Below are 288,358 nucleotides of genomic sequence, written 5' to 3'. Positions count from 1 at the left end.
TTAAATTACTAGTTATTGGAGAAGGCGGTGCTGAAGTTCAGCCTACATCAGCAACAACACTTTTACACACTTCTAACCTATACTTACTGTATGTTGCTGTGTTGGTGGACTGACCTACCTTTCCTTCAGTACAGGGGGATCAAAGTCCTCTGTGGGAGATGACTCATGTAACAGCTCACCTTGATGCTTTTCTTGGTGTGACCTGAAACGATTCATTGTTTTCCCAGTGGAGATGAAAGACTCTTGCAGGCAGAACTTCAACTCCAAACAAAAGCCCTCTCTCACAAAATCAGACTCTGTCCTGGGACTCCTGAGCTCAGGTAGTCATGAGTGCTTTCTCAAATAAATCATTACAACAAACCTGACGATTAAATGTAGATTTGAAGCTAAGATCATGTAAAGTGAAGCTGGTAACCAAGTGAGCTACCATTCTGAAATCAACCCAACCACACATTTCTTGGCATGGCACCTGGTGACAATCAACAGTACATCAGAAATGGGCATCACTGATAAGCATGGGCTGTGGGACAAAGATCTTCTTTGTTCACTTTCATGGCCACCCCCTGAGAGGATAGCTTCTCTGTTTGACAACGTGTCTGTGTCTATCCTCAATGTTTGCAACAAAGGCTTTCGTGTTTTCTGGGTCTTTTCTGACAATGCTCACTCTCCTACTGTATGAACTACACTAGTTTAGTTTTGGCAAGGGTACATCAGGGGTATTAACAGAGAGAAATACAGTTTGTTCGCTGAAGGATTTGCATATAAAGATGAATCCTTGACAGTCCTGCTATTTTTCCAGTTATGTGTTTTGGAGAGTGGCAAAAGGAATGGCAATGTTAAATATGGAGGTGATTCATTCGCTGAAGAAAAAAGAATTGGAAGCCTTATCTCATATGACTTCCATATTCATAATAATGATTCACTTACTTTCTCTCATGATTTGAGAAGACAAAAGCAAATGTAATTATAATTTAATCCATAATGGATTAAATTATAATTACATTTTCTTTCATATCCTCCTTGGTTCAAGACACTGGGATACATTAATGTCACTGATTAATGTCAATAGTACTATTATTAGTATATCAGAACTGCACAGGCATCTTAAGTGTTTAGGATAATTCAGGTGGGAAACACTCTGACCTTAAGTTGATCTGTTACTTCAGGAGCAGCTAAACACTACAGGATGCTATATGGATACACAGTCATGCATATGAAATGAATCCCAGCTCTCTTTGTGATGATAAAGTATGCAGTAAACTATGATAAAAAAATGTTTGCATGGCAATATAACTGATATTCTGAACCACATCACAGAATCACGTCACATGCTTGAATACATGATCTAACGGAGCTTAGCGATATAGCGTTATATTTCTCATACCATCATGCCATTCACATCTCTCACACATGCTCACTCGTAATTTCCTTTGCTGTCATTATTCAGGACTGTCAATTGAGCTATCAGCTGTTCACATCAGCTGTTCACACCTATCCAATAGAACAATGACACAATGTTTTCTCCTCTGCCTTTTGTGCTTTTATGCTGCCGTTATGCGTGCCCCACCACCTCCCCATCACCGCCCAGTCTTCACAGATTCATCCGTTCATCACTTCATCATCAACTTCATCAGCCTTATCAATCTCAGTGGAAATCATCAGCCACCACTACCACCAGTGTCTGGACTCCATGGAGGGATTTATCTTGCTGCTGCTTGGGACTTATGTCCTTCAAAATCTCCCTGTAGAGTCCAAGACGCCAAAGACGAGATTATCAATATTATCTGTACAATAAATAATCATCTTTGCTTCATTCTCTTGTCTCTCCTGGTTGAAATAATTAAGTGTTCTTTTCCCGTGAATATGAGATCTTTTGCGTAATCTTGTGATCTGGATTTTGGAATTCTGAGATCTTTTCTTGTAATATTGAGATAGTAAATTATAATTGTGAGATCTGTAGATTAATATCTATTAAAGAAAAGTTCATGCTTCCCCATTATCAACACAGAGTCACACCGCCTTGCTCACATCCACAACAGTGTTCCATCACCGCGTGGGAGTGGACATTTCAGACCTGAGGATCTATCAGCTCCCAGTCAGAGTGGATGTCCACTGGTTGCATCATGCTGCTCCCTATTCATTGTCAGCTCGGATTTATGATAGGCAAGCTGTTCAGGCTCATACTTTATCCTTGTCAGTCTTCCTGATGCGTGGTCATGTCATGCCGACCCTTGCAGAGGACACACGGGGGAATATTGATAAAACAATTATCCGCTCTTCTTCATTTGGCTTTCCATTTCAGTCATGGTGAACAGAGGAAAGGAAAGAGGGTTGCAAAATTGATGTTTTACCTCCATCTCCCACTGCCTGTTCTTTTCTAGCCTCATTACAGAAAAGGGACTCACTTTAACCCCTCATCCATCCATTGACATCATACATTTGTACAGTGAATGTGGGAGGACGGACGATAGATTCTCAATGCACTTGTCACTTATTGTGCCCTGAGCCAACTGAACCTTGATCAAACCTGAATGTAAAATGAACATCAGACTGCTAAAGGCAATGATGAGATGAACAGCAGGACGATTTGTGTGCTGTTCTCTCCAAGCTCACTGAAGCACAGTGGCATCTGTGCTAATCTGTAATCACTAACACATATAACCTCTCACCTCTGTCAAAACATCTTAAATGTCTTACAGAAGGCTTCATTAAGTAAGCATACATTCATATGGGGCTTTTGTTCTTTTCCTCCATCATTCTATTTCAAGATAGATCAGGATCATGCTAAACAGTATTTTGTTCAGGTAAGTTGTAGCATTTAATTGATACTTTGTGCTAATAAGACACTTATGCTGCTCTCATGAGCTAACATATTTACCCTGTCCACACAACTATTGGGTGTCGTCTGATGCTATTTGTATTCCTTATTTTCTGTTCTTACTTGTGGAATGGAGGCATGTAAGTCTGGGTCGCAGAATGTGAAACTCCTGGATTATGGTTATGTTTGATGGTAAAATGTTTGGCCATGCAAAGGGCATGGCTTTAGGGATGATATTGTCGGTCACTCTGTTGGTCACTGTAGGCCAGATTTACTAAGATAACGGTGTTGTGCAAATATACGTTGTGGTTTTCATTGAGTTTGCAGCTGCAATCAGAATGTATTCAGTTTGTGATTTACTAAGACAGCAGCTCATTATGCAGTCAGCTCCTGGACTGATCCAGGGACGGCCCTCCAGACACACTGCTAGTGAAGGAGAGCTCATAGGCACAGTTCAGCAGTAGGGTTCTATGACATCACGTCATCTTGATCATAACATTTTGGCCACAGTTCAACTCCACCATAGATAAATTATTGCTCAAAATACAACTCATAAAATTATATTATAATCATTGATATATATTTAAATACTAATACATTAGGAGGTAATAAACATGTTCATGGGAAACAAAACAGCGATGAAGTGATATAATAAGACAAATCCTTGTTTGCCCTCTATGTAGTGCTTGGCCATTGCATAATCCAGATTTCCTGTTCTGATGACTGTTCTGTGCTCAGAAATACAGACTTTAAAGGTTCTTTTGGTTTGTCCTATGTAGGCCTTTCCTCAAGGGCAGGTCAACATATGTGGAGTTGCAGTTCATGAACTGGCCAATAGAAAACTTTTTTACCAGTTAATGGATGATGTCTCTTGCAACTGTAAGTGTTATTACATTGCACACAATGTTCGCATCTAAAGTTGCCTTTCAGAGAAGTGTGTGGATGTGTTCATGAGGCGATACTTCCTTCATTTTAAATGATTTTCTTTTACCCACAAATGAGATTTTTTATTTGTTACAGAAACCTGGCAGATGCACTGTGATCTCATTTGTCTTTCTGAGTTGTGCCATCCAAATATTTTAACTCTACATGACAGCTGTTGTTTTTTATGAGTTGAACCAAAATTGATTGTAATTGTCATCAGTCTGTAAAGCACTTTGGCCTACGTTATTTGTTCTGAAATATGCTCCATCAATAAATTGACTTGACTAGATGGAATGAAGTGTAGGGAAGAGAATAAGGTGGAGGTTGGATTCAAGAGTCACCTCCACACAACAGTCCACACAACAGACCCAAAGTTCTGCTATGCAGTGCTCTTGATAACATGTGACAGCCTTTAAACTTCTATGCTTTGATGAACAGGATGCTGAAGATTACAGTTACATTTACTTACTGTCGACCCTTATGGAAAGTCTCTGTTCTGTTTGGTCTTGGTCTTGACTCAGATTCGACTGGACTGATCTTGGCTTTTGACTTGGACTCAGCCTCAGTGGTCCTGACATCACCTAAGCCAAGGTGAAACCCAAACCCACATGTAATCATACAGCCACTCAGTCTGATGTTGTTCTACAGAGCTCTATGAAAGCTGCCTCTGTGGCATACGGTTACACCAAGATCTCTGATGTAACTAACCAGCTAGGTGTGTTAGTCAGGAAGCTGACATGCTTCATGCATGGCTGGCTCTGTTAGTGCCCTGACAGTGATGTACTGCCACTGACTGTTGGTGTCAGGCAAAGTGCAGTAGAGCTCAGTAACTGCTGGGTGACAGAGACTCCTTTCTGCACTTCAACAGTGTTCATTTCAGGTTTTTGAGGCTGAGGAGAATAGCTCTTCATCTCTATTTGGTCTTTTGTTCTTGTGTGTTGATAACGTGGAGGCGTTGCTGTCTCATTTTGTCTCAGCTGACTGGTTGTCTACCCACGATCCATCTGTGGGCCTCTTCACTCTTCACAGGTTAGTGTACACAGCTGAGATGTCAACCTGCTCTTGCTAAAGTTTCTGTTTCAGTTTTTGCCTTCAACATAAGCCATAGGAGCATTTACAATCCAATCAGACAGCAGGAGATAGTTGTCCAGTAATTATGAATGTCCAGAAAACCCCAGAAGACCTTTTCTCCAGAACAAAAACAAGATGAAAACTGAAAAGTAACCTTTAAAAACAAAAACTGACCATCAAAACTAAACAATGATGTGAAGCACAGATAAACGAACAATTGATCTATTTACTATTTTAATGCAAAGTCTTTTTCAACAACCTGCATGCGTCTGCAGGATCATACATTGCCCCTGATTAGTACAACGGTACCCTCTGTAGCATAACATAACACTTTATTAATATAAAACATAACTTTGTCCGGGCTCCACTTCCTGGAAGTAACCTTTAATGCCCAGAGGAAATATTAAAGTTTGAATTTAATTCTCAGTTGGGTCAATTAATCAGTCTCAAAAACAGAAGTTCTTGTCCTGACAGTGACCTTGTTTACTGTGCTCAAAGAAAACAACCAATCACTTTTATGATAAATGAAGACATTTATTAATAGCTAAATGTCTTGAGGATACATGAAAATATATAAGATAATAAATAGAAAAAGAAAAATAAGGCCTATAAATGATAATAAAAATAAAAATAGAGAAGATGATTCTGCAATAGTGGCTCAAAGTGTGTGACTCGAGGCTAACGTATTGCAATGGGAAATGCTAAGGGAAAGCTAATTCAACTTCTCTCAAAAAAATATCTTTTTAATTTTAACATTATTTGACATAAACCCTCGATCACAAAGCCATGAAGTGCATTGTAAACACATAACACACCCAGTGAACTGCTCTGCAAAGTTGAGCATATTATGGTAAACTTCCAATCTAAACCTCCAGAAAAACAACAAGGATGTGAAAATGACATTAAACAAGCTAACGTTAGGGTGGTACTTCGAGTGGAGAGTAAGCAGCTGCAGGCTAATCACTGGAGTGCCAAAGGACACAGAATCAATACAGACAAACAGAGTAAAATGCGAAAAAGGGAGGACAGACAGGAGGGCATGGCTGTTGTGTGAACTATTTTGGAAAATTAAATAAAGTAAGCATGAGTTTCGTTTGATAATGTGTCAGCATATTCTGTCACTCTATTGCTTCTCTCTGCTGTGACAAGAAGATCTGAATGAATATTTGCATAGATGATTGCAAAACAGAAATTATTTGGAGTGCTGACTGATGAGTCCCACAGTTTAATATATGGGCAACTGCACATGCGCCTTGACTATCTAAAAATAATTGTAAATTGCTTGACTTACGAGGCTGTAAGTCATATGCGCTTTTCAAAACCAGTGTGGTCCAGCTGAGTATGCACATTTAGGACAAAGTCTACTACTGAAGGGTCATACAGGTGGTAAGACCCATCATTTAGGACAAAATGATCATTACACAACAGTCAAATATTTGTTATAGTTCCGCAGTAGTTTGAGCTCCTCCTCAGTCTAAGGTCATATAGTCATGTCCTCTACCCCCCAAAATTTCATATTTCCATTTCAGGAAGGTGGCAACCCTAACCTTATGTAAATGTACTTTATAAACATGAAGGTAACCATACACATGTGAAAAAGAAATAGTCAAACTGCCGGAGTTCCCTTGCTTGGCAACGTTGTGTAACTTTCATTAGCAGCCAGCAGCTAACTTGCTCAGACGATATAGCTGTAGTGGCCTGCTGAAGCAAAACCATGACATCAAACTCATGTGTCTATGCTGCTAGCAACTTGCAAGTCAAGAACTGAGACAAATAAAGTACACCAAGAATAACCGAGAGGACCTGGTGCTGATCTGGAACTGTGACAGGGCTGGGCTGCAGGGAGAGCTGCTGTTCTGGCGATCTGCTGCTGGAGCTAACTAATGGACAGCGGACCGTCAGCTGTTACCTACCGGGGCTAACAGGCTAGCTGACAGACCACTGGCACACCACCGCTGCAGTGCAGTACAGTAATACTGAGGGAACTTGGGGATGATCTCCAAACAATCCCTTCTCTGAGTAGAATCAACTGAGGCATGCATACCTTTTTTCTACACTGTTTCTACACTGTGTTCAGGCTCAGACATAATAAAACAGTTGTGAAAACCTGTGTAGGCCTACTTTTTTCCACACAGAGAATTGATCATGAATGAATAAGGGAATTGATAAAGAATCTGACCGATAAGCGGAATCGAAAATGGCATTGATATCAATTGGAAGTGAAATCCGATCACAAGTGGTCACTCGAGACGCATGTAGAGACACATTCTAATGCTAGGTGTGAACAGACATTGACTTGTGAGTGGATCACCCAAGACACATATTAATGCCAGGTGTAAACAGGCTATTTGGTATTTTCAGCATACAACTTCAAAGACATGTTTTGGGGACCTCAGAGACCTATATTAACTTGTTGAAGAGCAGTATAATATGTCAACTTTAAATTTGGGTTTAAATACATTAAAGGACAGGCTTTGGTTTGGTTTGTTTTTTTCAGGCACGTCAGTATTATTAAGTTCCAAGTCAGATGCATCTGAGCTTTCAGAAAATGGTTTGCCTTGATGACAGCTTTGTACACTATTGGCAATATCTTAACCAGCTTCATGAGGTTGTTACCTGGAATGGTTTTCAATTAAAAGGTGTGCCTTTTCAAAAGTTAAGTGGTAGAATTTCTTGCCCTCTTAATGCGTTACAGACCATCAGTTGTGTTGTGCTGAGGTAGTGTTGGTATACAGCAAATAGCCCTATTCCCCTACTGCAGTAATCCATATTATGGCAAGAACCACTCAACTAAAGTAAAGGAATGTAATACTAATGTAAAGACACACTGACAGCCCATCATTACTTTAAGACATGAAGGTCAGTCAATCCGGAAAATTTCAATCATTTTGAAAGTTTCTTCAAGTGCTGTCGCAAAAACCATCATAATGAAATTGACTCTCATGAGGCCCCAGGAAAGGAAAACCAAGAGCTGGTGCAGAGGATAAGTTCATCAGAGTTATCAGCCTCGGATATCGCCAATTAACAGCACCTCAGATTAGAGCCCACATCAATGCTTCCCAGAGTTCAAGTAGCAGACACAGAGAAAGTGAACAGATAGTATCTGCATGTGTGATTCCCACCATGAAGAATGGAGGAAGAGGTTTGATGGTGTTGGGGGGCTTTGCTTGTGGCACAGTTGGAGATTAATACACAATTCAAGGCACACTTAACCAGCATGGCTACCGCAATATTCTGCAGCGACACCCCATCTGGTTTGTGCTTAGTGGGACCATCATTTGTTTTCAAACGGGACAATGACCCAAAACACACCTCCAGGCTATGTAAGGGCCAGGAAGGAGAGTGATGGAGTGCTGTACTGTACTAGTTGGACGTTAACATGTATGCTATTTATATATTGAAAACTCATAATTATGGGAACTCTGATATAACATGAATGCAGTATTATACCAGTGCTCGGTCAACTTTTTTGGTGCATGCCTGCTACCATAACCTGACGCACCAGATGGTTTGTTACACAGAACCATCTGAGAAGTCGTTCTTGGAGACTGTTTGGAAAAGGGCAAGCACTTTCAAAAAATACTTGGCAGGTGATTGGATGAACCATCTGTCTGTCACCATATATTACCATCTTACCTTACATTCAAAACCAAATTAAAAAATCTATAAAATCTAACTTTCATCTATGGTCCTCTCATTAAAAGAAATAATCTTTCTTTTAATTTGACAAATTTACATTATTCATTTCTAGTTGACATTGTGGGTGTATGTGAAGTGCTGTTGTGTGTACCTTTGTATTTTGTATTTTGTGTAATGTGTTCTATGTGTTTTTTGCTTTGTACTGTTTGTTACTGTGCTGTTATATGTTTTAATTGTAAAGGATTGCAGATGAAAATTAGCTTGAAGCTAAATCTGGTACAGTGCATCATTTATGTTAAAAACTGTACACTGTCCCGATAAATAAATACAATACAATACAATACAATACCTTGTGAGGCAGCTGGATTTGCGAGATCACGTGAGAATCCTGATAGGACGCTGATTGGCCTGAACGACTGGTCAGGGGGAGGTTATTATCATCACTCCCCACTCCCTCCTGTGCTGAGTGTGATGTTTAGGGGCCAAAATCAACACAGTTTTAACCTCCCTGAAGTACTCACAGTTGTAAACCTGCACTTTTTTATACTACATAAAAGCACATACAGAGCAAAGGGGAAAGGATTTAAGTTCCTGCTTACTTCAACAGTTTACTGTTTACAACAGCCTTAGAGCTGTTCCATTTAACACCTCCATTTCATTGTTTAACTGATAAACATGAAAATTGCTAAATTGAGATATGAAAATGTTGAATGTGGTGTGAAGATCCAGCTTTTTTTGGTCCCCTCTCCAAGAGGACATCCCACACAACCTGCAGGGAGAAATTCACTGTATAAAAAGTGAGAACAGCTTCAACACAACAACACAACATGTTCCCTCCTTTTAAACAAAACACTCTGTATCTATTTTGGCTTAAATATTGTATAAATAGAGACTGTATAAGTAGGGTTCATCCTCTAGTGAGCATGAATGTGCAAAACAAATGTGAAGTGTACAATATATTTGGGAATCTGCACTTAAAAGTATGACATTTCTTGAGGAAATTTTGGCTAGTGTAAAGGTCAGGGGGTTGCCAAAACATTAAGATATCCACAGCTAATTTCATGAAAATCAAGCCATTAGTATCACCTTATTAAGCAATAGACAAGTTGAAAAGATGGCATTAAACATGCGTTAGGAATCATTCTTTAATAATTATTTATACAATAAGCTGTCCACTTCATTCAAACTATGCTGTGAGCAGGACTTCAACCAGAATATGTAGGTCAGTGAGTGTACAACAGCAATACAATATATTCTGAGTATAGTTCACATCAGGTTTAGAACTGGATGTTTCTCTGGCATGCATTTAAATTGGATTAGGGATTTAGCTTTGGGCTGGTGCATAAGTTCCTCCCTATAAATATCCTCACATGAAAATAAGCCTTCCAGCTATTTTGTGAAGCCCCACAGCAGCTTGACTCACAGCTAGAGGCCTTTAGATCTTCTGTGGACAGATTTTACGCAAGCCCTTTTAAGTTTGTACACTTGAATTTTGGCAGATGGCAATATGAAGTCGACAGAGCCTTTCATTCCAAGCGGATGGTGGTGGTAATGAATTAAATATTAAAAAAATGGAATCCAACAAGCCAGTGAGAATTATTTGTCTTCTTAAAATGGTAATGAACTCTTGATGAAATTTTCATGTAGTTGCTGGATATTTGATGCGGCTGTTTCTCTCCTTGGTTTAATACAGACAGGTGGTGAATCAAAGGCTGCATAGGGCTACAGATTACTGGGATGATTATAGAAATTATTCGTTCAAGAAACTATCTTTAGATTGTTTTTCAGTATAAGTTTCTAAAAGAATTCTTGTACCTTCCCAAAAGTGCTAGAAAATGTGTATTAGGTATAATTAGAAGTATGACAGTTCCAATATCCAACAAGTATCCAAAGTGTCCCAGCAGCAGGATTTTTTCTGGCATTAATTCATGAATTCACTTAAAAGCTATGAGGGGCTGCTGCACATTTTTGATCTTTAGATTTTGTTATGTTTCACATAACAGCTGATGCTGACATGAGTATTTGCCTAACTAGTGACACTGTCATGGTCACAGGTTATTTGTCATGTTGACTGGTTGCCGGTTGTCAAGAAAGTGTGTCTCAACTCATATGAGTTGGTCAGAGGGCATATGTCAGGAAACAAGAGAGTAGAGGAAGAAGAGTAGAGAGCTGCTGGGAGTGTGACTCTTTGTGTTGAAGCAGTGATGGACAGTGAATGAAAACCCTCACCCTTGAAGTATTTTGAAAAAGTATTTTGAAGAAGGCCTGGAACTATCCAGTCGCCTCTCTGTGAATTCCGCTAAATATATGCAAATTTTGTGCTCTTTACCTTTATTTTTACAAAATTAGTTGGACTTTTTGTGAATAATATTGGACAATGATAACATGACAACAAGTCACTCATCACGATAAGAAAAGACAATCTCTGCGTCAATCTCTGCATCCATCTCAACTTCAGAGGAAACACCAAGGTAAACGTGGAGGGATTAAACACTGGCTGTGATCACAGCCACATAGATCTTCTCTGCCAAGCATCCTGCTAGCTAATGTATAAGCACTGGATAACAAACCGGATGACCTCTGTGCCTGTATCAGTTTCCAGCAGGATATCAGGAACTGTAATGTCCTTTGTTTCACCAAAACTTGGCGAAATCCTGGAATACTGGACAGCGCCATTCAACCAAGTAACTCTTTTTCTGTATAGCGATCTGCCAGAACAGAGGACTCCGGCAAGAAAAAAGGATGAGGCATGTATTTTATGGTGAATAAGGATTGGTGTGACAGTGGGAATATTAAATTACTATGCTGTTCCTCCTCACCTGATCTGGAGTTATTGTCAATCAAATGTAGGCCACACTTTCTACCAAGGTAATTTACATTGGTCATTATCACAGTGGTCTACATCCCACTACAGGCAAGTACAAAGGCTGACCTGTGGGATCTTGAACTGAACTTGAACTGCTCACAGACCGGTAATCCTCATTGTTGCTGGAGACTTCAGTCAGGCTAACCTTAAGATGGTTATGCCTATCTAACGGCTGAAGCCTCACATTAACTAACAGAATATATTCTTACACAGACACATAATCACTGCAGGGGACAATGTATTAGCCACGTGTTATTATGGATCCCACTGCTTTTCTTGGCAAGACCCGCCCTACTCTGCCTCTCAATGCCCTACTCTGCCTCTCATTGGCTTACCCACCCTAACACTAACCAATCTCAGTCCTCATGCCTAAACTTAACCAACCTAAACAATGAAGGCAATAAGTATTAGCCAATCAGAGGCAGAGTAGGGCAGGTCTTACCAAGAAAAGCAGCCGGATCCATAATAACCTGTTAGCCACTGGTTGTGTGTACTTTTAAATAGCCTCACTGGAAATGAATTAAGTTCTTTGAATTGAGTTGAATTATGAGTGGAAATTCTGAAACCTGTGTTGTCTCTGGCACATGCTCCTTATCATTCACTCCCAAGAAAAACACACAACAGGTCGTAATCCACTAACCTTAACCCTGGGATTATTATTGAAGCCATGATGACGAAGGTCACCTAATTTTAAGGAAGTAGTAACTTTAACCCACCCCACATGTTTCTCTAACCTTAACAAAGTGATCATTTTAATCCAAACCATGATCATTCCCTAAATCTAACCAAGTGGTTTTTGTGCCTAAACCCAACCAGACCTTAACAACAGCATTGTCACATCATAAACATCATTATTATTTAACAGTGATGTGTAACGTTTTGAAAAGCACAGACAAATGATGTTGTCCTGCCTGTCGATAGGGACTCCATATTAAAATACACTCCTGTGTGTCGTTCTAGAGTCACATGGTCACACCGCATATTTGGTCATTTTATTTGGAGGACTTGTTGGTTTTAATGTACATCCCACACGTAGCTACTGGCTAAAGAGTTAATACTAACAAGACTAGGTCAAAACCTAATATATGGCTGGACTGTGTATGGAACACTTGAGGGCTTTTAATTTGAAACTACAGATACAGGAAGCGGTGACCAAGCCCCCAGGAAGCGCGCCGGGCTTTGACTGAAGCCAATTATTGGGCCTTTCTCAATACTAAGTACGCCAAGGTTGGACTTGTGTATTTGCTAGCTCAGACTTGGCAAGTTGGACTCGGGAATAGAAACCTCTGAGGATGGGAGGATGCAGTACGATCATTCTGCAATTAGAACAGCAGCATACTTGCTGACAGCAGCAGCTCAGCTTCAACACAACTACCTGACTGTACTGTGACAAAATAAACTCAACTCAAAGCTCCACTAACACTTTTCTCACAAAAATTAACCTCGTTAACAGAGAGATGCAGTGAATTATGTTATTTAGTCTGTAATGTAGCTGTTCAGACTGTTATGTAGCTTAATAAAAATAAAACGAAATTTAATAGAGACTGATGTGTTCATTTTAATACATTTATATTTATGTAAATGTGGTGATATCTGTACATATAGAGCCCCAGAGGCAGCACTGTTGTTTGGTCCAGTAGAAACATGAAGCTTCACTTTACATTCAGACAAACTAATGTGGCAGCTACAATTGTTAAATTTCATCTTTGTGACCAACATTTATCTTCCAAAAGAAATTATATCATATATCAAAATGCTATGGAGACTTTAGAGCCAGTAGTAAATTACCAAAGAACTGCACAGATCAGTTCATCAGATCATTTTCTCTCCAGGATGACAATGGACATTGACCGACTGATCATTTCAGGAGTCCGGCTGCTAGCAGCTGAGATGAGATTAACAACATTATTGCTTTATTTTACAGAGACCCAAACCACTTGGTCCCTTTCCCAGTGTCTGAGTGAAGCCTTGCACAGGACTATGGATTTTGTCCAAGTATGAATAGGAGAAATTATTATAGCAAGAATAGGAACGTGACAGTTGTTCTGAGACATGCTTTAAAAATTGTGAACCTATCCTTTAACACATTTAAACCTTAAATTTCAGTGTTCTCATTGTGCTATTGTAATTAGTACAGTTATTAGTATAAGTTATGAAAGGACAGAAAGACTTGCTCTTTGATTTGTAAGTGTCACGGTCACAAGTCCTGGTCATTTGTCCTATGGACTGGTTGCCAAGCATCAACAAGACAGTCTTATCTGATATGAGTTTGTCAGTGAGCAGACACCAGAGAGGAAAAGAAGAGAAGAGATATGAATGCAAGAAAGTTGTCACGCTTCAGATTCAAATGATCTCTTCACTATCGGAAGGAAGCCAGGAAGCATAGAACTTACTTGTTAAGCTACATGAACTGACACTAACACTGAGCAGGGGGCACAGCTGGTGACATGAGAAGAGGACCAGAGCACACTAGACTATGCAGCGAGTGCAAGAGACGCTGCAGGTGAAGAGCAGAGCGACTGAGCTCCTTGGGGTTCAGGTGAAGCCTGCATCCTTTTTTAGTTTTCTGCAACCAAGACACTCAGTGTATGTTGTGCCCTGACAGTTGCTGGTACAGCTGAAAGGCTTTGTGGAAGTCAAATCCCCTAAACCTAACAACAAATCATTTAACCCATACAGACCAGTATAGGCTAACATTAACCCAAGAACCTAACTCATAACTTGCTGATGCTCCTGTAGATAAGACTTCAGTTGAGACTAACAGTGCAGATATTGGCAGTAAGGTTTAAGGTGCTGATTTAGAAGCATCAGCAATCACCCTTAATGGGGCTGAGGAGATCCTTGTAAATAGGCCATGCCTGGTGGACAACCAGAGGAAATATTCCTCCTTAAAACTCTTTACTCTTTAAAAGTGGCTAGTGGACTATTCTTGTTCAGCACCAAGACATGTTCTCCAACTAAAACTTGACATGTGTCAAGTGGTTCAGCTGAAGTAACTCCTTGATTACTTGAATGACTGTTATTAGTCATATTTTTATTATCATTATTGTTGTTATTGTTATTATTGTTGTTGCTGTGCATCTCTATGCCCCCCTCCCACTCCCCTCTCTCCCCTCTCCTCCCTCTTTCTCTTTCAACCCAACTGGTCAAGGCAGATGGCTGCACAGGCAGAGCCTGGTTCTGCTTGAGATTTCTTCCCGTTAAAGGGGAGTTTTTCCTTACCACTGTCGCCAAGTGTTTGCTCATTGGGGAATGTTGGGTCTCTGTAAATTAAAGAGCACAGTCTAGACCTGTGCTCTTTAATAACAAAGTGCCCTGAGATAACTTCTGTTGTGATCTCTATATAATCAAAATTGACTTGGCTTTACTCCTCTTGGAGAACAGTCTGTAGGAATGTCGACAGATGTCAGCACCGCCCTTCACATCTGCAGACCTGAGTATGTGTTCAGGCCAAATGTTTTTGGTATAAAAGAATAAAAGCTAGAGGAGTAAATAACATGCTGTCATGTAACACTGCACTAAGCCACCATACTCAGAGGCTGCTGGTTAGAGTATATATCATGATATGGCTCAGTCTGTAACAAAGTGGCTAATGCTAGGTTGGCTTGTAGCTTCAGACAGTAAGTGCAGCTGAGATAAATAAAGTCACTATTTGAGAGTGTATGGTATATTGCAAAATATGAAGCATAGCATTAGGCTCAACAGTGTAGTTTAAGCATGGGGAGAGTTGTTGCAGATGAACACAACTCACATTCACATGCCATGTCTAAGCCATCCCATAAACCTTAGTAGAATGGAGAAATGAGAAGGTAACAGGACCTGGGAACTCATTTATAACCGTCATGTACGCTCAAAACATGGCTTGTAAGATATTTATGCCACTTTCCATGAAAAAGTTGTGTTTTATAAAAACAAACTTGATGGGAGAATGTGCACACCTGTACGGTAACTCTGATCCAGGCGAATACAAATACAGTATTTTGGCCACCCATACAGAGAGGTAGTGAACTGAAGCCCGATTTTATAATGGTCTTTCTCACATACATTTCATTTCACCTCATATCAAACATTGATTATATGTCCACTTTATCCTCAACATTCATCCTAGTGGTGTAACATGTGATCTGATGAAATACTCATCATCAGTTATACATCAAATATCTTTATAGAATCGGAGAACTGAGTACTGGTAGATTTTAAAATAAAATCTTCTAATACTGTATATATTTCACTGAGTAAGATTTAAATTCGTTTAATAGTTTTTGTTTTTAAAATCTCTTCCATGAACACATGACATGCTGCAGGTGCACAGAGGTGGAGATGCTGTTGAGGCTGCAACACTCATTCTGTCCTCTCCAGTCACCTCATCTGACATCTCACTCTGTGTAAATTAGAGAAACACCTGTATGCTGGATTTTGGAGTCATAGACAATGTTGTTTTTTAAATATTGCTTGTATGTGTATGTGTCCCCGTTTCTCCGCTGGTCCATTATGTGACGGTGTGTGATGATGTGCATCCACTACGATGTCTGATCACTTTGTTAAATTTCGGGAATTGTTTTACTTGTTGAACTGACTGCATTAACAGCTCTCTGCCTCGCACACTCTTCTAGGTTTAATCCTGTTGCCATTCTCCACAGGAACAATATGTACGTACATTAATATTCATGAGGGGTTTTGCATTAACCATTTAGGGCTTAATTGTGGGAGTGTAGGGGGTAGGATATGAGGTTCGTCCACATGAGTACATTTTCAGGTTGATTGTGATTCATAAAGGGAAACGTGTGCTCTCATAAATCTGATTGTTTTTTGGTGCACATACATTTACGGTATGGATCCTTCGCACTGCTCATGTCTGCTCAGCTGAATCCCAACCATAACAAAAAAAGGAGAAGCAGTTCATCCAAAATATCAAGGAGCTACAGAAATCACATCAGGGATTTTACCACTAGTGTTCACACTCTGCTCTATTTTCCAAACCGCTGACTCCTAATGTCGATTGTAACGTGTCAAAGAAGCAGCCGGTGGCTCTAACAGGATGCTTGTTGTTGAGGATTGACAGATCAGCAACATGATGAAAACAACATATCCAATCTATTTTTTTAGCGTTTGTTTGCATACACTTTCTATAATGAACATATGGACAGATTTATTCGTCTCATTAGCTCTCTGTTTGATTGCCCTGAGACTGAACGTCCCCACAGACTTCAGAACTGCTTACCTCCTCAGTCTTGAGTCAGATGGTAAATCAACTTAATGATTTCAATTGCCTTCACTTCCTTTTATTACAATCTAGGCTCACAATTGATTTAGTCAAATGCAAGTGCAGATAAATGCAGTTATGATTCTATATGTTTGGCAAAATGCAAATTTTAGCCCTGCCAGCGGTGGATTTAAAGATGTGGGTTAGCTTTACTCATACTTTGCTCCAGAGCATTACAAGCAATACTACCAACATGACTGTCCTGACATATGACATGAACATTCATCCTTACCAGAGGAAGATTCCTAATGGTTCTACTGACCATTTGACCACAGCAAAACTTCTAATAACACATAAGAAATAACAAAATCTAATAAGCAAATTGGCATGAATTTTATTGATGCTCCCCAGAGGATGAACACTCTGTTTTGAGCTTTGAGCTCTCTAGGACAATGTACTGTTCCGTCGGAAACATGTGACACAGACGACTGAAAAACACAGCTGAGAAGCTTTCAGCATAGACATGGTGTAAGGCTGAAGAAAACTTGTACAGGGCTACAACAAAGTAAGCATTAGTCTCAGTTGAATGCACATAACACATTCTGTGCAAATTGTAGCTCTTCAATTAGTAAGGAAGAATCTGAAACTCACAGAGTTGTTGTTCCTACAGTAACACCACTGTAGTAGTACACTGATGTGAACATTTCCAACAGCTACTGTGCTCAGGTAGAAGTCTGACAACACACAGAACGTTCAACCAGAAGACTGACACCATTTCAGTTTGTGAACTAAACCCCAGAAAGAGTTGCAGGGTGATCTGCTGATCTGTGGCTCAGGAGGTAGAGCGGGTCGTCCACTAATCAGAAGATCAGTAGTCAACTGTCCACATGACAAAGTGTCCTTGGGCAAGATACTGAACCCCAAATTGCTCACGATGGCTGTGCCAGTGGTGTGTGAGTGTGTCTGTGAATGTGCGTTAGATTAGATCCTGATAAGCAGGTTGGCACCTTGCATGGCAGCCTCTGCCATCAGTGTATGAATGTGTGTGTGAATGTTGACATGTATTGTAAAGCACTTTGAGTAGTTGGAAGACTAGAAAGGTGCTATATAAGTACAGTCCATTCACCATTCCATTTGATCTAGTGGTTACTGGTAAGTCTCTTGATGTCATCATATAGCATGTTTGCAGTGGAAGTACAATGCATAGCATAAGTCGAAGGGTCAACTGTCACTGATTCCCATTCAGCTCTGCAATAAGAAGCTCAGCAGCTTTGACTTGTGTTTCTGCTTGCAACTGGAGAATCTGACTATTTTGTATTTTTCTTTTTTCGCTGAAAAAAATACCCAACAAAAAATGTAGTTAATAGCATTTTGATCAAACCGCTGGTTTCTAATCACCAGCATGCACTTACTGTACATTTAATTGATAACACATACCCACTTTAATCATTTCAAAATAAAGTTTTATTTTGTGACCAACTTTTTATTTATTTTAACTTAACATAGTCTACAGAGACTACAGAAGCCCATATAAAGTAAACAAGTAAAAGAAATCCACCAATCAGCAACAATAGGTCCAGGAATAAACACAATCTCCACAACAGAGAAACAATAATAATAATACTAAAGAAGTAATTGACAGCATATTATATCGCCACCAGACAACTCATAACTCTAGGCAGCTCTATGTTCTGGCCTCCATCATTAAAGCCTCTGAGCATTATAGAGTCAGAATAAAAGGAAAAAATAGACAAATGACAAGAAGAAAAAAATCTACACCCCTCCCTGATGTATTTATTCAGATATGTAGCGGTTGCTAATTCAAGACACAAACACAAATGCTTACACTCAATTTGGTTTTGACATTGAATGGAGGGAGCTTCCATGAGCAGCCTCTGCTGTAAATAATGTATGATTCCATTAATGAACAGATGAGTGAAGAAGTGTCATAGTTCATTAACACAGTGTTCTGAAGTCCTTTACAGAAGCAGGCTTCCATCAGAGCAAGAGGACACGATATGAAGAAAAAAGACAGTAAATGAACTCCATGATGAGAGCTTTGTATTCAGTGCAGAGGAGGCAGGTTGTTTTACTTCAGACTGTGTAAATGCTGTGAATACACAAACACTCTGCTGCATTATGGCTTCTCTCTAGCTCATGCCAGCTCTCAGTAACACACACACACAATGCAAGCTGTGTGTGTTTGCAGCACTCCCTTAACACTTTTTCACATTTGTTTACATGGTTACCAGGCAAACACTTCACAACCAATTCCTGCTGCTTACACTGAGTCCTGCATCAGACGAAGACATGATGAGTGAACCTCTCCTGTCTTAAAGCTTCACTGTCTACACAGTAAACAAACTGCACCGCTCTGAGTTTGCATGCATATTTTTACTGCTTTCTGATGTCACAGTATTATCGACTGCAGAAACTTAACCTGGAGCTTCCTATAGCCTGAACGTTTAAGAACCTGATGAGGCATTGGTACTAAATTCTTTTTTGCATTTCTTTTTCTTTCTTCTTAATTCTTTTTTGTGGGTACTGACTTTCAGACCCCAGCAGGCTGTGTTTTGCTGTGTACCTCAACAGCCTGAGGTTGTGATAAATGGAGAGATGGGAGGAAAGACATAGTATCAGCGCGACAATAAATCACTCACCTGTTTTCTCTTTGATTTCACAGAGGACGCTGAAGAGTGCAGGCTTCATCCGGTGGCAGTTCAATCCATGTTTCCTACCAAACGACAAAGACAATGTAGACTGAAGAGCAATAACATAACATTTTAACAAGACATAATGGACTGATTCACATGCAAATACATATCATACAATATGAATTGTAATGTCAGGCTCATTGGTGGAACAAGTACCTACAGTATGGTCTGAGTCATTTCCATACTTCAGCTTTACATTGACTAGGATGGAGAACCCCTACATTGTATACCTTAAAAGTCCCTAAACTGTTCACGTTACATTGAGATTGAATTTATACATAATAAGTCAATATTTAATGGGTAAAACAGCTATATTCAATCAAGTGAAGTCCTAAATGTTACTTATATTCCTCAATCTACTTTACACCATCACACTCAGCACCCATTACCATGGACACCAACTTTTTATTGGTCTCAACCAACGGCAATGCATTGTTTTAATATCTGACTTCTGCCTGGTAACTAAGACTTTAACTAGACTACTATACTTTTACTAGACTTTAACTAACGAATAGATGCCAAGTTTTAAGTTGCCATATGAGAGCGTAATGCATGACACAAGACCAGCATGGCAGAAAGGCTAAACAGGAAGAGGAACAAGACACAGACTTGATTTCACTGTGGGGAGCACAAGATTTTTAACAATGAAATGTCCAACCCAGTGGACATTAATCTGATGGTTTATGATGTAAGCATTTATGTTTTGTTTTGCAACTTTTTTTTTGTTTTACAAATAAGAGCCATTTTAACTGACACCAAGTTACTTCCATATATATTTACACCATGTACATTTGAGATGCCTTCAAACGAGGTCACTCAACCTATGAAACATATGAGTGTTATGTTATGCGTACTGAGATGTTTTAGCTGATGGCGGACATGGCCAACATATCTGCTCTGTGAGCTCTGAGGTATCAGAACTCTAACTGGCTTTAAAACAGTTGTCCAATGAAATGCAATTACAGGAAAACTACTGAATGATATCAGAATGAGGTTGGTTAAAAAAACCAGAACAAGAGAGTCCAGGATCACGTTTGAGACATTTGGCACTGAGTTGACCATTCATGTTGTTGATATTAATAAATAATGACATGAGTTTACATAAAAAAAATATTTTGATTTATCCTCATTTCTACATGGGAGAGGAGTTAGACAAGCAGTGAAAAAAAAGTTATGAGTGGTAGAAATTCAGGCTTGAAGTGGTGAGTGGGACTTAAGGCTTATAGGTTTGTCCCCTGGTATTTGGAGACAAATATTCCAATCAAACGGTTTTATCAATGCATGGAATCATTAATAGCCTGCTGCATAAATTCAGCTGTACCTCATCATCACTCAGTGCTGATGCTGAGCATGCCTGCTAAATATGTTGAAAAGTTTGAACTCTGAACATTTCCTTTCTTTTCTTGAGAAACTAACAAAAATACTAAAAAAAAAAAATCTGTGAGATTTATGCACAAACATATCACGTCTTTGGTAGAGACTTACATAATGTGAAAGGTCAGAACGTGCACCCACCAGCAGGTTTTGTCCACTTCTAACTAGCCTACATTATGAGTGATGCCGTCTTTGGTTAAATTAATATTTCACATTAATGTATAATAATATAGCAGTATTGTCTGATCAGAAAACATAGCCTAACGTTTCAAAAGTTGCCTTAGTTAAACATTGCAAAACCTGAGTAAGGGTGTAGCTGCGTTTAATGGAACTATATTTGCATTTATTTAATAAACCAGGACGAACTTTGCCTGCGCTTCATCCAGACTCTGGTCAGTGATGGTCATGATCTGATGCAGAATACTCCCGATGTCTTGGTTCCTTCCGTCCCCGTCGGTACAGTCGTGGATGTGGGGCAGCTGCAATCCGACGGCTCCCTGCACCGAGTGTCCGGACAGAGTCACGCCGCTCAAAGTCTGTATCATCCGGCTCTGATCCTCCATGTCTGCCGCAGCACAATCGATGCGAGAAAAATAAGGACCGTATTTTCAAAAGCTGCAATTTATATCCAACAGAGAGGAACCAGGTGGAAGCAGAGCAGGAATGATAAGATGCTAGAACGAAATTGAGGTTAATTCCACATGTGCAAAAAATATTCTCCAGGGGGTGTGTTCCGTTGTTTGCACTTATCAACTTGCACACACAAAGAGGCTGGTGGCTGTTTTCCTGCTCTGTCCAGCATGCACAGCCCTGCTGGCTGCTGAGGTCGCTCACACTGCTCCTCGCTCTTCGCTGCGTCTCATCCACTACTGCTGTGCTGATATTCTTTCCCAATGAGCACGATGTATGCCCGCCCTGACCGGCGGCAAACTTCTCTCCTACTCAACCAGCGGCAGTGTGAGTGTTGATGTTGGCAGCAGCTTACTGCCGCTTATGAACTTGTATCAGAGTCAGCTGATGATGTTGTACACCAACTACTTTTCACAGATTGAATATAATAATATCACTATGATTAAGAACCATATGAAAATTATCTCATTTTAAATGTGAAATAAAAGAGACCAGTAATCCACTCCAAGAAATTGGGGTAGGCCTTTTATTATTTTGTTTCCTTAACTTTTTCTTGAAACAGAAGATTTTAAAAGTGTCAGTTGTAAATGAGCATATTCATCCATGGAAGAAAGTAAACTCAATATTCTTACTTTACAAACACAAAGTGGATTTTTATCTATCAGTTTTGTTCTAAATATGGATTTAAAACCTTTTCAAATAGAAGCTGATATGTCAGTAACAAGGTTGATGAAACACACATAGGCATGTTGATTATATGTGGGGAAAAAAAGATAGCCTGAGATAACAAGGCACATTTTTCTGAGAGATAAAGATCTACTTCATCCAAAAAAAAAGGCTTAAAGGCTTTTAAAACAGTAGGCTACTTTGAAAATTGGGAAATGTCACGTTTTCATATAGTGACTCATCAGCAGCTGGCATGTATGTGAGGCAGTGAACACAACACACAACAAGAAGAAATCTGTAAGCTATGATAATGAGCTCTACCTCTTTGAGGAATGGCTGTCATGATGAGGACACCAACAATAACAATGTGTCCCAGGCTGGCTGTGTGTCAGGCATACATCTTAATTTGTAAGAAAAGTCATTAACAGTGGTGGAAGAAGTACTCAGGTCCTTTACTTAAGCAAAAATGTCTACTAAGATGTAAAAATACCTCATTACAAGTAAAAATCCTGCATTTAAAATCCTAATTAAGTAGAGGTTTTACCAGCTAAATATACTTAAAGTACTAACTTAATAGTTTTTCAGAGAATCGGGTTGTGATATATTAAAAACAGTCAATGCATAAGCAGTATCTTATTGTTGTAGCTGCTTGGTGGAGCTAGTTTGAACTGCTTTGTGAGGGTCACAAGATAAATCTGAGGGGTTTTGAGATGATAGATTGGTTAGGAAAGAAGAAAAACCACTACATGAATTTGGATTAATTTTTCAGAACCTCTTTGTGTTTTTGTAAAATATTGGAGAGTTCTACCTCAAACAGTTATTTATTTGAACCCATGTGGGGAGATGTCTCTCTGATGGTGCTGCTAACAACTCATAGACATCTGAAATGAGACACAACTATAGAGTGATTTTTTGTAAGGGTGCACAAGCCAAAAAGCCTGAACCACTGGTTTAATCTTTACTAATGCAATGTAATTTATAAGCTTATTATTGTGTTATTTTATGTAAAATCTTCTTCTGAAAAGTAACTAACTAAAGTTGCTGAATAACTGTGGAGTAGAAGCACCACATAGCATAAAATGAAGTACAAGTACCTTAAAACTGTACTAAAGAACAGTACTTGAGTAAATGTACTTAGTTACATTGCACCACTAGTCAAACATTATCAATGCTAGGCAGAGGTGTCACTCAAAATGACAGAAAAGGAAAAAAAGAAAAGAAAAGAAAAGAAAATCCCCAAGTCTCCATGTGTTTGCCATGAAATGTGATGTGAGTATATATGGTCTCCAGAGAACAAATCTGATGCTTTTGTTGACCCCTGACCTTTCCTTTCCAGCTATCATCAGGGGGAAAAAATCTTCAGGAGGATGAACACTTTCCATTTCACATACTTTACAAGCTTTCCTCTGTGAACACAAGTCATCAGAAATGAATGGCTGGATTTTAATGTGTCTAAACATTTTGACGGCTTCTGTCCTGAATCCTTCCACTTGTACACAAAAAATGTCAAAATTCCCATGACTTTTTCTTTAGCACAAACTTGTTGGAGATCTTCAGGAAAATTACATTTTCAAACCCACTATAGCTCTAATAAGTAGATTGGCAGTATTTGTTTCAGTCAGTGCATTTGTGTTATGTATTATTATTATTATTATTCCCAAGACCCTTTTTTCCTATTGGTTTATACTTATTGAGACTCAGAGTGTTCAATATGAAATAAATAAGACATGATGAAGACATTATGAAATATATAATCAGAGCTGAATTAATTTAAAACACAGCTCACTATAATGAAACATTATTTCATCTCGCTTTGTTTCACCATAACAAAAAATATTGCAGCTCATTTATACATATATACATCTATTTTTTTGGCTGTTGCTTGTTAGAATGACAGTCAATCACATAACTGTTTCTGATCGGTTGATTGTCTTGATTAACAAACAAAGACTTTCATATGTAAAGTGGCATTATGAAAAAAAGTCTCATTGGCAAAAATGGCGATGTGAAATAAAAAAAGACAGTGAAGAAAAGGATATTTTAAATAAAACCCGTTATAATCAAGTTATAAACGAACTGTCATTGTTGAAAAGTAATCAGAAGAATTCATATTTCATGACATTGAGATGATTAAAAATGTATTTATTTAATACTGAACATTCTCGATCTTACTGACATATAACATGAACATGTTTCAGTACACTCAAAAGAAAGGAAGAAAGAGAAGGAACATGTTATGATATATAAAGTATATATACATAGATATATATATTTAGAGAGAAATATATAAAGTTTATAAACTAAATTATAATCTGAAATGAATGGGAGTTCCTGTGTTGTGGAGAATGAGTTAACATTTTGATGCGAAGTTTTTATCGTTTCACTTTATCTTGTGATTTCATGAGTCTTAATGACGTCACCCGGACTTCTCGCATTAATGCTCAAAGCGGAGGAGAAGCTGGGGGTCCATAGGGGCCAAGGCCCCCCTAGAGAGTTAATCTGACCCATTTCTGTGATTATAAGTAGAGACATATGTATATAGAGCAATTTTTAGCATGTATAGTATTGTATGTGTTGTTTGGCTGCAGTGTGGCTCTGCAAAACTACACAAACTAAATCGTTTTAGTTTGTTTGTCTTTTATTCTGAAAAAAAGGAACCGGAAGCGAAATCGGGCTGCTCCGGCTGGCAGAGTGCAGCAGTAGCCACTGCATTGACTTGCAGTTGCATTATGATTTTCCTACACTGTAATTTACATATATTTCAAATGAAATGAGTTATTGTCAGTGTTTGGAGTGTGCGTAGATGACATGGGGCATTGTGGACATTTCTTTCCCTCATCGGACGTGACTTCTAAAGGTGGGACACCGTCAGAAACTAACTACTGTCGGAGGCTGTGATAGCAGCTGAGCACAGTCAGCTAGCCTAAACATTCATGGTTAAATGTTTTCACAGTTTGAAATGAATATCTAGCCTATACATTGTTTCATCTTTTAACAAGTGAACACTAACCTAATAATGTGAAGGATTTAAGACAGGTAGCAAGGGTCAGAAAAGCAAGGAAACACATAATCTAAGCTAACGTCAACCTAGCTGTCGGAATCACCACTAGCTAACCGGGCAGTTGGGTGAAAGTGTTTGAGAGTATAATTGAATATAAGACACTTCCTTCTTCAGAGGAACCGACCATGAAACTGTTAATATCTATTTTTTTTTGTTTCACGTGACAAAACATAAACTTGTCATCACATTGTTTTGATAGCTTAGCATTAGCTGTAGTAAGCCTCAGTCGAAGAAGCTCTTTTAAGTGAACTTGCTTTTAAACATGAAATAAACCCCACACACAGCGGGAACTACTGCATATATTTGTTATAATGTGTGGTTGCTCATGTGGCGTTTGTTCGCTAACATAAATCATTTCCTACCACTGTAGTGTGTTAGAGCATCCTGTAACTCACACACACTATTTCAAGTAGGTGATAGTGTTTTGCCCTTGCTCGCAGTTCTCATCTCCGTGTTGAAATGATCAACAGCTTGTGTTCACAGTGTAAATACAGTCAAACAGTCAAAACTATTATTTGTAAGGAGGGTTGTGTTTATCAGTCAATACTAATGTTCAGTGATGGCTGACACCCAGTCTGAGAAGTCACTGAAAAAACGTCAGTATTATGACAACACACAATCACATTATTCATTTGACTGTTGAATGACTCCAAGCTATTCCTAACAACACATATGGCTGTGACCGCTGACATTATCTATATGTTGAAGTAACATCATGAATGGCAGGAGATATGGATTATAAAGTAATTTGGTGTTTCAGTAATCTACTGTCTCTCAGTCATAAACACACAGTGCTGTGATGCATAAAGGACTAGTATTGTATATTTAGACTCTAGGCTGCCTGTTTACAGGGATGTGTTACCCACATTGGACAAATTCTCTAATAAGATATTGAAAATCTATGGAGACCAGGTCTCCACCAGGCTGTGCTTTACTTCTGTCTCTTGCAGACTGGTGAAAGTAACAAATGAACTATTAGCTTTTGAGTTTCAGATAGATTTTTCATATGTTTTTGCCAAAGTCATCCATGGTGCATACCAGAATTTTGTAAACTTTTAGGGACTTAAGCTGCAACAATTAGCCGATTAATCGATTAGTTGCCAACTATTAAATGAATCGCCAAATATTTTGATAATCAATTCATTATTTTGAATCATTTTTAAAGAAAAAAAATTCTCTGATTCCAGCTTCTCAAATGTGAATATTTTCTGGTTTCTTTAGTCCCCTATGACAGTAAACTGAGTATCTTTGGGAGGTGGACTGTTAGTCAGGACAAAACAAGACATTTGAAGACCTTGGGCTCTGGGAAACAGTGATCAACATTTTTTTGACATTTTACGGAACAAACAACTAATCAGTTAATCCAGAAAATAATCGTTAGTTGCAGCCCTAAAGGACAGAGATGCAGTTTTCTCTGTGATACACAGATGCTTTCTCCTCGCCTCCTGACAACCCTCGCCAGCTTCTTACCATATTTACTGTTCAAGTTACTATACCATGAATTGTAGGACAGAATACTTTCAGTGAAGTATATAGATTACCATTGACTCCAAAGCTGTTAATTAGAAAACATAGTGTGTGATGTATTTATTTTTGCCAAAACAATAGTGAATAGCCCATTTTGAGAAAGACTGATTTTGTGTTGCACATCTTCTCAACCATATCTGGTAAATGTTTACACATTCATTTTCTAATAGTTTTGATTATAATCTTTAAGTTTCCAGCCTGCATCATGTAATGACTCTAATCTCTCCCCTAACAGTTACTGGCACCGTTCCTACCTTGGAGCAGAGAGAATAAATACAGATAAGGAGATGGAAACGACATCATCAGACACTGCATTAACAGTCTCAGAGAGAGACTGAAAGGGAGAGAAGGGATCCTCTGGCATATAGGCAAAAAGGTGAAGACAGAAAGAGAAAACATCCAAAGCTCTGAGCTGGACTTTCTAAAGGAAACGAAATGGCTTTCTTGGACAATCCAGCCATCATTCTGGCCCACATTAGACAGTCTCATGTGACCAGTGATGATACAGGAATGTGTGAGATGGTACTAATAGACCAGGATGTGGATCTGGAGAAGTGCCAGCTGGCTCTGGTGCCCGGCAGCAGCTGTGGGTCAACGGGGTCAGGCTCCCTGAGTGAGGGGGGCAGCAGTGTGACAGACAATCACGCCTGTGATCTCTCCCAGTCCATGGACATCACCTCCAGCTGGGACTTTGGTATCCGCCGGCGCTCCAACACAGGTAGGCTCATCTCCTGGTCAGACTAGTTAGCAGGGCAGGCTTTCTGTCAGGCACACCTTCCCCCCTGAGATTATGGTGGGGGGCAGCCAGAAAGCCTGTGCTGCACCTGTTTGGACGGGTTGTGTGTCTAATCTGGGCCAGGGGTTCAGTGAGGCTCAAGTCAAATTGTGTGCTTGAAGGTTGTTGCTTCACAGGTGGAGAGCATGGGATTAGATTCATTTTTTTGAGTTTTATTAATTGCTATGAGGTTAGTGGCACAGATCGGATTTTTATTATGCCATTAAGCAGACATGGGAAAGTGAATATATGTCAGTGGCTGTGGCAAAGGAGTGGGAGTCAAATGTCTTGGTGCTTGTTCTTTGCTCTGGACATTTTTGATTTTATTGGATTGTTTGACAGTAGAGGTATGTGGGGAATGACATGCAACAAATGTCCCCAGCTGGAATCAAACCAGGGATGCTGTGAAAGCACAATATGCACCTTAGAGCAGTAGGCCACAGGGACTAAGTGCTGACAGAGTGCACTTACACATAACATTGTACTCACCAAAGCAATAGCTGAGATCTCACGGCAACATGATTTGAATTAGGTTTGGTCACGAAACATGAGCAGTCAGACAGTTTGGAAGCAAACTTGTGTGAAAGAGAAAACAAAGAGTGAATGATAAAAAGATTATCCAAAGTATGTCATAAACATCCATAAGTTTACAGACCAACTTCCTGCTTCAACTTTGAACTTCCGTACTCACTCAGGTGCACCCGCTTTTAAGTTTGACCTCCAAATAAAGTGGTTTAGATGATCTGGATAAACTATTGGTTTGTTTCCAACCTGTCTGATCATCTGACTAGACCTTGTGATGTCACTGTGTTCCCACATCTCAGCAATTACTTTGGTGAGTACGAAAATTAAATCCAAGTTTTAATAAACTGGAGTTTTCCTTTTCCTTTTACTTTCCGCAAAGAAATGGTCAAATTGGAAGGTGGCTTGCAAATTCTATCTAGGGATTCCTACATTATTTTATTGTGGTGGCACTCTGCCTCGCCTGAAATAAAGAGTGCCTCCACCATGAAAATTATTATATTTTATGAAATATAATATTAGGCTTATTAAGCTGCAGGGAGAACAAGCAGTGGTGCTGATATAAGCAGTACTGCAGGTCAGACCCCAGACTGAAGTTAGTTTGATAATTATTAGCTATGTAGTAAGAGTGGCCAACCACTCCAACAAACCAAATCTGCAGCCCAAAATGCATTTTCCCCATAGACCACCATTTTAAAAGAGACATATGTAAATCTGCACCTGCAAACAAAGTGAATTATTATTGCCTGTGCTATGAATTTTAAACCCATGAGGATTTAATATCTGTACTTTCTCAGAGCCTAGTAAACACTGTTGGGAGGTGAATTTGCTACATTCATATCCTGAAGCACAGAGTGTGTCTGCTGTTTCTGTTTAATCTGCTGTGCCCTCCAAACTTTGATTCACTTTCTTACTTCTCTTCCATTCACTTTTTGGCTGTGTCAGTTTTGGTGCTGATCTTATTGGTTGTCCTCAGTGTGTCAGCAGCACTCTCACTTCTGTAGACAGACAATTCTACACTAGAGGAGAGAGATGCAGTGATTAGGTGTGTTTCCATCCATCTGTTTTTATTCGCATTTTTTTTAACATAAATAACGAAACGCTGAAAATTTGAAAAAAAAACCCTGAAACATCACAAAAAAGTTGTTATGCTTGGCTGAGGTGTAAAAGTTGGCGTATATAAGCAAAATGTGACAAAGTGCAATGGAAACAGACTTTGTCGTACATGAAGCATGTGTCTTTAACATCCACTGAAGAGACAAAAACAACAGATCTGTGTGGAGCGACAAGGAGAAGGTATCATTCCTCAAATTAATACATGAAACAAACAGAAATGCCATATTTCCATCATGTTTTCTACATTGTTATTCACCGTTTGAGGACATAATCTTGTTGTGTCCTCTTCTTCTACACTGGTTTAATGGCACCGACGTGACGATTAGCACCACCAGCTGTTGGTAGCAGCTATCTCGTCAACCCGACTCCAAAAATTTGCATAGCAGCAGTGGCTGGTGCTGAATTTCTATAAATTTTGTTGAAATTTGCGCTATATTTGGATGGAAACCGAGCTATTGTTTATTTTTCCCACCACAGAAAAAGTGGTTGCCAATAGAAGCAACCAAATTACAGCAAATATGCAGAGATGTAACATGTTTGTATGAAAGACAAAGTAAGTAAATGCGGTTACTTTGCTTATGATTTGATTAATGTGAAAATATCCAGCACCTGATAACCACCTTTATGAGACATTCTTTATACTAGACAGCAACTATTGGTCTGTTTTCATTTCAAGGACCATGTCAGAATACAAGGTTTGGTGTCATAATCAAGCTTGGATCAACAAATGAGTACACTGTTTGCAAGGCTGGGATGTGGGTGTAAAAACTGAGTATAGTGAGTCTGAATCAAATGAAAAGAGTGTTTTATTTGGAAGGTCAATGTGGTTTGGTTTGGTGTTAGAGGGAGTCCAAAGGTAGACAGCATGTCTCCTTTTGGCTTCCTTGATTCTTGTAATAAGTTTGGTGGAGTGCTGGTCATGGTTCTGGGTTCTGGGTAGAAAGCTGCAATCCTTTCAGATTGACTGAGATTTTGAGATTGAGAACTGACCTGTGGTGGCTGTCTCATCAGGACTCCAACAAGATAACCGTGAGAAACCCGGGGCTGCTGGTAAGATAAGAGGGATGAACAAGAATGTTTTAGACAAGTTTTATTTAATATAAATATCTGTGTACTTGACTGTCTTTATTAGGTGGGTCATGTCAGTCAATATCACATGGCAGACAGTCTCCCTGTGTTACCTTTTGCTTTGTGTACATCCTGTTTACCTGCATTAAATGTTCCTTTCTCTTCTTGTTGCTCTCACAAACCCAAAGAAAGATATGAACGTGTTTGAACCAAAGTGTACACTAAACTGGTATTTTAATGGTTTGGTTTACCTAATGCTGACTTTTTTCACCATCACCAGTCACCAGGTTTTCAGAGAATATTTTTTGCCTGTTTGAGTGTGACTGAAATGTAACAATTGTTCTCTTTTTTGCAGCCCAAAGACTTGAAAGGCTAAGGAAAGAGCGGCAGAACCAAATCAAATGTAAAAATATTCAGTGGAAAGAGAGGTCATCCTCCCAATCAGGTAGTGTTCCTAGCTCATTTTAAATACATACTGCATTGCATACTGCATACTTCTGAATAAGAAGGCTGATGAGACATTATTTCCTACGATATTATATTAAATAGTAATGATACTTTGAAACCACTAATAGTCCACTTGATCCATAGCTAAGGCTAGTGGTTACCTACCTGGGGTCAGGACCTTCTATGACAAGTCAAAGTATTTGCAATGGAAAAAGGCCTGTACTCACCCCTTCCATCTATGTGTATAGATTACAGCATCAAGAACAGTTGTAGTAATAAATGAAACTCATTGTTTGCTGCATTTTTGCTCTTATGCTTCCTGTTTAGTGGAGGATCTGGGTTCTTTGTTTGAAAAACGAGACTTTAAAGACAGGCCTCGGACAACAGGTACCAAATCTACCCTTTCACTGCGGCTGGAGCAGTGTCCCCAGCAGCTCAACAACCCCTTCAATGAATACTCCAAATTTGATGGCAAGGTGAGGTTTTCCACATCTCGCTCCTATTTATTTGAATCTTCTTTAAAGGAAACTTATATTTAAATGATCATTAAAATCATTTTGTAGACAAGGGAAAATAGGCAGATTGGTTTATTTTGCTGTATATCTGTTTGATTAAATGAACCCAATACTCCAAACCTTCATTCTAATGAACAATCACAGTTGAGATTTACAAATTTACAAAAACATCGATTGTGATTTTAAAATTTCATTGTGAAAGTAGCAGTTTTCTGTCAATTTAAAATGACAATTTTGTTCCTAAATAAATATCAATGGTAAATGTGATTTAATGAAGACTTAACTGCAACTGATAAGACAAAGAAGTCTACATTAATTCATCATATTACCATATATCCCCATAGTTACTGATCTGAACTGATTTAGTTGACTGGATTAATAGGAAATTATACTAATGATGATGATGATAACAATGGGAGTCTGGAGGTGGTTCACAGGTGGGAAGAGGGTGTTGCCCTCAGCTGTTCAACCTCCTCCTAAGAGCCTTTTTCTTTACTTTTGTCTCTTTGTTTTTGATTTTTATCCATTCATTGTTTTACTGATACAGATACATTTGCCTCATATACATACACAAACAAACAAATACAATGCCCTCTTGCACTCTACCCTCTGCCTGTCTGAAAATCTTTGTAATGTAATGCTTGTATGTTCCGTCATGTCTGTGTTCAATCAGCTGTTTTTGTGTTTTGTCTTGCTTGATCAATTAAAAAATGGAACCAAACAGAGCAGTGCAACATTTTGACATTTTTATCTCTTTACAGTCTGTAATCAGGGTTTTTCTCTGCATGATGTACTCACTGTCTCTTCTCCATCACTTCCTCACCTCTTAGGGTCACATCGGCACAACGGCTACAAAAAAGATAGACGTCTACCTCTCAATGCAAATAGCTCAGGAGAAAGTTCATCCAATGACTGTTGTAACCATCGCCAACGCCCGCGTCCATGACCTCATTGGGCTCATCTGTTGGCAGTACACAAGTGAGGGACGAGAACCCAAACTCAAGTGAGTACAAACACATTTCAGTGCCAGTTTCCTAGAAAGTCCTTTTCTGTGTGACACACTCTTCTTCTGTCTGGCTCTGTACTTGTCTGTCTGTCCCCCTCTTGTCTATATACAGTGAGAATGTGAATGCCTACTGCCTCCACATTGCGGAGGATGATGGCGAGGTGGACACTGACTTCCCTCCACTGGACTCCAATGAGCCAATCCACAAGTTTGGCTTTAGCACTCTGGCCTTGGTGGAGAAATACTCCTCACCTGGCCTCGCTTCCAGACAGTCACTGTTTGTCAGAATGTAAGTAAGAAATAATCCACAAATTTATGCAAATAATTAATATGTACATGAATATATAGATGTTATCCTGCTCCTGATTACAGGACTAATTTGCAGCATCATGCTGTTTGTACTGTATGTACCAGGACTGTAAAAATTAACAGATATCCAACTGAACAAAATACTATTTTACAGGCTCTGAAGGTTTCTGTGGTGTTTCCAAACAAATATTTGAAAACATGCATCATGCAGCATCTCTCACTATAAACAGACTCACTTGCAAGCTTAGCAACATTAAGACTACTGCAACACTCTCTGTTGGAGCCGGTGTCACAGCAGTACTCTGTCATTTAAAAAAGGTCGTGAACATGGAATTGCCTAGTCCTTGAATAAAAGACCCCCACTTTGTCAAATGTAAATTTCAGAATAAAACATTGTCTTATATTCGGGCCAATTTCACCAAATGAGAGATACTTACTACCAGTGTATAGCTGTGAAACTAGGGTGGGAGGTCCGTATGTCTATGAAGTCAGAATTTAAGAAGCCATTGGTATGAACAGTTAGGTGTCTTCAGTTGTACTGTTACAGGCCCAGTGCAGTGATGTTTATTACACTTTTCTGTCTGGATGATTGAGATAAATCTACAGAGTCATCTTTAACCTTTCCTGCTTCTTTCCCTTTTAGAAATGCTGCTCATGGTTTCTCTCTAATCCCTGTGGACAGTCTAAAGGTAACCATGAAGGAAATTCTCCAGAAAGCCCTCAAGAAGAGGAAAGGCTCACAGAAAGGCTCAGGTAATGACACCTTGTAGCATTAACACAGAGCATCTCTTTTTAGTGTCACTGTTGAAGCTATAGACAGACCAGATAGGAGTGCATTCTGTCTTTATGTATCTTCACTTCCCTCACCTCAGTTTGAGACATAAAATTGGAGTTGCATTTAAAACCATGTGTCCCCCTCTGTAAAGCCTTGTCTGAAGGTGAGTCCGTGTATGAGAGATGGTGATCAGGTTGTTGACCATTATCAGTGGCATACCTCCCAGATGGTAACTCAACCCTCCCACTATCTCCATACACACACATACTCTTATGTGTGTACACCCTCACACATACACAGTCAAGAGAGAGCTATTGTCTCATTTACATTTAGATGAGTATTGATCATTTACTGTATTTACTCACAAGACTCAGATTCTTCCTCTTCTCTCTCCCGTACACACATTCTCTTTTTAAAAGGACAATCCAAGGTCCTGCAATGTTGCTGTGTTGGAATAATTATGTATGTCTTCTCACTGGCATAGTGATCATGTGATTAGCTTACAGAATGTGATCAGCCGTCCTAAATGTCACTCCATACAGTAATACGTAGTTGCTGATACAATGCTACAATGTGTTGTTCAATTTACCTTCAATTAAGTACCTGATGTGTCCAAGGTTATTTTTATCTCCAAATCTTTGTATTATTTATGGATATGTACATTTTATATATTTATAGATAAGACTTAATTAATCACCAGGGGGGAATTCTAATGTTACAGCAGCACGACAGACAGTCTTAAGAAGAAGGAAACATAGAAAGAACTACAGTACCAGTCAAAAGTTTAGTCCTCTATGACAGTAAACTGAATATCTTTGAGTTGTGGACTGGTGGTCTGAACAAAGGCACTTGAGGGCATCACCTTGGGCTTTGGGAAACAGTTTTTCATCATTTTCTGACATTTTATGGACCAAACAACTAATTGATTAATTGAGAAAATAATCAACAGATTAATCAATAATGAAAATAATCATTAGTTGCAGCTTTAACTGGGTTGGTAAGGTATTGTAGTCTGAAGAGTTAAGCGCTTAAACTTAGTATCAGCCTGTGTGTACTTGTTTAACTGTCAAATGATTGTGCATGCTGTAGATAGCTCTGTAGCTTTCACATGGAGAGTATAGTAAGTTTATGGTGATAACCTCTTTTTCCTGAGTCATAGTCTACTTTCCTCTCTCTCCTCCTTTAAATGCCTTCCTAATCAGATGGTTAGTTAAGGATAACACTTGAAAGCACACAAAAATAGAATTCTAAAATTCTCAAGCCAACACCATAAAGAAATAGTGCTAAATTAGCGTCAGGTCCTGGCAGAAACGGGGATGAGCACGACTGACTAGAAGAGGCTGTGAAATATGATGTGCTGGAAAGCTGCAGTGGAATATAAAACAATGTGGCCTGTGCCAGTAGATATGAGAGTATTGAATGGTGCTTGTGCACATTATCAGGCAAACTGTGGTGACATTTGGGTAGGTGGTGACGGCGGGGCCTCAGATGATGGGCTGTGTTTGAACTACAAATGAGCTGCCAGAGCTCCGGGGAAGTGAGTGTGTGTGCTTGATGTTTGTACAGTATATTTTCTTTTTATTCCTCTACTGGGTAGATTATGTTGTGCAGACGTGGACTATGGGATGTTGAAAGGACTAAGAAATTTGTTAAGCCAAAAAGAAGGATTTGTATGTTGTATAAGTTATTTCCTTCAACAGAGCACATGTCCTCTGGTCATTAAGGTGGCCATGTTCAAAACAGTTTAAATGTCCATGCAATTGGAATTGTGTTCCTACAGGGCAATAATGACAATGATTACATTTGACAAAACTTAATACAGACTAAATGATTTTAATGGATTTGCACAGTTCAAGCAAGCTTCAGTAGTCTTCTAATTGATTTGATTTTATTACAGAAGGGAAATGAATGGAAAGCAAAGGCTGACTGGAACAGTGGGGAATAATACATCCATTTTTATAAACAGTACCATTTGCTAAATGGTTTGCTGTGATGCTGAGGAATAGTTTGACATTTTGGGAAGTACACTGAGGGTTAGAGGAGACGATTGACTCTTATCTCTGCTCAGTAAATATGAAGTTGGAGCCTGCAGCTTAGCATAAAGAATACATTTTTATTTCTATTTAATCTAAAGAATGGAAGCAGGAGGAAACAGCTAGCCTTGCTTTGTGGAGGGTTAACGAAATCCACCTACTCACACCTCTAATGCTCACTAATTAACACATCATATGTTGTTTGTTGCAAGATATTGTAACTATTGTATTGTTTGGGGGGACTATCTTGTCTGGAAGCAGTAACTTCCTGTAGTCTCTGCTGGTTGCATGGCAACTGTTCCCAACCAAGAAATAGTCCAGAACATAACCACTGTAAAAAAAAGACAATAGGCCTTTTCCCAAAATATCAAACTATTCCTTTGAGAGTATGTGATTAGTTGAAAATGTGTGAAAACATGCCAAACCACTGGTATGGTCTTGTAATCACGGTAGAAGATGTGCAGTGTTTCCTCGAGGTTAAGTGGTTTGGCCTGGCGGGTGGGGGGGGATGATTAGCAGCCACACATTTCTCTGTTCTCTATTTCTCTGTTAGCGTCTTCAGGTTATGCTAACCCATTGTTGCTAACTTTGGAGCTAACCCCCTTCATTTTTCCAGCAGTTGGGGAAACAACAGATGTCACTTTTCTTGGTCTTGACAAGTTGCTGGCATTTATTAACTGACACACTGTAGTCTGTACTGTACATTTACTGCCAGACTGACAACTTACTGCTAACCTTTTCCTCTGCCCCGCTCGCATTCACCGTCACTTTTCTGACGCTCGCTCTGTCGTTTAACCACTCACTTGCCTACACACTGCCCTATTCCTTAAAAGGAGCTACGCTGCCTAGAGTTTCCCAGACACAGATGTTGACTCACATTTCGAAACAGCGCTGCTCAGAGGCTCCAAAACGCTATTGATTTCTGAATGAGTGGATATTTGGCGTTATTTTTTGCATTTAAAAAAAATATTTTTTGCTCTGGCGGGGGTACTCGTTGGCCTGTACTGTTATAGGGGAAACACTGACGTGAATCTTTCCATTCATTGACTGAAGGTGCCATTACGTCAGATTGTTGAAGCTAATGATAGCTCAAGCAGCTAACATGCAAACACTGTCAGACATGAATTAGTCAATACTCTTAGCAGAAAACTAGCAATTTGTCATTATTACCATAACTGGCCATGGATTTAGCTGTTTTCAATAAGTTTAACATTGCTTTTGATGACTATACTTACTTAATGATATTCTGTATACCGCTGACATAATATCTTAATAAATGTGAGCCAAGTCTATTTAGCATTTGACTTTTCTCTGACTGTCTTGTTTGAACCTTGGACCTCAACACTAAGCAACTGCATCATTTTATCTGTGCCTGTTTATGTAAAAACAAGGTCAGTTTTTGATGATGCTTTGGATAAATGTATCTTATTTAATACTAGGTAGACCACAAATGAAGGCATGGATTTTAATTTCCAGAAAATGATAGCAATTTCATTTGCAGTATTGGTCAGAAAATGTACAATTAAAGGATAAATGTTTGACTGGTTGCTTTCATGTATGTGTTGCCCTTTGTGATGGGAAAAGGAAAGGATTGAAATGTTCCATTCCAGCCTAGCTCACCCTTTTTTGACCCTGTTGGGTCCACTTCCATGCAATTTTACAAAACTACAACATTGTCATTCATGGGAGAGCAAATACAGTAAGTAGTACTATCCCTTCATAGTGTCTCAGTCTCAGATATATTTATTCAATCAGAGAGACAAGTTCTTTAAGTCTCTTATGGATTTCCTAAGGCTGCATCATCTTCTCCTGAGCTAGTGGCTTCTGCAGCAGTGCCCATAGCAGTCAACAAGAGTAAAACCATCTCTCTGATAAAAAGCAGAATGATGGTTACTGCTTGGACCTACTCTTTAGGCAGTCCATTGTATTTATTTTATGTTTGTATTTCATTACTGAGGGCAGGTAATTGTATCTTGCTTTATCTGACCTGAAGAGGTCAAACAAAAGTGGGTCCACATTACAGGAAAGACTAGGAATCTAATAATGGACAGAGGGGGAGAGAAACAGACTGAATACAAGCTTTTGTTGGTCTGCCAAAAGAGGCTGGAGCTGAGGTGGAGTAGAACTACAGTGACCAAGGTAACATTGGTCTTTGATGAGTGTGACAGGAGCCAGAAAACTGGAATCACAGAAGAGGTCAAACCTTTTCACTTTGCACTCTTCTGATGAAATATCAATTTGTAAGACATATAAATGATATTTACAGTTATAGAGAATAAAATACATAATGAAAAAATGTAGGGGCTTAGTATGCTTCAAACAAAATGCTTGTTGGATGGTATTACAGTGTCTGAAACCTCCCTCCCTCGCACCTTCCAACATTGCAATTTGGTGGGTGCATCCAACATTTTTGGCAACTTTTTGACACAGACAATCCAACATGCCCCCTTTATGAAGTGGTTGGGACTTCTCTCAAGCTGTTTCAGGGTTCCTATGGATCCTTAAAAAGTCAATAAATGTCTTAAATTAGATTTTCTGAATTTAAGGTCATAAAATGTCTTAAAAAGTCTTATTTTTTAATTATGGTTGGTCTGAAATTGTAGGTGATGCCTGGTTGGATGAGAAATATAGCCTACACTGTGAGTGCAAGAACTTATTGTTTTACAGAGTGTTGTTGAAATTAACAATTCCAAGCAAATTATAATTAAAAATTTTCAAATTAAAATGTTTTTTTAACACAAAGAGTTTTATCTAATGTAAAGTGTAACAGTGGGACACAGTTCATCGCATTAGCCATTAATTTGATTACGTTATGTGATTTTACATCTATTGTTATATGGAGATACAAAAATATCCCTATTAATATTGTCAGATTGATTTCACACATAAAGCTTAGCCCAAATGTGCATTTGTTTTGCTGTGGAAAGGGTATTACATTTTTTTCTGTCAAGGTCTTGAAAAGGTCTTAAAATTTTAGCTTTAAATTTGATTTCAAAAAGTGTGCAGCAACCCTGTCTTTTTTCATTTTTTACACAACTACTTCCATCACTTTTTATGTGTACAACTGAGTGAAACACCATGGATACCATCTAGAAGACAGCCCAAAAGAGCAAGCTGCTTCCCCCTTTGTACAATTAATTAATTAATCAAGTATTGAGACTACAGAGTTACACAAAAGACACCAAGTTGTTGGAGAGCAGTCAGGGGGGCAGTGGGATGCAGCCAGGAGGACGCTATCACAGCAGGCTTTCAACTTGCCTACAAGTGTGGCTGTTTGCAACAGGTATAAACACACAGCATTCAGACATGGTCAGACAACACATCAGACAAACTGTTTGTATGAAGCATACTGAACTCCTGAAATCGCCAGTGTTAGTAGATCATAGAGGGTTATGGGTAATGGACATTTGCATTTGCAGTTTTTTGTGAGGAGGCAGTCTTAGGGGAATGCAACACTCTCTGGGACAGACTGGATCTTTTTCCTTACTCAAATTGACATGGTAACACAAAAACTAATAACTGGAAATTTGGGGACTGAAAAAAGGGATCACAGGTCAAAAACAGTTGAAGAAACTGTCTTTGACACAACAGTTATTAGAAACATCAATTTATCCAATATGTGTGCTTGTTGCATGTTGTTTACATGGAGATACCTTGTGTTTAATCTACTGTATCTGTTCAGTTTACAAGTGTAAGTTGTTTATAACAATTTGAGTGTTTGTGTATCTATCATTCCTATTGGTTATCATCACCATTCCTGTTAGCTATGGTAACATTGTACTCAGCAAAGTCAATGGAACACCTTGACACCACTAAAAAGAAGTTAAGAAACATGAGCAGTCAGTCTGGAAACAAACCAACAGTTTTTTCAAATGATCATATCCACTTTATTTGGAGTTAGTTTACTTTAACCCAAACCCTACCCCTAACCAGTTTAGGTTTGTGAGTACAATCTTATTATTATCCACAGGACTTATGGCCACAAACTGAACTGAAATAACAGAATTATCCCTTGAGATGGAGCATCAATAAGAATTACAGTTGTCCCCGACCAACCTCAAAACTTTGAACAACGAAAAATTTGGTGTGTTGCTGTGTTCTGACTCCATCATTCGCCAACAGGGCCCATGTATCGTCTGGAGAAGCAGACAGAGCCCAATGTTGCAGTGGATCTGGACTCTACACTGGAGAGCCAGAACACCCTGGAGTTTTGCCTGGTCAGGGAAAACAGTAAGTAATTCAAGTAGGTCAGTTGTGTTCCTGTACTGCCTTGTCTCCTCAGCTGGTTACTCTCTACCAGCTGCACTTCACCTCTAACCTGACAGGAGGTATAGATTTAATTGTTTGAGTTATCTCAGGATAGTTTGGGTCCTAAATGAGTCACTCTCAAGTTATACTGTAGATCAAAATCAAGACTAAGGTTTTTGTTTTTTTTCTTCTTTCTCCAGGCTCTAGGGGAGAGGAGAGCTCAGAGGAAGACCCCCCTATTGACATCACCACAGTCCAAGACATGCTGAGCAGTCACCACTATAAGTCCTTCAAGATCAGTATGATCCACAAGCTGCGCTTCACCACAGATGTTCAGCTAGGTACATACTGCTTACTACAGGCTAACCCCAACACGCAGAATCATCTTTCTCCTGGTTTAACTCTAAAGTTACACAAAAGAACCTTTGGTCTAGGAAATATTCAATATAATGGATTGCAGTTTACAATGACACTGTTGGTAGATGTACAACTCCAAACAGCGGGTCCTTGATTCTGGACAGAAAAAGACAAAAGAAGCTTCTAATTTTTCTCTGGCAACTGTCAAACACCAGCTGTAATGACAACTAGTGCTAGCAGATTTTATCAGCTGTAGTTGGCTAGCAAATTAACCTGATAAGTTGGTTGGAATCTCAGGTTGGCATTTTAATGGCTGACTCATTTAAAAATGAAAAACAGCTTAAGTGTTCTAAATATGCGATTGATGGCTACATACCTGATATCATGTTAAGTGTTGTTTAATGACAGGCAAAAAGTCAGCATCCTCACCAGCTGATGATCCATGTAGAACATAAAGGAGCAATGTTCTTGTATTGCAGGGTAGAGCTAGTTAGTGCTAGTATTATAGTACAGTACTATGTACATTATTATGTAAGCTTTTTCTAACAGAACTCAAAAGATAGTGTAGTTAGCTAATGATATGCTAATTCTTGACCTTAGAAGTCTTAGGTCACTACTGTAGCTTGTAATTTAGGTAGCCAGGCATGCTAACAGTAGCCACTTACATTAGAACAGACAAACATACTGTTCACAGTTACTATTAGGTTTCATCATTTCCCAGACCTCCATGAGGATGAACAGCCCAGTTTGATTCCCAGTGGAACACTGATGCCTGTCTTTTGATTGACAACTGGGTTTATCTCTTGTCTCTTTATTTCCAATTCCTCACATTCAACGATGTGATTGGCAGCTGACAAACCTGTCATACAGCAGTAGCTGTGTGTCTGTGTTTGGCTCTGTAATCCATAACTCTGCGACTTTAATAAAGATCATGGAAGTGTGCTCAATACAAAGCCTATAACCAGATTCACACAGAGAGATGCTCTATAATGTAAATACACAGCTGTCACCACTGGTGGCTTTGATGAGCTTGAGGTGTCCCCATTCTGTCGAGTTCCCCTGTTTCACAGGCCTTCACATGCTGTTTTAGTTTCCTGTTTTGTTGTTTTAAATGGTAATAAACTGGGACTGTCAAATGAAACTTGGCTTTTCAAAGAATTTACAAGTGCACATCAGATTCACAATGGATGTGGCATGAGCATGGTGTACATACAATATTTAACTATTAACTGCTTTATCAAGTTCCTATAAAACAACACAATGCGAAATAAAAACAGTGGAAAACAGTCAATAAGAGTCTACAGCCATGTTAGCAGCTCTGTGAGGATGTACTGAGGCACAGCAGTGCTTTGATTTAAATGCTAACATTAGCATGCTAACATGCTCACAATGACATTGCTAACATGCTGATGTTTAGGTATAATGTTTACCATGTTTAGTGTGTTAGAAGGCTAACATCTGCTAATTAGCACTAAACACAAAGTACATCTGAAACTGAAGGAATGTTATTAGGTTTTCAGGTCTGAAGTCACAAACCAAAGTATTGGAAAAATTGAAATTTTGACCTGATAATGGCGCTAGATGAAAAGTCAGTGAACCTCCAATGGTATTACAGTTTTAGTTTGTCCTGAGGGGAAAACAGATGTCTGCACTAAATTTCATGGAAATCCATCCACTAGTTGTTGAGATATTTCATTCAGAAATGTCAAACTCATGGTGGTGCTAGAGGAAAAGTCAGACCAAAATCAGTAGTATTCATCTGCTGTGGACCATGAATGTCTGTATAAAATTTAATGGTAATTCATACCATAGTAGTCTGGTCCAATATATTGCAAGTCAGCTGTCCAATAATGAGTGATTATCATATGTATGAATGTATTTCCATTCACAAACTGACATGTAGCTTCCTCTTCAGGCATTTCAGGAGAGAAAGTTGAGATTGATCCTGTCACCAATCAGAAGGCCAGTACAAAGTTCTGGATTCGGCAGAAACCCATCTCTATCGACTCAGACCACCTCTGTGCCTGTGACCTTGTAGAGGAGAGAAGCCCCAGTAAGTGGACATTGGAAACAGTCGCTCATTTATCATATCTGTACACAATTCACTAGAGAAACCACCTCCTAGAAGCAGCACCTTTTCTACCTCACTGTATGTTTGCACACATCCAGATACATGCTCAGCACAGCGTAGCAGTCACCGCTTTAATATAACTTTTTTACCGAGAACACTTGTTTGAAAGTGTTATCGGTAAAAAAGTGTGAAAGACAAAACATACATTTACAGATTTTTATTTTTTGTACTTCCTACTAAACTGAACACAATACGACATTTCATGATCCTTTCCTGTTTCAGATTTACAGAACCAAATACAGTAATGTCAGGCCCGGAAATCATTCTGTTTAGGTTTTAGGATTAGTAGCTGTTCTGTAGCTTTCCATTATATTGCATGATCTTCATGCTGCAGATGGAGTTTGCTTAGGTGTCATGGAACTGTAGATGTTGACATTTCCATTCTTTTTTTTGCCTTAACTATTTAACAATCAGCAGGCTGAAGAAGGGCTCGGCCTGAAATGTCTGTACATTAATAAAAAGTCACAGTGTGCCGTTCAAGCACCCATGCATGACATTTCATGGAAATAGAAGAAGTGACTCGGGCACTGTCTTTATGTTTACATTCTTTTCTGAGCACCACAAGGACTTCTCGTCCATACTTACTTACAAGTTCACCTTGTAAGAAGCAGTTGACCATAATAATCTCACATCTAGGTTCATATAGTAGCTGTTCTGGAGCTTTTTATAGCATCTCATATCTTATTCAACAAATGGAGTTTCTCCATGATCAACTCTCACTGAACACAAGCTTTGGCCCTGGTCCTGATCCTAGTCCTTCAATACTTAAGTGTTGAGGCTATTTGGCATATTAAATAACAGCTGTAGACAACGAAATTGTATTTTTCACAAGCTATTTGATCCCGCTCCTGTTCAAAACGATCAAACTATCAAGTTTAACTGGAAGAACTGTGGCTCCTGAAATTGATGTGACACAATCAGCTAGACAGAAGCTTGTATCACTGCTGCAGAGAGCACTTAAACCAGACAATAGACATGATTAATTTTTGCCCACCATCAAGTTGCTCACAGAATTAACGTTGGTTAGCGACAGCTGATATGATCAGCCTCTGTTGATGCTTGTCATTTTCACCAATGAAAGTGGCGGTTGGAGCCAGCTAAAAATGAGAAGCTGCTTTCTGAATGTTTTTTACACTGATACTCTTCACCAATGAGAAAGAAAGAGGTAAGATGACAGACTTGTTAGCATCTGAACTCAATGAATCTGTGTATTTCGCCAAATTTGTGTCAGAACTCACTCGCACCTATGCACCTAAATAATTTTACACATTCACGCACTCTAAGATCCCATTTATACCTTGCATTTACAGTACACCTTGTATCTAGATATCCTATCTGGACAAGGAAAATTGCCTGTTAATGTGTAAATGCACTAAGGTGTAAATGCACTAAAAATGTGATAGGAATGCAGTCAGATAGGCCAGACCCCATCTGAAGGTTTGCTAACATTGTGATCAGATCTCAGCAGGTGTAAATGCAGTGCATATGGTGTGGCCACATTCTGAAGAAGAAAATCCACCCAGCAAGTTGAAAGGTCACCTAACTCCACCTTTTCCTGCTATCTTAAGCAAGCGGGGCAAAAGATACAAGTAGCAGCATCACTTCCCTTGATCTAGGATGTGCCGTGTTTGTTGCGCCATGCATATTAAGATCCGATCACAATGTAGGTAGAATCAAGATAACACAAGCGCTTATGAATATCAGGTTTAAATACAAAGGCTTATGGAACCAGATTTATATACCAGGTGTAAATGGGGCCTAATTTTCACTCAGTAGTGAAATGCTGTACTGTAGAACCTAGCTGTCGTAAAGGAGAGCAGGCTGAGGTGGACAGCAGAGTAAAGAAAGGATCTACATTTGATCGGGTTTAGTCGATACAGATCCTTTAAAATATGCCTGGATCCTTAGATGGGCTCAGGTCATCTCTAGTCTTAAATATTTGCAGTGACATTTTCTGTTGCATGATCAGTGTGTAACAGGCTGAACAGGATCTGTTTTAGGTAACTGGATTACATTTTATCACATTAGAGCTGACAGATCCAGTGAAGGAATAAATACAGTCACATACTGTAAATATTTACTTTGCCTTTTTTGTCATGTAAAGATATTTTCATATTAAGTATCATGCCAGTCTCTGGCTTATTATAGCACCTTCATCTCCCACGATAATCCATAAAATTCAGCCTGCCAATCAATTTGACAATTTACAAAATCTTGTTAACAAATTTGTGTCCCATGAAGAATCTGAAGGTTTTTCCCTCTGGATTATTTACTTTTTTTATCCTGCACACATTCCACAGCCAGTCCTCTTCCTCAGCTCTGAGGAGATATGACACTTCCATGGTGTACCACTCAGATCACACAAAGACACGACTGAAGATGTGCAGACAGGGAGAGAAGGGATGATGGGTAAAGCGATCTGTGCATCATTTTTCATCGTCCATTTCTGTATCATTAGGCATGTTTCCTCTGTGTGTTACAGGTCACGCAATATTTAAGGTCACCTATCTCAGCAACCATGACTACAAGCCTCTCTACTTTGAGTCTGATGCTGCTACTGTCAATGAAATAGTACTAAAGGTGAGTTATGGCTGGATGTCTGTGCTGTGCTCTGTATCCGTTTTTGCAAGGACACAGGTTTAACAGTTAGAGTTAGTCTGGACATAAAAAACTCTTCTAGCCCATAATTCTGCTTTTTATGAGCTGTTTCAGGGTGCCATGATTGGCATTTGTTCCCATTCAAATATCATTCAGTGACATCTACTGGATATGACAAAGCAAGTGGCAGCAGAGACTGAAAGAGATGGAAGACCAGTCTGTACAATGGTGGAAGATATAAAGTACATATTGTACTAAAGTAAAATTTGATACCAGTATTTAGTAAAAGTAAAATAAAGTAAATTTATACCGGTACTTCACTGGTAACCCTGTGTTGGCAAATTTTTCATGGGTGCAACCCGCATACTCAGCTCTGCTGCTCATCCCACAAATGCATGTTCCTTACAAATGTGGCACCATTTAAAAGGGAAATAAACAGGCTTTCCAACTGTATAAGATTTATTGCAAAGAAGCATCATTACAACAAAGAAATAATCTACCAAACACAAATTTCCTTACTTTTTGTGCTAAGTTTAGTCTTGGTTCAGGAGTTGTAGTTGTTGGTACATTAATAGACACTTAAAAATGTCCTTTATACCTACTTACAATGTTACCATGATGGAGATCATTTTGATAATGTAATGTAATGATATTTCATTATATCTATGGTGAAGGCCTGTGAATGTCAAAGATAAAGTTGAATGTTTCAAATGAAAATTTTAGAACTTTTCATGAATGAAACACTATCCATCAACAGGTGAACTATATCCTGGAGTCGCGGGCTAGCACCTCAAGGGCCGATTACTTTGCCCAGAAGCAGCGGAAACTGAGCCGCCGGACCAGCTTCAGTTTCCAGAAGGATAAGAAGACTGGCCAGTAGAGAGACTGAAGCTGCTCAGCCACCTGTCTATCACAGACAGACACACAAACAAGGCCTGACAGTCTTATGCAGAGACAGTCTCGGGCTTGAAATGAAAAGGAGAGTGACAAAGGAAAGTCACTTTTCACAGGGACAGAGGAAGAGAGCGACGGACAGAAGACGGTCGGGGACATGTGTCTCAGGCATCAGCTGATCAAGGTGGTAGCCTCTGAGGCTACGCACTAGAAAGGAGTCCACAAGCAAAAACATTTCTCATTCTTTTTCTAAAAAAGAAAAAGACAAGAACAGAGGGTTTTGGATGTCATGTTGCCGTCATTTATTTGTTCATTCACTGCCTCTGAATTTAAGCTCCGTCCTCTAGGATGGATTTGTACAGCTTCAAGTTGGTTATATACACCCAACAAACATGAATCAAAGCTACAAACTAAATCTTTGCTTCTGTCTTTTATCTTTAACAGATCTAATACAACAGCGTCAAAAGAAACCATCACATTTTAATGTCATTTAATTGCAATTAATTTTAAGGCATTTTGCATTCAGGATTTGAAATTATGACAAAAATGAAATAGTCCTGCCTGGATTTTTAAACATAATTTCCCTCCTGCCCTGAATCCAGATAGCAAATTCTTGGAAATGATCTATTAATAGTGTTGATTCAGGGTGTTTTGGAAGGCTCTTATCATCATGAAATATTTTAAGGTTTTTGAACAAAAATATTCATCATATGAAAGCTTTGAAGACACAGCTACAGCTAGGAGAAATGGTCAAATTAGTCTTAGTGGATAAGTCATGAAGGGTCACCCAGCACACAGGGAGTGACACCAGGAGACATTTGAATGCTGCTGTTGTTCTTTATCCCTGTTCACAGATTGTACTTGCTCTGCAGTGACTGTAGCATACAGTGTCATCACTCACTGGGAGTTTGGGTTCACACTTCACACTTTTTGAAGCTAGAAACTCTGCAAACGGCAAGCACCATGGCTGAGTGTAATAGGTGGATACACCTGTCAATCAAGCCAACACACAAATACAAGCCTCTTTAAAGGGACAGTTTGCATTTTTTGTGGGAATGTATGAGATAGTTATCCATAGTCAGTGTATTACCTGCAGTAGATTTGTACCAGCATGCTCCCAGTTTGGAAAAGCAGACAGGAGTACCGGCACGGAAGCTAAGTAATGTACTGCTGTGGACGAGGCCAGCAGCAAAACGTATTTTAGCCACCTAAAAAAAATCAATATCAGTTTAAGTGTACATTGTATTTAGAATATTTTCACCCCTTAACCTTGCTGTCAAACAGCTCTTTCCTTTGGTACTACATCTTCTCAACCATAGACCTTCCATATTTCTATGCATGCTGCTCACTGTATTATACCGCAACAGCACTTTCTGACCCAAACAGAGCCTGGCATGTGTAGGAATACGGAAGTTCTACAGTTAAGAAAATGTAGTGCCAAAGGAAAGGGCTGCCTGACAGCAAGGTAAAGCAGTGATTCTAAATATAGTTGATATTGATTTGTTTTAGGTTTTTATCTACTGCAGGTAATACACTGACTATGGATAACTACCTCATACACTTCAAAAAATGCACTGTCCCTTTAAGCTTTAAAGGAACCCTGTGGAGTTTTTGACCACTAGTGGTGTTCCAAAGCAGTCAGAAGCACACATCTGGCACAATACACCTTCCTGCTGACACTTTCACTCTGTTCCATTGACAGACAGTTGGTGGCAGTGTTCCACCATGGAATGTAACAATGCTCCAGCAAAAGGCAGTGAAGAAGACTGCTAGGCAGTTTAACAATGCAGGTTTTAAAATATTTTAAAAATAGAATAAAAATGTTTGTTGCAGTGCATTCCCACATACAGATACAAAGTGGCAGACTCGCTTGGCTTTCATGAGCCTGAAGCTTGTAAGTGTATGTGCGTGGAGCGTATAATCTGTGTAATCAGCTCCTGTTTTATTTTGTTGCCGCCATACTGGCACATGACCAAGTAGTTCATTTCCTGAATGATGTTTTCTGTTAAGAAGTTTCCTCATTCAATTCCCAGTAGCTTGTTGAAGTTGTATCAGAGACAGCTCTGATCGATAATTGGGAGAAATGAATCGAACCTCCCTCAGCTTCCCCACATCACAGAGACTTTTTAGTCTTTGAGTAGTAAAGCCACCTTGTTTTTCAGGGTTCTTCACAATGAGTGGCGTCCTGTCACATCTCCAGTGTGTGGGTGCATATGTGTGGATAGGGTTTTAGACCTCAAGGACGCACTAAATGTGGACAGAAGTGTTTGGTTGTAATAAAACTCCACAGGGCGATTATTTTTAGTAAATTCAAGTCCATCTCAATACAACAGAACACACACATGCCACATGTACGTTGGAAGAGTTATTGGTCGCTGTACTCATTCCTGCTGTCCATGCTGGTTGTGATGCAACCTCATTATATGGGTATCCCAATATGTATGTATGGGATTGGGGGACAGAATCCACAGTTGTAGTTCCGTGAAAAAATGCATTGTTAAGTGCAGCTAAAGCTCTTCTGAGGGTTCAGCGTTCTGATTCATGCAGGTCCTTGCAGCTTTGTGGATGCGGTAAATAGAATTTGAGCCTTTAGTCAAATCTAAAGGGTCTCTTAGGCCTGGAAGTGCATGTAGGTTTACTGCCATCCTGGCAACAAATCTTCGTGTGACTAAGCTGAATTTAGTCGCTTAGATCACTTTGTTTGTTTGTTTTTTTGTTGGTTTTTTTGTGTTCTGCACCCATATATGATTGCTGTGGTCAGATCTGCCCGGAGTCTCATTCAACCAGACTTAACAGTGCAGGTCTGAAAATGCCCTAAGAATGCATTTTTGGACGTGAACTGCAGATTATTTCCTGTATTTTACAGTGTAATTGCAACAGGGAGAGATAATTTCACAGCCAGTTAAAATGTAACCTACCCTTAAACATCATATTGAAACAAGAGAAAAGACTGACTTATTACTCTTTAAGTTTCTCATTCACTTCAATGTAATCAGTCATCTTAAAGGTGTCTAGAGGCCAGTGGGTTAAGTGCAGGTCCAGGCACACTGATAGATGTCAGCATTCAGCCGTCTCTGCTCTCTGTGGACAAAAGAACAGTTTCTTTGTGAGAAACGGGATTACTGATTGATCACGTGTTTCACTGCTTTACACACTGTGCCAGTGTGTACATTTCTCTGCTGCTAAGGCCATGAACTCGCCTAATGTTACTTGAATTTGAACCTTAATTCCTGTGTATCTACACATAGCAGCCAGCAGGTAAAGAACAAAGCAAAAATAGGATCCACTGTACAAGTGACTGAGCAAGGGTTACACTGAACCTGTGCAACTGCTCTTTGGTGAATGTTTCACACAATACTGCCATAACTCTCTACACACCAGTAGCTTTACAAACTAACAGAGTGGCATATATCCATGGGAGTTCAATGCCTTCATAATAAAAATCAGATAGTTTCTCTCAATTTTGACTTTCATATCTCATAATTATGACGTAGCACATCTTGTAACAATGGAAGAAGAACCTCATGTTAGGAAATGTTTCAGAGATATTAGAGTAACACTTTATTTAATGATTGCCAATATTTCTAATATTTAAATTTCCTGGAAATTAACCTAACTAATTCCTTGGATATGGCTTCAGTATGAAATTTGGTTTTGGGTATAGGGAAAATGAAGTGTCAAATTGCTATATTGACAATTAATCACATTTAATTGATTGGGAATAATTAGTGGATTATTTAGATTAATAGCAATTATCTGCTAGTGTAACCTTCTTATTAGTCAGGTCAGCTGACTAAAATTTGAGCATGAAAGTTCATTTTGACCTTGCAAATAGTCTGACAAAAAAAAAAAACTTTCACTCAAGGTCCAGTTACTAGTTTTCAGGTCATGTTGTGGGAGTTGGTTGATTATGTGTATCAATCAAGCAAACATCATGAAGACCACAAGTTGCAATTGAAACTATTACTTCTTTCTTAAAAACTTAAAATAAATCACTTGGTACTTCATATATGTATGTATCGATATTTCTTGTAATTGGTACCAAATTGAATAGTTCTGTACAGGAACCGTCCTGTGTAATTATTAAGAAATAACAGGACCCATAAGAGTAAGTGTTATCATTTTCCTCACAATGTACAGACTAATTTTATCATAATTAAAAGGTCAATACATAATTATGTCATAATTATGATATCTGAAATTCATAATTATGTGGAAACATCTTTTTTTGTGTTGAATACAATGTGTTTCTGTATATTTCTGTGTAAAATGTATATCAGTTATTTTGGCCTGTATAAAGTATCATTGTCATGTAGATTTTTATTAGTTTTATCTTTTGTCGGGCAGCCAGTGGCGCCTGAGCCAAAATATTAGTTTTGGACGCTGGTTTGTGCATACTGCCTCATGGTAAGCATGGCTATGTTCAGAGCTGTGGCTGAAGGTCTCAGTATGCTTCAGACAAACTCGTTTGTACAACCTGTCTACCTGTCGTCTGAATAGAAAGGTGTTTCTATCTGTTCGGAATGTCCACACTCAAGGGCAGGATGAAACACCTGAAATGATAGCCTCCTGATCTCTCTCCAACAACTCTGTCTTTTCTGCGACTCTTTGTTGTCTTGACGCCATGAAACACACAAATGGGGAGAACCTCCCAATTCCACCTGTGTTTGATGAGTGCTTTGTTTGAAGCATACTGAGACCGTAAGGCTCCTTCTGCATACAGAAAGTTCATGTTCTGGGTTCATATCCAGCCTTGAGATCATGAAGACCTCCAGTTCAGTATGTATACTTCTCTGTCTCCCTCAGTTTTCCACTGTCAACTATTAAATAAAGAAGACATTTAATGAGGATGCACAGATACTGGAATTAGGACTTTTGTATGTTTGCTCTGTTGTAGTTTTTCTTCAGTTTGTGTCATGTGCATGATATCAATGATGAAGAGGCTTTGAAAGTTTGGCTTTTAAAAAAGTAGCTTTTATTTTATTTATTTTTCATTTCATTCACTTATTTAATTCTGTTTTTTGATTAGAAATTTGCAGTATATGAAAAAAAGGTCATCTGTTCAATTTTAAAACAAACATTACAATCTAGATTTGTGTTTCTACACCTTTGAAAATATTTTTTGACATTTATAACGATTCTGTGGTATTCATTTTGTCAATCGTGTTAATCTGGATCTCGGTGTCATTAGTGTACACCTTGGTCAGGAGTGTATTATTCTTTTGCTTTGCCACTGTATGATATATCAGATGCCCATCATGAATGTGACATATATTATTGATATTTTTCAAACTTTCTTGTTTCTAACACCAGATGCAGTGTCAATACAGTGGCAGTGGAGCCCTGTAAATGTTGCCATGGGAACAGGCATGCAGGTTTTTAAACAAGTAGTAATACTGCCATCTAGTGGTCAGATACCTGGTAATACATCTTCTATTGGCAAAAATATTATGTATCTCACACCATGCCTATGTTAACAGCTCCTGATCCATAATGTTCCTGTCATTATTCTGTCAGCTCCATCAAAGAATTTGTTTTTAGAGTCGGACTCTCCTTACTTCTCCCTGGGCCTTTTAAACACTTTGTTATATGTGAGTTTTTACATCCACCGGTGTTTCCAGATATTATAAGGCAGTTTTTACCTGTTGATGTAGGTGTCTCGGGCTGCTATATCCACTTACCCACTCACCAACTTACCTCATTTTTAACCACACTATCAGCACAGGTCTAGGGATGGCAGTGACAGTAAGTCCACCACTTTTCTCTAGACCAAATTGTCTCTGCTGCTAACAAATACTAGCATGCTTATATACAAAACTAAGATGATGAACATGGTAAACATCAGCACGTCTACCCTAACCCTAACATTAGTACACTTACATTAGCACTTAGCTCAAAGCATTGCTGTACCTAAGTAAAGCCTCACAGAGTGCTTCAGCACAGCTGTAGACTCTTTACTAACAGTGTGTACAAAATCAGCCTGAAAAATGTATGACTCAATCTAAACGGTGAATTTTATATTTATTTGTCGAAATGTATATGTAATGAAGATAAATTCCTAATGAGAACACAAGTGCAACCATTGAAACTTTGGTAATGCTTTAAATTACAGCCCACAACATACAGCATGGTTCTTCCCAAAGTACAGTGTAAGTACAGTACATACTGATACATACATGTAGGTAGAAGGGTGCAGATTCTAATGTTACGGGGTACAGTTTGACCATTACTGAGCAACAAAGCTGGAAGTTCATGAAAGTTACACTGTGACAAAAAATGCCTTATTGGCTGTTAGATGGACACTCTTGGTTTTCAGTTCAACTGTATTTACTATAGAAAAAAGCTTTTCTATATACTGTACCCCATAACAACGACTGTAACAACAGCCTCAATCCACATAAACCTGAACCACCACAGGCTTCTCAAGCCCCCGGTAAGTACAGTGTTTGCTCCATAAGGCCTACTTTACAACATACACAGTCACATATAGGCTAGCCTACAGTGTGTTCCTAACAGTAAAAACAAAGTAAAAACACAAATGTACCCAGTAGTTATTTAGTAAGTAAGAATCATTCTGTTTATTAGCCAAGTATGCAACATACGAAGAATGTGTCTTGGTGTTTGCTCCCACAAACACAACATGGAAGAGTAAAAATATAACAAGGGTAAAGTAATAATAGATAATAAAGAAAGTAATACTAAAATTAAATTTGAAATCTATACTAATACTTTTGAAATGGGATATAAAACTTGATATGAAATATTGACAGTACAGAGCAACAGCTTCCGGAAAGAAGATGTTTCTGTGTCTGCTGGTGGAGGATTTTATGGATCTCAGTCTCTTTCCTGAGGGAAGAAGTTCAAAGAGTCTGTTTCCAGGGTGGAGGGGTTGGAGATGATCTTGCTTGCACACCACCTGGCCCTTGAGGTGTACAGCTGATCAATGGGGGGATCAATTCTCGGCTGAGCAAATGATGCACTGCAGCCACTGAATATCCTGTTTGGTTGCTGCACTGTACCAAACAGTGATGGATGATGTGAGGATGGACTGGACAATGGCAGTGAAGAACAGGATCCATCCAAATTGCATCCATTGGGAACAATTTGGGGTTCAGTATCTTGCTCAAGGACACTTCGACATGTGGACTGGAGGAGCCGGGGATCAAACCACCACCCCGCACAACAAGCTCTATCTCCTGAACCACAGCTGCACTTATGCAGCTTATGTTGATGTCCCATTCAAGATCCTTAAAAATAGTTGTGCTAAGGAACTTAATTGACTCCACAGCAGCGACTGTGGTATTGTTGATGGTGGGTGGAGGGAGGGGTGGAGGGGCTCTCCTGAAGTCTATTGACAACTCTACTGTCTTGACGGTGTTTTGCTCAAGGCTGTTATGGCTGCACCAGGATGTTAACCATGCCACTTCCTGGTTGTAAGCAGACTCGTCCCCATCCTGGATCAGAACAGTGACAGTTGTGTCATCTGCAAGCTTGTGGAGGTGCACTCATTTGTATACAGACAATAGAGGAGATGGGTGAGTATGCAGCCCTGTGGTGGTCTGTTGCTGATGGTCAGAGGGATGGAGGTGTGCTTTCTCAGCCTCACACGCTGCCTCCTGTCTGTCAGGAATTTAGTGATCCAGAGACATTCAGGCACAGTCAGGAGCTCTGGCACAATAGCATTAAATGCAGAGCTGAAGTCTACGAACAGGATCCTGGCAGAGTATCCCTGGCTGTCCAAATGCTGGAGGATGAAGTGCAAACCTGTAGATTTTCAGTGCCCCCCCTTGTCCATCTTTTCACAGTTCTCACCACAGGCTTGGCACATTTAAGCTTCTGCCTGTAGGTCAGGATTAGGTGAATTAAACAGTGATCAGAGGGACCCAGTGCTGCACAGGAAGCAGAGCGATATGAATTCTTAATAGTTGAGTAGCAGTGGTCCAGTGTACTCTATCTGGTCTCTGGTGGGGCAGGTAACATGCAGTCTGACTTTAGGGAGCTCATGGCTGAGGTTTGCCTTGTTAAAGTTTCCTAAAACAACAACCATGGAGTCTGGAAAGTTTTTTTCTTTGCACTTATTTGTTCAGCAAAGTGTGTTTATGCTGTGCACACGTATGTGGGATAGCTATACACTCCCATGAGAATGGATGAACTTCCCTCGTGGAGTGAAACGGTTTACAGTGCATGAAGAAGTACCCCAAACCTACAAAAAAGGAACTGTGTAGTTTGCCTATTTTCTTTTTGTTATTGTCAGTACCCCTTCCTTGTTGGTATAGTAATTTTGAAATAAATCACAGCAGATTTATAAAGTTCTCATTGGCCAATCTTCCCCCAAACTTCCAGCTTTGTTGCTCAGTAATGGTCAAACTGTACATTGTAATAGTTACCCATTAGTTCAATAATACTTACAGTATAAATTATTTTTAAGTTCACGTCTTGTTCCCTTTTACCTACAGTATATGTATGTATCTGTACATTCTGTATTTGTACATTTTAGTACTAAAAATGACACTGTCAATTGGGAATAATTATGCTATATGTTGTGGTTCATAAGTGTTATTGAAACTTTAAGTATTGAAACCCATTCTGGGGAAATATCAACTTTGATAGCAAAGTAGTAAAATACAGTACATCAAATTAAAGTCCTTCTACTGCTTTAATTGAAAGCCTCTTTGTCCAAAGACATCTATTTCTACATCTATTTATCTACAGGTTAACATATGTGAATTGTTCTAGTCTTTTACCAGAGCCTAAGTTTGTCCCAGTTCATTGTCAAATTCAAGGCTGTCAAACAATTCCACTGTTGGTTTTAGGGTTATATAAGGACTGGAAGCACATGCTGCATAATGAAGCACAGTTGGAGGATTATGCAAATGAAGGGCTTATAATGAGCTGCTGTTCAGAGACCACCCAGGTGTCTTGGTCCACGTTGATGACTGGCTCATTAGCTGGTTCCACTTATCGAGAACTGTAAAACTTTTTACTGGACTCAGCCTGAAACAGGAGCAACCTATAGAAACTATGATCCTTCACAAACACCACTGGGTGTTTGGGCACCATTCATACTGGCTGAGGTTTGGGGTCACAATGGGATGGGTTCACAGTTTTTCAAGTCTGTCTTAAAATAACATTCAGGAGCCCAAATGATCACTGAAATACATTTTTCTTGCCATAATCATTCTTCCTGTTCATACTGACCATTAGAATATCCCTTCATATTGCACTTGCACAATGTAAGTGATGGGGGACAAAATCCACAGTCCTCCCTCTGTGCAAAAATGTATTTAAAAGTTTATCATCCAAATGAGTCAAATCAAGTAGATATCGTTCAACGTTACAGTCTTTTTAGTGCCAAAGTCTCTCTTTTTGTCACTATACTTCCACCACAGCTCAACAGGGAAACACTGTCCAAGGAAACACAAAGAGGGGATTTGATGCTAAAAAGACTGTAAATATGGCAGATATCCACTTGATATGACTAACTCAGACTGATGAAGGCTCATATTCCCCAGTTCCCCACTCAAAGTTCAAGACTAGCAAGCTTTTGCATGTTTCATGAAAAAGCAATTTGCAAGCTCAGTTTACTCGCAAATGGTGCCAAAGACATGTTTCACGAATGAATGTCACTTGCAAAATACAGATACATTCTGGAGTCCTAAAGTCCTCTCACATGCTAATACATGGGCAGCAAGTACAGTATGAGGTTTTGTTTGATCAGTTTAATCTGTCAAAATCAGTAGGAGAGGAAATTATCTCTAGAAAATCACAGCTTGCATGTTGCAAATTTAGTGAAATGGGCCCCCGGTAGGGGTCATGGACAGCTAATTCTGGGTTTTAAATGTCATCCCAAGACTTATGCTCCATTTCCCTGCTTCCCTGCTTACCCTCCATGCTTTCAACAATCTTGCATGTCTTTGATTGATTTTTTAATTTTTTAATTTTTTTTGTCTATAGTATGTACTTATTTCATTTGTATCCAAGGTTTCAAAAAGTGCTATTTAAATAACTTTAAAGTCCCCCTCTACTCAAAAAAGTGTTTTGTTTGTTGTTACTTCAGTTGGTTGTCATTCTCGTCACTGTGCAGAATGATGTATGTCTGTTCAATACACCTATGTGCAGCCTGAGAAGCATAATTCCAGCCTTGGCAGCTACACCAGCATGTTTAGGTTCGAGCTGACCATCAGACAACAAGACAACTATACATTGAAATAAGGAAAGAAGAGGCCACAGGACTGGAAACAGGGTTTAAGCATCCAAGTCAAGGTGGTTAGATTGCTTGATGGGTCTTGAGAACTACAAATGTGTTAAACTACATTTCCCACACATGTGTGTTATATGAAAGCACAGCTGTGCCCTAATAAAACTCTAGAAACTGAGAACTTAGCTTCTTTATTAAATGTATGGAGTGAATGTAGATGTGCAATCTTCTTCTCTTTTAAAATAACTGAATGATGTTTTGTAACCAATGAAAGTTGTGTCCCTTTAAGGCTTTAAGGCTACTGGCTTCTCACCTCATTTCCACTCCACAGAGTGTGAAGGAGACTCTTCAAGCAGCAGCCCCAGGTACAGTCTGTTGCAAAGTGGACTGTCAACCTGTGCACGGCTGATGGAGACACTAAGATTCCGCAGGCGACATGTTACTGTGCAGCCCCGTGAACGTGAGCCATATTGTGTGAGCATGTGTTGTTCTGCACAATAAAGCACAGTGGATTGGCCTCCATTTGTCCCCAGACATTCGCATCACTGACCCTGATCCACACTCCTCATGCTATCATTCCTGAGCTGTACATGTGCGGATGTGACAAGTTAAGCTGAAAGCATGATTAAACAAAGATCCCAGAATTTCAACACAAAGTGGTACCACAACTGAAGCATAAATATCTCATCAACAACTTCTCAGAACATGTTCACTATTTCTAGTTAAATTTTTAGTTTATGGAATTAAAAATCCACACTTTGACAGACATTTACTTATGCACTCAAAGCCAGATTACCAACCAGGCAAAGCAAGCTACTGCCCCAAGGACCAAGACCCTTAGGGGGCCAAGTGTCAAGTAAAGTGTCCAAGTTCATGGCTGGTAATTTGATAAATCGCGTGCTTATGTGCATGTATATACACAAGTAGCCGGGATGTTAGCCATCGCTTTTGCTGGAAATCCACTGCATGTGAGTCCAAGGCTCTCTGCTCACATACACAGGAGGAAATTAGAATGCGTGAATGTGAAGCATTATTTGGACACACTGGTGCGAGTGACTGAGCTCTGACACGAGGTTGGCAAAATACCAACCTCGTATTTCATCAAGTTAATATCATTGTTCCCCAACCCCTGCTGTGCTGAGCTTGATGTTTCCTTGTGGGGAGTGATGAGGTCAAAGCCTTGATACCAAACATAAATGCTGTATTTTACATTCACATAATAATCTATTCCATGTGAGTTGGTTGACTGAAATGCAGTGAGGCCTGTGAGCTAGGTCAAGCAGCCCTACTTGAGTCAGCCACTACACTTACATTACATACTCCCCTCACTGTCCAAAGCACTCTTTTAATCATGGCAATGTGCCTCTCTGTTCACTTTTTGCAGCATGCCTGTTGCCACAATGATCACCTGAAAGCTACACTGTCACTTGCTGCCACCACCACCACTGCTGTTAATCCAGCATTTTCAAAAGCCCCACGTCCCTCCTATCATTCACCTGAAGGTAGACTTTCCCTGCTGTGCTGAGCTCCGTGCTTCCATGTGGGGAGTGTTTGTACATGTCCTACATTCACATAAAATCCATTCCACGAGAGTTGGCTGACTGAACTAAGTACTGATTATTAATGAATGCACACACAATGCAAAAAGAGAAAAATGGGGGGAGGGTTTTTTTTGCCTTGGGGGCCAATAGCGGTTTAATCTGGCCTTGAATGTGCTCATAACTTGAAATGCTGATATATCCAACAGATATTTGAACCAAATGGTTAATTTAGCTTAGCATAAAGATTGGAATCAGGGGGAAACAGTTAGCCTGCCTCTGTTCAAACTTGCAAAATACACTTACCAACACCTCTAAAGCTCATTTATTTACATGCTGTTATCTCGTTGTTTTAACCTGTACACCGAAATCTAAAAACAATCATTTCTGTTTTCAGGAGTTTAGGGGTTATTTCTTCACAAATAACAATGCACTTCTGTACAGTGGTTCTGGCTATGGTGCTGGTTGTCAGATAGGGTCAGTGAGGACAGGTTTTGGTTTTGGTCTCTGTAGAGGCTTTATGGTACCAAACCTAGTAACCTCACTGTGATGACAAGACTTCAGGAAGTCACTGCACCCACCGTTGCTCTCATATAAATAGTTTAGCATATAACTCCCCCTAAAAACACACATTGCCAATTTTACATTTTTGTGTACAGATTAAACAAATAACATACAAAGTGTTGATTACGGAACTTTAGAGGTGTTGGTAGGCTTTTTTTTTTTTTTTTTTTTTTTACCTCCATCTTGATTCCAACTCCATACTTAAAACACAGATGTGAGATTTATATCCTTTTTCTCATCTCACTTGGCCAGAAAGTGAAGTGAAAGTGAACATTTCTATAAAAACATTTCCCAAAATATTGTTATAGAAATGTTATTCATTGGCTTCACATGACCACTAGAGATCGTTTAAAGTAAATATAGGTTGTATGTAGTGTTTGAATAAATGACTGTTGATATTATCTTTCTTGTGAGTGTAACATATGCCTCTTGCATGTTACATTAAATACATTAGTTGTGCTTTAAATGATCACTATGTCTAACAGCAAAATCTTTTAATATAGAATATAATTTTGTCAGTAATTTTACCTTTATTTAATAGTTGTAAGGTTTACATATTTGTGTTATTTTCATTATTTTATGCTGTTATCTTATATTTAATATTTAATACTTGGCTACATAGTATCCAAGGTAACGATGCAGCTATAAAGCTCATCACCGGGGGAACAAGTTAGACCAGGTGAGTGTGTGACTATTAAATGGAAACCTGTAAATAATAATGTATAGTTGACCTGAGATAGACTTTATTACTAATTATAGTTATATTGACATTCAGAGTGATTATCTATGTGAACTGATTCATCTGTATCAATAGTGTCTTTGTGTAATCTGTAATATAGTGAGTTAGTAGTAAGGTTAGACTGTTGGCCCTGTAATTTGTTATTTAACGGTTATTAAGCTTCATCACAGAAATAATTTATTAGTATTGTAAGTTTCCTTTGATTATGATTTTATTTATGTTAAATAGTTTTACTGAGACCGGGCTTGTATCCCCCAGATCCCAAAGTGCTTGTAAGCAATAAACAGACATCATTGAATCGATATCGGAGCTGTCTGGGCGTCGTTGGAGTCAACTGACGTTACTAACTGTCAGCTGTTAGTCCACCATCATCATCACAACACAATGCAGAGACTGTAGGCTGTCACTATTATCAGCCATATAAACTGTGAGGCTAATATAGTCCCCTGTTACATGAGCACACTCTCCAACCACTCAAATCACACATTTAATGTCATATTCTTTAGTTGAGTCCCCTCAGTCAGTAAATTTGGTCATTTCCAGTCTCAGTCCACTCTAAAGAGAGCAGCTTGATATCCAGCCAGAAGACTACTTTGCCCATTTCCCCTCAGATTCTTTCACTCACATGGCCTACATTCTGTGTGAACACACTCACACATACACATTCACTGGTGGGTTTCAGAGCTCTTGTATTGACTGGGCCTACAGTTGAGTTGGTCTCTTGAATGAACTGCAGTGCACTAATGTGCTGCACTTATCTGAGGCTCCACAGTCCTGTCAGACTGCCAGCAGTCACAAAAGATGCTGAGCCGAGCGGCTTGATGCCCAGCCAGAGGGATGAGGCCTGTTCTATTTTACCCTTACTGCTTTACATTCTTGCACTGCCCTGGCCTACATTCAATGTCAACACACACACACACACACACACATACACACAGCTGTAACAAAGACCATGCCTGAGGAAGTTCAATGATTTATTGATTGTGAAACTGAAGGTGGAGCAAGCAGGAATGTAGGACTGATGGAGGTCAGTGCCCGGAACAGTTACAGTGGGGGTCATCTCATCTTCAGAGTCTGAGGCTCCATTGAGTCCCACCCAGGTCCCTGAAGAAAGTGACATAGAAATAAGACACAACAGGCAGGAAAGGGGACAGAGGGGAGGGGGCTCAAAAATAAAGCTGGAGACTCAATGGACCTGCAACATGAAGGGAGTGGTGGAAAAAGTATTCAGATCCTTTACTTAAGTAAAAGTACCAGTACAGCAATGTAAAAATACCCTGTTACAAGTCCTGCATGAAAAATCCTACTACAGTAAAAGTACTATAAGTACTAAGTAAAAGTAAAAGTACTAAGTATTATGAGCTTGATGTACCTAAAGTATTGCAGTAAAAGTAGTGGTTTGATCCCTCTGACTGATATATTATTATATATGACATCATTAGATGGAGGTGGAGCTAGTTTTAAAAAAGTAACTACTTTATATACAGTTAGCTAGTTTAGTCCAGTGGTTCCCAACCTAGGGGTCGGGCCCCTCCAAAGGGTCACCAGATAAATCTGAGGGGTGGTGAGATGATTAATGGGAGAGGAAAGAAGAAAAAACAAAGTTCTGATACACAAATCTGTTTTCAGTTTTTGGACTTTTTCTCTAATCTTTGATTTTTGCTGAAATATTGGATCATGTGAACATTTATTGAAATGAAAGCATGTGAGAAGTTTAGAGGGAAAAATCACTATTTGGTGGAGCTGTTAACAACTCATAGACATGTGAAATGTGACCCCAACTACACACTGCTTTTTGTAGCCAAAAAGGTTGGAAACCACTGGTTTCATCTTTAACGATGTGTTGTATTTTAAAAGCTTGTTATATTATCCATTGTGTCAAATCTTCATCTAAAAAGTAACTAAAGCTGTCAAATAAATGTAGTGGAGTAGAAAGTACAATATTTCCCTCTGAAATGTAGTGAAGTGGAAGTATAAAGGAACATCATATGGAAATACTGCTACAAGTACCTCAAAATTGTACTTAAGTACAGTACTTGAGTAAATGTACTTAGTTTCCGATACTGGGTGAGGGTGACGGGAGTAGCCAAGCTATCACTACTACTAACATGTTAACTAGCCGCTGACTATTATCGGCTATACGATCTGTTACAATATTGTTGCGTAACTACATACAGACGTGTGTTTTGACCTACACTCCACACTGTACCTGAACGCCTCCTGTGTAGACACGAGGAAATTACGCTGAATCTCTGCAGCGTTTTGCTGTCATTTATAGTCCCACTAGCTTCTCCGTCCTGTCCTCTACTCTGTTTGTCGGTGTTTGTGTTTAGCTTAGTTTGTCTTCTCCTCTCCTCCTCCTCTCAATCAGCAGCAGAGCGAGAAAGAGGAGGACAGGATGAAGATACTAACTGATGTCTTTGTTCTTCATTCTTTCTAAACTTCACTCAGTATTTCGATGTCATGAATATTATTTATTTTACTGACAATTTTGATATCTTCCCAGTGAGATATTATTGAATTTATATAGTGACTCTGCTGGTGGAAACACTACTGTTGCTGCTGTAAGAATCGATATTCTGTCATATTTGAAATATAAATCTATTCTAATCCTGTTCTGAATTCAATTTTTTTCTTTAAATAATAATTCAAAACCCCCAAATTCTTTAGTAATGAAAAAGAACTGATAAGAGTGTAGATAAATACTCTTATTTCTTTCTTTTGGCGTTTCGTTCATTCCACCAATGCAGTCAACAAAGCAACATAAGCCATCACTATAGCTACCATTTCCACTGTTATCAGATCATTTTAACACCTGCAGACACAAACATGGTGAAAACTGCTGGTTACCTTTAGATGCTGAAAATAATCTGAATCAATATTTATTCCAACAAGGAAATAAAAAGTGCTGAGATGTATATTAATATACATCTCAGCACAATAAAATATTAATGCAGTCTGTTGTATCTCTGTGATATGTGCAAAACGGGACAAATAAGTTGTTTGTGGATAAGATAAAGATAAAATTGAAACCATAGTCCTCCCTGCAGCTGGTTAGTGGCTGCAGCCTGACTATGGGAAGATGAGAAAATCGCTGTTCAAATCCATTCACTATAAGCCTGTTTTACAAATGTTTTGTGATTATTATTATTTATGGCACACAGTGCATTTCTTAATAAATATTGTTATGATAATAGCCCAAAATTGTGTGAAAATGCATAGTTTTTAGTCAAATAACATCAAATTTTCTTTGGACCACCCCTCATCAGTTAAAATGTAGACTAATTGTCTCCCCTTAATATTAATGTTGACTATTATTTTGTGTTATATCATTAAAAAGCATGTCACTGGATGCCAAATAACAGATTTGTTTAACTGGACAGTTGGAATATCATTATCATTAGTTTCCCAGGGAGCAAAAAAGCCATGTGAATAGAAATTATATTTATGAGTGTTAAACAAATGCAGCAGTTAGAAATTTGACAGTCAAACTTTAATTAGGTCTGGTTATTGATCACAAACAAACCCCCTGACCAAAACCCCAGTGGGCCCTTGACTTGATTATTTTATTTAACCACAGCAGGTCTGATTGTTTAATCAACTGGACAGCATCATAAAACAACAACAATTATATCAGCAAAATGGCGCAGAACAAGAAAAAAAGCCCCTGGTATTCTATTGAACATCTTTGCTATGGATACATATCCTTCTGCTTTTTTCCAGTAGCCTCAGACTTTTTCCTCGATAGGCTGCTCTTGTTTTCCATTGGAACAATTAATAAGAATGCTTCTTGTTTGGCGCTGGCACCAAATTACCACTTTCTGATTGCCTGCTGTTTGTGATCAATAACCAGACCTAATTAAAGTTTGACTGTCAAATTTCTCACTGCTGCAATGTTTAACACTCATAATTATAATTTCTATTCACATGGCTTTTTTGCTCCCTGGGAAACTAATGATAATGTAATCTGCTATCTGCTGAAGCCTCATACTAGCTTCAGCTGAAGAATGCAACAGAGCACGAACTGTGGATTTTGTGCCCATCCCTCTCAGTTTAGTCATCAAAGGTCTCACTTCACAGTCAGTATGTAGAGGAGGAATGATTACAGCTACCAATGACTCTTTCTTTTTTTAAGATGATTTGGTATTTTTGCCTTTATTTGTGTCAGTGAAGATAGACAGGAAATATTGTTGGTACCTAGCTGGAATCAAACAAGGGACATTGCAGTTACATGGTATGTGCCTTAGACCATGAGGATGCTGTGCCTGTTGATGATGATTTAATATATTGTCCCTGATTAAAAGAAGACCTCCCCTTGTTTTTGTTGAAATTGTTGGGTGCTCAATCCCTCTCGTCTTTGAAGCCCTACAACACGGTCATGATGTGATCTAGAAACATCATTCAACTTTAACCAGGTCAGCACACACATTTAACTTGGCCTTACCTGGCTTTCCAACAGGTCTTAACACCTAAGTACAAAATAGGTTGTTCGTAATTGCCTAACAAAACTACTCTTATGAGTGTTTTCTGATCTTACACTTCTATGGTTAAGGTTTGATTAACTTTAGACAACTAAATCTACCTTCAGGTTGAGCTTGAAGGTTCATTCTTGACCTTGGAAGAGGTTACTGGGTCAACGTTAGGGAAAGAAAGTGATCATGTTTAAAATGTGAACTGTTGATAGGGGAAAGGATGCGGGTCAGGGAGGTACAGCAGGTAGCTAGCAGCTGGTTACAATCCAGGACAAGTTTCCCATCTCATATAAACAAACCTAGCTTTGCTTCTGACAGTTTATTCACATATTGACACATGGCTTTGTGGCAGATTGATGGTGTTCGTATCCACCCCCACACTGTCTTGTCCATCATGGACTTGGCCCTGGGCCTTTCTAATCCTCACACTTTGCCTCCCACATGCGTGAACCAACAATGTCATAGTTGGGGTTAAATCCCAATCTATAAACCAAACTCTGGTACTGGTCCTTGTGGTCACACTGGACGAACCAGGCTGTGAGTCTTCGTACTGCTGTATGATCTGCAAAACTGTCTGAAACATGACAAAAAAGTCAATGAAATACAATGACATAAAATCTGTAAAGCAGCTCATTTTGGTTTCCTCTCCATTTGATCTTCACTTTCTATTGCTGGAAGCATTTGCTTAGTTGTGCTCATCACATGTGGACCTCTAAGGAGAAGAGTGTCTTTTTGCTGCAAGAAACACAATGTTAATAAAAACTGAGAAGAGATAAGCCCTTTTGATTTTAATGACCCAGTGGTACTCCTACCATAGGGTCACCCTTGTTGCTCCACTGATAATAAAACCACCACTATGTCACCTGACACAGTTGTATTATGGAATATAGTAGGTCTCTTTAAGGATTAGGGTTACTTTCGGGTTCACATTTGTACAAACTGTCATTATACTGCCGTAACTTCTATAATTTTGTATCATTTCTATAGTACACTTTCAAAGTCAAAGGGTAGTTTTTGACTGAAGTGTATGTTTATACCACTAGTGTCTATATAAAACTGGGTTTTGGGCCCATTAACATCCCACATCAGTGTTAACAGTGCAGACCAAAGATGGAAGAATGCTACATTTTTCAGTGAAATAAACATATTGTCAAGCCAATTAATGACATAAACCAAATATCAATAAATAACTGTACTCATACCTACTGCATGTAGCTGAACCAGTGTACTGTATTCCACCTCTTCTTTGATTTGGTGGATGTGTAGACCATCTCTTCTTGTTTTTATTCTCTTTTTTCATCCATCATGCTAACCAGAAGAAGCAATCTGTCATCTTCCTCATCCTCAATGCAAATGATCGCATATTGTCTAGCAGTGACAGTGCAGCTTCAGCATAGTATGATGCTTGACATACAACAAAATGATGTATTACCAACACCCTCCTGATGGAACGTGGCTTATCTAATCAGGCTAATAAGATGCAAGCCATCTAAAAGGACAATTTTAGTTCAGTAATGAAATCTTACTTAAATAATTTATCATTTATCATGTCATTTTTAAAAATTGACCCAAATTTCACTAAAATGTATTGTTTTCTCAATCCAAGTATGTAATTTAATGCAATATTTCATATGCCAAGATAATTCAATTTATATAATTTACATAGAGCTTATCTAACAAAGTAGAGTCAAGAGAATGAATCTGACTATATCAGAATTTTAAAAAGGTTACTTTACACATCTTTGTCTAAAATCATAATGATAATCATTTAAATCGAGCTAACTCAGTTATCCACATACAAAAAAACAGAGCCCAGTTCTGACAAAATGTGAGGGACTTGGCTGCCTGTCATGCTTGGATAATTACACTTCAACTGAAAAAGAAGTCGCAGCACCCAGAGTTCCCATTCCATTTATTAGATATGGTTTATAAATAGACACACTCAGACACAGATGTTGAAAGTATAAAAAATACAAGATTACGGGATTTTCTAGACATTTTAGTGAGGTCTCTTCATCATTGCCTTTGACATGTTATTTTAACTCGAATGGCTGACAAAAAATGTTTTTATTTTTTTTCTTATACAGCATAGTAATTTTCACTTTCACAAGTCCATTCATCAAGCAAGTTACTATCATCAACGTCATGTTAAATGAGATCAGAGCATAGAAAACAGAATCACATGCAGCCAGCAACTTTTCACTGAATCTATACAGCACATCCTGTCAGCCAAACAAATGTCACTCAGTGAAACAGGTTTTCACATGTATGTGCTTCAAGTTTCATTGTACTTTGTCTTACAAACTCTATGGAAAGCTGATATCACAGGGGAAAATGTTGGGATGGAGCAGAATGATTAATGACTGTGGAGAAAACAGCTTATTCAACCTTTACTGAGGACTGATTGACAAATGCACCTTAATGTCTTCCAGATATGTTCAGTCATTTGTCAAACCATTTTTTATTTGTTTGGATATTAGCATTTCAAACATACAATATATTCCAGTCACACTGTTGATTTTTTAAAACTCAACCGTGGGTTCAAATCATCATCAGTGCACCAGCAGGAAATTTGGGATATAGGGTACTATAACAAAATCAAGCATTTTACTGTATCTTTAAAAAAAAATAATGAGGCAACATGGCTAAGTTGATAAATGTTTTTTAAAACTGCAATCAGTGAGCATTCTAATGGTTTGATTGGCTAAAATCAAAATGGACAATATAAATCACACATGTAATAAACCTAGTGCAGCACAAATACACAACTAATGTCTTCTTCAAGCATTAATGTACCATATAGCTACTGTGCCAACTCTGGCTCACCTTGTTCTAAGGACAATAACTCCTGCTGCTAATTCATATATTTTAATTTGTAAATATATCTAAAAATACAACTTATCAACTCATATGTGTTATATGAAATTGCATGATTTCTTGGTATAATACCAAGTTTTGTTTTTGTATTAGATAACTCTCATTATTCACAGTGTTTCAAACTGAACAGTACAGGCCAACACCTACTGTGTGGCTGGTAACTGGCACCATTTCAATATTCATTGTGGAGGCAGTTTTTAAGTTCAGTATTGCTTCATTAATTCTGTAAAGCAGAATTAAAGCATTACTGAGTTTAGCCATTCTCCATTCTACACCATTAGACTCAGTTAAGAGGAAAACATAAACTTTCAGTATAGTAGTCCTACCTAAACAACAGTAAGATTCTGTGCCCTTTTTTTTTTTTTTTTTTTTTACAGATGTTTCAAGTAGCACAACTGTCTCTTTTTCTGTTTTCATTTTTTCTTTATGATGAGGATCTATGTTGCCACCAACAGTTACATTTTATCTCAACTTTGACAAAATCTTTCTTTACAGACATGTATATAATATAATATAATATAATATAATATAATATAATATAATATAATATAATATAATATAATATAATATAATATAATATAATTAACAACTCCTTTTATAGGAACGTGGTACTTAACTCATGAAGCAACTTTGCATAGAAAGCATTTTCGTAGCTAAGAAAATAATGTTTCATATTTTCTGCATGATATACCATTTAAGTCACATATGAAAAATAGTCATGTTGTACTCACTTATTGAAATTGACTCTCATTTAAAGAAGCTAAGTTTCAAAGAACATACAGTAGTAGCTAATATTTGGAAAAAATCAAAATACCAGAATGTCAGTTTAGTGATCCCTACTAAAGGGAAAGTGTTGTAACAGTAAATGGCCAAAATACAGATAAATGACTTGTGGTGGATAAAAACTATGTACTTGTTAAAAAGATTAAAATAAATAATGTACTGTACTCATTCTGCACCTGACAGGAAATATTCTGATAAAGAATAATACTGACCAAGCAGACATGAATATATATCTATTTGATAACAAAATACTTATCTACAAATGTTTGTAATTGGATTGATATATAAATATGTGTAACAATATATATGTATTTCTATACATATATATTTACAACAAAAGGTGCACTTAAATAATGTCATCAAGGAGATGGGGGGTGCCTACCCAGTCCAAAGTCCTGGGCTCAGAGGCAGCCATAATCATGCACATAAACTGTTTACCGGTCCTCTTGTCAATAGGATAAATAGTAGTGGGTGTGAACCTTCTGTTACTTTCCACAAACTCACAGAGCTGCTGATACACCTGTGGGTATTCGTGGCGTAGGAAAACCCCTCGAATCCTTAACTCCCGTTGTATATTGATAAAACAGATTTCCCTGGCCTTCCTGCCTTCCTCTCCCTCTTTGTCAATATCTGCTGTTCCTGGTGGTGGAGTGAGGATCAGCGTTTCCATGTCACCCTCTTTCTTGTGAACCTTTCTGTCAGGGCTGAAGGAAGCCAGTGCGACCTTTGCATATTTTCTGACAGTTGGAGCTTGATTCCTTGGTGATGGCCCGTCAGGCATTTGCTCACCGACAGCAATGGATACATTCAAGATGAAACATTCATTTGGGTCATATTCTTTACCAGCCTCCTGCAGTTCCTTACAGTACTCCCCTAGGTTGTCCTTGAAGCTTTCAAGCTCTCGGAGGGACAGGTATGTAGGAGACATAAGTAGACTATCCAGGCCATACTGCAGAAAGTTACTGGATGATGCAGGGTTTGGGAAACCAAGGAAGAGAACTCCTCTACCTCTAGAAAGGTAGCCAACTTTGGCAATACGGGAGAAGGCTTTGTGGACTTCAACAGTCTCCCGGCAGTGTTTGATGATATGACGACATGTGCTACCAATTCTTCCATACACACAGCTTTCTTTATGAATGTCCCAGTCCTCCCTGCGACAGTTACGAGAGCAGTAGTAGGTGTAGCAGCTGTGGCAGGATTTAAAATATAGGCAAGCATTGAACAGGGTCTCTGTCCGCCGGCATTTGTTGTTAGAACACATCATTGTATCATCTTCATCTGGGCTCTGATCTGGGGAGCACTCATCTGCACTCTTCATTGCATCACTAGCCCCGTCCATATCTTGAAAAGCATCAGGATTCATTCTTATTGAGGTTGGCTGCTTGTCAAGAGGAGCAGGTTCCTCTGTACCTGCCTTTGAGCTCTTTCTGGATAGTGATACTGCTTCTTCCTCATCAATTAGCTTCTTTAGTTGATCCAGAATGTCCTCACTTGCCCTTCTACTGGGTGGCTTGTAATCAGTCACAAGATCTGCCAGAAGCTCATCAAGTTGTTCAAGGCTTTGCTGTAGTGAGGCATTGTCATGTGTCTTGTCTTTGGTTGAGCTTTCAAAGTCACGCTGACACAGTTCTGGACCCTCAGTGCTTCTGGAGTCAAGAATGTCCCAACTGGCAGACCGTCCTTCAGCCTTACTAAGGTTTCCAGTTCGAATGTCATTATCAGTGATTGTTATCTCAGGAGTGACAAACCAGAGTTTACTAGTGGTGCTCTTTGATGTTTCTGTTGGGCTTTTGTCAATCAGGGAGTTATCAGACATTGATAAGGCTGCATAGCGTCTTGGTGAACTGGAGAGATTGACTACCACTGGTTGTGGTTTGTCACCTGTGGCTGCTGAAGGCTTCCTGGAGTCAAGAAGATCATCATAGCTCTGACCTCTCTGAACAGGAAGAGGCTGTTCCCTCTCTACACGAGAGTTGAGAATATTGTCCCAGGACCTTGAGTAAGATTTGGAATCTGTGCCAATTCTTTGAGGTTCTACACATGGGTTGGCATACCAGGGCGTTAACACAGGCTCTTGCCGAACTCTGGTTGGAGTGACTTGGGATACATAAGAGGCAGGATTGGTGGAATATCCAGATGCATCTGAGCCATACCAGTCATCTGTTTGTGCCTGAATGACTCTAGCATGTCTTCGACCCTCCGTATAATATGCCCTTGCTGGGATATGGTGTTCTGGTGGCATTGCATACATGTCGCTGGAATAATAAAACCTTGGCGGAGCAGTTTGGATTTGGTAAGACCTTGGATCATCCCCATAAAATATTCTTGTTGGTGGTGTCTGTATGATGTATGGCCCTGGCTCATTTGCTGTGTAGGGTTTGGGATACCCTGTCTGCACAGAGTATGGATAGGGCTCCATCTCGGAATAATAGGGTCTTGTAGCTACAGCATGCACCATTCGAGTCCTTGGATCTTGCACATATTGCACTTTTGGAGTGTATGTTTGTCCTGGAGTGTAACGTTCATCATGAAAGTAAGAACTTGGTTGAGGAGGAGCAGTGGTGACATATCTCCCTGGGTCATCTGCATAAAAGAACTTGGTTGGCACATTAGGGCTGGAATGAGCTCTGCGTTCCCTACCATAGTAATCACCTGATGAAGGCATTCTTTGCAAAGGAATCTCCATGGGTTGTATGTAACTATTTGGCATGCTGCGGGAATATTGATAAGCTTGCCTACTTTCTGTACCTAATGAGTCAGTGGGAGTTGGTGTTCTAGAGTAGGAGAAATGACGTGGCACTGTCAGGCTTCTACTCCCCCCACTGTGGTGCCTCTGCCAGGGTATGTCCATTTGAGGTGTAGCCTGTTTCCTCCCAGAGTGATGTAATGCTGCGTCATCAGGTTTGATGTCCACTCGACACCTGACATGAGGGCTAGTTGCTGGTTTATCCAGCCCTACATCCTCAGAATTATCAGCAACATAGTTAGGTGAATATCTACTGCTGTCACTCATTTGAGGCTGCAACTTAATGGGATGTACTTCATGCATATGAGCCCTAGTTGCTGCATAGGATGACTCCCTACGCGGTGATACTTCTGGTCTCCAGCGAGAGTCTCTTGGAGCCCTTTGTGACTCCCTGCCCTTCCTCCCTGAAGATGTGGACCCTTCAAAAGACACAGGGGTGAGACTGGTCTGGACCCGAGGGGCACTTTTTGACCTGGTCCTTCGTTTTTGTTCAGGGACAGCTACCTCACTGGCCATATCTGCTGCCACTGGTTGAGGAGTTAACCTATGGCTGAAAATGTCTGGAGCAGAAAAGCGGTATCTCTGCTGATGGCCCAAAGCATTCCAGGCAACATCTGGGTTGGCTGTATGCCTATCAGCCTTCCTGTATGGGGACTCCATTGAGTATTTGTGTGATTTTGGGTACTCCAATGACTTATAGTCAAAGGTACGGCAGTGCCTCTTACTGACTTTACTCTTACTGTCCTCCAGTGTGCTGCAATTTATAGAATCACATTGTTTGGAGGGTTGCAAGGACTTAAAATGTGAAGAAATGGGGATCACTTTTATATCTCGATGCACAGTTGATACCAGTATGTCAGGCGGGTCTGTGCGTGTCATCTTAAAGGGACTCCTCTAGTTCTCTCCATCAAGTTGCTTTAATGTTGATGTGGCCTGGGGAGGTAAACAAAGAATTTCAGTCAGTGACATTAATCTGGGTAATACAAATTTGTTCCACCAGCAAAGCAGAAATATTAAACACATATGTTTATTCAACCAGGCAGGTTTGGTTGTGGGACAAAAAAGAGCTGCAGACTTGCTGAGCTGTCTTTCAGTGACTACTTGAGATGCCCATATTCAGTAATGACCATTAGTTCTTTACTGTGTTCAGGCTTATGCAAAATAAAATATTAAGCGATGTGATCTGTTTTATGTGAAAACCAACACATCCTCTCCACACATCTCCTTGCCTAATCAAGTTTGCCTTGTTTGACTGGCCTATTACATATGGCCAAAGACCCATAGCTAACACATGGTTCAATTTGACATTTGTGTCTGACATATAACTCAAGTTAGTATATAAAAGGTTAAAAGGGTGTCTCACATTTGCAAAATGTAAAACACAAAGTAAATGACTCCACTTACAATGGACCCACAATGATAGTTTGATTAAGAGCTTCACAGCTTCCACAAATCTAAAAACACTGGATACTCCTGGGGTTACTATTGTAAAACTTCAAGGGTTTTGAAACAAAGAAACAAACTATTCTGAGAGCCTTCTCCCAATTTGACATCATTTCTGTCTCTGTAACAAGATATTCATTTGAAGGCTAAAATAAGTTCCTCTAATGAGTTTTGACTTCATGCTGTCTTCAATGATGACATAACATCAAACGTAGGCCCAAATATTAATACATGAGGCTTGATCTTCATGAAGGTGTCCAGAACTGGTTATTCTAACAACAAGCAATACAGTGGTTGTATTTTCCAGTTTAAAACTTCAAAGTGTTGAAGTTTTTGCATTTCCCATTGTTTCTCAATACTGCAACTATAGACCTGTTTCGACCCAAAGTTCCAGGTACTTTGGACCCAGAGGAACTAATCTCAGGAACTAACCTTGGAACTCTAAGTAGCTGGAGTGCAGTCCTGTTTGTATTTCCTGTTTGTGTTTAGATCCACAAGGAATTAAAAAATTACAGCTGTGCTTGAAACACAGCATTCACACATGAGGAAAAAACAACACAGATTTGTCCTGTTGTTCTCTGTATTTACTGCTACATTAGTTGGATGTAAAGAATGAATGAAAAGGAGAACTGCAGAGGAGGAAAATGAAGCTAGGAGCATCTGTTCCCACAGTAAATCATCTGTTGAGTGTTTGATGGTTATTTATTTCTGCTTTAGAACATAACTGCTGTTTTTTTTCTCATTTACTGCTTTGACTGTCTACCACCGCTCCCTCTCCTCACTCGACCACCGCCGCAGTGGCGAGCCGAGCTCACTCACACTATCTCTCTCTCTCTTTTTCTCGTCTTTTTAAAAATAAGTCCAGAAGCCAACAGCAAAGTCTAACTTGACATTTATTGTTAATCAAACGAAGAGAAATGTCCCCTCCTCTTAAACTGGTCCTAAATCGATACTAGAGTACTTCCTTGTTTTATGAATTTTATGAACAAGTTGAGGAGGCTGCACTGTGTGTGTTTGACCAATCGGCAATGGTCATCCCTGCAAACCCTGCCCGCAAAGAGCCTGTACTTTTGATTCATTCATTGGTTAGGACAGAGGGTCATAGCCCCCATGGTCCACTTGAGTTTGTTTAAAAAGTGACGGGTCAATTAACCAATCACATTTGATTTATAGTGGTGGGACCAAAAATCTTCCCCTTAGGCCTTCCTGAAGGCCAGAGCTATCTTGCATTTAGCTTAGCTCACCACAAATGCTGTAGTTATGTTTGTCATGTCTTAATTCAAGACTCCCATGTCATGTTGTTTGGTTGGTAATGCTCCTGGTAAATCTTAAAAGTTATTATGAGTTCATAAAGACAATTTTTGTGTACATGTCTAGTGATTGTTTTAAGCTAAATAGTGTAAGGCTGTGACTCTGGTGGTTTTGCCATTTTTCTATGAGATTTCCCATTGTATTAGCATCATGCTATGTGAGGATTAGTGTCCTGTCAGCCAGTCCACCTGGAAACCTATTTGCAAATAGTAGTGTATTTGTGAAAGCTCTGAGCAGCAGACTAAATAAGTTTGGAGACAAATGTGTTTTTCTTTCCTTTGTACATGAATAATAACAGCAGGCATGATTTTGAGTGATTTTTGTGAATGCTCTGATTAATAAATCTATTCTTTGATTTTGAAACAGTAGCCTTATGTTGTCGTTATTTAGCCTAAGGCTATTGCATAGTTCAAGCAATGAATTTGATTTTATGAAAAAAATTGCTCACAATTTTAACAGCCCCTTCAGTCACTTCATCCTGGCGCCAGGCCTGAGAGAGACAAAGGCTATTTTGATTCATTTTGGCTGAGCTGAAGACCCAGCTCTAATGGTCACGGTTCACCACTGCTGTACAGAACAAGTAATCTTTAAATATAGGCAGAAGATGAAGCAAGTAGCATACACTCCTAGATGCACAGTCAGTCAGTCAGTCACGTCAAACCACAGTTATTCATTCCATTTTTGCACTGTTCCAAAACCACATAGCATCTTTCAACATTTACTGATCTAATTTACTGATCTGCCTTCAAGTCTTACAGGATAGGTTAATTTTTTTTCTAATCGATCTTTAAACAAAACTCATATGCCCATATGTACATTGAAACTGTTTGGTTTTTTTGGCTGTAATAGTGTCTCCTTTTTCCATATCGGCTGTGTCTAACTCAATTCCACTGTAAGAAATGGGGGACAAAAACTCAGAGTTAGACAAATCAGGTGTGTATGTTCTAACTGTTACAGTCTTTTTGATATGAAATTCCCTCTGTGCTTCCTCAGAGATAAGTAGAAATAAGACTGTTGAAGCCTCATGGTAGCTTTGCTTGAACTTCAGAATTTATTTCTGCACAGAATCAGGGCAGTATGCACAGGAAGAATGATTACAGTTACCAAAATCGATTTCAGTGGACAGTATATATGAGCACCTGACTGTTACGACTCAAGCGCATCTCAAGTCTTCGGCATCTTTCAGTCTTCTGCCTGTATGAGAATAACAAAATGAGGGGAAGCGGAGTGCTCCGCTGCGTTGTTATTAACATCATGTCTCCAGTAGTGGAGAGCAGCCTCTCTGCTGCACCATTAGCTCCAAGGAAAGACATCATTGCAGGGTTGTTGAGGTGAAACAGACTGAGCACCAAGTTATTTTCTTCACCTCAGAGTTTGTTTGCGTTGTTTGATGCTGCGGTGTGTGTTGGTCAGCTGGTCTTGTTTGTTACTGCTGGAGTTCACTGCTCCGCTCAGTTAACGTTAGTCTCTGAGCGACGGCGTAGAAAGTTCACAATATTCTTCACATTCATCTCGCAAAGGTAATTATTTAGTCATTAAATTAAAAAACACTTGCAACTGCTGCCTTTTTTGAAGATGAACTGCAAGATAACTCTAGCATGTGTGCACTGTAGACTGCGTTGGTGTGGCACTGCCCTCTCAGTTGAGTTCTGCCTTTTCATCAACATCAGCATCACGTTATTAACTAACATTTAGAAAATCGATTTTTGACATTTGTGAATCGATGCAGAATCGTCAGCTTCACCTTCACCTGTGAAGTAGTCACCTGCACCAAAGCAAATGTTTTTCTACACAATTTAGGCACATTAGAGGAAATTAAGTCTGGTCACATTTGCTCACACTGCTGATGATGTAATTATTAAGTATTCAATTTCTTCTTTGTAGTCATAAAATAAAGATGTCTCAAGCTTTCTATATAGTAAATGAGTGTATATTGGCTTCTGTTCAGTCAAGAATTAGCCATTGAAATCAGTGAAAGCACCTTTAATTTACTGCCAGTCACTTATGAGTCAACACCCGGTGAATAATAAATAATGCCATTTGGTGGCACTGACTGCACTCGCAATCTGCATGAATTTAACATATGATTTAAAAGGCAGCAGGTGAAAAGTGACAGGCATCCTTAAAAGATGCAGTTGACTGGACAGCAATATCTCTGAAGAAACTCAGGTGATAAAACAGGACAATATGTAGGGCTGACATCGTGTGGAGGTGTGATGCATGTGGGTAAGTAGAATGGATAGCCATTTACTGTAATTTCTGTGTGTGTGTGTGTGTGTGTGTGTGTGTGTGTGTGTGTGTGTGTGTATGTGTGTGGTAGGTATAGATATTTTGTGGAAGAAAATCATATTCTGTATTCATAGAAAGGTTTGTAACTTGAATGCAGTAGAAGCTATTCAACTTCTTTTGAAATGAAAAAGAGGAGAATAAGAAAAATGTAGAAATGAAAACACTGCTTACATAATAAGAATAAAAATACAAGCTGCTGCAACCTGTGTGAGACCACCGCAGGAGAAGGAGCTGACCCAGATAGAGCAACTGGTCAAGCAGATGCTCAGACTGGAGCAGATGGAGGATGATAATGGTGTTGATATTGCTGATGTCTTCCTAAAATCCTGCAGCAACTGCACAAGTGCACATTTGTAAATGTCCTTTTAAAAGAGTGCAACTGTCAGAATGCAATAGCAGCACAATGAAGGTCATGTTCTGATTTAATGACCACAAAACAAAAAGGTTTTCCCTTGCTATACACTACACTCCAAGCACCAGAAAATATATATTTGGATTATTCAAAACCAGCCTTCAACACCCAACTGTACTCACTAGCTCCAAATGTAAGTACATCCAGAGGAGTGCACAATCCTGCACACATATGCCATCCATCCGTTATCCCACGCTTATCTGAGACCAGGTCATAGTGGCATCAGACTGAGTAAGGAAACCCAGACAGCCCTCCAGCTCCTCCTGGGGGATCCCAAGGTGTTCCCAGGCCAGAAGAGATATGTAGTCCCTCCAGTGTATTCTGGGTCTGCCCACGGTCTCCTACCAGTGACGTGCCTGGAACACCTCCAGAGGGAGGCGTCCAGGGGGCATCCTAACCAGGTGCCCAAACCACCTCAGCTGGCTCCTTGAAATGTGGACATATATATATGTCCTCATGTTAATTACACCATCCTACTGATTACTTCACTGATTACATGCAAGCTGTGCCTCAGATTACAGGCAAACTGCTTCAAGCAGGGGCAATAGGATGACATCTTCAGGTGCAGCTATCACTTTGGATCCTATTTCACTATATTTACTTTCTGCCTTTTTATTTCTGTGTTAAAATTTTAAAATGCAAAAGTTATGTTCTTTATTGCCCTCAGAAATTCCCACATTGATTGAGGTTTGACAAAAAAGGCATTACATATTTTAGAAACTGTGTTCATTAGATACAGTAGTTTGTCCACTACAGAATAATAGAATAAATGTCTCACCAGGAAAACACAGCAATAGAAATGATTTGGATCTGTCACAACCAATAATGTCTCAGTAATAAATCAAACTGTGATCACTTGCACAGCATCTATCTACTAAAGGAAGGAATCTCTGTCTGTATGTCCTTTGCGTATCACTTGAACTGTTCATCCGATCAACTCCACACTTGGTGGGTGTATGGCTGGGGAACAAAGGGAGTGCAGTGTCAAATTTGGTGTGATTTGGACACATGATACATTTAATATTAATAAACTTTGAATACACCAGCAATCATTGAGCTGCTTCACTCTCTGCAGGGGCAGGGCGGAGCTTCAGGGCTCTGCCGACTGACTCCAGCATGTCAGAGAGAGAACAGAGACGAGGCGTGACACGAGTCAGAGAGAAGTGCTCTTAAAAGAGAAATAGACAGCGAAAACAGCGTTTAATCAAGAATGGACACTGGTCTAGACAGAAAGTGTAGCATTAGCGGCATGTTTAGCAGATCAGCAGTGAGTGACTACACAGGAGGCGTTCAGGTACATGGTTGCGCGTAGGTCACTCGCATTTTGGAAACGCTCAGAACCCGATACACAATGACTGTAGTTAAGCGTGCAAAACAGAGCTAATACTTTCACTGGCAATTCAAAACCAGTTTGTCTCATATGTTCCGAGACCGTGGTGATTGTGAAGCACCACTACAGACAAAGTACAAATCTTTGGAGCAAACATACCCACTCAAATCTGAACTGAAGTCACAGAAAATAGGAATAATGAGAGCCCAATATGATTGATCTGCTGTATTTTAGGATGTACATTATTTTATTTTTAAATGCAGCCCTTATTTTACTTGAAATGATATAAGAACATGCACTTCAATCAAAAATTAAGGTCATCTCTAGACATAGTGGAACCGGAGAGAATTAAAAAGAAATCACAAACTAAGGCCTCCCCCTGGAAAAATGAGCAAACAGGCCTCCTGAAGAGGGAATGCCGTTGAGCAGAGCGTGTATGGAGGAAAAACAAACAGTCCACCGCAAGATTCTCTTATCTATCATCATCTATTTATGTTTACAACAATGCTTTGCGTTGTGAAAGGCAGGCATATTTTTCTAAAATTATTAACGCTACTGGGAATAACCCCAGAATTTGATTTTGAAACCATCGATCGTCTCCTAAAACCCACCCACTTTAACAAGCATGTCCATCATCCCTCACAGTCAAAGTGTGAGGAGTTTGCCTCGTTCTTTGAAAATAAGATTGTCAGCATCAGGACTAGTATTATGAATACTACTAATAAAAAATATGCCGGTGCTGTTCGAGGAAATCTAAATTATTTTAGGAAAATTAGTGAAGGAGAATTCCAGAATATCATTTGTCAGTTGAAATCCTCCACCTGCTCACTTGATGCCATCCCTACTTCCTTTTTTAAAGAAGTCGTAGATAGTTTTATTCTTGATGTACTAGATATTGTAAACTGTTCCTTAGAGTCAGTCCACTTAAAACTGCTCTAGTTGGGCCTCTGCTCAAAAAACACATGCTGGATTCCTCTGTTCTGAGTAACTACAGGCCCATATCCAACCTGCCCTTTCTAGGTAAAATCCTGGAAAGGGCAGTGTTGATACAGCTAGAGGCTTTTTACATGATAATATTTATGAAAAATTTCAGTCTGGTTTCAGAGGTAGACATAGCACCAAGACTGCACTCACTTTTTCTGTCCTTGTTCTTCTTGCACCGCTGCATTCGATACTATTGATCATGAGATACTTCTGAACAGACTTGAAAGCTGGACTGGTCTCTCAGGAACCACACTGAGCTGGTTTAATACCTTCATCACAGACAGAAATTACTTTGTGAGTCTTGGTGACTATATTTCTGAGAAGTGGTGTTCCTCAGGGCTCGATCCTTGTTGTTTTCCCTTTACATGATCCCGCTTGGAGAAATTATCCGTAACCACGGGATTCATTTTCACTGTTATGCTGATGACACCCAGCTGTATTTATTTGTAGCACCTGACAATAAGGATGCCCTATGTCCTCTGCTAAACTGCTTCTCCAGTATTGGGCAGTGGATGAATGGCAGCTCTCTCTCAAATTAAATGAAGACAAAACTGAAGTCCTTATCAGGGGCACAGACGCTCAAAGAGATGAAATAATAAACAGACTCAGAAATCTGGCCCTACAGGTAAAACCAAAAGTAAAAAACCTTGGTGTCATTATTGATCAAAACCTCAACTTTGACAATCATATCAGCAACGTTACTAAAATAGCCCTCTATCACTTGAGAAACATCGCAAGAGTCAGACCCTACCTCTTCCTAGAGGATGCTAAAAAACTGACTCATGCCATTTTACTCTCACAGTCAGATTATTGCAACTCACTGTATACTGGTTTGCCAAAAAAAAACATTGATCAGCTGCAACTCATCCAAAACTCAGCAGCAAGAATTCTAACAAAAACCAGTAAAAGGGGTCACATTACTCCTGTGTTAGCATCTTTGCACTGGCTCCCAGTAACATTGAGGATAGATTTTAAAATTCTTCTACTTGTTTTTAAAGCTCTGAATGGGCAAGCACCTTCCCACCTGTCAGATTGCCTGTCGGAGTACATTCCAAATCGCTCCCTCAGATCGCATGGTGCTGGCCTGCTGAGGATGCCACCAAGGAACAGCAAGAGGTATGGCAATGCTGCCTTCAGTTGTTATGCACTGAGAATGTGGAACATGCTCCCTCCTCATATAAGACAGGCAGCCTCGGTTGACAGTTTTAAGAACCAGCTCAAAACCTACTAATGTGACCTTGCCTTTAATTGATTTTTCTTTTACCTCTATGATTTTACCCCTTCTCTAGGATTTTATTATATTTTACTCTTTTGCTATGTCTTAATTGATATTTATCCCGTTTTGATATGTGTATGTGTGTGTATGTATATATGTGTTTATGTATGTATATATATGTATATATATGTATATGTATGTATGTATGTATATATATTTTATATTTCTTTTGTAAAGCACTTTGAGCTGCATTTTATGTCATGAAAGGTGCTTTATAAATAAAACTTATAATTATTATTATTATTTACTATTAGAGTACTTAGCCTATTATTTATATCATGTGTATAGTAGAATGTTAGTTTCTTTCATGTTGTTGGTGTATATACTCATTCACACCTCACATCAACTGTATTAATTTTTCTATGCTTTGAAGTAGTGAACAGAGGCCAAGCAATCAGCCCGTTCCCAACAGGCACATTTTGAATAGGCACTGCACTAATCTCAGATAATGGACAGATTCATTCACTCAGCGTGAAGTTTTATGGATGAGTTGCATTCATGCAAATTTTTGGTTTATTTATTCATTCATTCATTTAAAATTACCAATGGCAGAGCTATAATTTAAAAGATATGTTCATGTTGTTACCTCTGTAACAACATGAACAATATGAAGTCAATAATAAATAACTCACCTTTTACAATTTAATAAGTAAAGACATATTGCCAATGTGGTAGCATTTAAAAGGTTGCTATGTCCGAACATTAAAGACATGGGATGTTGAATCAAACCAGCAGACTTTTAATGCTACAATAATGTAAGCAAACAAAATGAAACCAAGCATGGGATAGTGCAGTCAAGAGGTGTCTGCTTTACCTACAAAAACTGACTTTTTCTCTTTCTCTACATAATGAATCATTGTTGTGATCATGTCTGAAGTTTAATGACAATGGCACTTCACATGCTGAAGGAACAGGTCGGCAGAATATTCCAAGAAAAATTAAATGTGATGTGTTTGCAAAGGTGAAGTGGCTGTGACACATTTTGCTTTAATTACTGCATCTCAATGTGTAAAGGCTGGTCAGCAGAACAAGAGTGTTGCACAATCTCATTGGCTGTTAACACACAGTTGCTTAACAATGGTCAGCAGTATCTTGGAAATGGTTAAGTTTGTTATTTTTTATTTGTGTGTCTCTCAGGTTTCATTATTCCAGTTTCTCCACTAACATTTACTCCATCTGTAAAGCAGTGAATATGTGTATGTCCCTATATGTTATAGCCTGATTTAGTATCTGCTCATGAAAAACTCTTTTCTGAGTTGCCCAACTTATCCTGAAAATAATATACAATATGTCATGGCTAGTTGAAACATGTAGTGACTATATCAAATATCTGTGAATAAATGGACTGAAAACCAAGCAAAAGAAAAAAAAAGCCTTAGGTTGAAATGGTTAAAAATAACATTCCTTTTTTTAGGCTGGGCCATGATTGGCTGAAGCCTGTCAGCCGCAGATGTCTGCATGCAGTGAGTGTTACTCTGCCTTCACACTGTCTGTCAGCTCTTCTGTAAGTGGCTTGCGGGCACTTCAGAGGGTATGCGCATGACATCACTGAGTTGGAATCTTAGTGCAGAAACTAGGACATGTAGTTACTATTTTGTGTGTTGCATATTTGTAAAATTGTAGCTCTATTTTAATTGCTTACACTAAATTGTAATCTGTATGAGTCCTCCTCATTTAGACAAAATGGCAAAATTTTCTTTGCTCATTTTCTCGTTCTCGAAAATGACTGGCTCCCTCATCATAAGAACACTGTTCTTGAGCTGCTCCTGGCTGAGGCGTGGAGCAGGCAGGTCACTCCTCTAATCAGTAACACCTGGAATGGAGAAACCATGTTACACAGCAAAAAAAAGCTGGTTTATGTCTCAAAGTGGTCCCCTTATTCAATACATAGTGGATGGCTATCCAGTGTAAAGGATGTCACTTCTCTCTTGGAAGTGTGGTAGTGTTACTTCTGGTCAGTGAGCATAGTGAGCACTGGTTTTTATGGTGCATTATGGGCATCTTCTATGGAACTGAACTGAAGCGCACTGCATCATTGCACCATCGGCACTGAACACCCGGGAAAATGTCAGAGCAGAACTAATTCATCCTCTCTAGACTTACCCTCCCCCAATATTAACATCCTGTGTTTCTCCATTCACCACTAAACATTCACCCTCACATATATCACCACTATATTTAGACATCTTATAATGTTTTGATATTCTGCATTGTCACATTTTGTACTTTGAGTCTGTGTGCAGGGGGTAATCAGGAGTTTTAAGGAGGGTATGTATTTGGTATGTGCCTCTGTTTCAGGGTCATGGTATGGTATGTTTTTTTTGTACAGCAGGGAAAACAAAGAAGAATTAGACGCTGACATTTTTGTTGATTGTTTTTGAAAAAAGTTATCATCAGTTATCAGCATAATGAACTCATAAGGGGTCACTATGCTTCAAACGAACTAGTTCATATAAAGTGTTGTCTGAGCATGTCTGAAGGCAAAAGTGTTTATCTGTTCCAAAGGGCCACACTTGAAACAAGGGTGAAATGGGGTTGAAAGCAAACAATTTGTACAGTCTCTCCTCTGAGGGATTCATGATATTTTCAGTCGTACACTCAAAAAGTGACAGAAGGAATTGTGTGAAGAATGAAAAAAGAGCACTTGAGAGAGAAGTTCAATTGCCTAACACCTCCACACACTTCACCAGTCACTGTGGAAAGTGGCCATGTTTGTTGGATTGCCATTTTTGGAAAACATCTTAATTCGTGGGAGGCTAGATTATCAGATCAGATGCTACTCCTGGCTGAAATGTGCACTGCATAGACAGACTCCAGTTACATTCCAAGCAATGCTCAACAATACACAGAGGTCCTCAAGCTGCGATCCTCTGAGTCTAACAAGCTAATTAATGAACATGTCAGCCACACATCAAAGCTGATGCACAGGGCAAGTAGTAATCAAACACTGGAAACCTTTACTTTGTTTCTCACAAAACTGTTGACAACAAAACCAAATGTTTAAACCAGGAAATAAAGATAATTGGGGAGATGGCAATGCAACCAACTCTCCTACCACCTAATACATAACAAAGTCAAATTCATTTGAGTTTCCTAAAGCTGTATTCAAAACCAACCATGATTTGCAGAACATTTACCACAATCTGTATCTCTCTTTCCCATATCTCACTAGATTTCATACGCCCTTTTTTGTTGTGGCTTGACAGGTCTTGGGGCCATTTTGCCTCCTTGCTCATCTCATTAATTCCATCATTATCACATTCACTAGCAGGGCTCTGTACTATTCCCAAGTCTGTCTGTCACTCACTCTAGAAACTCTGATCTTCCTAATCCTCCCAGAGCCCTTAACACTGCATGAAGCCTTTAGATTGGTGAACTATGAGAGCACATCATGGTGCTGTTAGACTGTTAGTACTCGCAAAAGAGATCTTGTTTGTTTAATAAATAAGATGTAGTGACAGTTCATGTGCCTGAGATAGATATGTACCTAAATGCTAAAGACAGCCCTAAAACTGTCTTAAGATATTCCTTAATACACTTTTCAACAAAAATGTGCTCCTTTCTGTTTTTAATATTTGTTTTCTCAAGTCTGTTCATGAATTAGGGAACACATTTTACAAAAAGGGAAATGAATACTGTTCCTATAGATGCTGTAGGCCGGTGTTTGATCTGGTTGTGACCAACAGGACACTAGTGAACAAAGTCATCAGCTCCTTAAGAAGCTCCAAATGTAGAGATGCTTTTCAACTTGATACCATGCTTATTGAAACTCTCCCCCATTACTCATTTAATTAACCTGTCTGGTAAACTCAGCACTTTCCCTGATGACTGGAAATGTACTATTGTCACTTCTATTTTCAAATCTGGAGACCACCATGAAGCCAGTAACTATAGACCCCTAAGGATACTGCCAAAGGCTGCAGAAAAAGTTGTCACTGAACAACTGACAACATAGCTTAACACAAGCAACTTTGGTCTACATCACATGCAGTCTGAAGCAAATGATAAAGGAGAATAGTTGGTGCTGTATTTTTAGATTTGCATTTGATCATGACATTATGATGTCAAAACTCTCTATATTTAGTTTTTCATTTTCATATTTATTAGTTTTTCATCATCTTCATATTTATCCAGTAGGATGCAATGTGTTAAAACTTTGTGATGCACTGTCCAGTAATATGAAGTGCTGAGTAGGTGTACCACAAGGATTGGTGCTTGGTGTAATATTCACATAGAATATATTGGTATGACTTGTTTAACAGCAATGTTAGAACTATGAGATGGTAACAAAGATCCTTATTGGATGCTGAACAATACTTGACTGTGATTGGTCCATAGTACATGCAGATGGGGTGTGTCAGCATAATCTCAGTGTGTGTGAAGTTTACCTTCCTGATTTGTGCCTGCAATTTTACTTCATGTTCTAACAATTCCTTCTAACCTGTTCCTGTTTTTCAAGGTAAGTGACCCATACCGGAAAATAAGAGAGGTTAGAACAGATTCAGTGAAACAAGAATGAAACATTCTCATGAAGGTGGTGTCCACATTAAAACTTCTGAGCTTCTGATAAGTAGTGCGTTGATGGACCTTTCTGCAAACATCAGCATTTGGTTCAAAGTTTAACTTATCATCAATTATTGTCCCCAGATACTTGTACTGTTAAACAACTTAAACAACTCGGGGAATTGTTGGGTCTCTGTAAATTAAAGAGTACGGTCTTGACCTGCTCTATGTGAAAAGTGCCTTGAGATGACTTCTGTTGTGATATGGCGCTATATAAATAAAAGATTGATTGAGATTGATTGATTAAACAGCTTGACCATAAATAACAGGAGGAAGAATAGGGGGAGGCTTCTTCCTAAAGTCAATTATCATTTTCTTTGTTTTAGACACATTTATGTCAAAGAAGGAGTGTTTGTACCAGTCACTAAATTCATCCACCACTGGACCATGGTTAGTTTCATCATTACTGATCATGGACACAATGATGGAGTCATCTGCAAACTTAATGATATGTCTACCCTCATAATGACACTGACACTCATTTGTATACAAAACAAATAAAAGTGGTGAGAGGACACACCCCGGGGGGGAACTGGTGGAAGATAAAAGGGCATCAGACAAAACGCCATTGACTTTCACCTTTTGAGACCTGTCAGTTAAAAAGTCAACCAGCTAACATATTAACCCAGGGTCAATATTGTAGATGCTGGTAAATCCATCTGCTAAAATGTGAGGTTGGATACAGTTAAAATCAAGAAAGATAAGCAAGAAATTGAAGAAAATTGTGATACTCGGTAGCCTCTGTACTGTTTTTGCAATAGCCATGTTGCGGTGTCGACATTAGCCTTCGGGTGGATATACACAAGTGTAACAAATATCTGTAGAAATTCCCTCAGTAAATAAAATGGTCATTGACAAACAGTCAAAAGTTCCATGTCCGGAGCGCTCAATGTTTCTCTGACAACAACTATGTTGTACCAGTTTTTGTTGACATATAAACACAATCCTCCTCTGAGTGATTTCCCGGTCACTGCAGAATCTTTATCAAGTCACAGTGGTACCTCAAAGCCATTGATTTCCAGATCAGTTTGTAGGTCCTGCTCCTTGAGCCATGACTCAGTCAAGGAAATATGTCTGGCATTCCTATATTCCAATCAGAACTTTACATTCAGCTGTAGTTCATCAACCTTGCTATGGAGGACTTGTACATTGGCAAGGATTATTGAGGGAAGGGGAATCTGCCAATGTCCTTGTCTTTTAGGCCTCTGGCGCATTCCGTCACATCTGCCCCTTTTCCTCATTCCCGTTTCCCCATTCAGCTCCCGTTCCCCACAGAAGAACTGTGCTGAGTGATCTCCATAGGGAAACCTGATGTTGGATCCACAACCTCTGTGCCTGAGTTCTGAAGTAGTAGAAGGAACTTCCCCGCTATACTGAAGAGACTCATGATACTCACAAAGTCCTCTCAAAAAGTGATAAAAGAGCATCAGAACAAGGACAATGCCCGTCAGCCTGAGATGAGTCATTGTTACTTCAATCTCATACAGTCAGGTTAAAAAAATAAGTTAGTCGTGATGTTAAAATGGGTTAAAAACCAACAGACTAGCACACAATGCACAACTGCTTGTCGTCATTAGTCCAGTGCCATCGCTCTTTATCTTGGTGTGTCATTCCAGGCAAGGAGAAAGAGTGCACACAGATGAAAATGAGTCGAACAAAAACGCAGACAACGAAGGTTCATTAATTGATGAACTGACACAAGGAAATGACATTAATGATACAGAGCAGGCCTTTGCAGATGTGCAAATTGGTCCAAACAGAACAACAGTTAGCTTTAAGTTAGACATTGGGTCCTCGCCTAACGTCACTCTCACAAGTGTATTCAGAAGATTGGGAACACAGTACGTACTACAGCCTTCAACCCTCTCAGTTAATGCTGAAGATCCACGTCATTGACACACATGCACCCCCAGTGCTTGGATTAAAAGCATGCCTAGACTTTGGACTCATTAAGTTCATACTGTCCATTTCCAGCACTTCTGCAGCACAAATCATGGATGAGTTTGCAGATCTTTTCATATGAATAGGACTGTTTCCTGGTGAGTGTACAATCCATTTTGACCCCAACGCAACACCTGTGGTCCACCCACCAAGGTGTATTGCTTGCTCTGTGTGACCACCTCAAACAGGAGCTACAGATTAATTAATTAATTAAGTCTTGTTACTGATCACAAACGCAGCCAATCAGAAGGTGGTAATTTGGTGTCGGTGCCAAACAAGAAGCATTTTTATTAATTGTTCCAACAGAAAACAAGAGCAGCCTACCATGGAAAAAGTCTGAGGCTACTGGAAAAGAAGCAGGATATGTATCCATAGCTAAGGTGTTTAATAGAATACTGATGACATTTTTTCTTGTTCTGCCCCATTTTGCTTGATATGATTGTTTATTTATGACGCTATGCAGTTGATTAAATAATTGGACCTGCAGTGGTCTGGCAGAGAGCATCAAATAAAATAACCCAGTTCAAGAGCCCACAGAGGTTTTGGGGGTCCTCCCCCAAGAAAATGTGATGTTCTTTGACTAAAAACCATGCATTTTCACATAATTGTTGACTATTATTGTTACACTATTAATTAAAAAATGCACTGTGTGCCATAAAAAATAATACTAATACTAGTCCCGTGCCAATCATGGGCAAATAGGGCTATGAGTGGAATCACTGTAAACGCCCCCTGATGACATAATAGAAAACTATTCATGCCGATTCATTTTGAAAGAGCAACGGCCAATGGGGAAACTCCAACACCTGGCTGGCCCACCAATGGTGTATCTTCATCACTCAGTCACTCACTCAGTCACTCATTCCTTCACGGACAAACGCATGTGTAGGGCTGGCCCTGCTGTTGCGGTCAGGCCAAAAAGTCTGCTAAAAGCTATTCAACTCTGTAACCACTGACTCTACATTTTATTGGTATTCTCATGTACAGAAATAATTTTGCTTTTGATTTGTCAAACATACACTGGTCATTTCTAGTCGACACTGTGGGTGCCTGTGTGGGTGTGTGTGATGTGCTACTGTGTGTAACTTTGTATTATGTGTCCTGTAATGGTAACATTTATGTTTAATACTTACAAAAATAAAACAACTATAAAATAAAACTGATCTCTGAATAATGTCACAAAATCTTAAAGATTCCCTCCACACATGTATTCAGACACAAAGATACTCTGCTTGGAACAATGTGTGTCTGAAAAAAAGTATAATTACCACTTTAAAATCCTTAAAATGGCATCTACTCCTTCTCCTTCAATTAAAACTCCAGAAGCTATGAACATGCAAATATATTTTATTTCAGAAATTTAACTTGCTCAACATATGATGTCTCCGATTTCACTGTAAAGTCCATTTTCAGTGCTGGTGCACTGGAGGCTTCAAGTTTCCACATCACACTTGTGTAAGTTGAATACTGAACCACGATTCGCTCCAAACTATTTATGATGTCACAAACCATGCTTTTAGGCTTGCCCGTTAAAATTGGATTGCAATGAGCACATACATACTCTGCACATACATCATTCTCAACAATGAAGCTCAAACATCCAACTGTAGGAACAAGAGGAAAAACATACTTTTGAGTGGAGGAGGACTTTAAATTAAATCCAGTATTTATGTAGTTAATTACTGTTGTGGCCAGCACAAAAAGCCTGGTAAAAAACACTGAGGTCTTTTAATATCAACCATCAGGAAGTGTTGAGTTTCATGCTGATTGATTTATGTTTTATTGAAGGTATCTTACCAGCAATCAAAAAACAGTAAATTGGAAGCAGCTCGACATAAATAGTGAATAAAAACTGTATTTCTGTCATAGAAAATAAACTCAGTTCTATCTTCAGTAAGGAAAGACAGCTATTTCATTCATTCACTGTCCAGACCAGTATTATTCTGTTCAAATATCGCTTCACAGAAGTATCAGCTCAAAACAGGCAAAATGATTCACTAGGCTGTTTCAGAGAGATTAACCAGAGAGCTCAATCTACTAAACGTGAGAACATTAAACTGCATGACCAAGCACAGCATAGATTAATAAGCACACAAAGAATCCCTCTCTACTTATCCGGGCACACAGTTTTCATTTCAAAGCATGTGTGACCTCAACATGTCCTCTGCTTGTCCACTGATGATTTCAAAACTGCTGTGCATCAGCTGTACATCTGCTTTGACCTCTCTGTGGTCCTACTGACTGGATCACTGGAACCATGAGAGGAATTTAAATGAATACTTGCATCTATTTTACCACACAAGAGCTGCTGGTCAAATGTTACTGGTCAAGTCCAGTTTTTGTATTTACATACATTTTTGAAATCCTAGCATACTTAGTGGTAGTGTGTAAATAACACACGTGGGCCTGTAGTTTCACTCTGATAAACTGGTGGCAACAGTCAATGTCAGTGTGTATTTTCACAGAAGAGTTAATCCACATCACCAAGCAGGGTGTGGTGATCCTGATGTGGGTGTGTAATGAATATACCACCTACTCTCTATTGTTATCTGAGCCTCTGGACAGGATGCACAGTCCCTACAATGTTACACTATATTCATGAAGTATTCGTCTCATATGAGATAAATATCCTAAACTCATTGTTGAGTAGCTACTACAGAATGTACATATGTTATGATACAATGAATTTAAACTAAGATACAGTTGAATTAAGTCACACGGCATACATATAATGTGGATGAGAAATATCATAAGTGGATAATGGATCTCAGTGGGGAACTGTATATAGATCTCAAATAAAGCTCTGTAATACTGTGAAGAGGTGCAGGTATAAGGTATCAGTGGCTGATAATGGGAACAACCCACACAGATAATTATTTTTCAGTAACCTCATCTGTCCAGTCTCATTATCATTGTTTTCTCTGCCAGCCCATACACACGTACTGAGCTCTTTCTGTTATATCATTTGCTTTAATGCATATTGCATAAAATAAGTCTAAGTAGATGTATGACTTTAGATTCCATAGAACTGACAGCATTAAAGTTTATCAAGAAGATGTACTGCTTTCAGTGGTAATGCTTGCAGAGAGGTGTATCAATACAATGTATGCCAGACAACACTATACAGTAAGGTCACAAAAGTCACATCTTCCACTATGTTTCTCTAAGCAAAAATTAGGTTAAATGTCATTCTCCCCCTCTCCTGCTCATATGGGAGATAAAAGGCTGTGATATTTAGCAACATGCTAAGAATGGGTAGCAAGCTCCATTATAATTCAGTCGGCAAGCTATGCTTTGTTAGTGTTCTGTGACCCACGGCACTGCAAATAAAGAAGCTGTTAGTTAAGGGTGACATAACTGGAACTTTACAGCCTGAGAGGATATGAAATTGTGTTATTTAGGTCCCTTTAACATTGGGCCTGTGGAGCATACACTGGCCTTCTTACCCATTCTGAAAGCAACAGACCACTGACCAACACTTATCTATCTAACCTAACATCTTTACTAGATAATGATACCTTAGCAAGGCCTTGTCTAGAATTTAAAAAATTAGTTTGGTAGGGGAGGGTATACTGCATCTCTTCACAACACATCACAGTTCTGGAAGAAAGAAAGGTAATTACAGCCCAACACAAAGGGTTGGTTTGGTTATTCATCAACTAATCAAAATGTTGATCTATGGCACAATATTCACACAGGTATGAGTGTGTGTGCTGCCCTGTGCTGAGGCAGTTGTGGACATACCTCAAGATTCAGTTCCTGTAAATGCCAGCAGCTGTTCTAAATTGAAGTGAGGTTTCTTCTAATTCTAATGGTGACTGTCTTGACTATTGTCATTCCACTAAGAGGATATTAAGGCTATGACTGACAGCTCCTTCCAGCTTTAACAGTTGCACCTCGTTTGTCTCCGCTCATCTCCACCTCAGCTTTACATCAGGGCCCGTTAATCTGCTATGGGGCTCCAGGAAAAATGTGGGCTGTGGGCCAATCTTGCAATATATTATTGCCCAAATTTGTTTTTGGTTCTGGCCTAACAACTGACAAGATCAAAAATGGTGGTGAATAGCAAAAAGTAAGGAATATCACTGACACTTTATCTCTGGTTTACTACAGTCATCTGTGGTACCATTTACTTATACTATTTAAAAATTGCAGTCGCAAAATTCAACAGAAATATTTCTTTCCAGAAACAGTGTCCTTGTGTCCACGGACAATCCACAGAACACATTGTTAACAGTTTATATGGGGACTACTTCTTCAGTAGAACATAGTTCCAGTGAGAACAGCTCACAGCAGGGTCTGGCACTGGGGTTTCTTAAAAGAGACGTTACTGACATTTTTGAACATTATCTTTCAGTGCTGTGAGCAGCACAAACTAAATTTAATCCACCTCCATTGTATTCAGGTGGAGGCAGAAATCTCAGTGACCTTAACAAATAAAACTAAAAATATCTACGTACATGGCAGGTTACCATTAGAAGTAGTAGAGGCGTGGAAAACAAATGCTTTCTTGTCATGTTTAAACATTTGTAATCTCGGTATCCACTTGTCAATCCTGGCTGGTTGTTTCCCTCTAAGCATAGCAGCACTGTACATCACACACAGCTTGTCTAGCATCATGCACAGGTGTGTGTGCTCCATCTCTTTGCTTTTGGCTCATGATATCTACTAATTCCACTGGACTAGTCTCTACTATCACGTGCCTCAGCCTCTTGACTGAAGTATGTCATTACATGTGAGCTGCTGTCTCTTCAGCTCTATAAATGCTGTTCCCTGCTCTGTTTCTTGCATCCATTTGCAGGACTGCCTCATGAATCTCCTGATGCAGTGGCTACATTGGGGATAAATCTGTCACTGTTGTTCACTAGCCCCAAGAAACTTCATGCTTCAGCGGCATTTCTTGGATGGCGTGTGCTCCCTACTGCATCAGTCTTTGATTTTGCTGCTCCAATGCAATCTTACACAGAGTGCTGAGTGTTGGCTGCCTCTCTTGTAATCGCTGAAGGAGTTTGTTAAATCTCTCGTCATGCTGTTGCATGGTTCTCCCTGAACAAGAGGAGAGAGGTTGTGAAATCCTGTAAAAATGTCCAATAACGAAGGTAACAATGTTGTAACCCTAGTTATATAAGGACAAGTGAAGCCCTCTACTGGACTCTATGAGTAACACTCTCCTCCAATCACATGCACGCTATCGGCCACTGAAATTTGCATGTATGCATCCAGCCAATCAGACTGACCGAGTCGAGCACAACTCTCAGATACTCTGCCTGTAGGCATGGATGGGGAGCACTCTTCTTTAAGGTGATGGCAAAACCTAACCAGGTTAGGTGCAGCCCCAACTTGGTTGTTTGGAAAATGGCCCATTCCTTGGAACTGGCCATGACAATGAGGTCATCTAAGTAGAGGAACACCCTCGTGCTCTGGTCATGCAGCGATTGCAGCACCGCATTCACATACTTGCTGGATGTGCAGGGAGCCAAGGAGTAGCCAAACAGCTGCCTAGTGTACTTATAGGCGATCCCCTGAAAGGCAAAATGCAATAATTTCCTGCGCTTCGGCACCACGTGGATGTGAAAATATGCATCTTTCAGGTTGATGGTGGTGAACCAGTTGCCTTGTTGAACCAGTTCCAGCAATCTCCTGATGGTTAGCATGAGGAACATCTGTTGGGCAATGCACTGGTTTAGGATGCGGAGATCTCCTTGATGCCCAAGAACAGAAGAGGAACACTGCAGTTCTGGAGTGAATAACCCAGTCTCAGTGTCTCGTCCACCTATTCCATTAACGCGCAACTGTGATGCCATTCCTCATAAAACTGTGTCAGAGGGTGGGCAGCCAGCTGGGGGGCGGCAGCCAGGAAGCAGTGGTACCCCAATCCGGCCCTCCCTGCCACCAAACCTTCCATAAACGGAAGAGCCAACAATGTCGTTGTGAACACATCACCGTCTGCTGCCTCATCACAGCATTTGATGTTGTGTCTCTCCTTGGTTTGTGTGCAGGCCTGGGGCATTACTCCTTAAGGAGGAGATAATGCCGCTGGCTGCGTTATCATTTACCCACGAGATAGGCTGTGTATGCCGTTCCCGGGAAGGACAGCAGCAAGAACAGCAGGAGACAGTGTTGACACTAAGCAGATATGTAGTGTCCTCTCCCCGGCCAATCTGTGGGCGCAAAACGTTATTCCTCAGAGAAGAGATAACGCCACTAGCTACATCACCGTTAGCTGGAGAGACAAGCTGTGCTAACTCATCCGATAGATAACGGCAACAGCGAGCACAGCAAGAAACAGATCTGCTTTTCTGTGACGCTATGTCGGGTGGGATGTGTTTCTTTCTCACAACATTGCGCTTAACATAGCACTCATGAATGGGTTCAGCGCTGAACTTTTTCCGGCTAGCATATAACATGTAGCTGAATGAGGCTGCCTGCCATCTGCTTCCTTAACTGTGGGAAGAGAGGCAGGGGTGCCAGCTGAGCAAGTGCTTTCTGCATTACACAGCCTCTGTGACCAGCTGGATGAAGCCGGCTGGGCTGCTATCATCACAGCATTATGGAAGGCCAGAGAGGCGGATGAGAGGAGGGTGGAGGATTTTGCTCTTTGGTGGAAAATGTAATTTGTTTTATTAAAACATTTTCAACACAGCAGAGCACATGAATAGCACATCCAGGGGGATGGCTGTTGCCCGTGCCGATGTGATGTTCTCTCCTCTAACAGTCATTTTAACACTGCAGACTCTACCCGAGTGCAGGGCTTCTGCGTCTACTTTCAGGTGGTCTAGGTAGCTGACGCGGTGGGGGCTGACGGTGCTCTGCCCTGTCTGCGTGCTCTCCTCCTTGCTGTGGTGTTGTGGCAATGCACCTCGTCACCTTTTTGGCCTCTTAAAGCGCTAGGTGACAGAGGAAATGAACCCGAAAAGGCCGCCAGGAGATATGGGAGCTCCCATGAGGTCTGTCTTTTCTCTGTTAGGCGGTGAGTTCCAGCCACACGTGATGTGAGTCCACTGTGACAAGCGACATCACATGCCCCACAGCAGTAGCAAATTCCTGAATCAGGTTACTAATCTGGTCGATGGTGTGGCCCAGAAATTCAACCCATTCCTCTGTGGAAGGGGGGGCGTCTGGTGGCATATTAGCCGTAGCAACACCAAACACTACCAGGATGTTAGCTGCCACAGCCAGCTGCGTGCTCAGCCGGAAAATTTTCTCTAAATATTCCAGCGAGATCTATCTTGAGCTCCAGGTCACTCAAGACATCACACAGCCAAAAATGGCCACACCATTGCCGGCGCTGAAATGGAGGAAGTCCTCGGGAGTAAATGCAGGGTGGTGGCTGCATCATGCCGCTCTCTGTGTGGTCCCGACCGAAGGGAAGCAGAAGAGGTGTCTGTCAGCAGGGGTGTTGAAGCCAGGACATGACGGGCAGGAACAAGCTTGCTGGAGCGGCAACTCCATCCATGGAGAAGTAAGATCAGTGAGCAGATTCACCGTTGCTGAAGTGAGAAGGATGAGAGCAACAGCGAAGCACCGCTTTATGTACTGTGTGAGACACATGTAATTGGTAGGCACGTCCTGATTGGCCAGCTACGTGCATGCAAGTTTCAGTGGGCAATTGCATGCATGTGATTCGAGGAGAGTATTGTGAGATGGATGGATGTGCTAAAGCAATCTCTGCTGCAGATAAGATTCCACACATCAATCATGTATAGCACCGTGTGTGTAACAGATGTAGCCAGTGGATGAGACTCAGCTATCAGCTCTATTTGAAGCTCTGTTAGTTATGAATGTGCATCATATTCACTAAAGAAAATATAATTGGAAACATTTTTTGTAATTTGGACTTCTGTATCTGGTAATTATGATTCATGAGATCATTCATAATAATTATGAGATCTTTATCTTGCTGTGGCAGTTCCAGTGTGTTTCAAGTCATGTATGTGTCCACATATGAATGAATTTCACTGTGTATTGTGTTGTGCCAGCCACTGACAATATTGATGTTTTGCTGTGTAGCTCGCTATTTGCAGCTGTCCTTATTGATATTCAGTAGTGAAGTGAGTGAAGTCATATTTTTCCACACTTTAAATTGATATTTTTAAGCTTGCTGATATGTTCCACCAACCTCATCGTCAAAACAGAATTTCTTATACTGGATGATTCTGCAAGTCCCTGTTCCTGTTTTTGATTTTTCATTGTTAGTTTATTAAATTATTTGTTTGTACAACTAAAGTGTGGTTTGGTATGGTTAATGATGATTAAGGTTAGGAAAAAACTGAGGTTATAGTTTTTTAAAAAATCATATTGTTTGATTATGACAGGATGCAAACTCCCACCTCCTGCATGAAAGGCATGAAAGTCAGAAGCACTGTCTGCCTGTCCACCACCCCAATCTCTACTTTGAATAATGAACTCAGCAAAGGTGGCACTCTGCCATTAATGTCACCCTATCACCAAGCAGAACATTTTATAATTCTGCAAAATGCTGGATTATGCCCAATGACCAACATCTGTTCAAACACACTTTGTTAAGCAACTAAAACACTTGGTTAGAATTGAAGGAAGATTATGGTTACTTGTGGTTAAAAGCAAACTGATGGATTGTGACAGGACACAAACATAAAAGTCAGATGCACTACACACCCATCTACCACCCCTGACTCTGCACTTCACCACATAAAAGGCCCACTATCTCCTGCAGGATCATCCTATATGAAATATATGAACATCATTTGTAGGGACAGCGGGCAACTTGACCTTTATTTAATATATCAGGATGTCTCATCATCATACATTATTAGTATGGAAACATCAGCATACATTGGCTGTATACTCTAGAAAACAAAACACAAAGACAGCAACTATTCATTTTTTTCTGTGGCAACAGTTGCTCCAGTAGAGTGTACAAATTGCCAGCAACCAATGTCTAGGATCATTCTAGAACTGCAATGATCAGTCGCCAACTATTAAATTAATCTATCAATTTTTATAATCAATTAATTGTCATTGTCATTTCAAGAAGAAAAAGTCCAAATTCTCTGATTCCAGCAGCTTATCTTTGGGTTGTGGACTGTCGGTCAGGACAAATCAAGACATTTGAGGATGTCACTTGGAGCTTTAGGAAACAGTAATCGACATTTTTACCATTTTCTGACATTTTATAGACCAAACAACTAATCAATTAATCAAGAAAATAATGGATAGATGAATTCCTCCTCTCCACAGCTACAAACAACTGCAGACATTCCTCTCCAAAAAAGTTATAGGACTAAATTGCTGATTTCATCCAGTTTTTATAGCTCATACAGGTTCAAGTACAACCGCAGTGTAATAAGTTCTGCAGTATCCTGTTAATGTGCATTTAAGCTGCAGGAAACTGCTAAGACCTTATCCTGGCTTTAAGACACCTAAGTGTGTGTCAGCTGGGATATATCAGAAATTGTGGTGAACTTGAACTTCAAAAAAACCAATGATGAAATATATACTGATCTATGAGTGGGAGTTGACTGATCAGCCAGTCGGTCAACCACTGGACACCATGGATTGCCTTGAAGACAGTTCATATTGCACCTGCTAAACAAAAGCATGTTAACACTGTCAGTGTGAGTAGTCACAGCGTCAACTCTGCCCCCCCTCATTTCCTTTCACTACTCTATGACTTGCAATAAAATAAAAGCAAAAAAAGCAAAAAAAACTGTCAAAAAAATCAGTCATTGTGAGCATGTTAGCATGCATGATGGGGTGGATGAGAGAGATGGAAAAGACTCCTGTTTGCAGCTATAAAAAAAAATACAAGTTTCAGTTTTCATGTTGACATGAACAGTATTTACAAACCAAACACTGGTAATTACTGTAATTCCCAAATCATATGAATACTGCATTATCACTTAGCTCAAAGCCCAGAGCTGCCAGCTTGGCTGACAGTCTTAGTTTGAAACATATTTAAGAAAATAAACTGCAGAAAACAGGACAGGTTCCAATATATGTTCCAATTTTTAAAAAAAATGAATCCCCTGAAAAGACTAATCTAGCTGACATGTTTGTAGGCTTGGGTTTGGCCACAGCTGCCGTTTCCTCACTCCATCACTCTGTCTTCAAAGACATACCCATAGCCTGGTACTGCAGGCTGACAGAAGCTTCTATTCGCCTCAAATCTGACTTTATTGAATGCACAATACAAAGATATTGCTGATGTGATGAGATGATTTACAAAGACCAGCGTGGTTCCAACCTATCCTATGTGAGGATTTGCTATATTTCTATATTTTATTTCAGTAAATTGAACACTATAAATATGTATTTGATGATGCCACTTGGGGCTGTTATGTGATGGGCATTTCTCAGTCGTTTTTGACACTGTATGACTAAATAATTGATACAATTATTGGTAAATTATCAATACCAGTTTAATTGATAATGACAATAATCATCACTCCAGTGAGTGGATAGATTTAAGATGAAAGTATTAAAGATCTTCCAAAAAATTACAGTGAAAACTGACAAGGGTTTGCATTTTTGTTGCAGAAAAAGAAGTAAAGTTGGCTGCTGTGGCTGGATTATCTGTCTATATCTATCTGCACACACACACACACAGTGGCCCCGCGGTACTGCCGGTCTCCTCGTGATAAAATCAGAGCAACCCATGCAACCTCTCTAACACTGCAACAGTGCAGTGCTGAGGGCCTGTCTCATTTGAAATGAAATGAACTTGGGTCGCAGAGCAATGCATCAAGTCCGAACAAACGTCGCATTGACGCGCTGAGCTAGCAAACACTGCGTAATGTAGCTGCTGCTGCTGCTGCTGCTGCTGCATGAAGAGCTGCTGCCTGGAGCCAGAATCCTGATGAGGATGATGTCAGTGTTTGAGGATGGGAACACATTAGTCCAACACCAGCCAGAAGGAAAATGACTGCACTGGGCAGTAATGAGCAGGACGAATTACCCACTGCGTCCCTCCGTGCACAGAGCATACAGCAGCAGAACGACACGCTCTGCGAGCTCCGAGCGCTTCAATGCAACATGATTATGATAAGTGCACAGATCCGAAAATAGGATGCACGATCCATATCGTGCTCAGTCTGTGGGACCGTCGCAGTGATGTCAAACTAAGCAGAAATGAATATGGGGGAGACAAATCACCACGATGTGTTCCAGTTAGTGGAGGTAAAAATGCATCATCTGATCGGTGTCTCCCTGCACACTAGCCGTGCAGAGAGCACGATAACACGGCTCTGCAAATCAAAAGCTCCATGTCTTACCGCATCAGTCCGGACTCCCACCATTTTTTTGTCAGGATGCGATGCGAGGCAGTGCGATAGTGGTTTCCCAATGACGACATCGGACATGTGCAAAAGGTAAAACTGCAATATCCGCCTTATTGGTCAGACTACCGGGTGTTTTCTCTCCTCCTCCCTAACGTTACAACGTTGGGGGATTGCTGCGCCACCCCGCTGCACCATCCACATCTATCTGCCCGCAACCACAACCCTCTCTCTCTCTCTCTCTCTCTCTCTCTCTCTCTCTCTCTCTCTCTCTCTCTCTCTCTCTCTCTCTCTCTCTCTCTCTCTCTCTCTCTCCAGTGCGCCTGCAGCAGTGTCAGTGACAGGAGCAGCTCTCTGTGATTGCCTCGTCCTCCATCTGTTAGCCAGTGACTAATATATCTCCATAAAGGAAATGTGCAAATTCACGCTCCCAACAGGAAGAACACTAGTGGTCTTAATGACCCTCCATGACCTTTAGCTGAGCGCCACCATCATGAGTCAGGGCATGTTTTAGCCCATTTCAAAGCTGAAACAATTAGTTAATTAATAAACAGAGAATTAATCAGCAATAGATCTAATAATCGATTAATCATAAAGTCATTGTTAAAGGAAAAACGGCAAAATTTCAGTGTTTCCAACTTTTCAAATGTGAGTATTTGCTGTGGGTTATCTGTTTGGAAATGTCAGCTTGAGCTCTGGGAAACTGTGGTTGACATTTTTCACAAGCATTTTTTCAAACAATCAAATGATTAATAGAGATAATAATTGTTAGATGCAGCCCTTACTGTAAATAACTGAACAGCAAACCTTCAAAAAGCAAAAAAAAAAAAAATGTCGTTTTATATTAATATTATGCATAAAAGGTGTTACACACTGCTTGCTACCACTTTTTATTCAATTATCCTTCATAATTTGTTTATAAGCTCTATAAATATGCATCATAGCTTTATGGTTCACAATCACTAAAGGTTTTGGAAAAAAATGATGAAAAAAAGTTTTATATATTTGGTTCAATTGACAAGACGTGTGTAACAGTCAGATAGCAGCCTGTAATCCCAGTCATTCATTTGACAGGGTGATATAGTTTCATATCAATATCACATTATTAATATATCAATCGATCAATCAATCATCAAAATGTTTAACATTAAAAAAAAACCACAAAATTTTCAATGCACTTAAATGTGTAAGTCATTTTTAATTTACTTTTTAATGATACTTTGCTTTGAATAATTAATATGGGTAGCAAGTTTATTAAATATTCATGTGATATGGTGATGTCATCACAATTCCACTGAAAGATGATATAATATAATATTGAATTATCACCCAGCTTTACTGTATACAAATGTGTTTTGGAAAAATTGTGGTTCATTTTGACACCTATACGTTCATGTTTACACAGAAATCATAGAATGTTTGCTCATGAAAGTTGGTTTGTTGAAATCCTGGAAATCCATCTGCAAATGTGTATAAACCATGAAATGTTAAAGGATCATTTACTAATGCTTTATAGATCAGTAATAAACCACTAATAAAATCATTTTTGGCTACTTTTGGATGGTGTTCTTATCTGCGGTTATAAATACATGTCCAGGTCTTCTTTAGCCAGTTCAAGAAAGTAAATGGACTTCTGTCCAATCAGTCAAAGGAATTTATCTCATCATTAATGGCTTATAAATGGTTCATTAAATTTTAGTAGATAATTTATTAACTATTAATTTAGCCAATAGTAAAAAAATAAATAAATTAAAAAATCTTAAAGGGTAAAAATAAAAGTAGTTTGCTCTTGTCCATAAATATGTATAATAAAAGTGTCCTGACCATTATGTAGAAGCTTATAATGAGAAAACTGTGTGGTCAGTTAAAAGGAAATGTTTTTTGTTTTTTTGCTTTTGTTTTGTTTTTTTTGTCATGAAAAATAGGATCAATAATTACACACGAGTACAACTGCTATAACAGTCTTGTTAGTCATGATCTCCATCTGTTATTAACCTGCAACAGACCGTTTCACAGCAGACATTTTGCCTGCAGGATACATGATAGTGTGACAATGAGCCACATCAATACCAGGACCCTGAAACTAAAGCAGCTAAATGGAATTCAGCCATCATTCATTTTATCATTTATACCTGTACTGTCACATGTCAAAACGTCTGAAGGACTGTCTGTATCTGCATATGTTATCTGCATAATGGGCTTTTACACGTACATCTAGTATTAGTAAACATTCTTATATTTTAAACCTGATCTCAGAATGCAGATTAGGCAGGCGGGACTAGTGGACAACAACCAAGTCTCAGATCAAAGGTACTGTGGGATACTCTCAAGGTTATGGTGCAAGGTAAGAGCCATATGACAGACGGAGACAGATGAAGGCATCTGTAGGTTACTCTTCAGTAGCCTTGCTAACCAGGCTACTGTCAGAAGCTAATCAGTGTCAGTGGAGGAGCTTGCTAGCACTGGTGCTACTTGGGCTGCTCTTATTTGACCCTCACTTTGCATATTGTACCACCTCAAGAAGCTATTTTATGTGCATCTACATCTGCAGTAAACGTGTGGTTTTCCCTCTGCAGATAAAATATCCAGATACAGATTGCATGTGAGGAGAAGGGGTCTCAAGTGTTGGAAAAAGTATTCAGATCCTTTACTTAAGTAAAAGTACCAATGCAGCAATGTGAAAATACTCCATTACAAGTAAAAGTCCTGCATGAGAAATCCTACTGCAGTAAAAGTACATAAGTATTATGAGCTTGATGTAGTTAAAGTATTGCAGTAAAAGTACATAAGTATTATGAGCTTGATGTAGTTAAAGTATTGCAGTAAAAGTACATAAGTATTATGAGCTTGATGTAGTTAAAGTATTGCAGTAAAAGTACATAAGTATTATGAGCTTGATGTAGTTAAAGTATTGCAGTAAAAGTACATAAGTATTATGAGCTTGATGTAGTTAAAGTATTGCAGTAAAAGTACATAAGTATTATGAGCTTGATGTAGTTAAAGTATTGCAGTAAAAGTACATAAGTATTATGAGCTTGATGTAGTTAAAGTATTGCAGTAAAAGTACATAAGTATTATGAGCTTGATGTAGTTAAAGTATTGCAGTAAAAGTACATAAGTATTATGAGCTTGATGTAGTTAAAGTATTGCAGTAAAAGTAGTGGTTTGGTCCCTCTGACTGATATATTATTATATATGACATCATTAGATTATTAATAGTGAAGCATCAGTGTTAGAGCAGCATGTTACTGTTGTAGCTGCTGGAGGTCAATCAATCAATCAATCAATTTTTATTTATATAGCGCCAAATCACAACAAAAGTCATCTCAGGGCACTTTTCACATAGAGCAGGTCTAGACCGTGCTCTTTAATTTACAGAGAGTCAACAATTCCCCCATGAGCAGCACTTGGCGACAGCGGTAAGGAAAAACTCCCCTTTAACGGGTAGAAACCTCAAGCATAACCCGGCTCTCGGTGGGCCGGTTGGGTTGAGAGAGAGAAAGAAAGAGGGGGGTGGACAGAATAACAACAATCATAACAATAACATTAACAGCAGCAATAGCCGGGGAAGGACACCAACAGGACTGCGAAGGACCGCGAAGGCTCGGCCTGCAACCCAGGGTTTCCTGTGAGATGAGAAAGCACAAAAAACTCCGGGGAAGAAGCAAAGTTAGTAACATGCATTGATGGTACATGAATGTATACAGAAGGAGCTAGTTTCAACTACTTTATATACAGTTAGCTAGTTTAGTCCAGTGGTTCCCAACCTAGGGGTCGGGCCCCTCCAAAGGGTCAGCAGATAAATCTGAGGGGTCGTGAGATGATTAATGGGAGAGGAAAGAAGAAAAAACAAAGTTCTGATACACAAATCTGTTTTCAGTGTTTGGACTTTTTCTCTAATCTTTGATTTTTGCTGAAATATTGGATCATTTGAACATTTATTGAAATGAAAGCATGTGAGAAGTTTAGAGGGAAAAATCACTACTTGGTGGAGCTGTTAACAACTCATAGACATGTGAAATGTGACCCCGACTACACACTGCTTTTTGTAAGACGTCAAAAGCCAAAAAGGTTGGAAACCACTGGTTTCATCTTTAACAATGTGTTGTATTTTAAAAGCTTGTTATATTATCCATTGTGTCAAATCTTCATCTGAAAAGTAACTAAAGCTGTCAAATAAATGTAGTGGAGTAGAAGTATAAAGGAGCATCACTAAGTATAGTACTTGAGTAACTGTACTTAGTTACTTTCCACCACTGTCTATACCTTACAATACAACAGCATTTATACAAGTGTGTGAGGCTAGAGAAAGGCTCATGTGGTGATTAAACTCTAAAAGCTCATCCTCTCTGTAGCTCTGCTCTTAGGATTTTGTGGCAATCTGCCAATTTGTTGTTGTTGTTTTTGTCCTGTACTAAAGTGCAATAAGTTTAGAGCTGATGGTGACATTAGAGGAAAAGGAACCTTATGATCATGAATATTTGTAGCAAAATGAATAGAAATCTGTCATTAGTTTTAAACATACTAAAGTGTTGATCAGCAGTAAACTGTGACCTGAGGATAGTGCCAGTTAAAAGGTCAGAGGTCACCATGATGTATTTCAGAGCTATGTGGCCAGTAGTGATGAAGGTGTCTTACTCTGAACCAAAGAGCTTCACTGACAGCACAGCAGAAACGACATGAGGGATCAAGGATCATAGTCTGTCATGTGTCATGTGTCATGCATCAGCCACAGTAGTGTAGTTCTTCTGTAGAGATAGCAGCAGGTTTTACGTAACACAATACTCACCGGCATGGATGTAGTTTAGTAAACTAAGGCACTAGGCCTGCACCTCTCTCCACCTCTCTCCACCCCTCCACTGTTGGTTTCTAGCGTCAACCTCTTAATGGTCAGGTTGGGTTACACACACCTGCAAGTGATACAGGCTCATAAATATCTTGCTCTTCATGAATTATTACAGACCGTGCATGTTGTAGTGAGCATGTGCATCCAGCCGGGCTGCTGGCGGGTGAAGCAGTCAGTGTGGATCGAGCAACAGAGCCAGGATGGACATCTCTGTTCTTCCCAACAACAACCACCCGGAGAAGTTCCTTCAGCTGGATGTAGGGATGCTGCCGGCCACACACGGCATGTTCCAGGTCGGGGCAGTCATGTCCAGTCACAGACACTGGCAGAACAGGGTCTACTTCCAGGTCAGAGCTGTGTTACAGCCACTGTGTTCATCTTCTGCTGTGTGTGTGTGTGTGTGTGTATATTTCTCACCTTTCAAACAGATAACTGTGTTCGATTCCTTAAATGTTATTCCACATTACAGATACATTATTTATGATGTGCATTGAGTAGTTGTCTGACATATCTTCATCATCACAGTCTGGAATTGTGCGCATTCAGTATTAATCAGTCATTATATCCACAGGACAGGAGTACACTATAATGTTTGATCCTGAGATGCTGGGAGCTGAAGTGAAGTGAAGACTCTGGTTATTGATCCGTTGTAAATTATTTAGGGAATTTGCACCTCTACAGTAAACCTGTAGTTCTGTTCATTTGATCCAAGCTGAGGAAAGATACGATTACTATTTAACTCTGACCTCATCTCTTTCATTGGTGATGTCATGATGCATCATCAGCCTTACATTGACCCGTGTAGGGAAATCAAACTCCAGTCACTGAGCTGATGGGTTTATTTATCCTCTCTGGAGTCACAAAGAGCCCACTGAAAAATAATTGATCACATGCATCAAAAGAAAAAAAAAAGAAAAACAGGCATCTTGTAAATATTACAGGGGGATAGTTACTGTGTGGTTGCTACGTTTCACTCACTTTTTAACAAGGAACTGCTCAAATACACAACACGCTGTAGCTTTAACTCATCTTGTCTCAGGGGTATTCCCCCCACACACGAGTAAACTGACCTTGTGTAAAATGGAGTTTAAATGATTTGTTTGGTCCAGAGCAAGAAGACATGGTTTGGACATTCATGCTTCCCAAAGGATGAATCCCCAAGGTTTGGTTACTCCTGACTTTCCCTCTAGCACCACCGTCAGGCCAAACTCAGTCTAGCAGGCAGATTGCTGTAGGTATTGTATATAGGCATATCCCAGACTATGTACTGTTTTACGACAGAAGGTATCATTTCAATTCACGCCTGCTTACAACGATTCTACTTTCCTGTATAAAAGCAGCCAATGCAAAAGATTTCTGAATTAGGCTGCCATGCATATATGTCTCCTGTGTCTCCTCTCTGTCTGGAGTAAGTGTTGAAAGCCTAAAGGAGGATGTGGTGAGAATTCACGTCTCTGCCTCACTGTCTCCACAGAGGGAGCAAAGGGTGAAGACTGACAGCAGGTCGCCTCCATCACCAGAGGGCACTCCTGTGGTGTTTGTGGACAGATATCTGGAGAAGCACATCACTCCAGTCACTCTGAAGTCCAACATTAAGACGAACCCTCTGTACATGGACATGAGATCAATGGACGCAGTGGACAAGGAGAAGTCCAAGCCTTCCTGGACTGTCAGGGAGTACGACACACAAACAGTCCACGGCAACCTCGCAGACTATTTAAAGGTAATCTAGGGAGAAGAAGAGAAGCTGATTGACAGGATGAATGGTTTGCTGAGGGACGGACTGGTGCAAAGGAAAAAAGACAGCCAGCTGGACAGATGAAGGGAAACACAAATGCAGGCAACTGATGATTTAATAAATTGTAAATTCTCAGAGGAATTGGCACCACTAAAGTTTGCTCAGCCTAGTCATTATTGATGAGGAAAAAATAGTTCCTTGTTAACATCATTAAAAGACTGTACACGGATACATGTAAGCATCGAGATCCAGAGATGAGTCACCTGATCAATCAGTCGATTAAATATGAAGAATTAATTATTGGTTTTCTCCAATATCGTTTTTATGGGCTCTTATTGTTTTACCTGCTCACTGTTCCCCTTTTCTCAGTTTAATCATGTAAATGTTTGATTTTTTAAGAAGCATATGTCTTCAATGTTTCCAACTAGCTGATACATTCAGGTCAATACAACTTTATTTATACCAGTAGGCTAAGGGCTATTGTATACAACAGCTCACCACCTTGATCAACACACACACACACACTTAATAGGAAAGAAAGAAAAAACAATGAAAGGCTACAAGCTTAAAAAACTATATGTGGAATTGACAAAAGAAATTAATAACTATAAACAAGAATCTGAAAGGATACGGTCTGAAGACACAGAAAGTAATGATGCTGTATAAGCATAAAAAGCATTTAACAAAACACCTCTATGAGGAGTTGAGAGTGGGACAGCAGGAGGGGATAAAGGACTCAGAGGAACAGCAACGTCCTGAAGGCAGCGATCAGAATTCACCTGCTAAGACATGCTCAGGTGGATTCGATATGCTCGCTGATTTCCTTATCATTTGGTCACAAAAATAACTCAGATCCTGTTTAACTCCAATAATCTTTGAGCAGGTCTGGTTTGAGCCAGTTTTATCCCATTACCCGAACTTTTAGAAACAGTGTCATATATGAGAGTATCTTCCAGCCCTCTTGATGTAATACCAACAAAGATTTCACTAAAAGTCATGGAATCTGTCAGGCCCTCTTGCTTTCTGTTTTTAACAGTTCCTTGTCTAATGGTTGTGTCTCTGATTATATTTAAACTGCTTGTGTACGATCCCTCCCTCCCTCAAAACTATAGACCGATTTCAAAGTTGTGTCCAAGCAATTCCTCTCTGCACTGGAAAATAACAACATTTTTTAAAAGTTTCAATCTGGAAGTGTCACAGCATTGAGACTGCCCTGCTCAAGGTTACCAACGACCTTTTAATGCCTGCTGATGATGGTGTGTGCTCAGTCTTTGTACTCCTGGATCTTAGCGCAGCCTTTGACACAGTCGATCACAGCATCCTGTCAGACAGACCGAGGCACTGGGTGGGGATATCTGCTACAGTTTTAGCAGTTGAAGAGGAGGTTCTCTATGAGCAACTGTCTCTTCATTTTCTTTTGTTAAGTATGGTGTGTCTCAGGGCTTGTCTTGGGACCAATTTTCCTTATAGACGCTTCCCCTTAGGCACACTATTCATAGACATGGGGTCTCTTTTCATTGTTATGCTGATGACATGCAAATATACCCGCCTATTAGAGCCACAGACCCTGGATTGCTGAGTTCACTTAACGACTGCCTTTGTGATGTCCAAAACTGGATGTCAAAAAAATGTCTTCAACTGAACTCAAAGAAAACAGAGATCCTTGTCATTGTTTCCCAGCACATCACTGTTGCGAGGAATCTTAGCATCTGGTTTGATATTAACTTAAGTTTTGAGCAGCACACCATAAAGCTTGTGCAATCATTTTTTATCATCTTTGAAATATTTCAAAAATATCACCTATTCCAACTTTTAAAGACACAGAGACCATCTTACACACATTCATCCCTGGATTATGGCAACAGCCTTTTACTTGCCTGGACCAAAAATCTATTGATCAACTCCAAACATGATTTTAACCAGAACCAAGAGACATGATCATATCACTCCTGTTATAGCCTCTTTACACTGGCCCCCAGTATGTTTTAGAATAGATTTTAAGATCTTCCTAATTACTTTAAAGGCTCTTCATGGCCTCTCTCCCTGCTATATCTCTGACCTCTTTGAGATACTCAGACAGAAGTCTTTTATCTATTCCAGGGTCATGGCTGAAAACTAAAGGGGACAGAGCATTTGCAGTCAGGGCCTGAGGCTCTGGAACGATCTGTCTGAGGAGATCAGGTCAGCTGACTCAATGATCTCTTTTAAGTCCCTTCTTTAAACATAGTTTATTGGAGCCTCTCCTGATTTTACTTGCGTTTTAATTTTTATTATCATCATTATTAAACTGTACAGGCTGATACATGTTATGCAAATGATTGTGTGCAATAAGCACTCAACTGCTTTAGTCTGGAAACAATATTCAGCTGTCAGATTCATTCTTTCTCTGCAGGTGGTTTGTATCTAACATAATGATGCAGTACTGTCACCCAGTGTGTAAACACACCATGAGTATTTTATAGGCTGATTCCATATGATATACTTAATATATACTTGATATATTTAAATGTTCATTACTTTTACTAGTAGTAACAAAAGAAAAGAAAAGAACACATAATAAGGAGACCTTCGTGTTGTGAATAAAATTAACTGAACAACTAAATAAATAAAATATAAACATCCCGAAGAGTAAAAAAAACAACAACTTTTCAGTTGCCAATTTTGGCTGTGAATTAAATGTGACAGTTAAAGGACAGGTTCATAATTTTTCAATTGTGTCTTAAAACAACAGTCAGGTGTCCATATGAACAGTTAAAGAGGTTTTCCTCTCTGTAATCATTCCTTCTGTTCATACTGGCTGTTAAAAGTGTGTCCACACAGTCATTTAGTGCAAAAATGCATTTAGAAGTTGATGTGAAGCTTATATGAGGCTTCAACAGTCTGAGTTAGTCATATCAAGTGGATATCTGACACATTTACCGTCTTTTTAGCATCAAATTCCCTCTTTGTGTTTCCTCAGACAGTGTTTCCCTGTTGAGCTGTGGTGGAAGTATAGTAACAAAAGAGGAACTTTGGCACTAAAAAGACTGTAACATTGAAAGATATCTACTTGATTTGACTCATTTGGACGCTGAAGCTTCATATTAGCTTCAGATAAACTTTTAAATACAGTTTTGCACAGAAGGAGGACTGTGGATTTTGTCCCCCATCACTTCCATTGTAAGAGCATTATGAAGGGATCTTCTAATGGTCAGTATGAACAGGAGGAATGATTACAGCAAGAAAAACATATTTCAATGTTCATTTGGGTTCCTGACTGTTGTTTTAAGACACACTTGAAAAATTGTGAACCTGTCCTTTAACATGATCAAGTAACTAGCTATGGTGCTGAATCAAATTTTCCAAAGTGAGGAATAAGTAAAATGTGAAAAATTAATAGATAAGACTCTAATTCATGAATAACTATAATGAAGTATTGTAATCATTCATGTGGTAATATGTTTTTATGACTTCTGCTTTAACCAAGACCTTTCCCCAACTTCACATACAAGCAGGTTATAAACTAACAACTTAGAAATCATACGGGTGTGTCTATGTATTCATGACAACAGGAGTCACAGGACTTATTTGCTATATGTTGATGTTTCATACTGAGGCCTATTTTCATTGTCTTCACAGGAGGAAGAGAAGACTCCTAAAGATCTGGACTTTTGGCTGGAGGATCTCTACACACCAGGATTTGATTCTTTACTGAAGAAGAAAGAAGCAGAACAGAAAAAGAAAAAACTTTGTAAACTGCTTTCTTTAATCATTTTGTCTATTTGTGCAGTCCTTATTGTCATCATAGTGCCAGTTGTGGTTCTACAAAAGAAAGACTGATTAATGAGGACGTTTGCCATGATCCTATCCTCTTCTTGTGATGGTCATATATAGTTCTGTTCTTATTTGAATGTGACAGAGAACTAGAAGTAGACATTTCAGCAATCTGCACTTTACATTCTGATATTTCATGTGTATAAGTAAACATTTTGACTTAAAGGTGGTCAAGGATTGATCCTCTGAGGAATATGAATATCAAAGGCAGACTTTACAGCAATCTGACCTACAGATATCAGGCTCTGTGCCAAAGAGCTGGAAGAACAGACAAACGCACTGACTAACACTGGAAAAGTGGCTCTACAGAGTAACGTCACACCAACTGAAAATCTTGTTTCTGCTGACCTCCAGTGGTTGAACTTGTCACCTCGCTGCAGTGATGTACAGGTGTGTTCCAGGGTGTGTCAGTACACTGACATCATTGTCGGGTGTGGTTAAAGGTGCAACAAAGCACACTACTAACCACATCAAAACAGTGATCCTGGGTGTGGTTAGACGTGCAGTGACCACTGCCATTCTCAGCTTATGTAATTAATATTTTTACCAGAGGCCCCAAAGCCACGAAGGTCTAACCAAACAAGCATATCATTGTAAATATATGTTCATTTATTTTTCATCATTAGTTTAGTTTTGTAATTTTGATGTATTTTTTTTATTGTTTGCAACTTCCATAAAGAAGTGTCTTGAACTGATGTTAAGCTTTAGCAGATGGATTCCTTTAAATGATCTGATTGTTGTTCTGCACATTTGTACACTGTAAAGTTCATTTAATCAATGTTAACCAATAGTTTTACAAAAGCTTCATAAAACTTAAATACATTGTAGTGCAGGATAAAAAAATTATAGAGAATGAAAGGAGACTTTGAATGTAACTGATTTCATTTGATTTATTTATTGCAATAAAGATGTACAAAGTATTGGTAATCATAAATGTTAAAATGTTAGAAAAAGCATATCTGTGACTGTTAACAGTACAGTGTATCAAAACATTACTGCTTCAACCGGCTGGGTCGATTCCATCCACGTTTGTGTGAAAGCAGGAGAAAACAGGTTTGATCTGCTTTTGTCGTCATGTCTTTTCTTCAAAAGGCATTGAAAAGATAGAAATACAGACTCAAAAAGAGAAAAAGACACAATTTGCTAAAATCAAAAGGCAAAAAAAAAAAAAAAGAAAAAAGATCAACATGCAAATTAACTTACAACCAAAACCAAAATATTAAAGAAAAAGAAAAAAACAACGGAGAAAGTTCTGAACTAAAATAAATATCTTTCTCCATATTGAATTTTGACATTATTATTCCACTCCCTTAATTTATGCCATAAGACTACGAAGTTTATTTACAGGTTAGTTCATGTTTGCTGTGTGGACAAAGACCAGTTTATGATTTCTTTACACTATATTCTATCATCATGGCTCGACACATGACGGATGGGGACTGGAGAGAAAGGGGGGGCTTTGGCAAAAAAAAATACATACAATGATTAGGAGCCGTCATAAGATGACATGGTGGCTGACATGAGTGCAGGTGACATTTGGTTTCTTCAGTAGAACACAGTAGTATTGTCAGTCATCTATCAGGACAATCATGAAGAAAACAACACACAAACACTATTATTTGGTTGTAAAATGTTGACAGGAGGTTTTCTTGTTTCATTTAATGTGACATATCAAAGACAAAGATCCCCTCCAGGTCAGACTGATACATTTATATATATGTGTGTGTGTATATATATATATATATATATATATATATACACATATATATATATGTGTGTGTGTGTGTGTGTGTGTGTGTATGTATATATATGTATATATATATATATATAGGCATATTTTTTTTCTATAATATACAAATATAGAGAAACCCGTGTTGTTGTTTGTAATGGTGTTGCTCTGTAACAGTAAAAGAGTGAGTGCTTCACAGCAGAATGATGAACAGTTTAAAGAAACACTCCCTGATTTTGTTAAAGCATACAGTAGTGCCCCCAAACGTCAGAACCTCCTTCTAGCTCACTGATATATTGAATCCTGCACTCACCCAAATGCATACTACCAGTAAATGTATATTTGTACATACTAATATGTGCAGCAGTGACTTGCCAATTAAAGGGACACTCCAGTGATTTAGTTTGGCTTACATACAGTTGGGGAACTTGTGAGAGACATGCATTGAAAATAGAACGGTCAAAACCGAAGCAGAAGAAGCAGAGATATCCTGACTTTTAGTCCCTGATAAAGGTCAAACTCTGGATCCTACATTTCCCATAATGCAAATCAACAGCATCTGTCCTTTGACCTTGTCTGCCTGCCTGCATGTCTTTTAAACTCTCCACTCCCAGATTGCAAGTAAATCTTTTTTAGTTCATAGTATTTTATTATTTATTAAAAAACATGTAAAGTCCAGACCAGTCCAAGATAACCCTGATGACATCACTGTGACATCATCAGGGTTATTTTCCCAGACTTGACAAAGCTCCTCCAGAGCCACAGAGGACAGTATGTAACTGTTTTCACAGCCTGAGTAGATGAGTTTTTTTAACCAAGATCTTTTTGTACAATATTTCATTCAGGTTTGATTATCTTTGGGTCTATTCTGGACTGAGTCTCTTCTTTTGAAAAGTAATTTCTGCACATCAGGTTGATGGGTTTTCTTCAGGTCAGACCTCTGCTTACATCTAGATACAAACATTTTGACACTTGGGCTGTTAGTGTGCGCTATAACTTAACCAGGGATTGTCCTTCACTGTGCCTTCAAAGTTTAAAAAGTTTCCTCACCCAGAACATGCTTTTCACAAACTTGGAAAGTATTAAATACACTGGTGAGATTGATTGTGTATATAGTTAATGTATATATACTGAATGCATTTATACACTTATAACAACCCCTCCCCCATCACACACACACATGTGTATGTATATCAAAAGTCTGAGCCTACACATTGTGCAGGTGTAGAGTGAGGAGTGATGGATGCAGCTGTGTGAATGCTAACAGCACAATGCAGCTGACACACAGCACTGTGCGAGCTGCAGTCTATGCAGGAAACCATTCATATACATGAGAATGGAAAACAAAAGACGACTATGTATGCTAACTCCTAGCGTAGTGTTCATTATTATACAGTACATTCAACTAACCTAAGCATCACATTCCTCTTTTGAAACTGCATACAGTAAAGGTCAGAATACACGAAAGTAACAAGATAAATGCTGAAACTGCCTGTTTCTGGGGGGGGAAGCAGAGAAAAAGTACACAACAAATAAAAAGAACCCTGTTTGTTCCATTAGTTTTGTGGCAGTTTCTAAACTATAACCATAATCCAGAGTAGGCAAAATTTCCTCTGAATTGTGTTGCTAGGAAACAGCTTAGGTCCAGTGGCTTACATTAACAAACACTGGACACAGGGATAATCCATGATGAACTGCGCAGTTATTTTGATAAACTGCACAGCTAGCAGAGTATTATTACACTGTGGCCTCAAACCCAGAATTGATCTTGGCACCACCTTCGCTAACTTTAAGGTGTGTTCAGACTGAATGCAAAGCTCATCTCTGACTCAAGTTATTAGCAAAAATTTGACCAATTAGTGTTTTTCTCATGTTTATTTGCCTTCAACAGCCAATTGACTGACTTTACTTACTGATCACATTCTTTTGCAGACCCATCTCATTTTTTATTTTGTTTTTGTACTTTCATAAATCCATACAGCCTCTGGCGTGGATGTGGCCAGGAGCAAATTTGCTTATACTTAGGTTTTTTTCCCACTTTATCTGAATTCTTGCTGCCTCTAAAACTTAATCTGCGTTCAGTCTGAGGACACCTTTAGAATAAATATAACTTTACCGCTCCAAAAAGTAGAGGTTGTAGCATAGTAACAGCTGAAACAAGTTTTAATTTAGGACTGTTACATCAGAGAAAATACTTCACAGACTGGCCAATCAGGAGTCAATATTCTCCATGAGCATGGAACAGGTAATAAAATTTGACTTATTTAGAACGTCAGTGTTTGAAACTGAAATGGTTGATACATGGCTTTCTTCTTGGAGGCATTGTACCCTTGAAAGTGCTCCACATTGTATAAAGCCAGTGCTTTTAAGGAGATCATTACAGAGTACAGGAGGGGGACGTGCCTATAGTGCCCCTTAAATGAACTGAGGCAAGTAGATCTTTTCACATGAAGGAGTGATGGACTTTTATTACAAGTACTCACGCAACACAAGCTCATATGCATAGAGGTATATCTTCACTCAGCCTTGACACATTCTAATGTCACATTCTTCCTGCCTGCAAGTCTTCCAGTGTGAAACTCGCATGGCGTTCACTCTCTCTGCCCATCTAGGCTTTGTGGGAATGGGAGACCAGCAGTCCATCATATACCCAGACGGCAAACAAGCACATGAGTGCAAAAACTCAAGTCTACTGCGGCGCTAACACTGGCAAAGTGGTTATACGTTAAATGACCACTTCCCCAGCTACAAGCGGACCTACAGTAAGCAATGTAACAGACTAACAACAGGTGGAAGATGCATATACAGTACAGAAGACAATTGTGCTGAAAACACTTCGAACATGTTACTCACGGATCACTATCTGCATTTACCCACAAACCGTCCAGCCAGTATGGCTTATAAGAGAAAAGGAACCCATGACAATCGTTAGTTCTAGCATTAAGGCAAGGTTTTAACTAGCTCGCTGGGTAGCGCACTTTCTTTTCAGGGGAAGAACCGTACATGTGGACACAGAAACACAAAAAGTCATCGAAAGAAACACTTTAGTCTATCAGCAGCTACATGGGAGAGCTAGTCTTTTCACCTTACAAGGCTGATGAAAAACTAGGTTCACATCTTTTCTGACATATAAGATCTTAATTTTAAGACCCATATACACATTTTTTTTTAGGCACTGTGCCTAAAAGCTAAATTGTGTCTTGTGTTGAGTAGCTGGGGCCATCGTAAATATACAACAGCTTTAAAAAGGAAGACTCAAAAGTGAATAAAAATAAAAACACTATGGCCCAAAACACATGTTGATTAGGGTAAAAGAGAGAAAGAGAGATGACAGAGATTCTTCATGCCATCAGGGGGGGACACCCTTCATTAAATTCATGCAATCCACTCGCATAAATACAATGCTCCAACTAAGAAAGAATCACATTTAAAACTCAATAAAACTATTATCCACCAATATAATAGATAATATTGTCAATCTAGATAGAGATTAATTATTTCATCTGATTCAACTGGAAGGCACATCCATAAGGCTTTAGAAGGTGTTGCAAAGCATTCTGCATGGTTCTCTCCCAATATTGAAGGAAAAACAACAGGGTGATTATTGCTGCATCACAAACACGACAACTGGTCCAATTAACTTAACAAATATGACATAAAGATATTCCATATCATGAGAACAACAACGTGAACATTGTGCACGACTGCTTTTGGAGCCTGAGAGTAAATCAACTTGACGAATATGAAATTTTCATGAGGAAATTAGAAGAAACTAGAGCTACAAGAGAAAAACCCAGACATTTTGGAATAAATAGAAAGAAGGGAGCAGAGTGGGGCGACTTTACAACCACCCCAACCCTGACATTTCTCCATCATCTTGTAGGGCTTTTCCATCTCAACCAATATCACTTCCTTCATCTTTTATTCATATAACCAGCACTGTTTCCATCAATGGCTGTGTTTTCTAGCATCTCTGGAGTGTATGTGGTGCACCTTTAGGTTTGGACTGGAACTGGGATGTGTGTATATATGTGGGTCTGCTCCCAGAGGCAGAAAGTGGATGTGAGACTTGGATGTTCTTCTCCTTGTGTGTCTTGTCTAAGAGTAGAAGGTGAGGACACTCTGGTGGTTGCCGCGCACCAGGAGGATGGGCGGCAGGTCCTTGGACAACACTTCCAGCCAGGCCATGTACAGAGCGCTGGACACCGCGCCCTTCCTGGCCAACGGCAGGCTCCTGCACAGAGGAGAGATGGAGGACAGAGAGGACAGACACTAGTGAGCTTTGATCAACACGTCTGACACTACAGCTCTACGGCTGAACTTTTAGCATCTCCCATTTCTGTTAAAGGACACCAATACACCAATGTGAAAATACTCCATTAAGTCCTGCATGACAATCCCTACTACAGTAAAAGTATTATGAGCTTGATGTAGTTAAAGTATTGCAGTAAAAGTACATAAGTATTATGAACTTGATGTAGTTAAAGTATTGCAGTAAAAGTACATAAGTATTATGAGCTTGATGTAGTTAAAGTATTGCAGTAAAAGTAGTGGTTTGGTCCCTCTGACTGATATATTATTATATATGACATCATTAGATTATTAATAGTGAAGCATCAGTGTTAGAGCAGCATGTTACTGTTGTAGCTGCTTTATATACAGTTAGGGGGGGTCTGTCTGTAATATGTGTGGTTGGTTTAGTAACTTAACATTCTTATATGGAAATACTAATATCAGAATAAATATTCCTGAAGCAAGTGATTTCTTTGTTATCAGTCTCGTACTTTATGACTTTATCACACATGAGGGTTTGTGTTTTTTTCAGTCTGAACATGGCCTTAAGGCAGAGGGACGTCTAAAGGCAGAACTGTTCACACATGTTCCAGGGCGAGGTGAGAAGTGGTTGTTATAGAGCGAGGTAAGACATAGTCATTGTTCAAATGTGGATGATAAAAAATTCAGTGGCTCCTTTCAACTGACCAATAACCAATGGCTGTGACGGTTAGATTTTTGGTTTTGGAAAGTTACAAATATTGTTGGACACAGCTCGCCTTTCCAACAAAAACGTATTTTGAAGCCCGTCTTTAGGGCCATTAGTCTTTTGTAACGTCCCTGCAAATCTCCTGACGAGACTTTACTACTGAAGCAGGAGTGATGACAATATCTCAGCAGGTACAATCAATTACTTACAATGAAAAACTAATTCATTACAAAGAGCATAGAAGAGCCCTTACTGAAACTATTACATTAACAAGATCACACACACACACACACACAGAGCATCAGCTTACATGACGATGAGGTTGGCTGTGTTTGAGTGCTCCTTCAGCAGCTCGTTGAGTCGGATCTGACGATTAGTCTGAAAAGCAAAACAAACAACCAAACATTCAGGTATCAGCTTACCAGATAATTATCAGAAGCTGCTCTAAAAGCAAGTGCCAGCCAGCAGAACAGCTCACACACACATACACACACACACACACACACACACAAACACACACACACACACACATTTGGCTCACAGTCAACTGTTTCCACTCTAACTGTTTACAGAGTTAAGCTGCAGTGGATAAGAGAAGCATTCACTCCTCTGAACTATTCTTGTGCTGTTAAGTCTTTGGAAGATGTGATAATATGGAACTCTGTTCAACACTGATTAAACTGAAACTAAAATAGACTAAACAACATAATATATATTGATTTGGTGAGCAGTGAGTGGCAGTGTGCTGACCTTGGCGCGGTAGAGCTCCAGCTCATTGTCAGTGATCCTCCAGGGTTCGCTGTTCTTCAGCCTCTCAGCTGCCTCCTGCTCCATGTCGTCTTCCTTCAGCCGGTACGGCTCGATCATCTCCTCAAAGGCCGTCACGCTGCACAACAACAACAGCAGCCTCATGGTTAATCACTCATACAAGCTGGCCAGCAGCATCACACAGCCTCAGGGAATACTCAGACGAGGGGAAGGCTGTCACTTTTTATTCCAAAATCATTCAAATGTGGAAAAAATTGAATGTTTGCACCATAATGATGTGTTCAAAATTCATGATGGACAAGGACAACAGAGCTTGTCTTTTACTCCAACAGTGTGTTTTTCATAAATTACTCTGATCTGCTGAGTGACCTGATGATCTATCAGTAAACTTCTTTGTTAATAAAACATGTAGACCAGGAGCCGAGCTGGACAGATCATTATGAAGTAATGTGAAGAAGCAATTTAGATGAACATCATAGATGGAAAAATCATGGATATAGGAAACCAAGGCAGCTGCCTTACAGTAACATTACCATGACAATAGATGTGAAGTCACCTGTTAGCTTGTGACTCAGTGAGGCAGCAGAGGCAGTTTAGGATTACACTACCAGGACTGTGTTCAAATTCATTTGAACAAATTACGTTTGTTGAAACTTGATTTTTTTTATATATTTGTTTTTTTAGTGAGGTCACTGTGTTGAGATCTCAGCAAATAACATATAATATTATTATTACTGACAGCAATGATGGACGAAACTAATAAAATGAAACTTACATTGTAATTAGTTGGAATCATCCTTTAACTTCCAGCAAATAGACAAAACAACACTGTTGTTCTTACATACAGTATATACACAGTCTTTTATGCACTCTCACTGTTTGTCACCAACTTACTTCTAAACTTACTTTTTTTTTCTGAGCCTCAGGTTGAGCCAGAGCTCTTATTACTCACCATCATGTCTTTACACAAACAGACCATAAGAGGGTGCCAGTGACTCACTGGCCATCCACTCATCCATCTATCATCATTTACTTATGCAGGTTGTTGACAGAGGTCAAATATTATACTTTTATATACAAAGTCTATCCATTAAAATAAACATTGCTCTTCTATGTCAGTCATCTTAGACAGAATTATTCTAGTTTTGTAAATGTTAGGGGACCAGATGAGGGTAAAGTTCAACACACTGCTGAAGGTGGATTTCTGTTCTGCTTTCTGCTGCTGCATATTTCATTTACTTTTTTATATACAGAGACATAAATAGAGTTTTTTGGACAGCAATGATGACACTTAGGTCTTATTTTTATAGCATGAGTAATCATTCCTTTTGGTTACAATAACATTTTACTCTCCAACTTCCAACTGCTGCGATAGGGGAACATGATGATTGTGTTGGACAGAGGTTTACAACATATTCCTGAAGCTATACTGTCTCCATCACTCTTGCAGAGTTTAAGGTTGAACTTTGACCTTCCATACTTAACATTTACAGTGTGATGGAAAGGTGAAAAGATGAAAAGCATTAACCTTTGTTTCTAAATAAGTGGCTAATAGAAATGCTTTAAGCAAAGGAATAGTTGAGACCTGTGTGGTTGTCCTGGAAATTCTCCAACAGTCGCCGATGACTTTATTTATCTCAACAGCAGAGAGAACCAGGAATTCATTTGAAACAAGCTCATAATACAGACAGGCCTTCATTTCTAATCCCCCTTGATCCCCAATTAATACAAAAACTCAACACCTCCTCCATGTTGACTTGTTGTCTAGATAAATTCAGTATAATGTCCACATCCACAGCACTAATTCCATCAGTACAGCAACACAGTCATGTAATACTCACCACTACTGAAAACACTTTCTCTTCTCTTAAGAAAACTGTTCTCAGTTCATTCTACGACTGTTGAATAAAACTCAACACTTCCTGCACATTTATTTCACATCAAAAGCCTTCCAGTGGCTCAATGGTAGGCTTTTACTGTGAAACATCTGCGGGAAGTGATGATTTCATTAACAGTGATTAAAAAAAACAGCAAGTAGAAGCAATGGAAATGAGTGAGTGTTGAAATGAGAAAGTGCGAGCAGCAGAGTGGTGAGTATAACATTATAGAGCTGCAATGATTAGTTGATTAATCGATTTGCTACCAACTATTAAACTAATTGCAAACTATTTTGATCATCGAGTCGTCATTTTGAGTCTTTTTTTTTTTTTTTTAAGAAAAAACAAAGTCCAAGTTCTCTGATTCCAGTTTCTTAAATGTGAATATTTTCTGGTTTCTTTGGTCTTCTATGATTAATATGATTTCATAATGTGTTTCGATTGCAAACTTGGTTGGGACAAAAGATATTGTAGTTTGCATTTTGGGCTTTGGGAAACAGTAATCAACATGTTTCACCATTTTCTGACATTTTATAGACCAAACAACTGATTGATTAATTGAGAAAATAATCGACAGATTAATCGATAATGAAAATAATTGTTAGTTGCAGCCCTAATAACGTGACTCTGTTGTTATACTGATGGAATTGGACATTATGCTGAATTTACTCTTTAAACCATCACAGTACAGGTCAAGGTTTTTTACCTGGCCTTCATTAGCCACCAGCCTTTATTTGACTGGTTCGTATTGAAGAATTGACAGTAAGTGCTGCACACCCAGTAGAGCACGCATGGTGAGAAGAAGTTCTTTTAACACACTACTATGAAAACATGACTCAGCTGGTAAAAAAGCTTTGCTCTTTGAAGTTTATTGAGGAAGACTTACTGTTCCTTCTTGGGCTTGGTGTTTATGTCTCCCAGCACAGTGATGTCCGAGAAGTCTATCCTGAACTTGCTCAGCAGAGTGGCCATCCTGCACAGGAAAAGCAAAAAACAAAGAGCTTTGGGGTAAATGCTGGAAATCAGCTGCAAGACATTTTCAATCCAAGGAGCTGTGGACAGAGATAAGAGCCATGAGCCATCCTGAAGGCCAGGGGAAGCTGCTTTAAATAGCTCTGTTTGAACATGGAGGTTTTGAGGGTGGAGGTAGGTAGGACAGGCTTTACTGAGAGCACTGTGGCATTTCCTTTAGCTTTGACTTCAAAGAAACTCAGTACTAAAAGCAATATCTAACATACAGGGGCATATTTAAACCACTATGTTTTCCATGAATATGACCTCTGAAAAAGAACTACTACAACTACTACTATCATCATCATCATCATTACCATCATCATCAGTGGTGGAAGAAGTATTGAGATCCTTAACTTAAAGTTGAACTCATTGATTTTTGGCCACTTGGGGGCAGAAGAACACACTGTAAACATAATATACATACATTTATTATATACTCAATGTCTAGTTCATTAAGCACACTAACAGCTAGCTAAAGCCAATGCAGTGCTATTATAACAAGCCTGTAATATACATCTTCTCTTCATGGCAGTTCTTATGTTCAGTTTTTTTGTTTAACTTGGTCTGAGTTTAATCTGAGTTTTTGAGAGTTTAGTTTGAGTTTTAGAGAATTTAAAACTCAAACTAAACTCTCTTAAACTCAAATTAAATTCTCTAAAACTCAAACTAAACTCTCAAACTCAAATTAGAGAGTTTACTTTGAGTTTAAGTGAGTTTAGTTTGAGTTTAAGTGAGTTTAGTTTGAGTTTAAGAGAGTGTAGTTTGAGTTTAAGAGAGTGTAGTTTGAGTTTAAGAGAGTGTAGTTTGAGTTTAAGAGAGTGTAGTTTGAGATTAAGTGAGTTTAGTTTGAGTTTAAGAGAGTGTAGTTTGAGATTAAGTGAGTTTAGTTTGAGTTTAAGAGAGTGTAGTTTGAGATTAAGTGAGTTTAGTTTGAGTTTCAGTGAGTTTAGTTTGAGTTTTAGAGTTTAGTTTGAGTTTAAGAGAGTTTAGTTTGAGTTTAAGTGAGTTTTAGAGAGTTTGAGTTTGTGCTGCTATTGAACTCTACTGTGTTATACTGAGATGTATTTTAAATTTTAAATTACATTTACATCAGTGAGGGTAGACTAAATATTATTTTACTTTACCAAAATAAAAGTACTCATTAGTCTGCAGATGACACCTGTCAGTGTTATTATTACTACTACAGATATATTATTGTGTGATTGTAGTGGTTTAGGCGCAGATCATTTTAATGACTTTATATATTGTTAGGTAGATGAGTTCATGGGTTCTGTATGTAAAATCTCAATCTGCAAAGTAACTAGTCAGATAAAAACAAATGTAGAGGAGTTAAAAGTACACTATTTTCCTGTATGTAATGAGGTATACAGTGCTCTCAGTACTTCATGGAGTCCTCCACAGAGTTAGCTTTGAACTTCTGTAACATTGCCAGACTCATGATGGACAATTAAAAAAAGAATTTTTAAAAATGCAGTAGAGCAATAGGGTGACTTGCACCATCCTACTTATCATCTCTTGTCACTTATATACCTGCTAGAGCTCTACAATCTCAAAATGCCAAAAATAAATAAACATCAGTAGGTGGTAGTGCCTTCTCTTACCAAGCCCCCCTTCTTTGAAATCTAAATACTACACTATGAGTATCCAACTATACTCAGTCTATGTGTGCATGGTTATGTATATGTACTGTATATTACATATACTTCTATATTTATGTGTTTCATATTATATATACATACTGTGTATTATTGTTTTTTACTTTTAAATATTTCAAATATCCAGTTTATAATGCTCTATATGTAGTTTATCTCACTTCTGTAAGTTTTTATACTTTGCTAATATTGCTCATTACTGTTTTTATTATATGTATTGCATATATCAATTATTCTCTTTATAATTAGGGTGAGCTGGAATGAGCTCACACCAAATATTATTATTAAATTACCATACGACTGAACTGCTGAATTAGAGGCTGTTTAACGTTTTGGATCTCTTTGTTCAACATTTATTTCCCTCATCAGAACTGTGACATCACATCTATTTTCAATGCTGAGCACAAACTAAATTCAATTCAGCTCTATTGTACTCTGGTGGAGGCAGAAATCTCTGCCTCATATCAGATATCTCAAAATATGGACTAATAAGGCCAAAACTATCTGCATGGAGAGACACGACTAAAGAGATGTGAGAAAATGTGACTTTGTGGCTTTGTCTGTTATCATTCAAATGATAAAGCAGACAACTTAAGCAGAAGTTAAATATTTAACATATGTACATAGACCTACTGTCAAAGAGAAAAGAGAGAAAAGATTACATTTGAATAAACAGATCTAAATTGAATATGTTTGACAGGGAAACATTGAGGTGTCAGATATCTGTTGAAGTGGCCAGTTTGTGCTTTTGCAGTAAACAAACACAAAGGGGATTTCAAAGTGCACATAGAGCTGTGTGCTCGCACACAGAGATAAAAGGCTCGACTGCTAGCACCAAACTAATTTTATCCAACAAAAGGAGGCAGGAGGCAGCTGTAGGGGACAATGAGAGAGACAGACAGACAGACAGACAGACAGTGTGTGTGTGGGGAGAAGGACAGCAGAGGCTGAGATGCCTTTTTTGCTGAAAACAAATGATGTCAGAGGGTTTACACAGATACAGATAGAATTGGAAATATTAGATCATTAAATATGCTTGTGAAAAACACTGTTTGTTTTAATCTTAAATATCAGTTTCATGTCTGTGTGTTCAGTATGGAGCTAGAGTCAGGATGTTTTTTAGCCTAGCTTAGCATAAAGACTGGAAGCAGGGGGAAGTTGGCTTGTCCAAAGTTAAAAAAAAACACCTTCCAACACCTGTAGAGCTCACTGATTTTCATGATATATCTGAATCTGTATACAAACAGAATAGTAATGAGCACAGTTTGTGGTTTTAGGGGGAGTTACATGCTCAAACTAATTCTTTTTGAACAACAGTTAGGTGCAGTGACTTCTTACAGTCTTGTCACAGTAAGGTTACCAGGTATTATCATTATGTCTGTACAGAGACCCAGACCAGAATCTTTTCCACTCTGCACAGAAATACCTGGATGATACACTGTTGTTCATCAAGACATAGTTCCAGCAAGCAACTCTACCTAAAACCACAAACTTTTAAAAATATTTTTGTTAATGTACAAGTTTGACAGCTTTAGAGATGTTGGCAGGTGTATTTATGAATTTTGGACAGAGCCAGGCTAGTTGTTTCCCCCTGCTTCCACTCTTAATACAGCCTGCTACTCTGTTCTTAACACACCAATGTCAGAATGGTGTCCATATTCTCATCTCACTCTCAGAAATAACAAAGCATTCCTTTAACATTAATAAATAAGAGACATGGGAAACTGATGTCTGAAGACACTGCAAGAGAATTTTGAAAAAGTGTTTGTCCGGTGTAAACATCTTCATATCAACAAAGCTAATAATTAACAGAGTAATGAGATTTGAGGACAGAAGCTTCTCCACACAATGACAAGGAAATGACTATTTCTGGTCAAACACTAATAGTTGTGATAGAGGTCTGATCCAGGAAGATCACAACAGACAGGATGTCTTGTTCCAAAAATGGGTGACTGCAATGTTTGTGTGTTTAGCAGCCTCCTTAAAATGATCGACTGATGATCAATGAACCACTAATTGTAATTTGCATTATTGATGACCACTTTCAACAACAAGTGAAAGGTTGTACATTATGTAGGGTTATCTACTTTTATTATTAATATCTCAACTTTACTTCATTGGGTAAAGAGGTCAGTTCTGTCAGACACTCACCTCCTTGTTGTCTGCACTCACTTATTTCTTAGAAATTAAAGAAAAGTTGTGTTTGAAAAATTCAAAAACAAGGTAGTCTTCCTACAATGAATGACCTTCCTTCCAGGTAGACATTGGTTTCAGCTTCATTACTCTATGCAGTGAGAGGTGAAATTTACTGGAGACTAATCTTTCAGAGTAAACATCTAGTCGCCTTTACTTCCTGTCCAAGTGAACTTATGGTTCAGGCTGTCCTTAAATGCACCACAAGAGTTTCTTCCAAAACAGGTCTTGCAATGGACTACATGACCACATGACAATGACATCACTTCAACACAAACATTAAGGCAACAAAACATTCACTGAAAGCGGGAAATCAATCTTAACTATACTGACTCAGAAAAAGCAACAAACTGCTGGTGGCCTCATTAACGAGGCAGGAAGTCAGCTTTTAGACTTAGAGACCATACATTTCACATGTGATGCCCACAGAAGATGATTTTAGTAAAGTCAGTTAAGAACTGTAGTATCAAAGTTTTTGCTGTTCTAAAATTTAAACTTAACTATAAACAACTAAAATGTGTCTATTTGTCATACAGAGATAAATGAGCCTTCCGATGCAGTGTTAAATCCTGATTACACTGTGTGTGCCAAAGACATCAACCAAATGTTCCAGAGGTTCAACACTGCCAATTTCTGATTTGAAGATAATGTAAAATGTACAAGTACAAATGGTAGGTGTAAATGTCTTTCCAAGGATTTACAACTCATTATTTTCTTATTTAAACCGTGCATTTGCACCACCTTTAAGTCTGCATACTGACATCTGAAGCACTTATGTTAACAGTTTACCAGTGTGAATATGCATAACATAATGTACATTCATAAAACAGTCAAGATTTGTATATTGTGTTGCATCTAAGACACATTATACATGAATATATCGAGTTCTTACCTCTGACGTGTGAATAAATAAATTGTGCAAACGCAGCCTAAAAGAGCATATCTGTAGCAACAGACAGACACTGTGTGTGTGTGTGTGTGTGTGTGTGTGTGTGCGTGTGTGTGTGTGTGTGTGTGTGTGTGTGTGTGTGTGTGTGTGTGTGTGTGTGTCATGTTGTCAGCAGCAGCTGAGCAGAGGAGTGTGGTGCTGAAAGGAAAGCAGATGGTTGCACTGTCTTCACTGCTAAAAAGCTGGATGCTGCTTTCATAATGTCCACCTCCACTTCCCTGCCCCATTAGAGACAGAATAATAAGTACTAATAGTCATAGAATATAATGCAAACCACTCTATAGGGCTTCAGCCAATGTCACAAACAAGATTTCTATGTTTAATAATTATTATTATCTATAATTATTATCATTATTAGCAGTAGTAGGAGTTGTTGTAGTATATTTTCCAATTTCACAACAATTCAAGGGTGCATTTATGGTTTTGGTAATAATAAGTTATCATTTTGAAAGAGTTCATATCTGCCATCAGGTGTGATACAAGTACCACATACTTGTATGATCTACTTGTGTGTAGTGGACGGGGAGAAGGCGCAGTACTTACGCTCGGCGGTCGTGATCAATCCTGTTGATCTTGCCTCCGATAAAGACGCGGATCTTGCAGTCCTTCCACCTCTTCTTGTTGGTCAGCAGGTATGGGATCAGCAGGGTCAGACCTGGACACCAGACAGAGAGAGAGACATCAAACAGCTGCCCAACAACTCGATGGAATATTCTGTGATTTTAAGATGAAAGACATTGAACATCTGCTGTGTCTAAGTTGGAGGAAAGTCAAAGTTAAAATATCACAAAGATTCTTTTTTTTGTGTGCACAGCTTTTTGCTACTGACTGCTGTTTCAACACTCAGATGAGGCCAGCAGCTTGTTGTGTAGATGTTCGTAGATCCTCCAGATCTCAGTCTCCCCTGTACGGACCCCCCCGGAACGACCAGTAGGAACAAAGAGATGATCCCTCACCAGCTTCCCACCTAAGAACACTGCCAAATATGCTGGGCTAGTTATAAACAGTGTTCTTAAACCCAACCCCTTAAGCAGCAGTTTAGAGTTGAGCCAAACATGAGATCACTGTACTCCAAACAACAGTTTAAGAGTGTCTCTGCTGTCTGTAGTGAAGACAGGCTGACATGACGATGATGAGCCAGATCTGAAGCGTCACATGTCTTGAGTCTTGAGCACATGTCAGGCCTCGGGACATGTTCACATCTTTACACCCTGCTGGGCTGACAGAGACCCAAAATCAATCAGCCCAATGAAGAATGAGTCATATTAACATACCGCCTCTGTCAGCCCCACTGATAGATTTGATCTTTCTAACAGCTGCGGCTTGATTTGCCAATTCTCTGTAACTTTGAGTATTAATTGAGGAAAGCATGTGTTAGTGTTGTCCTGCTGAAAACTGTCTGATATACAGATTTAGCTTTCAGTTGCCATGTACTTATGTGTACTGTACTGTAAGTGTGTCCATGTATTTTTTAAATATTTATCTGCAATGTCGCTTTATAACTAAGAGAATAATGTTCATATTTACAACTCTACATGAACAGTGGTAATGTTTTTGTTAGACAATATGGAGTTTTTCCAATACAAATTCCACAATCTGCATGTGGTGACTACAAGCAAAATCTCCTAATTCCTGGATATTCGTCTCAGTTATGAGATCCATATTTACTAATTATGAACCAAATCTCAAAATTATGAAATACAAATCTCATAATTCAGAGAACATCAGTGCCTGGTAAGGGGTCGGCATTGAACAGGACCTTGCAAGGAGTGGTTAGTTGGGTTGAACATACAATAGGTGGTGCTCTACCCTGCCTGAAGGATATTTACACCAGGTGCTGCAAGAATAAAGCTGGAAAAATATTAAGGATCTCAACCACCCTGATAACGGCCTTTTATCCCTGCTGCTGTTGGGAAGAAGGTAGCGGATACACTAGGCCAGCTTCTACCCTCAGGACACTAGGATCCTACACGAGGTCACTGCCTAAAACTGCTGATTGATTTGTATCTAATAATTACAAGACAATCATTTTGAGATTTATATCACATAATTCAAAAAAAAACAAAGAAAGATTTCACCATTGTGCTAATCTACCAAAATCTGAGATACTTCTCTTTCTCCCAGCCTCACCTCCATCATCAAACAGCCACCAGACGTCCACTGTGCCCTTCCCTTGTTTCTTCCGGAACTGCTGGCTGGCCTCCAGCAGCCTCTGGTCGGATACGTTCAGCGGTACGGTCGGGCTCTTTTTGTCTGCAGGGATGGTTGCCACAAACACACAATCACACACACACACACACAGAGAAAACAGAAGAAAAGCTCATTTAGATGCAACATAAAACAGCTTTCACTATCCAGTCATTTGCTGGCCTGTTAGCAGTTGAGCAGACATCTATGTAGTGTGTGTGTGGCTCTGTGGACTGTTAACTGTGTCTGTAGGATGTATGAAAGTTCAGCTATTGTGCTTTTGAAATAGGTGTGATGGTTAGAAACTTTAAACATATCAAACAGTTTGAATAAAGTAAAATTACACTGCAGCTGCAAGCAGTGTTTCCCCTGTAGGTCTGTGAGTTGTGGATAGTTTCAGGGCTGTAGTGTCTGTGGTGTCTGTGGTGTCTGTGGTGTCTGTGGTGTCTGTGGTGTCTGTGGTGTCTGTGGTGTCTGTGGTGTCTGTAGGTCTTGAAGTGGTGTTTGCATGTTTTAGAAAACTTGCACCTTGCTAAAGAAATTGTTCATTTTCATTCAGTTTGAAATTTCCAAAGCATACCAGAGGTTTTTGGATCAATGTGAATAATAAACCTGCTGCATTCTTCAAGGTTTAGGGGGGCAAGTTGAGTTTTAGAGGTGAGATGAATTACAATTATTAATCTGTCAATTCTGTTTTTTGATTAATGAGTGACCTTTTGTAGATTCAATATTTGTTTGATAAGTGCTATATAAATAAAGACACAATGTGTCTTCACTATTAGAAAACTATGGCTTGGCCACTGCTTTTAACTTTTGTATACAAACAGTTTTAATCTCAGTTTTGAATACATTTTGTATTTTTCTATTGTGTTTATGCATAAGAATGAATTCTTGGCTGTGATTTTATGGGTTTTATGTTTGCATACAAGCTTGTTTCAAACTGCCAGGAAACAAATAAAAGGACTTTAAATTGAATGAAATATAGAATGTTATATCATTTTTGATCCATTCATCAGGTGTGTTATGCTTTAGTGGCTAATGTAGCCTGGAGCTGCGAGCCTCCAGCAGAGCTCTGCTGACCTCAATTCTTTCTAACTTTCTAACTTCTCTCTAACTATCTTATCAGATTTCACACAGCTCCCTTTGGAGATACAAAAAGTTTCATACGACTTTTATCACATACACAGTAGTACTCCCCTTTAATATTCATTGTGCACTCAGATGAACGGACAGCAAGAGCTGCCTTGAAGTTAGAAAATCAACATTCAAATTAAAGTATGCTTTGGAAACTGATCTTCAATAATGTGAAGCCTGAAAACATGCAGCACCACTGATCTGCTCATTGAAGGAGCGTCTATGTAACTTTTACTGAACAACAGCAACTGTAGCTCAAGTGTCAATGACAGTATCATGATAAATCAAACTTTACTTTGTTTGTAAGAGGAAGATTGACTCTCTTTAAAGTTTTGATATAGGTACTATTTTTTCTAATGTCTTGGGGATTTCTTGGATTCTGGCTTAATGAACAAAAGGGGAAACACTACTAATATTCAACAGCAAACAAACAGGGAGAGAAGCTGTGAGAAGCTCAGGAGTTAGCTGGACAGGGCTGGAAACATGAAAACAGGAGAGGAGTTTTCATCCTGCAAAAGAAAGCTACACCACAAACTGTCACCTCCAGAGAGAGAGAAGAAGCAGCAGGCGTGAGAGACTGATGACGAGTTTGGAGGAAATTGAAATGTTGGCACACTCACAACATTAAATACTCCAGACTTGGACTGAGTTAAAGGCACTATCACATACACCTTCAGAGACTGGGCTTGAGCTACAAGCTGGAGACCGTTAACAGGATAGCAGGAGAAAAGAGAGGAAAAGACAAAGTGTTATTCCCCCAAAGCCAAGTAGCTAGCCGGGGACAGAAACACGGGGACAGACACAAGACAGAGACAGCAGGGTGCAGGACAGTATGTTAATACAAGAGGAATTCAAAATATACTGTGAAAGATGAAGTGACAGGAAGAGAGAAGAGAGCATGAGGGAAGAGAGGAGAAGGAGTGCACAAAAGAGAACAAAAGGGAGAAATGGAGAAAGATAGAACTAAGACTAGAAGGCATGAGTCAGAGAAAGGTAGAGAAAGGTTTTAAGGCAACCCGATAAAGTGGATCTCCTGCCTTTTTTCAACAGGGGCTGTGTTGTAGCTTTGCCATCATCGTCCTCATCTGGGAAATGTGAGACAAAAGGAGAGAAAAAAATAATAATAAGTGATATAAGTGAAATGTTGATTTGATGTGCCATTGACTTACAATCATGAATCAAGATGAAGTTAAGTACAACACAAAACGTACAGTTGTAAAAAAACATGAAATATATCGAACAGCTAGCTGTGAGCTACAGTAGCTTCATGCTAACAGGGTCATGGAAAAAACATGAACCTTAAGTGAAGCTTTTCCACTGGCAGGAGTTTTAACACAAGGCTCAAAATTTTCTTCTTGATTTCTGGAAATTTCTCAGGCCTGACCTGAACAATAAAAAGCAGCAGCTTTGAGCCAGGACTGTCTAGTTAAATCAAACTGGCTTCAACTGGACATTCAGTAAGCAACATCGGTGGACATGTGAGACCATTAAATACGCATGAATCAGTTCTAATTCTCAGAGCTGGACTTCTCCTCTGAGACTACGCTTGGATTAAAATGAAAAATCTCACACAGTGAGGAGGGTGATTCTGAATGGAAATGAACTCCACAAAGGCGAAGGTTCTGTCTTAATAAAGGCTCAGGTAGGAGCTTTGGCTGAGACTAAGAGGATTATTCATCTTCACTTTCTTACCTCTTCAAAAAGGCCAACATGTTTACAATGTGTGGGGCCGTCTCAATTTGGGTACACACTGAATTAACACTAGCAACATAATGTGTATTAAATGGACTAAAAGACATGCACACCACTATATTACTCCCTGGTAACTCCATCAACACAGTCAATCCAGTATCATTTACATCTCCAGTTTCCAGTTTTGTCATTTTCTCCATCACTGTTAAGCTAAAAAACTCTTTCACATTAAAAGTCTATCAGGAAAGAGAAGAATGATGCCATGTGGGCAGCTGCAATGCTTTTAATATGAAACATCAGAAGTGTTGTATCCATTGACAGTAACTGAACAACCATAACAAACAGTGAAGTAAATGTGATTGAATTCATGAGTAAATGACAACAGTGTGAGTATGAATATGACTCATGTCATACTGATGTTGTGTAACTGAACATTTGACTGATTTATCAAGACAACATGGAAGGCTTCTCTCTAAAATATGATACAATACGCTTTCAAAATGATGGAAATAAAGAGCTGTCTGTAATGTAAGGCCTGGTTCAGCTACAATCTGACTATTAAGGTAGTAAGTTGATACCAAATAACCAATTTTAGACCAATTAATGGCTTTAGTATCCAATTTAATTAAACAGAATATGCTCATATGTCATTTTTTAAGAGAATATGAGCAGAAAACACTGATATGAGACTGCATGGATACAGAGTGGATGAGGCCTGGTGCTCAGGCTGTAGTTGGGAATGTTTGGTACTACAGTTCCCACAATCTGGGAACAGTTCTGTGGTTTGCTAGCTCAGAGTTGAGTGGGTGGCACTTAAACACAACACTGATGGTGATCTATCTCTCTCTCTCTCTCTCTCTCTCTCTCATACACACACACACACACACACACACACACAGTGTGGCTCAAGACATCTGTAGACTAACAAACTGGGCCCAGTGGGACGACTGGGGTCATGGGTCACTGAGGCGACTTCCTGTCAGGGCAGCTTGTGTGTGTGTGTGTGTGTGTGTGTGTGTGTGTGTGTGTGTGTGTGTGTGTGTGTGTGTAGAGGGAGAATAAGGGGAGCTATTGATGGATTAAGAAGGATCTCTGAGAATGGTGTTAAACTGATTTCCTGGAGGAAAAGCATTCCTTCTGTCATGACCTGGAATGGTGTTTGAGCAACATAAACACACATACACAGCTAAAACCATGTAGATGTTGTGAATAATACATTAATAAGACATATATGCTATGTACCAGCCTTAATGGCTTTAATACATTTATTTTTTTTAAAAGATATAACTTTATAAATCAGAAGTTTTCTATTCCCCCGCTTTTCTGCCAGAGTGTCACTGTAAACAACAACCTTCTCCCAAAGTCTGCCTGGCAGATCAAATGGAAATAAATAACAAGGTAAGTGAGATGAATGTGGAGACATTCATACTGAGGCTGGCTGACCTTTCTGTATAGCTGGACTGTTCTGGAGGCTGGTAGCCTTGGAGGACAGCTTGGACGAATCGCCGTCAGAGTCTTTGCTGGTGTCTATGGACACGATCACATCTTTCATCCCTGAAGATTTCTCCTGGGAAGACAGCAACTCATCTGGGAGGAAATGGAGTGAGATGAAAAGCGAAGAGGGAGAGAAAATAAGGTGGAATTAGAATGGTTTATGCAGTGTGAGAGTGAGGGGGGAAATAATGGAAGAAAACAAGTGGAAAAAAGGAAATGAAACTTCAAACACGAGGCACTAAAGTGACGTGTAGAAAAGCAGCATCTGTTCTGAATTAATGGGATAATTCACTGATTAAGTATTGCAATTCCATAAAGTTGGGGGACTAACAAGAGACAGATTAAAAAAAAAGAATGATCAAAAACAAAGCAGCAGAGAAGGAGATATCCTGATTTATAACCCCTGGTATGCTACAAACCTCAACAACGTTGGATCCTACATTTCCCATAATGCAACTCAATACCATCTCTTTATTAGACTCTTCCTGCGTGATAACATCCCTGTGTTTAAAGCTTTATACCACCAAGTTTATGACACAGGCTGTCAGTTACAAATTTGTAGTCTCCAAGCTCAGGCTGAGTTGACATCAACAAAAGAAGCTGCATGATGGGAAGTGTGGGAAATAACTTTTTGGCATCTGCTGCTTTGACACTGACCTTTCTTTTTTTAACTTGTCTTTCATGAGTCCCTCAACTTTCTGGAAGTGTGATACTAAAATTCTGAAGTACCTCAGTTTTTAATCTGTCCATGTTATTATTATAAACTCAGTCATCACTTGAAGATCAGGTTTAAGAATTTACACATGTAAAGTAAGATTTAATTCATGTGGGAGGAACAAAATACAACTTGACTATTTTATGTGATTTTGGATACATGCACCATACTGTCTCACTGTTTACTTTTGACAAAATCATATTGATTTCAACCATAACCCTTCTCTGAAAGCATGTTGTGTGTAAGCATGTCTGGTACCTTGTCCTTGGATATGGGACACATCCAGTCCCTCTTGCAGTCTCAGAATAACAGCCCCAAACTGGAAGTCAAAGGAATCGCTGCGAGGGGGAAAAAATGCATAAATAAAAGATTCCCATCAGCAGTGGACAGACTGAAGCGTGACATGCTCAGTTAAACAGAGATATGGAGCATTTAAACAGGAAGACAAATAAGCTCTGCTGCCAGAACTGCACACAACAAACGGCAGGTTCAAACAACATTGTCAGTCCTGCAGTTTGAACCTTGTGGTGTGTTATTGCTGCTGCAGCTACTTACCGGATGGAAAGTAAAGGGCACATTGCTGAGCGCATTAGCTGTGATTTTAATATTGTCAGGCCAAACCATCTCTGACCTTCAGTTCTAATGCCATGATAATCCCCACACTTTACAATCAGGAACTCATTCAGCTTTAAGTCCTTCACTCACAGTCTCACATGACTGATTCAGGGTTAAGCAGGTAAACAGGATTTCACATGGACAAACACTGTATTCCTGTTACTACCAGTACATACAGTGTGTGTGTGTGCGCGTGCACGGTTGATCCTGATCTTACTGTACTACAGAATGAGGACAGTTCAGGATACTGACTAAGGCTGTAGTGTCTGTGCAAGAATAATCTGTTAATGACATAATCTGATATTAACAAACTTCATGCTTTTTTAAGCTTATACTGTTTAACTATTTATTGTGTTTACGTGGTGAATATTCCTAAATACATTTTTGCATGAGGCGACACACTTCCTACTGTCTATATGTACACAAGAGTGATACATTTAATTCATTAATGGGCCTGTGTGTGTGTGTGTGTGTGTGTGTGTGTGTGTGTCTGACTATGTTACCTCATGTTCTATCACATTGCTTTTCAGAGTCAGAGTTGCTATGCATCCATGGATCTAGGGAGACTGAGTCATTTATAGACTATCTCTCAGAAAATGTGCCTTCCTGCATCCTGCAGCCCACAAATTTAAGTGTTACTATCAAAAGAAAGTCTTCATTAAGTATTCATGCACCAGAAAAATTTGAAAGTCACAGCATCTGTAAAAGCTGCTTCACTGTTGCATCAAAGCGGTATTCTAGAAGATGTGATGAAATGACACCTTAACGTGATCCATAAGACAGTCTGACTGAAGATAAGAAGTTGTCTCAGTAAATAATGTTAGGCAGAGACATGCCGTATATTTTACATCAAACAATAAAGGAAGGAGTCTCTATGTATGTCTGTCTGTTCTTTGCTTTTCTTGACAATCGCTCATCTGATCAACTTCACAGCTGTATTGCTGTCGACCCAAGGAAGTGCAGTGTCGAGTGTGAAGTTGTTTGGACGAGCGGTTCTCGAGAAAGCTGCAAGCAGTAATACCGGAGGCACTAATCTTTGAAATGTAAGGTTACATTGAAATAAAGGTCTTATTCAGTGTTTGCTTTTTTAACTGTAGTAGAGAATTTAAAACTGCACATGTGTGTTACAATGAGGTGACTGCTGAGTCTTTCCAGTCAGTCTTTATGATATGTTATGAAACAGCTGGACCTACTGGATCATACTGATGTAAGTCTCCACATTCATCATGTCGCCGTCCCTCCAGTCGTTCTTGAAGCCCAGCACCAGGGTGTTGGGCTTGAGGCGACCCAGACCTGCAGCCTTGAGAGGGAAGAAGGATCAGAATCAAAATCCTATGAATTCACACCCTAAGTCATCTCTTAAAGGCTAGCTACTTCCAAACAATCACTGACACTGTCGTTCTAGAGCAGAAATGGAGACGAATGGAGACATTCATTGCGAGTACTCTAAGGGAATATTCTCACTAGAGTCAATTCATTCACTCTCACACTGTTTATCACTTTCAGCATTAACACTTGAGATGGAAACTTTGGTAGCATGTATGAGTATGACTCACCCCTGTGAGCACTACCTCATTACTTCTAGTGCCAATTGAACTTAAAGTATAAATTTAAAAACATGAGAAAATAGAAGAAACAGGATATAGTCTGTAAACTTCATTTCTCACCAGACATACCAGGACATCAAAAAAAGTTGAAATCTTCCACAACTTACTTTCAGATGTTAACACCATATTTAGGACTAAAGACTCTGATATTCTATATTTTCTTCTTGTCAACAAATTTCATGTGAATGTATCCTCTTAACAAGTATTACCTGTGTATCCAAAGCTTATCTATCTTATTCCTTTGTGCCGTAGATCTCCATTATTGTCCAAAAACTATTAAAAACACATGAGTCACACTGTTGCACTGGGTGACATGATCCTTAATCTTTTTTTTTTTTTTTAAAAAAAGAAACTTAAACAAAACAAGAAAGTATAAAACCAATGAGCTTGGAGCAGCAGGGAATCTCTCCTCTGTTGTTTTTTTTTGCCTGATCATATGCAGGCTAATGGAGATAGTGGGTTGAACAAATAATGATAATTAGATTTTACATGTATTGAGATCATATGAGACAAATTAAGGCCCCTTAAATTCAATAAACTGATTTCAAACGTTTCTCGTTGGCACCGGTTTTGAACAACTGTGAGAAATGTACCATTAGGAGCATGTGCTTATTAACAGCAACAAACACTTACAGATTGCACTGAGCCAACAACACTGGCTGTTGGTACTTGCTGGCACTTGTTTCATGAGTCAATGAGAAGCTTCTGGGAATTTATCTTTGCACTTAGACGTCAGACTTATCTCAGTGCACTTGTTTGCCGTTTACTCAGTGATATCCTCCACAGCCACAGGGGCTAAAAATCCATTTGAGATCTCATTTCTAGCACCACTGTAGCAGTGAGGTGCTCCTACCTGGAGCAGGTACTGGGAGCCCTGCCTCATGTCCTCGGCAAACACCGGCGTGTAGAAGGCTTTGGTCTCATTCTTCAGCAGCCAGCGCTGGTATCGGGCCTGGTCTGTTGCCAGATCTTTGAAGTTTGGCCTTCTGTAGCCCTGTGGAGAGACACACACACACACACACACACCAAATACCATCAAATCCACCAGCCTTTTATTTATCAGAGTTGGATATTCAGAACAATTTCCGAGAATGACCCCAAAGGCAAATTCTTGTGTAGGTTCCCAAGGTCAAAAATCACAGGATGTCTAATTTAATCAGAAATAATCACAGAGTGAGTTTAGCCTGTGGAACAAACCCTGCTCTGAATCTCCTCATCAGGGAGTTTGTTTGTTTCTGAAGAAAAGAGCTCACAACACTTCTCTTCAGCCAGGAAACTGTAATGCCATTAGAAGGGAATGTTTGCACCATTTAACTTGTGCTGAGCTCTCTCTCAGTCCTAATGGAAGCAATGGAAGCAGGCAGGAGGGCGGATCAGAGGCTACTTGTGGAGGGCAGTGTGCTCCACCGAGCCAGAGTGCTGCTGGACTTCACAGAGCCTGCATTCATCCAATGAAAATGGCCTTTCCATTGTAAAGCAGTTATGCCTGGCAAGGGATTTGTAAAAAGGCGTTTTACATGCTGTATAAGGGAGTGGAACAAACACATCAATCGTATCACCACTGAGCCTCACTGCTCTGCTCTCTACTGAGCTGTCAGCTGACTCAAACACAGTTAGACTGTGCAAAGACGGGGAAGAAATCACACAAGTGTGATGTTTGAAAGGAAAAAATAGCTTTAAATGAATAAACAATTAATTACTTCAAGCAAGACAACAAAATACTGATCAGTAGCTGGTTGGAAGTTTAAACTTACTAACCCTAATTACAATGTAAAAAATTCTTATCAAACATATTCATTGATGTTATGTGTTTGAATTAAAAGTGAATATCAGCTGATTTCATTTTTACATTTTTAAATATCAACCTCCAGTACGGCTCAGCCTGTACAAAGTGCTGCATTGTAACTAGCTTGATGAATGTATGGCCTGATTTGAGTTAAAAGAGGTAGAGTAAGAAACAGAACATGGACAAAGTTATTTTTAGGTGACAATCAGACTGAAATTCAATAAGTTAGTAACCTCAAATGATACTGTACAGGCTCCATTCAGTGTCACAACTATAACAACTGGTGACAACAATGATAACCTCAATCAACCAACATCCTCAAAGGTTTAAAACTAAACTAGCTGGGATATGTGGAAAAATGTCTTATGTGTTGGTTGTTTCATGACAGAATTAAACCAAACCAATTTCATTATGACTAGACTGTAAATGAAAATATATTAAGTACAGTGAAACCCTAACCCTAACCCTAACCCCTAACCCATAACCCCTAACCCATAACCCTAACCCTAACCCATAACCCCTAACCCTAACCCTAACCCATAACCCTAACCCAGCAAAAAAAACAAACAAAAAAAAAAACACAACATGGCTTAAATTTACTTAATTAACTTAATATTATGGCAATAAAAATAGACTTCATGAGCCAGTAATGTCTGTTATTTAGAATGTACAAATGTTGTACACATCACTCAGATCTGTAGCAGGTAAGACAGTCCTTGTGTTTTGGTGGTGCAACTCCACTTAATTAACCAGTAGTTTGACACCAACTAGTAGTTGCTGAGAGCTTAGTGAGGACTTTACAGACTCACTAAGTAATGGATTTGCAAATAGCTGGTGTAACCCCATCCAGGGGCCCACACAGTGCAGCTGAGCCTCTCTTTCAGTCTGGTTGCTAGTCTGTGACATCAGCCTTTGTGGCCACAACACCAGTTACTAAAGCACTTCAAATACCTGTATGATGGCTAGTGTATCAGGAGGGTAAAGAGAAAAAAGGGCATATGGACACATGACTGTTGTTTTAAGAAAAACTTGAAAATTGTGAACCTGTCCTTTATTTACTGTTGACTGTGTGACATGGAGTCAAAATGTTGACATCATATAGTCTCTCTGAGAGATTCTTTTCAAAACCATTTGCAGTATTTAATCAGATGCTTTCATCAATAATATCATATTTGTCTGAATTGGAAGTCATTTAGGACCATTAGTGGGTTTTCAGAACACATTTTAATAACCACAAAAAGACAACACCACCACCAGAGTGTCTGCTCACCGTGCGAACATGACCACAGATCATCAGGCCTACGTTCTTAGTGAAGCTGGAGACCAGGTCCAGTAGAGCGGGACGAGAGTTGGGGTAACCAGTCATCACCATACACTGAGGTCTATACAGACATTCAAAAGCAAGAACAACAACACGTCAGCACTGTATGAACAGTAGTTTCCATGTTTCTGCAGTCACACTGACAGCATTATCGGCTTTGAAATCTGCAGCCACTTTCTCTCTAACCTTCACAGTGGCCTCTATCCTTCTTAGCATGGGACAAAAAAAAAAAAAAAAAAAAAACAGAAGCAGAGTAGCGCACATCAAAGCAAATATGTTAAGCACCATGGGATTTAATGGAGGAGCTCAGAAGAACACACCAGTCATTTTGAAGACACCATCAGATGTCTCTTAATCTCCTGCTTGGTTTGCTGCCATGGGAACAGTCCAAGCACATTATCACTAACACGCCAATGCTCCATGGGCAAGTATTAACTAATAAAAACATAGAACATGGTCAATACAGTAATAACGCCGGCTTCTTGCTTAATTAATACGCTCAAGCAAGCTAAAAAACTGACAAAATGAGTTATTGAAGTTTGTATTTTACACTATGAACTGTGTTGGACAGCAACTGCAGTGTGTCAGCTGTCAGTCCAATTATTTTTACTTGATAATCTATACACATACACACACACACACATATATATATATATATATATATATATATATATATATATATATGCTATATATATAGCATATATATGACACATTTTATTACAAAGGGTTAAAATGTGTTAATGTTTCCCAAAATAAGGTATTGAAAAAAAGTATTGCTTTGGCGTTGGTACTCAAATCGCAGGTATTATACTATCATACCCAGTACACATACTGAGGCATATCTAAACTGTCCACAGGGCCATAGCATGTAAAACTGCTCCATACTATTTCAGGGAATAATACATGGCCCTGCTCCCTGTATGAGTGCACATGTATAATACATGTATGTATGTACATTTGCAGTTGAGGTAAGTAGTGTGATTACAGCACTTGCTCATGTGTTAAAACATTAGTCTATGGATAATATACAAGGTAAAATATTATCATCTACACTTTCAATCTGATTTTTTTCATTAAGATAGGGTCTGGTTCAGCTGTAATGGCAGGCTTGTTTATAGTAAGTAGTGTTTGGTACCTGAAGTTCTTGATATGGTCTTCCACTCCGCTAAGGTGGAGAGTGTGGGTCAGAGCCTGGTGGTAGGTCAGAGCCTGGGTTGATGAGCCCCAGTTCACATCTGGAGGGGAGGAACGCATGCAGGCAGAAACACACAGTGGAGTTAGGAAGTGTGTTTACGGGTCGCCCTGCTGGGGCCAAAGGCCGGCTGACCCATGTGGTGTTACAGGCAGTGAGAAGGCCTCGTATGTGTGTGTAGCTGCATGTCAAACTGAGTGTGCACACAGGTGTGTGTTCAGAGCTGCAAGGTCAGCTCTGTGTTTGAAGAGGTGCGGGATGTGTGTTGGGGGGGTCATGCATTCGTCAGGACTCAACTGGAACAACTTGACAGTCCAGTATCATGTAGAAAGTTATATTTGAATTTACATTTTCTAAATACATCCTCATTTGTTTACAGTTTTTTTTTTGTATTATCACTATTTAGACTTTTTTCAGTAAAAGAACAGTCCAACGTTTTAAGAATTGTTTGCTGTCTTACCCAGTCAGATGAGGACATCAATACACATTTCATCTCCGTGCATCCAGTGCAGCGATAGTTCCAGGACATATTTAGCCTAGCTTAGCATACAGCTATAGGCTAAAGACTTAGCATCATTTTGTCATAGGTAAGGTCATGTACACCCTGGACCTAGCTTAGCTTAGCACTAGACTGGAAGCAGGTAGTAAATGCTACTGCTACAACAGAATCAGAACTATCTTATTTAGTTGTTGTATCATGAGCAGTTAAGTGTTGAAGCCATTTCTTCAAACACTGCTGGGTGCAGTGACTCTAAACTGCACATTGACTAATATAAAAGGAAGATTTAGCTCATTATCACCATTTTAATAGCAACCCTTCAGTGTTTCATGTTAATATCGTGCTTTATCTACAGCATTTAACTTTAATTTATTTTTTAACACAAGTTACACAATCAAGACAATAATGTGTAAATAAGACAGCTTTGGATTTGTTAGCGTGCTTTCACCTTTGGTTGATCTTGGCTGGTGCTTTCATTCAGCTTAGATCTTTTTAAATACTGAAAGAATTAAAATAAAAGATTTCACTTTTTTTTATTATTATATTTCTTGAAATTAGCAAGTTTAAAATAAATAAAGCAAAATGACTAAAATGAGATTTGAAGTGGGGAGAATCATGATTAATTTTGCTCAACTATCATATACTGTCGTATTTAAGCTGCTTTGTGATTCTATCATCTCTCAAATTATACCAAAGGTATACCTTTTTGAAAATTGGTGCAGTCTGTGTGTTACTTTCAGCCCGTTCACCTCTACAGTGTCTGTTTTCATACTACCACTGAAGGCCTTGATGTCAGAAATATTCTAATTACTTAACATACAAAGTGGCTCTAAACGAGCTGTGTTTGTGTAACTCACCTGGCTTCTTGTAGCTGACATAGATATAGAGACCCAGGACAATGACGTTAGTGAAGAGAGCAGCCCACCAGTTGATGACGAACATCACCACACAGCACAACACAGCTCCAGCAAGAGAAACCCACATGTTGTAGTATTTGAAGCTGGGACGCCACCCTGGGGTGCCGATGAAAGCAAGTCACAACAATGCAGCAAAAAGACATTCCAAAAAAAAAAAAAACTACAATGAACTGACAGCGCTAGTCACATACTGTATGGATATTTTGATTAAGATTCATTATTTTGTTAAACTGAGGAAAAGCACTTCATGTTGAGTAGAAGTCAGATGTGTCATATAACCTGCTTCAAATTGAAACATTTTTCCATTCATTCTCATCATTAACATGGTTTTAAAATAGTAAATGTTGCTGTTAAAGAGCATTAATAAAGTTAAAGTTCAAGTTGGATATGTGCTTGTGTTAAAGAATGAGAGTTAGCAGCCTGTTAGACTGAAGACCAGAATGTTATACCAGCTATTAGGGACCAGATTTATTTACTGGGTACCACAGAAACTAGACTAGTGGGATTTTAGTGATGGGATACAGTTGGACTGTGTGTGGTTACACAATGACAGAGTCTAAAACAAACCACAGGACATAAAGGGTACATGGACGGTGCCATTTCTCTCAGCCCCATTTTATATGCCGCTGAGAGCAGAGAGAGACTGGCCCTGAAGAGGCTAGAACACCAAATGGGGTTTATAGTTTGTGGTTCCAGAGGCAGTAAAATCCATTAGTCAATGTTTGGATTACTGCTCCCCTCTAATTGAGTCATGTACCATTTAAGTCCATGTAATTATATGACCTGCTTGGAGGAATTAGAAGCAGATAGAGAATATGTACCTGGAGGTCTGCTAGAGATTTGGTATTGAAGGGGAAGAAAGCAGAGAACTCAATATAAAAAACCCAATATACAATCCGTACAGAGCTTAACGCTACAGTTTAAAGGGTCTGTTCAACCAAAATTACAAAAAGAGATCCCTCTTCCCTCAAGTAGTAATTATCAATGCAGATAGCTGTAGTTTTATTTGACCAGGTTTCATAAGATCTTCAGATGGAATTCAGTTTGTGCAGCTTACAGCGCTGAAAAAATAGATTAAAAACAGCAACAACATCTCAACAATGTTTCCATCACTCTGGATTATCTACAGATCTGAAAAGCCGAGTTTCATTTGCCCTTTCCTCAAGTTATTTGAATGGAATTAAGAGTCGGCCGACATCAGCTGAAAAGGAGAAGCCTGCTAAGGTTACTGAAATTTCTCTTTGCTAAGAAAAAGAGTAACAAGAGAGATGAAAGATTGAATAGATTCACTGCTGTCAAGACTCGGGGAACCAGGGGGAAGCAGACCCAAAATGGAACCAGTTATCGCAAGCTAATCCTAGTTCTAACAGGGATGACTTGGTAGTTGGAAAGAGTCTGAGTGAGGTCTGTGGATTATCCAGAGTAACAGGGACACTGTCTCTGGGAAGGAATGTCATTTTTCAATTATGTGTGTCTCAAACTAAATTCCATGGTATTGCTGTGGAGGCAGAGACAGATACGTCTAACTTTTGACAAATAAAACCAAAACTGCCTGTAACACTGGAGGTAACTAATGATGCTTCACCAGAATTAAGCATGGAGCTACCCCTTTACCAACAAATAATTAGCAAACATTTAGAGTAGCATTTCTTGAAAGCTGTTTAACATCATCTTCTGAAAAAGTTATTGACATATTCAGATATTTCTGTGTAGAAACATGAGCAGAGATCAGTCTCTCTCCTTGATGTACATTGACAATACTAGCTAGTGTATTGTCCCACTAACATTACCCAGTGACAGCTCCTGGCAAACTGTTCTGATGCATCTGTCATTAAACAGCAGGGCAAAAAAAACAAAACAACAACAACAATGAAATGATGTACTCTACATTTAAATGGGTTTCAAAGTGCCAGAGGCTTTTTGTTCCAATTTAACTTAACTGTCACTCATAATCATTACCTAGTGAATCATATAAAATGACTCATCTGATGTGGCAGTGTTTCAGTAACAGTGACACACTGTAGAAACATATTTCAATGCAACGGTATAGCGTTTGAGTGACAGGAGGGCGGGAGCTAAGAAAGAGGACAGTTGCCAGTGTATCAGAAACACTGACTTAGTAAACTTATTGTAAATGTCTGACTAATGCTAGCAGCTGAAGATCACGTCCTCTTCTTCAAAGAATATGACATTATACTGCATCAAACAGTTACATTTACAGTAATAGGTCATATCAGAAAATACATACAAGTAAGAAACCTTCTTCTCTGGATTTATTGGCAACTATGAAATATATACATTGGAAATCTACTATTCTGCCAACTCTTCCATGATTTCTTCTCAAGCTGTTTGACACCTTACAAGCCTTATTGTAATATTAAAGGGAATCCCCAAGAATTTATAAAACTGTGCTTTTCAAAAACTTAGATTTTTTTAAGAACATTTTAGCCAGACATTGTACTTTGCAGTTCATTTTATGTGTACTTTTGTTTAGATCTTTCAATGTAAATGGAGTTTGTAATTTCTTACTGTAGCAAGTTTAATCACAGGTAGGCTTCGGGTATGTCCATTTAAAAAAAAGTTTAATTAAACTTTAAACTTTATTAAACCTAAAATTGTTATGTCCAAAGGCTATTTATAAAATATTACCATAACTCTCTGGCTTATACTACCCAAAAGTGGCACACCAGCATTTAAAGCAGAAAAAACATTTTAAAAAGCATGTTGTTGTTTAATGAAATGGCCAATCAGCAGACCGGCTCCCTGAGAAAATCCACACAGATCTTTAGATTCGAGTTCAACTTGGATAAATAGCAAACTATCTTCACTGTGCAGACCTTTGAGGTGCCAGAGTGTCTAAAACAGGAGAAGATATTGGTCTGTTCACAGATATCACAAACTATTAGCAAGTCTGTCTCTTCAAAAAGCTAATTATCTGGTTAGCAGCTGAGCTAACTAGCTTGCTAAATGACTCATCTGATGTGGCAGTGTTTCAGTAACAGTGACACACTGTAGACACATATTTCAATGCAACAGTATAGTGTTTGAGTGACTGAGGGAAGTAAGAAAGAGGACAGTTGAGAATGTATGGGAAACACTGTCTTAGCAAACGTATTACAAATATCTGACTAATGCTAGCAGCTGAGGACCGTACTAAGATCACATCCTCTTCTTCAAAGAGGAGGATGGCATTTTGCTTGTCCAGCTCTAAACCCTTTGTTTATCTACTTTTATGTTTTACCTTGTTCTGATTGTTCTGTGTCATCTGGTTTATTGTTATTTTACTGCTAATTCTACATCCGACCATGGAACATCAACAACAAATGGAAAATTAGCCATTTGGCTTACACTGGCACATTTACAACCATATCGAATGTCCCTGTTTAAAAATGGCAACTCACGCAAGTGATCATCAGACTGTTTCAGCCGTACACCAAGAGAATACACATTAATTCTACCTCAGAGGGTCACTTAGCTTTTCCATGGGCAGTCTGATATGACCTGTGCTGTGAGCTGTAAAACACTGGCTCTAAGCTCTTTGAGGCACTCTACAGCTCAGGACGTGTCTAAGTGCTTCAAGTAATTCCTTTTGAAATCCTATTATTTCCCATCACAGTCATTGTTTAACACCATATGACTCGTGACTCTGCTGAGCTGCTCGTTTTTACAATTTGACAAAGGATCTCTACTGTGATAAGTTTCTCAGAGTCTTGATCTTACCTGGTGAGTTAGCCAGTGAGGCATGGAACACAGAGAAGTTGATCAAGGCATAGGATGCCAAGAAAAAGTTGGAGATGATGGGGGCAATTATGTTCAGCTCAGCTGTAAGAGGAAAGCATCAAAACAGTCAACTCGGAATGGGACAAAACTTCCATCTGCAATTTCATGTCCTCCAGTCCAGCCAAAAAACTGGGGAAACATTTCAAGTAACAGTTCCATCAGGCCTAACTTTAAGTTTTACACAAATATTTAATAATAGGCAGATTCATGGTCAGATAAAGACCTATTTTGAATCTGAAGATTCTATCGCCTGTTCTGTCTCTTACTGTCAAACTTAGGTCTTTACAAACAGAAAAAAATCAATCCCGCTTTATTTTACAGTCCATAAACTAAGTTTGTGACAAGTACTATGTCATTTGGTACTAATCATAAGAAAGTTCATATTGTTTTTTACATTTTTTCATGTTCAGCTGACCTGCTGTTGGCTGACTATAAGACTCTAGGTTACTCTATCAATTCACTGGAAGTGCAAAGTCATTATGCTGTTGGATTCAACCAATTTTTTCATATTGTGGAGTGTAATGAACACTGCAGCATCTACGTACAATCTCATACAATAATAATTGCCTTATTGTGCAGATTAGCAACGTGTGCAGCCATACCGATGAGGATGAAGGCCAGAGCGATAACAAAGGTCAGGATGTATCCTCGGAGGGGCTCGTTGTTCTTGCCGTAGCCTTTGGCGAACATGCCCAGGCCAGGGTAGATGTTGTCCTTACATAAAGCCTGTGGAAACAGAAAATATTGTGTCTTCAGAATCAAAAACTACAAATGAATTACAATGCAAATCTCATTCTAAATTGCTGACTTGTTATTAGTGTAATTCCTTAGACACCTTAATGCAGTTTAGGTTGGGTCTTACCTGGAACACTTTGGGTGCACTGACCAAAGAGGCCAGAGCTGAGGACAGAGTGGCAGAGAAGATTCCAGCAGTGATGATGGGTCCAAAACCAGAAACCACACTCATGACCTGAACAGAAGGTGAAATGCAAATTGAATTATTTGACTTTTGCACCTACCAACCATCACTGTTTTCACCTCTCCCTCTGAAATGTTTGTCTGCTTCGTACTTGGAAGTCATTTTGGAGTCCGTAGCGGCAGGCATCTTTTTCATTCTTGCAGTAAGAGAAGTCATAGCCAAATTTGCAGGCAGCATCAGTGCAGTTCGTCATGAACTGAGAACTGACTGTGTCGTTCACATTTCCACTGGCGTCTCTTACGATGCAGGAGCCTGGTGTGATGAAAGGATTATTAAAACTAAGTTCATAAGTGTGATAGAAGGTAAAGAATATCATATATAGAGGGCATCACTGCACCTGTAGAGACAGCAACTCCCAGGTAGACTATTCCTGTGATCAATATGGCCAGAAGTGTTCCTCTGGGAATAGCCAGCTGTGGGTCCTGCAACACACAATCACAACACAGACTTAAGAGAACAGGCAATCTATAACTGCACAAACATTTGAATCCTTATCAATGAAGGGCTTTTAAATGATGTCATCAATCATCTAACTGCCACACTGAAGGTCATTAGCTCTCAGTAATCAGTGACGGAGAAGTCAAACAGTAAAACAATCCCAGCACCATGCAAAAGTTCCTCCAATCAGTTTTAATCACTGCCAACTCACCAAAAAAATTGTCAGAGTGGCGAATTCTTGGTTTTACTTTTAAGATTAGGAGCACTTTATCAATTTTCCTTAACTTAGGAATTGACCCCTATCTCAGACAATATTGAGGAGAGCTCCAGACCTGTTAGAAGCTGGCAGGAGAAAGCCACTTTGATGACTACTGATGACTATGAGCTTATTAAGAGATACCATTTCAGCTGAAATGTTACATTTTTGCACATGCTCATTAATTGAGGTCCTGGCAACCTCACAGCGACAAGGGAAATGCAGCTTTGAAACACTGATGATTCTGACACAACCAGTTATTGGTTCACCCTCAGCCCTGACTGCAACATCAACACAATGTGTGCTATAGAGCACAATATATGCAAGGTGCAGCACAAACACAAGCAGTGTAAATCAATGTCACTGGATGACCAAGAGAAGGCACAAAGTTTAATTATATGATCTACTTTTTTTAAATTGAAAAACAGTGTAGGAGGTAGCTCAGTTGAGTGTTTTAGTCCCAGGATGACTTAGGAAAGATTCTGTGTTTGATAAATACCGGCCCAGATCTCCCTTTTTAGTTCAGTGAAGACCTTTAGTAGAATCAATAGGACTTGCTAAATTAGCCTGATGGCTAGTTGGCTAGCTTAAAAAGACGTGTTTTGAAGTGGTGACTTACAGCGAGGTCTCCTGAAATGTTGGCTCCTGCCAGAATACCAGTGGCTGCAGGGAAAAAGATGGCAAAGACAGAGAAGAAGGTTTCCCCTCTGAAGTCCGGACCCATGTTCTCCCACATGATAGAACCTGACAGGAGAACACAAACAAGACAGCTGACAAAACATGTAGCACAAACAATGCGAATATCAGCTCTGAGGGTTGTGAGATGGCGCACATGTTCATTTTGCATTAAGAGAAGTTACACTTGAGTGTGGTCGTACCGTCATAGCCAAAGAAGCCCACAGATTCCTTCGACTTGACAGGAATGAAGGTTCCGATGAAGTAGTTAATGATGGCTGTGATGAGTACAATAAGTAAGAAGATCTGGGCCTAAAGAGAAGAAAATTAACCGATGGATGAGTCACCACTGATCTGATGTATGAATCAATCACAGCGTGTCACTGAACCTGAAAGTTTTGTCTCAAAGTCTGTCGTCAGAATTTTCATCAGGGCTTAGACTTATGCACATGTAGGTTCAATGCAGATTCGGTATAAGAGATGGGACCCAGTTCATACCTTGGCCTCCCATTCCATTCCTGCCACAGAGATGCCCAGGAGGAGGATTACTGTGATGGTGCCGATGATTCGGATATCGTTGATTTCATCCGTCATGATGGCATCGACACCCTGACAGACAAGACAAGGAGCTGTTCAAAAGGAACAACAACAAACTGCCAATGCCTTAAGAATACAAGTTACTTATTTAGTTCCATGATGGGCAGCTTACAAATCAAACAACAATTAAAACATTAAAAAAAAGAGTATTTAGGTCATTACGTTGCATAAAACAGGAACATTTGTTTGAAACGTTTGAAGGCCTTCACAGAGCAACCACATTACATTTGCCGACATAGTGACGGAGTAACCATAGGATGTCAACAAAAAACCTGCATAAGATAAAAACTGTTCCTTTCAGCTTACTCTTGATAAACTGGAAGCTTGGAAATCTGAAAGGTTTACTCTAGAGGTGCTCCAAGATAGTGAGCAGTTATCACCACCTCTACTGTTTCCATTGTAAACACATCAACTGGTGTTTTTGCATATGCGCAAAGTTTATTGCTATTTGCTGCTGCCAATTGAGTTTATCAGCTCACTATTGCAGCTTTGTGTGTCACCATAGCAACCACAAAAAACAAACAGAAGAAAACAATGGAGGACGTAATTTTACTGGTACACACCCAGACTAATATTATACCTCTTCATATCAATTACCTTGGCTAAACTTGCTATATTAATGGTGCCATTTTCTAACCATTCTCTCTGTTGGTCCAGCAGGGGGTTTAGTAAGGATGGTGCATAATCTGAGCTGAAGTGGTGGAATTGGACCAGAAGAAGACACAGCAATAAATACTAGCTGTTTGAAAGCACCATTAAGCATTGAGAGACTTACATTAAGAAGTTCCACAACAGTTTCAGCAAAGCCCACCACATACATGGCTACAGCCACTGCATTGGCGAAGGCAAAGATCAGACCAATAGAGCCTCCAAACTCTGGGCCGAGACTTCTCGAAATCAAGTAATACGCTCCACCTGGAAAGAGATGGAAATGGACAAGATGTTAGTTGTTAGTGAAAATGTGGAACAAGTTTGAATTCAACTGACTGTGTATTTACATATATATAGCATCATTCTTTTACTGAGTTTGTTCATGCATAGTCGGAGGATGGCGCAACGTCTGCATCTGAAAGTACTGCATTGGAGAATCACTGTCAACAGCCGGTTTCCTACAGCTGTCAGTTCCTCCCAGAGGAGAGCTAAAGGTCCTGTGAGCTGTCCTCAGTGTCATGACCAGAGATAGAGCCTGATTCATCTACTAAAATACCCTCAGACTTATACAAGCAGGGCCATCAGAGGCTTCCATTAGCACAATTAGCACGCTGGTCAATTATGCATCCTCCTCTTAAGAGTGCGTCATGTTGCAGGACACCATGGCCACACAAATCCAATAGTAGGGAGAGGTCTCCAGAGCAGCCCACACTCCACATCAAGCTTATTTTAGTTCCAGGATCACATATCACACTGCTAATCAGCTGTTTAAAACAGCAAGTACTTACTACCAACACAGGGCTTTAGTCTGTAGTAATACTCTTGCCTACAAACAAAGCAGCTTAGAGTTACCAGGAGGCCTGACTGGTCACTTCAGCAGCACAATGAGTGTGTGTTTTTGCATGGATTCTGTCTGTGGCACTCTGTGTTGTAGAATCAATTGTTTTACTTTTATGGCCCCGTGCACGACTGGAACTCATTTTGGTTTTGACCAGTCACCAGGTGGTTAGAAATCTCTAATCACCAACTGGATATTATCTATGCAATTATCCAGAAATAATATCCAGTTGGGTGTATCATCTATCACTGCTGAGAAACAGCTGTCAAAAAAAAAAATCCAAACCACCCCTTTAATCTTTATACATATAGATGCAGTCATCTGCTGCATAGCCCTAGCCGCACAGCAGCTGCAGTCCTCATCATTTCCCATTCACAAATACACACTCAAACACTAGAGGTGCTACAGACTGCTGTTCATTGAGAATAGAATCTTGATATAACATCATAGCGACCGAAAATGTCAGAGACTAAAAAGTCACACAGCAGTGTGACTTGGGGAAGCTAAACAGGTTCAACTTCATGCAAATGTTCTGGAGCAGGAGTAGCAATATGGAGACAACCCGTGATGCTCATGTTGATTCCCTCTGGAAACAGAAGCACGCTGTTGTTCTTTGCTCCATTCACCTACGTGAAAAGAACTTCAAACTAAAACGGACTATCATGTTCACAGATTCCCAATTCTCTATGCTACAACTTTAATGAGCTGAACAGGACTTGAATAAGAAAAACACTCAGGAAATGAATCACTTTGCCATGCGCCAGTATAACAAGATCACAACTGCCCAATCTGAGCTGAGTATGTGAATGATATACCCAACATTAAAAAGGTCTACAAGCTTCAGGCTCATGAGTCCAGATGTGTGCAGCATGGTATTCTGCAGAGTTCAGCTTCTCCTATTATTCATATTAAAAATGCAAATGTAAAATGTCATATTGTGGGCTCATGGGCTAACTAGAGCAAAACATTTAAAAGGATTTAGATGGCGACTTTCTGTATTTTTCTTCTTGTCAGCAAAATTCATGTTTGAATCCAAACCAACGATGAACTGCTCTACTAACAAGTATTGTCTGTGTATCCAAAGCCTGATACATCTTATTCCTCTGCACTGTAGACCTCCGTTGTTGTCTACTCGTACACTGCAGTGGATGACTTGTTCCTTCACCCCTGAAGACATTGGTTACTGCAACTTATTTAGAAACAGCTCCAAAGAGTAAAAATAGCGATAATATAGCAACCAGTCACTGTGCATGCGTAGAAACGCCATTTACAGAGCTTCACTAGCTTGATGTGCTACATATCACAACCTCTTGATTTTGTGCTGTTCTTTGTATTACATAATAAATTTCTCAAAGTCAAGAGGTTGTATTATGTAGCACAACAAACAAGTGAAGCTGTAAACCAAACCACGTTTCCACACATGCGCCTTGACGTCTGCCGAACTAGGAATCTTGCTCCTGAGGAATACTATATAAATGGCTATTTTTACTCTTTGGAGCCATTTCTAAACAAACTATGATAACCGCTGTCTTCAGGGAAAAGCAAGCATGTCACTCAGTGCAGCTGTGCGACTCATTGACGTGTTTTTAATAGTTTTTGGACAACAACGGATGTTTACAGCACAGTGGAATAAGACTTGATACACATGCAGTATGTAGGATGAGTTTATTGTTGGTTTGGCTCTGCACATATGCAACAATACAGAAATTAACTAGTCACATCCTTTATGGAATACCTGGAATACTTGAAGTGATTTCTGATACAATACAAACAAGCTCTGGTAGACTGTAATACAGTTAGTCTCAAGTCATGTGATTAAAATCTCACACTTTACTGGGCAGAACAGACTCATTTCACATCGCCACCCATTTGGACTCGCTGACAATGGAAACTCTACTCTGTCACAGTTCAAACAAAGTTCAATTTATACAGATTTACTATTTTTAAACACAGGATAACCAGTAAAGGATTTAGGAGGTGATCATGTATCTGAAAAGAGAAAAAAGGGTTCCATGACCCAGTGAAGTAGAAGGAAGAACCAGGGGAGGAAAAAAAGAAAAACACACTTCAGTTTAACGGTAAATATGACTCAGAACTTAGGTTTTAATGTGACAATAATTACAAAATGTAACAATGGTTCAAACTAACTCTACTGTAACAAGCCTCAACAAATCTCTGCTTTGACATTTCACTAGTGTATCATCTTACCTGAATGTAAAAAACAGCTGAAAGAAACTCTGCATTAATCATCCTCAGTGACTCTGTTCTGCCTTTTCACTAATGTCTTACACTTCAACTATCCATTAAATGTTACACTCAATGGCAGGAAGAGGAGATGAAAGTAGGTGCTGAAGGGCTGCTGGTATTGTGCGGGTGATTTAATAGTAGTAGTATAGTAGTATAATGTATAGATGATTGGTTGGGCTTGAACTGTAAGATTGTGTTTAAACATACGTTTGTATGAAAACACACAGCTCCCTTATATATTTCAATAACACGACCACCAGAACAAAACACACTTGTCCAGTAAAAAAGTTTAACCTGGTTCAACTGTTTCTGCAAAGTAATGTGATGTTTTCCAGCAAGGCGCCGCGTTGGTTAATCACACACATGCAAGCTGAAATTCCTGTTGACTTTGTAATGTGACCAGGATAATTCTACTGTGTCTGAGGATAAAATGATTGCTGCTGTGATAAAAATCCTGTCTTGTAGTATTATAAATTGTTAAGCAGTGTTTTGGTGGCTTTAAACTCATGGATCTATTAGTCAAACCCGTCTTCCTACCTTACTGGTATCTGAACACCTGGTCAGTCCTGGAACATTGTGCACTGTCATTCTCAGTGAGTTCATACATGTCAGACGCTGCTATTTTAATGCTCCATTGGCTTCCGGCGCCAAAACACTGATCATTTGACCAAACACTCAAGGTCCACATGCTTTCCACTACATTACATGATCTGTTCTCAGTTGTCATCGAGATAAATCTATACACAAGCTCGGTAGCTGTTACAATTATATCAATAGTACTTGTTTTACTTTAAGGTTTACTATGCGGGATTTGTCTGTTGGTGTTCAAAGTTGGCCTCTCCTCCCCAGCTCGACACCAGAGCGAGAGAGCGGGAACAAGTGAGAGAGAGAGAGAGCAGTGGTGGTTGAGCGAGCTGGAGAGTGAATGAAGAAAAGAAACGGCGCTGGTGAAAACAAAGCCATGAATCAGCAAAATAAAACATTATTTTGATTGTGATATGAGAAGTTTAGAGGGAAAAATCACTCTTTGGTGGAGCTGTTAACAACTCATAGACATGTGAAATGTGACCCCGACTACACACTGCTTTTTGTAAGACGTCAAAAGCCAAAAAGGTTGGAAACCACTGGTTTCATCTTTAACAATGTGTTGTATTTTAAAAGCTTGTTATATCTTGTCTTATTTATTCATTTCATTACAGTGTTAAACATAAATGTTACCACTTGATGTACTGTACTAGAGTTAGCTTATAGCTAATTTTCCTCTGCAGTCCCTTTGGCAGGTTACAATCAAAACAAATAACAGCACAATAACAGTACAAGCTACACATAATAGAACATCACATACACTCACAATGTCAACTAGAAATGACTAATGTATTCTTGTAAAATGAAGCAAGATTATTTGTGTTCATGATAAGACCCTGAGATAAAATGGAAAGTCAGTGCTTGCAGAGCTGATTATTATCCATTGTGGCAAATCTTCATCTGAAAAGTAACTAAAGCTGTCAAATAAATGTAGTGGAGTAGAAAGTACAATATTTCCCTCTGAAATGTAGTGGAGTGGAAAGTACAATATTTCCCTCTGAAATGTAGTGGAGTGGAAAGTACAATATTTCCCTCTGAAATGTAGTGGAGTGGAAGTATAAAGAAGCATCACATGGAAATACTCAATTAAAGTGCAAGTATCAGAAAATTGCACTCAAGTGCAGTACTTAAGTAAATGTACTTGGTAACTTTCCACCTCTGGTGATATGGTTGAAAGCTCCAGATACAACTAGTCAGAGGGTTGTTTGGTTTCCAGGGTCAAGAATGAACTGGGATGTTTGGTTGAACATGAATTTAACACATTGTGCACCTTTAAAAAGTCCTGGCACAAAGTATAAAAGCATTCATCAGCATGTGATTGGCTCTAGAAGAATGAACCAATCACCTTATGGAGTACAAAGGTTCTACCTCATGAGGCAGGCCTACACAAGAGGATGGCTGGGCACTCGCTATTAACAGCAAAATGACAATACTGTCTACCCACACTGTTAAACTACAAATCTAAGTACATTAAATATAACCGTTATCAATATGGATCATGGTATTCCCATAATGTACAAAAAAACATCCTCACTGAGGCCAAAAGGAAGGAATCCAATACGTGGACAACAAAAATACCATTTCTACTCTGATTTGAATTCATCTCATCTCACTATGAAATATTGAACTAGTTAGCGGCCTACTGTGCATGACCTGGTGTGAATATCCATGTCAGACCACCCTGCCAGAGCTACCACTGCTTCCATTCACTTCAACACTAAGTGTTGCAATGTGGAAACTCATTGAATTTCCCCTCTTGCTGAGACGACAGAGAGAGATGTGTTTTTAACCCTCTTACATTTAAGTCCTAACAGATCTGCACACGTGACACTGCACTGTGATGGATGACTGACTGCATACTGATAGCTGCTCACGCTGGTTAAAATCACACATGTGGATTACCTCGTTCCACATCAGGCAGAGGCTGCATGTTCTGTGAAAACTCTGCTGCTCCTGAGCAGGAGGAGTCAATATTTTTGTGTTCTTTGTGTATGCTATTAAAGAACGTGACAAATACCTCCTCGTACGAATCCGTTGGTGGCGATGGCGGAAGTGGAGAGGCCGGTGATGGTCGTCACTACGGTGGCCATGAGAACAATCAAACAGGACAGAGCTGTAGAGGAAAACACAGTGTTAAGTTCTAGGTTGAAAAGAATGTGCAACACTGTCAACAGTTTTCCAGCAGGTTTTCCAATCACTCCGAGAGCTCTGTGAAAAGTAACAAGACGGGCTTGCTGCGGAGCAGTCTGCCACATGTGTCACTTTGTGCTGATATTTCACATCAAAGTGGAGAATTATCAACAAGTGCTGGAGGGGGAGTTGACACAGTCTTGTACACAGAGTCTGAAATGACCACCCTGTGAGCACCCACATGTCAGTAAATATGGGCTGCTGGCTCGCTTTTACTGGACAGTAACATTTGAATGTATCAGTTATGTGCAGTCTTTGTCACATCAAAGCGAAACACTCCTGACCGGCCGCTGGCTGGATGATAACACCGGCCGTTACAGGGTCTTCAACTATTCCTTTAGCAGAAAAAGAAAACTGTTGACCATTCTAGCTGTTTTGCATTTAGAGGGTCATACAAGTTAGTAAGCATTCATGTTCCCAAATCTCAAGAATGAAAAGCCTGATCAGTCAAGTATGGATCTGATCACTGTGCATGGATTAAACTGTGACTTTGATGGTGATGTGATAGCTGATGACACAACACATCAAAACAGGAAGTGTGAAACTTCTTGTTTTGACAGCTGTACAGAACATGAATGTCTCCTTAAAATGTAGCAGTTTACACAATTTGTGGTAAAGTGGTAACGTTATGTGAGCTCTGAGTACATGAGAGGTGTTTTTAACATGTTAGATCTAAAGTCTGATTGGTTCTGCAATCTCTTTGTTCCTCAACATGACACTGCAATGCAGAAAACAGAAGTCTTGCACCATGTATTTGTGGTTGGCAGATTGCATACACAACTTCTCATGTCCAGAACACAAGTTCCTTCTGAAGGCAGCACCATGTAACCATACTGAGAGCTGAATGTAAACAAGTCAGTTTTGATCATTCTCAGTGATCTCTACTTACCGATTCCAGCCTGACCCACGATCCATGACATGCGGATGAAGAGCATCACACCCCAAATGTTCAACATGCAGCGGACCTGCAGACAGGATGACTGTTACTGTGTATGCATGAGGAGGGACAAGTACAGTTTTACTGCTGGACGTTTCCAACAGTATTGATATCAATAGTGACAGGTGAACAATAACAAGATTTCAACATGGTGTTTAGGAAGACTGAGAAGTGTTGAGACACAAATTAATGCAACATGTGGCCAAAAATATGAAGCTTCCTGAAATAAAACAACTTCATCACTCAAAAGTCCTGTGAGGAGACATTATCTATCTGAGAACACATTCACAGAGAACTTTTCATTCAGAATGAGCTTACACTATCAATAAGAGGACTCCAGGGCTCAACTGGTGTCGGTGAAAAAAATAAGAACCAGCATGTCGACACACTAAACCACCGCATGCTGCTTTATGTCTCGTACTCCTTTCAGACTGGACTGTACAACTTGTAGCTGTAATAAGCCAATGATCGGTCAATGATTGGCTACATGTTGGACACATGTTGCTGTATCCTCATAATATGGGATTAAGAGGTACAAGTCACAATATAATTATAATATTTGAGAATAATCTTTTTCTCCTTACTGTTCTAATTAAAAAATTATGACTTTATTCTCACAATTATTATCTCATATAAAAATGTCTATTTATATAACTTATCGCTTAAAATTACAATTTAATTCTCTTGACTTTCATCTTATAAGATGACATCTTTATCTCATAACTCAAAAAGCAGATTTTTTTTAAATGGGACTGAACTGTAAAAACGGTACCAAATCATCTCTGAACTAAACTAACAACATGGATTGTGTTCTTTCCACATTATAGTCTTTGTTTATTCTTTGACTCTGCTGAGGAAGATACAGAATCCCTCCCAGCTGCAAGTCTTCAGCTGACCCTGATCTATAGGAGCCTCCTCTCCCTGCAGGAATCAGCTGAACATCACATTTATGTCATACTTAAAAAATATCCTCCACCACTTGATGAAAGCCATTACAAACCAACTAACAGACATGAGAATGAGTACAAGGTTTATATTACAGGGGAAGTACGGACTTCTCGTGTCAAAATAAAAGCAGAAAGATAATATCCAGACACGGGATGAGAAAGTCATCCTCTGCTGAATATACTTGAAATAAAGTTCAAACAGCTCTGCATGAATCACGTCTCTCAGGTGTTGTGAGTGATTTCTTCCTCTGAGCCAGCGGTGACTCACACTCATGGCCCAAAATCATGAACAGAGTGTGACCTATCAACATGTACGTTTCAAATTACAGAGTGGCACACTTAACACCTGTGATCCACCTCATTCAGTGTGTTTACATGCACTTACATCACAAATCACACTCATAGGCCACCTCCTTAAAACCAGGTAGTAAGAGTAGCATATTACTGATATTAGTACTATGATATGTTCTAATACGAGCTGTCTCCTCTTTATATAGTGATTTGAAGTGTTTGTGACTGGATTTGAAGAATAAAAAACACTAAAATAAGAAAGTAACCACAAGAAAAGATTGAATGACTGCAATAGAAAATAGAGATGAACAAATAACTGCATGTAGAAAGTTACTGACCAGGACTCCTTTAATCCAGCCAAACTTCACCACTCCTTTGGACTCAGCTGCTTCCTTCGCAGCAGCCTCTTCAGCCGGGGTCAGCTCATCTCCGTTGGCGAACCCATCCTCGAATGGCTCCTGAAAAGCACAAAAATTAAAAGCATATTTATATGTAGAACATTGACTGTGTGGAGAAAAGACTGAAATTCAGCTTTATTTGGTGAAAGCAGGTGAATCCTGGGTGTAGCTGTGGTGGGAGAAGCTGCTTGACAACAACTACACCAAAACACACTCATCTTTCCAGCCTCAATACAATAACAGTTCTCAAAATTACATTCAAGACACCCTAAGAAGGGAAAATAAATACTGGGACTGTAAATTGTAGAAAAAAAACTGATTTTGTGTATTCTCTGTATATTTTTGAAAAGGATGATTGTAAAGCAACTGTGTAAAAGAAGTAGGGATCTGACTTGGCTGTATTCCAATCTGATATCCAGGCTACTTTTAATAAATACCTTAAAGCAGACAGACATTCACAAAGGACGTGTGTCCTTGTGTTACTAGAGCAGTTAAAACACAGGAAGCCTCCCTCCTGTGCAAACACAATGTTGTGACGTTGGTGGCCTCTCTGCCAGGACTCTGTGGGTGTACAGCATACTGTCCTTCCTGCATTTATAGCACATGTAATGACCTCAGGATGAACACAGGACGTCTGCAAACCAATGCCCTGCCCTTGCTGCGATGCTTTCACGGTGTCCCCCCCCCCCCTTCCTCTGGCTAATAAAAGGGCGCCCGTCAGAAATAAGCCTAACAGCATGACTTCAGAACACCTTTGACATACTTTACAAGAGCTGAACAAAAGTGAGGGATAACCATCACGTTTATCATATAACATCACGTTTACAATGTTGTATGTCTGTTAGGAGGCCCGGGGGCTGCAGTGTTTCCTACAAGTTGCAAATGTGGAGGCAGTTTCTCTGTTACATTATAAAATATCCAGCGTTGCAGATATTTCAATGTAAGGCTGATGATAGAAGAAAGACAAGGTGATCACCAGAACCAGTAGGTTTCACCCAATGAACTGATGATCCCTTTTGCATTTCATAAAGTAGACAAAGAACGAGTGAACAAGATTTTGAATCTGACCAGTTTTCACTACTAAACAGTTTGACACAAACATTTCAGATGGTATCAACAAAGTATTGAGGGTCAATACAGAGAGACATCAATCCTCTGCAGAACAAGTACTGTTTTACTGAACATATATATCTTGTAACGATAGAAAAACATCTAATTATAATCTTTATGGCAATATTTTTCATCATTTGGACAGATTACATCAGTTAATTACTGTTCTTGGCTTTATTACTCGTGAACCTTTCATTGCACTTAAAGTATGGTAAGGAGTGTAGTTGTTGTCAACTCTCCACCACTGTCTGTCTCTCCTCTACTGCGCTGCGCACACACACACACACGGACGACTCATGCCCGCCGACGCTGAGTGAGAGCGTGCTGCACACACACACACACACACAGGAGAGACAGTGACTAGAACGGGACCAGAAACTATTTATTCATTGAATGTACAGAAAATGTGCTATATCGGGATATGGATCATTACTGGGATATGAAATGACCTATATCAGGATATGAGATTTTGGTCATATCGCACAGCCCTAAACGTTATGTTTATCTGCCTATGAGAGAGAGAAAGAGAAGAGAGAGAGAGAGAGAGAGAGAGAGAGAGAGAGAGAGAGAGAGAGAGAGAGAGAGAGAGAGAGAGAGAGAGAGAGAGAGAGAGAGAGAGAGAGAGAGAGAGAGAGAGAGAGAAGACAACAATTTGGCTTCATTTTGCCAAATGAAAGTTTTCAAAGCCCTGTCCAAAAGGTTGAGATGGTCATCAAAACTATTATATATCCATATCAAATGTGATGACAATCTGTCCAGAGGATGTCAACATATGTTGCTGTGGACAAGGGATGGACCGACCAACCTTGGTATTTTGAGCGCTGGCTTTGTGGTAAGAGTGAGCATTGACTTGTGCATAAGTTCACTTGTTCACTGAGGAGGTCACTGACATGCTGCTAATGTTCAATACATTTCCACTGACATCAGAGAGAAGCACACACACAGGGTCTCTACCTGCTGTATTTTCAGAATAAAGCCGTCATAAAGGGTATGTTACATAAATGTATGAATCTCATTATTTTTATTTCTCTTTTCTAAGCTGAAGCTCCATGTTAACAACTCTTAAAAGCTGTAATATGGAACATGTTTAAATGATATTCTCTAGATGTCCTGATTGAATTGAACGTTTTTATTGTAATCTTTTACATTGATGTTTCATATCCACACTGTTGTATGTGGATATGGATGACCTTGGGTTTATGGATCCTCCTCCACTGTGTGACTGTTTCATTTTACAGTGATGGAAAGGAAGTACGGTGATTCAGTTCTGGCCTGCTGTGCGGTCCATGTTCATCGATCAGTAGTGATGTCCTCAGGGTCCGTGTTCACTGATGAGGACAATAATGTGCACATCCTCTCAGTGAGAAACTCTCTGACTAATTGTGCAAATTAACACTAGTTATTGGTGCATTTCAGGCTGAATTCACATCAAATCAGGCGTTGCGGTGAAAGCGCCAGTCCGTCCCATTCATTTTAATGAGGGCAGTGTGTTTAGGCTGTGGGGGTTGGGGGGGGCCACGGGGGCACCGCCGCAGCAGCCTGCAGCGAGACAGTTGAACCCGCATCAACTTTTGGAGAAACGCAACCTGACATCACGCTGCGGTGGCCAATCACAGCCCTTATCATGGCAGCTCTGATCAGACTGATCAGATGAGGGAGGACAAAGACGTTACCAGGAGGAGGGGAGGACATTTTTGTTTGATAGACTTTGCTGACGGCTTCCCAACTCTTTTTAAAAAAGAGGAGAGAAAAAGAGACTCTCAAGTGAGTCAGTATCCTCATAAGGCTTTACTCAGACCAATAAGGGCAGTGTCTGAATACCACCTTATGAAGATACTGAACTTACACACTCATCACTCACCTCTTTAATTGTAGGCTAGTTTATAGAGTTATTTAACAGGCATTTCATAGTGACCAGAGACAATACAATAATTAAGAGTAATAAATTTGGATATTCAAATCGAGTAGATTGTACAAGACAATGTTCAAGAGTACCTTTCTCATATCTCTGTAAAACACAGACAAAGTATCAGCCGCAGTGACACAGCAATATCTTATCTCTCAAGAGGAAGGAGGTGGATCAATCTCCTTCCAATTCACAACTCCCGCTGTACGTGACATTTATTCTATACCTCTGCTCCCCTGCATACTGCTCAGCTCATTCTAATGCACCTCCCCTACCTTTTCTTTTCTATTGCTGGATTGTCACCAGGAGTGCAGGGTTCTGTCAGATACACTTTTATTCCCAATTCTTCCTGTTTTTAGTGCATATTTTCTATATTATAGTAAGTATATTATAGTTTTATATTATATATTATAGTATAGTAAGTAATAGAGAAAGTTATGTTTCCTTTTTAATTTGCTCTTAATACAAACCCAACAGTTTCTCCTTGTTTACTTGTTGTCTTGATAAAGTTCTACTTTTTTCTACTTTGCCATTTTTTTGATCAGTGTTACTACTATCAATGATAACGCTTCTTGCACATACAGGATTTTTCACACTAAAAGCCTTCCAAAGGCATAGTCTTGCATAGCCAGACCAACTCCACATCCTCCTCTACTATTGTATTTCTTGTTTGTATTTCTTTAAACCAATCACAATCGTCTCAGGCAGCGACTGAGCTAAGGATGCAGCAACAGTGTCCTTGCTAGAATAGCGTCGGGGGAGAGAACTTGTTTGAGCCCTGGCATTAAAAATGGCTAAAACCCCATAAAAGCAAACGCCACATAAAATGGTAAAAGATGTTTGTTCGACTATGTGATACAATTTTTACTGATAAAAAAAAAAAAAACATAAACTTGTCATTTTGAGAGTGTAGGTTGCTAGCTCAGAGGTTGTTGTTTTAGTTGCTGAGAAATGCATTTTAATACCCTATTTTCTTGGAATTAAATGAGTGACAAGGATTTATGTTTATTAAGAATTACTATTTATTTATATGAAGAGGAAAAAAAATCAAGTTTGCTATGAATTCTTGAGGAATTCTGATTGATTTATAATTGTGTGTTTGTCTTAATGTCTGTTGAAAGGATGACAATTTCTCTTCTCCTCTCCTATGAGGCTATATTGTGTATGACTGTATGCATAGAAGAATAGTTGGGGATCCTAAGAAAGAAAGAAAGAAAGAAAGAAAGAAAGAAAGACTACAAAAGGCATAATCCCACTATTTTCTGGTAGGCTTTTAATGTTACACATCTACAGGAAGTGACGCTTCAAGGCCATTATCTTAACAACGAACAAAAAAACTGCAAAGTAGAACAGACTACAATCACATGGTGAATTAATGGTTTTAAAATAGCACAAATCATAAATAAGGCCAAATAAAAAAAGGAAGAACTAATTACAACCTTAAAGTATCATAACGTTCTTTAAAATGAGAGAAAGTAAAAAATGTATTTCTGTAAAAGGGGTGAAATTTATGGAACAGTTGTAGTGAGATTCAGCCTATACCTTCTCTCCCTTCTTGCCTTTTCTACTGTACTGTTTTGTTGGGAGCAATTATCATTTTTGTTGTTTCTTTTCCTTTTCCCCTGAATAATTTGTGCAATTATTTACAGACCACAATAAATTTCATTCTGAGATGATTAAGCATGTCTAGAGAGTGGAGCGAGGTCCATGGTAGATAAAGAGAGGAAACACGAAACAAATGCGACTAAATATCTCCCAGCAGAGAGGCCATGTTACAATGGGCATATAAATAGGTGTTATAAATTATCCAAGAGTGCTGGCTCTCTGGCATATAGAGAGCTGAGCTGTGGGAGGGAGGGAGGGAGGGCTTGAGCATCATTCAGCATCACTTCACCTGGGCCATCTGTCAACATGAACACCCTGGATGTGACCCCTCAATGACTCAGCAACGCTGCTGGGATCTGGTCATGGCAGTGAGAGAGGCTCTCCACGCCTGGGCAAGCTTCTGTTCCACACATAGTTTTACAGGGTTTTATTCAATAACATTATATTGGAGTATTCCGTTCAGCTAAATGGGAAACAATTTAATTTGCTAGTAAAGCTAGCATGGAAGTGGGGGCAGGGCTTTGTCTGGTGATACTGGTGGTGCAGGTCCCAGTCAGGGCTGGGTATGAATGGAACACTGAGCATAATCACGTGCTAAGAGCTGTCTGGTTTCAAATGCTTGATACAATGTCTTTTGTGCATTCTTTTATTGTTTTATTAAGTATTTTCTGAATTTAATTAATTAATTTTAGACTATTTTATTCCAGCAGTTCTTGTTTGTCTGATTTGGAAAATAAACACTGATGCATTTGGGAAGTTTGGCTTATTATGCTAAATAAAAGTAGATGATTATATCTCCATGTTTTTGGGGGTTTTCTCCAAACCATGAGAGATAATTGTCACTCCAATAAAGGCACAAAATATGGCCAAAAATATATATACAGTCCGTCAGCCTTTTCCTTCATGCAGAGTGCTGTGAACCTTCTTTTCCTTGTCTGGGTTACCACAACTCTGAAACTTTGCATATCCTGTGGCAGCTAGGAACACAAATCAGGTGTGGGGTTCAGTCACTTTGATGAGGTAATATTGCTGCAGAGCGCAGCATCGGTTCAGAACTACAAAAAGCATACAAATTTAATCCAGATGTTCCCTTTGACAAAGCATATAGAAGAAGGTATGCAGAAAATGAAAACAGGGGACATATTTTTGTCAACACTTCCTAGCAGGGGACTTCAGATGTATTTCTACACAGGAAACATAGGAATTTATTGTGGAGATTGAGTGCATTGACATGCTTACAGTGCATCTCACAGATTACATGTGGTTCATGCATTAGTTACCACCCCACCCTTCTCTTTAATAGAGACAATAAGACAATAAAAGGATGTGCACCCAACCCAAAAGTTCTATCATGACTAGTCTGTTGGAATCAAACTAAATGTCAGGTATCTAACAGAACTCAATAAAGATAAAAATAAAATTCTTGGCAGGAGCCGTGTTGGGATCAGTCCAAAAGACAACCGGTCTATGTAGGCACACGGGACGAAGCAGGAAATTACAGGAGGAACTTCTTTCATAACTGTAAGTCTCTGTCTCTACATGAGTCACACTCTTATCCTTTAATTTCAAATATTTGCTGCCTCACCCATTGTTCTTTATACTAAACCCTGCAGGAGTCTTAAGACTGGAGTTGCCTGACCTTCTAGCAGTCAAGCAGTGATATCATCCAGCTCTGGGTAATGACGCAGAGTGTCTGTTAATGGGCTCCAGAGCATACAGATGTAAGAGCCAAGTGAAAATCTTGAGGCGTGCAACACAAGCCTATTAGCTCAGAACATCTGATCACTTTGTGAGACTGAAGAACTGTAATAGACCTAACCTTTGCCGGATTTGACATTCATTTTTAATAAGATGTGGTGAACACAGGTCTCGCTTGTTCTGACCAAATTCTATCTGTAGCACAGTATATAGAAAACTGTCAAGTTCTGAAAGTTGCCGCTAAATGTTTGGTCAAATTCTCAAAGGGAGACAAACTACATCCAATCACATGAGAGGACAAAAGTGTTACGAATGGCCACACATGAAGGCACGGTGAAAAGCCTGTTGTCATAGACACACATTCATGGTGTCGCACTCTGTTGTAAACATTAAAAGTGACAGATGTAGCTGTGTGAAGGATGTAAAAGAGCTGCCCACTAATATTCCACCAAACCATCAATGAAAAGAGTCTTAAGTTTTCATTGGTCAGTTAGTCGCAGGAAAAAAAAAACAAGACTAGGTCAAAACCTAGCATCTGGCTGGACGATGTATGACACACTTGAGGGTTTTTCATTTGAAACGACGGATACAGGAAGTGGCGACACATGGCAACCACCCAGCCGAGTCAGTGACTTTTATAGGACTGGTCTCTGTGGTCCCGCCAAAAAACCCTCAAACTCCATTTGAGAGCTGTGCATAGTTGTTAAAAAGTTATCAGACTATGTCGGGCAGGAAAGCATCCAAAGTGTGGGATCATTTCAAGCGTGTAAAGGAAAACCCCAAGTGGGGCTGGGTTTAAAAAATTGATTATCCGATTAATCCGAGATCTGCCTTTTCCTATGGATTTTAAATCTGAGATGAATCCAGACATCTGCCTTTAGGCTTGGCCGGGCCTTCAGTGGAGCAGATCCTAACATGTTCAATGAGATCTGGCCACGAGATCTCACTGTGCACAAGATCTCGCGCAAGATTTCATTGTGTGAGATCTCGGTGAACATGTCGGGATCAGCTGCTCCACTGAAGGCGCCGCCAAGCCTTATTGACACTGGCTGCCTGGTGATTTGATTTAAAATCTAAAGTTGTTATTTATGCACTGCACTAAAGAAAGCACTTATCTGATCACTCAATACTCACTGACTGTAGAGTCTGTAGAGTTGCACTATATTGCGTTGCCACCTCTCAGATTCAGAAATAGTGTTTACACCGATCCTCCATCACTTTACAGCTGTTAGCTTAGCTTCGCTTCCTATCCATAGTTTCTGGTAGCGCTGGTTTTGTTCACCATTTGAACACTGTAACCTTGTATGAGACACAGAGACAGCTGTTACTGTTAACATGGACCAACAAACCAGCACCAGCTCCTGCTAAATGACTGTTTAAAACAAACCAACCCTCCATGCAAATTCTGATTCATTCTCTGTCAGATCTTTAAAAGGAAGCTTTTTACATTTCAGAGCGAGTGAATGAAGTAGGAGAGAGGAGACAGAAGTGAGGAAGAAGGATGTAAAACAAGGAGAAAGTAAAGAAGTGATGAAGGAGGAAAGAGAAACACAGAGAAGCAGCCCAGGCATCATGAAGGAGGCAGAACAAACTGGTAACCTGTATCTACATGAACTACTGTTCTGATCAATAGTTTTAAAAAGAAATATTTTTAAAAAATCCAAATGTAAACTTAAGGACATCCAGATCTTTTAATACAGGTACTGACACTACACAGCAACTCTATTAACATGATGTGTCATGAAGCTGTTCAAAGAATGCTGACCTCAGTAACTGTTGTAACTGCAGCACTAAAATTAATAGGTAGTTTCAGTTATTAGGAAACATAAAATGCTGATTCATCATTCATCGGACTGATTCATCCATAGGTCAAACTGTTAATACTGAACCAGTTTCAAAAATTGTTGTTTCCATTAGTCACGTAGACACAAAAAGATGGTTGAAAAATTCCAAAGTTTGCCTTCAACAAGAAATCCCAAGTTCTCAAAATGTTGCTTTAACACAAGCAGCTGTAGAAGAAGAAATCAGCTTCAATAAAACAGTCAAAAAATGTCAAAACTGAACATCTTTCAATAGTTGGTGTTTTTGGTCAGTGCAAAAACAGAACTAAGGTTTGACAGTCATCCTTGGTTCAACATGGGTGACTAAATGTAATTCATTAAAATGATGAAAACTTAATGAACAAGCTGAGCTCCAGCACGCCTCTATGTGCCACAAGGTTGGCTATGATGATAATTAAATTCGTAATCTGGCAAAAACAGCTGGGCAACAGGACAGTACATTCTTAGCTAAGAGTGATGTCAGGTCAGGCTGCTGATGTCATTACGCAACACTGAAATCAAGGTCTGTTGCCCTTCTGTGGCATTAGGGACACTATCAACCAGGGAGCATCTGTTTGGTTGATTTGTAGAAGGAGGTCAGAACTGATGCCAGCTCCAGCCTGCCTCTTCATGTCATCTCTCATGCAGACCAGGACTGCTCCTTCCATGAGTACCATGACTACGCTGTATTTGCTGTTTTTTCTTCTAAACACACATGACAGACAGCTAGAACACTTATTAGGCCTGTTTGCTTTGACTGATTTCTCTTTATGACACTAGTGAAGGTGAAGATCAGGAATGTGGAAACACTGGTTTCTCTGCATCGTGTTCCTGATCGGTACACATTCTCTAATTGACATCAATCTGTCAGAAACGATCAGAGGTTTTAACAAATGTTGTCCGATGGGATAATCTGCAACAGACACACAAGTGGAACAGGAACACATATGGGAGAAAACAAGAGATGCTCAAATCAAACTACTGAGCTGGAAAACTTATTCCAAGATGTCTCTTTTATCTTTGTTTTGGTTATCCACTAATGATGAAACAGGATGGTGAAGGTCATGTCATCTGTTGCCATTTTTAAATTACTGGTGGAGCCCTGTGGATGATATTGAAGGAGTTTCACACAGTGATACTGAACCGTTCAAGACAGAATCTTCTTCCGATCGACATTGTAACAACCGATTTGTTTACCCATCCCTTAGAACCAGTGAGGAAATCAGAGGAGCTGGAACAAATAAAAAAGCAGCCTGACGTTATGTGAAAGGACGGTTGCTTTGCTTCTGCTTCGGATTTGAGATGGAAAAAGTTCTTAAGTCCTGATGTTGGTTGAAATCTGCATTTGATTTACAGTATTTTGTTCATGTTGGGGATCAAGACAGGCTCACATCAGCTCCATCTATAAATAGATTTAAAAACACTCTAGTATGCAATAGAAAAACACCACCTTCTTAGGAACCAGGTGGCCACAAAATCACAGAGGAGGACCGTCACCATGGGGACTGAAACACTTTCAATAATGTCACTGAAAGTAGGGAGGAAAAGCAGGAAAGTTACATCAGATGCTGTATTAGGACAATTTGTCCTGGAGTTAACTAGTCAGCCGTGACATTTTTTCTTTTGCACAACAAGCTCTATATGCCACCTATTAGTAGCAGTTACCAAGCACACAACTCCAAACTCAAGATGTGGTGCAGCTGAGAGCCGCCACTGCTGAATGCACAGCACAGAGAACAGTGCAGACGACACAGGATGAGTTGGTGGACATTATCTACATGGCTGAAGCAATACAAAGGCTGGCTTTGCACAACAATGACAAAGCATCGAGACCTTAGCACGGCAGTGCAAACTGTACTATGACTCTCCACGAAGGGCATCGGTACTAAAAAGAATAGATGGCGGCAATTAGATGTTTTTTTTTTTACTTTAACCAAGGAGAAAGAAAAGAGGTTTTATGATACCTTTCAAGACCTACTGTTTAATATTATACACCGTCCCTTACAAATACAATCAATAAACATAAATGTTCATATTGTACCATAGTTAGCTTAAGCAGTCCCTTGGCAGGTCACAATTCAACAACTACAAACCTGTACAGCATAACAAGATATTGGGGGAGGACTTTATTTCCAGGACAACACTGGCATGTTCTGCTGACTACATGTTTATGAATAATTCATCCTCTGTAAATTATTGGGACTGACGCAACACAACTAATCAAAAAAACAAATAAAGCTCCCGTGTGTGTCAGTGAGGCTTCCCTCTGAATTCCAGACCACATCATGGAAAAACAGACATCACTACAGCCATTGAGCTTTACTGAGGAGAGGACTGTGTTGGTTGTGTAACAGCAGCTCAGAGGTGAAAGCCACACGCTGAAAAACAGTAACTCAAGGAGCTGGGAGACTCCCTTATTTTGCTCCTGGCAAAAGGTCAGATTATTATTTTTTGATAATAGATGATGATGATTGTCATCTCAATACTCAAAACATGTTATCCAGTGTTTCAGGATTTGCTGCTATTCTCTTTGTACATTGAACATTTTGGAGGTTTGGATGGTCGGTCAGACGTGGAGTGTAATGACATTTGCGGTCTCTATGGGCCATTAGCATGGCTTGCTAGCCTCTTAGCATTTGTTAATAATATCTCAATAGCACCGTCCGTTGGTACACTGTGTCCCATATACAGATTAGTTTACATTGCAGAGGTAAGCATCTTTTGAGCCTGGCTGATGCTGATGGATTCTCAGATACCCGTTTCAGGGCTGACAGGCCCCCCGCCCTCCCTGCATGTCTCTATCAGTGACAGAGAGGAACGATCAGGTGTCCACTGGCTCAGACATCTCTCCATTGTTTGGAAAAACCTCCCACCACTCACTTCATTATTCTTTTACTGCGCTCAAACTCTCCCAGAGTTGGATTCTCTGCTGCCCACTGAGGCCTGTTGATGGAACCAAAATGGACCGGCCTCACACTGTTATGGAATTGTGTCGAATTACTATTCGACTCTGGCGTGAGCGTGAAAGAGGTGACGAGTGAGGCACCTGCTAACAGTGAGGAGCTTTGTTGCTCAGCAAGGTAACAGCATCAGTGAAGTGACTGAGATGGAGAGGCAGTGTTGGGAACACTGATCAGTTGTAAAGGCTCCCACTATGAGTTGATGTGGTGGATCCAGAGATGTGTAAAACAAAGATTCTGGCAAGAACCTCAACAATCTGGGCAAAAGGTGGAAGATTACAGCTGCATTTGTGCCCAACCTAAATAGACACATCGAATAGTCCCCAGAGACTCCTGTAGCTGCTGCAGTGAAGTGTACACACAGCTGATCCACTAAGGCAGGTAGTCAGCTGGAAGTTAAGCAGGAAGCACATCTGCTGCTGTACTCTTCACTACCACAGCCACAAAGATTTTCAGGGGACTATTTTATATGTCTACTTGTGGTCAGACTCAATGATGTGTTTGGAATGATTTGATTCCCAAATCAAATCTCAGCAACGGTGAGTGAAATATCATCATGATCCATCAGTCATAATGGACTAAAGTATGAAAACAAGTACCTGAAATTTCCCTCTAAATTGTTTTATTTATTTAAAGCCACTTGCCACCACATCTTTTATGAAACTACCACCAGGGGGCTCCAAAGTCAGAAATCAAATCATATACATAGTGGCTTTAAATGTTCCTGCTTTCTTGAACAAATACAGGCTAAAAACACAACTTATCAGCTTATCACTTCTTTTTAGCCAGGTGAATTTTTTCCACACTTTTCATGACTAAGTCTGAACCTTGTATAGGCTGTGATTGGTGCGATAATGCTTTTGATTTCCTGTGCTGCTACATTCAAGACTATGAGCAGAATATTGTGTCCCAAACAGACAGAAATATCAGAAAATAAGAAGCACAATCACATCTCTCAGCTATATCTGAATCAGGCTCTCTGTAACATTCCAGTGGTATTTTTTTTTTTTTTTTGCTATTATGCCTTATTACTTGTAATTTTCCATCACATGTGCTTTGTATACATGTGTTTACAGAAGCGGGTCAAAGAACAACTTAATTTTGCAATTGAATGCAAATTGAGCAGAATGTGGGCACATCCTGTCGTAAGGCTTGCATGTGTGCACACATGTGGCGGCTTGTAAACATGTATATAAAGGACGTCTGCCAATTTTCCATGATGCTAACCGAGAGCTTACAGGAAGTTGATTTCAGCTCCCTCATGAAACAGCCAGCTTCAATAAGCAGGCTGAGGCTACTGCTGTCATCTCTGAAGCCACATGTCTGAACAACATGCACATGGCAGCTCTGTAGACATGTGGTATGTTAACTGATTTACAAAAGACAAGAGCTTTCATTGTCAGAGTGTCCTCAGTTCAAGTTGAAGCATTAAGAGTTGGGAATCTTGACTTTCTTCTTAGCAGGTGATTGAAAATGAAGAAGAGAACTCACTCCCTGCTTTGAAACAAAGCTTACTTGAACAAGAACAAAGGACACTCATACAAAGGAATACTCTGTTTTAGAGTTGCAATGATTCATCGATACGTCAATAGACAGAAGATTAATCAGCAAATATTTTGATGATTAAATAATATTTTAGTCATTTTTAAGCAGAAACCCTCAAAATCTGCTACTTCCTTTTTCTCCATAGTGATGAGTGTGTCATACATGACAGTAAACTGAATAGATTTGGGCTTTTGGCAGACAAAACAACACATTTGAATACGTGACTTTGAGCTGGAGGGAATCACAACAAGCATTTTTCACTAACGTGTGACATCTTAGAGTTAAAACCATTGAAGAAAATAATTGGCAGAGAAATTGATAATGAACCTCATTTCTTTTACTCTCTGTTTTGATTGCTTGGTGTTGGACATAATTCAGGTTCTGTATCATTTAAAACATATGAAGAATAATATTTGAGTGTCGGAGCACAAACATATATGTATTTATCTACAAAAGCTTTTTTCATTGAACAAAAGAAGCCAAATGTTACATGATGTCTGAACACAAGCATCTGTAAAAGAACTCATGAAGAAAATACAGTCTGCGATTGGCTAAATCTTGATTTGAATCAGGAAGTATCTGATCAAAGAATAAAGAGTACAAATTTAAGAAATTTGAGCAAGAATCTGATATTTGCTCTAATGTTGAACATTCAGCATGAATCTCAGCAGGGATTCTCTGGACACATTTCAATGTGCAGAGGTCACCGACAGTCGGGTACATTGTGCAGATCACAGCAGAGCTGCAACAATTAGTCGATTAATTGATGAGTCGATTGACAGAAAATTAATCTGCAACTGTTTTGATAATCAATTAATCGTTTTGAGTCATTTTTTAAAGAAGAAATGCTAAAATTCTCTGATTCTAGCTTCTTAGATGTGAATATTTTCTGGTTTAGTCTTCTAAGAATACTAAAAAGAATATGTTTGGGTAGCGGACTGTTAGTCGGGACAAAACAAGACACTTTAGTTTGCATCTTAGGCTTTGGGACACCATGATCGACATTTATGTGACATTTTATAGACCAAACAACTAATCCATTCATTGAGAAAATAACTGACAGATTAATAGATAAAGAAAATAATCGTTAGTTGCAGCCTTAGATCACAGTTGATTTTGTTGGCTTTGCCTTTTTAGAAATGATATTTGTTTGTTTATTCTAGTCAATTATAGTAGCCATAGCAGGTTGTGTTGTGCCACTCTGTGGGGGTGAGGGGTTGAGGGGGATCATGTGATAAAGTGATGTCAACATTCATCTCTCATACCGTGACTGAGCCCATAAGTGTAAATAGTGCATGTGAAGTGCTGAGCTTAGCAGTGCTGGGAGCGGACAGTCGATCTGTCGTGCAGAGCTGGAAGAGCGAGGACCGCAGGCCACAGGAAATGTGATTATGAAGGTCATCGCTGTTGTATTCCTTAAAGGGGACAAAATTCCACTCCTCTGAGAAAGCAGAGGAGATATTGTGTGTGTGTGTGGGGGGGGGGGGGTCTTAGAAAATGTTATTGTAACCCACATTTTTTGTGCCTCTGCACCTTGTAGAGATTTTTGAAACATGAAACGGGTAATATACTTTCTGTTAGTGTTTTCATAAGCCTCTCTTGCAGGTTCCCCAGATGTTTCTCACTTACATTTCACTCTGGTTAGGGTTAGGGTTAGGGTTAGGAATAGGGTTAGGGTTAGGGTTAGGGTTAGGGTTAGGAATAGGGTTAGGGTTAGGGTTAGGGGGTTAGGGTTAGGGTTAGGGTTAGGAATAGGGTTAGGGTTAGGGGGTTAGGGTTAGGGTTAGGAATAGGGTTAGGGTTAGGGTTAGGGTTAGGGTTAGGGTTAGGGTTAGGAATAGGGTTAGGGGGTTAGAATTAGGAATAGGGTTAGGGTTAGGGTTAGGAATAGGGTTAGGGGGTTAGGGTTAGGAATAGGGTTAGGAATAGGGTTAGGGTTAGGGTTAGGGTTAGGGTTAGGGTTAGGAATAGGGTTAGGGGGTTAGGAATAGGGTTAGGGTAAGGGTAAGGGGGGAGTAGGCTTGGGTGGTATTACGGTATACCAGGGTATTTAAAAATCCCAACAATATGATTTTCAATACCGTCAAAAATACAGACTCCAAGTAAACTTGGAGTAAACCTGGAGTTTACGAGGAGCACTTGAAGGCAGCATATAATCCCCCCTCCGACCATAATGTGGGTAGCAATGGCAGAGTGGTGCTGTCTGTATTTCTGCTTGTGAAGACTGCAGAAGCAGTGATTCAAAGTTATAACTTTGCTGAAAACCTTAGCCAAAATATGACATATTGGTGTCTTGTTATCTTGAATGATATTCAGCTGCTGGCCGTCAGTAAGTTTGTTCCTCACATTTCTTCAGTGGTTTCTCTGCTGTGGTACTGGATGAACAGTAAGAAATAGTGTTAATTGTTTTATCTCTGAATTTTTGCCTTGTACTTCTACTAAAGTGCTCGTATTAATAACATATTTCCTGTGCAGTTGGCAGTTTGCGGGCCGGGTCGGGTTTGGGTGGTTGATTGATGCGTATTTTTGTAGGTCACATAGTGCAGATTTGCTTTCATAACCGATCGGGTGGGTGCAGGTATTAAAAAAACCCTGATCCACGCATTACCACTAGACAATGCCATACATGCTACAATGATTTCTATCACCAGCAGCTCAGCTTTTACGTTTTGTTTTTTTAATAGAAATACCGGCATATACCGTTTTTAATATAAATATGGTCATATACCGTATACCCCGGTGAAATGTCAGGAATGTATGATGGTATAAAAAAAAAAAAGATACCACCCAAGCCTTGGGGGTTAGGGTTAGGGGGGTTAACCCATAGGAATGATAGTCAGGACTGTTAATATCCCAATCATTCATCAATACTACTTCCCTCTTTTTAAATCCAGATTCATGCCTGTCACTGTCATGACTGCTATGCTACAGTTTCAGTGACAGGGCTGTAAAAATGATTGGTTGGCATGTATGCATGTCTCTGACATGTGGAGCAGGGTGTCAAGTGACAGGGTCAGGCTGGAAGTGACATGTAGACTGAACATGTTCTTTACTTTTATAGTTTTTATTTGTTTTTTCAGCACTGGTCCAATTATTAAATTATATTGAATTATAGACAGTAAGCTCTTGAGGGTTCTGTCCCAGCATGCCTTTCTACTGGCCTCAGGCCAGCGGGGCAAACCATTATTGTTAAACCCTGTCATGTCTGGTTTAGTCAATACATCCACAGTGTTTGCAAAGTGGAGTACATCTGACAGGAGCTGATCTGCTCTCGTCGCTGCAGCTGCTGCCATCTGGTTCAGTGGAAGCATTGCTGCCATTCACAATGCATTTACACATGTGAATAGTATGAAGTGCCCTATCAGGCCGTCAGTGATCTCTGTACTCACTGCCACTGGGCTGAGTAGGACACCAGTCACTTGCAGTGGCAATGATCACATGTTCACATTCAGCCCAAAACTGTGTCCAGAATTTCTCAAATTCTCATGTTCTTAGCAGCAGGACACAATAAAGCTGCATTCCACAAGTCAAAGTATTACTAAGCTGCTTTCATCAGAACGTGTTACAGGTTCCAAAACTATCTGGACACTCTGGGCTCTTATTTAAATCACCATGTGCCTGCAGACCAAACAGTAGATGATTTTCAGGAACATTTGTTCCAGTCTGGAGTTACAGCGTTTATCTAATCATCTCATCTCTACATGGAATCAAACTAATCTCCTCTAGTTTAGTCAACAGGATATGAGATGGACTGATTTCTTCTGTTGAAGAGCAAGAATGAACCATGGAGGGCTCACACAGCATTACTCACAGCATTTTAGAGCTAGAACTAACAATTACACACTATAATAATAAAAACCTGGTCAGGACTGCAACTAATAATTATTATCAATTAATCAATTAGTTGTTTGGTCTATAAAATGTAAATCAATGTTTCCCAAAGCCCAGGATGGAACCGAAAATGTCTTGTTTTGTCCCGACCAACAGTCCACAACCCAAAGACATGACATTTACTATCATAGAGGACTCAAGAAAGCAGGACATATTCACATTCATGATGCTGCAATCAGAGAATAGAGAATAGAACTCTTGATTGATACATAAAATGTAACAATAATGATCACTCATCACTAGTTGGAAGGTTAGAAGCAGACTGGGGGTGGGAGTGAAAGAACGGTGCTTGCACCTCCCTCATTATGACCACTGAGGTGCCCTTGAGCAAGGCTGTTGAGCCACAGCTAGACTGTGACAAATATAAAAAGTACACTTTAAGTCGATTTAACGCAACCAAACTTTCCTGATGATTAAAATTCAGCTCGTGTTATAGATAAACACACAGAAAACTACGAGTAAACTGAAGTCAAATCATTCATATCCCTTCCTATCAGTAACATTAACTCTGTTCAGTAAGTAGAAGCAGTCAGGTTGGAAACAAAACAGCAGGTTAGTTAAACTTATCTGGAGCAGAAAAGTAAATGTCTGTGATAAACATGAAACCTTTCTTGTGCAATAAGAGATTATTACAGACACTTTCTGTCAGTGGTTTACATAATGTAATGTTTCCTGTCAGAGGAATTATTATGCTGAGTGTAATGTTATCCTAACTGATAGAAATGATGGATTGTGTTTTTGAAGAAGGATTTGAGTCACCAGTTACACATTCTTATGGATCCAACACTCAGTCTCCGGGTGATTCTGCTTGTACATAGTTTTGCTTTACATCGACTCTCTGTGACTGCTGCTGATACCTCACCTTATTGGGAGGTAAGAGGGGAAAAAAAAAACAATCTGTCATGTACTCCCAGTTGGATCACTCTACATGTAGCTGGTACAAATGGTCTCAGGAGAGGGGGGCGGGGTTGTTGCGCTATTCCTGACATCAGACTCCATGTGACGCACTCAGATGTGGGGATAAGAAGGAAGCCAGGTCCTCGGCAGACAAAAAGCACACACACACACTCTCTCTCACACACACACTCTCTCTCTTAAGATCTTTGCTGAACATCTTGTGCGTGTGCGTGTGTGTGTGCGTTACAACAGCTGTAAGGCCATCAGCCATGGCTGATGCTGAGACAAAAGGACACCCTCTCCAGTTTACACCAGAAGCCCAGGGTGTCCTCGCTTCCTGTTTCTGTGTACAACCTTTGGTGGAGCACACAAAGAGAAAGGGGTGGGGGGGGAGCAGAGGAGAAAAAAAAAAAAGGGGGGGAGGGAGAGATTTACTCAAAACTCGTAACACTCAAACAGAGGTTCCATTGTGCGAGCTAACCTCACATCTCCTGTAAGGAGCTGTGAACGCTGCAGCAGCTGTACCTCACTGAGTGTGTCAGAGCAGAACAGCTGACAGTTTTCCTCATGTCTGTTCAATCTGTATCTGAATATCTGATGCTGTGTGTGTGTGTGTGTGTGTGTGTGTGTGTAACAATAATGTGGGTCAGTGAGGAAAATGTTAATTAAGTTCAAGTCCAGTGGTGGAGTCTGAGCATAATCTGAGGTTTGGTTTAGTTAGAGAAAAGGTGTCAGACATGATTAGAATTCATGCAGAACGTGTGATAGCATGTTGAGGGATGGAGGGAATGGGAGATATCTGAATGTACATCTAGTTTCTATGTGAGTCTATTCAGTTTCTCCTTAAAAAGTAGACACCATAAGGAAATGATTCCATCAGCTGTTGTACAGTATGCAGCCAGAACGTATCCGTCTCTCAGATGTGAAGTTGAGGGGTTTCAGGGTTGCAAATCAAGAAGAGAAAATGCTGAAACACAAATATCTAAAAGTCTAAGACTGAGTATCACAGGTCTGCTTTAAAAACAAACGTCACATAAACCCCCCCTCCCCCCTCCCCTCACACACCCTTTAAACACACTTGGTAGCTTCCTGTCCGTGCCCATGGATACCAGTGGCTGGGAGGGGTTTTACATTACTCAACAAAAGGCACCAGAGATGACAACAACAGAGCTTTAGAGATGCTGTTAACAGCAGCTCTCATTAACTAACCGCCTGAGACACTCACACACACACACTATAGTAACCGTAAAACAAAGGAAACGCAAACATTGCTGGTCAGTTACGCAGATGTGTGAACTTAGCATACAGCTACAGGTCTCACAGGCAACATCTTTAATAACACAAACAGTGTTTAAGCCAACAGCCTAAATCCAAATATATCTACATATCTTCATCTAAAATCAAAACAAAGCTGTGTTCAACCAAATGGTTCGTTTAGATGGCAGGGTTTCCCATACATTCATTCATTCATGGCAGCTTGCCACTATATCAACACTGCCTGCCACATATTGATTTTCTATTTTTTTGGAGCTGTGCGCCCTGATCTCACTCTCTCTCTCACTCTCTCTCTCTCTCTCACAAACAAATGACAACAGACCATTCTTTGAACAGCATGATGTTACACACTCCGGTACAGTAGGTGGTAGTATGATGCACCTTTCACGTTGGTTTGTAGTCCACCAGTAAAACCAAAGAAGAAAAAGAGGAGGGAGATTTTACACACACACATATATATATATAATCAAGCAGCAACCTCCGTGGCTGTAAAATGAAGCCAATGCAGAAGTGCTAAAAACTGCAGTTCCTTGAACGGCCACTTGAGGCTCCAAAAGTGAGTCGATCCACATAGACCCCCATGTTAAAATGCCCAACTTTACAACAGAAATAAACATGTTTACAACCTGGTACAAACAACGGTTTAAGTCTCTATAGCTAATTTCCCTTTTCATGACAACTGTACGGGGGGGGGTGTGCATAATGCATAATGAAGGACATGGCTGCTTTGAGTGACAGGTCCGCCAGCCGCTAGGTGGCTTATTTCAGCCATTCGGCCCGCCTCTTTGCCCCGTTTTGATTGGCTGGGAGTGAGGCAGAGTCACACACTGCCAAGATGGCGACGGCCGGAGCGGCTCACTTTGAGCTTCAAAACCGCTCTTCAGAAACTAACGGGTGACGTCACTGTAACGACATCCATATTCTTATACAGTCTGTGATGAGCAGGCTCCATGGGTGCATGGGGCCCATAGAACATGTGCAGTATGTTTTCATCCGGGCAATGTCTTTACATCAGGAAGTGGCTTGTTTGGCTTCATGCGCCACTGAACAACTTTCATAGGAATGAACGGGACACAACCTCCGACGCTGTATCCAGTTTTATTTCTATATCCATGGTCTCCTGGCTTCCCTCACTCACGCATCTTCCTCACATCTTACCTGCTCCCAACAAAGATGTGAGAGAGCAACGTGAGGAAGGAGGAACTGAATTCATCAAACATGACATCCTCACTCACTCCAGCATCATTTTGAGGAAACAACTACTCATGACACACATCACCTCAACTGTCAAATATGAAGAAGTAGCTGTTAATGTGTAGAAATTATGAACAGTTTAAACTCAAAAGTTTGACCTTAAAATTCATGTACAATTAATGAACACAACTTTAAACTATTACTTAATCATTTCTACAGAGTGATAGCAGGAAGAAAAACTACATTTTCTTATTTTTCTAACATTAAAACCACCTGCCTAATATTGTGTAGTAGCGGTGCAGCGGATCACAGAACTCATGGATTGGATCGTATCGTGGTTTTGAATCAAAGATCGGAGCATTTTTCAGATCAGCAAAAGAAAAAAGGGGGAGACAAATATAACTTTGCTTTCCATTTATTCTGTAAAACACTTCAAGCAGGGAACTACTGGTCTTAAATGAAAACAACATTCAATGTTTAAATAAAAGTTGAAAATAAATAAAATATTCAATACTCAGTTGTTAAATTAAAATGCAGTATGAGGCCTGATACCTTCTTCCTTTAAACATGCTAGTGAAGGAAATGACAGCCTGTGTCCACATCATCATCATAACTGGATGATAATAAACATGAACGCACGTCTTGTCCTGCAGCTTGTTGAACGAGCCACCAAACAAACATCCACATACCTGTCAACATACCTGCAGATGTCACCTCAGACCTGTTAGATGCTGCTTTGATGGTTGCTCTTCATAATCCCTGTTAGCGACACGCTGTCTGTCCATGACTTGTAACTACAGCAGTTTACTTTGTCTCCAATGAGAATTAAATTTTGCAATTAATCAGCGGTTCATATGTGGGTTGTGGGAGGCGGGGCAGTCATATTGTGAGAATCTGGTTATAAATTTCTGACACTGTCTGCCTGGTGCTGTGTGTGTGTGTGTGTTTTCCATCTTGTTTTGTATCATTATTTGAAAGTCGTGACTCCTGTTGTTTTTGTGTTGTGTTAAGGTGTTTCAAACACTATGGAAAAAAGTGGTTGTGTGAATATTTGGAACTGGAAGTAAATGTAATTGTTGCCCTAATAGGAAATAAACAGAGTTGAGGAGACAAAGACATGCAATAATCAAACCATATTAAATAGGTGTTACCTAAATACTTAAGAAGTGGTGGATAGTAATGCCAGCTGGCTCCTCAGTTCACAAATCTACAACAACCTTTGAAGAGAGAGTGCATGTGTGAGAGGCTCAAGCTACAAGCTCAAGAAGGTCAGGACAATACTGCCTTCAATGCAAACAATGCTCCAAGTACAAAAGCACATGGGTTCAACCAGCTGCTACTGTTCTCTCAATACTGAGCATAGAGCTGAAAGGATTACACTACATCCCATAATTGTAACTAGTGGCCACTGTTCAGCAAAATGGTACAATTGCAACAACTGGCACAACAACAGTGCACAGGTCAAAGTTTACACTGAGCTCATGGTGAACATCATTTTAATAAGTGAAAGAGGAGAGGGCATGCTACAACTACACATTATGACCCAGCCTTTTCAGACAGAGTGGAGCTGCTACACTGGAGCAACACTGAGGGGGGCATCAATATTTGAGCACAACGCGTGTTTATGCTTGGCCGCTCCAGACTGAATAAATCTGCCCTGTCACAGTTTCCCTTCTGGCTCGTCAATATGGACCTACAGCACGCTGCCGTTGTGGCTGCTGCTGCCTGATCAAGGGCCCGATCTAGCAAGACATTCCTGCATGTCCCTGCTGGTAACATCCTCACAAAAACACACTGTTTTCTACCGGGGGGGGAGTCCCCTCTCAGGTTACTCCTGAAGCTCCTGAAGTGTTCAGCTATTATCAGGGAAATGCAGTCTTTAACTGCCCTAACAGTACACTGAATGCCTCATTGATTGTTGTGAAAAGTCCATGGGCAACCATCATCAATTGGTACAGTGGAATTTCCATTCCACATTTCGATCTGGGCGTGCCGTATAGAGAGGGGAAAACTCTGCAGCATTAGACGTAACACAGTGGAAACACCCGGGTCACAATGACCTTCAAAGCACCACAAACCCCCTGAATTTCAAAGTCCCAGTCCCAGACATTGAACCAAACAGTGCTGCCTCTGTGGATGACAGCCAGCCACAGCAGCTAATTAAATCCTGTTGTCTATCAGTTGATCGTGCATATCTGCTAGCAGCAGTAATTTTGTGGTGATGAAACCGGCTCAACTCCTGATGCTGTACTAGATACCTGCCATTAAGACTCAATATGTTCTGACTACAATAGGAGCCCTCTGTCAGCCGCACAACCTTGAGAAAATATGAGAGCAGCTTTTCATCACAAACTACTTGGGAACAGCTCATCACCTGCTTCGAAGATTAAGGAAGAGGGAAGATTGCTTTCACCGTTTTTCATTTACTTTACAACTGACAGGAGGCAGTGATCTTGGACAAAGACATCCTGCTCATGTGGGGGAACATATTGGACAACCCAGAGTCAATCCAGAATATTTAACCCAGACTGAACCTTACTCATACTGCCAAACCCTTACTCAACCAACAACCCTCTGCTATACAAACCAATGCAACCTGACATGGGGCCCAGAACCCGTTCGGCTTGGCATTTTGTTGCATAAAGCTTCAGGTTCTGGTCGGGTTTGGTGATTTCAAAGTGTCCGCATGTATCATGTGTTGCAGGTAGAGAAGCAACGCCCGATGAGATGAGAAGCACAAAAATCTCACCAGGCTACTAACGCAACGCTCGTGTTAGTGTTGCATTAGCCTAGCCTGGGGTCTGGGGTCAGGTTCTGGTCTCAGAATTGGTCGTACTAGTAAGGTTCCGTTTAGTAAGGCTCAGTCAGCTCTGGTATTAAAACCACATTTACTGGCTGCGTTCACAAGGCTTCAGTTCTCAGAACTCTAAACCAGTCTAAGCTATAAGAGTGACGTTGTCCTTGGCAATGTAAGATCCAGACTGTTCCAGGAGGCAGGATTACAGAGTTGTCTAGATAACTCAGAAAACATTTTCAGTCCAGATTCAAGAGTTTTAACTTGGCAACGTTATCCTGATAACTCAATAAACCTGCTTCTTAGAGCATGCCCCGAGACACAAGTCACGTCAAGTCCATTTTATTTATATAACACCAAATAACAGAAGTTATCTCAGGGATCTTTTCACTGGGAGCAGGTCTAGACCGTACTCTTTAATTTACAGAGACCCAACATTCCCCCATGAGCAGCACTTGGCAACAGCAGCAAGGAAAAACTCCCCTTTAACAGGAAGAAAGCTTGAGTAGAAGCAGGCTCTAGGTGGGCAGCCGTCTGCCTTGACTGGTTGGGTTGAAAAAGAAAGAGAGAGAGGAGGAAGATGAGAGAGAGAGACAGCGAAGCACAGCAACAACAATAAAAATTACACCACCAATAGTAATAATAGAAATATGACTAATAATAATAGTAGCAGGGGCATCAAGGAGGACCACGGGAACAGCAGGCGGGGAAGATACCAACAACTAAAACACTAGTTAATAACCAAATAACCAAGTTCTGAACGACTGTTCTGAGTCAAAGATGTGAAGGTTTTAACTCAGCGAATCAAAGATTTCCAGATAACTGTACAAACGTGCTTCTTAGAAGAACTTGCACACTAGCGCTGGCTTTTTTTACTACTCTTATCAATGTGCATTATCCATTGTGTGTTACATCACATCCTGTGTATTGATAGACTAAATGGTCATACCATTTCCAATAGTAACAGTATGGCTCCAGGCAATAAGTGTCTTTCTGCATTTCTATGCAGGTCAGCATGTATAGCACTACTTCAACCAATCAGAGTTCCAACAATACTCCTACAATACTTGTTTAAAAGTCCAATGAGGATTATGTTGGATGACTTGTTTGTTTGTTTGTTTGTTTTTTTACATACACATGACAAACATTTTTGGCCATCTTCCACTTAATTTAGTTATTCAGGACTTTTTACAGCTGAGCAATCAACTATATTCTCAAATAGATAAGAGTATGCAAAGTGGATAAAATGTCATTTTTTTTAATATGATGCAATAAAGATCTGAAAGATCTACTGAGAAATAATGTAATAATGTGTAAATGTATAAAATTAAATTGAATGGGTGGTGCATGCATACAATCTGCAGATTTTATTCTTAGGAATTAGTTACTATTCATTTTAGAATTTATTCTTACACTTGGCCTTGGCCTTGTATGAAAGATTTAAAAAGTGTCAGAAGACAAAAATGCAGCCATATTCAGAGAGATGCAGCTAATGAGTTGCTGAACATTTTTTTTGTCCCAGTCATATCTCACTCTGGAATGTTAACATGGCATGCCATGATGGCCTTCCCTTGAACAGCCCGATATCTCAGCTCACAAATTTGATAAAGTGAAAACAAGGTCAGTGGGACCATCACTGCTTGCTTAGCTACTATGAATACTGCTTATGGTTTACCAACAATAGTCTGTTCTCAACAAGCCTTGGACCCTGGACAGTAGGCCACTCATCACTTTTCTAAATCACCTCAACATCCTCAAGCTAAAGCTTAGAAAACAGTGCTCATGCCGTGATGATAAAAATCAACATTTTATCACTTCCTTTCTCGTTTAAAGCCATTTTTTTGCTTGTCGCCACACAGACTCACAGTGGGTAGACTCAACAGTGAAAAACCCTCACGGATAACGCTCAAGTTACTTCATCACACGTCCAAAATCTAGTACAAAGAAGAGTCAAATTGCAGTTAGAGGCATTTGTCACCTATACAAGAAGCAACTGATTTTTTTATTTTGAGACACAACTAACAGCTTAATTTCCATTTTTCTTACTTATTGGTCCATGTTGGCTCAAAAGCTTAAAAACAGTCCTTAAAGTAGGCTATTCAGATGCTGATGATCATGTGATATGATTGATAGCATCTGCTAAATTGCCCTTGTGGTGATTGTTTTTTTTTAAACCACATGTACATAGTTTCATATTCTTATGAAGAAGCAAAAAACAGTTCTTGTAATGCTGTTTCCATTATTTTGTCTACATGCTGTATTTGTGCCACTTCAAAGCATTAAGCTTAACTGGAGCCACCAGCCAGACCATGACCATGTAGACTCAACCATCATGTGACCACTTGAGCAGTACAGTGATACTGGACTGGACCAGACTGGGAAATTAGCCATACAAATTATATCATTACCACATTTGCGGGATTACACTAGTGTTTTTAATGATTTATGATATTTACTACAAATCCCTCATAAATACATTATTGACAATCACTTTCAGAACCGTACCATGGTGTTTCATTTCTTAAATATGTGTTTGTCACCTACCAGAGACTCATTTGTTTCTGTTCACTATGAAAAAATCAGCCTGCAGAGACATGAAACTTGTAATCTGCCAAACTGGTTTGTTGTGTTGCATGCTACTACGGTGCACAATGTTCAAATCAATGTGCACTCACAATGATAACATCACACCGCCAATAAAGGAAGACATGATGTTAACCGTGATAGATTACCTAACCCCTGCAAACTTCATGTCTGTGCAAGTTCAAAAAATAAATACTATCCGCTGTCATGGCTGACTTCCCAACATTCACATTCTAGTTCATCTTTTACTTGGTAAACAAGTGTAAATAGTGCAGTGAACCAGCAATTCTAGTGTTAATGTGTCACAATCATCTAACTAGACTGCACCTACAGGAAGTTACTTAACGTTAATCTAGCGCTTGTGCAATAAATGTCCCAGTCGTTCTGTACCAAAAATCACTGTGGTGGATTAATGTAACAGACATTGACATGGACAATTCTGAGAAGTTGCAAATAGCAGTCTGTAAATTCACCAAAAATGTACAAAACAGGAATAACCCAAAAGAAATGCTTGAAGGCTTTGAGAAAATATGCTTGCTTGCTGTCTTACTGCAATCAAGACAGGAGGGTTGATATTAATTTGAAAGTTAGTGCAATGAAATGTTTGGCACAAAGACTGTGAACAGCCTCCACAAAATGAAGACAAATCCATCTTCCAATGCAGGAAGAATTGTCTTCTTCACATGTGGTGTTGTCTGCAGCGACAGGCAGCAACTTTACTGAGACCGCCCCAAAAATGCTGCAAAAGCTTAAAAGATCCCCTCCAGACATGTTTTATGACATAAAAAATACTTTGAATAACAGTTGGAGTCTAATATGTTTTTTCCACAAAAAATATCTTGTTAAAATCCAAAGAATCTGTGAATATGTAAATATTTAAAGTTTAACTGCTGGACACAAGATGTCTCCTTCGTAAAGACCATTCTCAGTGTTTGTACACAGGAAGCTTCAAGTTTCCACATTACACTTGTGTGAGTTGCATAGTGGATCATGATTGGCTCCAAACTAGTTTTGACGTCACAAATTCTTAAACAAAGATTTAAAAATGTGGAGAGAAACTCTGCAGATGCATCATTCTGCAGAGTGAAGCTCAAACATCATGTGAACAAAACACATTTTTTAATGGAGACCAACTTCAAGCTAATAGGTCAAGACACTATGTATCATCCTCTATCTTTCCTAGTTTTCCAAAGTTCTAAATGTTAAATTCAATCTGTAAAAGAAAAAAAACACACACATACACAAAACCTCTGTAGTGAACACACAAATATAACTATTATCCAAGAAAGCAAACAGGAATGTTTGTTATTTCTGATGAGTCTTCCATAAAACTTCATTTTTGATAGACATCATATACTGTATCTGACAATACTGATATATTGGCATACATGTCAGTACAGCATGTCAACTGATACCTAACAAGAAATGTCAGCAAAGAAAAGTCAAAGATATGTTGGAGGTCATTTGGAAAAAAGTGTCTCTGTTACATAGTGTGTCCACAAGAGAGCAGTTGATCTGTTACCTTGATTCTTCTACTGTCAAACAAAGAACAGTGTTCTTTTATGGTAACTGACTTCATTTATAGACACTTAACAGAACTAACAGCTACACACACACACACACACACACACACAGCCCCACTGATTCATGCTGTTATACATGTCATACAGATCTGTTATCAATAATGATAATCATCTGTTCAAGCTGCATCAAAGAACTGTTTTTCTAACTTGGAAAAAAAGCACTTGAGGATATAAAGTTAAAAGTGGTTGCCACCGATGATGTACTGCATTGCATGAATGTCTTCTATTCATAGCCAAGATGTTTACAGTACAGGCTTTGGAACAGAGAGCTATTCCAGAGTGAGCAAACCAGTGCAGAGGCCCTGTTCACACCTGCTATTAAAATGTGTCTCGGGTGATTCAATCACAAGTGGAAAGCTTTAAGTACAGGTGTGAACGCACCCGAGATGCATTGAGGAGGCACTGAGAGATGGGATTGCTCATTCAGAGGTGGTCTGGGCCGCGTATGGACACGTTTCTTTTAGGAGTGTGCACGCCGATGTGTCCCGGGCCACACTGAAGGACCGTCTACTCAACTGACGTCCTCATATTAAAGTGCGAAACAACAAGTAGAAGCCACAACAACAGGCAAAATGAATTCCCGTGAATGCTGTCTGATTTCCATTTGGGCCGAGGCGTTTTGATTTTGCCCACACACCAAGATCTTTACAAACTTCTTCTTTTTCTTTGAATTCCTGGAAGAATAGGCGTGAGTAGTACACTGCTGCTTCTGGTCAGTTAAAAATAAAAACTCATTTGGTCTTTGCAAACGGAAATGACGTTTGTATTTGCATATAGAACAGGGAAGTGATATCCAATCACAAGTGTGGCATTCTGATGCCAGGGCTGTCCACTTGTGGATCACCCGAGTTGTATTTTAATGCCAGGTGTGAACAGGTTCCTATGATGTATTAGCCAGGCAACTGCTGCCAACTGTGACTTTGAAGTTTATCAAAATGTAACCTTGACAATTAAAAGGCTACTCAGGGTCAGATAAACACACTCCAGCTCACCCTGCTCTGGCAGAAATGACTCTTTCAAATCTGAGATCGAGGCACCTGTGGTTACTCCTACAAAATCATCTCCGAGAGTCAGATGCTGCTGTGACCCAAGTGTCCTTCCAACCAAACACAGCTGCTGATTTCACTGAAAACAACATGCACAAAGAGCAACTAATCAGTCAAGTTGGCTGCTGTTGAGTTCGCCTGGAGGCAGAGAACTTGCATGATGGGACACGATTGAAGCTTATTGCTGCCACAGAGAGTTCAAGTCACTGACCAAGATAAAATGATAGAAATCATGTGTTCCACTGCTTTTGATTCATATTAAGTCACTTACACAGTGTGGCCAAAAGTCTATGGACAAGTGTCTACATTAAGTAATTTCAAAATGATTCATTTTCTTTTTAATGCTTGTTTTGAGGCTGAAGGGTCACAAGCAGCTAATTACACTGTGTGGCCAAAAGTATGTGGACACCCAGGTCCTTTGTGTTTTTCTTAGTTTGGTCAACTTTGTTCCAATGAAGGGAACTCTTAATGCTACAGCACACAATGATATTTTAATAATGCTTCTGTGCACTGAGCTTGCTCCGTAAAGAAATGCTTTTCCCAGTTTGCTGTGGGAGAATTTGACTGGACAGCACAGAATCCTAACCTCAACCCCATGCAACACCTTTGGGATGAACCGGAACACACACACTGTGAGCCAGACCTTATCACCCAGCATCAGTGTTTTTCTGCAGCCAACTTCCAAAATGGAAAGGCTTCCCAGAATAGTTGACATTGTTGTAGCAGCAGAATACCGCTCACTGTTCATATACTTTGTTTGTGCGTCCACATACTTTAGGCCAAATAATGGTGAGTGAATGATATCATGGAACATTTCACTTGGGAAAAGACCTCTTACTGACCGTCCAATCAAACTGTGCCATTCACAAGAGAATCACATGACAAATTACAACCAGTGCAAACAGCAGACGATGCTCCTTTAATACTTTTACTGCTCATGTAATGCAAACCAAACTGACAGCACCATAAAAAAACATCAGCTACACTTCTAGCAGAGCCTCAGTCCTCCCTCTGTCAGCCATAGCATCTGTCTGAACACTTTCAAAAAGAGTCTCAGCAGCAGTGCAGAAAAGCACATGTTTCTGCCTGCACATGTGCACAGACTGTCAATATGCATGCACAACACATGATGTGGAATGAAATGATAGGGTCTGCTGTGTGTAAGGGTGAATTGAGGATGTCAGCTCATCACATACCGGGGCTCATGCTGTGCGTTCCTTGTCATTATCACGACTTACTAAAAACGTTATCAGCTGGTTCCTACCAGCACATTAAGAGCGGGAGACACACCGCAGCATCATGTCTGTCTCTCCCGTGCTCTCACAGCCATGTGTGTCGGCTTACCTTGTCCAGTTCGTCGTGCAGCTCCGACAGGGTGGGTCTGATCAGTTTCTCCCCCAGCGGCGCTGCTGTCTGCCGGTAGAAGTCGATGTTGGGCACGGCATCGATGGTATTATGGCCAAAAGTCCTCAGGTAATAGGTGTTGGTGTGGGTGTCATAGTGATAGTGATGCTGGCCCCCAGTGGATGAATGTAAGCTGGTCTCGCTCATCACCGTGTCCCCGTTCTGCAGCCCCTCAGCCGGCGCTGCCTCCGGGGAGGCCGCGCTCCCCGCTCCTGATGGATCCGCAAAGTTCACCACACGAAACCGGCCTTTGGCTTCTTCTCCCCCGGCTCCTGGATCAGCACTCTCTGTAGGAGCGCCGGGAGTGGCCTTATCGCTGGATGGGACGGTGGTGGAGGCGTCGGAACTCGGGGACTTATCTTCGGTGGCGCCCGCTGCTTCAGCCACAATGTCCACCTGGAACCGGCTCTGGCTGGGCGTCGGACCCGGCGGCCTCTGCCCAGCATCAGGGGCTAGAAAATCATTTTCCGCCGCGGCGGAAGGCGCGGAGGATGGCGCTGACATGGCACAAAAACACAAATGAACGTGGAAACCGAGTGGGGAAAGCCACGTTAAGGGCCCGCAAAACTAAGTGGAGGAAGTGTAGAGCCCGGGAGTTTCTCTGTGACAAACGCAGAGCTGACGTCCTATTTACAGGGAAGAACACGCTGCTCTGCCCGGTGAGAAGAGGCGCCAGGCAGCCGTGTGGAGAGCGGTAGTAGTAGATGATACCTCGCTAGCTGTCTTGAAACATGAGGCTACAGGCTGGAAACTTTCAGCCACTTTCCGCTTTCTTCGTCCGTCGTAGTAAATCCAAAAATCTCCGGTCAATTTCGTTCTCTCGGAACCACTAGACTAGATCCCGTCCGCCTCTGGTCTTTCCGTAGTTCAGAGCAGGATGCTGTTATCGACCTTGCCGCAGCTCCTCCTAGACTCCCAGAGCTTCCCTCGCTGTTATTATACACACTGCAGTCGGCATCACTGAAGGGTGGGCTCATGTTAAGGGGGCCTCGCGAGAAGATAACAATCGCGTCTCTTTTTCCAAGGGGGACAGAAATGTCGCGAGAATATATCACAATACCCAAATAGTAGGCGTGACGTTATCAGGCTCCTATGGAGGTGGGGACGAGGAGGGGTTGAAACTGCACCAACAGGCTCTTTGTGTGCGCTGCGGTCTGTTTGTCTGTGTGGAAGCTTCCTGTATAGGTAGGCTGTGACAAGTTGTAGGGTGTCTGCCGCCATTCTGTGGGGTTTAACAGTTAACGCCATGGTGTTTTCCCTTACAGAATTAGTTTCTGAATGGGTTAACACTTCCCTCGCAGTAGTGTATTGTATCCCGGGGGCCCAAGCCTTTTAGGACCCAAAGCAGAATTTGATTTATCCCCCACACCTGTGCCCCAGCACATATGTTCACCTCTGCGTCAGTGCACACTTGAACATATGTTTTATAAAGTGTCCTGCACATATGGTCACAGCATTTTAAGCAGCTGTTATTTTACTGTACAATATGTTTTCATACTATACTTAACTAAAAAGCACACAATAAACCAGCATGAAAGCAAAAAGATAATAAATGACAGGGTATGTTGTGCCCCCAAATCAATTGGAGAACAGTTTTAAAGGAAAATTCAGTGTGCACACCTGAAGAACATCAATCAACCAAAAAATACAAAAGAATTACCAGGTATTTTTGAATCAAATTGGTACAGTACATATACTATAGTACAGAATTTTTTATAGAAAGCACCAATATACAGAGGTGCAAAAAACATATTTTTCTCACAAAATTAATAAAGGGACCCAAACACTGTTGGAGCTGCAGCATTAAAACAAAACAACTACTTATGCTTCAAAAATCCTATTCAGTGCTGAAAATAAATACAATCTTTTTTAAAAAAAAAAAAAAAAAAAAAGTTGAATAATGGACACCAAAGTGATTCCAAAATTAGAAGTTTTCTCACACCTTGCTGGCTGCAAGGCTGCGGTGAAAGAAATATTAATATCATATCTCTTAAGTAGAAATACAACGATAAAAATATGAAATTACAAGTAAATGTCCACTTCTGTAGAAGTGGAAGCTGAAAGCAGTCAACTGCTCCTAGGCCCAAGACACCCAAGTTCACCGCATGTCAGTTGGTTTACGTAATTTGATCCATTGCATTGTTTAAGAATTTGCACCACTAAAATACAGTATCAACGTAGGCAGGTTCTGAATTACTTGATCTGGTGCCCCTGTCTTGCTGAGGGGACCTTTGTCAAAATCTGGCTTAAAAAACTTAGTTGAGTCAAACAAACTAACAGAGAGAAAAGCTGGACCAGTTAGTTTTATTCCTGCACGGCAGTGGTGGGTTGGATGGGAACTTGGAGATGACAGTGTACAAAGCATGAGGGTGAGGAGGTCAACAAGGTCCAACAGATTTTTGCTCGGGGCACGCTAACAGATTGATCCATCCCTGCCCCTAATGAAGGGAAACCTTAGCGCTCCAGCTTAGACAAAAAGTGCTGTTCCAGGTTTGTGTCAGCAGTTTGTGTTTGTCTCTTACCTGCTACAACATGATGGTACCATTGTGCACAAAGCCAGCTCCATAATGAAATCCTTTTCTCATTTTGCGGTGGAAGAATTAGACCGATCTGCACAGAGCCCTGACCTCAACCCCATCCAACACCTTTCAGATGAGCTGAAACACTGACTGTGAGCCAGGTCTTATCAACCAACATCAGTGTTGGATCTGACTGGTGTTCTTGTGGCAAATCCCTGCAGCCAGTTTCCAACATCTGCTGGAAAGTCTTCAACAGAAGAGCAGAGGTTGTTATAGCAGCAGCATTATTTTATACCATGGTGTCGCAATTACATGTTCATCTATCACATATGAGTGAAATGTTTGGGTGCAAATCCTAACTGGAAGCCTGATCCATACAGGTCACCTTAAGGAGCCTTCAAGACGAGCGTTTCCCTCTGATCTGATAGTACGCTGAACTATTGATCACACTGACCTTATAATAATACCTTGTGAGACATCATTGCTCCACAAATTGAATCACTATAATCAGGTTTGGCTGTTTCGGTGATAAATTAAATTAGACCAGGGTTAGCTTAGTGACATGATACCCTTGGAACAACCTGATACGGTAACAAAGGCCATTAATATAAATTATAATGTTTTATGGCTTTTCTGTAGAAAGTATCATTATCATTATCTAGCAGCATACCTAGGGTGAAAACAAGACAGGGTTCAGAATTACATTTTATTACAAGCACAGAAATTTTACTTGTTGCTTGTATTAAAATAAATTATGTTACTGGTGGAATAACTGCTGCAGACTTATTTTGTCATCTGTGATCTTTATATTTAACACAGTGCTTGTTGTTCTTTAAACAAAGTACGCTGCAGCGTTTACGCAGCTGGTCATGCCCAGTGAATATTTGTGGCTCACAACTGTTGTGTCAACATATCCGTTGTGATGTCATATGCATTTATGATTTTCACCACCATTAACCACCACAACAGAGAGAAAGAAAAAGTGTGTAATATCAAGTATTTACTTATCAGAATGGGAAATAATTACTTGAGTGTTAAAGTAATGGCAGCTAATGAAATGAGGACTGAACCACTGTCTTCTTCTGAGGTAGGAAACTATACTGATCAGTCAAACAGCAACAACTTGTGCATGGAACAATGCAAAATAAATATAAATTTAAATTTAAATTAAAAATCTGTAAATGAATGCACCATGCTTATAACCTAAGCATTAAAAAAACTTAATCTTATCAAAAATACCTATTACATCATTTTTCAAATACAAAGAAAGAGAGATCAAGAGTAACTAAACTGATATTTATGTTTGTAGAATTTCACCATTTATAAGTAAGATTAGTTATGAAACATTAGCTTTTATTTTCAAAGATATAAAAGAAAATATATTTTAATGAAAAGGACAATTTATCAAAAAAGTACACCTGAATAAAGTCAAGAATGTCAGACCCAAACTTTGTGTGGAAACAGGACCAATACAAATCCAGAGTCCTTTCAGAACTGGATTCAGCTGGTACCGATATCCTTTTAGAATTTCTCTTTATTTGTTGACAGGTATTAAAAGGGCAAGATACAATGGTTTTTCCAAGGTATATTTTCAACTATTTAATCACAGTATGACATTACATCAGATACAGTGACAAAATGACATATATACAGATACAGTGTTTTATCACAAAAACAGGGTATAAACAGGTAGCATGAAGGAGAGAGTGAATCAGCTAGCCTGTGCAGTTAGACTAGTGCACACTATCTCAATTCTCTAATCCAGAAAGTTTTAAAATACTAAATGGACACACAAATTATGAAGAAGATATCTTGTTTTTCATGTTGAGATGTATGTTTGTAATGAACTAAGGACCAGCATGACCAAGAAAACATTCCTGGTCATTTGAGCTGCTGTGGATTTAAATAAAGTGGTGGATGCTTTTACTTCTTCTACTAACCCTTTCATTCACTTATGTAGAGTTAATGTATGTAAAGCACAAAAAGCACAATTTGAGGGTGGATTTTGCTCTCAGAGATGTTCACTGTGAGAAGTGTTGTAAGCATGAAACTGATAGTCTTCAGTGTCTCACAAACTTTCTTATATGATGAAAAACCACCAGCCTAGTGGCCCCCCAGCACTATGTCACCGTGGGAACAAATAATACTATTTAGTATGTAAATAATTCTATACAAGTTTGTTTGTATACTGATAAACATCATCTCTCTGGTAAAGGAGCTATTGTTTCTGTGAAGGGAGGGAGTGGGGGTCAGCAGTACTGCCAGCCAATCAGAGTAGGGACTCATGAATAATGCTATAACAGCCCACAAACAACCTGGTCCATTAGAGGTGGGTGTGGGCCTGTGGAAACAACTTTTGGTGAAACTCAGCAACCTTTGAGTGAAAGTAAGTGTCACATGTGTTTCATAGATAAACAGGAGTCATTATAATTGATAAAAATATTGGAAAATCAGTTAAATCCATGATAACTATATCACCTATTCATTTGTGGTATTTCTTCCATTCAAGTGGAAATTGTGGCACAGTGGTGACACCAGAAGAAAGGTCAGGGGGTCACCAAATACATTTAGATTCATCCTCTGAAGAGCATGATCATTCACAGCAAAGTTCAAAGTGGTCTTTTCATTAGTTTTTGAGATGTTGTTATGGACCAAAGTGTTGGGAGAAAAATGAACGACATTAGGATTTATCCTCTGGAGACCAATGTTGTCTGTAAAACGGCAATCTGACTGATAGTTAACAACCCGGTAAGACAGGAAAAGACAGAGCTTGCTGTAGTACTGTGTTTATTTCTCCTCCTTCCATGCTGTTATCTAAACCAGAACCTGCTGCAGCACCTCAGCAGTAAATAACTTGATTTCACTTTCCTCTCACATATACACATATACATTCATTCTTCTCTTATACACCACATTTATGCTTTATGCTTGATCTTGCACAAACACACACACACACACATATATATATATATATACATACACACACAAATATATATATATATATGTACACTGTAGACTGTAAAAAATATGGATGTAGCCGCCATGACATCACCCATTGGATTCTGAAGAGTGGCTTTGAAGCTCTAAGTGGGCGGCTCCGGCCGTCACCATCTTGGCAGTGCCTGACTCCGCCTAACTCCCAGCCAATCCAAAATGGGCAAAGAGGTGGAGCTGAGGCGGGATGAATGAAGCCTGGTTGCTGAGGCTCAGCCACCTCCTTAATTATGCATAATGTTACAGCATAATAGAATTTAAACAGGTAGCAACTGCAGAGACCGAAACCGTTTTTGTACCAGGCTGTAAACATGTTTATTTCTGCTGTAAAGTTGGGCATTTTAACATGGGGGTCTCTGGGGACTGATTCACTTTTGGAGCCAGCCTCAAGTGGCCATTCAAGGAACTGCAGTTTTGGCACTTTTGCATTGACTTCATTTTTCAGCCCCGGAGGGCATCGCTTGATATATTCATACATCTGAAAGAAAATGTATGAGTGTCGGAGGAAAAACATGAGAGTGAAAATATACTGTATGTATGTTAAATGACAGAAAGAAAGAATTCTGGCCTGCACGGCCCCTCATAGAGCAAAGTATTAGATAGACTGGCCAAACAACATCACCGACCTCAGGCACAGCAGTTCACAGGGTAGCAGAAGGGAAAGGACTGGAAAGGAAACATTTTGATTGCTCAAATAGCACATAAGCAGGACATTAGTACACAGAAATAGACCCCATGCTGCTCCGTGACATCCTCCATCAGGTCTAAATTTCCCTTTCCTGGTCTGGAGGGCTGCCTGTACTGCAGTAGGGTGTCATGCTGATAATCACACTGTGACAGGCTCTGCTATATCTTTTCACAGCAGTGTGGAAGGTCAGACCCCCCAGATAGTTTCTCCTGCTCATTAGCCAGGAGGACTGCTAATCCGGTTAACGCTGCTCTCTCCAGCAGGAGATCATTACAGTCTGAAGCAGCTGCTGTGGCACACTGTTGCTCAGCCCTCTGCTGTTCTCACTGCCTCTACACTGGAAATATAACAGCCCAGTCCTGTCCTGAAAGAATGACAAAACAATACAACCAATATACAGTATCAAAAACTCAAAAGAGATCAAATAACTGAAATAATGACTTAAATATATATCACTTAAAAGTGTAGTGTTAAGTATTTAGTTAAAACTTCAGATAGAGCAATTTCTGCCATCATCTCACTGCCTTCTGCTCTCCATCTTCATCATCATAACTGCAATCTTCTCACCACCATCTGATCCTCACCATCATCATCATTATGTTTACATTCAGTGTTCTTCTCCATAACTCATTGTGTGTATCCATGAGGTACAACATGAATGTTAAGGAAGGAGTCATTCAGTTGAACTGATTTAGCATAATTGAATACAAAGAGGGATGGTAGTCATGAATGTAACATACACATACACACACAGAGACACACACACACACACACACACACACACACACACACACACACACACACACACACACACACACACACACACACACATACACACACAGAGACACACACACACACACACACACACACACACAAATTATGTTTGTCTCCCTGTGGATAATCAAGTTATCCAACTTTCAACTTTGTAAGGTCAGTCTCATGGAACAGGACAGCTGAGTTAGCTGCTGAGTAAAGTTCCAAGAAGGAACTTTCTTGGATTTTTTCAGCATCAGAGCACTCAGTAACCCCTATGGGACGTGCCAAAGACTTCCTGTTTACCAATCAGTACAGTTCAAGTGTGTAGAGTGATTTTTATTCATTCGATTTACTGTATTCTGTCACCATCCCAAGAGAAGAGCAAAACTAATGAAAATGAACAGAAACCTTTTGTGTTGGGTGGGATTATAGCTGTCATTCATTAATGTTAACATTACATCAACAAACAACTGATAATGAACTTGGACTGAAATGTAATTCACATTTTCTAATTATTAAATGATTAAAAATACATGTTGGATGCATTCTGTTATAATATAGCCATCCTTCCCCTTATCTCCTCCTTGTCTTGTGACCTGGCAGAAATTGAATCCCTCCATGTGGCCAACTGACTTTTTCAGGTATTACAATAGACCTGCTATGAAATAAAGGTATTCTTTCATTGCAGCTTTTGCATAAATATTCATGACAACATGGCGGTACAACACTGATTATCATCTTTGAATGAACCATCTTGTTTTTGGGATTGGTTTGCTGTAAAAAGTAGAGATGTCCTTCATTGATTTATCCACTTCCTCACTTGTTCTGCTTGATCTGATTGTTTTACTTTTTTTTTGCATAGAGCTAATCTCAACACCTCTGGCTGTTCTTTTCACCAGCAAGAAAACTGCTCATAATGCAGGTGTTCCAACTGTTTCTGTCTATTCAACTTACTGTAAAAATGATTTAGATTTGATCATAATACACATGTATAAAAAATTGAATAAGGGCCAAGAAAAAAACTCTGCACTTCTACACTATAAAAAATAAGCTACCTTATCTTGAGTCTGAAGTACTTTAAAGTGCAGAACCACTGACGGCGTCTAGATGTTCCAACTGACTCCCATTCAAAAAGCCTCAACTTCTCTGTAGAAATACTAAGATGATCATTTTTTTCAATGAGTCATTATGGTCTCAATCTCTAAATTTTAGCCCTCTAATAAGTGTGCTGATTGTGGAAATTATTGTTCCATTAATAAGATATGAAGACATATAGTAGCTTTGATGTCTGCCATGTGAGTGTTGATTGACAGCAGTTGGTTCACTCTCCGCCTCTGGGCCTCTTGGAAATGAATCAAAAGCAATGATACGCTTGACTTCTACATTCTGATAAATGTTAAACTGAATAGATAAATGTCATAATGACCTCTAGATTTGCTTATTTTCACATTTATTTCATCTGCAATATTTAAAGGGGCCCTGTAGAATTTTCCTGTAAACCAATGTGTTACTCATTGTGTGTATCTTTAAGGTTGTGTTGGATGCATCTCCTTCCTTATAAAACATTTGCAAAGCATTTTTTTTAACTTTTCAAAATCCTGCATTATTTACATCCCTGTTTAATATGTTTTCTTCTCTGCCTTTGCTGACGCATTGCTGCCTATCTTGGCATATCACTGCCACTTATACATCATTGGAATAGTGTGGCACCATTAGCAGGAGCTTGCACATGTGTCCTCATGTGCATGCACAAGACAAACAAAACAGGGACCAACTCATAAAAGACTACTCCAGAGGCTAGAAACTTGTATGACAAATATTTGGATTCTCTTCACAGAGAGAATATCTTGATATTATGTATGTTTATCCTTTTTACAAAAATCCCCCAAAAATGTACATGGCTCAGGGGTTAGAGCTGCCACCTCACAGAGGGAAGGTCCTCGACTTTTCTGTGTAGAGTTTGCCTGCTCTCTCTTGACCTGTGTGGTTTTTCTCCAAGTGCTCCAGTTTTCTGCCACAGGCCCATTAAAAAAACATTAGTATATAAAAAATAGATCATTTAGTGCAAACAAAATGAGGAAAAATTACTTGTGAAATAAGGAAAAATACATGCTAATATTACAAAGAAATAATCAAAACAACATCTCCACTGACTGTACATGTGCATATGTAGGTGTGAAAACTGACCCAATGCATGCTGGGATAGACCCCATCCACCTGTGACCTTCAGCAGGATGAGTGATTTAGTGGATGACAGGGACAAGAAAAGAGGTGAATCTGAGTTACATTTTTCACATTTCTTCACAGCACTTTACAATACATGTCAACATTCACCCATTCACACATACATTCATACACTGATGGCACTGATGGCTATCATGCAAGGTGCCAACCTGCTCATCAGGATCTAATCTAACACACATTTACAGACACACTCACACACCGCTGGCACAGTCATCAGGAGCAATTTGGGGTTCAGTATCTTGCCCAAGGACACTTCAACATGGGGACTAGAGGAGCTGGGAATCATACTGCTGATCTTCTGATTAGTGGATGACCTGCTCTACCTCCTGAGACACAGCCGCCCCCTTGTCTGGTAAGTGGTTAGAGAAGATTTGATTCCAGATGAATATCTCAAGCTGCTGTGCAAATACTTGAAATCATTGGATCACACAGTCAATAATCTGAACATGGAGCACATCCATGAACTTGTTTCCCTGAACATGTATTCCCCCCCCAAAATACAACAAAATACAGCATTAATCACACTGAAATGTACAGTTTTTACCCACCTTTAGATGATGCAACAGTATCAATGAAGTGCATGGTCAAATTAAAATTCTCCAGAGTGTGTGAGCGACACACACAACCAGCAAAGACACAACAACCCATGCAAGTTGTATCACATTGCTGACTTTGAATCTCACTCTCAGGTGTCCTGCGTTTTGTACGCCCTCCATCCGCCCAGACCACCCCCCTACAATTGGGACAAAAGTTTAGTAAATAAACATAATTTCCAGGAGACAGGGTTGGAGTGATAGCTACATTACATAAATGGTGCCAGCGCTGGTTGGGTGTACATTGAGCAGTCACATGCCTGGATGAAAGGGTGATTAGTATCTGTCTCTGGGTCTGACTTGCTGACTGCCATCATACATGAGGCATGGTGATGGTGATAATATCTTGCTACAGTTCATGTTGCCTTTTTATATAAACTGTATAATCAACTTAATGGTTAAATTGTAAAAGAATGTACTTATTTTGAATGTGTATGTGTTGCTTTGAACATGTTTTCCTGTTTCCTTTGATGGTACATCTTGGTTGTAGGATGTAACCTGTAATTCTAACTGTGACCACTACACAAATATTGCTCCACAGCCTCACACTGTTCCTGGAGGATTTGGAATACAAAGTCAAAAATCTAAAAGACTACAGCAACAAGATTTAGGTCAGCAGTCATTTAAAGGTTACATGATTAGTAATAAATCATTTAGGATAAAATAAGGTCACCACAGTATTACCATATATAGATACATAATACAATCGAATATACATAAAATAAACTAAAATAGAATAAGTTAAAGGTAAAAGAAGAAAAATTAAAATGATGTAAAAAGTATGTGCAATGTACAAATGATGCATCATATGAATGAAAGAATGGGAATGAAAACAGTTTACTGTGCTATAAATGACAAGCAATGAATAACAGAAACAAAGAAAGGTGCATCCGTGTAACTGTATTAAATATGTTAAAATGACAAGTACAGAAATATACAGTATGATTAGGAAATGAATATGACTCACCTCTGCAGTTGCCTATGTTTGGAATTTACAGTGGGTGGACAAAATAATATAAACACAACAAACCATGACATCATGTGCCAAACACAGAAAAACTACATCAGGAGGGGTTCACATGCAAACCCTCAGCTACACTGACTGAAACATGACACTGAAATATTCCACATGCCAGTGTCATGCTGTCCAACACACACACACACACACACACACCAAACATATGTACAATACAGCAAGTTTCTATATAATCATACACAAACATGTAAAAGTGTGTAATGATGGGAGTGGTCGTTCACAGAGACTCAGGTGTTTCTGTTTTGACAGGCCTTGGTGGAGCAGGGCAAATGCTGGCAGCTCATTTGTGGCCCAGGAAAGTAAGTGGCAGCATTTAGAGAGAGCTGCTACTGGAACTGTCAAGTCACAGCTTGTCTGCTGTTTTTCCCATAATTATGCCATAATACTTTTTTTCTGGAGACACAGACAATCAGCAAGATTATCTATGTGTCTATATGTCTTTTTGTGCTTGGACTGGAGAGAAGTAGCCACATGAACTGAGCCTTTAAATGTCCAAACAAAGATGGCTTCACAGCAACAGATAGGAAACATGGCATCATACCGCGCAAACAAGACTAAACGTTTACAAAAATATATTTTGATATATTATTCTATATTTTTCTGATTTTCAACAAATCCCAGGGAAAGACCCAACCAACAATGTTCAAAAAACAGAAGGAACTGGAGTGATTCATTTGCAGCATTTAATTGTGCAAACACACAAACGTTTCGACACCACTGTGTCTTCATCAGAGTCATGGTGGGCAAAGACATGAGGCAAACAACATATGTAATCAACCTGAACCAGGTGTGCAGTTGTAAAGAGATAATAGGTTGAACAGGGTTTCAAATATATTAGATGATGAATCCAAGGGTGGGTAGTCAGTGTCAGAGTGCCACAACCCCAACACCATGACACAAACAAAAGAGCACAAACCACTCACAATTAATAAAATGCATCATATCCAAGTACAAATATCCATCAAAAATGACCAACTAGAAGAAACATGACATAGTTAATTCTTCATCAATGCCAAAGGGACAACACCGTTGTGTTAGTCCAACCAACGATGTGTTAGTCCGTTTCTCATTACACTCTGAATTCCCACTTCTGTGGCTCTAGGCCTATTGGTTCCTACTGAAGACATAAAGACAGCTCACATGTATATTGTTTCATTCATAAAAAGGCTCAATAATTTCCTAAAACAGCTGGTCACTGTAGTTTTTAACAAATGTTACTCAAACAGAATGAAATAGTGCATTTGTTGGGACTATTTTCAGTGGCGGATAAATCCACAGTTGGTGCTCTAGTGAGTATTTGTGGCAGCAGGACAGGGTATGTGGAAATGAGTCAAATAAACTTCACTGTGTGTGCTCATGGTAATGAAAGAACATGTCACCCAGTGCAAAGGTGTGGATGTTGGACAACAATCGAGCTCTATGACACATAGGAATAAGACAGGCTTTGATACACACAATACTTGTTAGTAAATCAGTTCATTGTTGGTTTAGCTCTGCACATGAGATTTGTTGGCAAGAAGAAAAACACAGAATATCTCTACACTTATCTCTCGTATATCCCTTAACATAATGTTTTTATTTTCATGAAATAAATGTTTCACCCCCACTGTGAAGTCAAAGAGATAATAAGGTAATACATTGGTATTGAATCATGTCTGTTGTGCTGTTAATGTTGCAAATGTTGTTTATCATGGATATTCTAAAATGCTACCATACTATAGATGCAAGAAATCTGAATTGAAAGAGTAGAAAAATAAAGACCACTACATATACAAGAGTTCAGAAACAAGAGAATTTATGTTAAAATGTATGTGCAAAATTTTAAAATAGTGTTTTGTACATCCAACAAAGAGATCAGAAACCTATGGGTGATATCACAGACATCGGGTTCACACTGTTGACCTGTATACATTTAAACATTTTTAAAGATACCTTGTGAAGTTTTCATTGTAAACACAAATTCAGCGTTTGTCACCCAAACACCTTGGAGCTGTCGCCATTCACAGTACAACCACACCCAACACAGAGGCCTGAATGGAGCTGCAGCCTACCATTCATTCTCTATGAACTGCTCCCTGAAAGGGATGAAAAATCAGTGAAGTAACCAGTCTCACCTGACATCCTTTGTCCCCTTTGTAAAGAAATGTAAATCACATCTTTTTATTCTACTGCTGAAATAAAACTTGTGCTCACTGGCATGCAGCTAATGCACCATTCTGTCTCATTTAATGAATTTATACAACAAAAGTGTGAAGAAGCAGTGAACGGCATTCAAAGCATGATTAATGTGATAAAAGTAATGACTGTGGAAGATTTTGATGGTGACTTGCTGCCATACGCGATTAAAGATCAAAAGAACTGAGGCCCAGACTAGACCCTAAATCCTGTACAGGTCCAGTTTTGTAAATCTGTACACGCCCTGCACCCATTGGTACCAGACCCATTCTTCTACCTGCAGTTCTCTACCAATTCCAGACTCGACCCCACCTGTTAACATCTGTGATCTGACCCGCTCCTGTAATCCAACAGGTTCAGAGCTGGCTGCTGGTACAGGTAGGATAGGCAAAAGCTTGGACTCTGGTGCTGCTGGTCAAAACACAGATCTGTGAGTTCCAAAATGGAATCCTGCAGCAGAAAAGGCTAACTGATAAAAAAAAAAAAAAAGGTCCCTAGGATAGTCCTCTGAGGCACGCCACATTTAATCCACAGCAAACTTTTACTTACTTCTGAGGTTTGGCTACTTAACCCCACTTGCTTCATCCAAAAGCAAGCATCACCCTGAGCAATATTTATCTGAGAGCTTTATCACAGAGTCTAAATGACTAAGAGAAGTTCATGATCGAATCTGAAAATTTTTTTGATGGTCTTCTATAGGTTGAGAAGACTATTCCACATGGAGCAAGGTCCTTTCTCCACCATAAGGCCCACTGCATGCTTCTCATGCCACGCTTTGCAAACTGGAGCGTGCACCTGCACATCTACACAATTACTTAATTTATAACGACAAGACCAAACAACAAGCCTAATCACAATGTCACTGGTTCTATTCTCGCCGGATCCTTTCCTCTCCATGTTTCCTATCTGTTTCCACTATCTCTATCAATAAACAGTAAAAATATCTAAAAACAATCTTTTGTGCTTGCTGTTTATTAGTCCACAGTGTCCACTACTGTGTCAGAGCATGATGGCAACTCCCACAGGTACGGTATGAGAGCGTGACTCGCATGAGTATACACAATAATTATTGTGCACACTCTGTCACAGATGAGATTGTGTGCGAGTCGGACCAGGGATCATACTCAGACCTTAACTTCCAAATGTCAAGTAGAGCTGCTGCTACAGCAACACACAGTACTATTACTACAGCAGCACAGGACGTCATACTGTCCCCTTCAAGCTGTGACCTGAATGAGTGTGACGTGTGTGGGACTTGTGGTGATGTGGGCATACATTCTTATGGACTTCATATTGGATTTACTACATGTGGATAGAAGCCATTACAATCCTATTGTTAGATTACGCAGTAATCCTGTTGTTACCTTTTGCTTTTCTTTTATACTGTCCGAAGTGTTGTTTCGCCAACTATATGAATGAACAAACGAACGAAAAAAACGAACGCACAAATGAATGAACGAACGAACAAACAAACAAACAAACAATCAAACAAACGCATGAATAGTTTTATTTTCGTGTTTGATCATTTGCATGACCCATCCCTCATGGAATTGTTCAGACACATTAACAAACAACAAACCAAACATTCTGGCATGTTAACCCACCACCATCCAACAGCATAATACATCAACATCATCCAAACATAAACATGAATATAGACCTCCTACAAATGACTCTTCAATATTCATTATATTACCTTATAACCTTATCATTCATTATTATAGACATTTTGGGACATTTATTACCACTTCCAAACATGGTTTAGCTATTTGGGTTGAACTTTGGATTCATTGTCTGGTTGTTGTTGCTGCTTGACCTATTGCACTCTGTAAAACTGTGATTACCAGTGTTCCTGCATCCACATATTTCAACAAAGAAAGTGATGAGTACAACATTATCATAACTCATAGCAATAATGGTCAAAATAATGAGGACAAGGCCCAGGATGTAAAAAATATCCTTTCAGGTATATGTGGACTCACTGTAAGGTTTAAAATGTTGAAAATAGAAAAAGGAAATTTTATCAGCAACTTTTATCTGAAGCTTCCATGTCTTTAGTCAAATAATGAGAAAGAATCCACCCTCCTCCTCACCCCCCTCTCTCCATTTCATCCTCTCTCAGTTCACTGTAAGATGAGAAGTGTGCCACACGTTTTGACCCCCTGAGTTATTTCTGTTGTGAGCAAGTCTAAGTCAACAGGTCTACCAGTGATCCCCTGCAGTGTCATCCATACCTGTCAGAAGGTTCTGGCACTGAGCTCCATGACCTTCTTTGTCAGTCTGCAGAGACATGTTAAATTATCACTTACCCTGGGAATGTCTGCAGTATGTTTCAAACAAAGTTCAGCAAATAGAACAGTCAACAGTTATTTCATCTGTCTCTCATTTCTGAAACGTAGTATCGAGCTGTGAAGAAAGCGTGGATGTTGATTTATCGGTTCTGCCCATCATGCTCTCTCAGTGGTGAAGTGATATTCCAGGTGATAAACAGATACTTCCAGGAAAGCAAAATGAGGCCACAGAGTGAGAAATATAAAGCAGGTTCAATTATTTTATCAAACACCACTAAACATATTTAGTGGGAGGTTGTTGGAAAGCCACAACTACATATTTTACACATTATCAACCTGACAATGTGTATTTGTAATGTTTCTCTGATGTGACATCAATAAAGTACTACTACCACTACTCTGACCTGGTAGCAGTGAGGCTGTCCAAAGTCAATACAAAACAGTGAATTTCTTCTCAACCACAGAGCTGTGGTACATATCAGCATGGAAATAAACCATAATCATCTTGCTGCAATTGATTTATGAGTAAGTTTACAATGTCTAAAGAGTTTTACTTGCTTTGCTGTTCCAAATGATGATCAAGACAATAAATAAATAAGATAATAAATCAGGGGCGTCTAGAGGCTGTAAAGTTCACTGCACCCCACAATATCAAACTGTTGTCACAAGAACATAATGACAAGTTTGTCCTGTTGGGACAATTCTTTGGGAGTATGAATGTTCAACATATCACAGCAATCTGTCCATGACATTAAAAGATTTTGTTTGATTTGGTTACAAAGCTGACATTATGATGAAGAAAGGTCAGGGGGGTCACCAAAATCAACATTCATCCTGTGCCAGTGAGCAAGGTGAATTTAATGGAAATACAGGCAGTTGTTTTTGAAGTTTTGTGTTGAGATGACATTCTGTCCTGAAGGTTGCACCAAGGGAAAACATAAATCATTCAATGTTAGTGTGAAGACTTACTCCCTATACTAAAGTTCGGGTGAGGGCTAGGGTTAGGCAAATAGTGGTTATGGTTATGGTCAGGTTAAGTCTCCAGGAAATTAATGTAATGTCCTCTCATGGAAGAGTGTGTGTGCAAGGGTAGAGTGGTGATCAGGGATACCATGAGGTTTTCCGGGTGGGCCGCTACATAATTGGATGTCATTTCACTCAATTTTCTGCTCTGGTTTCATCAGTATGCAGAGTATGTGTGTGTCTGTGTGTCTGATTAGCTCAGACCTACAGAACTTTGTTACAGAAGCATCCATCAAAGGCAGAAAAGTTACTAAAATTAATTATATTGGTACTGTATTTGTTGCTGCACTGTGCAGTTTGACTTGTAATCTCATTCTAATACTTGTCAGTACAGAGACAGTAGAAAATATAATACAATATAAATGGAATTGCAATAAATACTTGTTACTTTACTTATTTGTGTTCAGTTTTTATTGATACCACATTAGCTGTTTGTGTGTCAACTCTATTATATGGTAGTATCTGAGAATGTAGTGGAGTTATAGTGATATTGTATTATATGTCCACCTCACAACAAGTCACCATAGAATCTGATCTGACCCAGTGTAAATAACAATTTTATTGTTGCATAGTTTTACGAATATGTTATTATCATTATGCAATATTGAACAGGGGCTTCTATTTCATCTATCATTCTTCAAATGATCATAGTTCATTTAGTTCTTGTAAAGTGTGAGATTGGCTGTATGGGTGGTGGTGTATCTGCAGATAGGGTTTGATAGGCTGGTCTGAGTCAAAAATCCTTATCCCCACTTCACCCCTTTGTGTGTGTGTGTGTGTGTGTATGGTGACGGTGGCACAGTAAATTAGATTTTGAAATGAAAAGGGAAATTTGGGCTTGATGGATGCATTAGAGGAAAAGTTATGTGGCCTTGAGGTCTTGGCAGCTACAAAATCTGAAACAGACCCATGTCGAGGCCAACATGCACAAATATATTCTTTAAAAAAGAAAACCAATCAAATAGGAGCCTGGGGACAATCAGACCACCTCTGACAGGAGAGGATAAATAGACCCAATCCAGACTGCAGTCTACCTGAACGGAGCCAGACAGAGAACAGCAAATCATGATGCTCCAAAAATACATTTTTGTATTGGACATATGAATACACAGACCTGAGACCTGCACCGTTACAACAGAACCCCACCAGTCTTGATGAGACAAAATATCATTTGGACACAGCCTGACCCAGGTTTCTATAGGAACCCACAGGATCCATGAAGACCTCTGGAGTGATATGAAACTTGTCTTGCAACACAAGTTTGAATGGTTGAGAGAGCCCGATACTGCAATATAAAAACACAACTAAATAAATAAATTATATTCATAAAACATATTCACTATGTTAACTACACTTACTTGAAATGGAGAGGACCTGTGAAGACTTCTTATGTGGACACTAAAGTCACTGGGATTCTTCCTGTCAGGACCATAAATATTTATATGAAATTTGGTAGGTGTCAAGATATCTTGCTTTTGACGGTCGTGTTGGCTGGATGGACAGAGTAACTGACTGAAATGATCATCATCAGGCATCATTTGCTGCTAGAAGCACAAAACAAGTGTTGATTCAATCTTTTTTTTTTTAAAATCTGCAGTAACAACAAATGCATATTTATCACATAACGTTGTTGGCTCACTTGGACCCATTGTCCATGATGACAGTGTAAAGTGTTTTAATCCTAAAGTAATTTTCCACGATTTGATAAATAATTCATCTCTCATAACAAATGTATTTCTGCCAGGTCACTGTCAAATACTGTTGCAGTCATTTCCTGTTGACAGTGTGGTGTTCACAACAACATTTTCAAGGATGTGGTTGCCTGTGATGAAATATTGACCCGTGTTTTAAATTCAGCTCTGCAGTTGGATGAATGACGGATGTTATTATAGCATCCTACGTTGCATGATAGTGTTGTGGAGTTTATGTATCATCACTGTTTCGTTTGTTTTGACCATATCAGTGGCCTTTCAGTTAACAGGGTACTGTGACTTTCACTGAGGATGACTTCACTCTGCCTGCTACCGCAACATCTGAACACAGTTCACTGTCTGCAAGGTGACTGCTGAGCTGTGAGACAGCGGAGTGCTCAAACCCAGCTGAAGAGGTTGAATGATTACTGTATATGAAAACATGTTATAAAGTACTGTGCAAAAGTTTTAGGCACTTTAGATGTTTAAATTGTTACTCATAATGCAATACTATCAGAGAGGCATCCGATTGGTCCCAAATGTATTCTGCAACATGACAACGACCCCAAATATCCAACCAGAGTCATAAAGACCCATCTTCAGCAACAGGAACAAGGAGTCCTGCAACAGATGGTATGACCCCCACAGAGCACTGATCTCAGCATTATGGAGTCAGTCTGGGATTACATGAAGAGACAGAAGCAGCTGAAATGCCGAAATCCACAGAAGAACTGTGGCAACTTCTCCAAGATGCAGGAACAACTGACCTGCCAAGTACCTGAAACACTGTGTGCAGGTGAACCGAGGAGTTGTATTTATCAATATAAAATATTTTGACATGTATTTAAGTTGGTTGCTGTTTGTGGACTGAAAGCTGCAATTTTGATCACTAGAATTTATTCACAAATCATCATTTTACATTTGTAAATCTAATATGTATGTCATGAAACACACCTTTTCACTACTTTTGAGAATATTACCCTCCATACTATTTTCAAGACGTGACATGAAGGATTAAGTGTAGTGGGAATTTTGATCATCCTGTGGAGATAGTGAGTTTCTCCTGTAGTTTTGTCGATTAATGAATGCAGCTGCCAGTAATCCAGTGAGTCTTGCCTCTACCTGTGTGCAGATACACTGACGAACACAAAACAAGTGGGTTGCCATCACAAACAGCATGCAGGTGAAAATATTTTTATACACACTCAGAGCTTCTGAGCAGATGCAAAACGCAGAATACTGCAGTATATTGTATGTGTGATAAGGTGTCAGAGGGTCTGATTCTGATTAGGTTAAATAGAACATTTACAGGTGAAACAAATCTGTTCCCTTTGACTGCAGCAGGAATTCATCCTCTAGCAGCCTAAAAGTTTCAATGAGAATGAAAATATACATTTTCATGTTCATGTGCATCATGGTTCCTTTTCTTAGCCCTTTAGTTATGGTTTTCAGCATGGGAATAAAAGCATACAACTATGAAAAACACATTTCACTACAGCATAGTGGTGACTTTTACTTACATTTACCAAAATATAAGAGACAGCACAGTAGGTCAGAGTGGTTTTCTATTTCTGGGGGGAGGAGGATTGAAGCTTCAGCCTCAAGTGTCAGTACGACCTCTCAGAACAGTGTAAGACTATTAGCACATAGTTGACCCAAGGAGCCAGCTCACATTCCCAGAAACCACTGCAACCGCCACGCTCAGATCCATGAGGCGAGGAATTCAAAAAATAACTGACACACTTAAAAGAGAGCTGAAGAAGTAGAACAGAATTGATACATTGGCTCCTACATTCCAACTTGTTTGGATCAAGATAGAGATGCTTTGATGAAAACACACAGTTATCACAACTCTGATCAGTAGTATTCATTCAACAAGGCTGGATTAACCCATGTAGGGCCCCTGTGGCAAAAATTAGTTACGGCCCTTCTATTGACCCTCTGTCAACCTCCTCTCTGCTCCTTTCTTATAAACAAACAGAAAAAAATGTTCTGTTTACATTAAATGTTTCTTTAGATTAGATTATTTTGTATTTCGAACATGTTAAAATAACAAAATAAAACATATAGGCAGTGAAAGAAAACAAATAAAATAAAAGCAAACTCTCAGTAAACAACACAAATAATAACCATCAATGTTGATTAGTCATAGGATGAAGGCTTTTCTAGTCCTACTCCCTTTTTTTTATACTTTATCAATCAAATCAAAGCCAAAAACATTCAACATTCAGCATAGAAACAATAATGACAAACAAAAACAACACAAGTCAAAAAGAAACACTGTACCAAATCATATTATTCCAGTCCAACTCTTTTTTTCATCCATTCTATATCTATATATATTCCATATCCACACAAGAGGCTGATGGCAAAGTATTTTCACATCTTACTTTTCTCTGCTTGTAAGAGTGTTCCAAGTCAGATTCTGCAAACTCTCTTAACTGCACACACTTTTTGTAAATTTGATCATTAGCATAATCCCACCGGAACTGCCATATAAGGCAACATGTTCCACTTCATTTGTGGGCTTTCGGTCACAAAAATGTCACCCAAGAGTAAAAAGACAAACTTGTGAAAAAGTCCTGCTGTTGGAACAGTTTGACTGGTGGTATTAGAGGAAGGACAGTACTGCAACAGAGCCGCACTGTGACAGGAAAAACAACAGTTTGATATGAAGTTTGACTAGTCACTTAAGATGGAAGTTGTTTGTGTTTTCTGTGTGAGGCCCAGTGTGAATCCTTTATGCCTAACAATTGTGTTAAATGGATTTCCTTCCTCATAAAACTTGCAAATTGAATAGAAACGAAAACTGCCTTGAATTGTACATGAACAATTTGGAAGCTGTATAGCTTCCATTCAAAATGCTCAGTAAAAAGCTGCATTCATTAACTTCAACTGAAGGCATACAGGTGTTTCTTTTCTCAAAAATTAAATATCAGCTATAAAAGAAACGTTTGCAGCAAATGATCAACTTGGTAGGACAGGGCTCAGTGAAAAGATGTGCAGGTGTTTTTAGACAAAATGTTTGAAGGGTCAAAGAAGGCTCTCACTTGTATTTGCTCAGGCTCTATAGTTGAAGTCCAACCCTGATGATGAAAGTAGTATCTCTGTATAGTTAGGATGTGATTTGTAGTGAATGGAATCTCAATTTAAGGTCCTCTTACTCACATGTTGCAGAGTGTTCCATTGTATCACAGGATCTTCATCAGCATGTAGATGTTTATCTTTCCATCATTCTTCTCCTTAATTTTACTTAAAAGTGAGGAGTGGAAGTTTTCATAGTAATGAACCTTTCAACATCTACAGATCCATGACAACCAAACACACTTCATCAGCTGATGAAGACTGTGATTCAGTCAAACGAGCAACAACAAGCCAGTAAGACTGTTTTGTTGATGTTAGTATGGAACTCAAGTGAATTACACCCAGTAGACATTTGAGTTGATACATTCTAGCAGTTATAAACTGTATTATGTTATACACAACGTTCTTGAAACTGATAAAAACATTGCTTTTAATGAAAAAACAAATCAGAATGACTGATAGGAGAGCAGTGAGAGTGAGGGCAGCAGAGTTGCGTGACCACCTCCAAAATGCTGCAGTAACTGCTGTTCAGCTGGGTGTGCAAGCCATTAACAAACAGAACGTTATTGACCAACAAATCAGCACAGAAAGGTTCACTGCCACTGTGACTACAGAGTGGAAAGTTTTCTCTGGATACTCTGTACACACTGCTGCTTGTTGTCAGCTTACACACATGGCAGCAGAACCAGCATTTATTCTTCCAGCTGGAGCATGGAGAAATGAGATCAGTGGATGAACTTTGAATCACAGTAAACATTATGGATGTCAATATTGACGTCAGCTCAAATGTCATAAAGGCTCCTGAAGGCATATTCCACTCCAGTGGAAGTCAGTCAGTGTCAGGAGGAGCTGCAGGATGTCTTGAGGCTGCTTTACACACATTTGTACATACATTGCTCTTCCACTAGCTCAATGCTAGTAAGAGTCTGACAAAAATAACCACTGACTCACTGACTCACTGACTCACTTCAAGCTTTTAAAGTTAGAGACCCCCCCCCAACCGCCCCCATGTCCCCCTCACACCCCCTCCAGGACATCTGTGAACTAAGAGCACTAACGCGCTTCCCTTCTCACTGACTCTCATTCAACTATAACCACTGTTTCTAAAAAGAGAAAAAAATGAGGGCTTTTGTAGTTTCCTTAAAATTACATGTGGTGAGTAACTGAAGGACAAGAGTAAAATTGTTATTGCGTGTAATTGCTATTGCTTCAGTCATCACTGATTTGTTTCTCAATTGATTCAGATTACATTCTGAAGTAATGCTACTAGTGACTAATGGAGATATTTATTTAAACAAAAATATATTTTAAGTATTTCCTTTATGGAGAAAGGACAGTTGCACACTGTTGGTCTCATGCTAAATAAAGTCAGTGTTTGGTTGCTGGACCTTCATCAGGGCAAATGTTTGACAAAACATTCCAGATCATATGATGATCATCTAATTAAGTTCAACTGTGCTTTGTTTTGAAGGTATACACAAGAAATTTAATTGTAATTCCCAAAATCCAAATACACAGGAAACTCCACAGATACAAGATATCACAATCAGGAGATAAAATAATGGAAAAAACATATCAAAAGCACTCCTCCAATAAATATAAACATCTACATCCACCAGCTGTAAAAACGTGAATGTATATGACAATAATAAGTAAGATGAGATCAAAGGATGTATATTTTAGATATAAATATACAGATCTAAAGATATAAAGATCTAGTTTTACATATATCAGCAACACAATTTGAAGACTTCAAAATGATGGTTGTGTGACTGAAATGTTTGTCCTCTCATTTACACTCAGTGCTCAAGAGGTCGGAGCAGCTGAGGCTGATCCTCTCTCTGCCTGCTGTGTGAGGTTCAAAATGTTTTGGTGCCACCTGCTGTTTAAAAGAGAGAAAGAGAGAGATAGTTATAGCTACCAGGACATATGTCTTTATAGTGGTTATGCATATAAACATTATACATTTACACATTTACAACACATTATGACAGAGCTAGAATTATCACTAGAGAAAGTTACACAAAGTGCATGTACTCAAGTAATGTACTTAATTTATCATTTCCAATGGGAGTCCTAAAATCTGAAAGGCTTCTCAGTAATTTAGTAAACTTATTGCCAAAGATTTTGAAAAATATGGTAAGAAATTTCTCAATTTTAACATTACTTCCATTCGAAACTATAGATTCTGGTTTGCACAGATGAGCACATGAATGTTGATTATGCTTCTGAAGTATGATGTGATGTTTATTGCATCAGGATAACATTGAGTATACTGGGATGTTTTAATTTAATATTCTTTTGGAGGAGTCACATGATTTTTTTTTCTGGCTCTGCTGGAACATCTCTTGTTATTGTTTAATATTGATTTATTTATTTATTGAATGGAATAGTGTGCAGTCTGAAACATTAAAGATGCACTGAACCAGAGTTAGCTTGAAGCTAATTTGCATCTGTAGTCCCCAACAACAAACATACAACAGCACAACAACAAACAGTAAAAAGCAAAAAACAAACAAACAAACAAAAAAGAAAAACAAACAAACAAACAAACAAAAAAAAACCCTCCCACCCCCACCACCCCAACTCATTCAGACTCAATGGTCACACATCTGATTGGTCTTTAGTACATGTTTCAGTCTGGTCTTGAATTAATATTTCCTTGTGTTTTAACATATTATATTATATTATATTATATTATATTATATTATATTATATTATATTATATTATACATTTATTAGACTTTTTATCTTTTATCTTCTATACTGTAATTAGAACTTTTACTTTTGATTACTTAAGTACATTTAGCTGATCATACTTCTGTACTTTTACCTGAGTAACTTTATTAATGCAGGTCTTTTACTTGACATGGAGCATGGTACATTGTGGTATTGCTCCACTTGCTAAAGAGGAATATCTGAATATTAACACTACTGGTGATCACATAGAAAGCTATCTTTTATGAACCATTTTAAACCATATAAAACGTAATCTGGGGAAACCTACCGGCCATGGAGATGCTCTACGCTGTTGAGGAAAACCCAAACAATGCACCAGTGTACAGAATTATTAATGTACTGTGTATTGTTGTCTGTTCTAGTTTCACCTTCTCCAGTGTCCAGTAGATCTTCCATGATTTTCATGAATGCACCAGAGCAACTGTCCTCAGAAACAAACTCTCACCAGGTCAAAGACAAACACATCTCACTAAATTCAGATGAACTGTTAGAGACAGAACTTCATGGAACCTGTTCCACTCTCAGACACAGCCTTTAGAGAAATGGCCAGAAGTAGAAGTCTCTGTTGACAAAAACACATTGATTGGTTTCCTACATGATCTGAAAATCAAGTGATAACTGACTGAAACTACTACTTGACATTCAGACATTACACAATTACTGCAGATCTTAAACTATCTCACGTCTAACTGTAGTGATCCACCAGCAGCTTCTTAGGAACAGTTCCAGTATACTCAATGTTATCCTGATGCAATGTTTCCCTCAAACTGAAAAATGAACTGTTGTTTTGGATTAATTACATTTCTATTGCTTTTCAATGGAATCCAGTGATAAACTGATAAAGACTGTATTCAATCTTTGTATTGAACTCATGTCTAGTTAAAGACTTTGTGTGTAGAAAACAAAACGTGAGGATAGCATTGCTTCAATCATACCACAGGAGGGCACCAAAGTCAGAAGTTGGCCATGGAAGTGGCCATTCAAAGATACCTAACTAATGCACAACCAAGTGAAAGAGAGTGAGTAATAAGGGACAATAACCATTGCATCTCTTTAACCTTCTGTTTGTTTGTTGTCCCATGCGCACATGAGTGTCTGAGCTTAGTTTTTGCATCTGGATCTTCATCCTTCAGGAGATTCCTGAACCTCTTGCCTCTCTCTCCTCTGTCTGAATGATGTCCTGTCTCTCTCTCTCTCCCCTGTGTGTATGATGTGATGTGAGTTTCCAGTGTGCATGTGAAGTCTGTCCTCTTTCCAGGTCTCCATGGTGATGGAGGCTTGTGTAGCTCAGGCCTTATCTGTTTAGCTGCACCTGGAAGTTACTCAATTATCAATTTATCAATAACTTTGTCATCCTGTTTTTCCTTACTGTAGATTGGTCTATTCTGTACACACAGCATTTATTGTCGGGAAAGGGATCCTTGTTAAGTTTTTCCTTATTTGAATTGAGGATCTAAGGACAGATGATGTTGTATTGCTGTACAGATTGTAAAGCCCCCTGAGGCAAATGCGTGATTTGTGATATTGGACAATAAAACTGACTTGACTTGACTTGATTCTCATCCCAAATTACTTCTTTTGCTTATGAGCATTATATACATGTAGCAAAATTACTCTGGTGACTAGAGAAACTTACACAAAGTACATGTACTCAAGTAGTGTAGTTAATTTATAATGTCCAGTGGGGACCCTAAAATCTGAAACTCAGTTCTTGGTAATTTAGCAAACCTATTTCCAGAGATTTTGAAAAATATGTTATGAAATTTCTCATTTTTAACATTGCCCCACCGATGCCCCACAGGAGGCGCTATATACATATATATATACAAATTCCACCGACCTCGGTTGTGTGGTCATTAAACGATTGATTGATTGATTGATTGATTTTAACAAACAAGTTTTGGTTTATGTCTGTATTGTTGTCCCTTTTGTCTAGATCACTCTTCACTATCGTAGGGCATTTGTTTCATCTTTCACACTTTCCTTACATCCATGACACATTGTTTTTTAAACTGATAATAGCCTCTTTTAAAGTATTAAAGGACGGCTTCTCAATGTTTTAAGTTGGTCTTAAAACAATAGTCGGGTCCCCAAATGAACATTGAACATATTTCTCTTGATGTAATCATTCCTCCAGTTCATACTGACCATTAGAAGATCCCTTCATAATGCACTTACAATGGAAGTGATGGGGGACAAAATCCACAGTCCTCCTTCTGTGCAAAAATGTATTTAAAAGTTTATCTGATATGAAGCTTCAGCATCCAGATGAGTCAAATCAAGTAGATATCTTTCAACGTTACAGTCTTTTTAGTGCCAAAGTTCCTCTTTTTGTTACTATACTTCCACCTGCAGCTCAACAGGGAAACACTGTCCGAGGAAACACAAAGAATTTGATGCTAAAAAGACTGTAAATGTGTCAGATATCCACTTAATATGACTAACTCAGACTGCTGAAGCCTCATATAAGCTTCAGATACACTGCAAAACCTCTTTCATTGTGAACCTGTCCTTTATTTTAATTTCTTTATTATTTTTTTTTTGTAGAAAAATTCGACAATGCTGGTGAAAATGTATAATGCACAATTTATTCTCAGTTTTACTGTGTCAGAATCACTGGTGAGTATTTGATAATGCTTTGGAGCCAGCAAGTGTCTCTTTTGATACTACCACTTGGAGTCGCGAAGTCAGAAAGTTTCAAATCCTACACATAGGTATTTAAAAACATAACACACTTTACATTAAACAAACAAAGCAAATGTACTGAATGTACCAATATTTATTTCTTCTGGCATTTTTGTACACAGTGGCACTGGAACTCATCCCCTTCAGTCAGGTTAAGTCTGACAAAAGTTCTGCCTGTCGGAGACTTGATTGATTACAGTGAAGGCAAAGCTAAACAGACCATGTTACATCAGTGTACATGATACAATAAAACAAGTGCATCAAACTCAAATACCCATAACACTAACAGTAATGCTGTATGTAGTTTGGATCTATGTACTGGTATTTATCCAGCTCTGAATCTGTTAATCAGTGATGTTATCTGACAAAATTAGCTTATTCTAAAATTCTGTAAACACTTTAAAAAATGGTGCAGAAAATGAACACACCCAGAATCAATTGAGAGCAAAGTGGCTGACATTTAGTCGAGCGTTACAGCTAACACAAAAGAGACTTCACATGAAAATAGGCTGAGCAAGAGAAAACAAAAAACAAACCATTCTTCTTCACTACTGTTAATAGAGAGCCAAAGTCCTGACATCACCTGACATGAACACACTACAGAACATGATATTAGAATTCAAAACCTTTTGTGATTTCAACAAAGTTAAATACAGAACACTACAGCAGCTCTGATAGTACAAGTCATTGTAACTGCTGGATTCCTCCAACACTCTCTTCTAATGTCATCTTTACAACTTTTTAACTGTGATCTACACTGCTCAGCTCTGTCTGTTCTGCCATGTTTACAGCCATGTCTGAACAAGTGGCATCTCAACTTCTGTTGAGGTGCTGATGTTTAACCTGCAGAGGGAAATTGTGGGAAATTTTTTTTTAATGGCTACTAAAAACAGAAATTAAACCTGCACCAGCCACCGGTCACTTGAATGCAGCGCAGCAAGCTGTGAACACAACATCTGTCTTGGACCTTTATCACCTTATAACATTGTTAACTTGTTAGCAAACACTGGCTTATTTACACATCAAGCAGACACAGAGCAACATGAACATGATTTTGGAGTCATGTTTGAGTTCACCTGATGAATGTAAGTAATATTGACTCTCCTTTTAGCTCTATTTTGTTCTCCACCAACTCCTGAGAAAGATATCTGTCTCTTTAGCTTATAAGTGCTCCACTATGTTCACCAGCTAGTCTCTAACTGTGTCTGCCTGCTATTCGCTGCTGGACTGATAGTGTAGAGTGGCTTTATCCGACCTTTTGCACTGAAAACATCTGCCTGCTGGAAAATAGGGTGATGAGAGCGATGAGGGCAGTGAGAAACAAAACTATGAGTTCAAAGAGGGCCTGGAAGTGAACTGTGCAGGTGGTGATAACACTTTTCACATTACACATTGTCATTTAATCTCTTGCTGATACAACAATAATGATTAGTGCATCTTTTAATTAAACACTGATATGAATGAGTCAATGAACTTATGATACTGAGAAAATAAAAACAATTGCTTCATGATTCTATTGACACACAATGGAAGTAAAATTCAATTGAACTTTTACATATGTAGCTCATGTTGTGTAGCGCAGTCTTCATGTAAAAGTTAGTTTCTACAACATTCTTGACAGTCCTGTAGAAAGCTCAGAGAGACTGGTCTGACACAGGTCTGTCTGCGTATCTGTAGTGTGGGTACTGTTAATAATCATAATATTCAGTGTTGACTGATGAGAGGTATCTGAGATTGCAAGGGCATGAATATACTGAGTTCTGAGATTGATCTATTCTGAGAAAAAAAAGTCAGAATTCTGATTCTCATCAATCCAGAATTTTAAGGAAGTCAGAGTTAATAAAGACAGAATTTGGGGGAAAAAGACTATCCTGACATTTAAGTTTAAATTTTCTTTTGTGTCTTCTTACAATTCTGTTTTTCTCCCATCTTTGATTCTTTACAAAATTCAGACTTAAATTATGCATTTTTAGTAGTGAAATGTGGCACGAAATTTCAGTTAATTCCTTAGAGGTAGACATGTCCTCCTGCCTCACTGCTGTATTAAACTCTATTCACTGCTCTATTCAGTTTTAACACATACACAGTGTGCAATGAAGGAAATGTGAAGATTTTAAATAAATCAAATTTTAAAAATCAAAAACAAAAATGACTTTGTTTATCTTAGATTTTTTCATTCAAACCACTCAGCTGTCAGAGTGAACGCAGGACTAGATATGTTCTTTTCAGAGAAGACACAACAACATGAAATAATTTTTAGCAATGTATAATAGTATGACGTAATTATTGCAATAAACAAGTCCTATGTATGTGTGTGTGATGAAACTGTAGGAAGCCGAGGACGAAGTACCTGAGTCAGACTTCAAACACAAACATCAAGCATCTTTAGGTCACAGTGAAAGTCAAAATTGTTCAAGTGTTTTGTTTCTGGCTCAGCTTGGTCATGTCAGAGGTCTGACAGTGAGCACTGCAGAAAGACGACTCTGGACTCTTCGCTGGATGGTGGCCTTGATTCACAAAGACTGCATTAGATTAGCACAGCTCTCAGTCTGTTAGTAAGCCAATACTAAAGAGCTCAGAGTTAGACATACTGGTTTGCTCATAGGGGCTGGCTGCAAGTATTGGATGTTATATGGCTGAATTACCACTGGGTTCCATTCTGTGACTAAAAATGAAAAAAGTCAGTTGGAGACTAGGTGTGTATTTTTATTTTATTTTACTCATTATCTCAAGTTAAGTTTCTCATTATCTTGTGATGACAAAGTTGTTTTCTTGTAATAACGATCATATCAAGTAAACAAAGATTCTTTCTTTTGTGCTTGTGATTACTTGTGATTTTCAGATAACCGGATTGCAAACAAATATTGCAGCCACAACTGCTTTCAGCTTCCATAGGTGTCATAAGAAGACACAAGTTTTTAAAAGTATTTACATTATGGCATACTACAATTGTTTTCTTTTGTTTTCGACTCCCATTCATTAATTCAGTTTTGAAAGCTGTCACAATAATTCACAAATACTAAATTAATGACCTAATTTGCAGTTATTAATGTGTCTACATGGAACAAGTCATATAACTACTGGGAATGAAACATTTGTTTAAGCTGTAGAGGGTTGCAGAAAGTCCTGCAATGATGCTTTCTGAGTCTGATTTTTACAGTCATGGTTCATTTGAACCAATACAGTTATGTCATCTGACATTATCAGCTCAAATAAGATACTGCATCAGCCAAGACCACATTATCTGTGCAAGCTGACATGATAAAAATATCTTATCTCAAGATATTCATCCCATTATCTCAGGAAATAACTTTTGTTTTCCCAAAATAAAGAGATACTGTAATTAACCCATTATCAAAAGATATTGAGACCAGTCACTTCCTAAAGGTGTCCAGTCAGGTGTAGGTGAGAATTAAACATCATATCTTTCTTCACATGCTGGGTTTGTTTCTGCAACTGCTCATTCTGTATCAGATACATTTAAATGCCACACCCAAAAGCAACCAGACATGGTGTGCACTGGTTGCTGCTCTGCAGTGCGCCTCAAAGCGTCTACAAAGGAACCATGGGAACTTGTTGGCTCCTTAAGACACCTATTGTGAACAGGGTGTAACTGGTATCCCTTCACCTGACTCCTTATGTCTGCAAAAATTTTAAAAAGTGCGAAGTTCAATTGCACTTATGAAGAGCAAACCTGTGATCGGGTTGTATTTCATCCAGCATTTTGAAGTGATTTCCATTCATTCTGCATGATTGAAAAAGAACAATCTAGTCAGCACTCCTCATCAAAACACCAATGATTAACAGTAATGATGAATTCAACAGGCCAACATTTTGAGAATATACTTGTTGCTGTCTTATCCAGAGTCAGAAGAGAAATGGATTCACCTCGGTTTATCCAGTACAGAGATAGAAATGTTGAAATGTTAAAAGGAGACATTATTGTTGACATTATCATGAGAGCAATTAATGTTTGAGCCACTATGATCAAAGTCCTCTTTCCATACTGAGGTTGCCAGATTTGAACTCTGTCCTTGGATACAGAATGTATATGATAGAGCTGACAGTCCTTGTAAAACTAGGCTAAAACATGAAAAGAAACACATGTTAATATGCCAAGAATGTTCAAAACTTTTGGATGCACAGTACTCATGAGACTGTGGACTCATGAGTCTGGGATTGTTCCTTTAACAGGATAAATCAACTTTATTACAACTAGGGTCTTATATACATAGTTCTGTCTATTATCTCTATTCGTTATGACACTGTACTCACCAAAGTAATTGCCAAATTAATAATCCCTCATTGCACAGGAAAACTGTGTGCACGCACAAATGAAGCAAAGCCGCCATTCTAGTTCAGGCTATCTACTCCAGTCTAAGCATTTCATAAACTCTTGTCACCAACCAGCATCCACCTGTATGCTCTGAACTTCCGTTCCTCTATGGAGGAAGATATTATCATCACTCCCCGCTCCCTGCTGTGCTGAGTGATGAGGTCACAGCCTAGACAGTAAGCACAACAGGTCAAAGTTAAAGCAGGAAGAGTGTCTGTAATCTGTGATGGATGTTGGGATAATAATTTCACCATTTGCTTTTGTTTTCTCTTTCACATAATTTGGCTAATCTGGAGGTTTGTTTACAACCTGTCTGATCATCTGATTGTTTGTGCTTCTTGACCCTTTTTAGTGAATTCTTAGCAGTTTGCTTGTTATTCCGGCTTATAGGAAATGAAGGCTGAAACTACAAAATAAGACCCAAGTTGTAATAAATCACATCATCTTTTCATTTGTATGCAATACTTTTTATATATATTTTATCTTCATATTATACATATTTTATCTTCATATCCCCAACAAAAAAAAGAAGTGAATTGAACCTTCTGAATATTACAATTAACAACTTGTTCACATTCCAGAACCAACCGGTAAACAGTATACAGTATAATGCTCATATAGCTCAGACCTCTGGATAACACTGTACATCTCAGTCCCTGCTAATGTTTACATGCTAAAAATATTACAAATCACAGTTACAGTTATGTAACTGTGGTAATATTCTGAGATAAGCTGTTGATATCTCAAAGCAGAACACTGCAGACACTCTGAAGTTGGTGGAAGAGCCAATCTTGATGGTTGATATCCCAGTATTCCCCTCATCCTGCATCTAAGACCTTTAGTGTTAATGGACCTCTAACCACTGGTTTGAGCCAGTATAAATGTCTGTCAATACATTACCAGCAAACATTAAAAGCTTGGGTAAACAAAAGCAAAGCAAAAAAATAAAATTAAAATTAATAAATAAATCAAATCAATCATCAGAACTTTCACAGCATTAAAAAACATAAATGGGAAAAATACTAAATATGGCTAAATATATGGGCACTTTTGGGCTTCTGTATTCACAATCTTTCTTCAAAATTATTTTTGTTTCAAAAATAAACAATATGAATTGAACAAACACATACCATGTGTGCTGTGATTGGTCATGATTTCCTCAAAATGATGTATTCAAATCTGATAGGCCAGAGTGAAATCAGTGAAAATGAAATATTTGTGGATAAATTTGTCAACAAACAGAATCAAGTGATTTGGCGTGTCAGCAAAGTTGCAAAAACATATCTGTGAACCATTTATTTTGTTTGTAAGTTACAAATCAGATTTGTGTATCTTCATTTCCATACACTATGAAACTGAATCTGTTCAATTTTTACCTTAAAATTCTTTTTATTTACCCATTAGTGCTGATGTAAACAAGGCATTTATATGGGATTTTAAGGGAATCATTAATTTAACAATTTCAAGGATTATAATATATTGTGGTATTTTTATCTGCACGGTTTAAGGGGTTTTTGAATGGGTAAAAGCCCCTTAAAATTGACTTTACAGGGATGACTTTCATGATATTTTGTCTATTTTAAACCATAGAAATCATCCAATAAACCCTTCATATACAGTATGATAATCCATTCATTGCTATGAACCCCTGAGTTTGCACCTTAAATGAAAAGTAATGGTCCCTTTAGGCTATAAATTAATGGATGTCCTTCATGTTATTTTGGTCAAATTTAAGTTTTTTCCTCTAAACTGACATTAGTTTAATACATTACAGTTAATTCATTTATGTATCCATTAATTAACCACAATTTGGTGGGAACCTCCTTCATTTACACCGTAATTGAATTTTTTTTTTTTTTTGCTTTTTTTTGTTTGTTTGTTTTTTTTTGTATTTTTTACCCAATAAAAACTTCTTAATCCATGCAGAAATCCACAAAATATAATTCATATAATACAGTTCATTAATAAACTGAATAAGAGCTCCTTAAAATGTCATTGATTTACTGCTGAAAATATTTCATACCCCTAACGTAAAGCAAAATCCCAGCCTTAATAACACTGTAAACCAATAACTAATGGATTTGTCAAATATTTTCTGATAGTAAACATACAGATGAAGGGATCTCTGGTGACCTTAGCAAACACCTTATCTCAGCTTGAGGTATTTGGTTTGTTTTCAGGGGTTAGTTAAGTATTAAGTAAGGGTTCTTTAAGGTATTACTGTACCATGGTGATGTGTTCAGGTTTATATTATTTATGTTGAACAAAAATAACTGTACGTTAGGGACATTACTGCTCACATGTATTCACTTATTCACCATTTAGCTTATTCACTAACTGGATATCAGCTTTTCATTCAGAGCTCAGTAAATCACTCAACTTGATTGTAGGCACACACGTTTCCATTAAATATAAAATACTGCAAAAAGCAGAGCTACTAATTCATATCCCTCTTTGTGCATTGTTTGGAGCTGTGTCATCACCTCCATACTCGTGAGTTCTATAGCTTGCGTTCTCCAGAGAGGATGTTCTGGTAGATACTGTCTGTTAGAGGAATGTAGCTCTTCTGTGGGTGGTCCAACACATACAGAGGATCAGAGATTGTTGAGGGGTTGAAGCCGCTCTGTACCAGCTGGAACTTCTGCTGCTTGAAGGTGCTCGTCATTTCCATGACCTCCTGAGGGGACAAAAACCACAACAGTCAGCGTAATTTCAGGGTATCAGCTGATTTCAGACTGAACTGAACATTCAAGAGTTATTTTAGTTGGTAAATGGTAAACGGACGGTACTTGTGTAGCGCCTTTCTGGTCTTCCAACCACTCAAAGCGCTTTTACACTGCAAACCACATTCACCCATATTAAAACATGCTTTCATAGAAGTTAAAATTGTTGACAAAACTGAGTTTGTCTGAGGTGCTCTCTGGATAGGCATACATGCAGACATAAAAATACAAGAAAAAACTCCAGTGCACTCTCTTTTAAAACAATTAAAATGCCTTTATTGTCAGGGCATAGTCATATTAGACTTTTAAACAAACTCCTATATATATACACAGTACTGTGCAAAAGTTTTAGGCACCCTAGATGTTTAGATTCTTATCCATTATGCAATACCATCAGCGAGGTGTTTGATTGGTCCCAAATTTATTACATGACAATGACCCCAAGCATACAGCTAGAGTCATAAAGAACTATTTTCAGCAACAAGAAGAATGACGAGTCCTACAACAGATGGTATGGTATGGCCCCCACAGAGCCCTGATCTCAACATCATGGAGTCAATCTGGGATTACATGAAGAAGCACCTGAGACGGCCTAAATAATAAATCCACAGAAGAACATTCTTTCTCCAGGATGGTTACAACAACTGGACTGTATATCTATATCTATATAGATATAGATATACAGTACTATGCAAAAGTTTGATCTATATCTATCTATCTAATATATATATATTTATATATATATATATATATATATATACACACACACACACACACACACACACACACACAGAGTACTGTGCAAAAGTTTTAGGCACTAAAAGTAAAGTGAGAATGCTCACATGCTTTCTATAAATTGTTTTAATTTATCAATTAACTTCTTACAAAGTTGAGTAAACAGCAGAAACTTAAATGAAATCAATATTTACTGTGAGCAGCTTTGCCTTTAAAACAGCAGCAGTTCTTCTCGGTACACTTTAACACAGTTTTTCATGGTAACTTGCAGGTAGGTTGTTGTAACCATCCTGGAGAAAGAATGTTCTTCTGTGGATTTATTATTTAGGCCATCTCAGGTGCTTCTTCATGTAATCCTAGATTGACTCCATGATGTTGAGATCAGGGCTCTGTGGGGGCCATACCATACCATCTGTTGCAGGACTCACCATTCTTCTTGTTGCTGAAAATAGTTCTTTATGACTCTAGCTGTATGCTTGGGGTCATTGTCATGTCATGAATAAAGTTGGGACCAATCAGACACCTCGCTGATGGTATTGCATAATGGATAAGAATCTAAACATCTAGGGTGCCTAAAACTTTTGAACAGTACTGTATATATAGATATAGATATATATTAGTATATCCATAAATGTGCAGTTCCCCCTTGTAGTAAGGTAAAGGACTAGCAGTTAAAGGACACTAGATGGTGTAGCACACATACTGACACAGCGTATGAAATGCTGCTGCAGGTGCACAGTATGAAGTAACTCATGCTGTCCTCCTTGGAATGTGCTTGTATACATGCACCTCATCTCTGTCTGTTCACACTTAAGACCAGTAGTTAACAATATAAATGCACCATCAAAAGCTTTCAGTTCATCCAAACATGTACACAAATATATATAATTTATCCTCTCTAAGTTCAATTTACAAATACACACACTTTAGTTTAGAATGAATAGAGAAGAGGACATTACTCTTATTACTGCATTACTACTGTACATTACACTTTGCACCCTGCCAGACTCTTTTATATGACATTATACTGCCAGAGATCACACCTACAGTCAGCACGCACTCTCTGGGAATGATTTGTTTTAAAGGAACAATTCACCCAAAACTAGTTTTAAAAGCCACTCATTCACACACACTCACACACCAATGGTGGCGGAGCTGCTATGAAAGGCAACGGCCTGCTCATTGGGGGCAATTTGGGGATCAGACATCATCCTTATGATTAGATAGAAGACTTCCTCTCCCATCTGAGCCACAGCCAGCCCAAAGTCTAGTTGGATGATAACATACAATAAAGAACAGCTCCATATCAGCCTTCTGTAAAATAACAGGTGTCTTGGAACATCCTCTTTAGTTTAGTCATATGAAGAGTGAAAGTTATGTGTATTTATGACATGTTATCACTTTTACACAGTTACACAACTGCTACCGTACCCAGTGCCCTGTTTTCACAGGGCACTGGGTACGATAGTGATAAGATAATGACAACAGTCAAGTTTTGAACTAATCCTTTGAACTAGCTCTGTACACACAAGGTTACAGTTGTGTAATCATATATTCAAGCACCTGGAATCAGCGTCACAGTGCGTCTGTTCTAAGACTATCCATCAGAACTAAATCAAGCTGCAGATACAGCATGTCTTTGCTTCTTACCTGAAGCCTTATGAAGAGGGGTCGAGCATACGCTGGTAGATCCCTCACCACATGCTCAAACAGTTTGTTCCCATCAAACGTCAGGCCTTGTCTTACAATCACGGCAGCCATTCCTGCTCTGCCTTCATGTCCTGTGAACAACATGGTTTAATTTTTACTTCATGTCATCACTATCCAGCACCAGGATATTCACTGGGATGTTCATTGTCAAGAATGCTACTAGAAACAGCATGTGATCCCAGCTAGGGCTCACCTTTTAGTGGAAAACTATTGCAATAATAAAGTTAAAATACAGTATGTGGCACATTACCAGAAGGTGATTATTCTGAAAACATATATGTTTTGTAATTTTGTTGCTCATCAAGGTGACACACTATACAAACATACCTGGTATTTCCACTCCATACACATTGACCTCTTGGATAAAATCCACCAGCCCAAGAGTTTCTGCCACCTCTGTTGTTGCTACATTTTCACCCTTCCACCTGAAATCAGGGAATATTTCAATTAAAGTGATTAACATTGTAATTATAGTCAGCTTTACATAAATATACATCTTCACAACATAGCCTGTTACAGACCAATTTCTAACCTGCTAGAATCTCACTCGGTAATACAGAGCGTGTATTAATACCTGCTTTTATCCCATTTTCACAAGTGTCTACTCATTATTCATCAGGTCTGCCTGTTTTTTTTTCTTTGTCTTGTTTTAAGTTCTACTATGTCTTCATCAGAGTCAAAACGTTAGTCACTATTAAAGATTACAAGTGAATCAATGTGCTCCAGTTTTTTCTATCTGAACTTTGCCTCCTCTAGTCTGACAGGCACAAAGAAGTGCTTTTTGCACCAATACTGAACTCATGATTGATTTATAAGATAAACTGCACTGGCTTTTGTCCTCTGCATCACATCCAGTTGACATTGCATCATTTCCTGTGAATCCTTTGTGCACAGGCACTTAATCTGAACACATCATCACTAATAGTGAAAACTACTATATAGAGAATTAATAACATAATGTAACCCCCCCCCCCCCACACACACACCTTTCCAACGTCAGTATTGGGAGGCTGCATCCAACAACTTCTAAAACTGACACCCAGACCCACTGTACACAATGATTGTAAGTAAGCATGCATTCATTTGTTCTTTACACAACTACTTCTGTCACTGTCCATGTGTATAGCTGAGTCTAACAATATGAATGCTTTTGAGGAGGAAAGACTATCTGATGACACTCTGTGTGAACTAGTTCATTTCAAGCATATCTACCTTATGACTGACCTCAATTTCACAGCAATTTAATAGTGACAGTGTGAGAGATTAGATGCATAGACCACTTTTTATTCCTTTTGAATACTGTTTTTATTTTGAAAATAAACAGTCATGAAACTAAGAACTCTTTCAAAATATTAAACAGAAAATGGCAATTTAGAAATAGGCGTGTAATTATTCAGAAATCTGTAGAAAGTCCTGCCTCCTCTAAAGAGGTACTCCAGTGACTTATTATCGCAAATCCATACATTTGGGAAAAAGACGGATAAAAAAGAATGGTCAAAATCGAAGCAGCAGAAGCTGCATGTCCACGGTATGGGTCAAGCTCCAAAAACACTGAATCCTACATTTCCCATAATGCAGCTTAATGTCTTCTCTTTGCTGTACCCTCTCCCTGCCTGGTTAATGCCAACGTTTCAAACTCCACTCCTCCAGTTTGTAACACAGGCTTTCTGGTATAAATCTGAACATCAACATGAGGATGGAGGCTTTAAAGGTCCTGGTCTATGGTTTGCACCTGCAGTAAAAACAAATATCTTATCCAACTGTACCTGAAGGTGTCTCCTACTCTGTCTCTGAAAGAGATGAAGCCCTCCTGGTCTTCAGCCATGAGGTCACCTGTGTTAAAGTAGGCGTCTCCCTTCGCAAATACGTTCCTCATCAGCTTGTTCTCAGTCAGCTGCTTGCTTCCAGCATAGCCAAAGAAAGGGCTGAGGGCACTCACCCTAGACAGTAAAAGTCCTGTCTCACCTGAGAACACAGATATGACTGATAGTATCAAATCAATATGAATGTGAAAGAAAACTCATTCATGGAAATTTTTAGGAGTTCTTACCCTTTTCCACTCGCTGACAGAATCCATATTTATCTTTCACTGGTTCATCTTTCATCATGTCATATTTCACCAGATCATACTTGAACAGGAGCTGCACAAAAAGTTAGAGGAAAATATTTTTACAGTGTGCGGTGGCATAGCAATATAAAACTAAATGAACGGAACTATCACCCACAAAGGTGGAACAAATAACATTAGTGATGGCTCAGTTCCATTTAGATATGCCAGGACACCATGCCAGTGAGTCAGTATGCACAGCGCCAGAGCCCTGGAGCTGGAACACTGACTGAATGCAGCCTTTATTAAACAGTTTCCTGCTGTGGCATGTCAAAATGTCTGCTGAGAAAAAATGTTAGAGCAATTGTTATATTTATCAAACAAACAAACAAAAAAAGCATACGGTGGTCATGGCAGGCCCAAAATTATACTACTTCCTTTTAAAAAAACAAAACTCAGGGTCCAGGTACTAGCTTTTTCCTCAGCTTTACAGAATAGGTCCACAATTTTTCAGGTCAGTCTAGTTTTGTTCAAAAATGCATTTAAAAGTTGATGTGAAGCTAATATGAAGCTTCAGCAGTCTGAGTTAGTCATATCAAGTGGATATCTGACACATTTACAGTCTTTTTAGCATTGAATTCTCTGTGATGGAAGTATAGTAGCAAAAAGAGGAACTTTGGCACTAAAAAGACTGTAACATTGAAAGATATCAACTTGATTTGACTCATTTGGATGCTGAAGCTTCATATTAGCTTCAGATAAACTTTTAAATACAGTTTTGAACAGAAGGAGGACTGTGGATTTTGTCCTCCATCACTTCCATTGTAAGTGCATTATGAAGGGATCTTCTAATGGTCAGTATGAACAGGAGGAATGATTACAGCAAGAGAAATATGTTTCACCGTTCGTTTGGGCTCCTGACTGTTTTGGGACAGACTTGAAAAATAGTGAACCCGTCCTTCAAGCTGCATATCATGGTCTTCATCGGCGTTCGGTCAGTTGTCATGAAGAATAATATGTGAGATTCAGTTGAAAGCTCCAGAAAAAGCTATGAAGTGGACCTTGAGTTAACCTGAATATTACTTTGAGTGATATCATACTCAAAGTTTATTACTTCTATTAGAACTAAAACATATTCAATTTAAGTGTATGCAAATTAAACAAGCAATACAACACTGAAATTACACGACTCATTTAGAACTGCATTCATTTTTTTGGCTACTTGGGGTCAGCTGAAGCTGATCATTTTACAGTAAGTAGAAATATATACTACTTTTTTAATGTATTTGTTTCTTAAGAGTAATGGCAAATTATGTATCAACAAGAAGAAAAAGTTCTATTACACACAAATGAAAGAAAGTATTTACAGATTTTCCTCAGTTTAAACATGAACACTCCTGAACACTTGGATAACTTCATATTTTAGAACTGTCAATCCTGTTACCTGAATTGGGATATGTTCTGAAATGATTGTGTTTCACAACTTCACTTTTGTAACTGTGTTCTATAACAGTTTGTGGGTCAGCAAGATAGGTCTAAGAATAGCTGAGGTCAGGGCTTAAAGCTAAATTGATGTAGCCACTCTTTTGTAACTCCTGTGATTAACGGCAGCCCCACAGACTAGAATTAGTCTGGCTAATACCTACCACAGCCACAGGAAAGCCACCACACTGTTCATCCTTCCTAACTGTCTAAACAGACTTACAGTTTAATCTTTAGCTCTGATTATACAGCCAACATTCTTTACTCAACCTCTCTCCAAGATTCAGCAACGTAATGATGTTACCCTGACACATCATTTTAATATGATGTATTTTTGTCAACAATTATATTATATTATATTACATTATATTACATTACATTACATTATATTATATTATATCATATCATATTATACTGTTGGACTGTAATATTTTATTGTCTTGTAGTATATCATGTGTAAGATGTTTATTTTGAAAATATAATAAACATTTTACTATTGTATTACAATTCATAGTAACTATAATACAGTATATTGTGTTGTATTACATTATACCGTATTCAATTATATTCTAAGATGTTTGTATTGTGTTGCTAAAATATTCAGAATATAAAAAATATTTCTGAAAATATAAAGTATACTAATATCATAAAATAACAGACACACCTGACATTGACATTAGTATTGTATTAAATCATATTCTATGACATTTGTATTGTATAATGGCACATCATATTGTAAGATGTTTGCTTTTTTGATAATAATAAGAATGTACTTGTTCGGAGTAAATCACACAGTTCTCACTGGGCTAAAGGCTTTACTCAGTTTTAGAGGGGGCTGGTGTGCTGTGTATCTACAGGACTGATGTATTCTGTGGTGTAATGTTAACACCATTAAAAGTCAGTTTAAAGAAAAATGGTCTGAAAATATACCCTGTTAAAATCTAAATTAAGGACACACACCAGTCAGCCAAAACATTAAAACCACTGACAGGTGAAGTGAATAACATTGATTATCTCATTGAAATGGCACCTGTCAAGGGTTGGGATATATTAGGCAGCAAGTGAACAGTCAGTTCTTGAAGTTGATGTGTTGGAAGCAAAAAAAAAATGGACAGGCGTAAGGATCTGGTATGCAGTGGTCAGTACCTACCAAAAGTGGAAGGGCAACCAGTGAAACTGCGACAGGGTCATGGCTGCCGAAGGATCACTGATGCATGTGGGAAGCAAAGGCTAGCCCATCTGGTCTGAACCCTCAGAAGAACTACTATAGTACAAATTGTTGAAAAAGTTAATGCTGGCTATGATAGACAGATGTCGGAACACATAGTGCATAACAGCTTGCTGAGTAGCCGCAGACCGGTCAGAGTGTCCATGCTGACCACTGTCCACCGCTGAAAACACCTACAATTACAGAGCAATGGAAGAAGGTGGCCTGGTCTGGTGAATCTTTTCTTTTAAATCATATGGACAGCCGAGTGCGTGTGCATCGTTTACCTGGAGAAGAGATGGCACCAGGATGCACTATGGGAAGAAAGCAAGTCGGCAGAGGCAGTGTGATGCTCTGTGCAGCGTTCAGCTAAGAAACCTTTGGTCCTGGCATTCATGTGGATGTTACTTTGAAATGTACCACCTATACCTTAACATTGTTGCAGACCAAGTACACCCCTTCATGGCAACAGTATTCCCTGATGGCAGTGGCCTCTTTCAGCAGGATAATACACCCTGCCACACTGCAAAAATTGTTCAGGAATGGTTCGAGGAACATGACAAAGAGTTCAAGGTGTTGCCTTGGCCTAAAAATTCCCCGGATCTCAATCTGATCGAGCATCTGTGGAGCCTGATCCATGGAGGCCCCACCTTGCAACTTACAGGACTTAAATGATCTGCTGCTAACATCTTGGTGCCAGATACCAGGACACCTTGAGAGGTCTTTAGGAGTCCATGCATCTACAGGTCAGAGCTGTTTTGGTGGCACGAGGGTGACCTACACAATATTGGGCAGGTGGTTTTAATGTTATGCTTGATTGGTGAATATACATGTTGATCACAAATGTAGCTATGAATCACACTCATCCAAAAGCCAAAGAACTTAACTTGCACATGGTGTTCTTCCAAATACTGAGGTCAGCAGATTCAAAAAGACTCACAGTATAGGTTGTGTGAGCTGTGATTTTGGTATAAGTGATAAGTTAGTTACATTATCTTCTGTACTGTACAATGATGATATACAAATGATCGAAATAGGATTTGTTGTCAAATTATCTTTGATGGTTTTAGGTTTAATCTTGTTATAGAGCTGATGTGAATTGGTATTCTTAAATTTTGGGATTTTAGTGTAGTATCATTTGAAGATGTATGCATTGTATTATGGATTTGGTTTATACTAATTTGTGGTTTCATGCATAAGTACTTCATGATCATCACCATCTATAATAAAATATAATAAAAAACAGAAACACAACGCAGTACATTACATCGTAAGGTGTATCAACAACTCTGACACAACAAAAACTGAAGATTTTCAACAAAGATATTTACTGTTATATTGGACTACCTTGTATCTCACAGGTGTTCATGATACTATGTCACCCCATACACACTAACTGCAGTCAGCTGATTGACCCCTTATAGACCCCTGTGATGGAGGACACTCACTACACACATCCTGGCTAATACATGACCTGGCAGATCTCCTCTAAGCTGTTTACCCCTTCCCCCACCACTAACCATGTGCACTTTAGTAAGCAAATTCTCCTCATGCTCACCGCCTTTGCGACAGTTAAAGATGTGCCTTCAGCAATTCTTAGGAAATTAATGTGTGTTGTATAGGTATGCAACTCCAAAATTAAGTCACAGACCTGGGTTACCATCAAATGTTTAAAGATCCCCTCCAGACATGTTTTAAGATACAATAAAATGCTCTACTATGAATAATAATCTGTATGTCACAGGTTAGTTAATAAGTTCAGTTACCTTGTTAAACTCCTGGAATGACATCTTCTCTCTCTCCCTCATTAAAAATCCAAAATCTCGTGTATATGTAAATATTGTTCATTTCAGTGTTTAACTGCTGGCCAAAAGATGTCTGCTTCTTCACTGAAAAGTCCATTCTCTGTGTATGTGCACTGGAGGTTTCAAGTTTCCACATCACACAACTATAAGTTGAATGCTGGACCACGATTTGATCCAAGCTATTTGTGATGTCAAAAATCATGTTCATAGGTAGATGTATTAAACTGAGATTTAAGGTGAGCACAGAGGAACTTTCCTCCTTCAGCAGATGAATGTGAGATCAAATTCTGCACATATATCATTCTGCACAGATAAGCTCAAACATCCAACTGAAGGATCAAGAAGCAAAACATATTTTTGAGTGGAGGGGGGCTTTAAAAATAGATTTACATAATGCATACATGCATTTACATAGCCTACATGTACATGTCTACTGTGAGTTGTGCACATACTGTAGCCTGCACGTGAAAACACCTGCATTTTGTGTGTGCTATACACTCACAGTCTTTGCCGAACCATTAGAGTGTTGACTGTGTGGTATAGACATTTCATTTACACCACATTCTAGACGAATAGGAGCATTACTCCAGCATCAAGAAATCAACTAGGGCTGCACTAATGATTATTTTCAATATTGATAAATCTGTTGAAAATTTTCTTGAGTAATCGATTAGTTGTTTGGTCCATAAAATGTCAGATATTTAGATTACTGTCATAGCAGACTAAAGATACCAGAAAATATTCACATTTGAGGAGATGGAACCAGAGAATTTGGACTTTTTTTCTTTAAAAAAAACGAATCAAAAATGAATCGCTTATCAAAATAGTTGGCAACTAATCGATTAATTGACTAATTGTTGTAGCTCTAGTTCGAAACTGTATGGAATACATAAGAATATGATGACATGCCTGTCTAATATCACAAGAAAACACTAAAAAAGAGGAGCTGCTGCGTATGCATCCGCTCACTACTTCTGTTACTTGAACTAGTTCTCCCTCTACGCACATGTACAAAATGACCTGTGCTGCAAAAAACATATATGACATGTATAACATCAGGACTGAAGTAATCAAGAATCCAAAGAACAGAAATGTAAAAACGAGAAAACAAGTAATTTTAACAAGACTTACATGCTGGAACTATTTCTTGGTGACGTGTATCCATCTGCTCACTACCTCTGTGTAGTGGCTCTAACTAAAAGACAGGCTGTCAGATAAGGCCAGTGAACACAGATTTTGGTTTTGGTCTCTGTAGAGGCACAGTAGTACCAAACCTGGTAACTTCACAAGACTTCCGGAAGCTGCTAACAGACACTCCTGTTGTTTATTAAAAAAAATTGTTCCAGCACTTAACTCTTCCTAAAACCACAAACTGTCATTTTTACATGAATGTTTCTGTGTATGGATTAAACAAACAAGATATTGATATTATAGATGTTAATTAGTGAGCTTTAGAAGTGCTTAATGTACTTTTTAACTTTGGACAGAGCCAGGATAGCAGTTTCCCCCTGCTTCCAGTCTTTATGCTAAGCTAGGCTAACCACATCCTGGCACCACCTCTGTACTTGATATGAAATTGAGAGTAAGTATATCTCCCAAAATGTTGAAGTGTTACTTAAAATTTAGAGATAGCACAGTCAAGACTTCAACACCCACAATGCCTTGCACTTCCAGAGCAAACAGGAAAATCAGCGTTCATTGTCACTCAGTGGAAATGTGTCCACTGCTGCTAGCAGCTACATTTGTAGTTACTACATTGTAAATTCATAAGCTGTATATTGCTCTCTAAGGAATTAAGGCAGCTGGGAGATGAACAGTGAGCTGTCAAGACCCTGAATAACTTCTGTTGGACTTATGTGAAACCACATAGAGACTGTGTCTGTCCCCTGATCGCTTAAATCAATTATTTTTAAAGTAAACAGAAGAGGAGTTATTCATAAAAATCTAATAAAAATTAACACCACCACTGCAATAGTACAACAAAATAGGAGAATTTAATGTGGACTCTTAAACATTAGATCTTTCAGTTATCTAAAGCTGTATTAATAAACACTCTGATCTCAGATAATCATATTGATTTATTTTGTCTTACTGAAACCTGGTGTCATGAAGAATATATTAGCCTCAATGAATCCACTCCCCCCAGTCATATTAATACTCACATTCCTCAAGACACTGGCCAAGGAGGTGGAATTGTAGTCATCTTCAAATCAAACCTAATAATCAACCATAGACCTAAACTTAATTATAACTCATTCGAAAGCCTTGTTCTTAGTCTTTCACAACCAGCCCGGAAAACTTTACAGCCAATTCTATTTGTTATAGTGTACCGTTCTCCTGGCCTGTACTCTGAATTTTTATCTGAATTCTCAGAGTTTTTATCAAACTTAGTCCTCAGTGCAGATAAAGTAATTATAGTGGGTGATTTTAATATTCGTGTGGACGTCAATAATGATAGTCTTAGCGCTGCGTTTATTTCATTATTAGACTCAACTGGCTTCTCTGTAAACAAACCCACTCACTGTCTTAACCACACCCTCAACCTTGTTCTGACTTGTGGCATCGAAACTGATCATTTAATAGTTTTTCCACAAAATCCTATTTTATCAGACGAAGTTTTGAATTCCTTACTGGACTACACACTATTATACAAAAATATCTTCACTAGATTTCTATCTGATAGTGCTGTAGCTAAATTTAAAGAGGCAGTTCCATCAGCATTGAATTCAGTGCCATGTCTCAACACAACAGAGGACTCTTATGATAATTTTAGTCCCTCCAAAATTGATCATTTTGTTGATAGTGCTGCAGGCTCATTGCGAATGACACTCGACTCCACCAAACTGGAAGAATCTCCCTTAGTCTGGCAAGATAGTCTTAAAACATAAAGGAAGGCCCAGGCTGACAAAGAGTCATAATTCTATTGATCCATGTATTCCTATAGCTCTCAGTAGTAACGACTTTATGAGCTTCTTTAATGATAAAATTCTAACTATTAGAGAGAAACTTCATCACCTCCTGCCCTTAACAGGCACCGATTTATCCCCAAACACAGGAACCTTAGAAACAGCTGTAAATCTTGATATATTTTTAGATTGTTTTTCCTCCAATCGACCTTCCTGAACTAACTTCAACGATTTCTTCATCTAAACCATCAACCTGTCTCTTAGACCCCATCCCAACTAGGCTGCTTACGGAAGTCTTACCCTTAATTAGCACTTCTTTACTAGATATGATGAATAAGTCTTTATTAATGGCCTATGTACCACAGTCCTTTAAAGTAGCTGTAATTAAACCTCTTGATTCAGGCATTTTAGCCAACTTTAGACCTATATCTAACCTTCCCCCCTTGTCTAAGATACTTCGGAAAGCAGTCGCCAATAAGCTGTATGACTTTCTACATAACAATAGCTTATTTGAGGATTTTCAGTCAGGATTTAGAGCGCATCACAGGACAGAGACAGCACAGGTGAAAGTTACAAATGACATCCTAATTTCTTCTGACAAAGGACTTCTATCCATACTTGTCTTGTTAGATCTTAGTGCTGCATTTGACACCATTGACCATCATATCCTATTACAGAGACTGGAACATTTAATTGGCATTAAAGTAACTGCATTAAGCTGCTTTAAAGCCTATTCATCAGATCAATTTCAGTTTATACACATTTGATGAATCCTCCATGCCAACAAAAGTTAAACACGGAGTTCCACAAAGCTCTATGCTTGGACCACTTCTATTTACTTTATATATGCTTCCTTTAGGTAATGTTATTCAGAAACACTCCATAAATTTTCATTGTTATGCAGATGATACCCAATTATATTTATCAATGAAGCCAGATGAAATCAGTTAACTAAACTCCAAGCATGCCTTAAGGACATAAAGACCTGGATGACCTGCAATTTTCTGCTTCTAAACTCAGACAAAACTGGAGTTACCGTGCTTGGCCCTAAACACTTCAGAAACTCATTATCTAATGACATAGCTACTCTGGAAGGCATTACCCTGGCTTCCAGCTCCACCGTAAGGAACTTGGGAGTCATCTTTGATCAGGATATGTCTTTTAACTCCCACATAAAACAAATTTCAAGGACTGCCATTTTTCACCTACGTAACATTGCAAAAATCAGGCACATTCCTTATTATCAGTCTGATCCTGCCAAGTCTCTAAAGACTCTCCTGCTGGTCCAGAATGCAGCTGCACGTGTACTGACAAAAACTACGCCAAGAGATCATATCATCATCCCATTTTAGCTTTGCTGCACTGGCTCTCTGTAAACTCTAGAATAGGATTTAAAATCCTTCTCCTCACCTACAAAGCCCTTAATGGTCCGGCACCATAATATCTTAAAGAGCTCATAGTACCCTATTACCCCACATGACCACTGTGCTCTCAGAATGCAGGCTTACTTGTGCTTCCTACAGTCTCTAAAAGTAGAATGGGAGGCAGAGCCTTCTTCTCCTGTGGAACCATTTTCCAGTTTTGGTCTGGGAGTAGACTTAAAACTTTCCATTTTGATAAAACTAATAGTTAGGGACGGCCCAGGCTTGCCTTGGACAAGCACCTAAATATACTGTGATAGGCCTAGACTGGCAGGGGACCTCCCATGATGCACTGATTATACACATTCATGTATAATCAATGCATGTTACTAACTTCTCTGGGCTTCTTCCCCGGAGTTTTTGTGCTTTCTGGTCTCACAGGTTCCTACGGATCATGGTCATGGACCGCCTGGTTATGGAAGTATGAGCTGCACTTGATAACTATAGACACTAGTTTTATTTATTAGTTTTATTTATTATCATAAATATTATATTATAAACCTTCCGACCACAATGTGGCTTGCAATGGCAGAGTGGCGCTGTCCGTATTTCTGCTTGTTTACTCTATGGGAAGTGAAGAGGCAGAAGCGACGTTTCATAGTTTATGACTTAGAGTAACTGAAAACGTTATCCAAAATATGAGATATTCATGTCTTGTTATGTTTGTAGTGAATGAAACTGGCAGGACTTTTCTTTGTTCAAGCTGATATTCATCTTTTGGCCTTCACTAACTTTGTTCCTGACATTTCTTCAGTTGTTTCTCCACTGCGGAACCAAATGGTAAAAAAAGACATGTATCCACGCCTACCTGTGTATTTTTATGTTTATTTATGTGTGCCTGTGTGCACGGAACTGTCCAATTTATCCATTTTTATATTTTTAGCCAATGGGCACACTAAAAAGCAATTATTTTGTAAACGGTATCTTCGCATCTCAACTTCAAAATACACTAAGATATTAGTGACTCCAGAGAGAGTGCATTTTCAGAGCAACGGGCCTTCAGCGCACTGGGCCATCCAACCAATGGACTGTTAAAACACTATATGGCAACAGGTCAAGGCAGATGGCTGCCCACCTAGAGCCCAGTTCTGCTCGAGGCTTCTTCCTCTGTCGCCAAGTGCTTGCTCATAGGGGAATGTTGGGTCCCTGTAAATTAAAGAGCTGCTCTATGTGAAAAGTGCCCTGAGATAACTTCTGTTGTGAGTTGGCACTATATAAATAAAACTGACTTGACTTTGACTAATAAACTATTCTATATGACTGAAAAAAAGAAAGAAATCCCATACTCGTGTCAATGGGAATTCCCAAGTGACATCATGCATATTGAGGCCCCATCCCATGCACTGGGAATGTTTTCATGTACTGTAGGGCAGGAATTACATCACTTGACTTTGTCTTCCTTGTCGCTCTTTACCAGACAATGCATGGCTCCATGAACCAGACAGAATATTTTGTTGTTCACAGCCTCCAGAGGATCACAACAGGAGCACAACTTTTTAACAAAAGTAGTTCCTTTTAATGGAATTGCTGCAATAAGTGGATTTGCTTTTGAAGGTGAGCTTTCACACAGGTCACAACTTTAGTGAACACTGGGTGAATGTGAATTTGTGTTGTAGACCAACTGCAAACTATCTTGGCAATGCTGAACTTTACATTTACATTTTATCATATTAGCTGTGTTACAGCAACTATGGTTAAAAAGAAGGAGGTAAAATACAAACAGGGGACAGGGACATTACAGTTACACAGAACCTCAAAGCCTCCTATTTTATGGTCTTTCTGGTGAAGTAAAGGCCTGTAACTGTGAGTGGCTGACCACTTTACATTAGAATCATTAGAAGTAATGCACAAACAAGGTGTATTCAAATTTAAATCAGATTTCATCTGCCTTTCTCACATCTTCTCTTACAAAAATGTGTGACCAGTGTGTGAGCGGGGACATTTTGGTATCACGCTTTGGAATTGTCAACCACTCACCCTGTAGAAGAAGTTGGAGCGACCCACAGTGCCGATCTTGCCGATGTGGTTCATGAAACACAGATTTCCCTCAGTGGAGCCGTACACCTCACACATTTTAATGTTTCCATAGTGACTCTGGAACTCCCGCCAGACATCCTGCCGAAGCCCGTTCCCAACTCCCATCCGCACCTTGTGAACCATATCCATGTCTGTCTGATGGACAGAGAGAAAAGCGATGACATCAGCAGAGAAGATCTGACAGGTGACAACTGATAATTTCTCAATCAGATGTAAATGGTTATCATTCAAAAATGTGCTCCATGTAAATACTTAATCATATTATTATTAAGTCAACACTGGAGTATACATATAGAAAAATGTCAGTTATGCAAGGAGTTTTCAAATTACAATATATGTAGTGCGTGTGTGTGTGTGTGTGTGTGTGTGTGTGTGTGTGTGTGGACATGTGTCACAAACAAAGGAATACCATTAATTGGTTTAAACACATTCATAGAATGAAAGAGAGAATCAATGTAAACAAAAGTCGCTTTTGACCACACACACGCACACACACACACCCCTGTGTGCGTCAGAGGACATTACTTTGACTTACATTAATTTCCTAGAGGTTTACCCAAACCATAACCAAGATGTAATGATTTAAGCTATAGGGACTTGCTTTTTGTCCCCAAAAGGGAGGCGAGTCCCCACATGTGACTGTGTAAACAGATTTATGTCCCCACAACATGAAGAGTACCCAGTACACACACACACACACACTACTGAATATGATGTGCTGGAAATAAACAGCAAAAAAAGAAAAAATGGTCCTACAAACCATCTATTCTTCATTGACAATTCAATCTTATATGTTTCAATGCAAAAACAACCACTGTTATGCAAATGAGGCTTGGGTATGTCCATTAATTGGGTCTTGCAATTAAGGCTAAATTGATTCAATATGGAGATGAAAAAGTGGTGGGACTGAGAAGTTAGGAAGACTGCCCTTTTGACCTGGGTGAAACAGTTTTATATTTGGTTACAGCTAGGCTCTGGGGACTTCACTTAAAGTTGTAGGAAAAGTGATTATTTTATTTTTTTTACATATAATGACATACATGTGGTTGACTGTGAAGATGGTAAATGGTAAATGGACTGCATTTATATAGCGCTTTTCGAGTGTACCGACCACACAAAGCACTTTACAACACATGCCAACATTCGCCCATTCACACATACACTCATACACACTGATGGCGCAGCTATTGGGAGCAATTTGGGGTTCAGTATCATGCCCAAGGATGATTCCACATGCGGACAGGAGGAGTCGTGGATCAAACCACTGACCTTCTGTTTGGTGGATGACCTGCTTGAGCCACAGCCACCCCTGAAGTTACACAAAACATCAAATAGAAGCTAAAAGTCATCCTAGTGTTCATTATTCTGACTTGTTCTGGAGTCAGGGTGGCAGGGGCATATCTATTAGATAGAAAGAAAATCAAGAAAGCTGTGGAACAACCTCAATACTCCACAAAACCACAAATCCACCTGGCTGAGGATGCTATGGCAAAAATTGAACCGCACGGCATACAGTGGTGAAGGTAAGAGATAGATGTTTGAACCAGATGAGTTTTTAACACCCTGAATAGAAAATACAAGAGCAGCTTCACCACATTCAACAAAACAAGAAACAAAATGTATATCAATGCAGCTGATATCACCTCAACACAACAACAATTGATCAATAGAGTTCGAAAACAAGCCAGTTAGACTATTGACCTGTCAATCATACTTCAAAGGCAGTTCCCAGTGCATCGCAGTGTCCATATTTGGACATTTTGCAAAAATGTCCAAATATGGACAAATTTTGCAGATTTTGCAAAAAATTTCCAAAAATAATGGATGCAAATAACAATTGATGACATTTCTAGGAGCTGATGGCAAGACCACCAAAACAATTATGTAATTACAAATAAAACCATTATATACACTACAGAAAAGAGCCATAAGGATTATAAATAAGGTGGATTCAATAGAGCATAGCAACAGACTGTTTACCAGGTCAAGGGTGATGAAACTGAAAGATTCAGTGGAATTAAAAACTCTGTTATAGTTATGTATAGAGCCAAAAAATAGATTGTTGACTGGACATTTGCAGAGGTTGTTTGTGTTGGGATCAGCTGATGAGGTATGCACATTGAAGCAGATGTGTATTTCAGTCAAACTGTGGAATTCTCTAAGGGAATCATTTCAAATGCTGAATGTTGAACTATTGTTCACTTTAAGAAAAATGTATGGAGAGCAAGAATTTGGACCATATGAACTAAATGGGTAAGTGGGTTAGTCTTCCGTCTTTGGTAACATATGAGTGTTTTGATGTCACATTAACAGTGAAGTCTTCATTGATTGTTGGCATTGTGTGAACTCAATTTTTGGGTACACAGTTTGGATCCTATGGAGGAAAGGCAGACTCCACCAGTGACAATGACAACTACTATACACAGAAGTAATTACAGAATGCAAATTCAGTGAATGGCTGTTGCAGAACAAATGCCAAAAATAGCATCAGAAACTGGGTTTCATATAGTAAAATCTTACACGCACAAAATGTAATTTTCTGCAGCTAGTGGTCTCTCAATCAAAACAAAAAACAAAAGACGGAGTTTGATGACATTGTGAAGTAGTGTGGGATCATGGGAGTTGTTGTCTTCATTGTTAAACAACCATCATTGCCATCATTGCAGTCACCTTCTCCCAGTTAATATTCCTTCAATGTTCATCATTCAGGAAGAGCAGAATTATCCGCAGAAGTCTCCTCCTCTCCAAAACAAACAGACTTGGTGATTCAAACTGTTTCTCCCACACTGTTCGGCGGACAGAGGACGTCCAGAGTGGCTGCGAGCCGAGCTGCTGCAAACATTTGCTCACTGATAACTTAAGATCCAGACATCCGATGACTAAAATCAAGACTAAAACCACTTGTGAGCAAACCTTTTTTTGTACATATTGATAGCATACAATTAGTGATAGTATTCATTCTTGTGTGCACATATTGTGAACATTTGCTTATGAGCTGTCTGTGCGCATATCTTTAATTTCCCAGACACTGCCAATCAGTAGTGAGGACAGTGCCACGGCCAGCCTTTCACCCACACAGTGAAATGACAAAACAAGTGGACAAAGAGGACTTTGAGTCCAGCCTCAATAAGAACATGCTCTGCCCTCATACTGTGTGTGCGTGCGTGTCTATGTGTCCACCACAGCAGGACGCAAACACTAAAACAAAGACTGTGCTTGTCTTTCGGCCACAGTTGTGCATGATGTTACTGAAATGATTCACAAGTAGCAGTAACTGTAGAAGGACCCTACAGAGGAAAAAGTTCTGCCTACTGTAAAGGGCATTGATGTTTTATTCCTGTGCTCTACTCTAACTTGCTCGCTCTGTCTATCATTAAGTGGACATGCATGTTGATTATATGGATCTGTTTTATAGTCTGGTGTGTAGATAACAAGTTAAATGTAGATGTTGAGATATTAACAACAAGCAATGGAATTGAGCAAATGAATCAGAGTAGAATAGGCAGAATAGAATGGAAGAAAATATTGAGGATATTTTAAGAATGGTTTTGGTGTATCAGTCTCAAGACTGAGTGCCTCTTTCCAGACTTTCACTTCAAATCCACATTTAACAATCACACAAAGAAATAATTCTGGAAAATCAGGGAGGCACTGATTGCAGTAGGAGAGACAAGGCCTGTTGTGGGAATGTGTGTACATAACTAAAGTGACTTTATTTGTTATTTGATGGATAATTTATACCAAGATGTTCTGGAAATATACGTAAATACGTACTTTTTCCAGTACATTCATAGGTATAATATTATTTTTTAAGTTATTAATACTAAGGATTACCTTGGGCTGGTTGCAGAGGTATCTGCAGAGTTCTCCAATATACTGGAAAACAGTCACATTGTGTTTTCGACAGTCATTCCAGAATTGTGAGGCTGAGAATTTCTTCTTCAGGACGCAGGTTGCACCTGTGATGGAACACAAGACAATGTCATTCAATTCACCATTCAAGAATACAATTATCATGTTCTCCCTCTTTTCAATAATGGGTTATTATCATATCTATAGACTAGAATTTAATTTCCATATAGGATGTAAATGTCAAATATTTTGATGACAGAGGACATGTATTCAATGTAGTTTGGTGGTACTATTGAGAACCTTGTCATTAAGCATGTACATGTTCTGTTTAAATCTCTTGTTCTTGTGAGATTTTGCATTTGATGTATTTATTGGAACCATGTACAGTGTTAAACATAAATGTTATCATTTGATGTACTGTACCAGAGTTAGCTAATTTTCATCTGCAGTCCCTTCGGCAGGTCACAATTAAAACATATAACAGTACAAAACAAAAAACACACAGGACACATAATACAAAATACATAGCGACACACAATAGCACATCACATACACCCACAATGTCAACTAGAAATTAATAATGCTAAGTAGCTTTTAGCAGATTTTTTAATTTGGTTTTGAACACTCAAGAGACCATGCAAATTTGCAAAAAAGACAAAAGTACCAAGGCACATTTAATGTCTCAGTATGTTTCAAGCAAACTAGTTCATATGAAGTTTTGTCCAAACTCGTCTAAAGGCAAAAGTGTTTATATCCTTTACCAATGACCACACTGCTGTCGCAGAGACATAATGGACTGTGCCAAGAGGGGATAATGTCAGCCAGTAATGTCAGTCACAGAGGTGACAGAAGTAGTTGTATAAAGAGTGAAAAAGGAGCTTGAGAGATAGAGTTCAAATCCTGCCTTCTTTCCCATCTCCACACACCTGGCCAATCACTGCGGAAGGTGGGTGTGACTGTTGGATTGTCTATTTCAAAACACAAATGAATCAGTTCTGATATAGCTGTCAAGGTCAGGTGCTGTTCAACAGCATACTCATGCCCTAAGGTGTCTGTATATTCCAACCGAAGTGGTTGAACAACATCTATATTGGTTCTGACAATTTCTGTCTGAAAACTGACAATTCAAAAATCAAGGCCACTTAACACAGCCTTTGGCCAGGTGTGTGGAGGTGAGACAGTAGGTTGTCTTCCAGGAGAGACCGCTCACCCTTTCTATGACCACTGGCTTTGAGTGTGGCCATTTGCAACAGTTTTGCCTTCCCATGTGGTCAGAAAACATCTTAGGAACCAGTTCTTAGAACGCAGCCCTGATTTTAGGCCCAATGCAGTATACATTGCATGTGTGCAGATTCTGTCTATCATCATGAATCTCTTGTTCTACAAACAAAGGCAAAGACACTGATGCACAGTGACATATTTCCACCAACTGCAGAAGGCTGTAACTATTGGTTGTGATAAAGGGCTGTAAAATGTACAACTGCACCAAAGGAGGACTCGAAGACCACAACCTGGTGTAAACATGTTCCTCTCAGGCTGCACCTCCTTCACTAGCATTGGCAGAACTTGACTCCACTCTCATCCACCTATGAACTACAGCGTTTGATTGGCCAGGCTTGTTAGGTGAGGCAGAGCATGGCAGGATTCCCAATTGCCTGGGAAGTCCAGTTCAGAAGTGTCCTGAACTTCATGCTTTCAATTAAAGGTGAGCAAAACAGGTATTGTTACATCAACTATATGGTATACTCTTGCCAAGAATATCCTCAGAAACAACATCAAACATACAATGTTTTTCCAGATGGAATCCAAAATGTGGGAAATCAGGGAAAATAACACCAAATGTGTGGTTTAGCTGTAATGACAACACCTGAGACACAACCCATTTGCTGACCTCTCTGAACAGATGCAGTCACTTCACAAACAGGTAGAACTGTTAATCGATGCACTCACAGTGCAAACAGAGATAGTGTGACGTGCTCTTTGGCCTACTACGCAAATCCATTGCAAATAACAAGGACACAGTGTATGTATGTCAACAGAACCTATCTTTTAATTCCAAAACTGTCAGTTGTTCTGGCTGGGGTGGGTCAAGTACTACACCATGTACAGTATCTGTGTCTCATCTTAGCAAACCAGATAATGTCAAACATCAAACTATTCAGAATCTCAGCAGAACCACAGTTCCAGTTTCAGATCTGCAGTTCCAGTTAAATATGTGCCGTCCATTATCAAGAAAAATGAAATGTGTTAAATCTACAGCAGCTATCACATTTCTTGCCTTTTGCTGGTGACATGTCTACATCTGCTGGTCTAAATTTGTGCTTGCCCTTTCTTATCAAATAGGATGTCTGAAGTCTGGATGTGATAAATGTGTACAAAGTTTAGTACATTTCAACATATAAAACTGTCAGGACAACGGCCTCTCCAGGGCTTCTCAGGACAACCTGTCGGGACATTGATCTCTACAAGTGAAGGACACTGAACTCTCAACCAACAGTTGGAACAAATACAGAAACCAAGGATTCAACAATATAGCTGATATTACAAAACCATTTTATGTAGATGTGCAACATTACTTTTAAGCTTGACCTGTAGTTCAGAAGATACATTTATATACTTAAACAGCTTACATACAAATTAATGACAACAGTTACTTATGTTTTCAACCAATCAATCAGCTGTTTCGCTAACTGATGAACAAGCAGTTTCTTCTGCACTATTATGTTATCTAAACTTAAATATGAAGGTTCATACAGTGGACTTTTCCATGAGGGGGGCAAGCAACAGTGACCTAAAACAATAATGAAATTCTCCATAATAGTGTCCAGCGTCCTATTCCTGCTTTGAAGCCTCTAATTAAGCTGCTAGTTGAAGTGAAACAGTGGGTCCTCAAAGGGGTCACATATTTTGGCAGTTACAGTATGTGCAGTAGACATTGTCTGCAGCCCTGAAAGCCAGTTTACCAAGAGAACTGCTCCTCTGTATCTAACATGGGATTCAAAGCTTATAATGGATAAAGGCGTGTGGGTGGGCTACATTCATGTAGTGAGGACAAAGGCTTTCATATCATCATATTAATGTCAATCCTAAACCAACTTCTTTTATGTACAAATTCTATGTAGATCCTTTGAAGTTAAATGGGCAAAACATATTTGTCTATTTGGAAAGTCTAAATTTCTGCTCACCTCCTTTGCTCGGTAACTTCTGTGTTTCCCCCCCACACTTTTATTTTTCTATTCTAAGGATACCATCTGAGCTCAGTCTTGTCTTAAATATTCTGCCTAAGAGAAAAGGATGAGAAAACCTTTCTTGCCTTGACTTTCTCTATAGCCACTGTACTATACTATATGTGAACAATTACATGAAGCCTTCTTTTTTCCATCAACATCATCAGTTCATCAACACCTGCAAAGTTCTGAGCATTTCTGACTCTACCTCAACTGATGCTCTCTACTACTTCAAATCAAAATCCAGAGAAAACTTTGTAAACAATGAAGCACTGAGATGAGTTAAAACCAGCTAGAAAACAACTTTTCTTCTTTATCATTCACAGCAATGCTGCTGTTGTATTGCCCTGTTCTTTTGATTAGGCCTATTTTTATGGTATGTTACAATGTAAAAAAAAGTTTTAGTAGCCTGAAAAAGCCTGAATTATTTGTAACTGCTATTGCAGATCTTTTAATGTTTTTTTTAAATGTTGGTTTTAGGCCCTAATTGAACTCTCTTGCTGCAGTGCTTCTTATTCCAATGTGCTTTATCAAGTTTTATGTAGGTTTACATTATGTAAATTAAAATTTAAGTTGGGGCTGAAATGTCAATTAATTGGTTGATCGCCAGTAATCATTTTCAATAACAATTTTTTAATCGATTAATCATCAAGATTACTGGCCAAGCACACTCTCAGGTTGCAAATTCTCTCATTTCAGACTTCTCTCTGTTTTATTTAATTATGTTTAATTATAATTATAATTATAATTATAATAATTATTTTATTTATTACATATTAGATATGTAGTCCCTACAGCATGTTCTGAGTCTGCCCCAGGGTCTTCTACCAGTTGGACATGCCTGAAACACCTCCAGGGAGGCATCCAGGAGGCATCCTAACCACATGCCCAAACCAACTCAGCTGGTTTGGAAGCAGTGGCTCTACTCTGAGCTCCCCCCGGACGTCCGAGCCCTTCATCCTATCTCTACCCTTTCACTACCCAAAGCTCATGACTATAGGTGAAGGTTGGGACGTAAATCAACTGGTAAATTGAAAGCTTTGCTTTCTGGCTCAGCTCCTTCTTCAGTGCCCGCATTACTGCTGATGCTGCACCGATCCGCCTGTCTGCCTCATGCTCCATCTTACTCTAACTCATGAACAAGACCCCAAGATACTTGAATTCCTTCACTTGGGGCAGCAACTCACTCCTAGCCCAGAGAGAGCAGTCCACCGTTTTCTGGCAGAGCACCATGGCCTCAGATTTGGAGGTACTGACTCCTTCACATTTGGCTGCAAACCAACCCAGTGTCTGCTGGAGGTCACGGTGTATTGAAACCAATAGAATCACATCATCTGCAAAAAGCAGAGAAGCAATCCTGAGGTTCATTTATTACAAACAAGATGCTCTCCTCCCCCAGGCTCCGCCTTGAGATTCTGTCCATGAAAATCACAAACAGAATAAGTGACAAGGGACAACCCAGGCAGAGCCCAACACCCACTGAGTATGAGTCAAACTTGATCTGACACTGGTCTACAGCCAGGAGGGAATCCACATTGTTCCTTGGAGAGATACTTAAAGTGTTCTTTCCCCTGCCTGACAAGAAAAGCTCTCCATCCCTGCTGAAAACAGGCTGGGCTAAGCCCTGCTTCCCCTTCCTGAGTCACCTGATGGTTTGCCATAACTTTTTGAGGCTAACTGAAAGTCTTTCCCCAATGGCTCCATGAACTCCTCTCATACCTGGGTTTTTGCTTCAGCAATCACCTGAGCTCCCCCTTTGGCCCTTCAGTACCCAGCTGCTGCTTCAAGAGATCCCTGGAGCAGTCAGACCTGAAAGGCCTCCTTCTTCAGCTTGATGGCCTCCTATACTGCTGGTGTCCACCAGCAGGTTCTTGGGTTGCCGCCCCGACAGACACCGATGATCTTCTGGCGGCAACTCTAAGTAGCCACCTTCACAACTGAGGTCCTAAACATGGCCCACTCGGATGTCCCCAACCTCCCCTGGGATGCAGGAGAAATTCCTCTGTAGGTGGAAGATGAAGACCTCACGGGAAAGGCCATACATTCCCAGTCCACCTCACTACTCATTTGGGTCTCCCAGGTCTGTCCAGCAGTCTCCCACGCCACCTGATCCAACTTACCACCAGATGATGCTCAACTGACAGCTCTGCTCCTCTCTTTACCTGAATGTCCAAAACATGCGACCAGATCTGATGACGCAACTACCAAGTTGATCATCGATCTTTGGCCTAAGATGTTTTGGTACCAGGTACACTTATGAACAACTTTATGCTCAAACATGGTGTTCGTTATGGCCAATCCATGGCTAGCACAGAGGCCCAGTAACAATGCACCACTCAGGTTCAGATCAGGCAGGCTGTTCCTCCCGCTCGCCCCCCTTCAGGTTTCTCCATCATTGCCTACATGAGCACTGAAGTCCCCCAGCAGAACTACGGACTTGCTGGGCAGCGCCCCCTCCAGGGCCCCACCCAGAGACTCCAAGAAGGCCAGATACTCCAAACTGCTGTTCAGCACATATGCACAAACAACAGAGTCTTCCTCCCAGCCATATGTAGTCACAAGGAGGCGATCCTCTCGTTCCACAGGGAGAACTCCAACACCACTGTGCTCATCCGAGGACCAGTGAGTATCCCTACACCTTCCTGGCGCCTCTCACCCTGGGCAACTACAGAAAACGAGAAAGTCCAGCCCGTCTTCAGGAGTTTGGTTCCAGAACTGGTGCTGTGTGTAGAGGCGAGCCCAACTATATGTGGTTGGTACCGCTCCACCTCCCACACTAGCTCCAGCTCCTTCCCTACCAGAGAGGTGATGTTCCATGTTTACAATGCCTGGGATCAGCACATCCAGGTCCCCAACCCTGCCTGCTGACCGTTTGGCAATGCACCCCACCCTAGTCTTTATCCCTGTAGGTGGTGGGCCCACAGGGTAGCGACTCCATGTTATTTCTATGGGCTGTGCCCATAGACTGTATAAAAATAATGGACGTAGCCACTGTGACGTCACCCATTGGTTTGTGGACTTGGTTTTGGCAGTTTGACCATCGCTATCTTGGATTTTTGGAGTCAGAGGTGATGAGAAGTGACCATATTTGGATGAGACAGCGGAGCTGACCCTAACGCTTGCTGCTAGGTTGGTTAGCACAGTGCATTTACAGTCTATGGTTAACTATGATAATGCTGATGCACTAGCACTACTTTCACTAGTGAAAAACAGGCTTAAAACCATTTAAACAAAAATGTACTTACCGGAAAAAACTGAACATCTGACTGAGGGTCTTTGCCTTTCTTAGGCAACCGAATGGTTAAAATTAACTTTCATGAACTGAAAACACACTGAAATAGCAACGGCTACGCCTGTACCCTGAATCTGGGGTTACACCATGTTTACGTTACCGAACCAACATTGTCACCATGGTAGCAACTTGTCAATCACAACATAGTCATGCCCTAAAGCATATGCTGCTTTATCTTCAAATTTAAATTAAATCAGTCCATAATTTACAAAATGAACATCATACTGTATTGAAGAGGTCTTGAAACTAGTGATTGAGACAATAAACTCATTAGGAAAATGTTTACTGAGGTAATAAGTCAAGTGAGGAGTAGAGTAGAGTCATTTTCTATGGGAAAATGACTCTACTCTATACAAACACATTTCTTTTTGGAGCCAGTGGAATCACCCCCTGCTGACTATTAGAGAGAATGCAAGTTTAAGGCACTTCAGCATTGGCTTCACTTTCCAGACTTGGAACTACCAGCTTGGCTGTGCCTGACCAGGTCCCATGGGTCAAGGCCTGAACACCAGACGCTCACTAGCAAGCTCCCCTCCCAGGCCTGGCACCAGGAGGGTGCCCTGGTCTCCCTCTTTCAGCAAAGTTCCCATACACCTGAAATGCTGCATACATGTACAACAATCTTAACTCTCAAAACTAATGTGGCAACAATGATACATCTAGCTCCTTTAAGCTACATGGAGCCTCATGGTCATTCAAGCAGGCAAGGAAGTCAGTTTATAATAACATGTTCCATACATCCTCCAAACCATGTATGTCCATGACCTACCTCTCACAATAGGCAGTCTACTGTATATAAACATTTTGCACTTATTCAGTCTGCCTACAACAATGCTGAGTTCTGTCCTTGCTGCTGCACTGCTGCCTGCTTCAGAATGTAACTCCCCCCACCTCCCCAGCCACCTGCTGTATTAGCATTCAGTTGTTTGTGATGTTGAACGTTTCTGGAAATGTTGTTTATCTCAGGCTCTGCCGGAGGGTTTTTGAGCTCAGGGACAGTCTGTGTCAAGCTTGCTCAGATTTGTTCCAGAGCATTACATGAACAAGAGTCAAACTAAAATGCATGTTATTGCAGTAGGGGGTTAAAATCTTGACATGAGCGTCATGTCTGAAATGTGTTGATTTCATCTGACAAGATAGTAGAGATGGTTATAACATATAGTTAATACAAAATGTAGGAACATTTAAGGTCTACCCACCCAGCTCAATGGTTCCTCCGATACCAATCAGTGAAGCTGCGCTGTGGTAGAGCGGCAGAGGGATGTATATCACATCATCTGCAGTCCCCCCAAATGCCCAGAATCCTCCTGCTGCCTTCAAGCTTTGGAGGTGAGTTATCACTGCAGCCTTAGGGAGCCCTGTGAAAATTAAACACATGATGTTATAAAAAAAACATTTGATACTTTTTGACCAATTCAACTGCACTGCCTGCCAGTTGACTATAATGTTAACCTGGCTAACGTTAGATTTAACCGGCCATGTGCTACCTCCCTGACATTGCAATACAATGTCATACAACACTGCAAACATTTCCTTGTCATTGTACCAATATCATAATAGTTTTGTGGCTTCTGTCTCCAGTAATGAAAGAGAATGGTGTTGTACATGCACAGGAAGTCAGTCTTCATGCTTTCAGTCCTGACATCTCTCTGATTCTCTGGTTTGTCCTCTGTGTTAAAAGCTCTCCCTCTATATTAAAGCCTCTCTTCAGGTCATCATGATGTGCATGTGATGGAGATGGTGAAGACAGCCGTATTAGCTGAAGTCAAAGCATTTCTGTTCTGACAGATGAATGACTTCCAGTAGGAACAAGCTTTTAGTGTCTTTCTGAAGAGCCTGATTTCACAGCAAATTCAGAGGGGTTTCTAAAAAAATAAATGCCAGCAAATTCTCGATCACAGTTCAGTCTACACTGTGTTGAACTGGGGCTTTTTACATTAAAGGGGTATTTCAGCGATTTAGTACATCACTTCCATGAAGTTGGGGAACTCACAAGAGACAGACTTCAAAATGGTTCAAATTGAAGCAGCAAAGGAAGAAATATCCTAATTTTTATCCTATAGTATGCCACTGGATCCTACACTTCCCATAATGCAAGTCAACAGTGTCACTCATTATACCCTACCTACCCTACCCTACCTATGGTAAATGAATCCAAGCTCCATTTTGTAACTAAAACTAACTAAAACATTAAAAGTTCAACACCAAAAAGGACCAAAACTTGTGTGAAAGCCTGTACAATACTTTTATGAAAACAGGAATCAAGTACTTACTTAACTTATTATGACTCCAGCTCTGTGCTCAGTGAGCAGACATGAGATTACTGATGCTGTTGAAATATTTCCCAGAATGTTTAAATATTCCTTTAATGTTAAATGTAGGACTCATGTTTGCAGGCTATGTGAAGTCCTGAATTACACTTTCGTTAAAATACAAGCTACTTTCACTAATATTGTAGGCCTGACAGCCTATTCATGAAGCCTATCCCCATTGTATATAATACATTTGTCAACCATGTACAACCAGAGCAAGAGCTCACAGTTCAGTCTTGGCATTAAGACAAACACAGTTATGGTGTGAGAAGGTACACTGGAGGGATTACACCAGGAGGTGTCCCCACGGGAAGCTGAAGGAGGCCTCGGGGAACATCTGATCTGGTCTGTTTACCCTGTTACCAACACACCCATAACACACATAGGAGGCTTTATAACAGACCATAGCATTCCCGATACAAAACATATCTTGAATTATAGAAATAATCTACACAGATGGTGACTGATTATTTGTCATTGCCTAGCCAACACCTCACATAAAGGGCAATGGATGTTTTCTGGCACTGGAAGACTTAAAGGAAAATGATGAATTCAAATACTCCAGACAGGAGTCCATGCAAGAAAAGACTACAATGCAAATGAAACAATGGCAAAAAACAAATCACAACAAAACAACTTAAAACTGAAGGAAAATCAACAAATAAACCCAATAATGCCTTATACCTGCATCCTGACTGCAAAACAGTTTAACTGAAATGAAAATGAATGATTTAACACAAAACCTGCAAATGGTGGGGAACATGGCCTAGTGGAAAGGGAAGGAAGAAGCCCTCTCACTGACATTCAGGACCAGACTGAAAGTCCAAGGTCGATGATCAAAATGATCAATTTTATTTTGGGTTACTAACTTTGTATATATTGCTCTGCGTGGTCACATTGTGCTTGAGAACTTATACTCTTTAATACAGGAGACAAAGATATGACGCAAGTCATCTAAAGCTCGGAGTCACGTTAGATATCATCTCTTGTATTATAATTTTTGGTGTACTGCAGTAGAATTTACCCCAACAATTATTCATTATTTCTTTGTTATAAAGCCCCAAAACCCCAAAAGGTTAGATGAGATAAGATAATAACAAAAGTCATATCTTGTATTAAAAAGAGTATAACTTGTGTGGAAAAGATAATAATTTGTATGAATGTGCTCCATACTTTGTGCAAACAACACATGAAGCATAATGGTAATTCAAACACTTGCATCCACTGATGAGCATCAGCTGTGCCTAATCTTTCTGTACAGCCATTTGCTAAATGCTCAGTTCTTTGATGTAAAGTGTGTCTGACTTCAGGGAGCTCCATACTAATCAAAGCAAGAGTGAAATGTAAAATGTTTGTTCCTACATCACAGCAACACTATTGCCACCAGACACAGTACTAGTTCACTTTATACAATTCAGGTGTTCTTCTTCATGATCTTCTGTCATACTGTACACGAAACACCCTATTTGAGAAAGGGTTGTTACAAGAACAGACTACACATGATGTTATTAGTATGAACTGTCCTATCTGAGCTGTAGTGTACAGACTCACCAGTTGTTCCAGAGGTGAAGATGTAGAGGGTGGGGGATTTGAGGGAGGTGGTGGCACGTAACACTGCTGGTACAGGCTGATCAGAGGCAGCGTCTATGTTATCCAACAGAGTGTTAACCTGTGTGTGCTCACTCTGGCTCTTCATAGCCCACACCTGAATGTTGTCCTCCAGCAGGCTGGGTAGGATGCCATCGAGACATTCCACTAGATCTGGAAGACAGAGACCAAGATTCAAGTTACATTTCATGATAGTGATTGAAGATTGTGCTGAAATAAAACGTGTTGTGTCCTACATATGTGGTGTAAATACATCAGGGCAAATAGGAAGCTAACAATATATAATGATAAATGGTATAATACCATAAAACGTACTTTTTAAAGGATTGTGCAACTAGTGCTGGTGTTTCATGGTGACTCTGCATGGAATATTTTAAGAATGGAATTGTAATCAGTGTATGCAAATATCTTTCTCAATGACTGAAATTATACACTGTGCCAATTGATATCATGAACCTCCATGGCAAATGACTGAAGTCGAGTATTTCACAATAAAACTCAACTCCTTATGTATATTGTAACATAAGTACAACATTGTCTAAATGTGAGTGCCTTGATTCAAACGATACATGGAGGAGCACTCTAATGCAGCACAAAGTAAACAAAATCCTATCAGCTCACCACAGTCATAAAAAGAGAGAACACAGCACTGCTTTGTTGATCATTATTCTGAATCATGTTAGCACTGCTGGACCGTCTCTCAGGGATAATTATAACTTATAACTGCTATGACACATCTATGAATCCTACTCCATCACCAGTTAGGAAAAACAAAACTAAAAGCTCCCCAAGGAAGGACTACTAGTAAAGTCCTGAAGGAATTATAATGCAGTAGGATGATGAGGATAATTGGCATTGAAAAATGAAGCAGGGCAACCCTGCTGTTGTTGTAAGAGTTCTTCCACTCTTTCCACCCTATTAGGATACGTATCTGACAGACAATAATTTAACAATACATAATAACACAATAAGAATAATAATAATATTAGCTCTAAAGCAAGAAAATGCATGATTAGGATTCAATTTTCCCTCACTGCTACAATGAGTCTCCCTGTCTAACATCTAAAAAGTGTCCCGCTGACACGTCCAGGCCAAGTGCTGAGGGCATGGCAAATAAAAAAAAGCCAAATCAAAGATAATGAACGAAATATCAATAACAGTGCAGTGGCAACACCCACTGTCTCCCGGGGGTATTCGCCCTATCCTGGATCTATGGGCTCTGAACGAATATCTCAGGAAATACAAATTCAGGATGCTCACGCATGCATCCCTGCTGCATCTAGTATGTAAGATTCGCTTTCCAGGGAGTCTGTTACGAGTACTGTGCACTCCCCTTCGGCCTGTCTCTAAGCCTGAGGGTGTTCGGTGCATAGAGCACAGTGCATAGAAGTGGCAATAGCCCCTCTGAAACAACAGGGTATCCACTTGGTCACGTATCTGGACAATTGGTTGCTGTTAGCGCAATCTGAGCAGGAGGCCAGGGCGCATATGCGTATTCTCATAAGACACCTATCCGACTTGGGTTTCGTGATGAACACGGAAAAGAGTATGATGTCTCCAGCACAGAGCATAATCTTTCTGGGATTATCTCTGGACTCGGTGTGTTTCACAGCTCGCCTCTCGGCAGAAAGAGTTAAGGTTTACAGGGCGTGCCTCGTGCTTTTTCAACATCCATACACTTTCGGTGCATCCCTCGTATGCCCAGATTGCCCCAGGTGATGTAAGGATGACTCTGAAGCCCAACCCAGCCTTTGTGCCTAAGGTGGTTGGTTCATGTTCTCCAATTGACCTTGTGGCCTAGAGAGCAGTGGTCATGCATTATGTCCAGTGTGTGCACTTATATGGATAAGACGAGGGGTTTCAGGAGGACGATAGGCTGTTTATCTCCTGGGCTAATCCTCATGTGGGGAAACAAAGCACAAAACCCACCTGTCACAAAGCAGCGCCTCTCCCACTGGGTGAGAGTGCCCCGTGCAATACGGGAGCTACCACATCCCATAGTGAGACACTGAAACGAATATTATGAAAGAAAACTTTCTCGCTTCTCTGAGTAATATGAGTGAGATGTCTCACCAGACAACCCCTCTTGCTGGGGCGAGTGAGAAGAGGTGCTTATCTTGAATGAGGCAGTGTCCACTGCATAAGCTATTTCAGGTAGGTGGCACTACCTGCTGCAGACAAACATGTTCACCAGCTAATCAGGATTGGCATAATGAGATTAATTTTGTAGCGAGGCGTGCATCCAATAGTGAGACATCTCACTCATATTACTCAGAGAACTGGGGTTAGGTAAATAACAAAGTTTTCCCTGCCCATGTAACTCATGCCGCCTTTGTATTACTGGCCACCACCTTTGTTGAAATTTCGTTGCGTGACGTTGACGGAACAAAAAAGGCAGAACTCAACTGCAAGAGCAGTGCAGCACCCAGACAGTCTACAGCACACATACGCTGGAGTTCATCTTCACAAAAGGCAGCGGTTGCAAGAATGTTTTTATTTAAATACTAAATAATTACCCTTGTGAGATGAATGTGAAGTATATTGTGAACATTCTACACCGTCACTCAGAGACTAATGTTAGCAGAGCAGAGCAGCAAAGTCCAGCAGTAACAAAGGAGACCAGCTGACCAACACACAATGCAGCATTAAACAACTTAAACCAACTCTGAGGTGAAGAATATAACCCTGAACAGTCTGTTTCACCTCAGAAACCCTGCACCTGCTCAGTGTGTTGGACTATGATGTTTTTCCCCAGAGCTAACAGTGCAGCAGAGAATCTGCTCTCCACTGCTGGAGACATGATGTTGATAACACAGCGGAGCACCTCCCCCTCATTTTGTTATTCTCATACAGCTAGGAGACTGTAAGATGCTTACAAATTAATTGATCCATTAATTAATGCAGTTAATGTTTTAACATTTACCTTACCTCTCTATATTTACCTCTGCCAGTTATGTTTCATATTGTATTTTAATGGGCTACAGACACCAGTGAATGGTTTGGCACACAAGTAAACTGGAGCAAGAGACTGAAAATAGAGCCCCCCCCCCTTTTCTATTCATTCAATGGAGAATTGGTTTTGAATTGAGAATCGATTCTGAATCAAATTGGCACCCAAGTATTATGATAATATCAAATCAGGATATAAGCATATTGTCCCAGGCCTACAAAATAAACATCATTTGTCACAATCTTTATTTTTTTATCTTTTTGTTCCATCTTGGTATAAAATTTAAATCCCTCTGGACACTTTTGTCTGTCAAATCATGATTTTTTTTTTTTTACTTGAGCGCACGACTAATAAATGTGTGCACACAAACTGTGTATGTCGCACCATGCACCTTCTAAAACCTTTGCCACCTTTATCTCAAAAAGATCCAGGGAAAAACCTGGTGTATGTTATATATTTTACATCAGTGTTCTTTGTATTTTTGTCAAGTTTTTTTTTGTTTGTTGTATTTTTTCAAGTTTGTTCAAATAAATTCTTATAAACACATGTGTGGTGTAATTTTTAGCTGAAAAGAAGGCAGGTGTATGTTTGGGAACCACTGCTCTAGATTTACTTCAATAAACCCTGAACCATAAGCTCTAGAATCTGATTTTTCTCGGATACCTCAGCTCTACCAATATTCTTAAATGACACAAGAGCGTGGAGAGTGTACGAGAATGTTCCCACAGTGACATGACTCTCCATTTCTTGCAGGATCCACTGTACTCTCAGACACAGGAGAATCATGTCAACAGCAAGTACAATATTGTGTAAGCCTATCCTATAGGAACAGTGTCTATATATGGCACCACAGCTTCTCTTATCAGTGTCTGGCTGTCCCAGCTATTCCATGACTCCTTCTTCTGTTGCACTGGGGTTGTAGTGAGGACAGTGTTCCTGACCAACATCATGCTTGTTTAGTTGAGTAATGATCTGTCATCCTGTCACATGGCTCCAGCATGGTGAATCCTATTAACTGTAGAAACAGGATTCTTCCAGAATGTCATATTGTTTTATCATTTAAATGGAACAGCAAATATTGCACGTTAAATGACGTTTCATCAGGGTGCTCCCAGCTTAGAGGGTCCTTATGTGACCTACACCTTTGATTTTTCCTCCAGACCATGGCATCAATCAGATCAGTTTTAGATATAGCAGCATATTTCAGAGTGTATGCCCACATTGAGCAGCCATTCACATCCCTCACTGAACTCCAACCTGGCAGGACATTTGGAGATTGTGGTTCTCTATTGGACATTATCACAAGTGTGTGCTGTATCTAAACTACATGTTATCTAAATGTTAACTACATGTCTATCTAATGTTAAGCATGTGTAAAATATATATATTTATATGTAAAAAATACACAACTGGGATAAGTGACAGTACTTCAATTGTACTGTATGTAAAGGTGCCTCTTTAGTAATATTTGACTGATTCCAAAACAAACACAGCCCTGCATTAGTACTGACACAATAACAGAACAACACAGAACTAATTAACAATCATTTTGATTATTAATGAATCATTTTAGTTGCTTATCAAGAAAAAATACTGCTTCTAGTTTCTCCAGTGTGAGGGTTTGCTGCTTTTCTCTGTTTTATTGTCATTTACATTATTTATACAGTACCAGTCAAAAGTTTGGACACACTTTCTCATTGAAGGGAATGGGAAGGTGTGTTCAAACCGTTGACTGGTACTGTATTTACACACATGACTTTAAAACTTTGGGTTTGAGGCTGTAGGTTTGACAAAACAAGCAATGTGAAGACATCTCATTGGATTCTGGAAAATTGCTTTGCTATTTCCTGACACTTTCTTGGATTAGCAATTATTATCATAAAAATTTGCAACCAGATTGACCTTTGAGCAAAATAACAGCTGCGTGCAGCTCTATCTGACATTCTATTAGCTTATACATTTATAATCGTTAACAGAGTATGTTGCATCCTAACACATCCAGCATGTTTGTGTTTACCTAACAAACGTAAATCCAGCATTCATGCTCCTTTTAGCTCTGTTTTGGTCTCCACCAACTCCTGAGAAAAATATCTGTGAGTGTAGCAACACTGATGAGAGCCGTAAGACTCAACACTACAGTCAATGTGAGGGCTGGAAACCAAAACAATGCTTTAAAAAAGAGCTGCACATCCCTGCAAATTTCTGTATTATTTTTCTATGTGTTTGGTATTCTGAGTGACCCCTTCCTATTACATGACGCCATTTGACTCAATGTTTATATAAAAAAAATTGCTTAAGGGGTCAGTTAACCCAAACCACAAAACGAATCATTATTATTAAATGATATGGATAATTTAGAATGAGTGGCACATTATTTCTGGAAACACAATGTGTTGATGTGTTGAGCGGCGCCAACAAAATTCTATTCACCACCTTTTTTTGTTCTGTTTTTCAGTTAAGGTGAACTGACCCTTTCATGCAGGTTGAAGTACAGTAGGTAGTTTGTTCACCTCCTTTGTAATACATAAGACACAGTGGTGTACAGGAGAAGTGGGGATTCAGCACAGTGATAACAGGAAGGTGAGAGCTTTACCTGCGCCGACAATTAGAGCTTTGGCTCCGCAGCAGTTGAAGCAGTGTAGCAGAGACCTGGACTTTATGTTTGTGTTGAGAAAAGCAACCGAACAGCCGACCTTTGCCAACCCGAACCACACGCACAGGAAGTCGGGCTCATTGTTCATGAGCAAGGCAACGCAGTCTCCTTTCCTCAGTTTGAGTCTGTCGAGGAAAACATTTGCGAGTCTGTTGCTGCGCTTCTCGATGTCCCCGTAGGTGTGGATGTTTCCATCGTAGATAACAAACGGCTTGCCGGGTATACGTTGCGCCTGCTGGATGAACCTGTCCAGCACTGTACACACTCTGGATCTCAGCTTGAACAGCTCCAGCTTCGCGCCGTACCTGATTATATTCAGCAGAAAGACGAGGTCATTCCAAAAGTATGGAAAACAGAGTTTCTGCAACACATGAGCAGAGAAAACACCTGCGAACAGAGCTGAGAGCCAGCCCAGAGAGGCAGCCATGTCTGCGGCTAGAGACAGCGAGAGGTCACCGAGGAGACTGTGGAGACTCAGAGGTGAGCGCGCTGTTCACTACACTCACGGTTACATGTTTCAGGTGAGAAACAGGGACTGTCAGTGTGATGTAAGCCAACTGAAGTTAAGCCACACAGCATAAGAGCAGAACATGGGAAACGCTGCCTTCAAAATAAAGGATAATTTGACAGGAGGATGTGGCGTACGCTGTACAAAAACATTTAATAATTTATTTTTTTAATTTAAATATATATTTTTGAACACCCCATCATCCAGGACGGGCAGGCATGCAAAATACGTCTTTTTCCTCATCCTGAGACAGAAGTTACACAACATAAGCATTTTATTTTGAAGGGAAGATGATTTCCTTTAAGACTTGTTTTCTTGGGGAAATTTGACATTGTGTCTCTGGAAGTGAAATCATGTGACTGTTGCTGTGGAGATGAGTGGGCGGGCGTGCTGAGGCGCTCTTCTCGTCTGTTTAAAACTCAGATAACAGAGTTAGTGTGTTCGGGCAGTTAGCAGTGAGGAGAGGCCCTCTGCTGTCAAACTTTTACTGAGCAAAAGTTCAGAAGAGAGTAAGTAGCAACAGAGTAAAAGGTGCAGTCTTTATGTTCTAAGGAAAACACTGTTTGATATGATGGATGACATCAAAAGGCAGATGAAGGATAAAGTTCAAACTTTATGGAAATATTGAAATTTAGGCTACTAAGTAAATTATACAAAATAATCTCCTCTGTTCTGACCAGCCTGTCACTGTGAATTGCACCATGGACGTCCAGTTCATTGGTTCAGTTTATAGAAAGCAGCATTTGCACTTTGCAATAGATGTGACACTAGGATAAAGCATTTTTAAACCTTATATATACTACTTGTAAACACTACTTTGTTAAAGAAAGAAAAAATACTCCAAAAAGCACATATAGTAGAAGGTTTCTAACTTACCTTCCGTGTCTGGAAAGCAGCGAGAGCCAGGAGAAACTCAGACTCACAATTACAAGCAAATCTCATGATTTGATATAGACCAAGGGACCTGTTCTGTCCTCTTTTGTTCTGTCTTACTAAAAGTAATGAGAGTGTATTTTTTAAAAGTGAATTCCCCACTGCTGAAGATGTTAATTCACACATTTAAAGAGAAACACACACCAGTGGTTCTTTGTGATTTTTTTACTATTCACTACAAAAAGAGAACAAATAGGTTCAATTTGGTTATTTTAAGCTGAAAGATGTAGCAAATAATGCAAAAGATATTCAAATAATCAGGATGTTCAAAACAGTGTTATGAATGTTGTAACCTATACTACAAATTACAAATACTGGATTATATACCCATGTATTTATTCACCAATGTATGCTTCAGTGTTACACATTTTTTAATGTTTTCACACCTTCCGGGTTACCATTCATTCAATGTATAAAAGACTTGACTGGCTTGAAATAAGTAATTCATCAAAAAAAACATCATGTCTGAAAATGGCTGAATATGGTCAGCAGAGATATCAAGTTCATGTGATTTGCAGCGAAAGAGCTAAAAAATGCCAAAACACTGGTTAAAATGATGTCCCTGTCCTTCTCTGCAATATATTGAAACAGTGAGATACATATATTCAGGTCAAGACAGCTTTTCTTTTGAGATTAAAAAAAAAGAGAGAGGAAACATCACACAAAGGGAAATATCATATAACAGGGAGACAAAAGTTTGACAGAACAAATCAAGTATGCAAACAAGACATAATCCACATAATAAAGTTATTTTGCTTGGTTGTGGTGTCACCGACTTTACAGTAAATGAAACATCCAGGGTGAGTCCACATGGTCTGCTTCCTTTTTATTCATATCAGTTGAAAATCTGACATTTATTTTATTCACATGATGAATTTCTCACAAGATTAAACTGTTGCAATTTACCACATCCATCAGGTCAACAGCACTGTCAACAGTCAGTCTTATCAACAGCGTGCCCAGCTCTGCAGGGCAGTGAGAGAAAAGCTGGCTCTGGCAAAGTGCATCACTCCACATGAGAATATAGTCAGTTGTAGAGTGACACACCTAGAAAATAATATAAAAACAAATAAATAAATAATGCAACATTTCAATAACTTGTGTTTAAAGGGTCAGTCCAGTGATTTAGTCTTTGTCTGCCAAAAAATTAGGCAACTCACAAGAGACAAATTTAAAAAAAGAATGGTCAAAATGAACAACAGAGGCAAAGATATCCTGGTTTTTAATCTCTGTTATGAGTCAAGCTTTAAAAATATGGATCCTACATTTCCCATAATACAGCTCCTTAGGATGTTTTGTTAGACCCTCTCTGCCTACCTATGACTTTTAAACTCCATGTCTGCTTTGTAACACAGGTTTTCTGTTATGAAAGTGAAGTCTCCAAGACCAAACTGAGATTATTATTATCACTATGAGTGATTTAGGAAATGACTGAAAACATTGTTGGTTTTGGTCTTTTCATGGGACTTGTCAACAATAAGAAACATATCAAGCCTGATCCTTGCAAGGATTCTTACTGTGGTGAGTCTGAATATGTTCAGTAGATATCATGGCATTGTGCGATTACTTGTGTACGAATTGGGGTTGCCAAAGACATGGGGACCATGAATATCTTCAGCAAAAATGGCTTTAATTTTCAAAATAGACATGTTGGCCAAATGGAATTTTTGACCTGACAATGGTACTAAAGGGGAGGTCAGGGGGTCACTAGTGTCACTGGGAAAAAGAGCCTTTAGGACCCATAAATGTCCATACAAAATGTCATGGAAATCTGTCCAGTTGATGAGAATTTTTACACAGGATGAGCAGACAGGGTGATTGTGTGGCGAAACTCAAACAACTGTCACATGACAGTCACATTGCATTAATTATGGCTGTTCAGGTTTGTTGACTCAATTTAATTTGTTTTCATGCATCTGTCTCCATCATGTGTGCACAGACACCGACTAGTATGCAAAATCTGAGTTCACTCACATAGGCCCAACCAGAGCGGTCATTCTAGGATGATTAGATCCAAAATACATCTTTAACTATTCCCTTATACTGAGCAGTTCCTCATTATGATCCTTCACATTAACATTCCAAACAGCCCACAAGGCTCCACTTACTTGTCACAAAGTGACACTTTGTATTTACTAAATAGCCTTGTCAAAGACTGGAGTACGTTACCTACCATTCAGGTTTGAATTCTTTGAAAACAAAGAAATGGCAAGGCCATTGGGAAATCACTGCATCTGAATTACTGTGGTTTACCAAGTCTGTGGAATTCCTGTGACCTAAACAAAATCCTTGCCCATTTTAATGATGAATGATGATTCACATGTATCTCTAGTTTAAATCCGTGAACAAGTATTAGAACCAGCACTGAGGGAATGATAAACTGGACCAGTGGACCTAATATGTGTCAGTTAGCTGCTGAACTGCTGAGCACTGAAGTGAGTCATGGCTTTGTTCCTCTGAGACACAAAGAAAAGCAGTCATACAAGAAGGACTGGCTCACTAGTTTGTTCACTTTTACTTCTTTATACAGCCACCCTGAAGCTCAGTTTACACTCCCCTCGTCTTATTTGTCGGTTTGTACATCCTTGATTCCTTTCCTGTGAGGACAGAGGAGTTCAGGCAACAGGCATTTAATAAAATAAGACATCCTTGCTTTGGAGCCGTCATTTTAAAGCAGCGTCAATTAAATGAGGTGTGGCACAATGTCATCATCTGTCCATTGTTTTGTTATAGCCTACCACCACATAACATGCTCATGATTGAGTGATATACAGTATATACTGTATATCACTCAATCATGAACTTTTGTGTCTAAGTGATTGGACTGGACCAATTTTTGAAACTGCAAAACAAGCTGCCATGTAATCCTTTGGGGCAATAGAGGAATATATTTATTAAACAACATAGGAGCAGGACACAGAAGTGTAGGCAGGCCAAGCTACATAGAACACAACTAAACCGAACAAAAATCCTACAAAGACTGAACAGAAACCCAGGACACAAAAACTGAACAAATGAAGAGATGAGGTGCAGGTAGAGAGATGGGCAGAGACGATCAGGAGAAGGGAGTGAGGTGATGAAACAGGGGAACAGACAGGGAGCCATTTGGCTGGAGGAAACACAGGGAGGATGACAGGGCTGACGAGGCTGATACAGGGCAGGTGTGTAGGTGGGCAAAGCAAGCACAGGAACACAGCAAAAAACACAAAGCCCAGAAAACACAAAATTCTTCATAATAAACCAACCTGGATAGAACCACGACAGAATACACATGAATACAACTCAAATACATAAGCAACGCTACAACCTCTCTTATCTGTAATAAACAGAAAACCAAAATAATCCTCTTAATGACTGAATATAAACTATGTGATGAATGAATAATGAAAACAAAGACAGACTACCTAATAAAGGCAACTTAAATAATATCATGCCAGATAGTCTTTTAAAAACACAACTCAAATCAGCCTTCTCCAACACAGTCCAGTCTTCCATAAAAGGGAGAAAAGGCTGAGGGCTCTGGTGGAACGGAGGAGAAAACTGAACAGCCTCAATAACCATAAAGAAGAACTGGAATTAAACAGACACACAGAGTGTTATTTGCTGTTTGCATATTGCAGATATATTTGCAAGTCCTACAGGACTCTTGCATGCCTGTACATGGGCTGTAAGTGTTGCATTTGTTTTGATGAGAAATAATTTTAAGTTATTAGGAGAGAAAACTATTTCATGATTCAAATCGAGACTGTCCTTCCAAGAAAACAACGATGGTTCCCTCCCCACTCAAAAATGTTTTTTTTTACTCATTTTTACTTTACCTTAAATCTGAGTGTAAGGTGTGTACCGAAGAGCAGGATTTGTGACATCACAACTAGTTTGGACCCAATTGTGGTCCAGTATGCAACCTACACAAGTGTGATGTGGAAACTTGAAGCCTACAATGCACAAACTCCGAGAATGGACTTTACAGTGAAGTAGGAAACATCTTGTGTCCAGCAGGAAAACTTTTCAATGAAAAATATTTTCATATATGAGTTGATATTATTTTAAACAAGGTAATTTAACTCTTTGTGAAACAACATATCTGACACAAATGATTACTCCAAGCAGATTATTCGTCTTGTATTGTATAGTATAGTATATGTCTTAAGACATGTCTGAAGGGGTGATGTCTCCCTGAACCTGACCAAGTGGTTTTTGTGTCCAAACCTAACTGGACCCTAACCACAGGGTTGTCAAATGATAAAGCATATTTATTTTTCAGCAGTTTTAGAAGGCACACACAGTGATGTTATCCTGCTGATAGGGGCATCAGATCAGAAAAACACTTTATACTGGAGTACATGGACCAACAATGTATTTTGTTGTTCAAATTGCAGCATGCATGTCGCAAATTTGGTGAGACGACCCCAGAAATGTTAAGATGTTTTGCCATTCAGTGATTCTGATCAAGTGTACATAGTGTGCAAATATGTACAGTGTACGTAATGTGCACAATACAGGAAATAGTGGGGTTCAAGGCAGTTTGTTTGTTTGTTTTTTGTTTCTTATTACTGTGTGGGTTGGTCTCAGTCTCAATGTGTCTGCTATGCTTGATGATGTCATACTGGAGGGGTCTTTATTTATAAGAGATACAGCCTGTAGAATAAAGCTGTGGAGGTGGCAGGTAGTCTCAGTCCTTAGGGCTCAACAGTAACTCTCAGTCTACATTGAGAGTATGTAACTCTCACCTTTACATTTGAGTACAATTTTTGCATTTAAGACATCTCTGATTAGCATTTACACTGAAGCTTTTGGATGAAGATATTATAGATATGGATCTGTAATATACCCAAGTAATCAACTTCATTCTGCTCTGTCTTCTCTTCTACATTCTGGCCTTCTCTTCCTTGCTTCAGAGTGACTTCCTGGTGGTAGACAAGTGTTGGTGGGGGAGAGGAAACACGCATGGGAACATATATGAACTCAGAGAGAAGAGAACATGTAAACTCAACACAGACAGAACCAGGACTGAAACCCACAGTGCTCTAAGAATCTTGTATGTTGAGAAACACTATCCTCAGAGGCATGTGTTGACGTTCAACATTTAGATAAATGAATGTTTCAAATTCCTTTAGTGTGAATATGAATGCATTGCGAAACTAACTGCCATGAATGTAGTAAGTTCTAAGAGCTTGTGCTATAGCTCCACCCTCTGTAAAACTGAGGAGCTACAAAAACATTACAACTGGACTCCACAGCACTTTTGATGAACAGTTGAGGCAGCAGCAGGAAGCAGGCAAAGGAACAAATTAGGCGATCATGCATTTTTATAACAAACTTCAATAAAAAAAATAATAGTATTAGTGGTTTTCATGTGGAAATTAATTACTTTTTTTTTTTTTTTTTTTTTTTTTTACATCAGGACAAAATCTCAAAGGGGACGTGAACACATTGGGCTTTTATAGTAAGTGCACTGGCTGGGATGGAACAATAGCTTTTACTGAAGAAAATGTGTGTGTACTCGCTTGAGCTCAAATAGAGTGCAATGCATATCAGAGAGCTTGTTGTTTAAGGCAGTTAAAAAGAAAAGTAGGAGAACTCAGTCAGGCCACTCTACATGTTCATGCTGCAGCTGGATAGTGTGGGGGTAAGATCACCTCTTGGGGAGTGGAGGACTTGGACAAGTCTTAGACAAGAATCTAAGCATAGAGGATGTTTTATAATGTAGAGATCATAAAGCCACCTGAGGTAAATTTGTTATTTGTGATATTGGGCTATATAAAAAAAATTACTTGACACAGCCACAGTAAAGTTTTAACAAGGAACTTTCGTTCTCCTGTGTGCTTGTTAGATTTGCCCATTTCACCCACTACAGCACTGGGGAGCAATGTCTACTCCTGCACAGACAAGAGCATGGCTTGCACGAGTATGTACACTAAGGGTTCTTCTCAATACCCAGGCTTGCGTTATTTGCAAGTAGTCAAGTGGCTACTTGTGTGACACATTTCCGGTTACTGTCACAGTGCCCATCAGGACCTCAAGAGTGTGGAGGTTCATCAGAGCTGGGACACTCTTGATTAATAAAGACCTCTTGTCACTAACGCAAATACAAATACTGTACATGACCCAATTGAGCTCAGATGATTTGTTGAATTAAGAGTTAGATCAACCAAACAGTATTACAGTTACAGTGTGATGACAGTAAAAAACTCATATTCAGGAGCTCAAAGGAGAAGCACATAGCTTCAAGGTAGGCTACATAAAACCACCACCGCCTGCAGCCAGTCCAGGGCTGGTCCATCCTCCTGTTGTGTTCAATCCAGTCTCATAGGATTTACTCCAGTGAGGCCTCTTGACAAAAACAGTGCACTACAGCACCAGTACAACAGGAAACTAGATCACAAACACATTCTATTCACTTCCCTCGTTTGTCTCCTGCAGCTCTGCTTGAGTCTCTGGTGGGGCCTCCACTTCTGCCCAGCCTTATTGTTATTAACAGATAAATGTAAGAGTCCTACTTAATAAGTATTTTATTGGCTGCTACCTAAAAAAGGTAGTCATTATTTAAAAAAAGAGAAATGAACAGTCACAATAACATGAGTGTATGAATGTATATATGTATGAGGTATATAATATAGCAAATGGACTATTCTGGTTTCATTGGTTTTTGATTTATAGGGAAAATTGCAAAAAGTGTTACAACTGTCCCTGGTCTCCCCTACTGTCAACTGCAGTCTTGAACGGAATGTCCCAAATGTCCTCTTTGTAATATTGCAGTGTGAATATAAAATAACCAAAATATCCGCCTAAAGTCATATGGGGGACGTTATTATATGACCAACTTAGACCCATATGCGAACTGATGAAGTTGTCATCAAAATGTTCTCATACGAGCAACAGGTGACCATATGGGAATATCTGTTTATGCCCCAAATGTCCTCTTTGTAATGTTGCACTGTGACCATAAAATAACTGAAATGGAACTTCGCCCGAAAGTCTTATAGGGAACTTTGAACTACAGCACTTTCATAACCAAAAAGGACGTTTTAGGAACGTCCCCAATGATCTGTAAAAATTTGGGGCGTTTGTCACCTTTCCCTAAAAGAGAACTTTTAGGGAACATTACGCAAGGTCCCAAGAACGTCCTCCTACATGGGCTGTTATTTCTCTGTACAACGTTAAATGAGTTTTCCATACATTTATTTTTCTGTCAACCATTTACAGCTTTTTATCAAAATTTTCTTTTGTACTATCTTCCATGTTTCTTAGGATATGTATACCTAAAATATCTATGGGGCCATTTATCCATTTTATAGGTAAATTGCAACACAGCTCAAAATTTGTCCCTTTCAGTGATCCAATTCGTAATCATAGTGAGATTTTAGCCCGGAAATAACAGAAAAAATATTCAGTTCCTCAACTAATGCAGAGAGAGTAGCAACATTTGGTTGAATATGAAAATTAACATAATCTGCATACATTTACATTTTTTATTCTAAACCATTTATTTTAATACCTTCTATTTTATTATTGATTCCATTTTTTTCGGCCATAATTTCTATTGCTATGATAAATAGATCTGCGGAGAGTTCAGTGTTGTATTGGATTGCATTACACGGAAATGCGTATATTACTTTGTCCTCCCCATTTACAATATGTAAAAGACTGTGGACAAAACATGCTGTGATTGGCCAGGAGAAACCAGTGGACAGATGCATTTCTTTTATGGTGTGCCCTGAAGTGAGACTCATAGGCAAGGCGTTCCCTCAGACCATGTCCACCCCAACAAGAGCTACCAATCAAAGTCTTTAAGCTAGGCGCTCAACCATGGCTGTATTACAGAACAACAGGAAGAAATTGTTACGGAGCGTAAAGAAGGTCTGCCTGTAAGCCACAGCTCAGGGCGGAAAACTCTCTCACGCGCCAGACAGCTGAACCGAACAGCACCCATTTAGCTCAGAGCGGAAGTTCGCGGAGTGTCATGATAGCAGAGTTTGACACATAGTTACATGAGTTCGAGGAGAGACCGCTTCTTAATATCATTCTTTGCCGCTCAACCTGGCGCCACGGCGGAGTCAGGCCGTCGACTGAAGGTAAGTCAGTGGAGTGTGAAGGAAGTAGTGGGAAAGGTGTGGCACATTAGGCCTCCTGTAACTTCCCCTGCATGCTGGCATCATAACAAGGAGGAAATATTGTTTACTGTACGCATGAGTTAGCTCCGTTGTTTGTGTGGAAACATGACGTGAAGTTAGTCAGAACTACAGCTACCACTAGCTGACATAACTAAGGACAAAACTCTCCAACTCCATGCTTATTAATCAGTAACGTTACATTCCTCAGCAGTGCCAGGCTAGATAATCACACTGACTGACTTATGGCAGCACATGGGCTTGTCATTATGGGGACATTGAAATCCGTGCAATACGTCGGCGTTTATACTGGCCTCAAAACATTCGTTTCATAAGTTTCATAATCTAGTTCGTTTGGAATTGTTACAATTTTCTGGGAGACAGTTACTTTACATGAGATATGATTCAAATATGATGAGAAAATTGTATGAAAAGCTTAGAATATTAGATGAAATGTTAGTTGTGAATAGACCTTTTTAACAGCAGACATTTTGGCCGCAGGGAAAGCAGATGTCACTAATAACATTAAAGATGGCTCCCAGTTATGTATACATGACAGTGTGACAGTGAGCCTCACAATGCATCAATACCAGGAAACTACAACTCAAGCAGCTAAATGGAATTCACCCATTATTCATTTTATTCTTTACACTTGTGTTTTTTCCTACTCTCACATGTCAAAATGTCTGCCGTGAAGAAGACCTGTTAGCCTTCACTTGACATTAAAGATATGACACTAGACAATCAATACTTTTATATGACTTATTGATCAGATGACTGTGTATAATGTGAAGGGTGGTCACTTGAAGCAACCGAACCACACAGAATAATAATCAACTCTGCAGTTTTCTTCAGCTTTTTTAGCATCTCAGCTAATTGTTTTGTTTTTACAGCCCACAACTTCACTGTTTGGTTGAGTCTCAGCGTTCTCATCCAGCAGTAGCAGGCAGATATTTTTTCAGTGACTGATTAACCCACTGTACACTACCTGCTCAGCACCAAATAGCAGAAAACACAGTTACACCCCATTCAGAACAACACAGTGACGTGTTGGGGGGTATGTATCTGTATGAGTGTCAGCTGACCCTCAACCAGGGTTTAGACGCAGCCTGGTTTTGAAGACCTGGTGTTACTACCTGGAATAGAAATACATTCAGTGATATCGATGTTTAATTTGTCAAGAGAATAAACACAGAGAGTGAAATGAAACTACACAGCAGACTGTAGTCTCTGCTAACAGTGAGAAGCAGGGTGATGGCTGCAAACATGCGGGTGGGAACATGCGTTGTGTATGCCCACATCATACGAACATCTGCTGTCTGAAGGTGATATCAGACAGTAGCTGGTGGACATAGTGGAGCATTTAGCAGCTAAAGAGACAGATATTTTTCTCAGGAGTTGGTGGAGACCAAAACCAGAGCTAAACGAGAGTCAATATTGGACTTACACTCATCGGTAATGGTCATGTTAAGCGTGAAAGTTCATCCAAAGGTTAAGGTCGTGGGAGTTTTCAACTTCCTCTCACAGTCTTCATCAGAGAACGGAGTTTTCTCCTAAACAGGCGATTTTTGCCGAGCACACTAGACAATTCAACTCGATAAGGTTAAAAAAAAAAAAGGTTTGATTGGTCAAGAAACATGAAAAGTCAGATGATCGAAGCGTGGGAAAGAAATCATCAGATTGACAAAATTTCTTTGGAAAAGAAAGGAAAAGCATTTGGTAATAACAAGCCATGTGTCACAGTTGATTTCCTGTGCTCATTTTCGGTTGTGTTTCCAAATAAATGTGTTTCTGTAGAAACTTGGCTAGTTGTCAACCTCTCTGACTCAAGCGATCTGCCAGACCACTCATGTTTCTTGACCAGTTGGACTTATTTTCAGCAATGTCACCAGGGTCCTACATCTCTGCAGTTATTTGGTGAGTAAAATCTTATGTTCAATATGAGAGGATTTTCACATATCACTCATATGTGATGTAGGAGCTTAGGAGACTGAAGACAGATAGTATTAACATTCTGAAATACAGGACCAAATTCTCTCAATGTGACTGCTGAATACACAGATATCACATTGGTATCTAATGCGTAAATCTCTAATTCTGTATTGTTCGTGCATAATGGGGCTGAATCACCTTTCCTGTTCTGTAGATGGGAGACGCCCAGTAAGCCTGTTGATCTGTGCCAGCGCTCTTCTCTCTTCCACCACCATCATGATGACCGGTCGCTGCACTTTGTTGCCAGAAGTTTTGCCAAATGCCCATGTAAGATTCCAGCCCGAGCCTGACTCCGAGTCCATGTGTGGCTTCTCTGAAGAACCGCCTCTTCCAGGAAAAACCATGGAGGGGTGCAGCGTGTCAGCCGGCGAGCAGCTTCAGTATTACACACAGGTGTCTACCAAGCTGGACGCTCAACTGATGCCTGCGGCGTTGGACACGTACAGCAAACAGTGGTAGGTCATGTATTCATTCTAGTTTTTCATATTTAGATAGATCAGATATATGCAAAACAGTAGTTGTAGTGACCATTTACTCTACTTAAAAGCCTACTGCTGCTACTGTGATATGTTTGTAGTGATTCCCAGGAAACGGCCAGTTTGTTGATGAGAAATAGTTCAGATTTATTACACAGATCATTTCAGCGCACCGCTTGCTGAGAAAGTATGTCCGTCGTTGGTGTGTTGGGAACAAACAAAGGCTGGAGTTTAAGCACAGTCATTAATCTTAAATGTCTACTCCTTCCCCTTACTCGTGTCTTCTCCTCATGTCTTAGTCGCTCCTACGTAAGACACGAAAGCGAGATGCAGAAAAAGATGTGAGCGGAGAGGAATTTGAGGAAACATGTTTTTTTGAGAAATAGACGTCTGAGGTGACTTCACTTTCTGATGATGACGTCTGTACAGCTGAATCACCGCTGGCTCAGCTTTCAGCCTGTGAATGTTAACATCTTTTTAATGATGCCTTGGAATTTGTATTTGTTGATAATGTGATGATTTGGTAAAATAATAAGAGCACACAGTTATCACTGCTAACACAGCGCTGTAGTGATGTCCTCTAACATGACAGAAGAATGTGTCTCTTCAAATAAACAGTCTGACAAGCATCCGCACATTATAACATGAACAGATCTGTCAAACCACAGTTGGCTCAATACACATGAGACACTTCTAATGTGTAAGAATACACCCAAAACACAAAGAAGATATGTTTCTACTGCTCTTCTCCTTGAGCAGCATCCATGATCCAGGTTTAAAAATGGGGAAAATGAAAACAAGTCATCTTTCTAATGAATGATGAAAGTTGATTTTTATGCTTCATTATTAATCAGACATACAGTGAAGACAAATAAGCTCAAGCCTCCTCGCTCCTCTGAATAGCAGTAAAAGGTAATTGAGATGTCCTGCGTGATGGCAGATGGAATGATTTCCGGATCAACCTAGAGGAGTGAAGGAGCGAGGAGACATGGAAATAAGGTCATGAGAAAAACACCCACTGGGTGCTTTCCACTCTGCTAATTTATACCTCCCGCCATCCTCGCTCCTCTGTCCTCCAGCTGTGAGCTGCGACCTGGAAATAGTTCTCCCTCTGCTATCATCGAGGACGTTCCTATCCCTTCAGTGCCTCAGAGGAGAGAGAGGAAGAAACAGGACTTTAATGTATTTGGTGGATGATACACAAGAGCAATTAAGAGGGGAATAATAATAATTTAATATCTGCCTGAGCCTGAAAAGGACATCAAACTTTCACAAACTAGTAAGTAGGCAGTATTTTATTTAAATATAGCTGTTTTGTTTATTGCTCCTTTACGTTGGTTCTGTTCTTTCAATAATGAAGGGATTTAAATGGTCTTACTCTGTGACAGTCAGACACTGCCATAGATCTATAATCAAATAATAAAACATTAGAGCAGTCATTAGCTGTTTCCATTTTAAATTGTTTCTTCATAATTTCCCTAATTCCATAATTGAATAAAGTTCCTCCGTCCTCACATCTCTTCCTCATACCTCTCTCTCTCCATCCTCAAGACGCAACGAGAAGACGTGTCCCCCCTCGTCTTCCTTCGCTCATGTCTCTCCCTCGCATTTTAGCTGCTCCCAGCGAGGACGTGAGAGAGAGATGAACTGAATTCATCAAACATGACGTCCTCGCTCATTCGTCCTTTTCAGGCTCAGGATGATTTTATAGGAGACACGCAGCTGTGCGGTGTAGCTGTCCAACAGAGGATAACACCTGTAGCTCCTCTCTCCTTGACTCCTCAAGACTCCTCAAGGTGCATTTAACCAGCCGGAGGATGGAGGAGCCAGGACGGGAGGAAGCATAAATTAGCAGAATGGAATGTCTCTATCATAAATCAGCAACACTTAAATCTGATTAACCTTGACCTCCTTATGTACAACTCATATCAGTTATCACAAAAAAGTGAAGCTGCACCTGGTGGTCAGAGGTGTAAACACAAATGACACAAAAATATACATAGAACTGAAATTGGCTCCAAAAATAGTTCTTTTTTTTAAAAATTTTAGTAACATCCTGCTTACAAGTGTCTGCTGCATAAAATCATTCAACTGTAATAGCAGTCTGCAGAATGCACAGCAGTATCGTACAGTATGCCAGAGGCGTCACACACCAAGGCGACAGAACCGTCAACCTTAGGAAAGAGTAGCTAACACTACAGCACACTGACTCCAACTCCTCCAGCTGAAGGCCATAGACATGTGCCCATACAGAGTATTTGAAAACACCAAATTCAGAAGAATGGCACTGACTCACCAACTTACCCAGAAAATAATCACTGTTTATTTCAGTTAAATCCGGCTGGAAAAATAGTTAAATTAACTAAAAGAATGAACAAAACAGTACTTAGTACTGAGTGCTTGAGTAACAGCGGTTATTATTGTGCAATTATGTGAATCACTTTTCCCCAGTTGCTAAACCTCCAGATGAAAATACGTCAAACGTGCATTTTCATTTTCATTGAATGTATATAATCTATATATGCCATACATGATATATTCACACAGTATTTGAAGCATAACAGACCAGTTCCATCTCCTCCTCAGTGCTCTGCCAGAGAGCCCCATGTGTCGGATCTGCCATGACAGCGGGGCCCAGGAGGAACTGCTGTCCCCCTGTGAATGTTCTGGGACCCTTGCCACCATCCACTGCAGCTGTCTGGAACACTGGCTGTCTGCCTCAGGAACCAGTCACTGTGAGCTCTGCCACTACCAGTTCACCGTGCAGAGGAAGTCCAGGCCGCTGCTCGAGGTACAGGATTAAGAAAGATCCAGTTCACTGAGTCGTTGCTTCACATTTTTGGTCTATAACTGACTGTGCTTTGATTCTTGCCGGTGGTTTAGTGGCTGCAGAACCCAGGTCTTCGTCAGGAGAAGCGCACCCTGTTTGGTGACATGGTGTGTTTCTTGCTCATCACACCTCTGGCCACCATCTCTGGCTGGCTCTGCCTTCGCGGTGCCATCGATCACCTTCACTACTCCAGCCGGCTGGAGGCCGTGGGGCTCATCACACTCACTATTGCCCTCTTCACCATCTACCTCTTCTGGACCCTGGTTAGTATGCTGAGGCGTGGGGCTGTAGATGTTATGCAATATTAACCACACATAAGCCATACTACTCATGAAGAGAGTTTGACATCATCCACTTTGATCTGAATCCTTTGACATGTCCTACAGAGCAGTGCATGTCAGTGTCTCCTCTTGTTAATAACATTTTCAGCCAGTTTGAAAGCCATGCTCCTGTACTGGATGCAAGTCAGGAGTCTGCTGGATCACATGTTTGGACATTCTGCTAGTATTACAAACTGAAGTAAACCTTGTTTTTGGTTGCTGCCACTTGAAATGTTGAAGCTACAGTAATGGTATCTTGTAACAATTTCTTCTGGATGCCCCCACTGGGGTTGTAGCAGGTCTCCACTGAAAATGACCGACATCTCGCAGAAATAGTTGCATTATTTCCTGTTAAACGCCCACATCTTTCAAACCACAAAATTCCAGTTCCTAACTCTGGTTTTCTGTTATGAAGCTGAGATAACACTGGTGACTTCACTGTGACATCATCAATTGCACTTCTTTCTTTCTTTCATTTTCTCAGACTTGACAAACTTCCTTCCTCACAGGCTAAGAAGTACTAACCACAACATGTAAAAATAGGTGGTGTGACCTTTTTTAAAATGTCCATCGCATAGTGAAAATGCAATTTTTAGGTGGAATCCTGACATCCGTCCTGTCCTCCCCAGGTGTCTCTCAGGTATCACTGTCGACTGTACAACGAGTGGCGACAGTCCAATCAGAGAGTGGTTCTCCTGCTCCCCAGGTTGCATAGTGAGCCGTCAGCGCTGCACTCCTTCCAAGGCTCCCAACGAGGGAAGCAGCCGTCCAAAGAGTCAATAGTCTGAGCACAGAGCCTTCTCCAAGGCTCTCATTAGGATACGGACACTGTTCATCCTCTGCTCCCTTTGCACTTTCAAGTACTCATCTGAGACCTACTAGAGCTGATGTCACATGTGTGAATGGACTGGTAAGATGGTCCAAGCAGTCAATGAGCACTGTGAGCTGATGAAGCAGCCATCTTGGCTCCTGATGAGGGGGAGGGACTGCAGGGTGTTCGTCGACCAAATGACAGAGAGATAAACACTGTGATTGTAATGTGCAGTAACAGCACCACGCCTTTGATTAAATTAAGCCCAAGTGAGACATGTTTGCACCGTTATGAAGATATTATGGCTATAGCGTTACTTCAAAGAACAGGACAGTTTGACATTTAGAGAAATCTCGTTTATCACATGAGAAGTTTCCCAAAATATCAGACTGTTCCTATAAAATTGACTGTTCTGTAAGCACTTACTTCAATAGAAATAAGCAAGCTGTGGATGTCTTTATATTTCAGCAGCATAAACGAAGACACATGGACGTAAACAGATGAAAGATGTTTGATGTCATGTCGAGCACAGCCTTAAAGTCCTCTCCTGGTACATTAAAAGTGTATTAATATGTCAGTGGGCAATTTTTGGCACTTCTGATTGATAGAGACACATTTAAACCAAAGGTTATTTTTTGTATTTGAAACGTTTTGTTGTTCGTTCTGTTTTATGTGTGTTTTGATTGAAAATAAAATACAATGTTCAATACATGAGTTGGTGAGGGTAATTTATGGATTTTATGTGGCTCAGATTTATGTGAAATAAGTGAATACATTAGCTTGCGATCACAGAACTGATTTTCCAAATACAACAGAGTCTGGCAGGTATCAAGTAGGAAAAAAATCTCATTAGTAACTGTTGCAGATAAATTAAAGACACATGTCATACTATGTTTGACATTTTAACATATTTTTAAGTTATGTCAAAGGCAATAATGTTTAACGCACAAAATCCAAAGTATACCTGCTTATCTTGTACTATGTACTATTCAAAGGTGTGAAAGTTTTTCTTTTGTCCTGGAAACTATACAGGTGCAATAATACATAGTTACATTTTCATACATAACGTTTTTGCTCATCCACATTCACTACATTTGGATGGACAAATAGCCGTTGATGTATGAAGTTTATGAATTGCTATATTTTCAAGAATGGTAATCGTTTTCCTATTTTACAGTTTTTCAATTCTGCCTTAGTCAGGAGCTAAAAAGACTTTAAATGTGAGACGTAAATCCCATCACAAAGCATATTTCATCCCGCGGCTCAGTAAACTGACAGACTGGACTTGACGTTTGGATTCAGCCTACCTTTGCAAACATGAACTCAATGAGTCTTCATCAGTCAGAGTGGTTATGTGAATATTAACTGTTTGGTACCCTGAATGGAAAGTGCTAAAAAACCAAATAATCTGCAATGTGATATATTCCCTAAACTGTTTGCCATTGATCTTTGGTCAGCAGGGAAAGCAAGTCTGTGTGTCTGTGAGTTCTGAGAGAAAGGAGGAAAAGAGGAAAAACTGAATGTGCTCAGATTAATTACCATCCTTTAAGATAAAATGAATGCTACTTGCATGAATATTATTTAATAGTCTAAAAGGCTAGAAAGTTAAAAGGTACTACTATTCCTGAGTTGGTAAGCATCTAAAATGGCATTAAATTTGATGAGAAGCACATAATGACCTGGTCATCAAATTTAGGACTTGGACTTCAAACAGATTTGAGATTTTGAACGAGAAAACAGGAACAATCTATCTGCTACGAGGTCATCTCTGCTTTGACAAAGCCTGATAATTTTGGGGGTGAATACAGTTTAAATCTGTAAATAAATAAAAATATGGAGTCGCACCCTTGTGGACCCACCACCTGCAGGGATAGAAACTTGGGTTGGGTGTGTTGCCAGTCAGACAGCAGGCAGGGGCAGGGACCTGGGCATGCTGATCCTGAACATCATAAACTAGTTCTAGGGGCATGGAACGTCACCTCCCTGGTGGGGTAGGAGCCGGAGCTAGTGCGGGAGGTGCAGCGGTACCGACTAGATATAGTTTGGCTCGCCTCTACGCACAGCAACGGCTCTGGAACCAAACTCCTGGAGATCGACTGGACTCTCTTTTCTGGAGTTTCCCAGGGTGAGAGTTGCCTGGCAGGTGGGGATACTTATGAGCTCCCGGCTGAGCACCGCAGTGTTGGAATTCTCCCTGTGGAACAAGAGGGTCGCCTCCTTGCAGCTACATGTGGCTAAGAGGAAGACTCTGACTTGCTTGGCTGACTCAGTTTGACTTGGTGTGTCAGTCCAGCATGGCAGGGATTTGCATATCCATTACAACAGGGCTGCCCACTTGAAGATGTGTCTTTAAACGATGACGCACTTGTCTTGAGTTGAAAGCAGCGTATAACATCATGGCTGTGACTAGTGGTCAAAGTCACAGCTGTGAAATGGTGGATAAACACATTTTATTTCCTATTAGTTCTTCACAATAAAAGCCTTCCATTAGTTTGTCAGTGGGAAACTTTTAATATGAAGCAGCAGCAGGAAATGTGTTTTCATCAGCAGTAACTTAACACGGATCGGATACAGCTAAAAGCGATCAGGAAACTGTAAAATAAAGCCGATATCTGAAGTTACAAACAGAAACTTAACTTCAAACCAAAGCGATTCAGTTAGAAGCTACAAAAATACTGAGAGCTGAACACAGACTTTTAAAAGCATCTTTGACTCTGGTCTTCAGCACAGACATGTGTTGAGTCTCGCAACACAGCTTGTTTGAGGGGGAAGAGTGGGGAGAAGGGGGGTCGTCACAGGTTGTCTGTAGTCAGTGAGATTTAACTGTAATCAGTTGGCGATGGGTCGGGCGGGTTGGATCAGATGGCGGGGGTGCTGCTGGACAGACCTGGTAGACCCAAACAAGTTGTGAAGGTGGACTTGGAACGTCTGGCAGAGGACCCTGTCCATGAGGTCTTCAACTCCCACCTCCTGAGGAATGTCTCCTGCATGCCGGCGGAAGTTGGGGACATGGAATCCCAGTGGGCCATGTTCAGGACCTCAGTTGTGGAGGTCAGAGTGGCTGGAGGGTCGGCGGTGCCTGTCTGGGTGGTAACCCAGGCAGCTAAGGCCAGGGTGCTGGTAAGGAGCCTCCGGCCGATTGTCGAACCTCAGATTCAGGAGGAACAATTCAGATTCCATCCTGGCCGTGGAATAGTGGACCAGCTCTTCATCCTTTAAGGGTCCTGGGTGTTTGCACATCCAGTCTACATGTACTTTCTGGACTTGAAGAAGGCTTACGACCGTGTCCCTTGGGGCACCTTGAGGGGGGTGCTGCGGGAGAATGGGGTACCGGGCCGTTGCTGTGAGCCATTCAGTCCTTAAATAACCCACTGAGTGCTGTGCTCGCGTTCTCAGAAGGAAGTCAGACTTGTTCTTGGTGGGTGTTGGGCCCTGCCGGGGTTGTCTCTTTTCACTGATTCTGTTTGTGATTTTCAATCTCAAGGAACAGCTGGGGGGAGGAGAGTTTCCAGTTTGGGGACCTCAGGATTGCTTCTGTGCTTTTTGCAGATGATGTGGTTCTGACGGCTTGAACACACAGTGACCTCCAGCAGGCACTGCGATGGTTTGCAGCCAAATGTGAAGCGGTCAGCACCTCCAAGTCTTAGGCCATTGTACTCTGCCAGGAGAAGGTGGACTGCTCCCTCCGGGGTGGGAGTGAAGGAGTTCAAGTATCTCGGGGTCTTGTTCACAAGAGAGACTAAGATGGAGCGTGAGGCTGACAGGCGGATCGGTGCAGCATCAGCAGTAATACGGGCAGTGAAGAAGGAGCTGAGCCAGAAGGCAAAGCTCTCAATTTACCAGTTGGTCTACATTTCAAACCTCATCTATGGTCACAAGCTTTGGGTAATGACTGAAAGAATACAAACGGCCGAAATGAGTTTCCTCCAGAGGCTCAGCCTCAGAGACAGGGTGAGGAGCTTGAAGATCCGGGCGGAGCTCGGGGTAGACCTGCTGCTCCTTTGCCTTGAAAGGAGCCAGCTGATGTGGTTTAGGCATCTGGTTAGGATGCCTTTTGAATGCCTCCCTCTGGAGGTGATCTGGGCATATTGAACTAGTAGGAGACCCCAGGGCAGATGCAGAACGCACTTGAGGGATTACATATCTGTTCTGGCCTGGGAATGTCTCAAGATCCCCCAGTAGGAGCTGGAGGGCGTTGTCAGGGTGAAGGATATCTTGGTTACTCAGTCTGATGCAAACTGCAACCTGGTCCCAACTAAGCAGCAATGGATGGATAAATAAAAACAGGGCCATACACATTATTGTAATCAAGTATCATTATCTATATTTCTTGATATGGATTTTTTTATATTGTAATAATTATTCCAATTATGACTAATCTTGTTATCTATACGGTTATCTGGAATGATGTATTAAAAATAAGTTAAACACAAGTACAAGAAAAGAACATTTATTCATTCAACTATGAAGGTTACAGCCATAGCATGCATAGTAACACACAAACACAAAGTATACTTCAAACACTTCAAATATCAAAAGTTAAGAATACAATCAACACTTCATAAGTAGTGGTGCAATACTTATTCAAAGTCAGTGACGAGAAAGTCATGTTTGCTGCATGACATCACATTAAAGTCCCCCCATGTATAAAATTTGATTATAGCATCATATCAAATTATTTTGATGACACAAGTTTTACTCTGATGTATGCTTTTACTTTTAGTCCTTTTTTGTAGGTCGGGTCAGATCTGTGGGGGTGGTGTCTTTCAGTCTATTTTGATACTACCAAAAAGCCACAGTTTCTAATCCTACACATAGGGGCTTTAAATAGGTGCAATGTGTGAGATTTCACCATAATTTCTGTTTAAAACATTCAAAAATGAACTAAAAATATCAACAGAATGTGAAGAAACAGTTTTGACGTTATGTCAAAGATATCTATGTATTGTTTTGAATAGATATCTACTGAAGTAGCATGCTAATCAGCTAACCCCTCCCATCTGGCCCATACTGTTTCATAGTACCACTTTGTGTCTGAGAGACTGTAGCGTCCAGTCTTCCCTCAGTCAACATGAGAGGGAGAAGAAGTGGTGCTGCCCTGAGCAGCACTGGTGGAGATGAGCCAGGCTGAAAGCTGCTGTACCTTTCACTCTAGTGCTGTCAATACGTCACTTTATTATTTACTATTTAGAGTTCCAATATATGGTCAGTAACGCCTATTTGGAAAGTTGCACTGATGATGTCGCAGCAGCCATTTTCTGCTGCAGATGCTGGCTGAGTGAGACATCAGCTGGTAGTTTGCACTGGGTTGTACCAGCTATGTGTAAACTGGCATGAGCCATTTGGCATTGTGGCACATTGTAGTAAGCTGGATTGATATTGAAATTTATCAACAAATTAGGTTTCAAATGGATTACTATGTTGTAAAATGGCATACAATTACTGAAAATATGATGCTGTGTGGCACAAAACTGCTGTTTTACAATTAGTGAGTTCTGTGACATTTTACCCCTACCTTAGGGATGTGTGTAACTATTTAGTTGTTACTTAGTGTTATGTTTTGACTTGTCTCCATGGTGCAACCGCTTTCTGATCTGTACAGCTCTTTGGCAATTTACCTCTGGCTCTAATATCTCTGTAACATTTTGATATCTCAATGACGATACACAGATTTACTGTTAACAGTAAGCTTTACGTTACATTCAGTGAGTGATAATGGTATGCTGCTGCTTATTTGTTTGGATCACGTGGCCAATTCTTACACATTGCACCTTTAAAGTAACTCAACTGTCCTCTGACTTCCTTATAAATACATCATGATTGTGAAGTTTTTTCTGAAGATATCACAAGGATAACACTGAACAGATTAGGGGTGTAACAGTACATGTATTCGTGCTGAACCGTCACGGCATAGACGTTACGGTCCGGTGCATGCAGTCGCATGAAGAATATGCTCTGTGACTCAAACAATTACTGTCACAATAGTTTAATAATCCACTGATGTGTGGAACAATAACTGTAGAGCACCAGTTCCACCTGAAACATTTTGGCAGCACATCACTTAGCTGTAGCATACTTATTGGTGTATATTAGCCAGTTTAGCTAAGGTAGCCTGGTTAATCTGGTTATCCCGTAGAGTCAGAGACCCATAACACTGACTGACTGCAACACTAGTATTAAGATACGCCCTGTTATCTCTGTAGTGCAATGATACCCCCTCCCCTCTCTGTGACAGTCACCTTTTCACTCCACCTTTGAGTGAAGCTGTTCAGAACAATAATAAAAACATTTGATTTCTGACATGGTCGTCGTCGTAAGAACTAGTTCTGAGAGAAAAATGTACTTAAAAAGTATTGCAGTAAAAGTAGTGGTTTGGTCTCTCTGACTGATATATTATTATATATGACATCATTAGATTATTAATAGTGAAGCATCAGTGTTAGAGCAGCATGTTACTGTTGTAGCTGATGGAGGTGGAGCTGCTAAATAGCATAAAATAGCTATCAGCAGGTTTCCTGTCACTCTGCAACAAAGGTTGTTTTCCACTGTGGCAACTCATCTGTTTCAGTAATAGTTTCCACTGCAGCACAACTAAACTGTTTCATTAATAATAACAACAATAATAATAATTGTTTTCTGCTGTACTGAGGTACATTCCGAACCGTGAATCTTTTGTACCATTACACCCCTAGAACAGATGATTCCATATTGAATTCTTCAGACTTTCTTTCACTCAAGGTCCAGACTAATAGGAGGAAGTCATTCATCACATCAACTCATTTTACTGATGAGCTTTTAGTGTTCATTTTTTTCCACAATTTCTTAATCATACAGTAGATCTTTAGAAAAGTTAAAAACCAGCCCATGACCTAAACTAATCACTGACATCTTGTAGCTTTCCTTGTCATTTAAAGGCCTAAAATATAGCATCAATAATAATTATAATAAGATCAAATATAAAATAAAATAACAAAATTAAAGTCTATTTTTTTAAAAATTACATAACACCACTCATTGTTTTCTTAAAGACACAGCCCGTCTTTGAGTTAAGCTACTGTTACATGGTTTAAAAAAAGAAAAAAAGCTTCTGAAGTAAAAATGTTGCTCAATGACCATATTTTGGTTTTCAGATGAAAATAAATCTACCAAAAAGCTGTTTTGCATTCTTATGAAAACATCAAATAAAATCCATACATTTTATTGAAATACACTACAAAAAGATAGAAAAATAGTTCTAGTATTACAGTTGGCAGCAGACTGGCTGGGCTCAGAGAAGGAGGTGGCTGGTTGGTGCAGTGGGATCACATGATGGAGCAGCCTCTTTTGGCAGTGCGAGGGTCTCCCTGCACAGAAAGACAGAAATTATATTACTAATGCTCTCATTTTTTTGCTTATTTTGGAGGCTTTAAACACAAGTAAAACAAAGTTGCTGTTTTCGAGATGCACAATAAGGAGGTACTTGAACAAAAATGGGCTGCGCGGTCAAGTTGCCAGAAAAAATACAATTAATTACAATAACAATAACAAACAGTAGCTACACAAGCCTCAAAACAAGCCTCAAAACTTCTGGAACAAAGTTATTTGGAGTGATGAGACTAAAATTGAACTATAGATACTAAAGACATTATGAATGGTGCACATCTTACAGATTCTGTCAGGGTATGTACACTTATGAGCACAACTGTATATATATATACACACACACATATACATACATACAGAGTTCTAAATGTACACACATATCACAATGCTGCTGGTTGACTCACCTGCTGGTGGAAGAGGTCTTCCTCGATGGCCTCCACTCCGTTATCATCATCTTCTTCTTCACCCTGCTCTTCTTCTACTCCTGTCTTGTATGTCGTGGTTCTCTTTGCCACCTCCTGCCACACACACACACACACACACACACACACACACACACACACACACACACACACACACACACACACACACACACACACACACACACACACACACACACACACACACACACACACACACAATAAGTGTCACTCAGCATCCTCTATAGACTCTGTAGTCTAACTATAGTCAGACAGATACTGAGAGATATTTGAGAGTGTTTAGAAAGTCAGAGAACAGTAAATCGGCTGATGGTCATTTTTTAAAACCAAACTTTTTTTAATATTGTGACCCAGAAACATATTAACTATATCCAAAGATACTTTGCTTTTTATCCCTGACACAGAGCTGGCTGAGAATGTGAGAAGAGGCAACAGAGACAGATGGGTGACTATCAGTGTAGCGGAGAGGTAGTGATATGTAAGAGTGAACAGAGAGAGAACACAGGATCAGTGACACAGTACAGAGATGGAGAGAGTGAATGTTTATGTGTGTGTGTGTGTGTGTATGGTCTCACCTCTCCCTGAGGGTTGATCAGTACCACATGGACATCCTCTCCTGACCCCCAGGAGGACTGGTTCTTCCACACCAGGTCTGTGGGAGGTTTGGAGCTCACACCGGCATCAGACACCCAAACCTGCAGACAGCAAAAAGGCACACATGAGGTTTCTGAAAGCCCTGAAGCCATCTTCAAATTCAACAGTGTTCACATTAAGTGACACAGTGCATTAAACAGTTATAATGCTATCCTGGACATCCAACATCATAACAGTATACACATGACAGAAAAATCACAAAGAGCAGAATGTCCCCATGCTGATGTTTTACAGAACATCACTGTTTGTGATTTGCACTGGACTTAAAGAGATCCTACTATCTGAATCAAGTCAAACTCTTACCATGACTTTCTGGCCGGCCTTGAGGACGTATTTGGGAGTGAACTTATAGGTGGCTGTAGCATTTCCAATAGTCTTAATCATCTCATAACCCACCATGGCCTGGTCCTGAGACAGACATTGCAACAGTAGAGAGATGTGTCAAATATGAAGTTACAGCAGATGGAGATGAGGAACAAACACTGTTTTCCGTTTCTAAACTACAAGCACTAGCCCAGGAGCTCACCTGTTCACCACTGTTGTGGACGCAGATGAACTTGCCGTCGGTGTCGATCTCGTCGATGCAGATGGGTCCTGTTGCTGAGGCGGAGTGGGCGATGGAAACCGAGCTGCTGGCTTCCTGTTCCTCCACATCCACGCGCTTCCTCTTTCCCTGAGTGGTCCGAACGCTGCGGCTGCTGGACGAGGCTCGAGACACCGTGACGCGAGACACGGGGCTGGGAGACAGCTTCAGTCTGAGGGAGGGGAAAACACCGCAGTTCGATATCTGGCATGCTACGCGAGGAACAGAGATCTATTGGTTTGTGGGTTCTCACCTCTCCTCTTCTCCCTCCAGGAGTTTGCGGTAGGCATTGATCTCCATGTCCAGAGCCAGTTTCACATCCAGCAGCTGTTCGTACTCGTTCAGCTGTTCCTGCATCTTGGCCTGGATCTCGGCCACCTCGCGGTCTTTTTCCGCCAGCAGCTTGCGGCTCGTGTCTTTCTCCTGAGCCAACGCCTGCTCCAGCTCCATTATACGATCCCGCCAACCACGAGTCTAAAGACAGACGAGGAGGTCAGAGTCTGAGGTGACACTGGAGCAGATGTGAGCCAGCCAGCCAAGACTTAATCTGTCATTTAAAAATGCTTGGATATCTGCCTCAATGACATGAAATGAATGAATTAGACAAGAAAAACATTTATGAGAGAGTGGGCCTACTCATAAACTATGACAGATTATTATTATGGTTTGTGGTTTGTGGTTTTGAGTCTCAGAGCATGAATTTTTTCTGTTACAACAGGAAGTTGGCTTTATCTACCAGATCTTTTTCCAACAGGTAAGCAAGGATATCAGATTCAGATTTGAGATTAATGTCTTTGGCTTTAGATTTTCCAGCGTTTATCAAATTTAACTACTTAAGAAACACATTCTAATTCTGTCACAAACTAAAAAACAGAAACCCTTCATGATAAAGATCAAATGTCGACCTCCTTCTGCAGTCCTGCCAGCTGGGCGGTGAGGCTCTCGATCCTCAGGGACGACTCCCTCAGTTCCTCTCGGGCCATGTTGGCTGATGCTCCGTTCATCTCAGAAAAGCGACGCAGGTCCTCCAGCTGGAGACAAAACATACAGATGCTTCCGATATGAGCGACATCAACATTGTTTCCTTCTCATTCACACCCTGAAAGAGGAACTGTGCAGTGTTAGTTACTTCCTGACATGCAGGAAGTTAGTTAGTAAAGTGTTGCTGTTGCTCAGCTGTAGATTGTTTATGTCTATACGGTGACTGCAAGAATGCATTAAACGTTGAGTAAATGCATTTTAAGTAGTCATCATAACAGTTGCAGTCTCAGTAGTCATGAACACTGAGCAGTAAGCTGTAAGTAGACTGCTCTGTCCACTGTGCTGCTGTGATTTTAATATCATTGTTCATCCGTGTCTTTTTAATAACATTTCACCATAAAGAAAACAACATTTACATTAACTACTTTTATATGTTGCATTTTCAAACATATCAAAACTGAATAAATAAGCAATAAATATCAAAATCACCATATTAAAAACATAGCAACCAAACACACTTTCAGGCTGAGGAGGTTTGCAGGAACTTAGCAATCAGAAAAAAAAAAGAGCATCAAAGCAGCAACAGAAAAGATTTGACATAAAAAAAACAAGTCAAAGCATCTGAAACATGTGAGCTGTCAACACAGACGACTGAATGTGAGCCACAACTCACCTGAACAACACAGGCTCTGGCTGCTTGTGGAAGACAAATATCCATCATTGTCTGTGTGCATTCACTGTGGTCTAACATGTTGTCTAATGTATATTAGGGCTGGGTGATATGGACAAAATCAGCAAATACCTTGATATATATATATCAAAAATATTTTGATATTGTGACAATATCATAGAGATGACTACTGGTGCTTTCACAAAATATTGACACAATGAGATTTTTGATAAATACTCATCAATAATGTGGATATAATGACTAAGCTAGACATCACTTTACTGTAACGCAGCCTTTCAAAGCAGGAAAAGACAACATATCCAAAAATCAAAGACAATATCTAGTCTCATTTCATGATAGATGAAATATCAATATGTTGTCCCCAGCCCTAATTCATGTGTGATGTGGCTGTCTGATAGCCAGTCACATCTCCACCTTAACATCGTTAAAATGCCTGAACCATTTTTCAGGGGTTGTGTTTGTTTTATATCAAAACATTTCCTATGACGGGGTGACGGTCTAAAAAGGTTTGGGAATCACTGTTTTAGTGTAGCTTTGGTCTACATTTCTTTTTCCTGCTTTGGGCCTCTTCTATTTGCAATGAAGCTGAACCTTAATGCTGCAGAGCTTCCAACTTTGTGTTTGTCTCTTTCCAGTTTCCCTGCATTCAGCCAGTTTCATATAGTAATGCTTTTCCCAGTGTGCTGTGGGAGGACTTGACTGGCCTGCACATAGCTCTGACCTCAACCCCCATCCAACACCTGTAACACATACTGTGAGCCAGGCCTTCAATCACATGCTCCACCACTACACCACATGTAGATGGAATGTTTGACTGGCTACATATTTTGGTCATGTAGTGCAGTTTTGAACCCTTAAGATTCACACTTCATACTATGGAATTGACTCATATCTGATTGGTTGGCTGGTGTCTGATCAATTCTTATATTGTGACACCAGTATAGTTTGTGTCCTGACTCATGAGTTACAGTATATTGTTGGATGAACTTGTTCCTTTCTAGTGAAATGAAGTGTAGGAGATGACACGTTCCTCCTCCTGTCGCAGCAGCTACAGACATACATGTTATTACAGATGATTATATGAACGGAGAACATACTTTGGTTATGTAGGTGCTCTCCATGTTGTCCTTGTAGATCATGATTTGCTCCTCGTTCTGAGCCCTCATGTCAGCCAGGGCCTGAGTCAGTTTATACTCGTACTCCTCCTTGCGCCCAGAGTCCACCTCCACCAGGCGGCTCTCATAGCGCTGCCGGGCCTCCTCCACTTCCTGTAACACAGCAAACACACACACTGAGCACTCAGACAGTATTCTCAGGAGCGATCTTGTCCTGTTGGACTCGAGTCAGTGTAGTTAGGTTGCACTAATCAAATTCAGTCATTAGTTGCAGCCTTACTGAAAACTCAAGGTCATCATGATTTTGAGTCTGCTTTTCTTTGGTCAACAAATCTCATGTGCAAAGAACTTGTCTATTAACAGGTATTGATTGTGTTTATCAAAGCCTGATCACATGGTTTCTGCCAGTGCATTGCAAGCCTGCTGACACGCCGGACCTAACCTTCAATGATTTTTTTTTTTTTTTTTTTTTTTTTTTTTTAAATTTATTGACCCACTAGCTCAACTACAACACAGATGACTGTGTTTCCAGCGTGGACACGGAACGTCTGACAGCAGTGGCTCATGCTGGTTATTTTGCTTGCGTTTCTTCTTCACTGTCACCTATTACTGCGGTCCATCTGACCATCACCAGTCTGTTCATAGTGTCACTCTGGTAGTGGTGAGCCAAAGTAGCTCAATCAATTCTGAGCAGTCCTGTTTAGAAAAATAAAAAAGTATGGATACTTGGTGCCAGTGTATCAATAACAGTGTATCAATAACAGTGTATCAATAACAGTGTATGGATAACCACATATCAGGACTTGAATACAAGTTTTCTGTAGAGTTGAGTGAAAAAACTTTATTTTAATTGAATTTCTTTTGTTGTTGTTGGAAACAGCATTCCAAGACTGTACATTTTCAGATTCTTTATAAGACTCTGCTATAATTGATTTTTTTTTCAGTGTTGAATTGCTAATTTACAACATATATACATATGTCGTCATATTTTCAAATCTCCAGTAAGCTTTTAGCGCTGCTTTAATGAAAGGCCCTGTGGAATCTGTTATGCTGTATGAGAGAAACTATAGGGTCCTACTCCTGCACGCCATAATGTTAGAGGAGCAATGAACTGGTGCTCTGTGTGTGTGGAGCAGACGGCCATATAAAGAAATATGTCACGAGCCAACGTCAGCTCGGGCTGAAAGTAGAAAAAAAACTGTTGGAAAGCAAACGTTCACAGCTCACAGGATGACTTCTACATACATTTACCTCATTATTTGACACTCTGGCCACATTTAATATGAACATCCCACATTGTAACATTATATACACGAGTGAAAATAAAGCTTTATGTCTTCAGTAGGAACCAACACGCTTGGAGCTGAGAACCACACAGACAAAGTAGAGAAATCACAGTACTGAGAAACAGGCACGTTGTTGGTTTGCTGTTGATATGCTGACATGTTCTCAGAAACAGCAAACACACACACACACACACACACACACACACACACACACACATACACATACACATACACATACACATACACATACACATACACACACACAGTGCTGATGCAGATTAAACTGCAGCGATACATCCTCAACAGCAGGATCATTCATGATGCTGAATGGTAGTTACATAAAGAGTCAAGAGCATGGTTTGGCTCGGGTCAGTGTGTCCACCGGTCGTTCAGCGTGATCAAATAATGTGATCCAACCAGAGTGCTGCCCTGAGGACGTGCATGTATACCAGGAGACACTGAACACTCATCTGCCTCTGACTGCAGAGTGAAAACCCAATGAAATCAACTCATCTGCTCCTGACTGCTTATTCTTTCCTGAATGATTCACCTCTTTACCAGGAGAGAACAGACGTAACGATGACGAGAAACGCTAACGGAGCAACATCTTCTTCAATGTCTGATTATCCGGTTTCAAACTCTCACCTCCTTGTGCATGCTCTTACGGAAGTCCATGTCCTCGGTCAGACTCTGGCAGCGGTTTTCCAAGTCGACGCGCAGGAGCATCTCGTCTGCCAGGTGCTTCTTGGCCTGAGTGAGACTTGTATCCAACTGAGGATGAAAACACATCAGACAGAGCTTTGAAATAAGTCCAGATGAATGGAGAAGGATTGAAAAGTTTAACAGTTCACTACAAAGAATCTGACGAGCCATCACAAACAGCATTTTGTTGAAACAAATACACATAGGGTTTTTGTTTTTAATGATCACTGCATTAATAGTCAAAGGAACAGGCTACATATGTAACAGTAGTGCTGTACCTCCTGCAGCTGTTCTCGCAGGTCGGCCAGCGTGTCCTCCAGGCTCCTCTTCTCAGACAGCGCTGTAGCTAGCATGGCCTCTTTAGAGTTCAGCTGAGCCTCCAAGTCCTTCAGCCTGGCCTGGGCTCCTGCTGCCTCAGAGTCCTTCTTGCTGTAGCTGTAGAAGGAGGATGATGATGAGGCATGGTGAGTACATGTGGATGACAGTGTGATGGTGGTGACTACCTTCAAGGAGTTAAGTTACACCTGTCTCTCTTAACACAGGTCTCAATAACCTTCATTACAAAACATGGATTTTGGCCGTGTTGAACTTCATAGAAAAACTGTCAGTATATTACTGATATTACTCATCAAATTATGATGTAATATTTGTCATCCAAATATTAATACATTAGGACACAATAAACATGTTGATGGGAAACAAAAGAAAAAGATGAAGCCATAATAAAACAGATAAAAGACACAAAATACACACAAGCCAGCTGTAGAGAGAGAGAAGGACGGAGTGGAGATGTGATGATATAGATGTTAATACTAAAAGGTAAATATATTTACTTCATGTCAGGATATGTCTAAAAAGACAAAAAAGGCTCTTTGCAGCCTTTAATGATTTTAAAAGAAAACATATCAAAACTTCCCATGTTCAATTGTGTTACAGTAATCAGATAGATAAATAATAGCAATAATTAAATAAAAGCATAATTGCTTCATTTGTGTTTTTGCTGATTGTTTTTTTCGTTTGTTTGTTTGTTTTTTAGTTATATTTAATGCAGGTTTTAACACAACCTGTCTTGAGGCTCTTGTAAAGTCCATGTGCACTCTGTTTACACTTGGTCTTCACAAGTGAGAAGAGATTTGACCTGCAAACTGACAGCATCATGTCTATCAGTCAGCATTAATATTAGTTATGGGAAACACCTTTACCTACTAGGATTCATCAAAGAACTGACCTGCCTGCTCTACCAGTGAGGAGGGATCAGCATTTCTTTTGATTTATTTATAAAGTGAATCAACAGCTCTCTAGAACTGTTGAGTAAACGTTAAAGCCTTCATGAAGGTGAGATTTCATGCAGGGTCGTTGATTAGACAGCACTGGTTTAAGCTGGGTGGACATCATAAACTGCAACTGGTGTATGAGCACATTTACTGGGCTGAATAGTGCATTTGATCCCCTGTTTTCAGAAATAGGTAACAAATGTCAAAATACACACTAATTAAAGTAGATTCTATTCTAAGGCATTGCAAAAGAGTGGTCCTTCCTCCCAGATGAGAGCTGGGTTTACAGTAAACAGGGACCTCTGCTGGTCACTACATGTCAGGACAGAAGAGACAATGAGAAGAAACAAAGAGGAGCTGCTGATTAATAGAAGAGCTGTTTATTTATGTCATCTTTGTTCTATGTGGTATTTCACAATGGCACATTGCATTGTCAGTGTTGGGGTGGGGGGTTGGGGGGGGTCTGTGCCTGAGCAGAAGAAGACACTCAGCATACACACATTTCTCTGTTCTCTGTCAAAGAGCGGCTGAGATTGACACTAAAATGAGAACAGCTGGTCCACCTTAAACATCAGTGAGCCTTAAGTGAGCCTGGTCAGGTTAGGCTAACACATTGTCGCTAACTCCAGGGCTAACCCCCTTCACTTTTCCAGCAGTGGGGGAAACAACAGACAAGGCTTTTTTTTTTTTTTGATCTACAGAAGCTGCAGCATTGATGAACTGACACACTGTAGCCTGTACTGAACATTAACTGCCATATTGACAACTTACTGCTAAGCTTTTCCTCTGCTCCAATCGGATTCAGTCACTTTTCTGCCGCTCGCTCAACCGTGCACTCGCTACACACATACATTACACACTGTCCTGTTCCTTAGAAGGAGCCATTCTAACAGTACGTTTCACACAGATGTCCTTTGAAGAATGAGGAGAGGGAAGATGACTCAAAACATGGTGAAAATCATCAGTAGCCCACTGATATTAATGACTGTGTGAATTTTTCACAGTGGTACACCACCGCTGCACAATAATATAAAAAGGGAAACACTGACTGTTGTTTTTCCATCTGATATTTCCTGGTCTGATTATTCAAATTAAAACGCCTTTAAATTCTTAAGTAAGATTTAAAACAATATTGATAAATGTAGAGGAGAGCCACATATTTCACTCTCTAAAACATGTTGGTCATCCGTTTCCGGGCTCTGAGCCTGGTTTAACTAAGTCAACAGTGGGTTTGTGAGTAGAGTGGTCTGCTGAGACAGAGGCTAATTATTTTCTCATGGTGTGCATCAGGGTTAGGATGTGGGCGGCTGGGACTGCTGCTGAAGTGGACAAACACACTGTGGTATGTCTGCTTTCTCTTACTGAGAAACATTCACTGACCCGACAGGCTCTGCCTTCACACAACATTCTGAGTTGGACCAGACCAACACATCACATTTAGCAGAGACTGTTTCAGAAGGACAGCTGTCAATGCAGCTTCATCAGAGAGAACACATCAGATAACAGCAGTGTACTCCCAAAACCAGCTTTTCCTGTTCTGCTTGTTGTTTCTGAGGAAGTTTTGGACATCCACAAGAAAAAGCATAAATTACACAGAAAATATTTTGGAAAGTAAATATGGCGTTATATTTGTGCCTCATTCCTGAGCAAGCATGGGAGATTTGGAGCACAGAATAATATATTTTGCAAGCACATAAATTATTTTTTTTTATATTTTGAAGAGAAATTACATGCAAGCAAAAAATAATGTAGTTTGAGCAAACAAATATTCTATTCTGTGCTCAATAAATGTATTTGCATGTTTGCTATTATACATATTAACATGCAATAATAACTCCTCTAACTCAGTTTTACTAATATGTCCTCTCATAAACTCATCCTACGTCCGCTGACAGACCACTGCACACTAGCTCACATTCTCCATGTCCCCCTCTCCACTCTGTGCACACTCAACTTTGCCTTGCGCACACTCTCTCAACCTGGCATAGCCTTACAAATGTGCCACAAAAAAAAATCAACCAATCTGAGAATTGGAGAAGGCAAATTCTGATTGGTTGTTTCATCTCCAATCACAACGGTTCTGTTACAAGACAAACAAGAGGGATTTTAGATTTCCAGCCACTGAATATGACAGAATCAAATGGTGGAAACAGCAACTATATGCCACAGCGTCAGGTGAGTTATGATTACCTTATGAATTTCTAGTTTTGTGATATCACATTATTGTTTGCGATGCCTTTGACGAAACCTGCTTCCAAGATGCTGTAGATAATTCTACTAGCCATCTAATCAGAGACCAAACAGCCAAATAGAATTTACCTACTCAATCAACCAGAAACATCTCTAAATGCAGCTACAGTAGGAGACAAATAGCGTAAAATGTACACACACTGCACTGACGTTCACAGCTAACATTACACTGCTAACTTCATACTCTCTTCTCCAGTCTGGCAGCTACTGTCACAAAGCCGCTCTCTCTCTCTCGACCACAATATGCCCACAACCTAACCTTCCCCCACCCCCCACCTATTTGCCCCATCTATTCGAGCATTGCCATGGCATCTATCTATCTACTAAAGGAAGGAATCTCTATATGTATGCATGTCCTTCACATATGTCTTGAACCGTTCATCCTATCCACTCCACACTTGGCGGGTGTATGGCTGGGGACCAAAGGGAGCACCAGTGTCGAGTTTGGTGCAATCAAGACATGAGATATTAATAATAAACCAGCGATCAGCGAGCCACTGAGCTCTGTGCAGGGGCAGGGTGGAGCTTCAGGGCTCTGCTGACTGACTCCAGCATGTCAGGGAGAGAGAGCAGAGATGAGGCGTGACAGAGAAAAGTGCTCTAAAAAGAGAAAAATAGACAGCGAAAACAGAGCTCAAACATGGACACTCTTACCCCATGTCTAGACAGAAAGCTTAGCATTAGCACGTTTAGCAGATCATCATCAGCAGTGAGTGCATTTATGTTGATTTTGTCAAACAACGTCATGATCATAAAATAATAGTTTCATCAACGCAGTGCAGCAGTTTGGGAATGTCTGCTAGTTGACTAGTACAGTTTATGGTCCACGATTAAATCACCATTTTACACTTGTTCCGTTGTCTGACAACAGAAACAGAAAAATACAGAGAAAATGTTTTCAAAAGAAAACAGTTTTAAAAATTAGGTGGCATAGTGTAGACATAGTCTACACACAAAGTGTTTCAGCCATCCATCTCATAGAACAGATACACCTCTATTTTAAATCAATGCATTTGTCTACACTGGCCACACGACGGCTCACATTTCACTCACACTATACGTGACCAAAGCGTGTTTTTACACTCTGTTTTACACGCATGACTACAGTGATTAGTGTGAGTTGAGCTCACAGGTGACGGCCTACAGTCGATAACGTGCCTGTACACCCTGTGTAGACAGAGCACTAGCTGCTGCTCTGCTAATGTGCCGCTCATGCTACGCATCCTGTGTAGACACAGCATACAGGCATCAATAGTAGTAGTTTGTTGGAATAGTGTCTAAAACCCTCACACCTCTCTGACATCAGAAGGAATTGCTGCTTGTTTGACTGCTAAGAGTTGTCATTTTCCTTATTATTTATAAATTCTTAAAAAGTTCAAAAGTAAAATTTCCAAGAAAATTTTCTTATCTTTTGTGTTTTCTCTGTCATTTTAAAATAATACTAAACCATGACCCCAAAACCAAGGCACGGACAGACCTGTGATCCATGTGGACCACTACACACCTGCTGCACACTAAGCAGCAAGCACAAACTATTCTGCAGATGTCAGATAGCAGCTATAATGCTTTGAGGTAAACACTGCACAGTCCAGTAACACTATTCATGTTATAATCCAGATTCAAAACACATGTTAAAAGTGGACCAATAGGTCATGACAACTGGCCAACAGAAAACCATATAGACCACAGGCTGTCACCGCCACCTGTGTCCTTCTGTCAGAGCGCACGACCACACACACTATCCCCTCTGTTCAACAGCACGCGACATGAGTATCCCCAACAGCTCCACACCTCACTCCTCAGACGGATCAGCTCTTGAGTGAAGTATATATGTGTCATGGATGCAGTATAGATTAGTATTCATAATGTTTCTGCTGCATTTATTTAGCAAAAACTGCACACCAATGCAACATTCTTGTTACCACCCTGTGAGATTTCACACACTGGTGAAATCAAAGTTGCTACTTCTGTATCAACTTGCAGCAAAAGGAACATGAAAATACACACAGCTGAGGGTGCCTGAACACAACACAAAAAAATATCTCTTACAATAACAATTCATCAGAGGGAAAGTTATTTCTATAAATGCAGGAAACACTCCATCCCCGTTGTTTCTGTTCTTCCACTCTTGGTCAACAGCTGTGTGTAAGCAGTTGCTGTGGTCGAGGGTGCTGTGCAAACAACTAACCACAAAAACCCAGAAACACTTGGATAATACGATTATGTCATCTACATGTCTGAAGCATACTTCCTCCTCCACAGTGATTCTGAGTAGCACTTTATTCAGCGCAATAAATAGACGAAAAAACAATTTTTCCCTCATTTCAGGACACAAGCACATAAATTCTACACAACACTGTTTTCGGCTTCTCGTCCTAGAAAATACTACAAGTGGACCCTGAAGGCATCATGTGACCTCCAATAACAGGGATGCTTCTGTAATCTGCCATTCTAAGCACACACAGGTACATGCATCTTAATAAATTGTGTATTTCTGGTGAATTTACATATTCGTTCATTTATTTATCAAGTATTAGGTTTGGTAAAGGTTAGGTTAGGATTGACAGCTATTCTCTGTCAGCAACACAGACAATGGTGGGCGGGTAATGATTAATGCCAATCAATTCAAAATGTTGTACATTATTTTTATTTTTTACATTTATTGTAATTGTAACTGCATCGAATATAAGAGTGGTCTCCTCCTCCAACCAGCCACAAAATGAACAGAGGGACAACAAAACACAAAGGTAATGTTCTTTACAGCCCGCGCTTGGTTGACGCTCTCAGCAGAAGAGAAAACGTCACCTCAGACGGACTTACGTGCGTAATGTTGCAAAAGTGGCTCGAAAATCAAAGTCGGTACATAGCTTTTAGCTACTCATGCTGTGATCCTGTCCGTATTTGACTGTATAACATGATTAAAGTGTTATAGGCTTACTTCTGTAGCAGCTGCTCATGCTCGGATTTGATCTTTCCCAGCTCAATCTGCAGCCAGGCCCGCTCCTTGGAGGAGTCATCCAAACTCCTCCTGGCGTCGGCGAGCTCGGTCTCATACAGGGCTTTCAGTCCGGTTATCTCCCGACTCCTCACTTCTTCCTTCTCGTTAATTTGCAGACGAAGTACGTCGTTCTCAGACTCCAGGCTACGGACTTTGTCGATGTAAGTGGCCAAGCGGTCGTTGAGGTCCCTGAGCTGCTGCTTCTCCTGCAGTCGGGTGATCCGGGTCGGGCTCAGCGGAGTACCGCTGCCGCACGTGCTTCTCTGGCTGGTCGGAGTTGCAGCCGCGGTCGCCATTGTAGAAAAGAATCTAAGTAACCCGTCTGAAAGGCAGTGCCCAAACAAAACCGAGATATGGCTCGTGCAGGTGTAACAATTTTAATTCAATCGCTCGACAACAGCCGGCACTTCCTAAAACTATCCTCTAAGTGTGTCCTGTCTTTTCTTAACCGAATGAAAGAGGGGTTTGGCTTCCTAATATGGCGGCTTATTGAAAATGTTACGTTGTGTCCAGCCGGCCAATGGCGTAGCTCGACGCAATGCGTTCTTTCAATTTTAATTTTTGGGTTCGCTTGTAAATGTCACCAAGGTACACCGAAACTCATTCGGACAGGCGGTCTCGGTTTTCTTGCTTTTATCAGATACGCCCTTATCAGCGGCCCGTTTTTTTGAATCCGAGCGGCCAGTTGGCGTCAATAACAAGCGCCAACAAGCGAGTTTTTCGATAACGGCTGAGCCCGGATTTATGTCATTGTATCGTGTCTGCTGTGGTGGCTGCTGTACTTCCAAAGGCAAAATGAAGTGGTCAAGGAGGAAAGGGAGAAATGTCTCTAACCTTAAATCACTGCACCATTAAGGGCAACCGAAGTAACCTACTTTTAATAGCACAAAAATGATGACAATGATCCAAATATAAACGAGTAATTACACTATTTTATAAATTAAAAAAGAAACAGTAATTAATTGTTGTTGTGTGTTGTTGCATGCAGTGGCGTGCACAGATTCTCTAGGGTCCAGGGGCAGGGTCAGAAATATGTCAAGGGCACCTCTTTTGCACAGACAAACTGAGCAAATGACGTCACTACAATAGGACATACACAACATCGGCCACTTTATCAGGAATACCTGTGCAACTATTGTGGTGGTGGTGTACTGGAGTGTATTATATTGAAAAGTGTTCCTAATATTTTGCCCACTCCATTAACATACATGAGGGGGACAAAATAATAGGAACAGTTTTCACTATAATACATTCCAGTACGCCACCACCACCCACTACGACCTTAATAATGAACAAAGTAGAATTATCACCTTTCTGACAATGTCAACAAAAATTGAAAATGTATAAGCTTTGTAAAAGTAGAATTTATGGCA

The 288,358-nt window shown here is 39.6% G+C and overlaps 8 protein-coding genes across 9 annotated transcripts; 3 read left to right on the top strand and 5 right to left on the bottom strand.

Moving 5' to 3' along the window:
* Window positions 1-18,003: 18,003 nt before the first annotated feature.
* LOC121886203 (pre-B-cell leukemia transcription factor 3-like) lies at window positions 18,004-21,580 on the bottom strand. Of its 2 annotated transcripts, none has more exons than XM_042396147.1 (3): window positions 20,976-21,580; window positions 19,182-19,255; window positions 18,004-18,513 (listed from the first exon to the last, which is right to left on the bottom strand). In XM_042396147.1, exons 1-3 carry the CDS (start codon window positions 21,170-21,172, stop codon window positions 18,338-18,340), a joined length of 447 nt encoding a protein of 148 aa, XP_042252081.1. In that variant the 5' UTR covers window positions 21,173-21,580; the 3' UTR covers window positions 18,004-18,337. The 2 variants fall into 2 exon arrangements, with proteins under 2 accessions (XP_042252081.1, XP_042252082.1); XM_042396148.1 differs by having other exon boundaries at window positions 18,410-18,631.
* A 2,988-nt stretch (window positions 21,581-24,568) lies between these two features.
* mapkap1 (MAPK associated protein 1) lies at window positions 24,569-50,153 on the top strand. Its single transcript, XM_042395048.1, has 12 exons — window positions 24,569-24,762; window positions 26,729-27,211; window positions 30,330-30,419; window positions 30,749-30,897; window positions 31,767-31,939; window positions 32,055-32,231; window positions 32,895-33,004; window positions 39,182-39,289; window positions 39,508-39,648; window positions 41,580-41,717; window positions 44,278-44,375; window positions 45,151-50,153. Exons 2-12 carry the CDS (start codon window positions 26,929-26,931, stop codon window positions 45,271-45,273), a joined length of 1,590 nt encoding a protein of 529 aa, XP_042250982.1. The 5' UTR covers window positions 24,569-24,762; window positions 26,729-26,928; the 3' UTR covers window positions 45,274-50,153.
* A 16,125-nt stretch (window positions 50,154-66,278) lies between these two features.
* On the bottom strand, window positions 66,279-96,087 carry ajm1 (apical junction component 1 homolog). Its single transcript, XM_042394224.1, has 2 exons — window positions 96,006-96,087; window positions 66,279-70,137 (listed from the first exon to the last, which is right to left on the bottom strand). Exon 2 carries the CDS (start codon window positions 70,081-70,083, stop codon window positions 66,805-66,807), a length of 3,279 nt encoding a protein of 1,092 aa, XP_042250158.1. The 5' UTR covers window positions 70,084-70,137; window positions 96,006-96,087; the 3' UTR covers window positions 66,279-66,804.
* A 4,967-nt stretch (window positions 96,088-101,054) lies between these two features.
* LOC121886105 (major intrinsically disordered NOTCH2-binding receptor 1-like) lies at window positions 101,055-110,838 on the top strand. The gene is made up of 4 exons (XM_042396026.1): window positions 101,055-101,201; window positions 102,329-102,577; window positions 106,220-106,322; window positions 110,747-110,838. Exons 1-4 carry the CDS (start codon window positions 101,055-101,057, stop codon window positions 110,836-110,838), a joined length of 591 nt encoding a protein of 196 aa, XP_042251960.1.
* On the bottom strand, window positions 110,573-182,806 carry slc12a2 (solute carrier family 12 member 2). Its single transcript, XM_042394384.1, has 27 exons — window positions 181,788-182,806; window positions 152,477-152,596; window positions 150,853-150,928; window positions 149,791-149,886; window positions 144,228-144,367; window positions 143,354-143,464; window positions 143,059-143,167; window positions 142,800-142,924; window positions 141,824-141,908; window positions 141,578-141,738; window positions 141,370-141,477; window positions 141,110-141,233; window positions 140,448-140,549; window positions 136,668-136,823; window positions 135,255-135,354; window positions 134,069-134,180; window positions 131,866-132,006; window positions 130,599-130,705; window positions 129,049-129,128; window positions 128,025-128,168; window positions 125,927-125,974; window positions 123,699-123,821; window positions 122,112-122,223; window positions 116,647-116,733; window positions 113,866-114,001; window positions 113,426-113,493; window positions 110,573-112,368 (listed from the first exon to the last, which is right to left on the bottom strand). The coding sequence occupies exons 1-27, from the start codon at window positions 182,349-182,351 to the stop codon at window positions 112,233-112,235; spliced, it is 3,471 nt and encodes a 1,156-aa protein (XP_042250318.1). The 5' UTR covers window positions 182,352-182,806; the 3' UTR covers window positions 110,573-112,232.
* A 26,691-nt stretch (window positions 182,807-209,497) lies between these two features.
* slc27a6 (solute carrier family 27 member 6) lies at window positions 209,498-251,145 on the bottom strand. The gene is made up of 10 exons (XM_042394822.1): window positions 250,609-251,145; window positions 245,009-245,218; window positions 242,345-242,503; window positions 234,609-234,733; window positions 230,715-230,909; window positions 219,920-220,010; window positions 219,636-219,834; window positions 218,197-218,294; window positions 217,810-217,940; window positions 209,498-215,378 (listed from the first exon to the last, which is right to left on the bottom strand). The coding sequence occupies exons 1-10, from the start codon at window positions 251,093-251,095 to the stop codon at window positions 215,202-215,204; spliced, it is 1,872 nt and encodes a 623-aa protein (XP_042250756.1). The 5' UTR covers window positions 251,096-251,145; the 3' UTR covers window positions 209,498-215,201.
* Window positions 251,146-260,101: 8,956 nt separating this feature from the next.
* On the top strand, window positions 260,102-267,348 carry LOC121885410 (E3 ubiquitin-protein ligase MARCHF3-like). Its single transcript, XM_042394823.1, has 6 exons — window positions 260,102-260,184; window positions 262,018-262,137; window positions 262,367-262,667; window positions 265,275-265,479; window positions 265,572-265,781; window positions 266,468-267,348. The coding sequence occupies exons 3-6, from the start codon at window positions 262,429-262,431 to the stop codon at window positions 266,624-266,626; spliced, it is 813 nt and encodes a 270-aa protein (XP_042250757.1). The 5' UTR covers window positions 260,102-260,184; window positions 262,018-262,137; window positions 262,367-262,428; the 3' UTR covers window positions 266,627-267,348.
* A 3,735-nt stretch (window positions 267,349-271,083) lies between these two features.
* Window positions 271,084-287,477, bottom strand: lmnb1 (lamin B1). The gene is made up of 11 exons (XM_042395168.1): window positions 286,926-287,477; window positions 280,742-280,898; window positions 280,407-280,532; window positions 278,458-278,628; window positions 276,594-276,719; window positions 275,942-276,162; window positions 275,632-275,860; window positions 275,409-275,513; window positions 275,027-275,146; window positions 274,416-274,529; window positions 271,084-273,992 (listed from the first exon to the last, which is right to left on the bottom strand). Exons 1-11 carry the CDS (start codon window positions 287,279-287,281, stop codon window positions 273,951-273,953), a joined length of 1,767 nt encoding a protein of 588 aa, XP_042251102.1. The 5' UTR covers window positions 287,282-287,477; the 3' UTR covers window positions 271,084-273,950.
* Window positions 287,478-288,358: the final 881 nt, after the last annotated feature.

The sequence above is a fragment of the Thunnus maccoyii genome, chromosome 19 (genome assembly GCF_910596095.1).
Source record: "Thunnus maccoyii chromosome 19, fThuMac1.1, whole genome shotgun sequence".
Taxonomy (NCBI): Eukaryota; Metazoa; Chordata; class Actinopteri; order Scombriformes; family Scombridae; genus Thunnus; species Thunnus maccoyii.
The sequence above is the reverse complement of the archived record's forward strand: the minus strand, read 5'-3'. Positions and strand labels throughout refer to the sequence as shown.

Excerpts from the sequence above, each read along its gene's own strand:
- slc12a2 (XM_042394384.1), bottom strand. The coding sequence starts at position 182,351 with ATGTCAGCGCCATCCTCCGCGCCTTCCGCCGCGGCGGAAAATGATTTT. Across the intron at positions 140,550-141,109 it reads TCTGGCCTTCATCCTCATCG|CTGAGCTGAACATAATTGCC; the intron begins GTATGGCTGCAC and ends TTCCTCTTACAG. Across the intron at positions 113,494-113,865 it reads TGGAGCTCTACCGCGCCAAG|ACTAATCGTCAGATCCGACT; the intron begins GTCAGCACACTG and ends TTTGCTTTTCAG.
- slc27a6 (XM_042394822.1), bottom strand. The coding sequence starts at position 251,095 with ATGGCTGCCTCTCTGGGCTGGCTCTCAGCTCTGTTCGCAGGTGTTTTC. Across the intron at positions 220,011-230,714 it reads GCTCCAACTTCTTCTACAGG|CTCCTGTTCAAGTATGATCT; the intron begins GTGAGTGGTTGA and ends CTTTTTGTGCAG. Across the intron at positions 219,835-219,919 it reads CTGTCAGCGAGTGGAAAAGG|GTGAGACAGGACTTTTACTG; the intron begins GTAAGAACTCCT and ends CTGTGTTCTCAG.
- mapkap1 (XM_042395048.1), top strand. The coding sequence starts at position 26,929 with ATGGCTTTCTTGGACAATCCAGCCATCATTCTGGCCCACATTAGACAG. Across the intron at positions 32,232-32,894 it reads CAGTCACTGTTTGTCAGAAT|AAATGCTGCTCATGGTTTCT; the intron begins GTAAGTAAGAAA and ends TTTCCCTTTTAG. Across the intron at positions 39,649-41,579 it reads CACCACAGATGTTCAGCTAG|GCATTTCAGGAGAGAAAGTT; the intron begins GTACATACTGCT and ends CTTCCTCTTCAG.
- lmnb1 (XM_042395168.1), bottom strand. The coding sequence starts at position 287,281 with ATGGCGACCGCGGCTGCAACTCCGACCAGCCAGAGAAGCACGTGCGGC. Across the intron at positions 280,533-280,741 it reads TGCGAGAACAGCTGCAGGAG|TTGGATACAAGTCTCACTCA; the intron begins GTACAGCACTAC and ends TTTCATCCTCAG. Across the intron at positions 276,163-276,593 it reads TGGCAGGACTGCAGAAGGAG|ACTCGTGGTTGGCGGGATCG; the intron begins GTCGACATTTGA and ends GTCTGTCTTTAG.
- ajm1 (XM_042394224.1), bottom strand. The coding sequence starts at position 70,083 with ATGACACGCACAGACCCGCCTGACATACTGGTATCAACTGTGCATCGA.
- LOC121886105 (XM_042396026.1), top strand. The coding sequence starts at position 101,055 with ATGGACATCTCTGTTCTTCCCAACAACAACCACCCGGAGAAGTTCCTT. Across the intron at positions 102,578-106,219 it reads ACCTCGCAGACTATTTAAAG|AAGACTCCTAAAGATCTGGA; the intron begins GTAATCTAGGGA and ends CAGGAGGAAGAG. Across the intron at positions 106,323-110,746 it reads ACAGAAAAAGAAAAAACTTT|GCTTTGTGGGAATGGGAGAC; the intron begins GTAAACTGCTTT and ends CTGCCCATCTAG.
- LOC121886203 (XM_042396147.1), bottom strand. The coding sequence starts at position 21,172 with ATGGAGGATCAGAGCCGGATGATACAGACTTTGAGCGGCGTGACTCTG. Across the intron at positions 19,256-20,975 it reads CTGGATGAAGCGCAGGCAAA|GAAACATGGATTGAACTGCC; the intron begins GTTCGTCCTGGT and ends GTCGTTTGGTAG. Across the intron at positions 18,514-19,181 it reads TGAAATCAAAGAGAAAACAG|CCTGCTTCTGTAAAGGACTT; the intron begins GTGAGTGATTTA and ends CTCTGATGGAAG.
- LOC121885410 (XM_042394823.1), top strand. The coding sequence starts at position 262,429 with ATGATGACCGGTCGCTGCACTTTGTTGCCAGAAGTTTTGCCAAATGCC. Across the intron at positions 262,668-265,274 it reads GACACGTACAGCAAACAGTG|TGCTCTGCCAGAGAGCCCCA; the intron begins GTAGGTCATGTA and ends TCTCCTCCTCAG. Across the intron at positions 265,480-265,571 it reads AGTCCAGGCCGCTGCTCGAG|TGGCTGCAGAACCCAGGTCT; the intron begins GTACAGGATTAA and ends CCGGTGGTTTAG.